At 42.6% G+C, this 248374-nt stretch overlaps 9 protein-coding genes across 20 annotated transcripts; 5 read left to right on the top strand and 4 right to left on the bottom strand.

The window, feature by feature from the left end:
- Window positions 1-4505: 4505 nt before the first annotated feature.
- Window positions 4506-12424, top strand: nfu1 (NFU1 iron-sulfur cluster scaffold homolog (S. cerevisiae)). Its single transcript, XM_029762863.1, has 8 exons — window positions 4506-4612; window positions 5209-5309; window positions 5424-5559; window positions 5701-5767; window positions 5868-5985; window positions 11255-11318; window positions 11442-11616; window positions 11719-12424. The coding sequence occupies exons 1-8, from the start codon at window positions 4554-4556 to the stop codon at window positions 11752-11754; spliced, it is 756 nt and encodes a 251-aa protein (XP_029618723.1). The 5' UTR covers window positions 4506-4553; the 3' UTR covers window positions 11755-12424.
- A 5564-nt stretch (window positions 12425-17988) lies between these two features.
- LOC115200115 (glutamine--fructose-6-phosphate aminotransferase [isomerizing] 1) lies at window positions 17989-39985 on the top strand. Its single transcript, XM_029762861.1, has 19 exons — window positions 17989-18091; window positions 20486-20593; window positions 20919-21026; window positions 21233-21358; window positions 21981-22039; window positions 22163-22297; window positions 22397-22458; window positions 22574-22653; window positions 22746-22860; window positions 23057-23220; window positions 24374-24469; window positions 24600-24697; window positions 24914-25034; window positions 25373-25530; window positions 30492-30606; window positions 35986-36113; window positions 36627-36794; window positions 37268-37429; window positions 37548-39985. The coding sequence occupies exons 1-19, from the start codon at window positions 18085-18087 to the stop codon at window positions 37590-37592; spliced, it is 2055 nt and encodes a 684-aa protein (XP_029618721.1). The 5' UTR covers window positions 17989-18084; the 3' UTR covers window positions 37593-39985.
- Window positions 39986-73964: 33979 nt separating this feature from the next.
- LOC115200114 (anthrax toxin receptor 1) lies at window positions 73965-118007 on the bottom strand. Of its 3 annotated transcripts, none has more exons than XM_029762858.1 (19): window positions 117924-118007; window positions 116721-116900; window positions 105479-105550; window positions 105103-105174; window positions 104060-104141; window positions 103850-103883; window positions 103616-103695; window positions 102740-102808; window positions 102525-102605; window positions 101294-101354; window positions 100553-100651; window positions 92681-92750; window positions 92482-92560; window positions 92166-92261; window positions 90806-90847; window positions 88992-89087; window positions 87799-87966; window positions 86494-86574; window positions 73965-75225 (listed from the first exon to the last, which is right to left on the bottom strand). In XM_029762858.1, the coding sequence occupies exons 1-19, from the start codon at window positions 117983-117985 to the stop codon at window positions 74815-74817; spliced, it is 1935 nt and encodes a 644-aa protein (XP_029618718.1). In that variant the 5' UTR covers window positions 117986-118007; the 3' UTR covers window positions 73965-74814. The 3 variants fall into 3 exon arrangements, with proteins under 3 accessions (XP_029618718.1, XP_029618720.1, XP_029618719.1); XM_029762860.1 differs by lacking the exon at window positions 117924-118007 and adding an exon at window positions 117271-117301; XM_029762859.1 differs by lacking the exon at window positions 117924-118007 and having other exon boundaries at window positions 116721-117235.
- Window positions 118008-125674: 7667 nt separating this feature from the next.
- On the top strand, window positions 125675-142205 carry LOC115200113 (KAT8 regulatory NSL complex subunit 3). 6 transcript variants are annotated; one of them, XM_029762851.1, is made up of 22 exons: window positions 125675-125935; window positions 126466-126738; window positions 126920-127090; window positions 127287-127377; window positions 127489-127674; window positions 129940-130071; window positions 132419-132535; window positions 132623-132721; window positions 133142-133213; window positions 134872-134946; window positions 135091-135248; window positions 135570-135633; window positions 135816-136004; window positions 136118-136274; window positions 136582-136659; window positions 138222-138398; window positions 138635-138722; window positions 138922-139049; window positions 139481-139587; window positions 139699-139897; window positions 141320-141435; window positions 141527-142205. In XM_029762851.1, the coding sequence occupies exons 2-22, from the start codon at window positions 126527-126529 to the stop codon at window positions 141527-141529; spliced, it is 2619 nt and encodes an 872-aa protein (XP_029618711.1). In that variant the 5' UTR covers window positions 125675-125935; window positions 126466-126526; the 3' UTR covers window positions 141530-142205. The 6 variants fall into 6 exon arrangements, with proteins under 6 accessions (XP_029618711.1, XP_029618717.1, XP_029618713.1 ...); XM_029762857.1 differs by lacking the exon at window positions 136582-136659 and having other exon boundaries at window positions 141323-141435; XM_029762853.1 differs by lacking the exon at window positions 125675-125935 and having other exon boundaries at window positions 126527-126738; window positions 141323-141435.
- A 4018-nt stretch (window positions 142206-146223) lies between these two features.
- Window positions 146224-201448, top strand: LOC115200112 (bone morphogenetic protein 1). The gene is made up of 20 exons (XM_029762850.1): window positions 146224-146480; window positions 156634-156747; window positions 157790-157933; window positions 158245-158362; window positions 160045-160223; window positions 160447-160552; window positions 175515-175639; window positions 189757-189872; window positions 191213-191315; window positions 191480-191596; window positions 191973-192118; window positions 193573-193768; window positions 194041-194166; window positions 195072-195232; window positions 195540-195720; window positions 197494-197619; window positions 197876-198003; window positions 198446-198659; window positions 198802-199052; window positions 199910-201448. Exons 1-20 carry the CDS (start codon window positions 146336-146338, stop codon window positions 200042-200044), a joined length of 2931 nt encoding a protein of 976 aa, XP_029618710.1. The 5' UTR covers window positions 146224-146335; the 3' UTR covers window positions 200045-201448.
- A 5110-nt stretch (window positions 201449-206558) lies between these two features.
- On the bottom strand, window positions 206559-220515 carry disp3 (dispatched RND transporter family member 3). The gene is made up of 21 exons (XM_029762849.1): window positions 220246-220515; window positions 215402-216424; window positions 213176-213395; window positions 212812-212948; window positions 212481-212615; window positions 212197-212357; window positions 211906-212045; window positions 211674-211765; window positions 211399-211563; window positions 211035-211196; window positions 210533-210682; window positions 210265-210401; window positions 209979-210148; window positions 209753-209883; window positions 209432-209607; window positions 209208-209334; window positions 208953-209098; window positions 208673-208832; window positions 208408-208521; window positions 207995-208167; window positions 206559-207383 (listed from the first exon to the last, which is right to left on the bottom strand). Exons 2-21 carry the CDS (start codon window positions 216414-216416, stop codon window positions 207024-207026), a joined length of 4071 nt encoding a protein of 1356 aa, XP_029618709.1. The 5' UTR covers window positions 216417-216424; window positions 220246-220515; the 3' UTR covers window positions 206559-207023.
- Window positions 220516-223653: 3138 nt separating this feature from the next.
- Window positions 223654-237807, bottom strand: si:dkey-32e23.4 (dynamin-1-like protein). 3 transcript variants are annotated; one of them, XM_029762843.1, is made up of 18 exons: window positions 237714-237807; window positions 236125-236242; window positions 235785-235926; window positions 235505-235540; window positions 235213-235259; window positions 234963-235034; window positions 234769-234855; window positions 234470-234632; window positions 228716-228836; window positions 227590-227928; window positions 227060-227180; window positions 226768-226923; window positions 226597-226686; window positions 226351-226449; window positions 226027-226140; window positions 225804-225913; window positions 225530-225689; window positions 223654-225422 (listed from the first exon to the last, which is right to left on the bottom strand). In XM_029762843.1, the coding sequence occupies exons 2-18, from the start codon at window positions 236224-236226 to the stop codon at window positions 225366-225368; spliced, it is 2016 nt and encodes a 671-aa protein (XP_029618703.1). In that variant the 5' UTR covers window positions 236227-236242; window positions 237714-237807; the 3' UTR covers window positions 223654-225365. The 3 variants fall into 3 exon arrangements, with proteins under 3 accessions (XP_029618703.1, XP_029618702.1, XP_029618704.1); XM_029762842.1 differs by lacking the exon at window positions 237714-237807 and adding an exon at window positions 236883-237068; XM_029762844.1 differs by lacking the exons at window positions 235505-235540; window positions 237714-237807 and adding an exon at window positions 236883-237067.
- Window positions 237421-240759, top strand: LOC115200108 (ras-related protein Rab-7a). Its single transcript, XM_029762845.1, has 6 exons — window positions 237421-237609; window positions 238372-238429; window positions 238599-238725; window positions 238931-239149; window positions 239415-239543; window positions 239698-240759. Exons 2-6 carry the CDS (start codon window positions 238377-238379, stop codon window positions 239785-239787), a joined length of 618 nt encoding a protein of 205 aa, XP_029618705.1. The 5' UTR covers window positions 237421-237609; window positions 238372-238376; the 3' UTR covers window positions 239788-240759.
- On the bottom strand, window positions 239593-242909 carry ubl4a (ubiquitin like 4A). 3 transcript variants are annotated; one of them, XM_029762848.1, is made up of 5 exons: window positions 242717-242909; window positions 242142-242247; window positions 241749-241942; window positions 241263-241417; window positions 239593-239783 (listed from the first exon to the last, which is right to left on the bottom strand). In XM_029762848.1, exons 1-4 carry the CDS (start codon window positions 242762-242764, stop codon window positions 241310-241312), a joined length of 456 nt encoding a protein of 151 aa, XP_029618708.1. In that variant the 5' UTR covers window positions 242765-242909; the 3' UTR covers window positions 239593-239783; window positions 241263-241309. The 3 variants fall into 3 exon arrangements, with proteins under 3 accessions (XP_029618708.1, XP_029618707.1, XP_029618706.1); XM_029762847.1 differs by having other exon boundaries at window positions 241287-241417; XM_029762846.1 differs by having other exon boundaries at window positions 239593-241417.
- Between the last annotated feature and the right edge of the window lie 5465 nt (window positions 242910-248374).

Here is a 248374-nt window from a genome sequence, read left to right as displayed (position 1 = left end):
CCTCCACATCCGGATTCTACACCTGCAGGATCGTCTCATATTTACATTTAAGTCATTTAGCAGACGCTCTTATCCAGAGCGACTTACAAATTGGTGCATTCACCTTATGATATCCAGTGGAACAACCACTTTACAATAGTGCATCTAAATCTTTTAAGGGGGGGTGGGGGTTAGAAGGATTAGTTTATCCTATCCCAGGTATTCCTTAAAGAGGTGGGGTTTCAGGTGTCTCCGGAAGGTGGTGATTGACTCCGCTGTCCTGGCGTCGTGAGGGAGCTTGTTCCACCATTGGGGTGCCAGAGCAGCGAACAGTTTGGACTGGGCTGAGCGGGAACCGTGCTTCCTCAGAGGTAGGGGGGCCAGCAGGCCAGAGGTGGATGAACGCAGTGCCCTTGTTTGGGTGTAGGGCCTGATCAGAGCCTGAAGGTATGGAGGTGCCGTTACCCTCACAGCTCCGTAGGCAACCACCATGGTCTTGTAGCGGATGCGAGCTTCAACTGGAAGCCAGGTTGCTTCCAGCCAAGCCATCATATCAGCCACCCGGACAGTTTATGAAACTGTGGGTTTGCACAACCGAAGAATTTGTGCTGAAATTGTCTCAGGGAAGCTTGTCATCCTCACCAGGGTCTTGACCTGACTGCAGTTTGGCGTCGTAACCAACTTCAGTGGGAAAATGCTCACCTTCGATGGCCACTGGCAAGCTGGAGAAGTGTGCTCTTCACAGAGGAATCTCAGTTTCAACTGTACCAGGCAAATGGTGTCGCGGCGGCGAGCAGTTTGCTGACATCAACGTTGTGAATAGAGTGCCCCATGGTGGCGGTGGGGTTATGGTATAGGCAGGCATAAACTTCGGACAACGAACACAATTGCATTTTACTGATGGCAGTTTGAATGCACAGATACCGTGACGAGATCCTGAGACCCATTGTCGTGCCATTCATCTGCCATCACCTCATGTTTCAGCATGATAATGCACGGACCCCTGTCTCAAGGAGCTGTACACAATTCCTGGAAGCTGAAAGTGTCACAGTTCTTCCATGGCCTGCATACTCAGAAATGTCACCCATTGAGCATGTTTTGGATACTCTGGATCAACGTGTACGACAGCGTGTTCCAGTTCCCGACAATATCCAGCAACTTCGCACAGCAATTGAAGAGGAGGGGGACAACATTCCACAGGCTACGATGAACAGCCTGATCAACTATGCGAAGGAGATGTTGCGCTGCATGAGGCAAATGGTGGTCACACCAGATACTGACTGGTTTTCTGATCCATGCCCCTAACTTTTTTTTTGAAGGTATCTGTGACCAACAGATGTATGTCTGTATTCTCAGTCATGTGAAATCCATAGATTAAGGCTTAATCTATGGATTTCAAAATCAAATCAAATGTATTTATATAGCCCTTCGTACATCAGCTGATATCTCAAAGTGCTGTACAGAAACCCAGCCTAAAACCCCAAACAGCAAGCAATGCATGTGAAAGAAGCACGGTGGCTAGGAAAAACTCCCTAGAAAGGCCAAAAACCTAGGAAGAAACCTAGAGAGGAACCAGGCTATGACGGGTGGCCAGTCCTCTTCTGGCTGTGACGGGTGGATATTATAACAGAACATGGTCAAGATGTTAAAATGTTCATAAATGACCAGCATGGTCAAATAATAATAATCATAGTAGTTGTCGAGGGTGCAACAAGCACGTCCGCCCACTTTGCCAAAGCATAGCCCCCACACCACTAGAGGGATGTCTCCAACCACCAACTTACCGTCCTAAGACAAGGCCGAGTATAGCCCACAGAGATCTCCGCCACGGCACAACCCAAGGGGGGGGGGGGGGCGCCAACCCAGACAGGAAGACCACATCAGTGACTCAACCCACTCAAGTGACGCACCCCTCCCATGGACGGCATGGAAGAACACCAGTAAGCCAGTGACTCAGCCCCTGTAATATGGTTAGAGGCAGAGAATCCCAGTGGAGAGAGGGGAACCGGCAAGGCAGAGACAGCAAGGGCGGTTCGTTGCTCCAGCCTTTCCGTTCACCTTCACACTCCTGGGCCAGACTATACTTAATCATAGGACCTACTGAAGAGATGAGTCTTCAATAAAGACTTAAAGGTTGAGACCGAGTCTGCGTCTCTCACATGGGTAGGCAGACCATTCCATAAAAATTGAGCTCTATAGGAGAAAGCCCTACCTCCAGCCGTTTGCTTAGAAATTCTAGGGACAATTAGGAGGCCTGCGTCTTGTGACCGTAGCGTACGTGTAGGTATGTACGGCAGGACCAAATCAGAAAGATAGGTAGGAGCAAGCCCATGTAATGCTTTGTAGGTTAGCAGTAAAACCTTGAAATCAGCCCTTGCCTGATTTCCTGTCAGTGCCTCCCTACACTGACAGGAAGCCAGTGTAGGGAGGCTAGCACTGGAGTAATATGATCAAATGTTTTGGTTCTAGTCAGGATTCTAGCAGCCGTATTTAGCACTAACTGAAGTTTGTTTAGTGCTTTATCCGGGTAGCCGGAAAGTAGAGCATTGCAGTAGTCCAGCCTAGAAGTAACAAAAGCATGGATTAATTTTTCTGCATCATTTTTGGACAGAAAGTTTCTGATTTTTGCAATGTTACGTAGATGGAAAAAAGCTGTCCTTGAAACAGTATTGATATGTTCTTCAAAAGAGAGATCAGGGTCCAGAGTAACGCCGAGGTCCTTCACAGTTTTATTTGAGACGACTGTACAACCATCCAGATTAATTGTCAGATTCAACAGAAGATCTCTTTGTTTCTTGGGACCTAGAACAAGCATCTCTGTTTTGTCCGAGTTTAAAAGTAGAAAGTTTGCAGCCATCCACTTCTTTATGTCTGAAACACAGGCTTCTAGCGAGGGGAGTTTTGGGGCTTCACCATGTTTCATTGAAATATACAGCTGTGTGTCGTCGGCATTGCAGTGAAATTTAACATTATGTTTTCGAATGACATCCCCAAGAGGTAAAATATATAGTGAAAACAATAGTGGTCCTAAAACGGAACCTTGAGGAACACCGAAATTTACAATTGATTTGTCAGAGGACAAACCAGTCACAGAGACAAACATATCTTTCCGACAGATAAGATCTAAACCAGGCCAGAACTTGTCCGTGTAGACCAATTTGGGTTTCCAATCTCTCCAAAAGAATGTGGTGGTCAATGGTATCAAAAGCAGCACTAAGATCTAGGAGCACGAGGACAGATGCAGAGCCTCGGTCTGACGTCATTAAAAGGTCATTTACCACCTTCACAAGTGCAGTCTCAGTGCTATGATGGGGTCTAAAACCAGACTGAAGCGTTTCGTATACATTGTTTGTCTTCAGGAAGGCAGTGAGTTGCTGCACAACAGCTTTTTCTAAAATGTTTGAGAGGAATGGAAGATTCGATATAGGCCGATAGTTTTTTATAATTTCTGGGTCAAGATTCGGCTTTTTCAAGAGGCTTTATTACTGCCACTTTTAGTGAGCTTGGTACACATCCGGTGGATTGAGAGCCGTTTATTATGTTCAACATAGGAGGGCCGAGCACAGGAAGCAGCTCTTTCAGTAGTTTAGTTGGAATAGGGTCCAGTATGCAGCTTGAGGGTTTAGAGGCCATGATTATTTTCATCATTGTGTCAAGAGATATAGTACTAAAACACTTTAGTATCTCCCTTGATCCTAGGTCCTGGCAGAGTTGTGCAGACTCAGGACAATGGAGCTTTGGAGGAATACGCAGATTTAAAGAGGAGTCCGTAATTTGCTTTCTAATGATCATGATCTTTTCCTCAAAGAAGTTCATAAATGTATTACTGCTGAAGTGAAAGCCATCCTCCATTTGCGAATGCTGCTTTTTAGTTAGCTTTGCGACAGTATCAAAAATAAATTTCGGATTGTTCTTATTTTCCTCAATTAAGTTGGAAAAATAGGATGATCGAGCAGCAGTGAGGGCTCTTCGATACTGCACGGTACTGTCTTTCCAAGCTAGTCGGAAGACTGCCAGTTTAGTGTGGCGCCATTTCCGTTCCAATTTTCTGGAAGCTTGCTTCAGAGCTCGTGTATTTTCTGTATACCAGGGAGCTAGTTTCTTATGACAGATGTTTTTAGTTTTTAGGGGTGCAACTGCATCTAGGGTATTGCGCAAGGTTAAATTGAGTTCCTCGGTTAGGTGGTTAACTGATTTTTGTCCTCTGACGTCCTTGGGTAGGCAGAGGGAGTCTGGAAGGGCATCAAGGAATCTTTGGGTTGTCTGAGAATTTATAGCACGACTTTTAATGCTCCTTGGTTGGGGTCTGAGCAGATTATTTGTTGCAATTGCAAACGCAATAAAATGGTGGTCCGATAATCCAGGATTATGAGGAAAAACTTTTGACTGATTCCCTTATGAACTATCGTTACAATCTTAGAAATTGTTGCATGTTGCATTTCTATTTTTGTTCAGTGTATACAGGAACCATGTTTTGGTTCCTACACAAAATGTGGTTCCAGGGAAATAATACAAGGACGGTTTCTTCCTTGGAGTTTACGGAAATTGCGTCATTGTTTAGAAGCTTCACAAACATGGCGACTTACAGGCAGGTCGGGAGGTTGTTGGGTATTTCTGCAAGAATTTCAAGTCCGTAAGTTGTGCTCTGTGGTTTGTTGAACACTGACTGAGGATGTCTATCAAGCTGTAGTAATGCATGTTTTTACCTTTTCTCTCACTACGTGTTCGTCAACTAATTAGTTAGCGGCTAACCTTTAGCTAGCTGTGTTTCATAAGATAAGGTCTGACGCAGTTTATTAGTAGTGAGGTAACGTGATTATTGTAGCTCAATCTCCAGTAAAAAGTTGCAATATGATTGAACTGGTTTAATAAAACATTTCATTTGTAGCTAGCAAACTAGCTAGTTGCTCAACTTGCCTCATTGGTGAAAAATACAACCCCACAGAGCTCAGCAAGCACAGTAATATCCCTACTTGCATTATTAGTACGGTTGCGTTTGATCACAGGAATGTTTTCATAATGGATTTAAAAAAATTAATTGCTGCCCAGGTCTCCAACTAATTAAATTGTCAGCATGCTGTGCTCCAATAGTTTTGCATCACGTGACATCAGATTGTCAAATCTAGCGTGCGTGACTGGTAATGTTTTTATTTGGTCTAATTGATCCCGGTGATCAATTTACCCTATTCTTATTCTAAATTGAACTTATTAAAAATGTTTTTTCTTTAGGCTTGCTGTACGTGCATATCAGTTTGCTGGACTGCATTGGACTCCACACAACATTGGTGTTACCAGGAGATGGTCACTGCCACCATTTTCAGTTGTATCTGGTAGGCATGAAAACCATGTACAGTGTATAGAAATGTCTTCAGGAGCTATCTAAAATGTGATTTAGCACCACAATTGCTAAAATTACTTTGACAGTATTGTGCCCCTCTTTCCAGCAAGGACCATGTTTATTCAGACTCAGGACACTCCCAACCCAAACAGCTTGAAATTTCTGCCTGGTCGCATTGTCCTTGAACAAGGAACAATGGATTTTACTGCACCCCGGGAAGCCTATTGCTCCCCCCTCGCAAGGTTAATGACTTAGGCTACTGAAACCATGCCTACCAATGTTGAAAATAACATTTAAACAATTAAAAGATCAAGCAGTCTGAGACATCTTGTTACAGCCCTAACTTATTTTGGGCAACATTGTAATATGTATTATTTCTTCAGGCAGCTATTTAGAATCGATGGTGTCAAGGGTGTCTTTTTGGGTCCTGACTTCATAACCATAACCAAGGTAATATTACCAGTCATCTACATGTATATTTTAAAATATGTAATGTATGAATCATGGGTAGAAATGATAAGAATTGCTCTGTTTCTGGCTTCTTATTCAGACAGATGTAGATCTGGAATGGAAGTTAATCAAACCTGATGTGTTTGCTGCCATTATGGACTTCTTCACATCTGGACTCCCTGTTGTCAATGAGGAGGACACCCCTCGTGCAGATACAGGTATGGAACAGACAAGTAAACAAGCACTTTATAAGGCAGTACAAGAGCGGCACTTTACATAGGATAGGCGATAGACACACACACACACACACACTGTGGGGTCCAAAATTAGACACCCTTGATAAAGATGAGCAAAAATGACTGTACTGTGCTATATTGTATGCAACAAAAAGGGGTGAAATTATACTTTTTTTGTTAAAAAAATGTATTCTTGACAAGTTAGGGGTAAATTATTGACACCTCTGTTTTCAATACCTTGTGTTGTATAGTCTGGAGTCCCGAAGCAGTACTTGCAGCTGAAAAAAAAAATCTGGTTTTATTCCCTTCTGTTTTACAAATCTAAACTTTAGGAGAAGTGGAACAAAAATCAAGAACAGCATTCTTTCTCCCTTGCAGGTCTGCTACTGCCATGCCAAAAACAAGATCCTTAGCCCTCACACAAGTGTGTTGAATCTGCTCATTGAAAGCTCTGGTGGGGGCCTGGGTGCGGCCCAGTTGCAGAGAGTGGCGCTCTCCACTGCTGTGGGGCTGAACTTCGTGACAGCTGTTTCTCCTGCTCTTTGTTGCGGTCGCTCTCCGTGATCCTGAAAATAGTTTCTTCAGAATAGGCACATTCTCGGGCTCACGGGTTAATAACATGACATTTTTCATATAGTTACATAAAACTCTGGCCCGATGAACTTGGCCTTCTCAATATTCATCCATTAGTTTAGTTCATATAAATACAACAATTGACTGGGTTTCTTTAGGAGAGTGTTCGATGACATTCTTATGCTCACTGAGCGTATCATCTCTCCCTCTGAACATCTATTTTACATGTCCCATCTTCCGCATATGACGTGGGATTTTGTCTTTGTGCACAAGTGCAACATCTCCAACCTTGAATGTGACTTCGTTGTGTGCTGTCCTCAACAGCAGTTCTGAAAACGTGTCATTAGATGGCAATATTCATGGGTGTTTTTCCCTGTATGACCACTCTGCTTGTTATAGTCTGCCTCCTACACGCATAAGTCTATCTTCATCTCGGATGTGTTTCAGGTTAAGAATTCTGGATTGTCTGTCCAGTCTTTTTCCAGCTTGTAGCTGTCTCTTTTCTTTAGAGAAACTTATCATTTGTCAGCTGTATCCAGTTTTTCTTTGCTGATTCAATTTTTGCGGTTCTGTGTTTTGTGCGTTATGCTCAACTCTATAATGGTATTACATCGCTCTTCTCATTTTGTTATTTTGTAGCAACTTGATTTTGTAGGACACTGATTTCTTCTTGTTTTTCTGTTCCTCCCCGATCTTGCTGTGGTTCAGTGTGAGTTTTAACCACTGCAGTCTATTCCACCCAGGGAATCGTTGGTCAACTTCTACACACTTGTTCCTCATGTGCCTCTTTCTGCAGGATTGTCTTTCCCACTGCAGTGTCTCCAATTTCCTGGAAGTGTCAGACTTTTGGGATTTCATCCACTCTGTTAGCAATGAATGGTTTCCATTGTTTGACTGTGGTCTTGATCCAATGGAGTGTTATCATTGAGTCTGTCCAGTAGTGAACTTGTACATCACTCATCTTCAAGTTGTTCTTTCGATGGTTTCCTAATCTTGCTCCAATTTGATGGTTTCCTAATCTTGCTCCTATTGCTGCTTCTGGGAGTTCTAGTCTGGATGGAGTTTTCAATGGATAACTATTGTCTTGGCTATGATTAGACCTGTAGTGCATTCTCCTTCTGCATTTGCCGTGTGCATGTACTTAGTGGATAAATCTTGTGGAAGCTCTTCATCCCATGATAGGCCCTGTTTCCACATTTCTTGGAATGGACACTTGATCCTAATGCTGAATGTGGATACAATCTGATTGAATATTCATGCAGCTGATTGAAGTAGTCCTCGTTTTGTGATCTTCTTGTCTTTCAGGAATTCAATCAAATCTGTCCTTTCAAACAGTCATCAGTATCTGATCTCCATGTTAATCCTAGTAAGCTACTTTTTATGTAGTTTGACTTTTCACTTCAACTTGTTCTGTTACTTTCTCTTTTGTCTATTCACTTTGCAGCTCATGTCAATTTGTTTTCCATTTATATAGGTTCATGCTTGCGCTGTCCATGATCTCTTTAGCCTTCGTGGTTAGATCAGAGGGTGTTCCTTTGTCCTCTGTGCCGCAAATAAGGTTGTCAACATACAAGTATTCCCTCAGTGCAGTTACCATGCCTGGATAGACCCCCTCATACTTGTTCAGATGGTGTTTGATTGTGGCTGCTAAAAGGAATGGGCATGCGGATGCTCCAAACGGAACTCTCGTCTTCTCAGTGTACATTATGATTTCTTCATTTGTCATTGGGATGTCACTTTTCCATAAGAACCTCAAAATACTTCTCTGTCCATTTCGTTTAGAGAGATTTGCAGAAATGCTTTCATGATGTCTGCCATTAGCTCTATTCTGTGCTGCCTGAACTTAATCAGAATACTCAACAGGTAATGGTTTAGATTTGGTCCTGTTAGTTTGGTAAATAACTGCTTACTATCTATATATATATATATATATATCTCTCTCTCACAGTATATATCTATATCACGGTATATAAAAAATATATATAAAAATTACTTTTATTTAACTAGGCAAGTCAGTTAAGAACAAATTCTTATTTTCAATGACGGCCTAGGAACAGTGGGTTAACTGCCTTGTTCCGGGGCAGAACGACAGATTTTTACCTTGTCAGCTCGGGGATTCAATCTTGCAACTTTTCGGTTACTAGTCCAACGCTCTAACCACTAGGCTACCTGAGATATATCTCTCATGCGAGGATGCATCAACCACAACTCTGAGCTTGATAGTTGTCCTCTCCTTGATCACTGTGATGTGGTTAGTAGTATACAGGGTTATCTGAATGATCACTAAGCACCTGCTCTACAATACCTTGGCTAAGATGGATACAGTGCCTTCCGAAAATATTCAGTCCCCCCTTGACTTTTGACACATTTTGCTGTGTTGCAGCCTGAATTCAAAATAGATTCAATAAATAAAAAAATCTCACCCATCTACACACAATATCCCATAATGACAGTGAAAACATGTTTATAGAAATGTAATGAAATACAGAAATCTAATTTACATAACTATTCACACACCTGATTCAATACATGTTACAATCACCTTTGGCAGCGATTTACAGCTGTGATTCTTTTGGGGTAAGTTAAGAGCTTTGCACACCTAGATTGTACAATATTTGCACATTCTTCAAGTGCTGTCAGGTTGGTTGTTAGTCATTGATTGCCAGACATTTTTAAGTCTGCCATAGATTTTCAAGCTGATTTTAAGTCAACTGTAATTAGGCCACTCAGGAACATTCGATATCGTCTTGGTAAGCTAACCCCATTTAGTCGATAGGCTGTTGGTCGACAGGTTTATTTAGTCGAGCAGTAGCAAAAACACCCGTCTGATTCGCGCCTGTTTGAGTGGACTAATCCATAGTGGAGGCCGTGGGGATGGCACAGACCATCGCTCTAAGACGTGCTACTGAAATTGTATATGGTTATTACATAAGAACAATGGTGCATGGTGCAACACAAATCAAAATGTTTAACAAATGAGCCTTCTCCTGTGTTGGATAGTGGTCACTGTCCGTGGTTCTGAAACACATCAGTGTGTTGTTGAACTGGCACCTTTTCCTAGACCATGTTGCTATGTGTTAACCAGCATATTGATGTTGAGAAATGCTGTGAGGCAGCAGCGCAGTTAGGAGACAAACAGCCCTTGCTTTAATTGTCTAAGAAAAGGGAGGAGAGAGGATACCCCAACTAAATTAGGTGTATAATCAATAGCCTTACTGTTAAATGTGCCTGGTTTTATAAATGACAGTACCAGTCAAAAAGTAGTGAATACTGCAAAACCCATTGCAGTATTCACTACTTTGTTCAAGCTATCCATGGGAGTTTCATTTTCAGCGTTCCGGTCAATCTCATTCAATGTCTGTTCCTTTGCAATGAATTGTTCCATACATTCCTCCAAGATATTCACATCAGGGTTTTCCTCTCCCAGTACCTGATCAGTTCTGTTTAACAGCCTTGTTGCCGTCCTTGTCGTTCCCCGACTCTGTTTCAGTCATGCAAGTTCCTTCATGGTTTCTCCTGGTTAAATCCACGTTTCCAATATAATCCGCAGTATCACTTTTTCTTGTAATTGTCTTTGAGGAATCCTTCCCTCATGGGTTTTGGCATCAACTTGTGGTGTAGAGTCAGGAGTCCCGAAGTATTACTTGCCGTTTTAAAATAAATCAGGTTTTATTCCCTATTGTTTTTCAAATCTTAACTTTATGAGAAGTGGAAGTGGACCAATAATCAAAATGAAAATGCCATTCTTTTGCCCTTGCAGGTCTGCTCCTGCCAGGCCAAACACAAGTTAGGCATGGCACCTGTAACCCAGCACAAGTGTATTGAAATTGCTCATTAAAAGCTTTGGTGGGGGGCTCGGCGCAGTTCAGAATGGCGCTCTCCACTGCCGTGGTGATGAACTCTGTGGGGTTTCTCCTGCACTTGCTTGCAGTCACACTCCGTGGTCCTGAAAATGTATTATTCGGAATAGGCACCTTCTTTGGCTCGGGGTTAACATGACATTCTTCATATAGTTATAACATACCTCACCAACGAGAATAACCGCACTGAACCTTTTTCCAAGTTGGAGAGCTCATTGGGAGTGATTTTAGACCATTCCTCCATACTGAATCCTTCCAGATTCTTGATATCCTGTGCTTAAGAACTGCCCTCTTCGATGCAAACCACAGGTTTTAAAGTCCAGAGATTGCCATTGCAAAATGTTGATTTTTGGGGCCAATTAACCATTTCTTTGTGGATTTTGATGTTTGCTTGGTCTTACGGTCTTGCTGGAAGATCCAAGTTTCCACTACCTGGAAAAGGTGGCCTCTGGGTAAAGTTCACGATGCCGTTGACCTTAGCAAGGGATCCAGGACCAGTGGACTCAAAATAGCCCCATAACATAAAAGATCCACCACCGTATTTTACAGTAGTTGTGGGGTTATTCTCTGCTCCTGCATTATTATTTTGATGCCTAACCCACCACTGGTGTGCGTGGCCAAAGAGGTCTATTTTCATGTCATCTGACCAAAGCACCGGTTCCAATCCAAGTGCAGTTTAGCGAACTCCAGGCATTTACATTTGTTGGATGAATTTATTATATATATATTATATTAAAGATGGTTGCATTTATTTCCTGTGTTAAATGTTAAGTACTGTAAGCATAATTTTGCATCAACTGTTCCTTTTGTCTTTACAGCACCATCAGATGATGACGATGAGGTGATTGCTATGATCAAAGAGCTTCTGGACACCCGAATCAGGTATCATTACTGTAGTTATACATAGCCTTTAGCTGATATCTCCCTCCCTCTTATCAGAAGTGTCTCTCTGCTCATTGCAGTATCAGTATGAATTAAATTATTAACTCATGTATCTTCCCCCAGGCCCACAGTGCAGGAGGATGGTGGAGATGTCCTGTATTGTGGCTTTGAGGATGGCATTGTAAAGCTGAAGCTACAGGGCTCCTGCACCAGTTGCCCTAGCTCCATGGTCACTCTGAAGAGTGGCATCCAAAATATGTTGCAGTTCTATGTCCCTGAAGTGGAAGGGGTGGAGCAGGTTTGTACCCTGTACAAAGAACGTGCAGAATTTGAGATGGTTGCCTGTTAGGTTCGTCTTGTGAAATCGAGAACTAGACTAACGTGTTGTGTACTTTCCCAGGTGAAGGATGAGCAAGAGGAGGTTGCCCAAGGCTGAGTGCAATGGAAACTACTCAGACCCTATAGACATTCCTCTTACCCAATCCCTTCCTGCAGCCACTGCTGACTATAGTATAGTTGATTAATCCGCATCGTAGAGGCTTGTCTAAAGCACAGCCGTGACGAAGGAAGAACTTCGCTGTTATTTTGAGAGATTTGTCATTGGACTTCATAAGTTCCCAGAGATTGTCAGCTGTCAACCTTTCTGGCTATGGGACTCAGTGTGTAAGAGAGGACCCTGCCTTGTCTTGAGTAGTGTCTTTGTCATGCTGTTTGCTTTGGAAGGATTCCAGGCTGATCGAGTCCACTAACTTTTGTCTGACAATGTATTTATTGCAGTATCTCATATTATCACACCATATAACTCAGTAAGTATTGGTTATTAAAACAAACAACTCCATCTATATACAACACAAATGTGCACACTGTATAATGTAAATAAAATAAAGTACATTGAATTAAGTGTATGAAATTATTTTATAGAATTCCCTGAATATTGCCAACCAAATCCTTTGTCAATCTGACGGGAAAAAGAGCACACGTTGCACGGATAGAGGATACTCCTTTTGCCACTATGGTCTGGAGGAAAGCTTGAGTTTGCATTGCTTTCTAAGTCTGTTACCATTATTGTACATTTTAAATAAGTAATTAAAGACACATAATTTATACATTTTTGTGTGATTTTTAATCGTCCACAAACCCTCGTCTCTGTGCAGTCAACTATCTGTTATGTAACTTTTTGGGCGATCCAACCAAATTCACATAAAAATGTGATTTATAGATCGGTCATTCTCTGAGTATGTTCACATGCACATTAATTTAATATGAAACTGTTTATGGCAGTAGACAGTATAGAAATAGTCATGTAAACACCTTATTCTGCTTATCTTAATCGGCATAAGGTCAGAAACAAAACATACGTCGATTAAAAAACCTGGTTTTCTGAGTACTTGAATGAATTATCAGTGGCGTGTATTCATGGATTGACCAAGAAAAAAACATATTTTGTGTCTTTTGTCTCTGTTATTCATGAATTTCATTCAATTCACAAAAGGCTTACTGTATCTCACCAGAGAAAGCATCCGAGCGAGTGAAACAGCGCCCCCCTTTCTCAGTATGTGTAGCCCATCTGATGCTGTCTGGTCCAAAAAAGAATGACATTGTTGCCGCCGTAGCATTGAATGCAACGGAAGCCAGCGAGCATTTGGCCTCCCTTGATAAAAAAAAATATACAATAATAGCCAATTAGTGTTGAGCTAAACTGAGTGCGCTCCACTGTGAATGGTCCTGTCTCATCAAAAAATGTAAATCTTGAATTGTTGCATCTCGTCATCTTCCTGTGGGTAGCTAGCTAGCTAAAATAGTCCCTTTCATAAATTAGCCATGGATGGAGATAGGGATTTGGACTTTTTACTTAATTCTCGATACTGGCCAATGATTATAACGGCGATTCCGATCCTACTATAAATTCATACAGTGCCTTCGGAAAGTATTCAGACCCCTTGACTTTTTCCACTTTTTGTTACGTTACAGCCTTATTCTAAAAATGATGAAATCGTTTTTTTCCTCATCAATTTACACACGACCCCCATAATGACAAAGCAAAACAGTTTTTATAATATTGTTGCTAATTTATTAAATATAAAAAACTATCACGTTTACATTAAGTATTCAGACCCTTTACTCAGTACTTTGTTGAAGCACCTTTGGCAGCGATTACAGCCTCGAGTCTTCTTGGGTACGATGCTACAAGCTTGGCACACCTGTATTTGGGGAGTTTTGCCCATTCTTCTCTGCAGATCCTCTCAAGCTCTGTCAGGTTGGATGGGGTGCACAGCTATTTTCAGGTCTCTCCAGAGATGTTCGATCGGGTTCAAGACTGGGCTTTAGCTGGGCCACTCAAGGACATTCAGAGATTTGTCCCGAAGCCACTCCTGCATTGACTTGGCTGTGTGCTTAGGGCCGTTGTCCTGTTCGAAGGTGAACCTTCGCCCCAGTCTGAGGTCCTGAGCGCTCTGGAGCAGGTTTTCATCAATGAGCTCTCTGTACTTTCCCTCGATCCTGACTAGTTTCCCAGTCCCTGCCACTGAAAAACATCCCCACAGCATGATGCTGCCACCCGTGCATCACTGTAGGGATGGTGCCAGGTTTCCTCCAGATGTGACGCTTGGCATTCAGGCCAAAGATTTCAACCTTGGTTTCATCAGAACAAAGAATCACAAGTAAGCCCATGCGATTTCTCAAGTAAGCCCATGCCTTCCAAGCTGAGTTCTGGATAAACTCTGTGATCACCAAAGCTAAGATGAGTTTTCATTAGTGTAGTTCGACCACTGGGAATGGCTTTCATCACATAAATAAACTCTCTGAAAGGTATTGGATACTCATTCAATGTTAAAAATTGTTAATATATGACAGAATATTACCCCTGTTGTTGAAAACATCAAGAACAAAGTTAATATTACTCTCATGCCAGCTAGGCTACAACAATTACTTATTCCTTACAGTTATGTCTGAATTATTCCACAAAAGAGCTTCATCTGGGGAAAAGTTATGCAGGAAACATATTTTCCAGGACATTAAAGCTTGTTGGTGAAACCTGGCCAATTTAGCAGGTAATTTTTCAGGAATATAATTACATTCCATAAAAAATTGAAGACCTCCAAACTTATTAAACACATTGTTTGGAATGAAATACCAAATTGATTCTGTATTGACCAAACATATTTTCAACCAATTGATCTTGAAAGTGTTATTTGTCAACAAAATCCAACACTTCCAGACCTTCAGATCTTCTTAATTTTAGGAGATCAATTCCTATGTTGTCTAAGTGTTTTTTTGATAGATGTATTCCTAAATATTTAACAGTCCTTTACAGGAACATTTTATATTTATCAGTCATATAAACATAAGATTTCACACTTCGAAATATTCAGTTTTAATCCAGACGCAACAGTGAATGCAGTGATAGCATTAAGGGCATGCGCGACCTGGTCTTTGTCTTTTAAAAAATAGAGTAGTATCGTGAGCCAGTTGGGATATTTTCATATTTCTGTTAATAAAATGTATAAACCATGCAGATTTGCATTATTCAGAATATCTATAGATAGAAGTTCCATTACCAAAATGAATAAAATGACAAAATTGGGCATCCCTGTCAGACACTTCTGTTGATACTGAATCTTTTGGATGTATTAAGGTTAAGTATCACAGAACTATTTATATCTTTGTTAAACATGCGAACGACTTTGATAAAATGTTCACTAAAACCAAAAAGTTTGAGACCAAAAGAGAAATGAATGTTCAGTTGAGTCGAAGGCTTTACAGAAGTCTAAAAATAACAGCATCTGAGTCAATTGCATCTGAATAATCGAAAAGGTCCAAGGCTAAACGAATGTTGGAACTTATGTAATGGCCCTTCATAAAGCCTGTTTGAGTCTCTTTAATAATGGTATCTATTCTTCTTTAATATTTTGGAATAAACCAGAGCAATCAGTTTGTAATCAGTATTGAAAAAAGTAATTGGTCTCCAACTGTCGATGAGAGAAGGGACTCTATCAGGCTTCGGAATCAGTGAAATAAGGCCCTGTTTCATGGTGGAGACCATTTCACAATTTTCAATGCAATCTTGAAACAAAAAATTGAGTATTCTAGAAACTCCCAAAACTGGGCCAGGTGATTTCCATTTTTTCATTGAATTCAGAGCCTCTCTCATTTCCTTGATTGACACAGGTGATTCACAAACTGATGGGAAATCCTCCCCAATCACAGGGAAATCATTCTGAATGTGGCAAATGTAGCTTTCACAACAATCTTCCTGAAATTGTGAGTTGTAAAGGTTTTCAGAAAAGGAACTGACAAATGTTGATATTGTAATGGGATCTTTGCATAATACATCCTTAAGTTTGAGTGCTGTTATATATTTTCTTTTGTATATTCTCTTTTCAAGCGCAAAGAAATAACTGGTGTTTCTTTTCCACTCTTCAATCAATTTTGCTCTTGATCTGACAAAGGCACCCTTTGCCAGATTTGTGTAAAACTGTTCTAATTCTAGTTGTAAAGATTTAAATACAGACTTTTTGAGATAGATTATCTTTCTTTAGAAAGCTGTCAAGCTTGCTCATCAACAGTTTTTCTCTACGGTACTTCAGGTGCTTCAGCTCTTTGGATGGTTTAATGGCTACAACTCTGACTTGATATTTGAAGAATTCTCATCTACTTCCATGACCTGAGTTTTTTCTTGCAAAACAATATCTTTGGCTAACAATTTGATGTTTCCAATGAAAATAGGATATTTAACAAGTGTGTTGTTTAATTTCCAATATCCTCGAATACCCTTAGATTTTTTTAGCAGCTTGTAAATTCAAAGAAATCAAATGATGATCAGAAAAGGGAGCCAACTGGTGATCTACATCTATAATGACTTGTAACAAAAGAGGGAAATTAGGAATAAATCTAATCTAGATTTTTGTGACATAGTTTTGTTGGTCCAGGTATAGCTCTTTGCATCCGGATTGAAATAACGGCAGGCATCGTCAATAGAGAGTTCCTTGCATTACGACGTTATAATATTTATTTTTTGTGAGCTTTGACTCATTCTAGGAGAAAAACGATCAGCCTCTGAGTATTTGTTGCATAAATCCTGTAATTTTCTGGTAAACTGGGCAAAAATTGTCTTATTTGGAGCATGTGTGTTATGTCCATACACATTATAGATGAAAATAGTGTGATGGAAAATGTTATGCTTGTGCTTTTCTATCCGCAATTTGGGAATACACCCAGAACCTTGTTTTGAGAACAAAAGATATCTCAGTTTCAAGGTCTCTTAGAGAGAAGAAGCCTTGTGAGGTATTGGTCTGTCACATGCATGACCCAGTATAGGTCGTCACATGAATGAAACAAACGTTAATGATGAATTAATTATGAATGATGAATAAGCTAAATTATGCTGTAGAGCTCAGCATTGACATGATTGGTTGACGTAGGTGGGGGCGGGAGGTCCTGTATAAACACAAGCTCACTTCCTTGGCAACTAAATTCACAACAGCTCTGCACTGCTCTGTGAAGCCAAGAAGTATGAATGCCCTGGCTTCTGCAGAGGCCAAATGCAGATGTCCGACTGATCATGCAGCTCCTTTCATTGTTACAAAATTTGGGAGGCGGTAAGGAGCTCGATGTGGCTTCTACATCCTTCCGGAGACTCTGCTTTTGAGTCACACCCTCCATATGGAGCCTTCTATTACATTTTCGGATCAAGCATAAAATCACTTTTATGCCTATATATGGCTTCCCCGGTGATTTTACCCACGCACCACTCTTGCGAAATTGGGAATTGTTAGGACATGTAAACAGTCTAATCGGCGTTCCAGCGGTGGATTTGATCTGCGCATGTGCTAGCACCGGTATTAGAGTAAGAAAAAACATGTATGCATCTTAGAAATAGTCTTCACAAACAAACGGTATATGTCCAAACTCAGAATCAAATAAAAATAACATGGTAATTGTGGTTGAACGTTTATTTTGATTGGCGATGTTCAACATTAACAAAAGTCCCATCAGTAGCCTGATTTCATATTTGTCCATTTAAACTGGATTATTAGAGAAATCGTTATTGCAAAGCATGTAAACGTTTTAAATGAACTATTATATATTCTGATTATCCACAATAATTGTATTATTGTGTGCTGAAAGCATGTCCAAGAAGTGGTAAATCTGTTTTATGTGCACTATTTCTACGCTTCTTACGTTTAGTTTTTTTGCCTATTTAAATAAAGGTTAAATAAAAATATAGTTTTTGCGCCCTATTTTACTTTCGGTTTTGTACAGCAGTTTCAAACAGGGGAAAAAATGGTAATTGAAAAGACAGTTCACGGCGGTTTGATTTTCTACACTATACTTGCTTGTTTTGTCACATAAACTGAAATTAAGCCAACTTTGACAATGTTTGCAACCAGGAAATGGCGGAGCGAGTCCTGTATAATACATCTTTAAAATTTGGCAGATATAAAGTAATAAACGAATATACTGACAAAGACCTACATACATTTCATCATAAACTCTGAATAAATATTGGTTGGTTGACACTTTACAGATTTGCCTTTCCATCCCCTCTAGTGCATACGGATATCTGCATCCTGTTGCCACGTCAGGGCTGTCTGCGTTGGCAGGTAGAAGAAAGAGTGACAGCCGTTGCACCAATAGAAGAAGCGTACTGAGGGGAAACTTAGTTCCCATTCAATAGAATTTTAGGGGGGCGGGACCCTCCATGACTGTCATCGTTAGATGAGGAACTGAGTCACAGTTAGCTGTAGTTGGCAATCGAGGCGCAGACATGTGTGGTGAGTATTTAATGAGAATACATTTAATAATTGTACATTTGCAACAATTTACAAAGATTATGGAAATTGTAAATAGTTGTGAGATTAACACAACTGGTTTTGGAGAAGTATGTGTCAGTATTTGTTGCTAGCTAATGTGGACGCACCAGCTTCCATCTCAGATCAAGAGAAAGCTACTAACGTTATAACCTTAACCACACTGATCACCTTATGGCTAATGGCTAACCTTACATTTTTTACCATATATCCAAATTTGACTTTGGCTGTGTTATCTAGTGGAAACCCTTGCCAGACGAAACAAGTTAACCTATAAAATGATTTATTTAATATATTTTAAATGAGCTTGTAAATTGGCTATCGGATCATAGATAATGTTTTACAGCTAACAATGTTATCAGACAAATTGAGGGCGGCTAAGCGTTTTGATGTTTATTAGCAGTGTGCTACACACCCATATAATCCATTGCTAGCTACTTGATTGACGCTGTGTTATCGCTCCATAATTCCTGTCATTGATGTTACCGTTTGGTATGATTTCGTCACGTTTTAATAGGCTCTATACTCGGATTTATTAGCAACCTTTTCACCAGTTTATAAACTAGCTTGGTTTTGTCTGATGAGACAGAACGCGCGCATTGCGCAAGTCGTACTGTTTCATTCATTCATTCATTCGATTGCTAGAATAAATAGATCAACGCTGAAACTGATGATAGTCTAAATGCCAGTTCCACACTGATGATCCCACATTGATTCGAATGAGTTACGAGGTCATTAGGGTGATACAAAATTATAGGTAGCTAAACTATCTGTCTGAATCACTGTCTGAATGGTGATGGATAAGTTCTCCACTCTTCACCTCTCATCTGCTTACTCTACACCTGGTTCCTGAAGCACACAGTTGTGTTTTGAATAGTCAACCAGTATAAATCATTTGATTCCTTCACTTTTTGGGGTGGGGGGACACTTGGCACTATTAAATTCGTTAGTAAAGAAGGAACACTGTCTTCTGTGTCACTTGTATCTGAGTAAGGACAAAAATGGCCAAAATACATACTCTTCATACTGATCTGCCGCAGACTAATTCCTAAGGAAGGAATAATGATAAGATTGACATGCACTGAGATGTTATGAGGGCTCCTTATTTATCCTACTCTATGCTAGGTAACCCTCGTTCTAAACAAAGCTGAGCCTTGTGTGCTCCCACCTTGCCTTGCCCATTCACCCCCCCTGCTACCTTCCTCTGTCGCCCCGTGCCCAGCTGCTTTCAATGGATGCTCTGTTGCACTGCTTCCATGGCACCTCTCGGTAGATAGTCACTCTTTATTTTATCACAGCCCCTCTATATCCTCATCTTATTGGGAATTTATGTCAGTGTTGTATTAGCCTAAAGAATAGCTACTGTCTCTTTGCTTTCATAATTTAGGCTAGTTTTATTTGACTGGTTTGTTTAAACCCTCTGCCATTGTTCTTGTTGTGAGTTAATGTATGTGGGTTGTTGATGGCAATGGGGCTGGGCAAAGGTAAAGGTGTGTATGTAGGTAAACCTCTCTTCATCCTGTCATTTTTGGAATAAATGTCACTGTTTTCAGTTGGTATCATATTCCTTTCAGATGAGTTCTAAACTTCACAGAAGCATAACGTAGAGCAGCTCCTGTGTAATAGTAGTGTAGAACCCTCCACCTGGTCCTTCTGTCAACATATTGCCCCAACACTAGAACGCCCTGTTCCACTGTCCACTGAGTCTCCCACATCTCAAGGTGACTTCCCATGTAAAACCTTTCTGGTAGCCTAACATCCAGGGCAGGCTGTGCCCTCAGCAACTGGTAGGTGTGTGAACTACAGTGTAGTTCCACACAAAACTGTTTCCAATTAGGCCCAACTACCAGTCCTGAAACAACATCCCAATCCACAAGAGGTTGAACAAGTCTGACTGGTTTCTGTTCTTGTTTGTTGATTTACTGTCAGATTATACATAGTTTCAGGTCACTGATAAACTGCAATTCCTACAAGATGACTGACTCCATAGCTCTTCTTTATTTTTTTTACTTGCGTTAATGTTTGAAAGTTTTCACCTGTGGAAATTCTTGGGGTAGTTGTTGTTTTTAAGGTTGCTGTGAATTTTAATGAGCCAATCATTGAACAGCCTGCATATTCCAATCAGCTAGGCTAGCTAGTCAATGGAACTGTCAGCGTCTCCTACACAGTACTCCTATATGAAAAGAAAGCATGCATATTGTTTTTAGTTTTATTGACCTAATCACAGACCACCAAAAGCAAACCAGTATTAGGCTTTGTTCACTTAATCCCTTAAAACAGTTGTGAAATTCCTTTGCTGTATATTTTGTTTGTATTCCCTAGTTGAAATCTGTTTCTCTGTTCCTTCCTTCCCATCAGGAATTTTTGCCTATCTGAACTACCATGTGCCACGAACTCGCCGGGAGATCCTGGAGATCCTCCTCAAAGGCCTGCTCCGTCTGGAGTACCGTGGCTACGACTCTGCCGGTGAGCTGATAGAGGCGGCTTGTATCAACACACTGGATGCGTCTGTCTCCATGTTTATCTGCTGCCTTTCCCTGTCACTGTAGGCCCGTCGGCAGGCATCAGTTATTCTGCTGCTTATCTACAGGAGTCATGTTTTTGTTCTCTCTCCTAATGTTAAAAACAATGATTGTCTGTTGGCTTCACTGTATGCCCTAGTCGTGAGCAGGACTATCTAATCACAGTTACATTTCTGCTCTGTCTGCTGTCAGACTGTAGCATGTGTAAAATAACACAACAGATGCATATTTGAGTACTCTGTGGAAATACAATTCTCTCTCCTTGCCAGGTGTTGGAATTGATGGAGGGAATGGCAAGGAATGGGAGGCCAATGCCCGGTCTATTCAGCTGATCAAGCAGAGCGGAAAAGTGAAGGCTCTTGACGATGAGATCACCAGTAAGACTACATTTTATGTGTCTTTGACGGCTTATGTCTGTTGTCAGCATTTGTAAGAATGTTTACTGATTAGGTTAGTGGATTTGACTGAAATGAATAGAAGGCATACAGTACAATGAAAATGGCTCAAACCTACTTCATGTAGGGTGCATTTTGAATTGATTTATGAAGCTTGCCTTTCAACAGTGTTTGTGTTGGTCCCACAGAGCAGCAGGACATGGATATGGATGTGGAGTTTGATGTCCACCTTGGCATCGCCCACACTCGCTGGGCTACCCATGGTGCCCCCAGCCCTGTCAACAGCCACCCACAAAGGTCTGACAAGAGCAACGGTCAGTACTACAGACATCCCCCAAACTTGTAGTAAAATGAAGGCCTCTCTTCGGTGTAGGCAACACATTCTGCTAGATATTGACGGACTATATAGAGTAAATAGGGATTTCTTTTTTAGTTATTTTTAAAATTGAATTTTACCCCCTTTTTCTCCCCAATTTCGCTCTTGTCTCATCGCTGCAACTCCCCAATGGGCTCGGGAGGTGAAGGTCGAATCATGCATCCTCCGTAACATGACCCGCCAAACTGCGCTTCTTAACACCCACCCGCTTAACCTGGAAGCCAGCCGCACCAATGTGTCGGAGGAAACACTGCTCAACTAACAACGAGGTCCGCCTGCAGGCGCCCGGCCCGCCATAAGAAGTTGCTAGAGCGCGATGAGCCAAGTAAGGCCTCCCGGCAAAGCCCTCCCCTACCCCTGACGTCGCTGGGCCAATTGTGCACCGCCCTATGGGACTCACAATCACGGCCGGTTGTGATACAGCCTGGGACCGAACCCAGGTCTGTAGTGACTCCTATAGCACTCCGATGCAGTGCCTTAGACCGCTGCGCCACTCAGGAGGCCCAAATAGGGATGTTTTTATTAAAAAAGTGTGTGTGTGTATCGTCTTTTTTCTTTAGAGTTCATTGTCATTCATAATGGAATTATCACAAACTACAAAGACCTGCGGAAATTCCTGGTGAGCAGAGCAACATTTCAACATATTAAATGTTTTGCCTAAAGCAGTCTGTTTCTTTCATTAATCAAGACTACCAGCAAGAGTTAATCAGACTTCCATGACTGACATTCTACCATTCCACAGGAGAGCAAGGGTTATGAGTTTGAGTCCGAGACCGACACAGAGACCATTGCCAAGCTGGTGAAGTACATGTATGACAACCGTGAGAGTGAAGACCTCAGCTTTGCTACTCTGGTGGAGAGAGTGACCCAGCAGCTGGTAAGAGCCTGTTCCTCTACAGAGCTTCTCCTAAAACTGTCCAGAGATCAGATCTCGTGACCAGTCTCGTGATTAACACTGTTCTATCTTATCTCTTAGGAGGGAGCTTTTGTCCTGGTCTTCAAGAGTGTCCATTACCCTGGGGAGGCAGTAGGCACTCGGTACACTGCTACTACACTTCTAGTTACTCCTTGAATTGTAAAGAAAACTATCCAGTCACGATGCATCTTTCATTTTCTGTAATGATTTTAATTGTTTGTGTTTCTATGTAAATAGGAGGGGAGGTCCTCTGCTTATTGGGGTGAAAAGTGACCACAAGCTGTCCACAGATCACATTCCTATCCTGTACCGATCATGTACGTTATTAAAGTAACTGCTCTCAATGTCAGATTGGAAGAGGAGGAGCACCCCTGAGGTGTTGTGTGTCTAACGTATTGTATGTCCCCAGCTGGTAAGGACAAGAAGGGCTGCCCCACCCTGCCCAGGATGGAGCAGGACACCTGCCACACACTCTTCGCTGAGGACAAGAAGTCTGTGGAGTACTACTTTGCCTCTGATGCCAGGTCAGACTCCTCACTCTTTTACTCTATAGTAGTGAGATCCCACTCATACAATGTTAGGTTTATTTTAGAATACCCTCAGAATCAGTCTAGACAATTGTTTAGTGAAGGTCTCCTCCTAGGAAAGTGGGATTTAACAACTTCATCACATTTGCATAACAACTAATTGGTGTTGACTGTTGCTCTGTTGTCATGGCAGTGCGGTGATTGAGCACACCAACCGGGTGATCTTCCTGGAGGATGATGACGTGGCAGCGGTGACAAACGGACGACTCACCATCCACCGCATCAAGCGTACAGCCGGAGACCACCCTGCCCGCGCCATCCAGACCCTACAGATGGAGCTGCAGCAGATCATGAAGGGTGAGGGGAAGGTGGAGCCTAGGGTCACAGCACTGTCATGGGTCACCCTCTGTAAAGACGATGGTGTTACTGGGGAATTGATGAGAGCCCTAGAATGCCTATAATTGATTATTATCATTGTCAATACAGTCACAAATGGTACAGTATACAAGGGTGATATTTACTTTGGCCTCTACTGCACTCTACAGTAATAATGTAGCAACAATGCATGTTATTGCAACACAGCACACACAATTTCCCCTGCCTCGACCAAGTATCTAAGGCCATATGTGTACAGGTATACCACCATATTCTAATGTTTCAGTATCCTGCGCTGTAATTTTAGTCCAGGAGCCAGCAGGTTTCAGATCTGTTGTACTACTGAGGTGGCTCTGAGGCCTACACACACACACACACACACACACACACATCTGGGTGTTTATGGGGCTTCCTGGCTGACTCTGGTCCCCAGGGAAGAGGCCTGCATCAAAGGTAAGGGCTCAGACACCCTGGCTCCATCGCAGAGATCACACCAAGCACTTCCATATTGAGCTCACTGCTTGGAAATATCAGTTTCCTGTGTAGTAGACTGTGACTAAAGCTTTCATGTCAGATCTGAATTCTCAGTGTTCTGCTGTAAAGAGAGGATTTTCCTCCTGAAAATCAGACTTCTCCCACTTCTCCATATCTCCAGCAGGGGATGCTGATACACTACCTGTCCGTTTCAGGAGACATTCCTTTGAGGTCCTGTCATTTAAGCCCCTGCCTCTCTCTCCTAAGCCTCCATTCCAGGAGCTCTGCTGAAATAACCTAATTTGCATGACCTAAATTACGGTCAGCGCAAAAGCAGGCTGCAAAACATTCTCGTATTTCATTGTCACAAAGGGTGGTGCAAGGAAACCGCCATTTCCCTGTTGCCTCTTGTTTATTTTATTTAGTGAAGACATGACTGATGATGGAAGTCTGCATTTAAAGACACAAGATCATTGTCATTTATCTCCTGTGTTGTTTAACTCCCAACAGCTATAAAAGGCTGAATTAGAGCAGCAAAACAACATGCTTTCCAGACTGGCTTACTTTAGTAGTCATTATGTGGCAACAGGAACCTTTACAAAATATTTTTTGTGATGTTGTTGAAGACTCTGAACCAATGTTTTTTTGGAACACTTTTCAGGTAACTACAGCTCCTTTATGCAGAAGGAGATCTTTGAACAGCCAGAGTCTGTGGTCAACACCATGAGAGGAAGGGTCAACTTTGATGACAACACGGGTGAGATGACAGTTCCAGTGTAATACACAATGTCTGTCATTATACCCATCAAGGTTGTATCCTCATGATCAACTTCTATCTGAATACATACCAAGGAAAGGGATATTTGATTGGCTGTTTGTGTCTGTAGTAATCCTGGGTGGACTGAAGGATCACATTAAAGAGATCCAAAGGTGTCGACGGCTCATCCTAATCGCCTGTGGCACCAGTTACCATGCTGGGGTGGCGGTGAGTACCAGATTCCCTCTTATAAGGCAGCAATATTAGGTCACTGGCATAAAATCGCGCCGACTAGAGCCTAAGGCTTCAAGATAGGAAAAACAACTATACAAACAGAGACGTAAAAGTAAGTTATTGCTCTGAGTTGTACATGGAAACCTGTTTTTCAGTGTGGATGTCTTGTGTGATCCAGTGCTGATGAACAGTGCTAATCTTTCCCTCTAGACTCGCCAGGTACTGGAGGAGCTGACTGAGCTGCCTGTTATGGTGGAGCTGGCCAGTGACTTCCTGGATAGAAACACACCAGTGTTCCGTGACGACGTCTGCTTCTTCATCAGCCAATCAGGTGGGAGGATCGGCATAATTTGGAAGTGTCTCTTTCTCCAGGGACCTGAACATTGTCACGGTGTCTGTCTTTGTCTGTTCACAATATGGCTTATCTCATACAAGCGATGTCTCATTCAAGTAAGTGCTCAGCCCTATGCCAATGCACCCAAAGTAATTCCTTCATCTCTTTACTGCTAACTTCATGTGTTGATACTGAACATATCGGCTTGACGATATCCAGTATTCCTGTCTATAGAACCTGATTATTTTAAGCAAGATCTACACATAGTCCAGGTAGTGGTAACCTCTTATAGTATCTATCCTGAGTGCTGATTGCATTGCTACCATTGTGTGCAGGTGAGACAGCAGACAGCCTGATGGCCCTGCACTACTGTAAGGAGAGAGGAGCCCTGACGGTGGGCGTCACCAACACAGTGGGCAGCTCCATCTCCAGAGAGACCGACTGTGGGGTGCACATCAACGCTGGGCCAGAGATAGGAGTGGCCAGCACCAAGGTGAGGGGACAGTCACTGCTGCTCATAGCCTAGCATTTCTCCAGACTGATGACTTTCCCATTGTTCACATACTGTCCTGTAGACACTCTGGCTGTTGAAACAGGAAACCTTCCCTTCACCATCCTCAGCTCTGGTCAAAAAAAATTAACTTCTATGGTGGGGAAAAAACGCAGGCAGGTTTTTATTTTACCTTTATTTAACTCGGCAAGTCAGTTAAAAACAAATTCTTATTTTCAATGACGGCCTAAGAACAGTGGGTTAACTGCCTTGTTCAGGGGCAGAACGACAGATTTTTACCATGTCAGCTCAGGGATTCGATCTTGCAACCTTTCGGTTACTAGTCCAACGCTCTAACCACTAGGCTACCTGCCGCCCCAGGTTGAAGTGTCTGGGGAAACTCTCCATCCAGGGTAGACTGTTAGTATTCTCTCAGGGTGGGGGAAATCCTCCTATCCAGCTCCAGAGTGTTTCAGTTGGTCAGACTGCATTAAGGTTTTTGGAGATGAATAGAACTCACTACCGAGTTCCAAACTGCCTGTGGAAGCACCGTCAGCACAATAACTGTTCGTCGGGAGCTTCATGAAATGGGTTTCCATGGCTGAGCAGCCACACGCAAGCCTAAGATAAGCATGTGCAATGCCAAGCATCAGCTGGAGTAGAGTAAAGCTTGCCGCCATTGGACTCTGGAGCAGTGGAAACGCATTCTCTGGAGTGATGAATTACATTTCACCATATGGCAGTCTGACGGACGAATCAAGTTTGGCGGATGACAGGAGAACGCTACCTGCCCCAATGCATAGTGCAACTGTAAAGTTTGGTTGGGGAGGAATAATGGTCTTGTGCTGTTTTTCATGGTTCGGTCTAGGCCCCTTAGTTCCAGTGAAGGGAAATCTTAACGCTACAGAATACAATGACATTCTAGACGATTCTGTGCTTCTAACTTTGTGGCAACAGTTTGGGGAAGGCCCTTTCCTGTTTCAGCATGACAATGCCCCCATGTATAAAGCGAGCTGCATACAGAAACTATTTGTCGAGGTCAGAGTGGAAGAACCTGACTGGCCTGCACAGAGCCCTGACCTCAACCCCATCGAATACATTTGGAATTAATTGGAACGCCCACTGTGCGCCAGGTCTAATTGCCCAACATCAGTGCCCGACCTCACTAATGCTCTTGTGGCTGAATGGAAGCAAGTCCCCCCAGCAATGTTCCAACATCTAGTGGAAGCCTTCCCAGAAGAGTGGAGGCTGTTATAGCAGCAAAGGAGGGACCAACTACATATTAATGCCCAAGATTTTGGAATGTAATGTTCGACAAGCAGGTGTCCACATACTTTTGGTCATGTAGTGTACTTATTTTTGGAATAACAGGACGTTTATGCCAATATACTTCACTGTTGGTTTTCTGTATAGTTCATTCAAACCCTGACGCACTTGGGGACTAATGTCAATACATAGTGCATGTACAGTTGAAGTCGGAAGTTTACATACACTTAGGTTGGAGTCATTAACTCGTTTTTCAACCACTCCACAAATTTCTTGTTAACAAACTATAGTTTTGGCAAGTGGGTTAGGACAACTACATTGTGCATGACACAAGTAATTTTTCCAACAATTGTTTATAGACAGATTATTTCACTTATAATTCACTGTATCACAATTCCAGTGGGTCAGAAGTTTACATACACTAAGTTGACAGCGCCTTTAAATAGCTTGGAAAATTCCAGAAAATGATGTCATGGCTTTAGAAGCTTCTGATAGGCTAATTGACATAATTTGAGTCAATTGGAGGTGTACCTGTGGATGTATTTCAAGGCCTACCTTCAAACTCAGTGCCTCTTTGCTTGACATCATGAGAAAATCAAAAGAAATCAGCCAAGACTTCAGCAAAAAAATTGTAGACCTCCACAAGTCTGGTTCATCCTTGGGAGCGATTTCCAAACGCCTGAAAGGTACCACGTTCATCTGTACAAACAATAGTACGTAAGTATAAACACCATGGGACCACGCAGCCGTCATACTGCTCAGGAAGGAGACGCGTTCTTTCTCCTAGAGATGAACATACTTTGATGCGAAAGTGCATATCAATGCCAGAACAACAGCAAAGGACCTTGTGAAGATGCTGGCGGAAACAAGTACAAACAGTAAAACGAGTGCTATATCAACATAACCTGAAAGACCGCTCAGCAAGGAAGAAGCCACTGCTCCAAAACCGCCATTAAAAAAGGTAGTCTACGGTTTGGAACTGCACATGGGGACAAAGATTGTACTTTTTGGAGAAATGTCCTCTGGTCTGAGGAAACAAAAATAGAACTGTTTGGCCATAATGACCATCGTTATGTTTGGAGGAAAAGGTCGGAGGTTTGCAAGTCGAAGAACACCATTCCAATCGTGAAGCACAGGGCTGGCAGCATCATGTTGTGGGGGTGCTTTGCTGCAGGAGGGACTGGTGCACTTCACAAATTAGATGGCATTATGAGGAATGAAAATGATGTGAATATATTGAAGCAACATCTCAAGACATCAGTCAGAAAGTTAAAGCTTGGTCGCAAATGGGTCTTCCAAATGGACAATGACCCCAAACATACTTCCAAAGTAGTGGCAAAATGGCTTAAGGACAACAAAGTCAAGGTATTGGAGTGGCCATCACAAAGCCCTGACCTCAATCCTATAGAAAATGTGTGGGCAGAACTGAAAAAGCATGTGCGAGCAAGGAGGCCTCCAAACCTGACTCAGTTACACCAGCTCTGTCAGGAGGAATGGGCCAAAATTCACCCAACTTATTGTGGGAAGCTTGTGGAAGGCTACCTGAAACATTTTACCCAGGTTAAACAATTTGAAGGCAATGCTACCAAACACTCAATTAGTATATGTAAACTTCTGACCCACTGGGAATGTGATGAAAGAAATAAAAGCTGAAATAAATCATTCTCTCTACTATTATTCTGACACTTCATATTCTTAAATAAAGTGGTGATCCTAACTGACCTAAAACAGAATTTTTACTAGGATTAAATGTCAGGAATTGTGAAACTGAGTTTAAATGTATTTGGTTAAGGTGTATGTAAACTACTGACTTCAACTGTAGTTAACCCCTCTTTCTCTTGAAATGAGAACTTCCTCAAGTTTCTGGATCCTTTTGGAAGAGGTTATTTGAAACGGCTATATGCCACTGCCCTACACAGAACACATAGTGCCTGATATTATTATCTTTACACTGTAAAATGTAGGAATCCATGGTTCCCCTCTACTCTGAGCAGTGATCCTACAGTTTGCCGGAGTGGGTTTGTAGATGACTGGAGCGAGTTCCACTCAGCAGTAGAGTCCCAGTCCCAGCTGCAGAGAAAAAAAAGAGGCAGGTCCCTCCCTTCTCAGGCTTGGCTCAGGGACCCTCCAGTAGGTCCAAGTCTCCAGCACAGAGCAGAAAGCCTGCAGAGCACGTCTCAAAGACGCCATCCTTTACTGCTTGGCTGGCCCAGGCCCACACACCCAACCCAGAACAGCACAGCTCATCACGTCAGAGAAACTTAAGTATTTCACCCGCTGCTCAATACACGCTCCCGCTGTCTCCGTTCGTGGTAACTTTTCATAATAATAATATTATTCAGAATAACTTTCTGGGGGACATTCAACTGGATGCCTCTGGTGACGTCTTGTTTTTATGATTCGTCTCAGAATCGAGGCTGTCCTCAGAACTAGGCCTGCTGAACAATGTCAGGGAGAATGAAGGGGGTGGCTTTGCTCAGCTCCACACCTCTTGTATATATTTCACCACTCACTTCACCCTCTTAGCCAAACAATGGGGATTGTGGGAGTGAATGTATGAAAATGAGAGCCTCCTGTGGTCTTTGTCCAAATAGAACATTTGGAGCATGCTTGTACACTTTTAAATATTTGATTTAACTGCTTGTCATGCTGTATTGCCTGACATGAGGAGGAATGCTGCAGCAGATTGAGGCCTCTGGGACATGGTTGTGTCAGTGTGTGACAGGCTAGCATGTGGCGTGAGCTGCTTTTCTCTGTCGACATTCTGGACAGAGTGATGGGTGCTTTAACATGGTAGAGGACCATGGCTCTGGCTTTAATATATGGATTAAATGCACTGCCACAAATCTGAGTGGATGGCGAGGACTGTCAGAGTTGTGAGGCCCTGTGGTTGCAGTGCTGTCAATGAAAATAGCTGTGTGAATGTTTTACAACCATGCCCTTGGGCCTTGGCTTTAGATGCTGGCACTCCTGTGTCCAGGGGTCCCGTCAAATTTCTTGGCTCCTCTTGAAGAACATTGATTTAAATCTCCCAAACGGGCTCAGCGAGCCTTCTAACATCCTCCCTCCAAGAGTGGGAAGGAAGGATGATGACTGCAGGCTTGGGCTGAGACTTGTGAGTGGTAGTGCCATTTTTCAGAAGCATAAACATGAAGCGCATCATGGTTACTCTCTTCAGTTCTAGTTAGGGCCAGCTGTTTCTGTGCTGTTTGTTTTTCTGGTGTCTTATTGTGAGGGGATGTGTTCATCGGTAGCATTGCCAGATTGTGTGCTCATAATGCTAGCTAGCTCTCCACTGTCCTGTCCTGCAGTAAAGCTCCTATCTGTGTAGGCCTATCGGTGTCCAGCCCAGCTCTCCATCCACATTTCATCAGGTCCACATTATTATTGTGGCGCTGGAGACCAGCGCTGGCAACCAGAGCAGGCGGACAAGACGCTACAGCTCCAATAACTGTACTGCAAAGCAAACAACACCCAGGCGTGTTGCTGAGCTCAGGGTTATGTCAACTCTGGCCCAGGATAGAGAGAGAAGACTAAGGATGCCTTTTGTTTAAATCCAGAAGCTCTAGATAGGTGAGAATCACATTTCTGAGAGGGAACGGCAGCTCGGCGACACCTGGGACCTCAAGCTTTTTGTACTGTCTGATTCCTCCCAGAGCATTAAATTAATTATGCCTGTGTGTTCTGTTGTTTTGCAGGCCTACACCAGTCAGTTTGTGGCTCTGATCATGTTTGCGCTGTTGATGTGTGATGACAGGATCTCCATGCAGCCACGGCGACGTGAGATCATCCAGGGCCTGAGGGTTCTGCCAGGTAGGCCAGACCACATGCACATCTACCAAGACATTGCATTGTACTGTTCATGATCATAAACGCTAATGTCGGTGTGATGCTCACAGGGATGTGCAGATTCTTTGACACACTTGTTGTACTGACCTACTGTAATATAGACAGCAGCAGGTAATGGTCTGGTCGGGGTCGGGGGTACAGTGGTTCCTCCTTTTAAAAGTTGTGTCATACTGCAGCACACCTTGCAGGCTGCTGCAGCATTCTATTTAATTGTCAGTCATTTTTACCATTAATGCTAGTTAGAGCTAGTTTGACCACCAGAGGGCATCTTTGAGAAACAGTTGATAGTCTTCAATATTGGCATTACTAGAGAATTTAAAAGCTTTTTTTGTAAGAACATAGTATATGGGATTGATTTTAAGGAATGTTGCTTAATTAATTTGATTAATATTATGGTGTTTCTATTCCAAGAAAAACGAAAACCTTATGGTTTCCGTTAGGATGGAACGGAAAATATGGCGCCGTACAACGTGATGGTCGGGTGTAGGTTTCTAGGATTCTAAATTAATATCTAAGGGGTATAACATTTCCACACCCTAATTGTAGTGTAACCAATACCCAAGCGGAGATTCAGTGCAAATAAGAATCTCATTGATTTATCAAGACCAGTCCCCATGCTTGTCTCAGAGCAGCGAGAAACGATGCTGAAATAGTTATTGTTTCAAATCCTATTGCTTCTAACTTCAATATGATTTTTAAATAAATTAGACCTACACCACTTAACAGCACATTACTCAACGCTAGTGAGACTCATTTCGCCTATTGTAGGCTTACAGTATATCTAAAAACAAAATGTTTCAATGACATGACTCTCTGCCAATAGTTACATTTAGAGGATTGGAGGATTCTAAATTAATATCTAAGGGGCATTTTTCATTAGGATCTGTGAGAAAGGCCATTCTTGAACATGGGGTGAGACATTCTCACTAATTTTGTAAATAAAGCAAGTTTGTTATTTAGAATTATATCTGGAGAAACCAAAAGCCGCCTCATGGGTCTCCCGGTGGCGGCCGGCACGAGTATCGGACCAGCATCTGTAGCAACGCGGTTTGCACTTCGACGCAGTGTCTTAGACTGCTGCGCCACCCGGGAGGCCCCATGCACAAAGTTTTTAATGCTGATCAATTGCCTTGCACAAAGTATCAAAATACAGAGAGGTGTTGGTAAAAGTATATTGATTGTCCTGCTAATAGCTCATAATGGAGTATTATAATACTGTACATGGTGTCCTGGTCAGGATAACCAAAACCATTTCTTTATTAAAGACTATCAGAATGAATGTTGGTACTTATCGATTTTGATCCAAAGCCATGAATGAGTGAGTCACTGAGCTTTATGTAGGTGCCAAGGCTATATGATTGTGCCATCAACTTGATTATGTATAACGATATTTTTTTGATTATTTTGTTTTCAAAAAACGAAAGTGAGCGAAAATAATATTTGTAAAGGCCAACACATTTTCTGTTTTTAGAGGGAGAGAAACCCTGGGACAATTGTGCGCTGCCCTGTGGGACTCCCAATCCCGGTCGGATGTGATACATAATAATACTTTTCCCCTTCCACATGTTAAAGGTTCCAATTGATAAATGTTTTTTTATCAATTAGAATATTTGAGTTTAACCACAATATTTGTTCTGTCTTTTCTGGTGGATTAAACTGAAATTGCAACCAATCACAGCCGGTTGTGATGCAGCCAACCTAACTAAGAAATACATTTGACAATAGAATTCTCCCCCTACCCTCATACTAGGCAAGTCTATTGTCCTGCTAATAGCCAAAATGGTGCTGTACAACATGACCGTGTGTTTGGAAGAGTATTTTCCAGTAAACAACAATTAGTTTACTACCTTCATTAGCCTACTTTGTTCCAATATTTCTGTCATTCAGTGATATTTATTCCCATAGTAACTTGTTATTGATCCGTAAGGAAATAGACATCTGTGTTTTGAAAGAGTATTTTTACCATTTTATTAACGAAAGTATAAAGATTCTGATGAAGAAATGCGGTACTGTACAGTATATGATTTATCTGACATTTTGAAGTTGCATAAGGTCGCCCACACGCACTTTAAACATTTGGATAATAAAACATTTAAATCATTTTGAAGATGGAAGCCATCTGTGTTTTGAAAGAGTATTTTTGCCATTTTATTAACGAAAGTATAAAGATGCTGATGAAGAAATACAGTACTGTACAGTATATGCTTTATCTGACATTTTGAGGTTGCAAAAGGTCGCCCACACGCACTTTAAACATTTAGATAAAACATTTAAATCATTTTGAAGATGGAAGCCATCTGCATTTGTTTATTAGTCTACTGTGCAGTCTGACAAGTAAACATGGGAAAGTGCCTAATTCCTTACATAAGGGAGAGCAGACCATGTCCAGACTTTCTCGGTGACCTCAAGTACTCATTAACTCTGTCTTTAATGCTTTTTCGCATTGCATTAGTCATAGACAGAAACTTCTGAGACACTATTAATGATGAACACCCGGAGATTCACTGGTAAGCCACATTTGCCTCAGGATCCATCCCAGTTGGTATTCTGTGTCCACTTGTGGTATCTCTCTTCGGTTACACATCCTTGGAATAGCAGAACAGTGTAACGGTCCGGACGGCCCTTGCTATGCTCTGATCCATGTGCACCTTCATCAGATGACCAGAATGGTACCGCCCTGAGCCCCCATCGTTAACAGTGGCCTATGATAGAAACGGTAGATCAATTAAGAATTAAATGTGACTCAAAACACACAAATGCTGCATACACATTATAAGAATCTAGCAAAACTAACCGATTTCTTGGCAATCATGCGTTTTTTCGGTGCGGCCTGTTGTCCAGCCCTTTGTCCACTGATCTCCAGGGATGGTTGTCGACATGGTTGTATGCTCTGCAAAAACACATTCACGTTTTTAGTTCACAATTCTTTTTTATTTAACCTTTATCGATTTTTATTACACTTTATATATTAAAAAGAAAATGCACTGAAACCAAAATATCTTCGTTTTGGTGATCTTCTCAACTCTGGCTCATTTTCAAGTCCTCTTGAAAATCCTAACCCTGGAACAGTTGGCACCATAGAAAGAAGCTGGCTTGATGAAAACGATGTCCATTTCGTCTGGGGGATGTTCACACCTACAGTAGCCGGGCTATGAAGAGTCTATTGTCCTGCTGATAGGGCTACACCTACTACAGTACACTTGTGAAAAACAAGCTGTCCTTCACTACTGTAAATGAAAACACAGCATCTTGTTTACATTCTTTATTGTACCCACAATGTCACAAATAATTTGTATCTACCTTTCCAATTACTTTTAGAGTTAGGGTTTAGAAATTATTTTTTTATTAAATCCAGTTCGGATTTAAATAACTTTTGACTGACACCTTTAGTGAGATCTGCCATCCGAATTCACTTCTAAGGGGCATCTTTCGCGGCATTTTTTAGTTTCATTGTTTTAGTTTGAATGTGCAGACCGGCACTAAGAATAGCGGGAACGTTTCCCTCGTCAGCGCTGTTATTAATGCAATGTCCCTGAGTGTTGCTTTGTGCTACCCAGTGGGGCGGGGGTCCACCCCCCCCCCCCCCCTTCCTCCCTTCCTTCACCATGGGCTAGGTCCGTCTTCTGTGCTCTGCTCTGCGGCCCGTGCCTCGTGCCTTGAACCTCGTGCGCCTACCGCTATCTCAGTGGACACAGCTGGAGAACTGCTCGACAATCCCATTGTGCGCCACTCGGGAGCCATGGCCAATATGACCAATATATATTGTCCTGCTAGAAACGTTGTTTGCAGAATTCCCAGCCTGCTACGCTTGTGAAAACAGGGTTAATAATATATGTAAGAATTTCTAAGGGGCTTTTATATCATTCTAAATTCATTAATAATAATAGATTTGTTTTAAAAATAACGATATTTTGGAGATTTCGTTTTCAAACGTAAGGTGAGCGAAGAGAGAGGCCATTCTTGAACATGGTGTGAGACATTGTTTCTAATTTCTAAGTAAAGCCAGTTTGTTATTTAGAATGAATTTCTGTTTTTAGAAGGAGAGAAATCCTACCATCACCTTGTGGGTCTCCGGTCGCAGCTGTAGCAACGCAGTCTGCACTGTACGGTACTATAAGAGCAAAATAATCCTAACATTTCCACACCCTAATTGTAGTCTAAGTTTCTCTTAGAATAAAATCCTTAGTAATACAACAGTTTTAGTAAGTAATACTGATGAGTAATAACCAAAAAAATTGTTTTTCCAGGTGTGCTGCAGGACAGAGGAATAGCAATTCTTACACTATTGTTCTAAATTCGTTCAGCACCTTCATCATTCAGTTCATTGAAATTCAATTTTGAAGTCGTGCACAATTATCAGTTTTCGTGTGGTGTATGTCGCCCGTTCATTGTCAGTTAGAGACACATTAGTGCTTTGGGACCCAAAAGCATAATTGGTGCTCTACTCCCCCTTGAGCTGGTCTGGAGCAATGAAGTAGTGATGCAGGGTACTGTAATAAACCACAAATGACCTCTAAGTCCCGCAGCATAATCGCAAACCTTTTGGTTGAGGACCACTGTAATGGTCGGAGTCAGGCAGCCAGAGAGAAATGGGGAAAGGACATTCATGTTCGTAGGCCTCCTGGGTCTGTCTCAGTTATCTGGCAGCCACGTCGCTCCAACTTTACTGTTTTTGTTTGAGCAATATGCTTTGATATCAGAGAGCTAATGCAAGGGCTGGGCTGTGGAGGCTTCCTCAGGGAGAGGGAGAGTACAGGAGAGAGGGAGGAGGTTTTAGCAGCTGGGTCAGTCCTGGCTGTTTGCCCTGGCACACTCCTCTGGACCCAAAGCCTATGATGGGATCGGGTTTCCCTTATGGTAAGCTAATTTGGTTCGGAATGCCACACTGCTCTTTCCCTCTCCCCTGACCCAAGCCCCCATTGACCCCAGCCTCCAGGACCTGTTAACAGTGGCTTGCTGGACTGTGCCATAGGCTGGGTGTTAGTACTGTAAACTGTCTCATCCAGGGGGTTGGTGTGATAATCTATTTTCTGACGTGTTGTTTGAAGGCATTCAGCAGATCATTACGTTTGTTTCTCCCAGATGTATTGGAATATTATCAGCTAATATGATCTACCTCCTTTTTGTCTGTTTGTACTTGTCTATGTGTATATATGCCTTCTCTTGTCCCCTCTCTCACTATGTGTATATATGCCTTCTCTTGTCCCCTCTCTCACTATGTGTATATATGCCTTCTCTTGTCCCCTCTCTCACTATGTGTATATATGCCTTCTCTTGTCGCCTCTCTCACTATGTGTATATATGCCTTCTCCTGTCCTCTCTCTGTCTCTCTGTGTGTGTCAGACCTGATCAAGGAGGTGCTGAGTCTGGATGATGAGATCCAGAGACTGGCCGCAGAGCTGTACCAGCAGAAGAGTGTTCTCATCATGGGCCGAGGCTACCACTACGCCACCTGCTTGGAGGGAGCACTGGTCAGCACGCCTACCTCCATCTCCCCTTCGTAAAGCTATCATAATGTGTCTTCAGACATGATTTCTACTGGAAACTCCATTCTCAACTTCTAAATGAGATTATCATCACTTTCTAATAGCCCACAATAAGCCTCTGCACAGCTGTGTAGAAAATGTTCTGCCCAAGTGGAGCCTAGCCTGCAGGAATGTCTGCTGAAGTGTTTTGGATCGCAGCAACTAATTAGACTGATCTAGAAACGTCTCTCATGCATAATTGCAACAACACTCCACATTATTTATGGATTCTTAAAGTACTATCCTCCAGTATCTCAAAAAGAGGCACACAAATGTGAAGGGAAATTGTTGGCTCAGTGTGCTGTACTCCTCAGTCTGTCCTAGTGTTCCCAGGCCAGTCTACTGATCCCTTTAGAATTAAAGATAAAATACTTGGGTTGTGTGTCTTTGGTGTTTTATGGGAGTCGCAGTGAGTGGCTTCCTATCTGACTGAGGTGTTTGTGCCTCTCTCCTCTCCAGAAAATCAAGGAGATCACGTACATGCACTCAGAGGGCATCCTGGCTGGGGAGCTGAAGCACGGCCCTCTGGCCCTGGTCGACAAACTCATGCCCGTCATCATGATCATCATGAGAGACCACACCTACACCAAGTGTCAGAACGCACTTCAGCAGGTGGTGGCCCGCGCGGTAAGAACTGCCAACACACACGCAATATCTCGAAACACACGATTTAGCTTTCCACCCCCCAACTGTTTGAAGGTTGGAACCACAGTAAACCATTGCCAATTATGGTTATCTGGTTGTTAAAATGGTAGATTTTACTACCTGTTGTAGTGACCACTTACCTTCCAGTGTAAAATAAATATGACTCAAAGACGACATGGATATTAAGTGCTTTATGCACACATACTTTACACACAGATGTTTTTACAGTAATATCAAAAGGACCTCACAATTCCATTCACCACAAAGTGTGAGGAGTTATTTCACCATGACATCACCACTCTCACTAATCTACCACAGATGTGGACCTGAGCTTTGGGTTTGCGACATGAAGAGAAGGACATAACTATCACGTTCACATTTCCAAACTGAACTCCAGGTAAAAGGAACTGACACGCGGCGTTGTCCTGGAAACATGCCATTTGTTTGGTTTACAGGGCCGACCCATCGTGATCTGTGACAAGGATGACTATGAGACTGCCAAGTGCTCAAGCCGCACCATCAAAGTGCCGCACTGTGTGGACTGTCTGCAGGGCGTTCTGAGTGTCATCCCCCTGCAGCTGCTCTCCTTCCACCTGGCTGTGCTCAGGGGCTTTGATGTGAGTACTGCACGGTCACTGAGTTGGGTTCTTACTGTAGGCCTTCATAACGGGTAGTCTATTTCTTAGGGTTATAACATGGCAAATTTAGAAATGTCTAACTCTTCTCCCAATACAGGTGGATTTCCCAAGGAACCTGGCCAAGTCTGTGACGGTAGAGTGAAACAGGCCATTTGAAGACCCAAAAACCCATTTCACCTCACATACACACATACACACACACACATACATACATACATACATACATACTACGCAGGAACAGCTGTCACATGGATACCAAGAGAAGCAGAGAGAGCACACTTTCCTGTTTTATATGTCTTGTGTTATATTTTTATGCAATTGTTACTCTTGTACTCTAAGCATTCTGTATCACTGTCACTTCTCTCAAAACACATTTGAAGGCATTGTTATGAATTGTATAGTTTTTTTTTTGTCAAGTGTGGTAAGGTAAGGGTTGGCAGTAATGTTGGCATTTAGAAGCTCACATCGGTTACTGGAGTGTATGCAGTTAATGATCCAACTAAAAGAAAGACGGGGGAAGAAATCTATTTTCTAAAGGAAAGACAGCTATTTTGGATGATGCCCAACAGTGCTCATAGCTGAAATGTGCACATCTTTTCAATGTTGAGTACTTGCAGCTGGTTTTTCAGTTAATTCAGCTGTTTGTTGGCTGAAGTTAAGAGTCTATATGAAAATCTTACTGAAGTTACTGGTTCTTTTGGTGTTTCATTGGTGCAATGATTTTTGGTCTATTGAGATCAGTTTTCTTTGGCAGCTAGAACATCTATAACCGTCATTTGAAATGTTTCTGTTACTTTTGTGTATGTTGAGTGAAGTCTTAAATCATTCCGAGTCATATTGTAGTCCTGACTCTAAAGCTGAAGTGCTTCCAGGAAGAAAGTGTCTTAAGTAAGTCATGCTTTAGTCTACTGACCTGTTCCAGAGGCTATTGAGAACTCCCACGTTGTTTTCCTCCGAATGCCATAATGACTAATTATTTTTCATTTGTAACTTGTAAAAGTTTTGAATGTTTTATAGTACAATAAGAAACTTGTAACATACTTCCTTGTGTATACTATTCTGTAACGTTTCTTAGTTTTTAGTCATTGGTTAGGTTACAAAAGCAACTTGCAGTGATGCACTCCTTGTGGTTTAGCAGACCTCCTGTAGGATAGGTAACAAACTCTTGCTAAACCATGTTGAGCATCTGAATGGTTGACTGTCCTGCCATAATAATCATGCTTTTAAAATTCTAACGGCTACTGTGTCTGAGTGACATGATTTGAATCATTTACCCAATAATTTGAAAGATGGCACCGTACAATGTTAGAAATCTACAATGAAGACTAGTGAAATGATCACTTATCTCTAAGCCTATAGGTTACTGTCATTGTGACTTGGTGGAAGTGTAGCAATATTCAAAACTCTTCAATTTCACTGGTCTTGTTGACCTATTTTCTGCCTTGTTGCTGAGGAGGCTCAATTTGGGTCTCTGGTCTACAATAGAACTCTAAATAGAACAAAAATAACCAAGTGAAATGAAGTTGCTGCTCAGAGCACAATTTGCACCAACATTTTGCCTACCCCATGCCCTGCCACCATACTGATTTTAATTGCAATATTGGGACCATTTTTTTTTTCTTACTTTCTATTAATTTGTATGTTTCTCATTTTGTTTACTTGGTAGAAAGCTTTTTTTATATATTATTGAAATTATTATTTGATCTGAATGTGACTGATGTTCGAGATGTCCCCTGTACCCAAAAAAGGTCACTATTTTACAATCAGTTATGCAGTCAGAAACCAAAACACCTTTTCTATGTTCATTTTGCTTTGAGTAACCAAAGGTATGGTTTTAGAGAATGTTCATAGGGGTTTGTGTGTACTGTAAGTGGTCTGTCCAGAAGAGGCCTACAGGGCAGTACAGCAAGCTTGTTAAAATATGTAGCTGCTATTTTAGATGGAACTCAACATGTCAGCTGTGTGCTCTCCCAAATGTCTAATAAATGAGTCTTTATAAACCAAGGTTGAAGCAAAGCAGATACACTGGTTTGTATGTAAAATCACAGAGAAGAAAAAATACTTTCTAAATAATGGGCCATTTAGTTTATTTTTTTGTATTTCACTTTTCACCTTTTCAGTTTAAGATCTTTGTCTTGCTGTTGCAATCAAGCCTTAAAATTTTACTTTTTAGGCAAATCACCTGAAAAGTGGTCTCTATTCAGCCTTTGCATCTGTTTCTTCTTAATTGTATTGTATTGCATTTACTGAGCCAGTGTACTGTATGCGCCCACGTTGACTAAAGACCCTAGCAAAGACCCAGTTTTAAACTGGACATGGTGCTATTAGAAGTGATTTAGTAACCCATGTAAAATTGCAGGTGTTTGACAGGTTTTTAGACTTCAAGTATGGACAAGGGAACCACTTTAGGGTCTTTCTATAAATAACGGGGCCAATGTGTGACATTGGGATCAGACATTTCTAAATGGTTTGAAATAAGGCTTTTCATGCAGTTCCACATGTGTACTTAAAGGAATAAAAGTGAATATATGCAAATTGACTCATAACTCCTATACAACAACATGGGCCTAGGACTATACATCCTTTAAGCAAGGTTCATACAGACATTGGCAAGTTGAATTCAGGTCTTTCAGGGACTTTTTCAAGCACTTATTTGTAGTTTTCAAAGACCTTTATGTTATACAATTGTATAATTTATATAGTGCCTTCAGAAAGTATTCAAACCCCTTGACTTTTTCCACATTTTGTTACAGCCTGAATTCAAAATGGATTAAATAGATGTATTTCTAAGCTTGCCATAACGAAGGGGTTGAGTACTTATTGACTCAAGCATTTCAGCTTTAGAATGTATTTATTTATTTGTAAACATTTCTAAAAACAATTCCACTTTGACATTGTTGTTGTGTGTGTGTGTGTGTGTGTGTGTGTGTGTGTAGGCCAGTAACCAAAAAAAGTAATCTACATTGAATCCATTTTAAAGTTCAGGCTGTAACACAACAAAATGTGGAAAATGTCAAGGGGTGTGAATAATTTCTGAAAGCAATGTAATTGTACATATAGGGCCTAATATAGAACCCCCCCACACACACACACACACACACACACACAAAAAAGCATGCCAAAAAAGTGTGCCAATGCATTGATATTCAAATTATTATTAATACAATTGTAAAATATGTGAGAATAATGAGGACATTGCCTGACTAAATAGACTGGAAGCATGCATTGTGATTTTGATGTAATGTAATAACATGAAAAAATTGGCAGATAATCATCACTGACTTATCAACAGCTGTAACAAGTTGTCCACTGCAGGAAATCCTCAGTGGTACACTACTTCAGAGTTTCCCAAACTCGGTCCTGGGTCCCCCCCCCCCCCCTGGGTACATGTTTTGTTTTTTGCCCTAGCACAATACAGCTGATTCAAATAGTCAAAGCTTGATGAGTTGGTTATTTGAATCCGCTGTGTAGTGCTAGGACAAAAAACTAAAACGTACACCTGGGGGGGCCTCAGGACCTAGTTTTGGAACCCTTCTTTAGTTTATAGAAAGACCCATTAACATTCAGCTCCTGCAACATATGTTGGAAACTATTGTGGGAGTGGGGCACTTTATGATCTGATTTACTAGAACTAATGTAATAAAATAAGTACTTATCTTTCAGTGTCTGTTTTTAGAGTCTTTAATATTGACAGTGGGTTTAAGTACTCCCAGAAGTATGCCCCTGGAGTAACAACTTCAAATCCAATTTATTAAAAAAGCCCTTCTTACATCAGCTGATATCTCAAAGTGCTGTACAGAAACCCAGCCTAAAACCCCAAACAGCCAGCAATGCGGTATAGAAGCACGGTGGCTAGGAAGAACTCCCTAGAATGGCCAGAACCTAGGAAGAAACCTAGAGAGGAACCAGGCTATGAGGGGTGGTCGGTCCTCTTCTGGCTGGGCCGGGTGGAGATTATAACAGAACATGGCCAAGATGTTCATAGATGACCAGCAGGGTCAAATAATAATAATCACAGTGGTTGTCGAGGGGGCAACTGGTCAGCACCTCAGGAGTGAATGTCAGTTGGCTTTTCATAGCCGATCATTCAGAGTATCTCTACCGCTCCTGCTGTCTCTAGAGAGTTGAAAACAGCAGGTCTGGGACAGGTAGCACGTCCGGTGAACAGGTCAGGGTTCCATAGCCGCAGGCAGAACAGTTGAAACTGGAGCAGCAGCACGGCCAGGTGGACTGGGGACAGCAAGGAGTCATCAGGTCAGGTAGTCCTGAGTCATGGTCCTAGGGCTCAGGTCCTCCGAGAGAGCGAGGAAAAAGAAAGAAAGAGAGTATTAGAGAAAGCATACTTAAATTCACACAGGACATCGGATTAGACAGGAGAAATACTCCAGATATAACAGACTGACCCTAGCCCCCCGACACAAACTACTGCAGCATAAATACTGGAGGCTGAGACAGGAGGGGTCGGGAGACACTGTGGCCCCATCTGACGATTCCCCCGGACAGGGCACAAACAGGCAGGATATAACCCCACCCACTTTGCCAAAGCACAGCCCCCACACCACTAGAGGGATAGCTTCAACCACCAACTTACCATCCTGACACAAGGCCGAGTATAGCCCACAACGATCTCCGCCACGGCACAACCCAAAGGGGGGTGCCAACACAGACAGAAAGATCACATCGGTGACTCAACCCACTCAAGTGACGCACCCCTCCTAGGGATGGCATGGAAGAGCACCAGTAAGCCAGTGACTCAGCCCCTGTAATAGGGTTAGAGGCAGAGAATCCCAGTAGAGAGAGGGGAACCGGCTAGGCAGAGACAGCAAGGGCGGTTCGTTGCTCCAGTGCCTTTCCGTTCACCTTCACACTCCTGGGCCAGACTACACTCAATCATAGGACCTACTGAAGAGATGATTCTTCAAGACTTAAAGGTTGAGACCGAGTCTGCGTCTCTCACATGGGTAGGCAGACCATTCCATAAAAATGTAGCTCTATAGGAGAATGCCCTGCCTCCAGCTGTTTGCTTAGAAATTCTAGGGACAATTAGGAGGCCTGCGCCTTGTGACCGTAGCGTACATATAGGTATGTGTAACCGATGTGAAATGGCTAGTAGTTAGCGGTGGTGCGCGCTAATAGCGTTTCAATCGGTGACGTCACTCGCTCTGAGACCTGAAGTAGGGTTTCCCCTTGCGTTGCAAGGGCCGCGGCTTTTGTGGCACGACGGGTAACGATGCTTCGTGGGTGTCAGTTGTTGATGTGTGCAAGGGTCCCTGGTTCGAGCCCAGGTTGGGGCGAAGAGAGGGACGGAACCTACACTGTTACATTGGTGCCGTGACCCGGATCATTGGTTGCTGCGGAAAAGGAGGAGGTCAAAAGGGGGGTGAGTGTAACTGATGTGAAATGGCTAGTTAGTTAGCGGTGGTGCGCGCTAATAGCATTTCAATCGGTGACGTCACTCGCTCTGAGACTTGAAGTAGGGTTTCCCCTTGCGTTGCAAGGGCTGCGGCTTTTGTGGCGCGATGGGTAACGATGCTTCGTGGGTGTCAGTTGTTGATGTGTGCAAGGGTCCCTGGTTCGAGCCCAGGTTGGGGCGAAGAGAGGGAAGGAACCTACACTGTTACATATGTACGGCAGGACCAAATCGGAAAGATAGGTAGGAGCAAGCCCATGTAATGCTTTGTAGGTTAGCAGTAAAACCTTGAAACCAGCCCTTGCCTTAACAGGAAGCCAGTGTAGAGAGGCTAGCACTGGAGTAATATGATCAAATTGTTTGGTTCTAGTCAAGATTCTAGCAGCCGTGTTTAGTACTAACTGAAGTTTATTTAGTGCTTTATCCAGGTAGCCGGAAAGTAGAGCATTGCAGTAGTCTAACCTAGAAGTGACAAAAGTATGGATAAATTTTTCTGCATCATTTTTGGACAAAGTTTCAGATTTTTGCAATGTTACATAGATGGAAAAAAGCTGTCCTTGAAACAGTCTTGATATGTTCGTCAAAAGAGAGATCGGGGTCCAGAGTAACAGCGAGGTCCTTCACAGTTTTATTTGAGACGACTGTACAACCATCAAGATTAATTGTCAGATTCAACAGAAGATCTCTTTGTTTCTTGGGACCTAGAACAAGCATCTCTGTTTTGTCCGAGTTTAAAAGTAGACAATTTACAGCCATCCACTTCCTTATGTCTGAAACACAGGCTTCCAGCGAGGGCACTTTTGGGGCTTCACCATGTTTCATCGAAATGTACAGCTGTGTGTCATCCGCATAGCAGTGAAAGTTAACATTATGTTTCCGAATGACATCACCAAGAGGTAAAATATATAGTGAAAACAATAGTGTCCTAAAACGGAACCTTGAGGAACACCGAAATTTACAGTTGATTTGTCAGAGGACAAACCATCCACAGAGACAAACTGATATCTTTCCGACAGATAAGATCTTAACCAGGCCAGAACTTGTCCGTGTAGACCAATTTGGGTTTCCAATCTCTCCAAAAGAATGTGGTGATCGACGGTATCAAAAGCAGCACTAAGGTCTAGGAGCACGAGGACAGATGCAGAGCCACAGTCTGACACCATTAAAAGGTAATTTACCACCTTCACAAATGCAGTCTCAGTGCTATGATGGGGTCTAAAACCAGACTGAACCGTTTCGTATACATTGTTTGTCTTCAGAAAGGCAGTGAGTTTCCAAGCACAGGAAGCAGCTCTTTCAGTAGTTTAGTTGGAATAGGGTCCAGTATGCAGCTTGAAGGTTTAGAGGCCATGATTATTTTCATCATTGTGTCAAGAGATATAGTACTAAAACACTTGAGTTCTCCCTTGATTCTAGGTCCTGGTAGAGTTGTGCAGACTCAGGACAACTGAGCTTTGGAGGAATACGCAGATTTAAAGAGGAGTCCGTAATTTGCTTTCTAATGATCATGATCTTTTCCTCAAAGAAGTTCATGAATTTATCACTGCTGAAGTGAAAGCCATCCTCTCTTGGGGAATGTTGCTTTTTAGTTAGCTTTGCAACAGTATCAAAAATACATTTTGGATTGTTCTTATTTTCCTCAATTAAGTTGGAAAAATAGGATGATCGAGCAGCAGTGAGGGGTCTTCGATACTGCACGGTACTGTCTTTCCAAGCTAGTCGGAAGACTTCCAGTTTGGTGTGGCGCCATTTTCGTTCCAATTTTCTGGAAGCTTGCTTCAGAGCTCGGGTATTTTCTGTATACCAGGGAGCTAGTTTCTTATGACAAATGTTTTTTTGTTTTTTGGGGTGCGGCTGCATCTAGGGTATTGCGCAAGGTTAAATTGAGTTCCTCAATTAGGTGGTTAACTAATTTTTGTACTCTGACGTCCTTGGGTAGGCGGAGGGAGTCTGGAAGGGCACCTAGAAATCTTTGGGTTATCCGAGAATTTATAGCACAACTTTTGATGATCCTTGGTTGGGTTCTGAGCAGATTACTTGTTGCGATTGCAAACGTAATAAAATGGTGGTCCAATAGTCCAGGATTATGAGGAAAAACATTAAGATCCACAACATTTATTCCATGGGACAAAACTAGGTCCAGAGTATGACCGTGGCAGTGAGTAGGTCGGGAGATATGTTGGACAAAACCCACTGAGTCGATGATGACTACGAAAGCCTTTTTGGAGTGGGTCTGTGGACTTTTCCAAGTGAATATTAAAGTCACCAAAATGTTTTATATTATCTGCCATGACTACAAGGTCCGATAGGAATTCAGGGAACTCAGTGAGGAACGCTGTATATGACCCAGGAGGCCTGTAAACAGTAGATATAAAAAGTGAAAAAAAACCTCTGTCACATCCATAACATGTTTAGCCATTATGATGGCAGATACTGTTTAAAAACAAGCTGGAACTTGCCAAGGTTTCAAATATGCGGTTAGACAATGGTTCAACAATTTTAAGTGTTTTTTAATGAAACAGTCTGGCAATTCAATAAATCCACTGTATGAACTCTTGAAGTGAAGCTATAGTCCTGGGATGCATGGTTCCTTTCAAATAAACTGGAGTAAAAGGTTTAAAAATGTACTAAGAAAAAAAACATGGCTTTAGTTGCTTTAATGGAGGTCAAGTCATATTAAAATAATGTTAATTCCAAGACAAAGGGGCCAAGTTAAGATGCATAGAGCCTCCTCGGACACAGAAACAGGAGTGATTCCTTAGAAGCAACCGCTGAGACGAGCACTTCCTTGAAGCAATGACTCAGGTCTCAAATGATGGCAAGTGCATCTGCACATTATCCAGTGAGAGTCCTGATGGTGAAGATCATTGGTCTCATATACCCCTGTAGAACCAACATGACGGAGAGAGTTGGTGCAATGCATCCTCTGAAAGCCAAGATGGCGGAGCAAACGGACAGGGAGCACTGACCAAGCGCTGAACAAACATGCAATTGATTGTGTTGTCTTAAAGCCTTTCTCAGTTAGGCCAGTTTTACAATATGGAGTCAATATGGAACCAATAGCCTTTGAGGTGTAGCAGCAGTCATTGGTACTTGAACACATGTTCACCGTCCTGGTGGACACTGACAGCTAACAGCATTTTCCTAAAGGCTGTGTTAAACTTCAGTATGGCTGAAATAAAAAGTGCACAACAGTTGGTAAAAACAAGAGTGGCCTCCAGAACTTTTCCGCTGCATTGGCTTAAAGCTGCAATGGCCTCTTGTGCAGGAGTTGTGCAATCATGAACGGCAACCATAGCCTTATACACAGAGCCAAAGTCTCGATCCTCTAAGCACTGAACATTGCTGAAAATATAGATTTTAGTCCTTTGTTAAGAGCTTTCACTGTTGAAAACAAGACAGCAGGCTATGTAAAAGTTATTTTTGTACTGCAGATGAGGGAATCCGTTGTTTGTATGCAACATTTTAGTGGCATTGCATAATATCCCTCAAGCACTCCATTCAGTTCTCTGGATTGATCAATCCTCAGTATGAACTCTTCTTTGTTCAAATCAAATCACATTTATTTATATAGCCCTTCGTACATCAGCTGAAATCTCAAAGTGCTGTACAGAAACCCAGCCTAAAACCCCAAACAGCAAGCAATGCATATGAAAGAAGCACGGTGGCTCGGAAAAACTCCCTAGGAAGAAACCTAGAGAGGAACCAGGCTATGAGGGGTGGCCAGTCCTCTTCTGGCTGTGCCGGGTGGATATTATAACAGAACATGGTCAAGATGTTAAAATGTTCATAAATGACCAGCATGGTCAAATAATAATGATCATAGTAGTTGTCGAGGGTGCAGCAAGCACGTCCGGTGAACAGGTCAGGGTTCCATAGCCGCAGGCAGAACAGTTGAAACTGGAGCAGCAGCATGGCCAGGTGGACTGGGGACAGCAAGGAGTCATCATGCCAGGTAGTCCTGAGGCATGGTCCTAGGGCTCAGGTCCTCCGAGAGAAAGAAAGAAAGAGAGAAAGAGAGAATTAGAGAGAGCATATATAAATTCACACAGGACACCGGATAAGACAAGAGAAATACTCCAGATGTAACAGACTGACCCTAGCCCCCCGACACAAACTACTGCAGCATAAATACTGGAGGCTGAGACAGGAGGGATCAGAAGACACTGTGGCCCCATCCGATGATACCCCCGGACAGGGCCAAACAGGCAGGATATAACCCCACCCACTTTGCCAAAGCACAGCCCCCACACCACTAGAGGGATGTCTCCAACCACCAACTTACCGTCCTAAGACAAGGCCGAATATAGCCCACAAAGATCTCCGCCATGGCACAACCCAAGGGGGGGGCGCCAGACAGGAAGACCACGTCAGTGATCTTTGTTGGGGCTTATTGGCGGTTGGCATCCAACGTTATGCTCCATTACCACCACCTACTGTACTGGAGTGTGGGCCGGAGACAGGGAGAAACTACAGCCTCGTTTCTCTTTAAAAAAGGTTACAATATTTGAGACTGTATCTAATGACATTCTACTCAATATTCTCTTTAAACTAATGATCTGTATCCCCTTCTCCATCATACTATATTTCAGCCTCTCTCTCCCTCTTTCTGCCCACACTATCAATACATGCTCCACTGTCTCTGTTCCCTGCCAATAATCACACTCCCCTGCGGTGTACTGTTATCCACTAGGTAGCTGCCTGAGACTTCCCCACCTTCACCTGGATAGACCTTCCAAACAGGAAATCCTTTATCCAGTTGTATGTTCTTCCTTCTACCCTTTTTCATCTCTGCCATGGTAAATGGTGTATTCAACGCATTATTTACATCCTGCCTCCTGTCCAGCACTCCAGGGTGCTCCTCTCTCGTTCTTTCTCTCCCCCTCCACGACAAATTTTCCGAGCTATGCACTTGGACAAACGCTTTGGCCATCATCATCTCTGCCTTCTCATCTGTTACTGCCATGTCCTCCCCACTCGTCAACACTGGATAATCCCACTCCCTTCTGACCCCACCCATCCTCTTAATCATCCCCTACAGGTGTCGCCCTTCCAATGGTGTCAGAGAACCGAAGCCAACATGACCTTTTTGCCTGATGGAAAGTTCTCCTCACAAGGGCCTGGGCCTGCTTAGACTGAATCAGATGTTGTAAATTATACGTTCTTTTCAGTTCTCTAAATGCCCTGTTACTATTTCTCACCATTGCCCCGCACTCCTCCGTCCACCATGGGACTGCTTTCCTCCTCCTTCTCCCTGAACTCTTAGGTATAGCCTGAGTAGCTGCCCCCACTAACGCTGTTCTCACCCAATTATTCATACTATCCACATCCCCTCTCATATCCACTCAAACCATCACCTGCTCACTCAGCTCCTGAAACTGATCCCACTTTGCCATTCCAAACACCCACCTGCCTACTCCATCCACTGACACCTCCTCCTCCCTCTGGACTACTGTGCATACTATGGGTTAATTAGCACTCTATACTGTTGACTCCTCCCATATCTCCTACTTACAGATTTCTGCCATCGCATTAGATACCAGAGTGAGGTCCAAGGCAGACTCTTTCCCTGTGGCTACATCAATCCTGTCATTCAGACACACCAGATATTTCATTTCTATCAGATTTTCCATCACTTGGCCATTTCCCTCCATTCGTTTCCCACCACAAAGCGTGTTTTTGGCATTAAAATCCCCACACCACATTACCTTACTTCTATCCTGGCCCTCCACCCTCTCCAGCACTTCCAGGTCTAATATCTGACAAGGATTATAGTAGTTCGCAGGTCGCAGTTGTAAATGAGAACTTGTTCTCAACTAGCTGACCTGGTTAAATAAAGGTGAAAAATAAAAAAAAGTTCAGTACCAAGTCGGTTTGAGCCATGTTTCCTGCACACAAATCACATCAGGCTTAGCTGGCATATCCACAATGAACTGCTTGATCTCATGCTCATTAGGAAACAGGCACCGAGCATCCCATTGTAGTATTACCACCATAACTAAGATCCAATAATACATGACTCCCGCCAGGGCTGATTGAGGTAATCTCGAACCTCTTTCCATGTTAACCCTGTCATGCTCAGATGTCTCCCAGACTCTTTCACTATTAGCTGAATCTTCTCTGTTTTACTCTACTTTAGCAGTGCTATTGATAGCTCCTGCTACGAACGTCTCCAGTTTTCTCTGTGTATTCCATATCGCTGCCCTCCTGCCCCGTAATCCCCGGTCTACATGCTCCTACCCATCTCTCCCTTGGACCTGTATCTCCCTGGACCACCCTCACTGCCTCAGCATATGAAACTCTACTCTCCACTCTCACTTGTTGCACCTCCACTGCCTGCTTCATTGCCTCACACCCACCATATACCACACTATTAACATCCCCACAGCTGCAGCATTTTGTTTGTACACCATCCCCACACTTCCCATACTCATGCTCCACTCATCACCTGGCACACCTCTTTTTCTCTTTACAGACTGTTGCCACATGCCCAAACCTCTGGCAGTTATGACATCTTAAAAACATATACGGGATTGGTGTCCCTATACCGGGATGGTTGAGCTAATGTGCGCTAATGTGATTAGCATAACGTTGTAAGTAACAGCAAACTTTCCAGGATATAGACATGTCTTATATGGGCAGAAAGCTTAAATTCTTGTTAATCTAACTGCACTGTCCAATTTACAGTAGCTATTACAGTGAAAAAAGACCATGCAATTGTTTGAGGAGAGTGCACAACAACAAAAAACTTTTATCACAGCAACTGGTTTGATACATTCACCTCTGAAGATAATGTACTTGCATTCAGTAATCTTGTTCTGATTTGTCATCCTGAGTGTCCCAGAGATAGAATTTAACATAGTTTTGTTTGATAAAAAAAAATATATATATTCAAATGTAGGAGCTGGGTTCTACAGTTTGAACCCCTGCTGTCTTTGGCTCCACACTCACCCTGCCCGGCCATCTAGATGTGTAAAAGTTAGCGTATAAGCTTATGATCCATCAAGTATAACATTCCTGGGAGTGTGTAAACTTACAAAAATGATATGGTAATACAAAATGTATGTTCTCTATAGTTATGTACTTGAAAATGTATCAGTTGACCAATTCGGCACATTTGGGCAGACTTAATATAAAAAAATATTGTCCAGTATTGCAATGCTTCACTGGATCAATCTGAAACTTTGCACACACAGTGCTGCCATCTAGTGGCCCAAATCGAAATTGTGCCTAAACTGCAATATTATATTATGGCCTTTCTCTTGCATTTCAAAGATGGGACAAACAAACAAAATAGAAAATGCATGTTTTTTTGTTTGTATTATCTTTTACCAGATCTAAATGTGTTATTCTCCTACATTAATTTCAAATTGTACAAAAATTACAGAAGAAGAAGAAGACGACGACAACTATTGTGTAGTCCATTGACAGTTTTAGTTGTGTGTTGACTGTTGATGCCTGCTCCTATCAGTTTACTTACTAGGTGTGTTCAACCAAGGAGCTTAACAGACCATATGTCTTAGAGCAGTGATCAGTTGGCTTTTATTGCAATTGGAGAATACTTGACTGTTAGCTTCCCAAAAGGAATTACCAGATGTTTTTTTTCTGGATTCACCAGATTCTGGATTATTTTATGAAAGACAGAGAGACAGATGCTACCATATTTTTTCAAAGTGTGTAGGGGGAGCCAAGAATTAAAATAATTTATCAAAAGGTTGAATTGTACAAACATTAAGAATCCCCCCCTCCCCACACGTGTTGCCCACAGAACAGACTCTACAAGGTGTTGAAAGTGTTCCACAGGGATGAACAATTCAAATGCCCCATATAATTGGAAAGAGACAACAAACAGTCTGCGCTACATAACAATATCATAAGCAATTGATATAAGGGGGGGGGGGTAGACAACACTACAAGACTAAGCCCTTGAGGGTGTAGAGTTACAGACTCAGGAGAGACTCGGGAGAGGCGAAGGTCGAGAGCCATGCGTCCTCCAACACAACCCTGCCAAGCCGCACTGCTTGCTTAACCCGAAAGCCAGCCGCACCAATATGTCGGAGGAAACACCATACAACTGGCGACCATGTCAGCGTGCATGTGCCCGGCCTGCCACAAGAGTCACTAGAGTGCGATGGGACAAGGACATCCCGGCCGGCCAAACCCTCCCCTAACCCGAACAACGCTGGGGAAATTGTGCGCCGCCACATGGGTCTCCCGGTCATGGCTGGCTGCGACACAGCCCAGGATCGAACCCGGGTCTGTAGTGATGCCTCAAGCACTGCGATGCAGTGCCTTAGACCGCTGCACCACTCAGGAGGCCTGGTGTAGAATTTTTAAGTAGAAGATCCATCGGGCTTCTCACTAGAGAAGGCGCTCATCCATATTGCGGCATCTGTGGCTTGAGAAAACATTGTCAATGGCACACCGAGAACTTAAGATCAGTCACAGCATGATTAACCTCATGAATGTCTGGCCACTGGTGGTTTTGGGTAATTTCTTCGGATGGCACTGCGATGCTCGTTGATGCGTAACCGTAGTTGGCTGCGTGTAATACCAGTGTATTGCAAGCCGCATGGACAAGACATCAGATACAATACATTGTTAAAACCTCAGGTAATTAATCTATTGATGGTGCATTCTTTATTTGTGACGAATACCTGTACAGGCCACACAATTGCGGCTGGGTAAGAAGCCAGTAGCATCATCCAGATGTTCCTTATTTTGATGTGTCATAAGTGTCTGCACTCACCAGCATGTCCCTTATGCCTCGGTCACACCGACAGCATTATTGAATTTTGGTACACCAGAAGTACATTCCTTTCCAATGGAATGCTGTGTTTGCCTTGCAGCATTGCGTTGCAGAGGCAGTTGCAGTACGTTCTGTGTGGTACATATGTTGGATTTATCGAACGTATGCTTCAAACTGTATGCATAGACGGCTTGACAGAAATGGTAGCAGAAGGTGAATGTTGAACCTTTCTTTCACACATATCCAGATGATCCGTACTATTTTGCGCAACGCAATGCTGCAGGGCAAAGGCAGCATTCCATTGGAAATCAATGTACTTCTGTGTACCAAAATGCAATTATACTGTTGGTGTGATCGAGGCGTTACACCTCAAACACACCGACTGTGGCATTGCGTTTTGGTACACCAGAAGTACATTCATTTCTAATGGAATGCTGTGTTTGCCTTGCAGCATTGCGTTGCAGATGCAGTTGCAGTGCGTTCTGTGAGGTGCATACGCTGGATTTATCGAACCATGCATCAATTTGTATAGATAGACTTGACAGAATGTAGCAAAATGTGAATGTTGAACTTTTGTTGCACACATATCCAGTAAAGAAAACAGTGGGGTTACATAATAAAAAACAATGACTGCAGAATTTATTTCAATATTTTATTAATTTATTTGCCAAGCAGCATACATACAAATGTATTGTGACAGCCTATAATATAATTTCCCTCCAAAATGCATAGTTTTGGAGGGAAATGCAATAATAAATAGTCAAGATAGTACAGAGTAGGCTCTTTCAACAATGAGACCAACGTTGAGCAAGTTGGTCTTGATCGCCGAAAGCGCAGGTCTGTGTGTGTCCAGGAGCCAGGATCGCCTGTATGGATACCAACTACCGGGAGTCCATCAGCCCAGTTGAACGCCTGGCGATTTGTCTCCGGTAAGCTAAATTCAAGTGATTCAGCTTCCGAGTTGGATGGTCCACGGTGGCAGGCATTGTCCCCTCTGTGGCCCAAGCCATTTGGGACTGTCTGGTCAGTGAATACATGCCTGTCCCCAAGGAGGAAGACTGGAGGGCCATCGCTGCTGATTTCCCCTACTGTCTTGGCTCCATTGACGGGAAACATGTAGTAATCCAGGCTCTACCGTGCTTGTGTTCACAATTCTACAACTACAAGGGTACATATAAAGTACTCTTGGCTGTTGTAGATGCCATCTACTGTTTCCGCGTCGTCTATGTTGGCGCTTACGGCAAGAGAAGTGATGGTGGGACCCTCCGGGACTCTGCCTTTGGCCAGGCACTTCAGGGTGGCACCCTGGAGATTCCACCACCTGCATCACTCCCTGGGGCTGAAGACCTGGGGCCCATTCCCCACGTCTTCGTTGGCGACGAGGCCTTCCCTTTGATGCCCAACCTCATGAGGCCCAACGCTGGATGCCAGCTGCCATTGCCAAGGCCTGTAAGGATCTTCAACAAACTGTCCAGGGCAAGGTTAGTTGTTGAATGCACCTTTGGGATTCTGGCAGCCCGGGGAGAATGTATCAGAGAGTGCTTGGTTTCAGCCCCTCAAATGTCGATGCCTGCATGAAGGCCACATGTGTTCTCCACAACCACCTGCGGAGGGCATCCCAGGAGCCGCTCCGGATGGAGACGTTCATGCCAAATGATCACCTACCTGATGTCAGCAGGGCAGGTGCCAACAACGCCCCCAGATAGGCACTCCAGGTGAGGGAGAAGATGACCACCTACTCCTCTTCCCCAGCAGGTGAAGTTCCATGGCAGTATGCCCTGGAGTGAAACAGCTCTTTTAAGAGCCTCCTAACACAAAGGTTATTTTATGAACCATCCACCGTTGTCCATAAAATAGCATTTTTTCCTCCGAATTTTTTATGTCTCATTGTCTCTCTTCATTTGGAAGCTATATTAAGTGAAATTTGGGAGTAAAGACCATACCTTAACCCCTTCCCTCTCCCATTAACATCAGTATTATACACACCTTGCATGGTACCTCAGGTGAGCAGGATCTCTAATTAAGGTTAAACAACATACTGTTAGTATTATAACAATGGGAAAGGGTAACCTAGGGTCCATACAAATAGTACAGTTTTCCACCATCTTCACTGGTCTGACAAAATGCTGGTGGAAAAGAAAAACGAATTAGGAAGAAAATGGGTTTTTACTTTCATCTTGTCTTAGATCTGCAAAGGTGTAGGAAGGAAATAAGGAGATATATATTAGATACTAATAAACAAGTGAAACAACTGACTATGACATTTGTTTTCATTGAATAAGTATTCAAGTACAGGAAAGAACATGACAGATATGTGTGTTATAAAAATGTTACAAAAAATAAAACAAGTATTGAAAGAGGTGTGTGTCTGCATTTATGTGCGTAGCTAAATCACATGTAATCTGTAAGAGTCTTTTTGACACAACTGCAGACAGATACAGGGACTACTCATGCAGCCTAGACATAGTAGGGGACTTCAGACATGGCCATAAAGAGAGAGAGGGCAGGGCACTGGAGATCTGAGGTGCAGAGAGGAGTGGAGGAGGAGTGTGTCTGAAAAAAATACAAGTTCATGTGTAGCCAACATTTAGGTCAACACAAATTTCACCTTTAGTTTCATAAAATAACGACAAGAGTATCTGAATTCTCCAGTGTGTGAGTTTTAATTCAGTCACTTTTCATGCAATCTATGTACAAGTAATAATGAATGCTATCCTACGTATTGAGTAACTATTTACATTATGAATTCCATGAATTTTATACTCAAAAAGCCTACTAACAAGGACATAGGTAAGGTATAAGGTAAGGTAAATTGGAAAATCTCAATTGAGGTCATTTGGAAAATCTCAGTTGCATTTCCTTGATTCCTTGGGTCCTCTCTCCTCACCTCCTGCTCAAAACCAATTGGACGAGGTCAGTGTGAATGAACCTGACATTCCCTCTCTCTAACCTTTTCCCCCAATGGTCTTTGAGAAGGAGGCGAGGAGAGAGAGGACATGAGGAGGACAGTTTGTATTACTCTCTCTCCAAAGGAGAATCTAGACAGTCAACACACCCCATCACCAGTCTGCCTGTCTTCTACCCTCTACCTGCATCTGCTCCGTCCCTATGGTTAGCCACCACCATTCATCTCAACAGCTACCTCAAGGGAGGGGCACTGAAAATGTGAGGTGCCTCAAGGAGAAGAGCAGTGTGCGTGTGTGTCTCTGTCTCTGAAAAAAAGAAAAGAATGTGTAGCCATAACACAGCTAAACAAACAAATGGCCCCTGGACGTCATGGACCAGTCGATGGAATGAATTCTCAGGTGTGTGAGTTTTAATTCAGTCAATTCAGAAATCTATGTAACACTAATAATGAATGCTATCCTAAGAATTGAGTAACAATTTACTTTATGAATTGACTGAATTGAAACGGAATTGACACGTGTGTGAAAGGAAAGGGAGGGTGATCAAAACATAAACCAAACAACTCCTCTTCTCTGCTTGTCCTTCCTGTGAGCTGGTCGGCTAATTTGACTCCATCTCTGGAATGGAAGAGAAAAACAACACATACAAGCATTACATAATATAACACCATACATAGAAGGTGAGATTTATGTTAACTAAATACTGCTTGTATAGTGTAGTTAGTGGCATAAATATTGGAACAGTGTGGTAAAGTTGGGAACTCTTGCTGTTTACTCATGGAATTTGTATTTCAGATTAAAAGATATGATAGGCAAATATTTAGACAGAAAATTGTTGTTTCGGGGTATTTTCTAATCCAGAAACAACAGCTATAAATTTGCCTCATATTATTCCTTTGTACAGTGCATTCAGAAAGTATTCAGACCACTTTCCTTTTTCCACATTTTGTTATGTTACAGCTTTAATCTAAAATGGATAAAAAAAAACATTTTCCTTATCAGTCTACAAACAATATCCCATCATGCCGACGTGAAAACAGGTTTTTTGACATTTTTGCAAATGTATTAAAAATAAAAAGCAGAAATACCTTGTTTATGTAAGTATTCAGACTCGAAATTGAGCTCAGGTGCATCCTGGAAAGGCACACGCGTCATCTATATAAGGTCCCACAGTTGACAGTGCATGTCAGAGCAAAAAAAAGCCATGAGGTTGAAGGAATTGTCCATAGAGTTCTGAGACAGGATTGTTTCCAGGCACAGATCTGGGGAAGGGCACCAAAAGATGTCTGCAGCATTGAAGTTCCCAAAGAATACAGTGGCCTCCATCATTCTTAAATGGAAGAAGTTTAGAACCACCAAGACACTTCCTAGAGCTGGCCGCCCTGCCAAACTGTTCAATCGGGGGAGAAGGTCCTTGATCAGGGAGGTGACCAAGAACCTGATGGTCACTCTGACAGAGCTCCAGAATTCCTCTGTGGAGATGGGAGAACCTTCCAGAAGGACAACCATCTCTGCAACACTCCACCAATCAGGCCTTTATGGCAGAGTGGCCAGACGGATGCCACTCCTCAGTAAAAGGAACATGATGGCCTGCTTGGAGTTTGCCAAAAGGCACCTAAAGGACTCTCAGACTATGAGAAACAAGATTCTCTGGTCTGATGAAACCAAGATTGAACTCTTTGGCCTAAATGCCAAGTGTCACGTCTGGAGGAAACCTGGCCCCATCCCTACGATGAAGCATGGTGGTGGCAGCATCATGAGGTGGAGATGTTTTGTAGTGGCAGGGACTGGGAGACGAGATTTACTTATGTAAATGTAATATTTCAGTATGTCATTTTTTCTAATTGTGCAAAAATGTCTAAAAAACAGTTTTTGTTTTGTCATTATGGGGTGTAGATTGATGGGAGGAAAAAAATGATTTAATCATTTTTAGAATAAGGCTGTAACATAACAAACTGTGGAAAAAGTCAAGAGGTCTGAATACATTCCCAAATGCACTGTATACTTCCAAAATTACCCACTTTACTTAACTGTTGCAATACCAATCACACTACCTGTGTTGTGAAAAAAAGACCATTGAATGACCAGCTGAGGAATTTTTACCTTGACCGCTGCTTTTCTTGCTGAGACAGTTTCTTCAGGGTTGGCACCAGGCTCATGGCAAAAATGGGTCTCTTCATCCTCCTTCCTGTGAGGATCAGATCCAGCTGCATCTCTCTCGACGGCTTGGAGGAGCCTCTGCTGAAATTAGTTGGGTGGATCTTGGGGCTGGTACGTCCGATGACGCCTGGTGGGACGTTGTTCCTCTTAGTTTCTCTCCACGGCCGCATCCTGTTCAACGAGGTCCTCAGTGGTCACTTCCGTGAGGGCCATAATCATCTAACCGGGTCCTAGATCTAGAGGTGCTTCCTCCATTTCAGTGTCTTCCATGGCTGCACCGGTGGTGGTCATAATTGTGGATGATGTAGACTTTGTAGAGGGCCTCACTGCACTGGTGGATACGGTGGTCACACTTGTGGATGACATAGAGGGTCTGGCTGTAAAATTGCCACTCGTTGCTCTAGGCACAATAAATGGATCCAGAAGAGAAAAAATGTGACAGAAGCGCCAAGGCTGCTGGCCTAAAGCTGCTGGCCCAGACATTTTCTTCTTTTTCTCTACCCTTCTCTCGCTCTGGCTGCGGGACCTAGAATGAGTGAACATGGGAAGATCATGAAACACATCAGGCCCGCAGGTTGCAATACATGCCAGTGTTGTCTGATAATGTTTTTAATGTAAGGAGTGTATGAGGTACAGCACACCACAGAAATGTATTACTTTTTTATTTTATTGCATTTGCCTTGTAATGTGTCACGCCGGTCCATAGCCCGGACCTGCTGTGGAGTAACCTCTGTGATGGAAATCCTAGAACTATTTATTTGCTTCCATGATAAAATCCTCATTTCAAGTGCAGATGCGTCTGTGTACGAATTGTCTGTATTGCAAGGCCCTCTTCAAAGAGCCAGGGTGGTAGCTTGATGCATGAAGGAGGCTGTTTTTATCCCTCGGTTGGACATAGAGGGTAGTGTAAAACGAATTGTCAAAAATTGCATGTGTCTAGAAAATGTATCTTGGCAGGGTCCCATTCCAAACTGAAGTTAATAGAATCAAACAAGAAAAGTAGGCCTATCATCCTTGTTCAGCTTTAGTTCAGATAACTGATTGATGAAATCACCTGTGTTTCTTAGGTAGGTAGTAAGGTAGCTTAGTAACAAGATGTCTGATGTGGAAATCAATGAAATTAGACAAAGGTTCGGATAGAAAGTCATTAATTGCCACAATCGGATGTCCAGGGGGAAACTCCTGGTAATCCTTTTGTGCTTTTGGTAAAAACAAATATTAATGGCCGTGGTAGGCTACTTGTTGGTGAGGTAACCCCACTCCTTGTCAGTCAGATAGCCTGCCTCATGAGCTCTGCTGAGAAAATAATAAATGTTGGTTTTATACACACAATTGTCTATGGACAAGCTCACAGAACGGGACCGCCGAGCGCTGAAAATCGTCTGTCCTCGGTTGCAACACTCACTACCGAGTTCCAAACTGCCTCTGGAAGCAACGTCAGCACAAGAACTGTTCGTTGGGAGCTTCATGAAATGGGTTTCCATGGCATTAAGGTCACCATGCGCAATGCCAAGCGTCGGCTGGAGTGGTGTAAAGCTCACCGTCATTGGACTCTGGAGCAGTGGAAACGCATTCTCTGGAGTGATGAATCACGCTTCACCATCTGGCAGTCCAACAGACAAATAAGATTTGGGATCTGACTAGTAGTAGATATTCTTACCTGCCAATACCTAAATCTACCCATTTGGTGGGTGCCAGGTGTTCATTTCATGCCCTGATGCTGGCCCATGTTGACTCCAATGCTTCCCATAGTTCTGCCAAGTCGGCTGGATGTCCTTAGGGTGGTGGACCATTCTTGATATGCATGGGAAACTGTTGAGAGTGAAAAACTCATCAGTGTTGCAGTTCCTGACACAAACCGGTGTGCCTGGCATGATATTCTGTTCAAAGGCACTTAAATCCTTTGTCTTTCCCATTCACCCTCTGAATGGCACACATACACAATCCATGTCTCAATTGTCTCAAGGCTTAAAAATCCTTCTTTAACCTGTCTCCTCCCCTTCATCATCACTGATTGAAGTGGATTTAACAAGTGACATCAATAAGGGATCATAGCTTTTACCTGGATTCACCTAGTCCGTCATAATGTTTTGTACACAGTGTATGTTGTCCATCACTCAATAGTTTTCTCCGTGCTGATATTACTTTTCATGACTTTACAAGATTAGTCGTACTCTTAGCAATAACAAAAAATGACTGCCCCGATTTGATAATGCCCTTACCCATTTTGTGTGTACAGTTGTTTAGCACACATATTTGTTGAGCACTCTCATGGAGTTTTCTACAGAGATAAATGACTTTTGAAAGCTAGTAAACAAGTTGTTCCTTTAGATGTGGTTGTAATATGGCCTGCCTGTGTACTACAATATTTCCAGCTGTTTCAGAGGAGCAGATCTCTGCCATTCCAAACCACAAAGATCCACATTATCCAACTACCCTCTTTTGACGGAAGATAAGATATCCCCTGTCCTTCTAAACTAGTCCATCTTTATAAGCCAAGCAGTTATCTCATTGCTGATGATATCCCTGAGATGTATGCACTCATTATTTGGCATAACTCACTTTTATGCTTGTGGTTAACCAACGTCTATGTGGAAAGATCCTGCTGGATTATTCCTTAGAAATGTGGCAGTAATGGGAGTTTTGAATCGAAAGTATAATTCGCTGTTGATGTGTTGATTATGTCACATTGGCTGGAGCTAAACGCGGGACACGGACTGGTGTATATTGACCTAGCTTTCTCTGGACTCTATGTCCAAGCAATTTCACTCAATTACAGTCTGTCAATCACTACATTAAAGTTTTTGTGATATAGGATGATTCTTTTTTTTACATACATAGGACAGATTATTTCCTAAAATCTGTCTTTTGATGGAGAGCCATAATGTTCTTCAGTTAGGGGCTGGATTCAATCGAAAGTATCGCCGAAGATCTGTGTTAAAGCTTGATTGGAATTTAAAGGAAATGTTACTGCGTTCGCGGAAACTGCATTCACGGTAAACCCTGCAAACAGTGCATTCGGAAAGAATTCATACCCCTTGACTTTTTCCACATTTTGTTGTTACAGCTTTATTTTAAAATTGATTAAAACATTTCTCTCCTCTTCATCAATCTACACACAATACCCTAGAATGACAAAGCAAAAACTGTTTTTCAGAATTTTTTGCCCAAAAAAATAAAAATAAAAAATACAACTGAAATATTTGCATAAGTATTCAGACCCTTTACTCAGTACTTTGTTGAAGCACCTTTGGCAGTGATTACAGCCTTGAGTCTTCTTGGGTATGACTCTACAAGCTTCACACACCTCTATTTGGGGAGTTTCTCCTAATCTTCTCTGCAGATCCTCTCAAGCTCTGTCAGGTTGGATGGGGAGCGTCGCTGCACAGCTATTTTCAGATCACTCCAGAGATGTTCGATCGAGTTCAAGTCCGGGCTCTGGCTGGGCCACCCAGTCTGAGGTCCTGAGTGCTCTGGAGCAGGTTTTCATCAAGGATCTCTCTGTACTTTGCTTCGTTCATCTTTCCCTCGATCCTGACTACCCTCCCAGTCCGTGCCACTGAAAAACATCCCCACAGCATGATGCTGCCACCACCATGCTTCATCGTAGGGATGGTGCCAGGTTTCCTCCAGACGTAACACTTGGCAATCAGGCCAAACAGTTCAATCTTGCTTTCATCAGACCAGAGAATCTTGTTTCTCATGGTCAGAAAGTCCTTTAGGTGCCTTTTGAAAAACTCCAAGTGGGCTGTCATGTGCCTTTTACTGAGGAGTGGCTTCCGTCTGGCCACTCTACCATAAAGGCCTGATTGGTGAAGTACTGCAGAGATGGTTGTCCTTCTGGAAGGTTCTCCCATCTCCACTGAGGAACCTTGGAGCTCTGTCAGAGTGACCATTGGGTTCTTGGTCACCTCCCTGACCAAGGCCCTTCTCCCCTGATTGTTCAGTTTAGCTGGGCGGCCAGCTCTAGGAAGAGTCTTGGGGGTTTCAAACTTCTTCCATTTAAGAATGGTGGAGGCCACTGTATTCTTGGGGAACTGCAATGCTGCAGACATTTTTTGGTATCCTTCCCCAGATCTGTGTCTCAGGGGTCAAAGGATAATTCCTTCAACCTCATGGCTTGGTTTTTGCTCTGACATGCACTGTCAACTGTGGGACCTTATATAGACAGGTGTGTGCCTTTCCAAATCCTATTCAATCAATTGAATTGATCACAGGTGGACTCCAATCAAGTTGTAGAAACATCTCAAGGATGATCAATGGAAACAGGATGCACCTGAGCTCAATTTCGAGTCTCATAGCAAAGGGTCTGAATACTTCAATACATTTTAGAATAAGGCTGTAACTATAACGACACAGGGTGAGACCCAGATGCAGACACAGGACGCAGATGGTTCGAGTCTCTGATATTTATTAAAATACAAGGGTCAGGCAATAGGCAGGTCGAGGACAGGTAGAAGTTCATTAACCAGGTCAGAGTCCGAAAGGTACAGGGGGGCAGGCAGGCTCGAGGTCTGAAGAGACCTCTAAACAATTCAGATCAAGTCTGAGAAATTTAAGTTTGTAATGTCGTCTACCCGGCCAAAAACGGAGTCTGCAAGAGCAGGCCACAGCAAGCCCACGCCCTCTCCTGATTTACCCCCGCCACCGGATGTTGCGGCTAATGTCGGCCCCACGGGAACACTGACTGTGGAGCTGCTACAATCCGTGATGGGCACCCTCTCTACCAATCTCAGGTCAGAGATATCAATGGTCAAAGATGAGCTTAAAAATCTATTGAGAATATACAGAATAAGCTCGACGCACACGGAGCGGCCTTATCGGAGCTGGAGCGCGGTGCTACAGACCACAGCACTCGTATTAGCGAGTTAGAGGCTAACGTTGGCTCATTAACAACTAGGGTCGCATACCTCGACAATAGATGCAAAGATATGGAAAGTAGAATGCGGAGGAACAACATTTGTCTTCTGGGAATACCGGAAGGAGTGGAGGGCCCAAGACCGACAGAGTTCATGACCCAGCTGCTTCAGGAGCTGCTCGGCCTGGAGGAGAAGCCGCTGCCATACCGGGTCCACCGCATCCTGCATAGCTGACCCTTCGATGGAGACCCCCCGTGACCATTTGTCATCAGGGTGCATTTCTTTCATATGCGCATCTCCTCTCCTCTACAAGGGTGAAAGAGTCTCGATATTTGCGGACTACGCCACGGCGATTTCATCAACAAGAACGTGAAAGCGGCTGTTGTACCGCATGGTGTGGAACAAATGGTTGGTTAGCTGGTCTTGTTAGCAGGCTAGTTAGCAGGCTGGCTGGCAGACTGGTTGGCTAGCATAGCCAACTTTGCTGGGTTCATTGACACTTGAATGTCATTATTTTTTTATTTTAATTTCCAACCCATGTTGGTGAGTATACAGTTGACTCCCCACTATAATGTGATACAATGCAGATATGCATATATATATTCTTTATTCCACTCACATTATTGCTTTTTATTTGTATCATTACTATTTTATTTTGATCTAAGCCGCCTCAAATGCCAATATCTGGCTGTTTTCATGGTTCAGTTGCAGTTTCTCCGCTTTTATTGCTCTTAAACCTCTCTTAACCAAGGTTAGTTTTCCTTAGACTCTATGCACGGCTGGTTTACTCTGGTTAAATGGTCACAAATCTCAGGTAGCACAGTGTAAGAGTTATCATCATGCTTTACTCTAAACTTTTTTTGTATTTAGAGTTTTGCTTGCATCTCAGTTGGGGAGATGCTTCGGCAAGGGAGGTTGTGAGGGAAGGGGTTTTTCCCTCTTTATTTGTATATAGTTTTTATATGTTTTTTTGCGCTTTGTTACTTGTCTTTTAAATTTGAGCAATTTGGGTCATCTAAGATCTTTAGTTTACATTGTACCTTGTCCTTTACACGTCCTCTCTCTCTTAAGACATGACTGAGCCTAGTGTAGTCCATCCAGCTGGAGGGAATGGTTTTAATTTTCTTACTTGGAATTGCAGGGGCATCAATAACCCAGTTAAACGTAGTAAGATGCTCCACCACCTTCATCAATTGAAAGCTCATATCATCTTTCTCCAATAAACTCATCTGAAGGTATCACAACACTCAAGTCTTAGGTGCAGATGAATGGGTCAGGTGTTCCATTCCTCATTTCAGAGTAAGGCGAGAGGGGTGGCTATTTTTCTTCACAGATCGGTACCTTTTACATGTTCTAATGTGATCGCAGGTCCCCATGGTAGATACAAAATTGTTAGTGGTAGGCTGCTCAATACGAATGTACTTTTTGTTAACATTTATGCTCCTAATTGGGACAAGGGTGATTTTTTCAAATTGGTTTTCTCTACACTCCCCGATATGTCCTCCCATATCTTGATCTTAGGTGGTCACTTTACCTGTTGGTTAGACCCAGATTTGGATCGATCCTCCACTAAACTTACTACCTTGTCAACCTCAGCTAGAGTTGTCCCTTGGAGAATGTTTAATCCATCTGGAAAATAATTTAAAAAATTCTCATCGGTTCACCACACTTTTACACGCACAGACTACTTCCTTGTAGATGACAGACTTCTCCATTCCATATCTTCATGTTCATATAATCCAATTGTTGTATCTGACCACGCCCCTGTTACTATGGAAGGGGTCTTTCAAACTGTTGACAACCTGAGGCCGCCTATGGCGGCTAAAGACTCAACTGCTCAGTAATGAACACTTTGTCAATTTTGTTTTGGGTCAAATCAACTTTTTCATGAGTACAAATAGAACCCCAAACATCTCTGCGTCTACTCTCTGGGAAACTTTGACAGCTTATATCAGAGGTGAAATTATTTCCTACACAGCACATGAGAACAAACTGAAAAAGTATAGGCTATCTATGTTAACACGCTGTATTGCCCAATTAGATCACATTTATGCCGTTTCACCATCTCCAGATATTTATAAGGAGCGTTTAACTTTGCAAGCAGAATTTGACACATTAACAGACCAGGTTACTGAACTGCTTGTCAAGTCTAGAAGCACTTACTACGAACAAGGAGATAAAGCCAGTAAATTATTAGCTCACAAGTTACATCAACTATCATCATCACACCAGATTCCTAAAATTCGTACATCGTCTGGGATATCATTAGACCCTAGGAGGGATCAGTGATGAGTTCAAGAGATTTTACCAGTCTTTATATACTTCTGAAAGTAAAGCGGATATATTGGAATTCAGCAGAGTTTTATAAAAAGCTTCTCTCCAAAATAGCCCCTATTCTAACTGAAATGTACAATGAAGCATTTGCAAATGGTGCTCTCCCACAGGCCTGTTCCTGCTGCCCTTGCCACTTTCACATTCTTCGGTCACTTATCAGGGTATAAACTGAATCTCAGCAAAAGCGAATTGATGCCGCTTAATGTGGCCGCAAAAAAATGTACTTTACATAACTTGCCATTTAAAATTGCTCACAGTAGTTTTATTTATCTCGGGGTGCACGTCACATTCAGATTTTAAAACCTTTTTCAGGACAATTTTGCTCCTCTTTTAACCCATACTAATGATGATTTGGAACACTGGACTTTGCTACACCTCTCCTTAGTCGCAATAATTAATTACATTAAAATTAATTCTCTCCCTAAATTTTTATATCTCTACCAGTGCCTACCGATTTTTCTTCCCAATTTTTCAAAAAGATTGACGGCCTAATTCGACCTTTCATATGGGACAAAAAGCTGAAAGCAGCATTTGCAGAGGCCCAAACCATATGGAGGTCTAGCGCGACCGGATTTCAGATTCTATTATTGGGCCGCTAACCTTAGGATCATTCAGTACTGGTTGCAGAGCAGAGAGATATTCCCACCCACAATTTGGCTAGAGATGGAGGCCGCCTCATCTATACCAGCATCATTGTCTTCCCTCGCTCACTCCTCCGTTTCAGGCCCTCCTCCTTCACCAAAAATATATGTGTCGAAACAACATTGAAGATCTGGAATAAATTTAGATGCCACTTTGGGTTTCAGACAACCTCTTCTTTCACTCAGGTAGCCTCAAACCCAGCTTTTCCCCGATCTATGGTTGATGGTGCTTTCTCAACATGGTCCAGTCTTGGTATTAAAAGATTTAGAGATCTCTATATTAACAATACATTTAGTACGTTTGAAAAATTATCAGCTAAATTTGGTCTCCCCAGACATAATTTCTTTAGGTTCTTACAAATCCAGAGTTACGTCCGCTGCATAGATCCCAGATTCCCCACCCTTCCTGGTGAAACACAGTTTGACACACTTCTTATCCCACTTCCTACTCTGAAAGGCACCTTGTCAATAATCTATACTAACATTTTCTCACTACAAACCACCTCATTAAACAATATTAAATCCTCATGGGAGGAGGAACTGGGTGAGGAAATATCTCATGAACTATGAGAAGGGGCACTTTAAAGGGTACATACCTCTTCTATTTGCGCTCGGCACGGTCTCATTCAATGCAAACTCATTCATAGGGCTCACTGGACCAAAGCAAGATTATCCAAAATTTACAAGGATGTGAACCCTAATTGTGTACGATGTAACCAGTCTCCTGCTAATCATGTACACATGTTTTGGTGTTGCCCATCTTTTTTTGGTTTCTGGAAAGACATCTTTAACACACTCTCAGAATTAAGCGGCACACAGATCGAACCAGACCCTTTTATTGCATTATTTGGGGTTTCCTTACCCACATTACAACTGACCAAAATGAATAAGGTAATTGCCTTTGTCACTTTGTTAGCGACACGATTAATTTTACTTAGATGAAATCCTCTGCACCCCCTTCTCATGCTCTTTGGATTAAATCCGTTTTGAATTGCATAAAGTTGGAAAAAATTGCATAAAGTTGGAAACACACACTCAATGGGTCTATAGACAAATTCTGTGCAATGTGGGCTCCATTATTTTCTTATGTTAAACGGCTACATTTCCCTGCAGTTCCAGAGTGATGTATATTTATATATCGGTGATGGAAGAGGCCTGGTATGTGTATACACGGCATCTCGGATGTTAAGGATGACTGTATTATCTGTGCTAGTTGACCTGTAACAACTGTATCAAAATATATATTTTTTGTCTTTGTTTCTTTGTTGGTATATTTCTTTGTTATATGTGTTGTTTTATATTACTACCAAATAACTTGTGCAATTATTTTGTAAATGTTGATGTTGAAAATCCAATAAACAATGTTTTTAAAAAAGAAAGAAAAAAAGAATGAATACTATATAGGAATCCATTTTTTTATAGTTATTCAAGTATAAATCATCAAAGTTACAATAGATTGCCATAGATTCTCTGTTAATTACCAATATTACTGAAGATTCCGGTAACTTTGGTAAATTACAGGTAGCTTTGCAACCCTAGTCCCACTACTGTATATGCCCAAAACACAGCACGCTTTTCCCCCAGTCTCTCCATATTCTCTGAGGATGTCTAATATTTTCTGAGATAGCTCACTCCATTTGTACGTGACATAATTCAACAAATGAACATCTGAATGCTGTTAGCCGCAGTACACATTTTATTTGATTTATTCTATGATTGAGGCAGCGAGGTGCAGTCTGTGCACTGCTAGGGACTCAATTACACTCAAGTTCAAAACCTCTAAATGGTGCATTGTTTGTGAACCAAGTCAACCCAATACCAGTCCATTGTCCTGCTGACTCCAACATCCTTAACATTAGTACCATAGGATTTTCAAAAGAAAGGGGATGAAAAACATATTTCTCCAGCTGGTAAATGTAATGTTTCTCTATTGTATTAATTTTTAGTAATGAACATCTTTAAGAGAGGCTTTAAAATAGGTTCACTAATAATGGCATGTGGATGTTTTCCAGAATGAGTTTGAAGCATGCTTGTGATCCAGCTGGGATTTGTGGATAAGGGGGTGGCTTTATAAAATGTGAGGTAAGTCTTTACAAGTCTCTGATGATGTGTTAAAACTGTGGGTCATTGCCAGTTTGCACCTTGTCACTAGGAGCACCATGAAGTAAATCTAAATAGTACATTGCACAAGGATTTAACCAATCTGCTTTAAATCCGTGATTTTCAACCCCAGACAGTGCTCTAAATGTCCCAAACAAGCGTTATACTGTGTTTGCATAACAACAAATCATATAAAAAGACACCATCTGAATACATTTCTTCAAGGTTTCAAGGTGTACTTCATCAATTCTAAATAAAAATTGATTTCACAGCAATGACAGGTGACACAGTCTCCAGGCTACACTTCTGTTTATGTCGTGAAAGCCTAGCAGGTACAAGTAAAGAACTGGAAACAAGTCAATAAGTCTGTAATGAAAAAGTGATTTCATCACAAAGGAACACAGAGAGTGACTACACTTAAAGTTTTCTAAAATACTTCCTTCGCTACACATATTCAGACTGCTAAATATTTGGAAGTGCCTTTAACTATACAAAACCAGACATCTGCACATCAACTTGACTCAGTACAAAGTCAACTTTCCATTATGAGTGCCTCCAATCTTCCTGCTATGGATAGGTAGAAGGCACAGGAGGTTGGTGGCACCTTAATTGGGGAATACGGGCTTGTGGTAATGATTGGAGCGGAATCAGTGGAATGACATCAAATACATGGTTTCCATGTGTTTGATGCCATTCCATTCACTCTGTTCCAGACATTATTATGAGCCATCCTCCCCTCAGCAGCCTCCACTGGTAGAAGGACTATATTACACTTCATCTGGAGGGATAGAGATGACGACTTGATGCTACAGGGAAGGGGATACTTGGTCAGTTGCACAACTGAATGCATTCAACTGAAATGTGTCTTACACATTTTAAACCAACCCCTCTGAATCAGAGGTGCCAGGGGATGCCTTAATCAACGTCATTGGTGCCCAGGGAGCAGTTGTTGTTGTGGGCTAACTGCCTTGCTCAAGGGCAGAACGCCAGATTTTTCCACCTTGCCGGCTCTGGGATTCAAACCAGCAACCATCGCTCCTAACCGCAGGGCTACCTGTCGCCCCGATGATACTGATCCATTGTGTGGACAAGACCACAGTCACTGGACCAAAACCACACGCTAATGCCTACAAATGTGTTTGAGTGTGATAAGACAAAAGTATTCATCCCCCATTGCCGTTTTTCCTATTTAGTTGCATTACAACCTGCAATTCAAATTGATTTTTATTTGGATTTCATGTAATAGACATACACCAAATAGTCCAAATTGGTGAAGTGACATGAAAGAAATGACTTGTTTCAGAAAATTCAAAAAAATTCAAATCGGAAAAGTGGTGCGTGCATATGTATTCACCCCCTTTGCTATGAAGCCCCTAAATATGATCTGGTGAAACCAATTACCTTCAGAAGTCACATCATTAGTTAAATAAAGTCCACCTGTGTGCAATCTAAGTGTCACACGATCTGTCACATGATCTCAGTATATATACACCTGTTCTGAAAGGCCCCAGAGTCTGCAACACCTCTAAGCAAGAGGCACCACCAAGCAAGCGGCACCATGAAGACAAAGTAGTTCTCCAAACAGGTCAGGGACAAAGTTGTGGAGAAGTAAAGATCAGGGTTGGGATATAAAAAATATCCCAAACTTTGAACATCCCATGTAGCACCATTAAATCCATTATTAAAAAATTGAAAGAATATGGCACCACAACAAACCTGCCAAGAGATGGCTGTCCACCAAAACTCACAGACCAGGCAAGGAGGGCATTAATCAGAGAGGCAACAAAGAGACCAAAGATAACCCTGAAGGAGATGCAAAGCGCCACAGCGGAGACTGGAGAATCTGTTCATAGGACCACTTTAAGCTGTACACTCCACAGAGCTTGGCTTTACGGAAGAGTGGCCAGAAAAAAACATTGCTTAAAGAAAAAAAGAAAAAAGAATAATAATAACACATTTGGTGCTCGCTAAAAGGCATGTGGGAGACTGCCCAAACATATGGAAGAAGGTTCTCTGGTCAGATGAGACTAAAATTCAGCTATTTGGCCATCATGGAATATGCTATGTCTGGCGCAAACCCAACACCTCTCATCATCCCGAGAACACCATCCATCGTTTTTAATCGGCAGGGACTCGGAAACTGGTCTGAATTGAAGGAATGATGGATGGCGCTAAATACAGGGAAATTCTTGAGGGAAACCTGCCTCAGTCTTCCAGAGATTTGAGACTGGGACGGAGGTTCTAATTCCAGCAGGACAATGACCCTAAACATACTGCTAAAGCACCACTCGAGTGGTTTAAGGGGAAACATTTAAATGTCTTGGAATGGCCTAGTCAAAGCCCAGACCTCAATCCAATTGAGAATTTGTGGTATGACTTAAAGATTGCTGTACAACAGCAGAACCCATCCAACTCGAAGGAGCTGGAGCAGTTTTGCCTTGAAGAATGGGCAAAAATCCCAGTGGCTAGATGTGCCAAGCTTATAGAGACATACCCCAAGAGACTTGCAGCTGTTTTCAATTTTTTTGTCTTGTTTCTTGTTTGTTTCACAATAAAAACATTTGCATCTTCAAAGTGGTAGGCATGTTGTGTAAATCAAATGATACAACCCCTCAAAAAATTAATTTTAATTCCAGGTTGTAAGGCAACAAAATAGGAAAAATGCCAAGGGGTGAATACTTTTGCAAGCCACTGTAGTTCCATCAAGTGTATTTACGTAAGACTCATTATCTCCTACTGGCAAGAGGAAGCGTTACATAATACAACTGGTGCATTAAATATTTTGGCCCATAGACTGCCTAAGACTTACATGCTGACCACACTGCTCGCGTCGTGTGTGCGAGCATTGCAATATAAATGTACACATACAGGTTATTCAATCATTGCACCCACACTGCTCGCACGCGCCAATGAGTGTGTGCGTAACCAGGAACTTGGTTCTATTTGTGACGCTTGACACGCTGCAAGTCCTGCCTCTCTCATCTCCTCATTGTTTTTTAGGAGCATATACCCACGTGGGTGATTGAAAGATGAACTGGGGTCCACACTCCATTCCAGTTGGTGGTGTTAATGCACCTTAAAGTTGATTGCCAACCGCCATATAAAGTCCAAAGAAGAAAAAGAAGCCTGAAGGAGGAGAGATTATTAGAAACAAACTCGGTTTACCCTTTTATCTGTGGATTAATTGTCAGAGTAGAGGAACTTCAGGTCAAATAACAACCCAATGATTATATCCCGGGACAAATTTTCTAGCAACAGCAAGCTATCTAGTTAAATTGCCATACATTTTGAATGCTTTTTGACCTGTCCCCAAATTAATGTAGTTGGTTCAGAGTTCATTTTGATATTTCAACCTGCGTGTCCTGATCCCATCAGGTGTGGGTGGACAAAATCAACATGCGCACGATGGCGCAAGCGATCTAGTCAGCATGTTAGTATCAATGGGTGAAGTCGTCATAGCCTGGTTTAGAGGCTTACCATCAATACGCTATGGTCTTTTTTGATCAAGGAATTGTGATGAGCAGCAATGACAAAATACCATGTGAACCCTGAAAGGCACAGCTTGACGAATCTACTGTAAGGCCAAGGATATGTATGTCAGGAATTTTATTGATTTAATTTACACTACATTACCAAAAGTATGTGGACACCTGCTCTTCGAACATCTCATTCCAAAATCATGGAGATTAATATGGAGTTGGTCGTCTAGAATGGCATTGTATGCTATAGCATTAAGATTTCCCTTCACTGGAACTAAGAGGCCTAGCCCGAACCATGAAACAGCCCCAGACCATTATTACTCCTTCACCAAACATTACAGTTGACACTATGCATTGGGGCAGGTAGCCTATTTGTCCGTCAGACTGCCAGATGGTTAAGCATGATCCATTACTCCAGAGAATCTAATTTCCACTGCTCCAGAGTCCAATGGCAGCAAGCTTTACACCACTCCAGCCGATGCTTGGCATTGTGATCTTAGCCTTGTGTGCAGCTGCTCAGCCATGGAAACCCATTTAATGAAGCTCCCGATGAACAGTTCTTGTGCTGACGTTTCTTCCAGATGCAGTTTGGAACTCTTTAGTGAGTTTTGCAACTCGGTAGTGGTTGTTGCGTCCAAGAACAGACGATCTTTACATGCTTCAGCACTTGGCAATCCCATTCTGTGAGCTTGTGTGGCTTACCACTTCGTGGCTGAGCTGTTGTTGCTCCTAGACCTTTCCACTTCACAATAAACAGCACAATAAACAGGAGGGGTCTCCTGACCCCTCCTGTCTCAGCCTCCAGTATTTATGCTGCAGTAGTTTATGTGTCGGGGGGCTAGGGTCAGTCTGTCACATCTGGAGTATTTCTCTTGTCTTTTCCGGTGTCCTGTGTGAATTTAAATATGCTCTCTCTAATTCTCTCTTTCTCTTTCTTTCTTTCTCTCGGAGGACCTGAGCCCTAGGACCTTGCCTCAGGACTACCTGGCTTGATGACTCCTTGCTGTCCCCAGTTCACCTGGCCGTGCTGCTGCTCCAGTTCCAACTGTTCTGCCTGCAGCTATGGAACCCTGACCTGTTCACCGGACATGCTACCTGTCCCAGACCTGTTGTCCCAGACCTGCTGGAACCCTGACCTATTCACCGGACGTGCTACCTGTCCCAGACCTGCTGTTTTCAACTCTCTAGAGACAGCAGGAGCGGTAGAGATACTCTCAAAGATCGGCTATGAAAAAGCCAACTGACACTTACTCTTGTGTTACTGACTTGTTGCACCCTCGACAACTACTATGATTATTATTATTTGACAATGCTGGTCATTTATGAACATTTGAACATCTAGGCCATGTGCTGTTATAATCTCCACCCGGCACAGCCAGAAGAGGACTGGCCACCCCTCATAGCCTGGTTCCTCTCTAGGTTTCTTCCTAGGTTTTGGCCTTTCTAGGGAGTTTTTCCTAGCCACCGTGCTTCTACACCTGCATTGCTTGCTGTTTGGGGTTTTAGGCTGGGTTTCTGTACAGCACTTTGTGATATCAGCTGATGTAAGAAGGGCTATATAAATACATTTGATTTGATTTGACTTACAGTTGACCAGGGCAGCTCTAGCGGGGCAGAAATTTGACTAACTGACTTGTTAAGGTGGCATCCTATGACGATGCCACGTAGAAAGTCACTGAGCTCTTCAGTACAGGCAATTCTACTGCCAATGTTTGTCTATCAAGATTGCATGGCTGTGTGCTCGATTTTATACATCTGTCAGCAACGGGTGTGGCTGAAATAGCCAAATCCACTAATTTGAAGGGGTGTCCACATACATTTGTATATATAGCGTATACAAAATGAAACCCAACTATGTCACATTAACCATTGATACTGCTGACTGAGGAATTTCACATAATTGTGAGGACTCGTTTGCACACATTTACTTTCATTTATTTGCAATAATTAATTATTTCACCGTGACAACCATACTCCAATGCTGAGTGAACAATACAAAAGACACTAAAAGACATGTATACACACTGTATAAAAAAATGTTATGAAAGAAACTAACAAACATCCATTCATTAATCAAACACTGTTACATGCATTAACAAATTACTTAAACCACCGGAATGTAATTGCTCTCAGATAACATTGTGTTTTTAATTAAAGCCCCCATGCAGTCTTTTTAATTTTTAAATCATCAATGTATGTCTAATAAATCATTGTGTTTATTGAAAATAACTCCAAATATACAGTACCAGTCAAAAGTTTGGACACGCCTACTCATTCAAGGGTTTCTCTTTATTTTTACTATTTTCTACATTGTAGAATAATAGTGAAGACATCAAAACTATGAAATAACACATATGGAATCATGTAGTAACAAAAAATGTATTAAACAAATAAAAATATATTTGAAATTCTTAAAAGTAGCCAGCCTTTACCTTAATGACAGCTTCCACACTCTTGGAATTCTCTCAACCAGCTTCACATGGAATGCTTTTACAAACCTCTTGAAGGAGTTCCCACATATGATGAGCACTTGTTGGCTGCTTTTCCTTCACTCTGCGGTCCAACTCATCCCAAACCATCACAATTGGGTTGAGGTCAGGTAATTGTGCAGGCCAGGTCATCTGATGCAGCACGCAATCACTCTCCTTGGTCAAATAGCCCTTACACAGCCTGCAGGTGCGTTGGGTCATTGTCCTGTTCAAAAACAAACAATAGTCCCACTAAGTGCAAATCAGATGGGATGGCGTATGGCTGCAGAATGCTGTGGTATCCATGCTGGTTAAGTGTGCCTTGAATTCTAAATAAATCACTGACAATGTCACCAACAAAGCACCCCGAAACGATCTCACCTCTTCCATGCTTCACGGTGGGAATCACACACGCAGAGATCATCCATTCACCTACTCTGCGTCTCATGAAGACACGGAAGTTGGAACCAAAAATCTCGAATTTGGACTCATCAGAACAAAGGACAGATTTCCACCAGTCTAATGTCCATTGCTTGTGTTTCTTGGCCCAAGCAAGTCTCTTCTTCTTATTAGTGTCCTTTAGTAGTGGTTTCTTCGCAGCAATTCGACCATGAAGGCCTTATTCACGCAGTCTCCTCTTAACAGTTGATGTTGAGATCTGTCTGTTACTTGAACTCTGAAGCATTTATTTGGTCTGCAATCTGAGGTGCAGTTAACGCTAATGAACTTACCCTCTGCAGCAGAGGCAACTCTGGGTCTTCCTTTCCTGTGGCGTCCTCATGAGAGCCAGTTTCATCATAACGCTTGATGGTTTTTGCGACTGCACTTGAAGAAACTTTCAAAGTTCTTAATTTTCCGCATTGACTTAAAGTAATGATGGACTGGCGTTTCTCTTTGCTTATTTGAGCTGTTCTTGCTGTAATATGGACTTGTCCTTTTACCAAATAGGGCTATCTTCTGTATGCCACCCTTCCTTGTCACAACACAACTGATTGGCTCAAACACATTAAGGAAAGAAATTCCACAAATTAACAAGGCACATCTGTTAATTGAAATGCATTGCATGTGACTACCTCATGAAGCTGGTTGAGAGAATGCCTTTGACAGCTTTGCACTCTTGGCAAAGGATGTCTACTTTGAAGAATTTCAAATATATTTTGATTTGTTTAACACTTTTTTTGGTTACTACATGATTCCATGTGTTATTTCATAGTTTTGATGTCTTTACTATTTTCTACATTGTAGAATAATAGTGAACAAAGAAAAACCCTGGAATGAATAGGTGTGTCCAAGCTTTTGACTGGTACTGTATGTTTTATCAGTTATTTCCCTGTGCTTCCTTTTGCCATTGAAATGCTCAGACTGATCGTGTGGGTGTGTAGATAAAAAAAAAAAGGTTTAACAGTTCTTACACAAAAAGGACATTATAATCATTTTCAACATTTCAGAGTGTAATTTCGACATTATAGTGTAGAATACTAAAAATACTGCATTGCCCATTTAAAGGCTCAATAAGGCACTAAAACATCTTCTATGCTGACATTATGCAAACTTGCCATTGACTTGACAATAATTGTGCAGTGCAGCAGGGTGATTGGCACTGGGACTTTGTGATTCATTGAGATATTACATTTACTGGATTTAGTTTGGCTAATCTCTAAAGAAACTACCACTGGCAAAATATCTTTCCCCTGCTCATAATAACTTATTTGTCTGTGAGAAACAAATATTAAATGTATAAAATTCAGACTGATACATTATTGGAATGTCATTTGGAGACATCGCTCCATTTTGTTCTGAATATAATACCTCTGCCAACTCTCTAGAGCCTTAATTTTTTGAAAAAGAGGCAACCATCCAACACTTGGCTTTGCTTTGTCACAACGATATCCATCCATTCTTCTGTTGGTTCTAGAATGGAAGAGATGAGCTTAGCCCTCATGACCTTGACAAAGTAACAGACCTGGCCATCTATGGACAACATAGATGTATTTCTATGAGAAAAGCTGTCCATCAGGAGACATCTGTAGGACCTTAAGTACAACTTATCTTTGTACTGTTGACCTAGATGTGTACATGGGCCACTGTAGACAAATAGTTGACAAGTCATCAGCTGGTTGTTTGTGGTGTGAGCCACACAGATATCCTGACTGGCAGTGGAATGAGGGGACAGTCAAAGATTTAGGGGAGACAGGACAAATTCCTGTTGATCTTCCTTGTCCTAGAATGAGGGGACGTGTCCCTCTCTCTTCCAATCACTACTGAGGATCTACAGATGGGCATGGTGGTGGGCGGGTTGGAGGTGGTGGAAGGGAGCCTCGTCCTGGTGGAGGGGGTAGAGTACCGGTTGGGGATGCAGGTGGTGAAGGGGAGGGGGGGCACATAGGAGGAGGGGGTATATACAGAGTGGTTGGAGGAAGGGCTCGAGTTGGAGGAGTGTAAGGTGGAGGTGTAATGGTAAAAAAAGGAGGGGGTGTTGAGGGCAGTGTGGAGGTGGAGGATGGAGAAGGGGATGCTGGGGGGCTGTTGGGGGGAGGGGGGAGCATGCCTTGGGGAGGCGGTGGACTACATCCTCTTGGAGGGGTGTAGATGGGGGCTGAGTGATGGTTGTAGTGGGGGTAGCGAGGAGGAGAATTGAACTTGACCCGGGTGAAGTTCATGCATCGGCCCTGAAACGTAAGACAGAGACAAGGTGAGAAAAACGCAATGTACTACTTCTGAATCCACTGGTCTGTTGTAGAGGTGGTGTGCTTCATAGTAAAAGGCAATAAAAAGGTATGCATTATCCAGTCTCCATACATATATAAAGCCCCGTTTACACCTGCCGCTAACATGCGTCCTTCATCCTGATCTTGCCCATTTATACAAAATCAGTTCCCAATGTGTCTTTTAAATCGACTACACCTGTCTAAAATGGTGGGCACATCAGAATAAGGAAAAGATCAGGGCAAATGACGCATGTTAGAACCAGGTATAAAAGTGGCTTGAGAGACAGAGCTCATGATTAAAATTAGGAAAGTCAGTCACATTGATGTTCCACAGACACCAGTGACAAGACACATCACAGGAGGTTGGTAACACCTTAAATTGGGAAGGACGGGCTCGTGGTAATGGCTGGAGCGGAATCAGTAGAATGGTATCAACTACATCAAGCACGTTTGCCGCATTCCATTCGCGCCGTTCCAGCCATTATTATGAGCCGTCCTCCCCTCAGCAGCCTCCACTGACACACATTTTATTTTATTGCTTTGTCAGGTGAGCTGGTCAGTTGAATTTGCTGTTAAATAAAAAAAATAAAAGCTGGAACATCGCTACACTAGATGTTCCTACATTATGGCAACCAACTTTTTAAGGGCATGTACATTGTCCGTTGTCCACACTTGTTTCATATCGCTGGGTTGGGGAGACAAACACACATTCTCTGATTCATGTCTGCATAGTGTCAGCGCTAAATCCAAAGAAATATCCTTACTGCAAAAAAAATGTACTCAAAAGAAGATATTTGTGATGCTATCCCATGCTAAACAATGTCAAAGTCCTAATCCTTAAAAGGACAAAGAGCAGAGAGTACCTATGATTTAAGATTCATGTATTTATATTCTAAACATGGAACATTAGGAAACACCAACATAAAAAGTGTCTTAATAGGGTGTTGGGTCACCACAAGCCAGAACAGCTTCAATGCACCTTGGCATAGATTCTACACGTTTCTGTAACACTATTGGAATGTCTACTGCTGACTACCAGAATTTTGGTATCTTATAAGGATTTTATGTAATTATCACAAGACATCTAGTGTTTAGTTTATTAATTCAACCATTTTTAAAAAACAAGCAAATACAAAACTTAAAGCTATAAATGCACGAGTAAAATCATTGAGGATAAAGTCGGACTTATTTCCATTGTGGTCTTCTTGAGACAAGATGGCTAGGCAAGATCCAACACGGTTGCACAGAGTATGACAGCAAGATGATAATAAAACAAAAACAAAGCAGAAGAACATATCTCATCATTGCAATTACATCCTATGGTACATTCTAATGGGCACAGAAGGCATCAAACAGTTTTTTACTTTATTTTTGAAACTGCCCACAATGGACAGTTTTTATGGGCAGAGGCAATTCCTCTCCGAGGCTCCAGTAAACAAGAAAATACCTTTCCCAGCATTACTCCTGAACCTGTATAAGCACACATTTGCAACACCTGATCAGGTGCTGTGAGTATGCATCTCTAACATGGGGAAAGTAATCAGTTAGACATCTGGGCGCAGAACCATAAATACTCCTGTAAACCAAAACCAGTCCATGGACTCACTTTCAATACTACCCTGATCAGCTTGTTCTGGGCAATCTGAAGCATCCCCTTCAGAAGCTTAGATAAGCCCCCAAACCAGGAAGTACTAGCGTAGTTAAAAATGGCATTGAACGAGGGCAGCGGCTAACACTCATGGAGTCGTTGACAAACCGCTTGGACTTTTTAGCCAAAAACACAGTCCTGGCATTAACCTTCCCTAGCACTTTAGTGGCCATGCTCACACCTCCCAGTCTTACATCAAGGATGCGTCCCAGGTAGCTAACAGAGATTTTAGTAGTCAGCACTTCACCCCCTAACTCCACTCTGATTTCAGAGGACCGACACAATTTAGGTCTGGACCCAAAAATAACTGCCTCAGTTTTACTTAAGTGCAGCTTATTATCTCTAAGCCATTTGCTAATGTTAGTAAGCTCTGTGCTAAGTATGCTCTCCAACATATTTTTTACTTTTATGAGACAACATAAATGTATAGTCATCCTCAAAGGAAAAGACGGCAAGAACAAGCATTGTTCATATCGTTTATAACAGTAGAGGCCCAAGCACGCTCCCTTGCGGAATGCCACAACTCATTGGTTTTGTCAGAGACAGTGAACCATTAACCTCTTCCACTTGCTCCCTACCTGACATGTAGGACTTTACCCAGCCTAGAGGGATACTGCTTAACCCTAGTGCCTCTAGTTTGGAGATTAGGAGACAGTGGTTAACTGTATCAAAGGCCTTCTGTTGGTCAAGCAGTCCCATTCCACAGAGATTTCCCTCATCAATCTCTTTCCTGATGAAGTCAGTCAAGCAAAGTAGATGTGAAAGTGGAGTATGTTTTTCTAAACCCTGACTGAAAATCATACATTGGACTTTGTTGACATATTCATAAATGTGCTTATGTACAAATCTCTCCAGGATCGTTGATGGTATACTGAGGATAGATACAGGCCTATAATTCCCAGGGTCAGACTTTATCCCCTTATACAGAGGTATAACTTTAGCTTGTTTCGTCCCTGGGAAAGATGCCTTGTTCAACAGAGAGATTAACAATATGGGTAATAATCTCAGCAGAATCTCTAAGAAACCTCGCAGGAATATTATCCAGGCCTGTGGTTTTTGAGCATTTAAGCTTGGCTAGTGTACTGGCTATTTTAGCTGTTGCTACCTTTGCAAAAGAGAAAGTTTGAGAGAAGTCTGCATAGCCTTCCCTGTGGCTCAGTTGGTAGAGCATGGTGTTTGCAACGCCAGCATGGTGTGTGCAACGCCAGGGTTGTGGGTTTGATTCCCACGGGGGGCCAGTACAAAAAAAAGAAAATGTATGAAATGTATGCATTCACTACTGTAAGTTGCTCTGGATAAGAGCATCTGCTAAATGACTAAAATGTAAATGTAAAAATGTACTTATTGACTTGGTTGTTTCCATACAAACCAGAACTGGTGACCAGCTTACTGGCAACAGAAGTTAATAAAAAAAGAGTTAAATTCATTGGCAACTTCTGCTTTTCCATCTCCCCCCTGATGTTCAGTCCAATACCGTTTAGTTTGTTTTTGGTAGTACTACTACAGCATAGTTCCTTAAAATGATTTCCAAAGCTTTTTAGGGTAATTTTTGCTCTAAATGATTTTAAAATCAGCAAAGTAACCCCACTTAGCTTCATCCATCCTTCTCTGTGCTTCATTTCTGTGACGTTTATATAGGAGAAAAATCAGGCTGCTCTTGAGTTCTTAAATGCCTTATTCCTTGCTTTGATAGATTCTAGAATGTCATGATTAAAACAAGGGCCCGCTCTGCTTTACCCTGACCCGTCTTAGGGGAGCCATCACATTCACCACATCAAGGAATCTACATTTTGCTTCCCAGGCACTGTCTACCCCTACACTATCCAGCACAGGTGACCAGTCAAGTTTACCCACTTGCTCCCTAAATATTTCAACACAGTTGTCTAACAGTTTAGTGACACCTAAATATATCTTTAAAAACTCTCCTTGTGCAAAATTTTGTAAAAATATCTATTACTCTGAAAAATGTTGGATTTATCAGACATTAATATTAAGTCAATGGTACTTTGCACTGTTTTATATACCCTGGTGGGATCTTTTATCATTTGGGTCAGAGCAAATTATCTACAGAAGTGCATAAATACATTGTAGGTTGGGCTATCCATTTTGCAGACATCATTATTGAAATCCCCTAACAAAATGATTTCCTTCACCAGGGAATCACTACACAGTTTGACAATTTAGAGACCTTAATAGAATGCATTCTGATTGGCAGCCCGTAACACACCCAACAAAAATCGGCTTGTTATTGGGAAACCAGACATCCAGCAAGACAATGTCCACATCATCGATTAAATCCAAACTGACGTTATAAGCAATATTCGAGCTTACAAAGGCAAATATACCCCCACCGTTCTGATTCCGATCCTTCCTGACAGAGTAATTGCCCATCTCAATTTCTGAGTCACGAACAGATGAATCCCACAGTCTCTGTAAAACATAAGTCACCCACCTCTGATTTGCGAACAAACAGGCATATCTCATCAATCTTCGGTAGTAGGCTTCTGACGTTTAAATGGAAACCTCGCTGAATTCCCGATCCACTTGTAACCGCCTCCCGCTGCACTGCCTCTGCTGCTATGGAGCACCCCTCCCCAGGTGCACGCATTGCCAGCTCACCTACAGCTGCTCTGTTGTCCTCACCACCACGTCCCCCGCCTCTGGTGGCTGTGCGCTGCGGTGGAGCCCCCCTCCATCCTAGGTGAGTCCTCTGGTCCCACTCCACCTTCGATGCTCACACACCCCGCGGTACAGCACACCGACAGCGAAGGTAAGTTTCATTGACCCCATGCCCAAAACTAGGACAGCTGCATTTTAGATGAATCAACTGCACGCATTCCAAACATACCAAAGCTTTGCAGTTAGTCTTAACCCAAAGTTTGCAGGAGGTGCATAGGCCGTCTGATGGTGTTTGTGATAAGCTGAGGTGGAGGGCATTGATGGATATCACTCGATAGGAGAAGGCAGAGTTATTATAAGATCTCCACAATTAATTTGTGATTTCATACTGGCCTCGGATGATCGTTTTGGTTTGTGACAAGGTCTAATGAAAGTTTGGTATATAACATTCCTTCCAAATCCGAAGTGCTGGATGCCATCAAAAGTATTGGCAGGACTGAGAATTTACCATTCTTTCATCTAGATGCAGATGCAATTATTTCCAGTGACGTTTAAAACAAACACAAAGTAAAAGTGCTGCCACCATGTGAAATTTGACGATTGCCATCTTGCACACACTTTGTGGTCCTTGAGTACAGCAGATTATCACAGGTGTCTGTAATTATCTCTGGCCATCTGTGTGGCCTTATCACATGGAAGATTAAATAAGATGATTTTAAAATAATAGGTATGACAAAGATGTAAAACATTATCCTAAATATAAACCAGCAACTTAGTGAATACAATTGGTGATTGATATGAGGGTTTAAGCATGAAATATCCTTAAAGAAAATGCACATGCATCATGTCAATATGCCTCACACTGGTGGCATTTGTGGAAAAAGTCAATAGTTGAAAGAAAATATTGCCATTGATTATTTCATTAATTAGGCAATTTTCTCTTGAACATATGGTCTATCTACTAGAAACTCATGGACAATATGGACACAGATATAAAATGAATACTATATATGGATAAAATGAATACTATATATGGATAATCTTTTTTTAAAGATTGGTAATTAACAAGAAATCAATGGCAAAATTACTGAAGATTCCAGTAAGTTTGATAAATGACCAGTAGCTTTGCAACCCTAATGTCACCACATCAATGTTTTCCTTGTCTCTAATTGAAATCACTACAGCCCCAACACAGGGGCAGCGGAGGAAGCATGGGCTCACATCTTTCCCGACTAGCCCTGTCAGGGCACTGGAACATTGGATAATGGGCATCGGACTGAGTAGGTCATGTCCGATGCCCATTGCTTGTGTCCTGACCAGATTCTGTCCCTCGCAGATGCATTGATTTGAGGGGAACTAAAAACAAATGCCTTGACTTGAGATCTTAATTGCAACCAGAGCACCCTTGTTCACTGAGAGTTAACAAGAAAACTAGAGCTCTCCGCCTAGCTTCCTGTGTACTAATGAACAGCTTTCTGAAGGTTGAACTCCTACTGTTAATTATGAAAGGCTTAGTGGTGATTAAAGCCAGCAGTCATCTATAGTGTGATAGGCAATAGAGTAATTTTTATTTGTTCTGCAAAGTCCATCATTTATGTCCAAATACATCCGTTTTGTTGACCCATCCAGAACACTTTACAATGCCATGTGGCGTGGACGCAAATCCATAGACGAAATATTCAAAGTTCCATTACCATTTGTAGAAACACGTCAAACGATGTTTACAATCAATCCTTTAGGGTATTTTTTAAGGTAAAATTGCGATAATTTTACAACCGGGCAATAGCTATTCATCCCAGAAGAAAAATATAAAAACGATGACGTCATGTGCACGCGCATCATAAGACACCTCTCCTCAGACTGGCCAATGATTGACTGAGCCAAAATGATCTGCCCGGTAACAGCTGACGGTTGAAACCAGTTCCTAAAGATTGTTGACAGCCAATGGAAGAGTTAGGAGGTGTAACGTAAATCCTGTCACTGTAGTTTTTCAAGGGATTCAAAACAAAAACTACATTTCTAATTTCTCCCACTTCCTGATTCAAATTTTCTCAGGTTTTTTGCCTGCCATATGAGTTCTGTTATACTCACAGACACCATTCAAACAGTTTTAGAAACTTAAGAGTGTTTTCTATTCAAATCTACTAATAATATGCATATTCTATTTTCTGAGCCAGAGTAGTAACCTGATTAAATTGGGTACATTTTTTCATCCAGCTGTGAAAATACTGCCCCCTAGCCCCTAGAGGTTAAAGGGAGTGCTCCAATCTCAGTTTGTTACCTGTATAAAAGACACCTGTCTACAGAAGCAATCAATCAGATTCCAAACTCTCCGCCATGGCTAAGACCAAAGAGCTCTCCAAGGATGTCAGGGACAAGATTGTAGACCTACACAAGGCTGGAATGGGCTACAAGACCATCGCCAAGCAGCTTGGTGAGAAGGTGACAACAGTTGGTGCGATTATTCGCAAATGGAAGAAACACAAAAGAACTGTCAATCTCCCTCGGCCTGGGGCTCCATGCAAGATCTCACCTCGTGGAGTTGCAATGATCATGAGAACGGTGAGGAATCAGCCCAGAACTACACGGGAGGATCTTGTCAATGATCTCAAGGCAGCTGGGACCATAGTCACCAAGACAACAATTGGTAACACACTACGCTGTGAAGGACTGAAATCCTGCAGCGCCCGCAAGGTCCCCCTGCTCAAGAAAGCACATATACATGCCAGTCTGAAGTTTGCCAATGAACATCTGAATGATTCAGAGGACAACTGGTGAAAGTGTTGTGGTCAGATGAGACCAAAATGGAGCTCTTTGGCATCAACTCAACTCGCTGTGTTTGGAGGAGGAGGAATGCTGCCTATGACCCCAAGAACACCATGCCCACCGTCAAACATGGAGGTGGAAACATTATGCTTTGGGGGTGTTTTTCTGCTAAGGGGACAAGACAACTTCACCGCATCAAAGGGACGATGGACAGGGCCATGTACTGTCAAATCTTGGGTGAGAACCTCCTTCCCTCAGCCAGGGCATTGAAAATGCATATTCCAGCATGACAATGACCAAAAACACACGGCCAAGGCAACAAAGGATTAGCTCAAGAAGAAGCACATTAAGGTCCTGGAGTGGCCTAGCCAGTCTCCAGACCTTAATCCCATAGAAAATCTGTGGAGGTAGCTGAAGGTTCGAGTTGCCAAATGTCAGCCTCGAAACCTTAATGACTTGGAGAAGATCTGCACAGAGGAGTGGGACAAAATCCCTCCTGAGATGTGTGCAAACCTGGTGGCCAACTACAAGAAATGTCTGACCTCTGTGATTGCCAACAAGGGTTTTGCCACCAAGTACTAAGTCATGTTTTGCAGAGGGGCCAAATACTTATTTCCCTCATTAAAACGCAAATAATTTTATAACATTTTTGACACGCGTATTTCTGGATTTTTTTGTTGTTATTCTGTCTCTCACTGTTCAAATACACCTACCATTACAATTATAGACTGATCATTTCTTTGTCAGTGGGCAAACATACAAAATCAGCAGGGGATCAAATACTTTTCCCCCTCACTGTAGTCACCTGGAATGCATTTCAATTAACAGGTTTGAGCCAGTCAGTTGTGTTGTGAGAAGGCAGAGGTGGAATACAGAAGATAGCCCTATTTGGTAAAAGACCAAGTCCATATTATGGCAAGAACAGCTCAAATAAGCAAAGAGAAACGACAGTCCATCATTACTTTAAGACATGAAGGTCAGTCAATCTGGAACATTCCAAGAACTTTGAAAGTTTCTTCATGTGCAGTTGCAAAAATCATCAAGCGCTATGATGAAACTGGCACTCATGAAGACAGCCACAGGAAAGGAAGACCCAGAGATACCTCTGCCGCAGAGGATAAGTTAGAGCTATCAGCCTCAGAAATTGCAGACCAAATAAATGCTTCACAGAGTTCAAGTAACAGACACATCTCAACATCAACTGTTCAGAGGAGACTGCGTGAATCAGGCCTTCATGGTCAAATTGCTGCAAAGAAATCACTACTAAAAGGACACCAATAATAAAGAAGAGACTTGCTTGGGCCAAGAAACACGAGCAAGTGACAGTAGACCAGTGGAAATCTGTCCTTTGGTCTGATGAGTCCAAATTTGAGATTTTTGGTTCCAACCACTGTGCCTTTGTGAGATGCAGAGTAGGTGAACGGATGATCTCCGAATGTGTGGTTCCCACTGTGAAGCATGAAGGAGGTGGTGTGATGGTGCTTTGCTGGTGACACAGTCAGTGATTTATTTAGAATTCAAGGCACACTTAAGCAGCACGGCTACCAAAGCATTCTGCAGCGATACATCATCCCATCTGGTTTGCGCTTAGTGGGACTATCATTTGTTTTTCAACAGGACAAATGACCCAAAACACCTCCAGGCTGTGTAAGGGCTATTTGACCAAGAAGGAGAGTGATGGTGTACTGCATCAGATGACCTGGCCTACACAATCACCTGACCTCAACCCAATTGAGATGGTTTGGGATGAGTTGGACCGCAGAGTGAAGGAAAAGCAGCCAACAAGTGCTCAGCATATGTGGGAACTCCTTCAAGACTGTTGGAAAAGCCTTCCTCATGAAGCTGGTTGAGAGAATGCCAAGAGTGTGCAAAGCTGTCATCAAGGCAAAGGGTGGCTACTTTGAAGAATCTAAAATATAAAATATACTTTTTTGGTTACTACATGATTCCATATGTGTTATTTTATAGTTTTGATGTCTTCACTATTATTCTACAATATAGAAAATAGTAAAAAATAAAGAAAAACCCTTGAATGAGTAAGTGTCCAAACCTTTGACTGGTACTGTCTATATACAGCTCCGGAATAAATTGAGACCACTGCAAAATTATCAGTTTCTCTGATTTTACTATTTATGGGTATGTGTTCGGGTAAAATTATTTTTTTTATTTCATTCTAGAAACTACTGCCAACATTTCTCCCAAATTCCTAATAAAAATATTGTCATTTAGAGCATTTATTTGCAGAAAATGACAACTGGTCAAAATAAATTAGATGCCGTATTGTCAGACCTCGAATAATGCAAAGAACATTTTTAAACAGCACAATACTAACGTTTTAACTTAGGGAGAGTTCAGAAATCAATATTTGGTGGAATAACCCTGATTTTCAATCACAGCTTTCATGTGTCTTGGCATGCTCTCCACCAGTCTTTCACATCGATGTTGGGTGACTTTATGCTTCTCCTGGCGCAAAAAAGATCAAGCAGCTCGGCTTTGTTTGATGGCTTACGACCATCCATCTTCCTCTTGATCACATTCCAGAGGTTTTCAATGGGGTTCAGGTCTGGAGATTGGGCTGGCCATGACAGGGTCTTGATCTGGTGGTCCTCCATCCACACCTTGATTGACCTGGCTGTGTGGCATGGAGCATTGTCCTGCTGGAAAAACCAATCCTCAGAGTTTGAGAACATTGTCAGAGCAGAAGGAAGCAACTTTTCTTCCAGGACAACATTGCACGTGGCTTGATTCATGCATCCTTCACAAAGACAAATCTGCCCGATTCCAGCCTTGCTGAAGCAACCCCAGATCATCACCGATCCAGCAAATTTCAGTGGGTGTGAGACCTGGAGAGGCTAACAAGCCCGTGTCTCGCACCCACTGTGAAATTTGGTGGAGGATCGGTGATGATCTGGGGGAGTCACCTCTTCACTTCACAATGAGACTTGTGTTTTGCGAGTACTATTTATTGAAGCTGACAGTTAAGGACTCGTGAGGCGTCTGTTTCTCAAACTAGACACTAATGTACTTGTCCTCTTGCTCAGTTGTGCACCGGGGCCTCCCACTTTTTCTATTCTGGTTAGAGCCAGTTTGCACTGTTCTTTGAAGGGAGTAGTACACAGCGTTGTACAAGATCTTCAGTTTCTTGGCAATTTCTCGCATGGAATAGCCTTCATATCTCAGAACAAGAATAGACTGACGAGTTTCAGAAGAAAGGTCTTTGTTTCTGGCCATTTTGAGCCTGTAATCGAACCCACAAATGCTGATGCACCAGATACTCAACTAGTCTAAAGGAGGACAGTTTTAATTCTTCTTTAAATCAGCACAAGTTTTCAGCTGTGCTAACATAATTGCAAAAGGGTTTTCTAATGATCAATTACCCTTTTAAAATGATAAACTTGGATTAGCTAACAACGTGCCATTGGAACACAGGAGTGATGGTTGCTGATAATGGGCCTCTGTACACCTATGTAGATATTCCATAAAAAAAAAAAAGCCGTTTCCAGCTACAATAGTCATTTACAACATTAACAATGTCTACACTGTATTTCTGATCAATTTGATGTTATTTTAATGGACAAAAAAAAAGTTTTTCTTTCAAAAAGAAGGACATTTCTAAGTGACCCCAAACTTTTGAATGGTAGTGTATATAATCATTTTATTTTCATTTAATTTCATTGTCATTTAGCAGACGCTCTTATCCAGAGCGACTTACATTAGTGCATTCATCTGTAGATAGCTAGGTGAGACAACAAAATATCACAATCGTAGCAAGTACCTTTCCCCCAACAAAGTAGTTATCAGCAAAGTTAGTGCTAGTAGGAAAAGACAAGCACTCAATGCACTTGGGGTAAGTAAAACCTTATTGTTAAATAGTTGAACGTCAGAACCTTTCGGTCTGAGAGATTTAAACAGGTCAATAAACATGTGGTGATATAATAGTATAGCTAAAGTACAGTATGTTTTGGAGACTCCTGTACAGAACCATTGTGTTACTGCACATGTCAGTTGGTTCCAGGTTTCTGGATCAGGAAAATTGCAAAGAGAAGTCATTTCCCTGCCATGGAAACCATGACGTGTTTCAGAGAGCACTGGGTTCAATTTGAAGCAGTCAAGAGTTGGCTAGAATAAGTGGGCCTGATTATTGTCCTCACATGAGCCTTGCTCGGTCTACATGTATCCAGCTTGTTGGCTCTTACCTTGTCTCCTGGGTGTGGTCTCAACACAGACACGCGGTCATAGCCTTTCGACAGCAACACCCACAGAGCATCCAATTTGCCCTGCAATCACAGAGCAGTACACAATACCAATAAGACCCTTTAAGATGCTTTTTGTGCATGTTTTTTTTGTGGGTTTGTGTGTATTGTGACTAAGTCGTTATACAACATGTATATTTATACTCCATAGTCATACTTTCGAACTCAAACCACAACTCCACAATTTTGTCATTGAATGCCTATCTGTCACCAATAAGAGGATTCACTTTGTAGATCGTAATCCGATTTAATGATAAAACATCTGACTCAGATTATTTCAATTTTCCTCCTCAAAGCCAGAGCCTGAACAAATGATATTTGATCATTGTGAATTCTGCATAGACCCAGCCACTGCTAAGAGGTTGGAAAATAAACTGTTTTTCTTCACAAAACTGCTAGCTCTGCAGCCCTTGTCTCTTGGAGGTCAGTCAAGTGTGTATCTGGTTTATATTAGCTATCCCCTGCTGACTGTCAGGATGTATAGAACAATGCCTTTAACTAGCTCCTGGACCTGCGTGTAGGGGCACCATGCCAGTGGTCACCTAAGGACTGGGACACCAACACTCAAATATTCCACATGAAATTCCTACATAACTCCAGCTTCAACCCATCCTATCAGTCTATACACAAAATATACAAAACATTAAAGAACACCTTCCTAATATTGAGTTGCCCCCCCCCCCCCCCTCCCTCTCTGAACAGCCTCAATTCGTCGGGGCATGGACTCTACAAGGTGTCGAAAGCATTCCACATGGATGCTGGCCCATGTTGACTCCAATGCTTCCACAGTTGTGTCAAGTTGGCTGGATGTTCTTTGGGTGGTGGACCATTCTTGATACACACGGGAAACTGTTGAGCGTGAAAAACTCAGCACCGTTGCTGTTCTTGACACAAACCTGTGTGCCTGGCACATACTACCATACCCCGTTCAAAGGCACTTAAATATTTTGTCTTGCCCATTCACCCTCTGAATGGCACACATACACAATCCATGTCTCAATTGTCTCAAGGCTTAAGAATCCTTCTTTAACCCGTCTCCTCCCCTTCAATAAACTGATTGAAGTGGATTTAACAAGTGACAACAATAAGGGATCATAGCTTTCACCTGGAATCACCTGGTCAGCCTGTGTCAAGTTCATAATGTTTTGTACACTCAGTGTATATAATATAGGAAGCCATGTTGAGTATGTGATTGAACTTTACAGCTTTGTGTGCAATGCGTGTCTTTTATATTGGCCATGTCAATACCTTGATTGGTGAGTACCACTTGTGAGGGCCTGGAGGCTTGCGCATGCCATTGTTGAGAATGCGGGTGGGGGACTGTATGAACTCCTGCTCAGGCATTTTCACCCTGGCATTCTTTGCCTTCTCCAGTTTGGCTCCCTCTTCAGTAGAGCCTTTCTCACCCCAACGCACCTGACAAATAATAACAAGCAGAGATTTTTAAACATGTCTAGCTTCATTTCAACCTGGCACATTTCATTTGTCAGGCATAACAGTGAGATGCTTACCTAAGGGCCCTTCCCAACAACGCAGAGAGAAGAATTGAGGAATAATAACACAAGGAACAAATACACAATGAGTAACGATAACTTGGCTATATACAGGGAGTACCAGTACCGAGTCGAGGTGCAGGGGTACGAGGTCATTGAGGTAAATATTTATAGATAATAAACAGTAGCAGCAGCGAATATGAGGAGTCGAAAAAGTGAGTGCAAAAAGGGTCAATGCAGATAGTCTGACTTGCTCTTTGGTTAACTATTTAGCAGTCTTATGGCTTGGGGGTAGAAAGTGTTCAGGGTTTGTTGGTTCCAGACTTGGTGCATTGGTACTGCTTGCCGTGCGGTAGCAGAGAGAACAGTCTATGACTTGGGTGGCTGGAGTCTGACAATATTTAGGGCCTTCCTCTGACAGCGCCTGGTACAGAGGTCCTGGATGGCAGTGAGCTCGGCCCCAGTGGTGTAATGGGCTGTACGCACCACCCTCTGTAGCAGATCAGGTCAGATGCGGAGCAGTTGCTATACCAGGCGGTGATCCAGCCAGTCAAGACGCTCTCTATGGTGCAGCTGTAGAACTTTATGAGGCTCTAAGGGCCCATGCCAAATCTTTTCAGCCTCCTGAGGGAGAAGAGGCATTATCGTGCCCTCTTCACAACTGTGTTGGTGTGTTTGGACCATGATAAGTCCTTGGTGATGTGGACACCATGGAACATTAAGCTTCAACCCGCACCACTACAGCCCCGTTGATGTGAATGGGGGCGTGCTCGGCCAACCACTAAGTGTGTGCTTGGTTGTTTGCCATTGCTGATCTGTCAAACAGATTTCCTAGATCAAATAGCATGGAGAGAACAGCTGTAGATTGACAGGTGAGTGAGGGCAGGTACAGTATAATGAAATCAGCTTGTTGGAGCTTAAATACAGCAGGGTTCCAGCGAAGCTCACCTCCATCCTTTTGATTCCACCCACACCTCTGCCCCCATAGTAGGAGGCATCGACCGTGGGCCACTTCTTCTTAGGCATCCCATCTTCTTCCTCATCCTGTGGGGGAGGGGAAGAGATAGTGTAAAGATCCCACTCTTTGCACAATGTCCCAGACAGGGTTAATACAAATTCAGGGTGTGAGATGATTAATAATTTCATACACACTGGCACTGTTGGTTCTGAGGTACAGCCTATACACCAAGCACTCTGCCTCTCCATCTCTCATATACCCTACTCACAATCTAATATTTCAGGGCCTGGGTATGATTTCCTTTTCTTGTCTAAATTAGTCTCCTTCTCCTCTCTCTCCCCCTCGCCTTCTCCCGTCCCGTCCATGGCATGCGTCAGATCAGAGGAAATGACTGAGCCCACAGCCCCCCCTCATGTTTCAGCTCTTTAATAGACCCCGATTCAGACTAATCGAATCCATCAGGCCTATGATCAGGGCCTGCCAGAGAGGAGGCGGAAATAACAGCAGGCTGACGCCATCGCCCTCACAGATCGTCACAGAGACACAGACAATGGGCAAAAAGCTTCACAAAAAACTGGAGGAGATACCTCCTGTATGATTTAATTGAATTAGAGGAGTGGGGGAGATGATTACTTCACACTTTTTCTGTATATTCCATATGCTGGTTAATGAGGGGATTTTATGACAATATCTTACAAAAACAACATCTAAAAAGACTAGTAAATCTTCTGATATACAAGTTGAGAAAAAAAAGTAAGTTGGACTGTCACTATGCACCTTTTTGGCTGCTTCTCTATTCTTTCCTGACTTTACAACCAAAGTTGCATCCAAAAATGGAACAAAGGATTTATACTAAAAGGAAAATCATTTCAACATTATTAAATGAGTATGGGCTGTAAAAATGCTCAGTGTCATTAAAATGAGTCACATATGACCTGGATAGAAATCTGTTGCTAGTTGAGAATGTTTTCTAACTAGAGTCATTTGCGATGCTGTATTATTGTGAAGAAAATATTATTGAAGAATTATTTGATTAATCAGATTAGTCAGAATTCCAAGTGGGATCTCAAGAAAGGGACTCCAAAACAGATGGCTCTTAAATAAGGCCTTAATGGAAATCTAAAACTAAAAAAGGAATCCCATATAGTGATCTAAACAGACAATTATTCTCAGCTTTATTTTTACCATACAGGGGAGGTATAGAAATGGATTATCAGTTTGTACAGTGACCAGAGAAGGGTTTGTTCAAAGAAGCTCTCATGCCTTTTTATCAGAATGTATTTGCTGAGAGTTAGGGTTGGTTTAGGACAAGATGAGCTGAGGGGAAAGACAGGGCTTCATAGTGGGAGGGTGTTGTCCTCATGACATGGGAGGAAGAAACATCTTGGTCATATGTCAGTCTATAAAATCAAGGGGAATATTAAAGGTCGGTGAGTTGAGGTTATTGAAGAAAATGGACCATAAGCAATGGGTTCCTAAACCTATTAACACTCCAAATGGATGTGCTACATGTCAGCCAGTCCACTATCCTTGTAGCCTAGTTTTTTTCTCTCGTGGATAGGGAATATACATCAAGGATAACTGTTGTTCAGTAAAAATCTCAAAAAAATAATGTGAATACTTTAACTATAAAACAAATGGCTGCAAGTGTATTTATGTTCTGCTTAATGGCCATTACATAATTTAACAGCCATATCATTGTGTAACAGTGAGTGAATGGAAACATTTCTTCTGGAGACCAATAGCAGATATAAAATATATTAGCCCACACCCCAAAAGTAATCAACATCAAGGGTTTACCTACCGAACTGTCTTCCACTACTGCTGGTGGGGGCTCATGGATAATCTATGGTGAGAGGGGGGGGGGTTATACTCGTGACAAGCATGTAAAAAAAACAAATGTACTTCAAAAACACATTAAAATATATGTCACAGTAATGTGTGCCAAAAACAGGGTTGCATGAAAACACATGGCTCAGGAATTGTTTTTCTCCCTCCTTTTTCCTACTATTTACAAGGGGGGTGGGGGAATAGTAAAAGGCATGCGAGTCTATGCTCCACGCTCACTTGTTTTTCTGTTTTTAGCTATGAGGAAATTCAAGAAACCCTATGTAAAATGTGTTCCAGAAAAAAGGACATCTTCACAGACATGTAGGCTTTTAACTACCAGCTCCTCCTGTTGGATTTTGGCAGAGCCCTGTGATGATGTAGAAGAATATTAAAATCATTGAGATGTTTAGTAAATATTGATCATCTGTATTTTCCTCATTAACTTTGCTCAATCTATATGAAAATACATGCTTGGGGTCTGTCCATGGCTAACAAAACGTTGAGCAACTATAACTATAATACATTGCCTTAGAAATGAACCCGGCCAAGACAATGAATATTCATTACTTGAAATTAGACTTATTTTCCCCTGTCCTTCTCAATCCCAAAGGCTGGGATGCTATCTGATTTCCCATGGTAACATAGCATTACTCTCCTAAACAGTGCTGGGCAAGGGTTTCCACTGAAAATAACTGACAAGAACTAAAAAGAGAGAAAGATAGGAGACCAAAGCGGTTAAATTGTGATCCATTTTGTCAGGCCTGGCTGGGAGGGTTTGTGTCTAAATACTAGAACAGCATAAAGAAGCTATATCGTCCTCGACCTTGGAGCTGAGAACCACTGTCCTGTGACCTCCAGTGGAACAAATTACTTCAACAGAGGGACTAAGTACTTCAGCACACCTTTACCACTGCACACCTTTACCACTGCACACCTTTACCACTGCACACCTTTACCACTGCACACCTTTACCACTGACCTCTGGTGGCCTCTGGGCATAATGGACTAACAAAATCAATTGGAGGCCAAAAAGGCCAAGGAGTCTCATCCTTCACTGACTCATATAACCCCTCTCAGCATGGAAATACTGTTTAGATTAGCAAGATGACTTGAGTGTGATTTATTCAGATAAAATACATCCGTGATCATCTGTGAGCATTATGCCAGTGTATAAAGTACATAGAGTTCTCTCAGAAAATACTTACTGGGAATGCTTCAAGCTACACATAGGTCTACCATATAGGGCAATTCGTATTTAATAAAATAAAAGTTTAAAAAGGTTCACACTTGTAAGACACTGTCCATGAGTGTGACATATAGTTTATGCGACTCACCACATTGCAGCAAAGAGGCCAGAACCACCAGAGAATCATGAGGATTAAAAGCAACATGAGGATGAGCAGGGCGATGGCCAGGATGGTTCCATCAGACTGGGACAAAGAGAGAGAGAGAGAGGGACACAGGTCAAACTCAGTCTCCACTCACCTGCATGTTCCACCACAGTGCAAAGGCTGAGACCCATCAGAAAGTTAAAGTGCCTGTAATCATGTAACTACAGGGGACTAACTGTCATAGTTTGGGACAGTTATTGGTTCATGTGAGTCTTTGATGGGGGTACTGCAACAACATGCACCACCCCACTGTACTTACACAGCCCACTGTTGTAATGGTGACTGAACTGGAGATAAAACTGAGACCTTCATTCATGCTGACATAGAGTTTGGCTGCCCTGGAACACAACAGGGGTGTAAAGAGATAGCGTGTGGTTAGGATGGGTGACAGAAACATCAGCAGATAAACAGCAGATAAAGAGAACAACTGATATTCTTTCAGTGATTATAGTACTTACATTCCCTCTTCCTGGAGAATGGGTGCAGGACAGAGGAGATACGTATCTTCCACTATTAATGGCTTCACACCTAGGAGTACAGGAGAACAAAGGGTCACAACATTGACTCATACACAAACATATTGGTTATGCTCTAATCAAAGTGTAACTCAGACTGCACGGAACAGAACCCATTGACAACTGCATACCTACCGTACCAGTCAAAAGTTTGGACACACCTGCCCATTCAAGGGTTTTTCTTTATTTTTACTATTTTCTACATTGTAGAATAATAGTGAAGACATCAAAACTATGAAATAACACATAAGGAATCGTGTAGTAACCAAAATATTTTATATTTGACATTCTTCAAAATAGCTACCCTTTGCCTTGATGATAACTTTGCACAATATTGGCATTCTCTCAACCAGTTTCATGAGGGAGCCACCTGGAATGCATTTCAATTAACAGTTGTGCCTTGTAAAAGTTGAGGAAGTTCTTTCCTTCTTAATGTGTTAGAGCCAATCAGCTGTGTTGTGACACGGTAGAGGTGGCATACAGCAGATAGCCCTACTTGGTAAAAGACCAAGTCCATATTATAGCAAGAACAGCTCAAATAATCAAAGAGAAACGACTGTCCATCATTACTGTAAGACATGAAGGTTAGTCAATGTGGAAAATGTCAAGAACTTTGAAAGTTTCCTCAAGTGCAGTCACAAAAACCATCAAGCGTTATTATGAAACTGGCTCTCATGAGGACGCCACAGGAAAAGAAGACCCAGAGTTACCTCTGCTGCAGAGGATAAGTTCATTAATGTTAACTGCACCTCAGATTGCAGACCAAATAAATGCTTCACAGAGTTCAAGTAAGACACATCTCAACTGTTCAGAGGAGACTGTGTGAATCAGGCCTTCATGGTTGAATTGCTGCAAAGAAACCACTACTAAAGGACACCAATAAGAAGAAGAGACTTGCTTGGGCCAAGAAACACAAGCAAGGGACATTCGACCGGTGGAAATCTGTCCTTTGGTCTGATGAGTCCAAATATTAGATTTTTGGTGTCAACCGCTGTGTCTGTGAGACGCAGAGTAGATGAACGGATGATCTCCACATGTGTGGTTGTTACGTTCCCCAGTTTCTGTGTTGTGGTTTGTGTATTATCATGTATGTATTTCAGGAAATGGATTCCTGAAATTCTCTACAAGCAGCTGATTGGTCAATCAACATTGACCAATTGGAGACGCAGCTGTCTCCAATTACTAACTTCTTCTGAAGCTATATAAGCCCCAGTTCTGTTGCTCAGAATGGAGACCCAGAGATAATGGCTGAGAGTTATAGCATGTTGGTTGTTGCTAAGACATTTGGTATGTACTGTGTAGTTGTTGCTGTGAGAGCTTCTTTAATGTCCTGAGTTAGTTGTTTTTCTCAGTTTGTTGTGAAGTCATTTGGAATATTCTGTTTCATTTGTTCCCAGGGGGGGAAGGGACCTAGGGAGTGCTTAGGCAAGAGGCCCGCGGGCATACATTACCCGTAGTAGTTTGTCTATGCACACTAGGAAAGACCTGGGCGGACCATCCCCTGTATTTTGGTTAGTGCACCAGGTGGTGCTAGTTAGTTAAGTAGTGGGTAGGCAGGTAGGCAGGTAAGGTAGGAGAGGGGGCTTTGATATTTAGTTTCTTTGCTTTGGTTCCGCCCAGCCACTTTTCCCCAAACTTACCGTGTGAAGGAATAAATTCCCTGTAAACGGTATTCTCTGCCTTTTTTTTCATCCTTACTCACACCTACAGTCCATACATCTTTCACACTACGGAGAGTTAAGTTGTAGCAGGGTGTTGCGTTCCCTCTTTCTAGAGGCGTGTGTAACAGTGGTTCCCACAGTGAAGCATAGAAGAGGTGGTGTGATGGTGCTTTTCTTGTGACACTGTCAGTGATTTAACAAGCACGGCTACCAAAGCATTCTACAGCGATATGCCATCCCATCTGTTTTGTGCTTAGCGGGACTATCATTTGTTTTTCAACAGGACAATGACCTAACACACCTCCAGGCTGTGTAATGGCTATTTGACCAAGGAGAGTGATGAGTGCTGCATCAGATGACCTGGCCTACACAATCACCCAACGTCAACCCAATTTTTTATTTATTTCACCTTTATTTAACCAGGTAGGCAAGTTGAGAACAAGTTCTCATTTACAACTGCGACCTGGCCAAGATAAAGCAAAGCAGTTCGACAACATACAAAAACACAGAGTTACACATGGAGTAAAACAACATACAGTAGAAAAAATAAGACTATATACAATGTGAGCAAATGATGTGAGATAAGGGAGGTAAAGGCAAAAAAGGCCATGGTGGCGAAGTAAATACAATATAGCAAGTAAAACACTGGGATGGTAGATTTGTCATTTGAAGAAAGTTAAAATATAAATAATATGGTGCAAAGGAGCAAAATAAATACAGTAGGGAAGAGGTAGTAGTATGGGCTAAATTACTGATATGTATAGGTGCAGTGATCTGTGAGCTGCTCTGACAGCTGGTGCTTAAAGCTAGTAAGGGAGATAAGTGTTTCCAGTTTCAGAGTTTTTTGTAGTTCGTTCCAGTCATTGGCAGCAGAGAACTGGAAGGAGAGACGACCAAAGGAGGAGTTGGCTTTAGGGGTGACCAGAGAGATATACCTGCTGGAGCGCGTGCTACAGGAGGGTGCTGATATGGTGACCAGTGAGCGGAGATAAGGGGGGACTTTACCTAGCATGGTCTTGTAGATGACCTTGTGCCAATGTGTTTGGCGACAATTATGAAGCGAAGGCCAGCCAACGAGAGGCCGTACAGGTCGCAGTGGTGGGTAGTATATGGGGCTTTGGTGACAAAACGGATGGCACTGTGATAGACTGCATCCAGCTTGTTGAGTAGGGTATTGGAGGCTATTTTGTAAATGACATCGCCGAAGTCGAGGATTGGTAGGATGGTCAGTTTTACGAGGGTGTTTGGCAGCATGAGTGAAGGATGCTTTGTTGCGAAATAGGAAGCCAATTCTAGATTTAACTTTGGATTGGAGATGTTTGATGTGAGTCTGGAAGGAGAGTTTACAGTCTAACCAGACACCTAGGTATTTGTAGTTGTCCACAAATTCTAAGACAGAACCGTCCAGAGAAGTGATGCTGGACAGGCGGGCAGGTGCAGGCAGCGATCGGTTGAAGAGCATGCATTTAGTTTTTACTTGTATTTAGGAGCAGTTGGAGACCACGGAAGGAGAGTTGAGATGGTTTGGGATGAGTTGGACCGCAGAGTGAAATAAAAGCAGCCAACAAGTGCTCAGCATATGCAGGAACTCCTTCAAGACTGTTGGAAAAGCATTCCTCATGAAGCTGGTTGAGAGAATGCCAAGATTGTGCAAAGCTGTCATCAAGGCGGCTACTTTGAAGAATCTCAAATACAAAAATATATTTTGATTTGTTTAACACTTTTTGGTTACTATTCCATGTGTTATTTCATAGTTTATGTCCTTACTATTATTCTACAATGTAGAAAATGGTACAAATAAATAAAAACCCTTGAATGAGTAGGTGTGTCTAAACTTTTGACTGGTACTGTATATCATGTCCCAAATCTTTCTTCAACTGATGTCTGGAGTTCATTGACTAATGATCATGAAATGTCATCATCTAAATTGGATTATTGGTATTGGACTGTGACAGGACAATTTGAATAATGATAACAGAACGGATGTCATACAGTATCTGATGGTAACTCAAGACCAACCTAACATAATACAGAGATGCTTGAGAACTGATTTCAATACCTCTAGTTTAGACATGTACACCCATTTGACCAGTGGTGGAAAAAGTACACAATTGTTATACTTGAGTAAAAGTATAGATACCTTAATAGAAGAAAGTTACTCAAGTAAAAGTGAAAGTCACCCAGTAAAATACTACTTGAATAAAAGTCTAAAAGTATTTGGTTCTAAATATAATTAAGTATCAAAAGTAAATGTAATTGCTCAAATATACTTAACTATCATTTCAAATTCCTAATAATAAAGTAAACCAGACACCACCTTTTTCTTGTTTTTAAAATGTACAGATAGCCAGGGGTACACACTAACACATAATTTACAAACTATGCATGTGTGTTTAGTGAGTCTGCCAGATGACCATGTGTTATCTTGATAACTGCGTGAATTTGACCATTTTCCTGTCCTGCTAAGCACTCAACATGTAATGAGTACTTTTGGGTGTCAGGGAAAATGTATGGAGTAAAAAGTACATTCTTTTTTTAGGAATGTAGTGAAGTAAAAGTTGTCAAACTATAAATAAAGTAAAGTACAGATGCATCAAAAAACTACTTAAGTAGTACTTTAAAGTATTTTTACACCACTGCATTTGACAGAGCAAAGAAAAAAGACTAAAAGCATAATCTTTGTTTTTAAAGAGAACCTTGATTCTTCCTGTGTCCAACTTATGAAACTTTTGAAAACAGATCCAGTGAGCATCGTCGTTGCCCAAGCTGCCTGTTTATCCTGGCTCAGGTTGAACATACCCCGGCACTGAGGAAATCAACATGAGCACTCCACAGCAAATGGATGACAGCTCCTCTCCTCTCCAGTAACACCCCGCAGGATGGAGGGGAGGAGTGGGGAGCAGGAGATCAATACTGCTGCCTGCCAAGCTAAGCTCAGAGCCAACACAAACTCAGACAGATATCCCACTCAGAGTTCAACTGAGCAGTCACCCACCTTACACTCTGCATGGACTTAAACTATCAAATGGGACTGAGAGAGTTGAGAGCCTTTTTTAAGGCAGATTGACTGATTGACTGGCTGGTTGGCTGATTGGCTAGCTGACTGACTGACTACAAAGGACTCTCTGGTCATTCTCTCAGGTGAAGGGTTATCGGGGCCCAAATCTCTGCAGTGGTCATGTTTCTACCATGCACTCTTAGAAAATATCTAGAACCTAAAAGGGTTCTTCGGCTGTTCCCATATCAGAACCCTTTGAAAAATGCTTTTTGATTCCAGATAGAACCCTAGGCATTCAGGCCAAAGAGTTCAATCTTGGTTTCATCTGACCAGAGAGTCTTGTTTCTCATTGTCTGAGAGTCCTTTAGGTGCCTTTTGGCAAACTTCAAGTGAACTGTCATGTGCCTTTTATTGAGGAGTGGCTTCCGTCTGGCCACCCTACCATAAAGGCCTGATTGCAGCACTCCACCAGAGAGGGTTGTCCTGCTGGAAGGTTCTCCCATCTCCACAGAGGAGCTATGGAGCTCTGTCAGAGTGACCATCGGGATCTTGGTCACCTCCCTGACCAAGGCCCTTCTCCCCCGATTGCACAGTTTGGCCGGGCGGCCAGCTCTAGGAAGTGTCTTGATGGTTCCAAACTTATTTCGTTAAAGAATGATTGAGGCCACTGTGTTCTTAGGGACTTTCAATGCTGCAGAAATGTTTTGGTACCCTTCCCCAGATCTGTGCCTCGACATAATCCTGTCTCGGAGCTCTACGGACAATTCCTTCGACCTCATGGCTTGGTTTTTGCTCTGACATGCATTGTCAACTGTGGGAACTTATATAGACAGGTGTGTGCCTTTCCAAATCATGTCCAATCAATTGAATTTACCACAGGTGGACTCTAATCAAGTTGTAGAAACATCAAGGATGATCAATGGAAACAGGATGCACCTGAGCTCAATTTCAAGTACTTATGTAAATAAGGTATTTCTGTTTTTTTATTTGTGCTAAATAAAATACAAATTAACAAATGTTTTCACTGTCATTATGGGGTATTGTGTGTCGGTTGATGAGAAAAATAAATAATTTAATCAATTTTAGAATGAAGCTGTAACGTAACAAAATGTGGAAAAAGTCAAGGTGTCAATACTTTCTGAATGCACTGTAGAACCCTTTCCACAGAGGGTTCTATATGGAACCCAAAAGGGTTCTACCTGGATCCAAAAAGGGTTCTCCAATGGGGACAGCTGAAGAATGTTTTTGGAACTCTATTTTTCTAAGAGTGTAGGGATCTAGATGCTGGCCAACAGCTTTGCTTCATCTCACACTTTATTACACTGTTTACTCTGTGCACATGAGAAAAGGTCATGCTTTACTGCTGAGTGTAGACATGCTCACAGTTTAATCTTACTCAATACATTTCAGTCTGTGCTGATCAGTAACAGTGAGATGACTAAGTGTTCGGTAGGATCCCTCCGATCAGGCACATGAGGTCAAGTCCATTTTACTTGCAGTAATCTATTTTTATCATCTGAATTAATTGCACTAGTTCATACCATCTCAAAATGTTTTTCAACTAATACTGGGACAATACAACAGCTGGACATAGCTACTGACAATACCATCATGTGGCTGTGAAATAAATCTTGCTGTCAGTCAACACAGATTTCTGGAGGACTATGCAATCTCAATAAAATGACTATTTTTCCTAATCCACCTGTTTTTATCACGTCACTAGGTGTGGATTCTCATTCTTCACATATCTCAATGCTGCTGCTCACTAGCCATCAAGGCAACATCTGTCACAGAGAGGAAAGAATACCCACGACGTGTCTTCACTGCCAAAGCTCAGAGGGCTTTGCTCCTGCTGGTTTTCCTGGAGACATCCATTCAGCTGCTGAACACATGTAGCTACACATTGCTCTTTCCTACGAGGTCCCCAAACTTTTGTAGGTTATGGAGAGGCTATAGAGGGGAGATGGTGTTTGTGGTGGTTAGGGGTTCTGCAGATTACAGGAGAGCCCACCATGGGACAAGGTGAATCAGCCATATGAGACCAATGACACTCAACCACAGGAAACAATAATCCAATAGCGATTTCTAGGTGGCCCCTGTTGTGTCTGAAATGACTAAACGGTTTAGGGCTAAACATGCTCTACTGGACAGTTGGTAAACAGCTGTCTATCCTTTTTTCCTAAATTGTTTCCATGTCTTCTGCTTGTCTGTAGGGAGTTGTATGTTTATTACATACAAACAATTAACATTCTGGGTCACCGTAAACCACTCTCTTCATCACTCTACTTCAGAGTAGGAGAAATGTGTTAGCAGTCCCTAGGTCATTCAGGCTAAGCAGCACCATACTGTAAACGTTATTCAACCGTAATATCGAACGGCGCTGAAGACTGATCGGCTATCAAATTCCATAGATGAAATCCTTCATTGCAATTCAGACCTTCTGAATGAAGGCCAATAACTTGCTTTAGATCGGACATCAACTTGGTGCCTGTGTCTTTTCTCCAGACCCTGTTCTGACATCGAGGGTAAAACCTCTTCCAGCCTAAGCATCCTATTCTTCTCTTCCCTTCAGGCCCAGACTCCAGACTTGCTTATGCATCAGCGCTGGCTATTTTCTATTAGAGCATGGCCTCCCACAGCTACATGTTGGTATGCATCAGAGGGGGCTGGTCTCACACATCCATTAGGCCACTTCTAAAGATCACAGGGGAACTTGGATGTGCCTCTAGGACTTTCCCCCTCACTAACTTCTGTGTGGCACTGTTTTCCCTTGATCTTCTGGCTCTGGCACAGTCCCAGACCGTTAAAGCACAATGTACCCTTCAAAAGACACAAACCAGTAATACCAGGAACAAATGGCATGAGCACTTGTTTGGGCATAGAGGACCTCTGCTGACTCTGCACTCTTGAAGAGCACTTTTGGGAAGCATTGTGAGACATCAATTGGTGAACATTGACTTTTTCCGTGTCCAACTCATACAGTAACTCACCACGTTGGTCACACATTTCCTGAGAAATTTTACTCTTGCAGCTGCAGGAATGGCGTCTTTGTGTTTGTTATTACATGATTAGCAAATGACGTACACATTATGAACAAGCCATTGAAACAGAAAAGACCACCCTTGTCTATTTACTTTCAATTCATACTCCACTTACTCTTGGTGAGTGTGTCGTTGATTCGGAAACTGCACAGGACCTTATGGACATTCCGAGCATGGAGGAAGCCGTTTCCTCTCACCACCACCTGGAAGGTTTCTGGAGGGAGAAGAGAGGAGCACAGTGACTGAATTTGTCCCACCACATGTAATACTATAGCTGTTCAGGCTAACATCTGAGTCTATCATCTCAGCATCTCACACTCTGGTTACATTCTGCCAACAAACTGCCCTGACCATAGTAGTTGTTGAAGATAAATGATTTCTCTGGATGCCTGGATAATTGAGATCTTGCAGTCAATGAGACTTCAACTGCAGTTGTTCAGACATGTGGATATATAGTGGCTCTCTGGAGCCAATACCACAGAGCCCAGAAAACACGAAGCGTAAATACTTATTTTTACAGTGGGGAAAGTGGTGGGTTGTAAGACTGTAGAATGGACAATGACTAAGCAGCATTACACAGCGGAAAAAGACAACTATGATTTGTGTCCTTAGTACAGTAGTTAAATGGAGTTGAGACCAGGTCTGGGTTGAATCGTTCATGACAAATGAAGTTGCTGCTACTGTGTGTAGGAGATACTGGATGTACTGCACACCAGGCTCCTGGCCCTGCCAAGGTAGATTTTTCTTCTCTTCCTGTTGTGAGCTCCAATGTGGGGGGCCTTTAAATGTATGATTTAGTGAAGACCTGACAGACCAGAGAGGAAAAATGGGTTGGGCCAGAGGTCTATAAACTTACCTCCTGCACAGATACTGGAGGGCTCAGCCGCCAGGATCTCAATACAGGACTTCTTTAATATCTGGGGGAGGGAGGTGAGAGGTGAGAAGGAGGGAGACAAGGGGGGGGGTATGGGGCCAAGGTCTGGACATTCTCACAGCATCTCACACTTGTAACAGAAGGTTGTGTGTTTATTTGTTGAGAGTATTGGTTTACAATATAATCCCTATACTCCTTTTCCTGTCAATTACAGTAACAGTGTGTACCAGTGCACCTCGATACTATGATCTGCTTGATGTCTCCTGTTCTCATCTCTGTGCTCCTCGCTGTCCTTGTGCTCTGGGTGTATATCTCTCTCTATACCCCCACTGTCCAGGCAAAGTATGTCTTGTATTCCAGAAGATCAGACTGACTTACAACATGCTGCCCTTCTTCCTCGACTCTGAGCCATGAGCTTTCAGCATGCTGTTAAAGGGATCCAGATGACAGTCAACTGGTCTGACCCCCATCTCTGCTAGAGAAACTCAGAAGCTCTCCTTTTCTTTCATCCGTTCTCTTTTTCAATCGGCATAGCGGATACAACAATATACGTACATTCCTTTGAGGTGGAAGCTAGAAGATATAATGAATTCATTCACTGATCCTGTTTGGTAAGACTCTAGTAGCTTGGATCAAAAGCTGGGAAGTCACAGCATGTTTTCCTGGAATGTTATTCCTGGTGAGTTTTGATGGCCAGAATATTTGTTTGTTTTCATTTGTCCTATTTTCCCTCGTTTCCTATTTGAGTAATGTGTTCATGGATTGAGAGAGATGTACTGCAGTGAGGATATGAGTTCCATGTGGAACCATTTCCTCTGACCTCCTAGAACAGGTATAATTATCAAACACCATCTCTGAATAGATGGCGCAGTGTGCATATTAAAAATGCTGTTTTAAACTGGGTGGTTCGAGCCCTGAATGCTGATTGGCTGAAAGCTGTGGTATATCAGACCGTATACCATGGGTATGACAAAACATTTATTTTTACTGCTCCAATTACGTTGGTAGCCAGGTCATAATAGCAATAAAGCCCTTCAGGGGTTTGTGATATATGGGAAATATACCACGGCTAAGGGCTGTGTACTAGCACTCCGCATTGCATCGTGCGTAAGCACAGCCATTAGCCGTGGTATTTTGGCCATATACCACACCCCCTCGGGCCTTATTGCTTAATTATTCTAGCTTTCCTTGTGTTAGTAGTCAGGTCTCTTACCGAATCAATGACCCCCTGCAGTGCTTCAAAGCCATCGTTCACTGGGAATACATGGTCCTTGCTATCAGCAATCTTTGCCAGCTGAGGAAGAAACAACGTTTCATTCAGTTCATGCTGAACTTTCACAAACCCACCAACCTCTTTTCCATCTTATGTTTGGGACACAGTGTGAGATGTCAAATCAGAGCACACGGAAGCAGGACGTGTCAACACACCTGTGTCTCATTGAAGTCCTTCACCCCCACACAGTATACGGAGGCACCCAGACTCCGCGAGCGGTTGGCCTGTCAGGTATTCAGAGGAGAGCAAAAACAAGAAAAACTGTCAAGACCTGGAATCTATTAAAGCACTACATTGCACAACATCAACCAACACACAACCACAGAAAACCCTCCAGATCGCTCCTCTGGACCTGTGGTGACTGAGCCATAGATTTGAGTAATAGTTAAGAGATAACGCAGCACTGAGTTATTGTTGACTGACATTCAATATTGTTTCTAAAAATAATTAAACGCTGATGGAAACACTTGAGTGGCTAGAGCCAACAGAGCTCATGAGTCAAATGTTACATTTCATGAGCATCTGAAAGAAGGCCCTTCAGAGCTGAGCTGACAACTTTATTCAATATGAGTGACAGCATAAAGCTTCAAGCTATTGCTCCAAGGCGCCCTATTCAGGGTAAGTGGCATTTCCCCCACAACATTTTGAAAGCTACTGAGAAAGATACAGTATCTGCATCACTTCCTCAAGTGTGTCCAAGGGTGCTCAGAACTGATTAAACAGCCCTAGCTTTGCACGCCTGCTGCACCTGCACTCCCAACTAAATCATTGATTCCTTGTGCAGATGTGTGGCGAATGACTCTGCCTTCTTTATTCATGGGCAGATGGGAGACATAAATCTGACAGAAATGTTGACCCCCCTTTTCCTTCTCTGAAAATAATGGATCAAAGTGCTACTGAGGTGATGTATATGGTGCTGCTGTTTGATCTGTGCCAACAGGAGTGCCACTTCTGTTTACAATTTGTGGGCTCGTCTTTCTCCCTCTGTCTATATTTACTGTTAACCTCGCTCTGTCTCAGGCTGTGCTTACCTCTCTCTCAGCATAGTAGAAGAGGTCCTCATGCAACTCTCCATCTGTGAGAGCTATGATGACACTGGCAGTACGGTATCCTATCAACAGACAGAAAACCTCTGATTAGGATCTAATTGCTGCCACAGCGCTATCCATATAATAATGTAATACTAACAGATAGACAGGAGAAATTAATATATCATGCAAAACTTCCAGCAGGAAACGATTGAAAAATAAATTTTAACTACACACCTTCTGAGTTTCCATAATATATTTGCTCACTGGCCTGTAAAAAAAGATGAATTGGATTGAAACAGTACAATGGCTAAAGTGGTCCTGTGAATACAGTAACTCTTCCATACTGATACAGGTGCCATTTTGGCTTCAAACCATGTTCTTTGTTCTTAAGCCAGAATGGAGATAGATTCCAGCTCAGAGCTCAGCTAAAAGCAGACAGCTCACCCTCTGGATGCCCTCGTGCATAAAGGTGTCTCCACCTGGAAGTACCGTCTGGAGCTCCTCCAGACCTTTGCGAATCTGCTCCCTGAGCAAGCAAACAGATGAAAGGGCAGTTCATATCCATCATGTCTCACCCATCACCCTGCAAAAGTCCTCCACTGGGCACAGATGTCAATTCAACATCTATTCCAAGTTGGTTCAACGTAATTTCATTGAAATGTGGAAACAACGTTGATTCAACCAGTGTGCCCAGTGGGTCTTATAGATCTAACTGCAGCTAAAAAGCTATTACAACTAAATGACCTAGATCTTTAAATGAGAAGTAGCTTTAGGTTTTGATATTAGAAGAGTCATAATAGTGATAAAATGATAAATGTGTGACGTCCTACTACCAAATCATAATGTCAAACTCACACCCATAATCATGAACAAGTGAGTTGTTTTGAGCCCTCAAATCTAACAGATTTTCCTTTTGACTGATTTCTTGTACAATGCATCGTCTTCTCCCTAAACTAAAAGCTGACAGACAGATATGATGTGACAAAGACAATAGGCACAGAAACAAAGACCTATCATGATCTCTCTATTGAAGTGGTATTCCATTTCAGAGAGTAGTGATGGACTTTATGTGTGCTTCAGGTTTTAAGAGTGTCCTATTGGCACAGGACATTGTCTAGCAGATGGTGGGGGAAATGAGTCCTGTGTGAAATGACACAGCAGGAAGACCATAAACATTGAAAATGTTTCAGTGCCTGCGTGGACAATGCGCCTAAGGAAAGATTAGACACATATGCGACACGTAATATATTGTGAGCCATATGCTGAAGCTTACAGTTTGCCAAAGGATTGACAGCATTGTCAGTCAAGCTCAATGTGAGGGTATTGTTCTCTGTGATTCTTATGTCTCTAATTCAATGAACCTTAAACAAATCCTGCATGTTTCTCTGGATTCTTGATAATCAACTCAGTTCAGAATCAGCAAATACCTGACATCTTGCGGAGAGGTAATACCCCAAATCCTAAGAAAGAAAAGATTGTTCCCTCACCTGTCCTCTGTGAGCCGCATCAAAATCCTTCCCTCAGTGGAGAACACAATGAAGGACATGCGCAGCTGTGGACTGGAGAGAAATTGACAACATTTATACAGTATATTAACTTTCTTTACATTTTTTATATTTTAGTCATATTGCAGACACTCTTATCCAGAGCGACTACAGTTAGTGCATTCATCTTAAGATAGCTAGGTGGGACAACCACATATCACAGGCATAGAAAGTACATTTTTAGTATAGTCAGAGATAGAAGGGGGGGTTAATCTAGTATCTTTATCGGGTAGACATTCATACCCACACACACGGTTAACAGTTAAGTTTTTTTTTTATATTGACTTTATATCACAGGGTCTTTGTAAACTATTCTCACCTTATGAACTTATGAGCCAGATGTTCCACAAAGTGATAGATTTCAATCCAGTGGTGCTGCACACTCCCAGATCTGTAAAGAGAGATAACATATTGATGAGTGTTTTGTATAACAGTCTGGAGGAAGTGGAGAGGTTAAGGACTATCTGACAGATGGGGGACGAGAGTCAGGGGAATCAGTGTGTACTGTATCTATCTGTATTGTAGAAAGGCAGCATCTGCTTTAAACATTTTCACTATTATGTGAATCCTATTGCAAAGTAAAAGACTGTTTGACACAAAGGGGAAAGGGGATACCTAGTAAGTTGCACAACTGAATGCATTAAACTGAAAGGTGTCTGCCTTAAATTGATGTCTGCATCGTCGGCGCCCAGGGAGCAGTTGTTGTTGGGGGTTAACTGCCATTCTCAAGGGCAGAACGACAGATTTTTCCACCTTGCCGGCTCTGGGATTCAAACCAGCGACCTTTTGGTTACAGGCCCAACGGTATTAACTGCTAGGCTAAATGCCGCCAGGTAATACATGTACACCTTTCTACAATCTTTTTTTACTCGACTTTGTGCTACTTATTCTGCACATCCCGCTGTATCCTATGCTTAACACCCCGGCCGTCCTACAATCTAAGATAGATGCCCTCAATCTCACACAAATGATCAATGAACCTACCAGGTACAACCCCAAATCTGTAAACACGAGCACCCACATAGATATCATCCTGACCAACCTGCCCTCTAAATACACCTCTGCTGTCTTCAACCAGGATCACAGCAATCACTGCCTCAATGCCTGTGTCCGTAATAGGTCTGCGGTCAAACGACCACCCCTCATCACTGTCAAACGCTCCCTAAATACACTTCTTTCTAATCGACCTGGCCCGGGTATCCTGGAAGGATATTGACCTCATTCCGTCAGTAGAGGATGCCTGGTTATTCTTTAAAAAGTGCTTTCCTCACCATCTTAAATAAGCATGCCCCATTCAAAAAAATTAGAACTAGGAATAGATATAGCCCTTGGTTCACTCCAGACCTGACTGCCCTTGACCAGCACAAAAACATCCTGCGGTGTACTGCATTAGCATCGAATAGCCCCCGCGATATGCAACTTTTCAGGGAAGTTAGGAACCAATATACACAAGCAGTTTGAAAAAGCTATCCTTTGCTTTCCTAACAGAAATTTGTATCCTGTAGCACAAACTCCTAAAAGTTCTGGGACACTGTAAAGTCCATGGAGAATAACAACACCTCCTCCCAGCTGCCCACTGCACTGAGGCTAGGAAACACTGTCACCACCGATGAATCCACGATAATTGAGAATTTCAATAAGCATTTTTCTACGGCTGGCCATGCTTTCCACCTGGCTACCCCCACCCCGGTCAACAGCCCTGTACCCCCCACAGCAACTTGCCCAAACCTCCCCCATTTCTCCTTCACCCAAATCCAGAGAGCAGATGTTCTGAAAGAGTTGCAAAATCTGGACCCCTACAAATCAGCTGGGATAGACAATCTGGACCCTCTCTTTCTAAAATTATCCGCCGCAATTGTTGCAACCCCTATTACTAGCCTGTTCAACCTCTTTCGTATTGTCTGAGATCCCCAAAGATTGGAAAGCTGCCGCGGTCATCCCCCTCTTCAAAGGGGGAGACACTCTAGACCCAAACTGTTATAGACCTATATCTATCCTACCCTGCCTTTCTAAAGTCTTCGAAAGCCAAGTTAACAAACAGATCACAGAATCCCACAGTACCTTCTCCGCTATGCAATCTGGTTTCTGAGCTGGTCATGGGTGCACCTCAGCCACGCTCAAGGTCCTAAACGATATCATAACCGCCATCGTTAAAAGACAATACTGTGCAGCCGTATTCATCGACCTGGCCAAGGCTTTCGACTCTGTCAATCACCACATTCTTATCGGCAGACTCAACAGCCTTGGTTTCTCAAATGACTGCCTCGCCTGGTTTACCAACTACTTCTCAGACAGAGTTCAGTGTGTCAAATCGGAGGGCCTGTTGAACGGATCTCTGGCAGTCTCTATGGGGGTGCCACAGGGTTCAATTCTCGGGCCGACTCTCTTCTCTGTATACAGTACATCAATGATGTCACTCTTGCTGCTGGTGATTCTCTGATCCACCTATACGCAGACGACACCATTCTGTATACTTCTGGCCCTTCTTTGGACACTTAACTAACCTCCAGACGAGCTTCAATGCCATACAACTCTCCTTCCGTGGCCTCCAACTGCTCTTAAATGCAAATAAAACTAAATGCATGCTCTTCAACCAATTGCTGCCCGCACCTGCCTGCCCGTCCAGCATCACATATGTGGACAATTACAAATACCTACGTGTCTGGTTAGACTGTAAACTCTCCTTCCAGACTCACATTAAGCATCTCCAATCCAAAATGAAATCTAGAATCGACTTCCTATTTCGCAACAAAGCATCCTTCACTCATGCTGCCAAACATACCCTCGTAAAACTGACTATCCTTCCGATCCTTGACTTTGGCGATGTCATTTACAAAATAGCCTCCAACACTCTACTCAGCAAATTGGATGCAGTCTATCACAGTGCCATCCGTTTTGTCACCAAAGCCCCATATACTACCCACCACTGCGACCTGTATGCTCTCGTTGGCTGGCCCTCGCTTCATTTTCGTCGCCAAACCCACTGGCTCCACCTCATCTATAAGTCGTTGCTAGGTAAAGCCCTGACTTATCTCAGCTCACTGGTCACCATAGCAGCACACACCCGTAGCACGCGCTCCAGCAGGTATATTTCACTGGTCACCCCCAAAGCTTATTCCTCCTTTGGCCACCTTTCCTTCCAGTTCTCTGCTGCCAATGACTGAAACGAATGTAAAAAAAAACACACACATTTTAAATCACTGAAGCTGGAGACTCCCTCACTAACTTTAAGCATCAGCTGTCAGAGCAGCTCACACATCAATGCACCTGTACATAGCCCATCTGTAAATAGCCCATCCAACTACCTTATCCCCATATTGTTATTTATTTTTGCTCCTTTGCACCCCAGTATCTCTACTTGCACATTCATCTTCTGCACATTTATCACTCCAGTATTTAATTGCTAAATTGTAATTACTTTGCCTTATCCAGAGCGACTTACAGTAGTGAATGCATACATTTCAAACATTTCATACATTTTTTTTTTCTCCGTACTAGCCCCCCAGTGTTAGAGTCAGGTAAATGATCAGCCATTATGTGTTACTAGAGTCAGGTAAATGAGCAGCCATTATGTGTTACTAGAGTCAGGTAAATGAGCAGCCATTATGTGTTACTAGAGTCAGGTAAATGAGCAGCCATTATGTGTTACTAGAGTCAGGTAAATGAGCAGCCATTATGTGTTACTAGAGTCAGGTAAATGAGCAGCCATTATGTGTTACTAGAGTCAGGTAAATGAGCAGCCATTATGTGTTACTAGAGTCAGGTAAATGAGCAGCCATTATGTGTTACTAGAGTCAGGTAAATGAGCAGCCATTATGTGTTACTAGAGTCAGGTAAATGATCAGCCATTATGCCTACATGCCTGAGTTATGTATTTTAATTAGGCCAGTCTAACGGGGCTGTAGTACCGTACTCAACATCACTACGTGTGCATAGCTGACCGATTCATTACAGAATTTTATGGTTTAAATCTCCTTGTCCTTATTTGATGATTATGTTTTGTTAAAGTGGCACTCCAGTCTCCTTCTCACCTCATTTAACACCTGATTTAGTTAACAAAAGGCACATCTCAATAGGTGGTCCAGGTAAGTCATGACAGCACAAGTAGGAGGGTGGGCCTTTCCTCTTTTGTTCTCTATTGCTCCTCAATGGAGGGGGAGACCGATGACATCACAACTTCCCATCAGACCAACTCATTGAATGCCGTACTCCTTGATGTTTTCAGTTGTGTCTAAAAATATACTTTTTGAAAACACTATTTTGCTCCAAAAAAAGATTTGTCCATAAGTGTGTACTTTACGGTCTTTATACTTGGGCTGTCACTTTTCAACAGTTCAAAAATCACTGAACTCTAACCTTGATAATTGTTTCTTACAATTAAATTTTGTTGACAGTAGGTTGACCGGCCGGCCATATGACTTCGTCTTTCTTTCTGTGTGTCATTCTTTTAATTCCTGCCTTTACTCCTATCCTCTTATTTCACTGCCCTCTTCTTTCTCCCTCTCAGAGCATTTCTCAAAACACCTCTTTATCCATTGTTACCAGGATACGAGTCCCAGCACAGACGGCGCAGCCAAAAGGCTGAAACATTGGAACATCTGGACCTAATGGAGAAAGGGTTCTGCAGACACACAGAGGAGTTAATACAGAGAGGAGTGATGATCAGACAGACAATACAGAAAGACAGTTATGGTAAAAAGGGATATCAGTTCAAACAAAGAGAGGTAGAGGAAAGCAGAAGGAGAATGACTACATAGACCCATGAATGACCACATGGGACTCTTCCACATCAGCTAATGGAGATCCTAATAAAAAAGAAAATACTACATATAATACAGAATCAGAGGAGACAGTTCAAAATAATGGCTGGAATGGAGCAAATGGAATGTGTTTGATGTATTTGATAGCATTCCACCTATTCCGCTCCAGCCATTACCACGAGCCCGGTCTCCCCAATTAAGGGGCCACCAACCTCCTGGTGTCTAACATTCTCCTTTTTTATGCATTTTCTGTTAGCAAAACATTGTGCACACACACAGCAGTATGTTCATCATACTCCCTACATCAGTCTTGAATCTTACAATTTGAGATGTCTGCCTGAATTTCCACTTAGCTAAAATGTTATGCCACCACAGAAATGTCTGCCTAGAGTTGGCGTTCTGATGTAGGGCAAAAGGAAAAACAATCTTCATCCACGAGTAAGAGATTAAACAATGGAGGAGAGGAAAAGGCAGACCCAAATGAAAGAGGACTAAGCTGAAGCCTGCTCACCCACATTAGACAAATAATCATGCAGGCAATAAGGCAATGAGTTGTGTCATTTGAAAGTATTGGAGTTGAGGGTAGCAATATCTATTAAAACCAGAAGAGGCTCTATTTTACCCTATCATTAGGTATGCCCGAAAGATCCACTGCCCTCACCCACCTGGAAAAAGGGAATGCACAAGTGAAGATGCTGTAAATCGACTACAGCTTGGTCTTCAATACCATAGTGCTCTCTAAGCTCACCACAAAGCTCTCGGCCCTGGGACTTAACTCCTCCATATAGAACTGGGTCCTAAACTTCCTGACAGCCATCCCCAGGTGGTGAAGGTAGGTAATATCACCTCCTCCACACTGACCCTCAACACGGGGGAATAGTTCCAACTCCATCAAAATCGCTGATGACACGACAGTAGTAGGCATGATTAGCAACAACGACGAGACGGCCTACAGAGATGAGGTAGGCACTCTGATGGCGTGGTGCAAGGTAAACAACTCCATCAAAGTCAGCAAAACAAAGGAGCCGATTGTGGACTTCAGGGGGAACCAGGCTAGGCACGCCCCCATCCACGGGGCTGCCGTGGAGACGGTCAAAAACGTTTACAGTTTCTCTGTGTACACATCTCAGAGGAGCTGAAATGGTCAAACCACAAAGACGCCGAGGTGAAGAAAGCAGGATGTTTACGAAATTCGGCCTGTTCTCGAGGGCCCTCACAGTGTTGGACAGGTGCACCATCGAGAGCACACTGTTGGGCTGCATCAGCCTGGTACGGCAACTCCTGACCACAAGGTTCTACAGATGACGCACACCGTCTGCCCTCGTGGACACCTACAACACCAGGTGTGACAGGAAGACCAAGAAAATCATCAGGGACCTCAGCCACCCGAGCCACAGCCTGTTCTCACCGCTTTCATCACTCAGACGCAGGCAATATAGGAGCATCATGGCAAAAATAAACTGCCCAATAGCTTCTACCCCCTGCCCCCCCCATGGACATTTATCCTTGTAACCTCATACTATGGACAAATATCCTTATTTACACACGTTGCCGCTTAACTGCAACAACTGTATAGAATTTAAAACTAGTTGTAAATAAATACACACACACAAAAATATAAAATGCAACAATTTCAAGATTTGACTGCGTTACAGTTCTTATAAGTAAATCAGTCAATTTAAATGAATTTATTAGGCCCTAACCTACGGATTTCACATGACTGGCAGGAGCGCAGCCATGGGTAGGCCTGGGAGAGCATAGGCCCACCCACTGGGGTTTCATCAGCTGTCCAGGTGGCTGGTGAAGGAGCCAGATGTGGAGGTCCTGGGCTGGCGTGGTTACACGTGGTCTGCTGTTGTGAGGCCGGTTGGACGCACTGCCAAATTCTCTAAAATGTCGTTGAGGCGGCTTATGGTAGAGAAAGGAACATTCAATTGTCTGGCAACAGCTCTGGTGGACATTCCTGCAGTCAGCATGCCAATTGCACGCTCCCTCAAAACTGTGGCATTGTGCTGTGTGACAAAACTGCACATTTGAGTGGCCTTTTATTGTCCCCAGCACAAGCTGCACCTGTGTAATGATCATGCTGTTTAATCAGCCCTTGATATGCCACACCAGTCAGGTGGATGGATTATCTTGGCAAAGGACAAATGCTCCCTAACAGGCATGCAAACAAATTTTTGCACAACATTTGAGAGAAATAAGCTTTGTGCGTCTGGAAAATATCTGGAATCTTATTTCAGCTCATGAAACATGGCACCAACACTTTACGTGTTGCGTTTATATTTTTGTTCAGTATATATATATATATATATATATATATATATATATTTTATTTTTTATTTATTTAACTAGGCAAGTCAGTTAAGAACAAATTCTTATTTACGACGACTGCCTATCCCGACCAAACCCAGACAACGCTGGGCCAATTGTGCGCCGCCCTATGGGACTCCCAATCATGACCGGATGTGATACAGCCTGGATAGAGATACATACACACAGCCCCACCCTTTTCTATTATTTTACTTAGTATTATTATTTGTATTATTGTTTCACTCACTTCTCTGACCTGCATTGTTGGAGCATAAGTATTTCGCTGTACCCTGCAATTACATCTGCGACCCTGTGCATGTGACTCAAACTCTGATTTGATTTGCTCACAATAATTAGTCCCTTTTGATGGAGGGTAAGGAAGCCAATATATAGTTTGATCATTTGGGTGAACTAACACTAAGGAGAACTAGTGCAGAAGTGACAGGGAAAGTCTACCTACAGTAGAAATACATCTGAGAATATGATAAGTTGGCATAAATGAGATATTATTGGTTGTGGTTGAAATGCTAAAAACTGGGGCAGCGCCATGAAACAGACAGTACCACTCAATCAGTCCAAAGCCAACAACACGGCTGAGTGAAAATGAAAACATGCATGAATCAGCAAGCTAGTTAGTTGCACGCAGGATTGATTTGTCCACATGTTAGTCACACAGAGATAAACACGGTTCTTGGAAATCTATAGTTCATTTGTAAAGTATTCAGACCCCTTGACTTTTTCCACATTTTGTTCCAGCCTAATTCTGAAATGGATTCAATTGTTTTTCCCCCTCATCAATCTACACACAATACCCCATAATGACAAAGCAAAAACAGTTTACAATTTTTGACTAATTTATTAAAAAAAAATGAAATATCACATTTCCGTAAGTATTCAGACCCTTTACTCAGTACTTTGTTGAAGCACCGTTGGCAGTGATTACAGCCTACAAGCTTGACACACCTGCTTTTGGGGAGTTTCTCCCATTCTTCTTGCAGATCCTCTCAAGCTCTGTCAGGTTGGACGGGGAGCATCGCTGCACAGCTATTTCCAGGTCTCTCCAGAGATGTTCGATCTGGTTCAAGTCCGGGCTCTGGCTGGGCCACTCAAGGACATTCAGTGATTTATCCTGAAGCCACTCCTGCGTTGTCTTGGCTGTGTGCTTAGGGTTGTTGTCCAGTTGGAAGGTGAACCTTCAACCCAGTCTGAAGTCCTGAGCGCTCTGGAGCAGGTTTTCATCAAGGATCTCTCTGTACTTTGCTCCGTTCATCTTTCCCGACTAGTCTCCGAGTCCCTGCCGCTGAAAAACATCCCCACAGCATGATGCTGCCACCACCATCTCTCACCATAGGGATGGTGCCAGGTTTCCACCAGACGTGACGCTTGGCATTCAGGCCAAAGAGTTCAATCTTGGTTTAATCAGAACAGAGAATCTTGTTTCTCATGGTCTGAGTCCTTTAGGTGCCTTTTGGCAAACTCAAAGCAGGCTGTCATGCGCCTTTTACTGAGGAGTGGCTTCCATCTGGCCACTCTACCATAAACACCTGATTGGTGGAGTGCTGCAGAGATGGTTGTCCTTCTGGAAGGTACTCCCATCTCCACAGAGGAACTGTGGCGCTCTGTCAGAGTTGGTCACCACCCGAACCAAGGCCATTCTGCCCCAATTGCTTAGTTTGGCTAGGCGGCCAGCTCTAGCAAGAGTCTTGGTGGTTCTACACTACTTCCATTTAACAATGATGGAGGCCACTGTATTCTTGTGGAGCTGCAATGCTGCAGACATTTTTTGATACCCTTCCCCAGATCTGTGCATCGACACAATCCTGTCTTGGAGCTCTACTGACAATTCCTTCAACCTCATGGCTTGGTTTTTGCTCTGATATGCATTGTCAACTGTGGGACCTTATATAAACAGGTGTGTGTGTGTGTGTGTGTCTTTCTAAATCATGTCCAATTAATTGACTTTACCACAGGTGGACTCCAATCAAGTTGTAGAAACATCTCAAGGATGATCAATGGAAACAGGATGCACCTGAGCTCAATTTCGAGTTCCATAGCAAAGGGTCTGAATACTTACGGAAATAAGGTATTTCTGTTTTTTCACTTCGTCGTTATGGGGTATTGTGTGTAGATGGATTAAATAAAATATTTCCTCATCAATTTTAGAATAAGGCTGTAACGTAACAAAATGTGGTCTGAGTACTTTTAGAATTCACTGTATGTAACTCAAGAAAACAGCGGACAGGTAAACACTGCTTTTGTGAAGAGTTTTAAAGAGGCTCATGTGACTGCCTTCTAAAGTGTGTTGCATTATGGGGATAACATTTTCAGAATTGTCCCAATGCTTGATCAATGCCCCTCAGGGGAAGTAAATACCAGATATGTTTTGTAAGATGCAGGTTTTCAAAGATGCTGGAAATTAAAATATATATTTTCCACATTAGGTTATATTGTTTTGCATTCAGAATGCCTTCAACATTGTATAAAGTACACATAAATATAGCAATGAGGTTATATCAGATTATTACACCTATCAAATAAACAGACACTGAGAAAACACTTCACGTTTTTTTGACCAGCATATGGCAAAATAAAATAGAAATGGTTTCACCAGGGGTCTTGATAATAACATGTATAACTATCAAGGCCTGATTACCAAACGGGCATGCAGGGCACATGCCCTGGGATCCCAAACCCCCACACAATATGTTGGGGGAGCCCCCATGAAACAAAATGTGTAGAATTTGAGAAAATGTTCTTTAACTGCAACATTCTCTCTCAGCCTCATGGCAAAATGTAAACAAAAGCATGAGATGAGCTATAAAACAGCAACAACAAAAACTCTGCCGCATGACAAAAAGTGTAGAATTGCAGCAAGTTAGCTTAAAACTACAACATTTTATCTTAGCCTCATGACAAAATGTGTTGAAATGCTGTAAGTTAGCTGCCCCCCCTCGGTGTCCCTGGGCCCCAATGCAGTAGTCCGGCCCTGCCAAGTATGACAACATTTGAAAACGCTAGACGCTTTCAAGTGGATCACTTCTGTCAAGTCTTCCAAAGTGTGCTACATTATGGGGATAAAATTGTCCCGTTTTGCACCTACATGACTACTGCATGAACTTTACAAAAACCATGTGATCAAAGGTAATTTTGACTGCAAGTTTCTGCAGTTGCTCTTTACCAACTTCATCCTGGCGCCATAGATTGCATTGTGGGAGGCTCTATTGTCAACCAATAATTAGGGTATTTTTATTTGACACACAGAAACGTGACCAAACAGGAACAAACTTTGCCAAGATTCATGTACACCAGTGGTCACCAACCTTTGAGTCAAGATCACTTTCTCAGTCAAAATGCAAGTCAAGATGTACCACTCAGATTATGATTATTTTTTTTTTTAAAACATGACTTACAGTAACATTAACCTAATAAAAACAGTTCTATAAAGAATTTGATTTGTGCAGTAGGCCTAATACATTATCACAGCATATTGGCTATATGCCTGGCCTGCCAATATTGTTCTTCTCAGACAATATTATATTTCAAAACTCAAGCTTTGATAAATTAGATCAGTTGTAGCACTTGCAAGGCACAGCTGAGCATAAATTTAAATAATTTGCTGTTTTATTTTACTGGATTAATGGTACCTGCATCTGTCATGGTGCTTTCAAGGTAACTGGGAACAAGGACAAATCATGACGTCACTGATCTTTAGCTCGTGAAGTCGGAGTTCTAGAAAGATGCCCGAGTTTCCGACTTGGAATTCCGAGTTGGATGACCGTTCAAAATGATTTTTCCCAGTCAGATGTCGGAAGTATGAGGTTTTCAGTTGAACACAGCATTAGTCTCAGCCTCTCACGGTCACATTGTTCTAAAGAGACTTACATGGTTATCAAAACGTCACGCCAGGGTAAGCCTACATGAAACACAGGCCTTATTTTAAGTGTTCCTAAAATCCCCAATGGGAAAAATGATTGGAACCATTTCCCTGTTTGACCACTAGGTTTTATGGGTATTATGACTCATACTGTGGTACTCTACGCCTACCTGGTGTGCAGGGTTTCTGAATCAAGTACACCTTCCACCAACAGCGCAACACGAAAAAAAAAGAGCAAGCCTGTATCGTTGGCTTTTCCACAAAAATGTTTGGTGGTCAACTAGGAACGTTTTTATTTATTTTTATTTCACCTTTATTTAACCAGGTAGGCCAGTTGAACAAGTTCTCATTGACAACGGCGACCTGGCCAAGATAAAGCAAAGCAGTACGACAAAAACAACACAGAGTTGCACATGGGTGTATTGTCTTGAAGATCGACCGGTTGGTGACCACTGATGTTATACAGTGGATATGTACAAATGAATGTGATATTTGAGTCTCTCTCTCGCCAACTGATAGTACATTGTACATACAGTTATGAACTCTGCCCCCAATAGTGTATGACAAGCAGTGGAGAGATAAGGTGTAAAGAGAATGATGAATGACAAACTCACTTGTCCAGAACAAAGTAGAGGTCAAAGCTCCCGAAGCAGGCTGGTCCAGTCTCCCCCCTGTCCTGGTTGTGCCCGGCGTTACCAGCTGTCAGCACCAGCAGCACACTCACAACACCAAGCAGTACTGGTAACCAGGTGCCTCTGCACCCATATAAAGACATTTTTCCAGTTTGGAGGAGCCTATTTCACATAAGAGGAACAATAAAACCACTTTGGAAAACAGGTGGAGAAAAACCTTTCCTTTGTACAAAAAAAATATTCCTTATTTCTGTATATTCATCCAGTATTCTTCAGCATTGAAAATAAGTTATCTGAAAGGGTGCAGTGGAGGCAGAGAATGCACTGATGCTATGAATCTAGTCCGTCTCAACGGAGTCAGGAAGTTCTAATAACTGGGTAAGAGACAAGCAAGCACAGGCTACATGCACTGAGCCACACAGCAGCAAACTCCTGGTCTTCCTTTGTCCTACTTCCCAACAGTAAGAAAATAGCTACAAAATAAGTGCATTCCAGGCAGCTCCACAGAAAACGATGTAATTGTGTAACTTACAGTCAGTCCCTTTCCAAAACTCTGACTTTCTTTTTCTTTTTTTTCACGTGGTTGAAGAGGGAATTAAAACAAGTGAGAAAGACAAACTCCACTTCTACTGCCATCTACTGGTTACAATCGGTGGTGACAATGGTCTAAATCAGGAGCGTATCTGGGGCCTCATTTATCAACCATGCCAACTGATAGTACGTATGAATTCTGGCATATGTGGAGATTCTAAGATTTGCGTGCGCAACAAATTATTGGGATTTATTAAATTGTCGCAACATATACGCATATTTTCACTAATAAATCAGAGCCATACTATATTTGTGCGTTACAATTACAACCCCACCTGTAAAACGCCCTCCATTATTCCTTTATGGTAAAAAAAAAGAAAAGAAAAACGTAATTTGCTGTATGATTTGGAGATGTTGGATCTGGACCATGACAGTTTCTAAAGCCAGTGGCAAATGTGATCACATGTATCTAAACCTAATTTTAATATTTTGAAGTAACTTTTTCAAAATAAAATGCATGCTAAATGGCCTCGCATTCTGCTAGTTTGATTGCCTATTCGAACAATTTAAACGGAAACGCTACAGCACATTTCTATGGAAAATACAAATTCAATATATTGTTTGTCAATAGATGATTGTGTTTCTATATCTTACCTTGTTATAGGCTCTGAATTTAAATAGGCTACTATCGCAGAGCAATACTGTAGCCTACCCATACTTTCAAATATTTTAAATAGGCTACCGGATCTCTACTTTTGAGCAGGTGGTTAGGCTATTAAATGAGCGATGGATAAATGGTAGCCTAATAGCTTTTGTCTAACGGGGATAAACCAGTTTTGTCCGAAAAGGAGCGACATGTCTGAAAAGACTGCGCTCCTACAAAAAATATTGAGATATGTGTGTGTGTATATATACACTGCTCAAAAAAATAAAGGTAACACTTAAACAACACAATGTAACTCCAAGTCAATCACACTTCTGTGAAATCAAACTGTCCACTTAGGAAGCAACACTGATTGACAATAAATTTCACATGCTGTTGTGCAAATGGCATAGACAACAGGTGGAAATGATAGGCAATTAGCAAGACACCCCCAATAAAGGAGTGGTTCTGCAGGTGGTGACCACAGACCACTTCTCAGTTCCTATGCTTCCTGGCTGATGTTTTGGTCACTTTTGAATGCTGCCGGTGCTTTCACTCTAGTGGTAGCATGAGACGGAGTCTACAACCCACACAAGTGGCTCAGGTAGTGCAGCTCATCCAGGATGGCACATCAATGCGAGCTGTGGCAAGAAGGTTTGCTGTGTCTGTCAGCGTACTGTCCAGAGCATGGAGGCGCTACCAGGAGACAGGCCAGTACATCAGGAGACGTGGAGGAGGCCGTAGGAGGGCAACAACCCAGCAGCAGGACCGCTACCTCCGCCTTTGTGCAAGGAGGAGCAGGAGAAGCACTGCCAGAGCCCGTCAAAATGACCTCCAGCAAGCCACAAATGTGCATGTGTCTGCTCAAACGGTCAGAAACAGACTCCATGAGGGTGGTATGAGGGCCCGACGTCCACAGGTGGAGGTTGTGCTTACAGCCCAACACCGTGCAGGACGTTTGGCGTTTGCCAGAGAACACCAAGATTGGCAAATTCGCCACTGGCGCCCTGTGCTCTTCACAGATGAAAGCAGGTTCACACTGAGCACGTGACAGACGTGACAGAGTCTGGAGACGCCGTGGAGAACGTTCTGCTGCCTGCAACATCCTCCAGCATGACCGGTTTGGCGGTGGGTCAGTCATGGTGTGGGGTGGCATTTCTTTGGGGGGCCGCACAGCCCTCCATGTGCTCGCTAGAAGTAGTCTGACTGCCATTAGGTACCGAGATGAGATCCTCAGAACCCTTGTGAGACCATATGCTGGTGCGGTTGGCCCTGGGTTCCTCCTAATGCAAGACAATGCTAGACCTCATGTGGCTGGAGTGTGTCAGCAGTTCCTGCAAGAGGAAGGCATTGATGCTATGGACTGTCTCGCCCGTTCCGCAGACCTAAATCCAATTGAGCACATCTGGGACATCATGTCTCGCTCCATCCACCAACGCCACATTGCACCACAGACTGTCCAGGAGTTGGCGGATGCTTTAGTCCAGGTCTGGGAGGAGATCCCTCAGGAGACCATCCGCCACCTCATCAGGAGCATGCCCAGGCGTTGTAGGGAGGTCATACAGGCACGTGGAGGCCACACACACTACTGAGCCTCATTTTGACTTGTTTTAAGGACATTACATCAAAGTTGGATCAGCCTGTGTTGTGGTTTTCCACTTTAATTTTGAGTGTGACTCCAAATCCAGACCTCCATGGGTTGATAAATTGGATTTCCATTGATTATTTTTGTGTGATTTTGTTGTCAGCACATTCTACTACATAAAGAAAAAAGTATTTAATAAGATTATTTATTTTATTCAGATCTAGGATGTGTTGTTTAAGTGTTCCCTTATATATATATATATATATAAAAACAAATCACGACAGCTGTGATGGAAACAGGAAGTTTCAGTACCATTTTATAAACTCAGACATCATTTGTTCATTGGACATGTGGGATATTTTTCTGTGGTAAAATGTATTATGCGAGAAATGGCGGTGGAAACAACTTTATGTGGAAATATTGATATAATAACCATCATATGGAAGTAAACTTGGAGTCCGCATCCCACTACAACTCGGGAAACCATGCAGTTTATGAGGCTACAGATTAAATAAATAATGATGAACTTCACATAGTGGTGAAAGTGCAAGGTGATGAGCTTGATGCTTCTTTCCAATAAATGTCTAGGGTCTCATTCTGGTGACATGATGATCGATGTTTGACTGTCAGTTGACAAATATTATTGTAGACAAGCCTACCCCCACAATATCATGTAGACTAGCCTACCCCTACAGCCTACTGTATCTGCAAGCTGTTGGAGTGCCCATGCCTATACCAGAGAGGCACGTTTTCTATTTAATGCAACAGTTATTGTGACAAAACTACACTATATATACAAAAGTATGTTGACACCCCTTCAAGTGAGTGGATTCGCCTATTTCAGCCACACCCGTTGCTGACAGGTGTATAAAATCGAGCACAGCCATGCAATCGCCATAGACAAACATTGGCAGTAGAAAATACCATGCTATTTGAAGAGGGTGCTCAACAACAAACCCCTGCTGTCTCAGGGGTTCAAAGATCAGCATCCCTGAGTCACCTCTTCACTGTTGATGTTGAGACTGGTGTTTTGCAGGTACTATTTAATGAAGCTGCCAGTTGACGACTTGTGAGGTGTCTGTTTCTCAAACTAGAAACTGTAATGTACTTGTCCTCTTGCTCAGTTGTGCACCAGGGCCTCCCACTCATCTTTCTATTCTGGTTAGAGCCAATTTGCGCTGTTCTGTGAAGGGAGTAGTACACAGCATTGTACGAGATCTTCAGTTTCTTGCCAATTTCTCGCATGGAATAGCCTTCATTTCTCAGAACAAGAATAGACTGGCGAGTTTCAGAATAAAGTTCTTTGTTTCTGGCCATTTTGAGCCTGTAATCAAACCCACAAATGCTGATGTTCCAGATATTCAACTAGTCTAAAGAAGGCCAGTTTTATTGCTTCTTTAATCAGAACAACAGTTTTCAGCTGTGCTAACAAAATTGCAAAAGGGTTTCTAATGATCAATTAGCCTTTTAAAATGATAAACTTGGATTAGCTAACACAACGTGCCACACAGGAGTGATGGTTGCTGATAATGGTCCTCTGTACGCCTATGTAGAAATTTAATTAAAGAATCAGCTGTTTTCAGCTACAATAGTCATTTACAACATTAACAATGTCTACACTGTATTTCTGATCAATTTGATGTTATTTTAATGGACAAAAATGTGCTTTTCTTTCAAAAACAAAGAAATGTCTAAGTGACCCCAACTTTTGAACGATAGTGTATATGTTTCCAATGTATTTTCTCTATCATGTAGTTTAAATCCACCATAAATTCTAACTCAAAACAAATGTGGTAAGTTAAAAATATTCATTTTGTAGTATTTATAATATCCACATTATGACAACAAAATTAAACCCAAATAGGATACCTATGTGCCATGAAGAGCTACAGTAAATTACAGTAAATTAGCAACAACACAGCTTTTGGTATTGGAAAATCAACCAAATTAATGGACTGTTCTATCACCTCCAAAATCCTGAAAACATAGCATGCAAAATGACTTGATTCACATGAATGTAGACTGGATTCTGATGTAATGCTACTAGCTAGGGGTCTTGTAGGGAAGTAGAGAACTTCACATGCTTTTAAGTAGTGGGTCTTTTGGAAGTAGCCTACCCTCTCCTCCTCCCCACCCGTAAACAAAAGTGAGAAAAGTGCTTACCATACTGCTTACATAAGAGCCACTGCTTTTCAGGATTCAGGGCAGGCACCGGCCAGGGCCTCAATTATCAATGGTGCGTGCGCACAAAAAAAGACAACGCTGTACATACCAGTTTTACCGCAAAGGTTGGTATTTAGCCATTTTGAACTTGAGGGAAAAATGTATGTATCTCCACGTAAATCTCAGATCATATGTACACACAAGATCTAGTGGATGATCAACTGTATTGCAAGCAAATATTGTTATTTGGGGGGAAATGGAGGTGTTTGATGCACAGCAATTATAATGGTAGTAAAATAAAAACATTAAAACGTAAGTCTAATGCTCAAACGTATGCATTTGTCATTGGTGGGAGATCGCAGCATGTGGTTAATATATTTATTTTACTTTTATTATATAGGCCTAAATCTTGATTATATTGCAGGGCATGTCTCTCCTTTTCTGATATGACTGGTTTATTCCTGCTAAACAACAAATATTGGGCTACCATTTATCCATTGCTCATTCAATAGACAACCATGCTCGAAAGTAAATAGACCGGTAGCCTATTTAAAATATTTGACAGTATGGGTAGGCTAAAGTATTGCTGTGCAACATGTGCGTGACATTTTAGCCCCACAACCGCAGGGCTCTCCAGAGGGTGGTGCGGTCTGCACAAGGCATCACCGGGAAGCTTCTATCTCAAGGCCATCAGACTGTTAAATAGCCATTACTAGCACAGAGAGGCTGCTCCCTACATACACAAACTTCAAATCATTGGCCACTTTAATAAATGTAACATTAGTCACTTTAGTAATGTTTACATATCTTGCATTACTCATCTCATATGTATATACTGTATTCTATACTATCTACTGTATCTTAGTCTATGCCACTCTGACATTGCTCGTCCATAAATGTATGCATTCTTAATTCCATTCCTTTACTTAGATTTGTGTGTATTAGGTATTTGTTGTGAAATTGTTAGATATTACTTGTTAGATTTTACTGCACTGTTGGCGCTAGAAGCACAAGCATCTCGCTACACCCGCAATTACATCTGCTAAACACGTGTATGTGACAAATAAAATTTTATTTGATTTATTTAATCTCAGAGCCTATACCAAGGCAGGAGATAGAAACACAACCATGTATTGATGAACAAAATATTGAACATCAATTCCTCTTTTGCATAGAAGTGTAGGCTCTAGGCAGCACTTTTAAATTGTTTGAAAAGACAATCAATCTTGCAGAATGTGTGGCCAGTGTTTGGCACTCGCTATAGAGCCCCACAGTGGAGGTGTCATAATACGCATAAAACCTAGCGGTCAAACAGGGAAATGGTTCCAATCGTTTTACACCATTCATTTTTACCATAGGGAATTATAGAAACACTTAAAATGGTGTTTCGTGTAAGCTTACCCTGGCGTGACGTTTTGATAACCATGTAAATCTTTCGGACAAAGTGACTTTTATCCATATATTTGGCTCTATTTACTCTCAGATTAGAAAATGCTAATTAGCATCAAAGTAGACAGTGGTAATTAGCATCAAAGTAGACATCATGCAAGACTGCAAATCCCTGCAAGTTAATCCTCGATTTGTCAGTCTTGTCCAGATCATCATGGCATTTGTAGTTATTATAAGGCAATTTATATGCTTAAAGGTAATGATTAAAGAATTCCACCCTGAAACGTAACTATTAGGGATCATTAGTTTATGTAGCATGTATAATGAATAATTAAAGTACTAAATGTAAGTCCAATAAGGTTCGGTAGAGACATGTGAGGGAGAGAAATGTGTGTGTGTGACTAAGAAGATACCGAGAACAATTAAACTGTGTATGACTTGACCTGGCTAGAACTCTGAGAAACTTACGATAGGACAGGGAGTCCTTTCAAGGTTCCTCTAATCTCGGGGGGATGGAACTGCCAGTTTGGTAATGATGAACAGTGGTGACAACCATGGGGAAGGATACATTCTACCTACTGTTCGTGTGTGTGTATGTGTGTAGGCTATCTACTGTTTGTGTGGAGGTATGTGCGTAAGTAGGGAGTGAGTTATAAAATAGCATGTCTTTGTATTGTGGATTTTTGAACGTTCTCTGAATAAACTGTACGGACCTTTTGCATAAGCTGAGTCTTTGCCTAATTATTATTAAACCCAGGATCTTACAAACCTTGGGGATTGGTCAAAGCTTAAAATAATTGTTAGTTATCATCATTGGGATTGAAAATTCTCGAGACATTTTGACAGCCACATTAGTAGCTAATTAGCATTTCATTTTTGGGGGGCAAATACAGGCGAATATATTGATAAGTCACTTTGTCCTAGAGAGATTTACACGGTTATCAAAACGTAACGCCAGGGTAAGCCTACACGGAACACAGCCCTTATTTTAAGTGTTTCTAAAATTCCTTATGGGAACAATGAATGGTGGAAAAACGATTGGAACCATTTCCTTGTTTGACCGCTAGGTTTTATGGGTATTATGACTCATACTGTGGTACTATTTAGGCGGCATGCATTTTCAGTTTGAAAAATAGTATTTTTAAGACTTGACTTCTCAGTAACTGGGAAACATTGTAACAGTCCTGAACTACTTTGTTGTTATTTATCTCCTGCAGGCCTTGCTGCTGCTGGCGAGGGCACACTCCTCAACCACCTTTAGTCTCTCTGTCGTTCTTCCTCAGCCCTGTTTTGTTGGGTATTAACCCAAAGAATGAGTGCGTGACAAGCTGGTTTGCATGCCTGGAAGTCCATGTGTTTCCCTCTGACTGGACTTGTGTTGGGTCTGGATCTAATGTTTTCCCCCATGCCAGCTGCTCGTTCTCTGGTTTGTGGGGTGTCCATTTGGCCCACTGCTGCAGTTTGAGTGGCTCATAAGGCGTGTCCAGGCACACAGGAGGTTCGGTGAGGGCACACTGCTTCTTCTCTTCACCCTTGTCTGGCTGAAGCACAGGTCTGGTGGTGCCTGTGTCAAGGCCCTTGATACCAGCAGAGGAGTGGTGGTTCTGCCCGGTGTCAAGGGTGAGGCCCCTGGTGCTGGCAGCAGGGTAGTGGTTTTGCCCAGTGTTGAGGGTGAGGCCCTTGGCGTTGGCAGCAGGGTGGTTGTTCTGCCCAGTTTCGAGGACGGAGAACTCTGAGCAGGCAGCAGGGTGGTGGCCCTGCCCAGTGTCAGGGACCATGGTGCCAGCAGAGGTGTGGTGGCTCTGCCTGGTGTTGAGGGCTGAGACCTTGGAGCTGGCAGCAGGGTGATGGCCCTTCAGGTGACTGTTAGCTAGCTAACTGAACTAAGTTACTGTACTTCAACATTAGCTGGCTATAAACTGTACTGTTGTAGCTCCATAGACCTTCTAATATGTGGATGGCGTGGGAAGAAGCTCCAAAAATCACCTTCTCTCTTCAGGATGTTTATTGTAGATAAACAGTAACTAAAGTGTTATAACTTAACTCCAGTTCAGATCACACATAGGTGTACATATCAGGGACATACAACATAATTGAGGAACCAACAGAATAACACTTAACCTAATTTACAATATCATGACAATTGGAACATACAGCTGTCAATCATGTAGGAATCAAAGTAGGCGGGACATACTGCTTCTGTGGCACAACAATATTTTCCATAACCAAAAAGATTGTGTTTTCAGCTGTTTCAAGCTGGTGTACAAAACCTAAAGTAAAAGACGCAAAAACGAAACGTAAGAACGGAAACAGAAATAGCGCACATAGAACACATCTACAGCTTCTTAGACTAGCTGTCAACGAGAATGACAGATCTATAACTCACATTTCTATGTGCATTTAGTGTGGTTGTCCAAAAAGTTACATATTGCAGCTTTGAAACAGCAACATTTTCTCTCAGCCTCATTACAATATGTATAGAATAGCATGAGCTTGGCTATAAAACTGCACATGACAAAATGTATAGAATTGTAGGAAATTAGCTGTTTCCCCCTCAGAAAGACCTTGCGAAGGACAGGCGAAACTGCGGTACGAAACTACACTGAGCACCATGAAATGCACCGTCCTTAAGAAATAGGATCCAGTCCGTGTTTTGTATATGTGTGCAGAAGTGACTGTGGCGGTGGCTCGCGCCCACGCAAAACAAAAGGAATTCTGCCGTAATACATCAACGAGGCGTAGCTAGTAGCTAACGTCAGTCCTTCTCAAATTTGTGACAAAATCTAGACGTAATTTCTTTGTTGACATTTATATATGACTTAATTTGGTGTAAATTATTGTTCGATTGCAAATACGTAATGCTATCAATGGCAGTAGCATGAAACGGTGAGTAGCCGATGCTACTAGCGCGTGCTAGGTTTAATGCTACGTTACCATGTTGGCTAGCTAACGTAATGTTCGCCTTGTTAATATTTGCTACATTAATACACGTTTTAATGCCCTGTATAGTTATCAGTTGTTAGTTACCCCTTCTGTTAGCCATGCTCTAACGTTAGTTTAATGAATATATCGTGTTGTTGCTAACTAGCGTTAGCCGTCTAGCTAAGACATGTAGTTAGCCAACTTGTAACGTCATGTCAACAACGCAGAGCTTGCGTACCGCGGTGTATTTTACTATCAACATTAGGGGAACGTCTCTGAAGAAGCAATGTACTGTAGCTCGCTAAAAGAATGACGTTACGTGTAACTAGTTAGCGAACGTCACTTGACTAAGCTGACGTTACAAAATGGATAAGAATGGTGCTTGTACTAACCAGCTGTGGGCTAAAGAGGAGGGGTACAAATTACATGTGATGTCACATGATGACGTTTGATGAATATGATAGTGGTATTGATCACAGTTCCTCCTTGTTCAGGCTTGGATTGAAAGCAGAACTCTGTCTCAGAACTGTAGGGCCCTTGGGGCCCCAGTAGAGGATGCACCGTGGTGTGGACAGGGACTTCCAGACTTCAGCGCGGAGGATGGGTACATCCTTGCTGTTCCAGTTGTCTGTCCATGAGCGTGAACTGGACTTGGTGTTCCTGGACCACAGCTATGCTAAGCCATGGAATGCCCACCCGGACGCCAGCAGTGCCCGGCCCACGCGCATGCTGTTCGTCACACCCCGTCGCCAACCTGATGCCGTTCCGTGAGTTTCAACCCTCATTATCCTCACCGATGACTCATTGCCCAAACAATTTTAACATTGAAAACCTGTCTGTCTCAGAACAAATTTCATTTTGTAGCAGTAGCTTTATCACGACAATAATAAAGTTACAGCTAAAACTGGATGACAGCATTTACTGAAGTATGTTTGTGTTCTTTTGCAGGGAATCAGACCTGTCAATAGATGTGGAATCTGTCACGCCTACACCTATTCCACTCTATGACAATCAGAAAGCACGCAGTGTTATGAAGGAGTGTGAGCGACATGTTTTATTTGCTCGCACAGTTGCCGAGGGTCCCCCACCCCCTGACGACTGGGAGGAACACATCAACAAGTGAGTGGCCTCCACCCAACCTCCCTTTGAATAACCCTATTGAGGTTTAAAAAATATATCTATGTTCCGTAAGGACTTATGTGTTGCAGATACCTTGTTTGCTCAGCTCTTGTATACACCGTCTTTGTCGCAATCTCCATTTCAAATGGTGATAATCATCAGACTTCATTACTGATATACACTGCTTGTATTACAGGGCTGGATGGTCGGTCATTCAAAACAAGTTGTTTAATAAGGTGCTGAAGGCTCTGCAAGCTGAAAGACTGGCCCGGCTGGCCAATGAAAACGTGAGTTTATATGCACCAACTAAATGCTTTTGTATGTGGTGCTGATTCAGTTTCAATGACTATCAAAGTTCCTGTCCCTCGTGTCTTACCATCCCTTCCTCTGATTCATAGGCCTCCAATGAGCCAGTATTGCGCAGGATTGCCGTGGACAAGTGTGCCCGAAAGGTGCGCCATGCACTGGCCAGTGTCAACTGGGACACCAAATTGACCCAGTGGCTACACAGCACCCTGATAGAATCCCTCAGTCTGGCCATGCTGGCCGCTTACCTAGATGTACTGCAGACACTCAAGAGCAAGGTACTCCTTTCTGTCTGTCTCTTTCTCTCTCAAAATGTGTTTACACATTATTTGATGTTGTGACATGCGTTCTTATATAGAGGGATACATTCTATCACTGTGACAATCATCAAATAAAGCTTTTTTTATACCGCACATTTCAGACATGGAATTCAACACAATGTGCTTAACAGGAATAAACAATGAAAATGAATACTGAAGTATTTACTACACAACAGATATAAGAGGATTAAAAACTAAAGAATAACAATCAAAACTGAACGACTTTAAGATCTCTTAAAAATGTCCACAGTTTTGGCCCCCCTCAGGTTCTCTGGCAGGCTATTTCAGAGGCTGGGGTCATAATAATTAAAGGCTGCCTCTCCATGCCTGTTGGTCCTAGGCTTTGGGATAGTTAAAAGGCCTGCGCTAGAGGACCTGAGAGACCTACTGGCTAAATGACTTAAAAGCCTGTCTGACATGTATTGGAGTGCACAATTGTGGCTTGATTTTAAAAACTAATAGAAGAATCTTAAAATTAATTCTGAAACTCAAAGGCAGCCGGTGCAGAGACCTAAAAACCGGTGTAATGTGTGCTCTCCATCTGGTCTTGGTCATTACCCGTGCTGCAGCATTCTGCATGTTTTGCAGTTGACCAATGGCTTTCTTGGGTAGACCAGAAAGGAGATCAGTACACTAGTCAAGCCTGCTTGTAATGAAAGCATGGATGTGTCTCAGTATCAGCCTGAGAGAGAAATGTTCCTCAGTTGGTAAAAAGCTATTTGGTCACATTCCTGTGTGTTTTGAAATTGAATTCAGTATCTAAAATAACACCTACGTTTTTTACCTGGTGTTTTATCTTTATTGCTTGTGAATTAAAATGTGCGGCCATATTCTCTGTGCTTTGGCGCCAACAATAAGTACCTCAGTCTTGTCTTGATTTAACTGGAGGAAGTTGTTAGCCATCCAAGTATTTAAATCATTAATACAGTGTAATTTATCCGTGGAGCTAAAATCCTGTGGTGACACAGATGTAAAGTTGCGTATCGTCTGTGTAGCAGTGAAAATCAATGCTGTGCTTTCTGATAACGCTGCCAACGGGTAACATGTATAAACTGAACAGTACCGAACCTTGTGGAACACCACATGTGATATGTATTTTCTCTTAAATCCAAGAATACAAGGACAGAGAGCTGTTGAGCATCTGCGTTGGGTCATTTACCACTTTAACTAAGGCTGTCTCTATGATGTGGTAGGCCCCAAAACCAGATTGGAATTTAGCAAAAATACAGTTTGCACTTGAAAAACAAATTTAGCTGTTTTGTAATCCAATTTCTCCAGAATTTTGCTTAAGAATGGAAGGTTGGAGATTGGCTGACAATTGCTAAGCGCTGAAGAATCTAGATTACTTTTCTTCAGAAGGGGTTTCACCATAGCAGTTTTTACTGCAGTGCGGAAAGTGCCTGTGAACAGGGAGTGATTTGCAATAGCTTACACGTCTTCAGATATGCAATTAAAATCTGTTTTGAAGGTGGTGGGGATAGGATCGAGATGGCTGTGTCAACCAGGGAAAATAAATCCATAGTGCCTTTGTGGTAGGCTAGGACACATCATCAAAACTCTCATCAGGTCTTGCTTGACTGATACCCAGCCTAACGTTTATCTTATCTCTGAAATATGCCACAAACTCATCACAGTTAGATGTGGAGGGAAGTTCATATAGGTTTGCGGGGGTAGGATTTATCAGGCTATTAATGGTCAAGAAGAGCACTCACAAATTATTCTGATTATTAGTGATCAGGTTAGAAAAATTAGCCCGTCTGGCAAGTTGCTTTCTCAGAATGTCATAATGGACCTGCAACTTTGACTTCATCTACTTCCGTTTTGCCTTTCTGTAATTTCTTAAATGTATTCGTTTCCTCACTCATCCAAGGGGTTCTCCATTAGGATGTTGGCTTTTTCAACTTTACTGGAGCTATGGCATCAATGGTTGCCCTTTTATTTGCTATTAAAGTTATCAACTAACTCATTACGAGGAAGGCAGAATCGGTGATGGAGTATTGTTCACACTCAGTTAAAATCTGTAGCAACTTCAGAGGTAAGATGGTGTTTCTTAATAATGCGTTCAGTATTACTCTGTGCTATGGGCAAAAAGGTAGTAGAAAAATACATAGTGGTGATCAGATAAAGCAGCAACAACAATAGTGGATATGTCAATAGAAAGCCCGTTGGTAATAATCAGGTTCAGAGTATGGCCAGGATGACTCAACATCTCTGTCTGTGCAGTTGCCCTCGCTGATTGACAGGATGCTGCTGACTTCATCAGTGAAGACTGGAGCGGCCGGTGCAGAGGCCCTGTCTCTGCTACTGAAGAGGCCCTGGGATCCAGCCGTGGGCGTTCTGTCTCACAACAAACCGGTAGGTCTCTAATGCTAATCCCTATCTGTGGTTCTGGGAGCAATCTGAATTCACTGCAGTCAGAATGGAAAAAGACAATGGAAACAAGCTCACATTCCGAATGGTAGTAGGGATGAAATTGATAGTTGTGGCAGGAAGCGCTTAGTAGTTTCATCTTTATACTGTTTTACAGTGCATTGCAAACGTATTCATTCCCCTTGGCATTTTTCATATTTTGTTGCATTACAACCTCTAATTTAAATGGATTTTTATTTGGATTTCATGTAATGGACATACACAAAATAGTCAAAATTGGTGAAGTGAAATGAACAAAAATGTAAAAAAATACCCAGAAAAGTGGTGGGTGCATATGTATTCACCCCCTTTAAATAAGATCTGGTGCAACCAATTACCTTCAGAAGTCACATCATTAGTTAAATAAAGTCCACCTGTGTGCAATCTAAGTGTTACATGATCTCAGTGTACCTGTTCTGAAACACCACTAAGCAAGGGGCGGCACCGTGAAGACCAAGGAGCTCGCCAAACAGGTCAGGGACAAAGTTGTGGAGAAGCACAGATCAGGGTTGGTTTATAAAAAAATATCCAAAACTTTGAACATCCCACGGAGCACCATTAAATCCATTATTAAAAAACGGAAATAATATGGCACCACAACAAACCTGCCAAGAGAGGGCAGCCCACCAAAACTCACGCACCAGGCAAGGAGGGCATTAATCAGAGAGGCAACAAAGAGACCAAAGATAACCTTGAAGGACTGCAAAGCTCCACAGTGGAGATTGGAGTATCTGTCCATAGAACCACTTTAAGCCATACACTCCACAGAGCTGGCCTTTATGGAAGATTGGCCAGACAAAAACATTGCTTAAAGAAAAAAAACAAGCAAACACGTTTGGTGTTCGCCAAAAGGTATGTGGGAGACTCCCCAAACATATGGAAGAAGGTACTCTGGTTAGATGAGACTAACATTTAGCTTTTTGGCCATCAAGGAAAATGCTATGTCTGGCACAAACCCAACACCTCTTATCTCCCCGAGAATACCATCCCCACAGTGAAGCATGGTGGTGGCAGCATCATTCTGTGGGGATGTTTTTCATCGGCAGGGTCTGGGGAACTGGTCAGAATTGAAGCTATGATGGATGGTGCTAAATACAGGGAAATTCTTGAGGGAAACCTGTCTGTCTTCCAGAGATTTGAGACTGGGACGGCAGTTCACCTTCCAGCAGGACAATGACCATAAACATTTAAATGTCTTTGAATGGCCTAGTCAAAGCCCAGACCTCAATCCATTTGAGAATCTGTGGTATGACTTAAAGATTGCTGTACAACAGAGGAACCCATCCAACTCGAAGGAGCTGGAGCAGTTTTGCCTTGAAGAATGGGCTGAAATCCCAGTGGCTAGATGTGCCAAGCTTATAGAGACATACCCCAAGAGACTTGCAGCTGTAATTGCTGCAAAGGGTGGTTCTACAAAGTATTAACTTTGGGCAGTTGAGTAGTTATGCACACTCAAGTTCAGTTTTTTTGTGTTATTTCATGTTTCACAATAAAAAATATTTAGCGTCTTCAAAGTGGTAGGCATGTTGTGTAAATCAAATGATACGAACCTCCAAAAAAATCTATTTTAATTCCAGGTTGTAAGTCAACAAAATTGGAAAAATGCCAAGGGGGTGAATACTTTCGCAATCCACTGTATATGCCTAACTTTGACCATTTAAAAAAATGAATGGTCCAGACATTGTTGTGTGATTTCATTGTTTTTCAGAAACTTACTTCAAACATCAAGCCACTCCCTCATCCTTGTTGTGCAGTATGGGGCACCTGGGGAAAAAAATAAAATAAACATGAAAAAAGGCACACACAAAAATACATCCTTTCAGAAACAGAAAATATATCAGTATAGTGATGCAGGTCTTTGTCATTCAGAACCTTATCCGCAACTTTATATTCCATTTTGTGCGACTCAGGCTGTTTCCCCAATGCTGCCGTGCAGGCCGGGTGTGTCCGTATAGTATACGGTACATCTAAAGACCTGCATCACTATAGTGAGAGCGTTTCTAAGATGCGTATTTGGGTGTTTTTGGAGCGTTTGTTCATGGGTTTTTTTAGGGCCCACATGCTACACAACAAGGATAAGGAACTGATTTGCTATTTAGGGTATGTTTCTCAATAAGTGAAATCACAAAGGTGTCTATGACCCTTCTATAACATTCCATTTACATAAAAGAAAAGAGATTTGGTCGTTAAAATAAATTATACTTTAATGTTTCTGGGTTGACTTGGGATCCTTTGATTGCATTTCCTATTGATGTGATAATGACTGGATACCTATTTCTATTTTGTATTGCAGAGCAAGCTTCCTGGCTCCCCACTCATCTTAATTGCACCATCAGGGCCCACCAATCCTGCTCTTTCTACCTCGCGCCGAATGAGATTTTGGCAGTCACAGCTCTCCTGCTTGGGAAAGGTTTGTATCTATTCATTCTCAAGTGTGATTGTGCATCACTGCGTTTTATACACACCCAATAGGTATAAACCAACATGTTTGTCTCAGGTTATCCCGGTAAATACCCACGTAAACAGTGGAGCCAATGTGGGCATCACTCAGTGTCTGGAGCACATGTTGGGCACCGTCAGGGCCAAAGTCATGGAGGTAAGGCTGCTATATGAACCTGAGGTTGTGTAGCCAAATATCTGTTCCTAATTGCCTAGGTCAGTGGTATTCACATTTTTTCAGCAGGAACTCCAACTGTACAATTGGGACATTTCAACAAATGCACTTACATTCATTGTACTTTCATCTCTTATGAAAATGAAAAGAAACCAATAAATATATTTACTCAATACAATTATTTCTCAAATCATCTTTCTGGAAATCATTTCTATATTGTCCCATACAATAATCTGCATTCTTATTTATTTTATTTTATTTTTGGCAACCCCAGTGCAGTACCCCTGTCTTTGAATACCACTGAACTAGATTGTTGCTGCAATTTCAGATGGTTCTTTGAAAGTTATGTGCTAGACTGTCTCTTTGTCTTTTTATTTGCCCTTCAATGTATTTATGAACCAGGTCCACAGTCACTTCCCTCACAAACCCATTATCCTGGTTGGCTGGAATGTGGGAGCGCTCATCGCCTGTCATGTAAGACTGCTGTCTCTTTCTACTACATGGCATCAACATTTTCTGAGAGCGTTCTCTGTGATGCTCAGAAAGTTATACAGTGCCTTCAGAAACTATTCACACCTTGACGTTTTTCATATTTTTAAGAGTGATTTAATTGTCATTTTTTTTGTAAACATTTTTTTTTTTGAAAAATTAAACATTTATATATGAATATTTATCAAATCAAGATAATATATATATATAACCCCCTGAGTCAATACATGTTAGAATCACCTTTGGCAGGGATTACAGCTGTGAGTCTTTCTGGGTAAATCTCTAAGAGCTTTCCACACCTGGATTATGCAACATTTACCTATGTATTATTTTCTAAATTCTTCAGTCTCTGTCAAATTGGTTGTTGATCATTGCTAGACAACCATTTCCAGGTCTTCCCATAGATATTCAAGCCTTTTAAGAATATTCACCGTCTTCCTGGTAAGAAACCCCAGTATAGATTTGGCCTTGTGTTTTAGGTTATTTTCCTGCTGAAAGAAATTCATCTCCCAATGTCTGGTGGAAAGCTGACTGAACCAGGTTTTCCTCTAGGATTTGGCCTCTGCTTAGCTCCATTCTGTTTCTTTTTTTTATGATTACAAGCATACCCATGATGCAGCCACCACTGTGCTTTAAAATTTGGACAGTAGTACTCAGTAGTGTGTTCTATTGGATTTACCCCAAACATAACACTTTGTATTCAGGACAAAAAGTGAATGAATTGCTTTGCCACATTTTTTGCAGCATTACTTTAGTGTGTTGTTGCTAACAGGGTGCATGTTTTGAAATATTTGTTCTGTACAGGCTTCCTTTTGACTCTTGTCAGTTAGGTTAATATTGTGGAGTAACTACAATGTTGTTGATCCATCCTAAGTTTTCTCCTTTCACAGCCATTAAACTCTAACTGTTTTTAAGTCACCAATGGCCTCATGGTGAAATCCCTGAGGGGTTTCCTTCCTCTCCGGCAACTGAGTTAGGAAGGATGCCTGTATCTTTGTAGTGACTTGGTGTATTGATTCACCATCCACAGTGTCATTAATAACTTCACCATGCTCAAAGGGATATTCAGTCTGCTTTAAAAAAATATATATTTTTACCTATCTACCAGTAGGTGCCCTTCTTTGCAAGTTATTGGAAAAACTCCCTGGTCTTTGTAGTTGAATCCGTGTTTGAAATTCACTGCTCGACAGAGGGACCTTACAGATAATTGTATGAGTGGGATACAGAGATGAGGTAGTCATTAAAAAAACATGTTAAACACTATTATTGCACACAGAATGAGTCCATTCATCTTGTGACTTAAGCAAATGTTTACCCCTGAAATTATTTAGGCTTACCTTAACAGCGGGGTTGAATACTTATTGACTCAAGAAATTCCAGCTTAAATTTTTTAAATTAATTTATAAAATAATTTAAGAAACATAATTCCACTTTGACATTTATTGGTTATTTATTGTGTGTTGGCCAGTGACAAAAATCGGGCTGTAACACCATCAAATTTGGAAAGTCAAGGTGTGAATACTTTCTGAACATCTGGTGGTTATTGAAAACAATCCTTGTGGAATCTGAGCTCTGATCTGTGTTGTGATTGGTGGATGTGACGTTGGTGCACTGCACATATTGACGTGGTTGTCCTCTCCCAGGTCTCTCTCATGGAATACCTGACTGCTGTGGTGTGTCTTGGCTTTCCACTGCTAACCATCAATGGACCAAGAGGGGTAAGGAAATGTGCTCAAATGTTTCTTGCATTGTGGAGACATTTAGATATGATGCTTCAACTTGTCTTACACAGATCAACAATTTTGCCACATGTCTCTGGATCTTAGATGTGTATTGACTGTTTTTGTATTGTTGACTGGCAGGATGTGGACGACCCCTTACTGGACATGAAGACACCAGTGCTGTTTGTGGTTGGTCAGAATGCTCTGCAGTGTGGCACAGAGGCCATGGAGGAGTTCCGAGAGAAACTCAGAGCCGACAACAGCATGGTGGTGGTGGGGGGAGCCGACGACAACCTCAGGTGGGTTTACTCTAGGACTGGGAATTGCCATACCATATTATCACAATACTTAGGTACCCATACGATATGTAATTCAATTGTGTATGAATCACGATTCTTTGTTTTGCAATTCCATGTTCCAAACATTTTGCTCACTATGTATTTTTAAGACGGAAAGGTAGCAGCAGTTGAAAGCATTCAGTCACTGAATGTTTTCTTGTGAAGACAAAAGGCCTGAAGGTTTCACTGCTCCAATTTTTTTTCTGCAGGGCTATTAAATTGAAGAATTTGAGTGCATCAGAGTTTGTTTGTCATTCCTAATGAAATGGTTTTCTTCCTCAGAATCAACTCCACAAAGATGAAATCAGAGGGACTGACACAGACCATGGTGGATCGCTGCATTCAGGTTGGTCCATGTCGCTCTTGTGCTGTAAAGAAGCCATAGTGTTTTTATTCAAACAAATTTAGGTGAAGATTCTATAACAACGTCAAAGGATTTTAAGAATTTAACCCTAGCCATCAAACTCATCACATGGAGTGTCATTGAAATGCTTTTCATGTAGATATACGTCTGTCTCTCCTGTGTAGGATGAGATAGCAGACTTCCTGTCGGGGGTGCTGACGCGGGCGGAGAGCCACGGCCACGGCTCAGGAGAGCTGAGGGACCTTGACACGGAGAAGAAGAAGAAGCCTAGACGGGAGCTGCCCTTTGATCTGGAAAGGGGCCGCCCCTCCTCCCCTGCCCTCAGAGTACCCATATCCCCCTCCGGCTCTGAGGTATGTCCTGCATCAGCTCAGGCACGCTCCGAAAGACTTGCAAGGAAATGGTAGGAATAATATATACATTGCTGATCATTTGATTGGCTATGTTTTTATGGTTGTGTCCTCAGGACCTGTCCAGTGTGTGCAGTAGTCCCACCTCCAGCCCCAAGCCAAAGACGTCGGGACTGTCCCCAGCACAGAAGTCCAGTCTGATCACTGCCACACAACTCCTCAAGACCCATATGCAGCGGTCTGGGACTGTGCTCACACACAAGCAGGCACAAGGTTTGTGTGCCAACTAGCATGTATGAAAACAGACGCAGACACACACCACAGCTCTCACATTTGACACATTTGTTTGTGAGAACTTGTTTTAATGAGTCATTTAACTCTCTTGCCAATGGGTTTTTCAATAGCTCTGTGGGCTTGAGAAGATGTGAATGCGATATTGAATGGTGAAAATGGTTTACTTGGACACATCTTGTTAGGGCAGTCACAACATCAGAAGGGCACAATGGAACGTGACTATCTTTTCATCCCTTCTCTACTCTCTTTCGACTATCCTTCCACCTTTCTTTTCAATTAATTTCAGCCCAGTTTGCTGCTTTTATGAAACAAAACATGCTTGTGAGGAAAAATCTTCCTCCTGGCACTCCCTCCTGTGTCTTTGGTAAGTATGTCTTTCTCCTTTCTTTTCTCTTCCTTTCTGTCTGCCATCTCCCTCTTACTGCCAGATCATTGATGTACATTGTTAACAGGGTCATATAACAATTTTAAGTGAACAGTGTACATACACTGAACAAAATATAAACACAACAATTTCAAAGATTTTACTGAGTTAGTCCATATAAGGAAATCGGTCAATTTAAGTAAATTTATTAGGTCCTAATCTATGGATTTCACATGACTGGGAATACAGATATGCAACTGTTGGTCACAGATACCTTAAATAAAAAAGGTTAGGGGCGTAGATCAGAAAACCAGTCAGTATCTGGTGTGACCATTTGCCTAATGCAGCGTGACACATCTCTTTCGCATGGCTGTGCGAAGTTGCTGGATATTGGCGGGAACTGGAACACGCTGTCATACACGTCGATCCAGAGCATCCCAAACATGCTCAATGGGTGACATGTCTGGTGAGTATGCAGGCCATGGAAGAACTTCAACATTATCAGCTTCCAGGAATTGTGTACAGGTCTTTGTGACATGGGGCAGTGCATTATGCTGAAACATGATGTGATGGCGGTGGGTGAATGGCACGACAATGGACCTCAGGATCTCATCACGGTATCTCTGTGCATTCAAATTGCCATCGATAAAATGCAATTGTGTTTATCTGTAGCTTATGCTTGCCCATACATCACCCCACCACCACCATGGGGCACTCTGTTCACAAGTTTGATATCAGCAAACTGTTCGCCCACTGCCTGGTACAGTTAACCAGGATTCATCTATGAAGAGAGCGCTTTTCCAGCGTGCCAGTGGCCATCAAGGGTGAGCGTTTGCCCACTGTCGGTTACGACGCCAAACTGCAGTCAGGTCGAGACTGGTGAGGATGACGAGCACACAGATTAATTTCCCTGAGACGGTTTCTGACAGTTTGTGCAGAAATTATTTTGTTGTGCAAACCCAGTTTCATCAGCTGTCTGGGTGGCTGGTCTCAGACAAACCCGCAGGTGAAGAAGCCGCATGTGGAGGTCCTGGGCTGACGTGGTTACACATGGTCTGTGGTTGTGAGGCCAATTGGACATACTACCAAATTATCTAAAATGATGGAGGTGGCTTATTACATTCTCTGGCAGCAGTTCTGGTGGACATTCCTGCAGTCAGCATTCCAATCGTGCACACACTCAAAACATCTGTGGCATTGTGTTGTGTGACAACTGCACATTTTAGAGTGGCCTTTTACTGTCTCCAGCACAAAGTGCCTCTGTGTAATGGTCATGCTGTTTAATCAGCTTCTTGATAACCCATCCACCTGACAGATGTGGCATATCTCAGCAAAGGACAAATGCTAACCGGGATGTAAATTTGTCACATTTCAGATACATTTTTTTGTGCGTCTGGAACATTTCTGGGATATTTTATTTCTGCTCATGAAACACTTTACATGTTGTGTTTATATTTTTGTTCAGTATATTCCATTATACTTTGACAAGTGAGTTTGTGATCAGGGTTGGAATGGTCTGGTCTGTTTATCCCAGTCAGTGATATTCTGTGTCTGTGTTTCAGTTCCTGTATCCAGTGAGCAGACTGAGGGCCTGGAGAGAGACGAGCTACGGGCCCATCTGAAGAGGAGGCAGACTCCCAGCCCCACTCCCACCAAAGCCTCCAAGAGAGCCAAGATTAAGGTGACCATTCTGCATGGAGAGACAGCAGGGGGCGCTGTCAGCGCTACAGCACAGGAAGGTAACTGGCTCAGATTTAACTATGAGCAGTTTTCTGAACCTCTAAATGAATGATCCAGTAAAGAGAAATTGGAAGTTGTTGCCAAATGAATTGAAATATGTGTGGGGCTTATCTGAATTTGTATCATATATTTTCTTCCACCATTTCAAAAGTCATTAGAAACCATTTTCAATGTTATAGTGTGATGTTGTCTGATCAGATTTGGCTGATTTTCTTAATTGTCTGTTCTAATGCAGGGGGTCCTCCTGGGAAGCCCCTGGCTGTGACTGTGGGACAGACTGTGTCTGGAGCCAAAGAACTCTCTGGACTCCTCACATCCCAGCGGTAGGCCTGACACACACACGCACGTGCGCACACAATGATCTCCAACTCCCCAGACAATCTCCTGTTGGGCAGTGCTGTGTGCAGCAAACGGATTGAGTTTTGGAAGTTGTTGAATAGGAAGTTGGTTGGAAGTTGTTGAATAGAAAAAATCCTATGGGGTGGGTAGCTACCACAGCTCTGGTTATGTGTGTTACTGCAGGTCTGGTAGTCTGACAGAGGTGTCTAGTGCCCTGAGCTCGGGGTCCAGCTCTTTCCACAACCTGCAGAGTTGCATGGTGTCAGGGTCCTCCTCACCAGTCCAGGCGCAAGCTCCTGCTACTGCCCAAGGTATCTCCTACCTGCCTGCACGACTGTCCTAACTCGGCACAGCAGCGGATCTCAAAGATGACAGTCTAGACACTGAACTACAACCAAAAATGTTGTACAGTATATTTTCACTGATTTGTTAGTTGTAATGCAGAGGAACAGCAAATCCATCACACATTTAAAAAGGGGAGAGTTTTGTTTTATGTCCTGATTTTGAGCACTTCATGAGAACAACCGATCTGAGCAAACAATGATATTGATTACTTGTAGCCTTACTTCTGCATTATCTATGGAAGCTTAACCGTTGGACTTTTCTACCAGAGGTTGTTTTGTCGATTGGACGAATAGGGGTGGATCTCAACTGTCGTCAGTAGTTGTGTTGTTGAGCCTTCGGTATTGACTGTGCGTAAATGTGAGCAGTGCTGATTCATTCTCGCTGTGTTTGTGTGCAGCACCTTCCGCCAGCAGCCTCCTCCAAGGCCTAAGTTTCAGTCTTCAGGAGATCGTGACCAAATCCCCTAGTCTGCCCACCACCACAGCTAGTATGGGCAGCATTCAGGTACACCCTGGACTTTTCTCATGAACCTGCAAAAGGTCTACTCAGTAATGTGAGTTTGTGTCTGTGTGCTGACTCATTGTCTGACTGACTCCACCTCTCCTCTCCCCCCAGGCCTCTGGTGGGAAGCCCCAGGGTCAGGTCCTTAGCTCCATAGGTACTGGCAGCAGCACTCTGCTCCGGGCAGTGCCTGTGGTCTCCACTGGAGGGCTGTCCAAGACCACTGCCATCCACCAGCTACTCACCAATGGCGGGCTGGCCAAGCTGGCGAGCAGCCTCCCCAGCCTGGCACACATCTCCACCCAGAGTGCCGGTACGTCCCGAACTGCCAAACCACGGCGGCCACGCTGAATGCCCAGGGTTCTCCTTAACCCCTTGATTTTCGGATAAGCTAGAATAGCAGGACGGGCCCTATCGCCAGGTCACCTTGGCCACACTACAGATAGCTGACTGAGATAGTGGACAGCATGATCAATAATGTGTATGCAGATAGTCATCCATGAGGATCCTAGGTGTGGTCAGTATCAGGAAAGCCAGACCTGTAGCCATGTAAAATCAAAGTCTACAGATTTGTATCGTAAGGGATGATGTGTTTTTGTACTCATGTTCATGTTTGGAAGAGCCATAAGGAAAACATCAATGAATACATGATCCAGGTGGATGTGACATTGGAATTAGCAGTTTGATGAAGTCATGTTTAATACATATTGTTTATGTATTAGTCTACACATGTCAAATGTAAATGTTCAAAATGCTTACATGAGAATCTTTGAATATGTTCATGTTTGCCCGTAGTTTCCTTGATACATGGAACTCATTGATACAAAATTGTTGCCATGATAATTGTGAATCAAGAGGGACAAAAACAAATGGACATTCTTGCATTTTGGCGTTTTGAATATCGCCTAAATGTCACATGACAACTGACGATGTCAATGGCCCTGTTCAGACTGCATTTGTTCACCAGATCTGTCCACTCGGTAGATGCCTTTTTATGTTTGTTTCATTTTGATTGCTTGGTCTTCATGTTACATTTTGTAAATCCATTAATTAAATCACCTGCAACAAGCAAGCAGCAGCCATGATTCCAGATGCACGCAAGGACCCACGGACTCCCTGGACTTGGTAGAGAGGAAAGACTGAGGAGAAGTAGCAATAATATTCACATCCGGCATACCACCTGTTTCTATCATTGCAATAAAGACTGGAAAATAACCCATGTTTTCATTCCTCTTTTTTTGATCGAGAAATGGCTGTTGCTGTTGCGATATCCAAGTTGTCCACTCCTTTCCCAGGATTGCTGTTGTCTTTGATAGCTTCTTTTTTTGTAATTCTGTACAAACCTGGAAAGGAGTGGACAACTTTCAAACCTGGATTAATAATAATTTACGCTAAGAGTAAAACGGCACTCCTCTCTCTCTAGTCTACATCTCTTGACATGGACTATTCTTACCATTGAGAAAAGCAAGCCAGACATGACAATACAGGCAAAATGCAAAAGAAGCCCTTGGGCACTGAGTTGTATTTTAAGAACTATTTGATTTAGAGATGTAAAAAAAAAAAATCTCATTGGATTAGCACACACTGCTGGACACCGCTATTCAGGAATTTCAGTTGGAATGTTGTCTGCTTTGCTGTGTCTGAGGGGAAAATGCTGTCTGAACTAGGCTTGACACCCAGTTCTAGTATACATAACTGAGTAGATGTGTAACCCATACCATCACTTTGTTGGCAGCAGGGCTCAGAGCCCCCACCATTATAACTGTGATGCTGCGAGGACAGCCCAGCAGAATGACTGCGCTGGGCCAGGCTGAGAGGCCACTGATGCTGTCCAAACCACCTGATATGAAGGTGGGTCTCCTCACAAGCAGCAATATGTTAACTTCTCCATCACGTTTTCTAAAATGAAGATTTGTTTTCAAATCAAAATACTCTATTGCAGTGATGAACCCAAAGACCGCACGCATCATGCCAGATGTGATACTGTCATCCTGGAGGAGTGACTGGACGGGCTATGATCTGACTCCATAGAAAAGGAGTGTAGCCATGTACCCCCTGCCCTTATGTCTATTCTCTCCCCAATGCAACAGATGAACACTTGGCGAAGGGTTCCTTCCCCATGGTGTGAGCTGACTTGTGTAGTGGACCAGTCTCCATGCTGCAGGAAACTTCATTAGCCCAACAGCCATATGTATGGTCACACTCATTTCAGTTAAGAGTTGAAGATGGTATAAAATATTGAAGGTATTTTATTTTTGTCACATAAGGTCTCAGTTGACACTTTTTTGTAACCCTCAGCATCATTGAATAGAATGTCACTGACTTACAGGCAATGGATAATGTAACAGCCATATGATAGTTGTATATGTGTAGAGGGGAAAGTATTGTAATTGTTGTTACCTGTTATTTTCTTGACCATTTGATCTTTAAATTAAGCCTGTCTTTTGAGAGCATTACATTTTTTTCTATATGCTTTGTTCTGTAACTTTGTTTGGCTCCAGTTAGGTCAAGGGATTTCTAATTTGACCATCATGGGAGGAATTATGCTAGGTGGAATTTTACAGCTAATATTGTTTCATGTTTAATTAAAGCCTTTTGGCCTGGATGTTTCAAAAGCCGAACCATGGAATTGATTTCTCAATTAATGTTCAGAAAAAAGATTTTCTGCGTAGCGTGACAATGATCATGTTTATAAGTAGGTGGACTACTCCTGTGTTGAAAATGTGAATTTACAGATCTACATTTATAAACATTTTACTTTTAAATGGAACAAAAGTGCAGTTCTCTCTGGGAGTCCTTACCTTTCAGTAATGTAATCAAGAGAAAGAATTCCAATTTGTCTTCACTGAACTTTAATTTTCAAAAGGTGTTGGTCTAAATTATATTTATAATGTTATATCCAAAGTTCTGCGGCTGGCGGATTGTAATAATGCTTGGCACCATAGTTTGGGGATTTTCATGTAAGTTTGAATAGCTCAATTGGATATTAGGGAAGAATTGAACAAGCATATCATCTCCAAACCTTATTCCAATTCAGAATACAATGATTGAACTGTCTCCTGCGCACTGAATGAATTTAATTTGCATTAAATGATGTGAGTGCATAATCATTCTCACAGGCAGCTGCATTAATATAGACCTACTCATTTAGCAGACATCCTCTGCACTGTGTCTACGTTACACACATGGGTAACAGTCCGACAAGATAGAGGATGGTGTGTTTTAGGTTTTAGCTCTTATATAAGCCAGGCTTTGTCTATTATAAGCAGACGATACATATGCCCGTCAGGAAGATAGCGAGAGACCTCGGTCAACTAACTTCCCCAAAGTTCATGTCCATTCCTTCAGCGACCCATGATGAGAAATATCATATTCACACTCCAGTATGGGACTTCTACTGTAACACTACATGAGTGATCTACACAGCATTCGGAAAGTATTCAGACCCCTTGACTTTTTCCACATTTTGTTACATTACAGCCTTGTTCTAAAATGGATTCCGTAGTTTTTTTCCCCCTCATCAATCTACACACAATACCCCATAATGATGCAGCAGAAACAGGTTTTAAGAAATTTCTGCAAATGTATAAATTAAAAAACAAAAAACAAACATATCACATTTACTTAAGTATTCAGACCCTTTACTCAGTACTTTTTTGAAGCACCTTTGGCAGCAATTACAGCCTCAAATCGTCTTGGGTATGACACTACAAGCTTGGCACACGTGCATTTGGGGAGTTCCACCCATTCTTCTCTGCAGATCCTCTCAAGATCTGTCAGGTTGGATGGGGAGCGTTGCTGCACAGCTATTTTCAGGTCTCTCCAGAGCTGTTCGATCGGGTTCAAGTCCGGACTCTGAAAAGGCCACTCAACGACATTGAGACTTGTTCCGAAGCCACTCCTGTGTTGTCTTGGCTGTTTGCTTAGGGTCGTTGTCCTGTTGGAAGGTGAACTTTCATCCCAATCTGAAGTCCTGAGCGTTCTGGAGCAGGTTTTCATCAAGGATCTTTCCCTCGATCCTGACTAGTCTCCCAGTCCCTGCCGCTGAAAAACATCCCCACAGCATGATGCTGCCACCACCATGCTTCACCGTAAGGATGGTGCCAGGTTTCCTCCAGACGTAACGCTTGGCATTCAGGCCAAAGACTTCAATCTTAGTTTTTATCAGACCACAGAATCTTGTTTCTCATGGTCTGAGTCCTTTAGGTGCCTTTTGACAAACTCCAAGTGGGCTGTCATGTGCCTTTTACTGAGGAGTGGCTTCCGTCTGGCCACTCTACCATAAAGGCCTGATTGGTCGAGTGCTGCAGAGATAGTTGTCCTTCTGGAAGGTGCTTCCATCTCCACAGAGGAACTCTGGAGCTCTGTCAGAGTGACCATCGGATTCTTGGTCACCTCCCTGACCAAGGCCCTTCTCACCCGATTGCTCAGTTTGGCTGGGCGGCCAGCTCTAGGAAGAGTGTTGGTGGTTCCAAACTTCTTCCATTTAAGAATGATGGAGGCCAGTGTGTTCTTGGGGACCTTCAATGCTGCAGACATTTTTTGGTGCCCTTCCCCAGATCTGTGCCTTGACACAATCCTGTCTTGGATCTCCACAGACAATTGCTTTGACCTCATGGCTTGGTTTTTGCTCTGACATGCACTGTAAACTGTGGGAACTTATATAGGCAGGTGTGTGCCTTTCCATATCATGTTCAATCAATTGAATTTACCACGGGTGGACTCCAATCAAGTTGTTGAAACATCTCAAGAATGATCAATGGAAACAGGATGAACCTGATCTCAATTTGGAGTCTCATAGCAAAGTGTCTGAATACTTACATAAATATGGTATTTCTGTTTTTTTTTTTATACATTTGCAAAACATTCTGAAAACCTGTTTTTGTTTGTCATTATGTGGTATTGTGTGTAGATTGATGTAGATTAATCAATTTTAGAATAAGGCTGTAATGTAACAAAATGTGGAAAAGGTCAAGGGGTCTGAATACTTTCTGAATGCACTGTATATTGCCTCAAACACTGAAATGACTCAGAAGTCACCTTTCAGTGTAAATGAAAGCTTTTCCTGTCTGTTCTAAACTATTTGAAATGTCAAAAACGGCCAAATTTGCTCTCCTTGGTTGCTTTGCAGTTTAAAAAAATAAATAAAATCAGACTGCAATTTCATCATGATCTTTGTGTCAAAAGGACACTTTTATTTAGTCAACACAGCTCCATCCTGTTCACTCCCCAAGCAATGGGCTGAGACGCATGGCAAATCACGTGCTTACTCAGCTAATCTCAACTCATCTCTAGTTTCAGTGGAAAAAGGAGTACACTAAAAGCTACCTAATCTTTGTGTTTTTGCAAACTTTGAGTAATGTAGTAGGCCTATGATTACACAAAGAATGAGGGTTGAGAAAGCTTTCCCTGGAACTTGACATTGAAGCTGACCTTTTAGCAGTGATGCCACTTCATCAACAAGATACAGTGGGCAGCTGAGCCAGCATTGGCCCAAGCATGCTAGGGAGTTGGGTGGGCAGTCAGTTAGGAAATGATCAGTCTGCAGCATTGTGTTTCATTATTCCTCGATTTAATATTTGGTGCAAGTTTTTTATAATATATGTGATAGAAATGAAAATAATCTAATAATGAGATGAAGTTACTAATTTTGAGTAATCCATTGCTGTACCTTATTTGTCATGCCCTCCTTTTGGGTTTCTTCACAATCACATACACCTTAAAATAGTTTCAACATTCTTCATGCTTATTTTTAGATAACAAATCAATGAGTGATCAGGTTTTTCTCTGCAGGTAAAATATTTCCATAACTGTAGTGTAAAATATGATCATTCTATGTGTTTGCAACAGGTGGCGCTTAACTCAATTAAAACCATTGCCTATATTTGAAATGATACACAGTACGAATTATAACTCCCTTTTTATTTAACATTGTATTTATTTTTCTGTAATTGTAGTTGGATATCTAATGAAGTGATGATAATGTTCAATAGGCTGTGATAATGGTCATTGTCGCATACAGAAGATTTCTACCTTGTGTCTGTTGTATGGGAACCCTGTTTGACAATGTCACCCAGGAATAAAAGTGTAGGTGTGTGTGCGTGCACGCACATGTGTGTTGACTATAAGAGCAGAGGGAGGGGCATGATGATACACAAAATGTCACTTTGATTGATGATTTGTAACTTTGGAATGATGATAGATTTGAGATTTTACTGACTCTCAAATCACATAAAAAAAAAAAAACATTGACCAGGAGGTATCATAAGAATGATGCTCTTAATTTTCCAGGATATTGTCCATGCACGCACATTTCGAGATCTTGTGCTGTGTTGAAATTAAATGTTTTGGTAAAATGTTATATATTTTTTCAAACATTGTAACAATTGAAAGGCTTTCAAGCTGTAAAAAAAATACATTCACTTTAAGGGTTATCATTTTATATAGGCTAATATAAAGTCTTTTCGCATAGCCGTGGCCCCTCTCCAAACATACCAACGTGATGATGTGCCACGATCACCGAAGTTTGCTGGCAAATGCACTAGCCCGGAGCACGGCTAGGGGAGCGAATCACTGCCCCAGAATGAAGACATTGTGGAGAGGCTGAGCTCTGATTTTAAACCCGCCCTCCGGAGAGATCTCATTTCCCCCAAAACCTCCCATTTTCTCTCTCTCTCTTTCTGTCCCTCTCGTTCCTCTTGTTCTTTACCTCTTATTTCTCGTCTTTTGCTGTACCCCTCACTCACGAATCATGGATCTCACAACGAGATGTTTGTTTCTTCTATCCTGCCTTTGCATGATATCGGCGATTGATTTAGAAGCAATAGAAACAAGCTACTATGTGGAGCCCACTGCCACCTCAGATGTGATCGACTATAAGGATCCCTGTAAAGCTGGTAAGCTTTTGGAATGCTATTTATATAATATTTATGTGGACGTAAAACATGCCACGAAATGCTTTTATGTGTTTGGAAGTGAGGGAAATGCATTTGGAGATGACAGCGGTGAATCGAGTTTTAAAATGGATTTTTTATGATTCTTTATTTTTTACCTATTGTCATAGTTTTTCTGATTTACACATGATTGAGCATAGTAACATACTGTTGGCATAACTCATGGTGGAAAGACGGCACTCGTGGATATAAACCGAGGACATCAATGTAATTTCTCAGGGTACATTTTTCAAAGCATGGAAAAAAAAGTTTGGAATTTTTACTGGAAGAACATAATGGAAAATGCTATTTGTTTTAAAGTTTCGCCATATCTTTATCTATAGTTAAGAGTATATTTCATGTATGATCTGTCTGTGTAGTTGTCAAAAATATGGCATTTTTAGAATAGCCTATTTAATGAAATGTATAGCCTAACTTGGAAGATTTATTTGGATAGCACCAAATCATCACCCATTGAACTGTCGGTTGAAATTATTCAAATCCTTGCCGATGTTACATTTACTTAGGCTATGTAGGCCTTGGTCGTGAAGAAAAACACTGCATTCTACTATGTTATTATGAGGCTCTTGTGTTCCCCACCTGGTTTTGTCATTGCGCAAAATGACGTGCATTTACTTCACCGGCTGTTCACGCGACCACTGAAAACAAGCGGCTGGAGATTGGGGTGTTGTATGCTACATATGGGGTGTATTCATTACGCCATTTCTGTTGGAAAACATTTCACCGTTTACTCCAAACGAGAAACGTTTTGCAACGAATCCGAGAATTTCTATTGGACAAATTCAGGTAGGTCCCTCCCATTTTCGTTCCGTTTGGTTCCGTTTGGTTCTGTTTGGCTCATAGTGAATACACCCCTGATCTATTCCATCCTCATGTATGAATGATCTCCACTTCTGACCCCTCGTAAAACCCATTAGACCCATATTGTATGTGTTCTTCTAATTATATGTTGGCTGTTATCTGCAAGTTTCTTTTGACATTGCGCTCATCATCATGGGTCTTCTTCTCCCATAGCCAAGGTTGAAGGGGTCTTTATTCATAATCCAGACAATAAGTGTAGCCTAATTAAACTCAATTAATACATTTGGATTAGCTACATCCAGTTCTGTTGAAGTATCGGATTGCACCATCCCCTGTCTAGCTGATGTCTCCAAATATAAAGTCAACATTCATAACAGAATAGGCCTATATTTTGTATAGAAGAGGATATCTCAGTTGTCATCGTAATAAACACTGTGCTGTGAATTCACTGTATCTTCTAGTGTCTTTGGGGAATTCTGAGAGATTTTTTCCTCATCTGGTGAATACATTTATGTTACAGATATGGCTCCTCTTAGAAATTACCCATCTGGAAGTTCTCCCTGGTACTTAAATGCTTTGGTGCTTGTATATGTCTCATTCTCGCTTGTCAGCATCACGCAGGGGACGGGGATGTGGGCAATTCCATGGTAAACAGAGTGATGGCACAAACAGCACAAACCGTCATTCTTTTACCAAACTTTGCATCTGCCCTGTTCTTCAGGTAAATGTGCTTTTGTAAAATGTTCAGCGGAAATTGTTAAAAGTAGTCCTCTTGCATAGAGTTGTATGGTTTGTTTAACTTTTCAATCAGTGGTTTTTGTTTAACATCATTCTGTTACAGTGGAATTGACCATGTGTAAATTCTTACTCTTATTCAGGTGCTTGTCAATTCAGTCCTCCGTCACCTCCTCTTCCTCTCTCCTCAGTCCAGTGGCCTGGATTATTTGTCCTATTTTTGTAATGAGAAGAAGCTGGGTTGAGCATGCCATAGAAGACCATATACCAGCCACTCTAAATTGCTGCAGAGGCAGATTATAATTCAAGTGGCAGACTATAATTCAAGTGGCGTGTTGCAGTACAGAATGCATCACACACACACTGCTCATATTTCATGTAGCTTGTTTATACTCCTCTTGTACATAGTAAGGAGTGATGTGTTTTTTGGGGGGGGTTCAAGAGGTTGCTTCCTCTCCTCTACTCTCAACTCTCTACATAGATCTGTTTAGAGGAGCAACCCTTATGTAAATCATCAGTATCCGTCATCTCAGTGGTCAGGACAAATTGTTATATTTCACTTGTAAATAGTAGGATAACTGACACATGACTAGGGTTGCAAAATTCAGGCAACTTTCAATAAATTCCCTGGTTTTCCCCAAATCCCGGTTGGAGGTAACCCGGAATCAGAAGGGAATAAGCAGGAAATCCAGAATCTTCCAACCAGGATTTCTAAAAAGCCAGGGAATTTATTGAAAGCCCTATACATGACTCCAGGTAAGGAACCCCCCAGAAGCAGGGTCAATCGATCAGTACAAGTGCTCCAAAGTCGTATTCCTAAATGTAAAAAATGATGTCTTCAAATATGGATTATATGTATAGGCTGGAATTGAGGATGCAACATGAACAAAGATGTAATTTGCAGTGTTTGCTATGGATCAAGGTCCATGGTGTCCATTTGTAGCTTGCCGCTTATCCCGTTGACCTAACATGATGTCTTTCATTTGTCTAGAGAGAGCAAATTACCAAAACAAGCAAGCTCTGTAGTATATTTAGGCAGGGACTCTAAATCACGAGCTGTAGCAATCAAATGTCAAGAAATAATGACTTATTTTAGTAATGATGATATACCATTCCCATCATCATTATGAACAGAGTGTTATTATGTTCAATGTTACCCCTGGGCATTGTTTAGGACAGGTGGTGGTGAGACCGTTGCAAGAATAACTCCCACCCACGTCCAGCCTCTCAGAGCCCCCTCTCCCCTCCTCAATCCCAGCTCTCCCAGCTCCTTCAGCATGCTCTACATTTGTTAAATAATCCAAGGGATGGCTGATGTTGACCCGGATCCAACTTTTGTACTCTTTTTCCCAAAGATATGCTGCACGTGTGATTCAGCCCTATTTCATCTCACTCAAACGTCTTCACTCAATGACTCGCTCTCTGACTCACTCTCTCACTCACTAGTTTACTTGTTCACAATGCTAGAGCGCAAAAGGTGACAACCACTGTCAGCAATCAAAACTGCTGTTGTGTTCCTTCACTCACTTGGCCTCGTGCCTGTATAGATATCTACTCTTATTTCCCCTTAAGGACACCGTTGCATTGAATCAATTTGATGGCTGTCTGCTGCTCAAGGTTAGCTTTAGATCAATACAATGGACAGTGTGCTTTCCAGCTGACAAGATTAAAAGATAAATTAAACAAATCATTTAACTTTAGGTTCACTTGAGCAAAATATAATTGCTAACATTCATATAAAATGTGTATGGGGAAAAGCCATTTAAAGCTGATAGTTAAATGATGGAAAACCTCCAACCTTGGTAGCATCCCAGAAACTCATTTAAGACTGTAAGAACCCATTGAGATTAGATCCACTCACTTTCAATATAAAACATGGATGAGAGCAAGTCACGCTCAATGTCTTCTCTATTTAAATAATGATAGATCTTCAACAGAGCAGAAACTGAGTTGACATTTGATTATGGATTATAATGGGGTAGATGACTTAATCTACCAAGGAGCGTCTTGCAAGGGTTGTCTCCTGAATTTTAAATCGTATCCTAATTTGTATTCTGACATCAGTCTGCGGGCTTGCCCTGTGTTTGAGCTCCTCTACTCTAAGCATTACCAAGAGACATCTGCTGTGTAGCCTATAGGGAGGGAGAGGAGGAGACCAGCCTCAAGCAACCCCCTGCCCTCGCTTATGCAAGTGGTTTTCCGTCTCCCCCAGCCCCTCTCCTCTCCCCTCTGACTGGCTCTGGCAGTTCCCACAGACTGTAGGTCATTCACACCATGCCAAGGCAGAGCTGCTGGAAGGTGGAGGGCAGGCTGGGCAGACTGGCCACACCAGCGTAAGGTGAGTGCAGCCCATTCACAGGGTCTTGGCAGCTTATACCAGGGCTGTTTACTGGCCCTGAGAATTGCATGTGTGCATATAACCCAAGCCTTTAATCATTCCCGCCTTTACTTGTGCATTTGGCTATGAGCTAGTCTCTGACTTGATAATAAACACAGGATTATGGGGTGATGAGGGATGGTTCGAAGGCAGGCAGCCGTCTGATGCCTTTTATCATCTGACAAGTTTAGTTCGATAATTCCCTGATTTATTTCAGGTGTCCTCAGTGTTGTTGAGAGTATGACCCAGAGGGAGCTTGCAGCTTGAGGCCCTGTTCTCTTGCCAGACATGGAGAGCTCACATGTCTGGGTTCAAATTCTGGATCTTTATGTAACTCACAATGCAAAATGTGATCCTAGCGTGTATAGTAATTCTCAAACAGATAGTGAAGTGTGAATGGTTATTCTCAAACAGATGTAGTTACTAGTGCGATTGACAGTAAGAACCAGATGTTTGTCATTGGGGGCGCATCTTTGAGGGGTGATTCTATTAGTCAGCAAAAAAGCAGTAGGAATGTCAGTATTGTAGAAATGTTTTACTCATAGTATGGCTTGATAATGGCTGTTATATGGTTTGGTGATTTACTTCTAAACTTTACATCTCTATTTCATTATTTAGTTCATATTGGGACCTGCCCCTAGAAAGCTCTGAACCATTATCATTACAAGGCAAATAGTTATCTAAAGGGTAAGCAGCCATGTATGGAAGATGAAATGTATACAAGCCAGCCCACACACAATGTAGTTTACATCAACAGGTTTGCTCCTGTAGTTTTCAGGTGATTAGGGTGCCATAATGTGAGTGCATTTGTGGGGAGTGGGACAATTTGTCAGCGCTAAGAAATAACAAATGCCGTGGGAGTGCTCATTTAAATGACTCAAAGCACGGCCAATTAAGCAACAATAATGAGATGCTAAACAAGCAAAAGGGGGACTTCTTTACAATTCAGTCCCATTTGTCATTCAGTTTGACTATTCATTTGAGCTTCATTACTGTTCATCTGGATATAGTATTGTTTCCCCAACCTGTAGTTTCTTAGAAGTCTCTCATTTGATTTTGAACATAATTTTTTATTCATGGGATATTTTAAGAGGGTTTGAAGTCTATTTGTGAATCAATGCATCTTTAAGCATATCTCAGCTTGACTAATGCATTCAAGTCATATCTTAAGCAACTCTTCTCTAATCTCAGATCTGTACTTTATGTAGCTAGCGCTCTTGACTAGCAATGCATTGCCAAGATGTGGCAGATTAGTGATAACAGATGTAAGGTGTTGCAATAGTTACATGATCATGGAACTCTATAATGATTATTTGAAAATGCTATGGATATACAGTTTGGAAGTTATTGGAGAACACTGTCAGTCAACATTAAGCTTACATTTTAGACATGGATAAATATGGGAAATTAGATCTAGCTAATGGGCCTGATGGAGTGTGAAATGCATAAATTGAGACAGGCTCTGGACGTGTGGCTCTCCAGCTGAAGCTGTCTTCATGGTGTCAGTAATAGGACTCAGTGGGGTGGCAGTAACTCTGGCCTGATCTCTGCAGTGGTGCCTGATGAGACTTCTAGGCTTTTATTGGACTATTATCCCCCTTGAATCTGGGGCTTTAGCTTGAGGCTTCTCCGGAACTTCTCTCCTAATTACACCTTAGTTATCTTTGAAATGAGTATACAAGTTGAGTTTGTTCTCCTGCCTTGGGCTGAAATTGCAGTGTGAGGAAATGTCAAGATAAGCATTTGTTTAAGATTAACAGCTGGAGTTGTTTTTACAGGAAAGGGGCATAATATTTACAATACTCCCACCCATAATTCCACCAACCAGCTCTTACTGGAGTTATAAGCTTTTCATAGATCGTAAGATGCTGTTGCCTCACTATTCATGATGCTTGGATGCTTTCTTCGTTTTTTTCTCTCAGGCATTTTAAAGATACCATATACTCGTTGTACCTCCTGTTGCTGTATCTCCCTGTTGTCTCACTTTAGCCAGTATGTGTGGAGTCAGATGGGGTTTGCAGGCACATAATGAAACCTGAAAAGTGATACTTGTACTGACATCAGATGGTAATCATCTTAACTCAATACAGTATTGGCTTCCATTGGAATTCAAATGCAAAGTTTTTTAAAGAACACATTCACTGTGAAAGGCGTCGCCATGTCATTGTAATGCATTTCAAGCGCACGTCAGCAGTTTTTTTTTCTTCCACCCCTCATCTCAGGGTCTTCGATGGGAAAATAAATGTTTTCTTCAGGGAAACTGGGTCCTACAGATGTCTTTAGGTCTTAGCCTCATGTTGCCTGCACTGTGGTCCTGCTGATCAAACTTTCCTTTGTGTGACAGTGGTGTTAATTTTTAGATGATGTGGTGCCCTGGCAGTCACACAGGGACAATTGCCTGTAAAGAGTGTCAGTCAGTCATGGTGTGTGTCTGCCACTAAGGAGGCCATGTCCTGGGAATTCCCTGAATCAAGTGGTGTTTAATTTAATAGAGATCTTCTGCGTAATCTTACAGGACACAGATTGATGGGGGTGGTCTGAGATTAAAGGGATTATGATGGTTAAGATTATCTAAAGAGACATTCCTTCCAGCTATGGGGGAGGGGGCAGCCTGGTTACATTGACTAGACATAACATAGTCAACTTAAATCCGAGACACTGAAATTAGTGTGACATGTTAAATTTAGTATGGTTACATAAGACAGAAGGTTACTTAATGGTGCACTATGCAGAAATCGCTCTGCCATTTCCTGTTTGCTAAGATTCTAATACTTTGCCTAATTTCAGTTTGTGACAAAACAGAGAATCATTGTACGATCTAAACCACTGTGAAATATATTTTCAATTACAAAAAATATTGTATTTTCAGCTTTTTAATGCTGTTGTTAAATCGAAAGTAAAAGAAGCTAAAATGAAACTTAAGAACGGGAAGCATAGAATTGGCACACAGAACAGATTTACTGCTTCTTAGACTTGCTTTCAATGAGAATCTACATTTACATTTTAGTCATTTAGCAGACGCTCTTATCCAGAGCGGCTTACAGTAGTGAATGCATACATTTCAATTCATTTCATACATAATTTTTTTTTTACATACACTTTACATACACTTAACAAAAATTTTTTTTTTACATACACGTTACAAAGTGTAACACACAAAGTGCAATCAATCAAATGTTTCATCAAAGGCCGTTTTTATCTTCACAGTATGTCCACATGAAAACCATCTTTGTCCCAGCCACCGAGCGTGTCGCGCTGATGAAAATGCCTGTTGTGTGTTTTCCTATCATAGATGTTTATGTTAGGACACTGAAAACCATATCATCTAACAACTGGAATGAAACTATCTATCAGAGCGGAAATTATCTAATTGTTCATCTTTTAAATTCCTGTTGATATTAATACCATGCCTGCAGCTGTTGTCATTTAGTTAATGAATGTTGCTGGAAAGAGAGAGTGGCAGCAGTGCTATGCTCAATAATGATCTGCTCCCATCTGCCACTCTCTCTCGCACTCTCTCTCTGGGTTTGAATCTACACTACTAGTCTTTCTCTGCTTAGTCTGTTTTGACAGGGGTGCACATACAGTGGGGTTTCTCAGTTTAAAAAACAACTGGCCAGTGCAATGGCTGCCATCCTGTCCTCTGCCCGGTGCCCCATATTGAAGATTCCAGAGATTCAGTCTGTGTCCGTGGATAATTCAAGCCAGGAGACAATGGGATTAATTTTCAATCCCTGCGAGACTTTCCTTAAACCTGCAGCTTCTCCAGGACGACTGGGAAGCCTGGGGAAATGAGACCTAATGCCGCAGGGGCTGTGCATTTGCTCATTTCAATCTTCACTGTTGTCAGGGAACAATTATAGGCTGGATTAAGAGCTTGTCCCCAGAATGTTTTGTGGATGAGTGGGTGTCCGCCATGGACGAAGAATACATTAGCCCTCTGTGTAGGGCAGTGGGGTGGGGGTAGGGGTAGGGGTACAATCCTGCACCTTGTTGTGTGGTTAGTTCTAGCATTAGGCCAGTAAATCACTGCTAATAACTGAGTGCAGTATTACTATAGCATTAAGAATTAGGTAAAGCAGGGTAACTTCAAATTGCAGCTGCATTTTCATCTTCCACTGTGTTATAGGGAAGAGTACTTTGCAAATTATTTTGGACATACCTCTCTTAGTGCTCACTGTCCTCTCTGTGACATCAGCCCCAAATTTATGTTGGTTTTGTCCAAGTGCTTGTCTGTTCTCTCATCCTTTAATGCTGTCAGTCAGTTCTAGGAATCAAAAGTAAGAAGTAAGACAGTTTGTATCCATTGCATACTGTATGGACAGCTGGTAGCTAGCGATGATCAGATATACTCTTGGCACAGAGTTTCTGTTTTAGTGCTGATTAGGAATAGTCTGTTTAGTGTTTCGGGGATTTGGTCACACACAGCAGTTTTAGTGTTTTTCTGAGTGCAAATTTGAGGATCCCTTTGACTTCTGGTATTTCAAACCTGCCCGCAGAGCTCTGAGCGTGCCCTATCTTGCAGGCAGAGATCTACATATTTTCTTATTGCTGTCATTAGCCTGTAATCCTGCCTAGCCCCACCGCTCTACAACATGCCCTCTCTGACCCTCTCTGTTGCTTGTGGGAGACTGGCTGCATCTCAGCCAGCTACATACTGTTTCAATAATTCTCCTCTGGTGGATAAGGGACACAAGCCAAAACATTTTTCCTCTATTGTTTTCTTTGTCTTCCTTTCTCTTTGAGATAATCACACACCACTATCTGACTGTTATCAAGGGCCGGGTCAATGATAGCTCAGTTATAAAAGAGCTTTGTCTTAGATGCTTTTGTAGTGTTCTAAAAACAACTATACACGCTGAACATATGCTTTTACTTTGATTCCTAGACCACAGTTTGTCAGGTCCTAGTTGTCCATCTTTCACTATTGCACTTGATTTTCAACAACTCTGGGTAATTCTTGGGGTAACCTACTTTCACGCTCAAATTGTGAACACACAGTAGTCAGTACCATATTCACTCCAGCCACAGCAGAGAACTCCATTAGGTCTGACTTGATCTATCTCTTGCTACTCTGCCTCCTATCCCCAAGGAGTAGAACCCTCACACACAGTGAAAACATGTTTGCAAAGGATAATCTTTATCCCTCCTCCTCACATTCTCTTCCCCACAGGGTTATGAGGTGGGCAGTGAGGCTTTATGCCCTCCTCACATTCTCTTCCCCACAGGGTTATGAGGTGGGCAGTGAGGCTTTATGCCCACCTCCACCCCTTCCTCCCCTCTTCCTCCTGCTCTCATCTTCCTGTTCAGACATGGATTACCCTGCCACCCCTTTTCTCTTCCGCCTTCCTTCCCTCCCTTCCTCCACCCCTTCACTCCACTCCTTCACAAAGAACAGGCTGTAAATCCAGCAAACGTGCTGGTGTTGAAAGCTTGTAAAACAGAGCGGCGTGTCTCTGTGGAGAGGACTCCTACCCTAACTGCTACAGAAATAGGGCATTTTAGAAAGGAATCCCATAAAGCATATTCCTCATAAAGGGTGACTTTTTGGTTATTTTTCCTTCTCCTTGGCCTCATTTAAAAACCTATTACTTGTTCAAGGTGCCCCATATACAGTATCGAGGCAGCAACTCGCAGTATTAGGTCTGCTTGAGGACTAATTAACAGTAGAAGAATATCAGGACATGACATTTTCCCTCAGTTCTCTTAGCGGCAACTGGATTGACCCAGCACATCTGGGGTATGCTGCTCTAAAAGCTTTTGAATGTCGCTCTTATTAATTGATTTCATATGTCCTCCATTGAATGTCATACAGATATGTTCCATCCCATGATAATATGATTTATTTAGCTTGGAGCTTATAGAGCTCTGAGATTCAGACCGCACTCCTCTCCTGTTATTCAAACATTCACATAACTGCTGTTTCACAACTCTGTGTGTCTGTTTGAGAGCGAGGGAGAGAGGGATAAAGAGAGGGGCGGGATTGTGTTTGGTTGTGTGCGTGTGTATCAATGTCTAGCTTTTTCACCCTTGGTTTGAATGGCTGTCTATGTGATCCACGTGGTTTGTCTGACTGCAGAGCAGGAAACCCTTGAGGCTAATGGACGGTGTTAAACGATGTCCAATATTGTGGAAACACTTTAAATATGTCTGATATGCTTTCTCTCTCGGTGTCTGTTTCAGCTGCCTTTTGGGGAGACATTGCTCTGGATGAGGAGGACATGCGCATGTTTAAGGTGGACCGGGTTATAAACATGGTCCAGCGGACCGTCCAGACCTTCAATCAGACAACCACAGGTGAGCAAGAGCTGTGAGGCTGACCCAGTCATGGCCATTGAGACTATAAGCCTATGGCACTAGGCCTAAGTCTAAAGCTTGCATTTTCTTATAAATGTGCCTGTCACCAGTTCTAAAAGTCTGACTCCATTTATTATGCATGTGCTATTATATAGTGCTGACTAAAATGTCTCCTTAAAGGAAAACTCCACCTAAAAACATTTAGTATTTGTTTCATTAGTCCATGTTGATATAGTCTCAAAAGATTTTGCTTGTCAGCAATCAAGTTGTCAAGATATGTACCAAAACCTTCAAAATTCGGCCCGTATGATGCATTTTGTATCATATGATGCTGCGTTTTGCATTATTCTGTATTTTGAAAGTTACATATCTTGACAACTTGATTGCTAACATGAAAAACATTTTGGTACTAAATCAACAATGGACTAATGAAACAAATACCAAATGATAGTTTTGGGGTGGAATTTTCATTTAATGACACAATACTAACAATTCCAAGAAAAAAGCTTTAATACAGTTAAATAGTTCCCACGTTTTCCCACCTCAAGGCCAATTATAAAAGGAGGCTTTGCAACTCTGTGCATCAGTGCATCTGCCAGGAAGATGTGCACTATGCATGAACCACTCAGCACCACGTGATGGCTCGGCTCCAACACTTGGTTGGCCATGACACCTGTTATAAACTAACAGCATGTTTATCACCAGCACTCTCAAAGTGTTTATGAAGGCCCTATAGAAAATGCTCAACAGGAGTTATAGAGCACGCTTCATTGTCGTTATTATCTCTTTACCATTTAGGAACAGCTGAAAAGTGGTAGTCTCAAATGTTTAAGTTTCTCATGGTCTGTATTTTATGGTCTGTGTGAACTGAACTGTCAATTCACATAACAGGTCACTTTCTGACTCAATAATATCTGTTACGGCCCATTCTAGATTCCACAAAAAGGTGGTTGGTTTTTACCATGTTCTCACCGTAGTTTAACTTTTTGATTATGATTATATTGTACAAACTTCATCTTTGGCTGGGTTTTGTGAATGACAGGGTCTTCTGCCAATGAGACCAGTCGAAACATAGCGGTGCCAAACCGGCAAGGATCACACCGCAGGAAAAGGGCAGCAACCTCCAGGCCTGAGAGGGTGTGGCCAGAAGGTGTCATTCCCTATGTCATCAGTGGGAACTTCAGTGGTAAGTCCCACATCATCACTGATGTTTACTTTTCCTATGGTTCTCATATGAGCCCTATAATATAGTTCCCTACTAAAAGGTGGCAGCTGGTGTCTGATCAGCATACTTGCATTCACAGTACCTACATTAAAATGAATGTCTTTGCAGCTATTGTACATAAAACATTTTATTAACTTTACTTGGGATCAATTTGGCAGTGGATCTAGAACTACGAGCAAGCTGTCAGCATTGGTACAGTATTTTATCCTCCTTTTTACGTGTGTCTTATGTTCGTCAGCCTCACTGATCTCCCTTCTTCCCGTCACATTCAGGCAGCCAGCGGGCGATATTCCGCCAGGCCATGCGTCACTGGGAGAAGCACACCTGTGTGACCTTTATGGAGAGGACAACAGAGGAGAGCTACATTGTGTTCACCTACCGGCCATGTGGGTGAGTCCATGGAGGTCTAGGCTCGCATCCCTCAGGAAGGAAGTCTAACTGGTCAGCCTGCTCACACGTGACACTCCTTTATCCACACAGCCATAATGATTTATCGCTTAAGTACTTTTCCTTACCTCTCCTCCATCGGCCTTTAGTGCTTGCTCATCCCCTCTGTCTGCATGAATTGTGGTAATTGCAGCCCCCTGCAAGTCCTGGGAAAGACGGCCATTCAGGCCCGAGGAATGCTTGCTGTGCCTCATAGTCCTGATTCATCTTTCACTGAGCACATGTGTTTTTTTTGAATGGCATCCAAGGGAGACCTCCTCAGCTTTATCATAAGCTTTATCATAACCTGCCAGCTTTTATTCCGCGTGATATAGTTGGTCCTTTTCCCAGCTATGCATGTTTTTAAGTTCAAATGAGTTTACACAAAAACTGTAGCAGTGTTGATGGTGTTACATTCTGACTCTGTGCACACACAGTACATCAGTTACCAAGAAGAGCATATTAAAGTGCGGATATGGAACATAAACTGCCCTTTTTCCACCCAGCTGTTGATAGCCATTTTTTCCCTGGTAACTGGCCTCCAGAGTAACAGGGATGACATTATCCACGCAGGCGGCTGCGGTTAGCAGTGGGAATGCCTGAGCTCTGGGCTGGCCTGCTGCATATTCAGCAGGCCCCATCTGTCCTGTGCAAAGTTCAAGACCCATCTCAGGAGAGCCTGGCTGGGTTCATAGTAATTAGAGAGAGGCTGGTTGGCCCACAGGGGCGCGGTGTGTGCCCATGGACCGGGCTCCCACACTGAGCCTTTCATGTCAGGGAGGGAGAGAAAGAGCCCTGCAGTCTGCAGCCAGCCTCTACGGTCACACACTGTAACCCTCCATCTACAGTGAAGCACGCATCAATGAATATCACCACTGTATTCGATCCCGGGCTGTGTCACAGCCGGCTGCGACCGGGAGACCCATGAGGCGGCACACAATTGGCCCAGCGTCGTCCGGCTAGAGGAGGGTTTGGCCGGCTGGGATGTCCTTGTCCCATCGCGCTCTAGCGACTCCTTGTGGAAGGCCGGGCGCATGCACGCTGACTTCGGTTGCCAGCTGTACGGTGTTTCCTCCGACATGTTGGTGTGGCTGGCTTCCGTGTTAAGCGAGCAGTGTGTCAAGAAGCAGTGCGGCTTGGCGGGGTCGTGTTTCGGAGAATGCGCGGCTCTCAACCTTCGACTCTCCAGAGTCCACACGGGAGTTGCATCGATGAGACAAGACTGTAACAACCAATTCAATATCACGAAATTGGGAGAAAAAGTGGTAAAAAGTACAAAAAATAAGAGATGCCAGTTGAACCACAAACTGTTGCAGTCAGACCCTGCGTCTCTCTCCGAACAGGGATTCCTTCCCTTGGCTTATTCGTTATTTGTTCACTGCCTCTGGTTTACACTTGCATGTTTGTGGAAGTAAAGCTCTATATATCCGGTGTAACTCGAAGTTCACAAAGTTCTTGTTACATGATTGATCTGTAGACATAAATGTAGCACTTAGATAGTACCATGGTAAGCAAGATGGCCCCTCATGCGCTAACACTGTCATCTTTGTCTTCTATGTAGCCAGTTACCACAGTCTTGGGCACTAGCTTGTTACCTTGCCTGTTGACCTGTCCCTGATCTGTGTTCTGTGTGTTGGAACCTGCAGGTGCTGTTCCTATGTGGGCCGCAGGGGTGGCGGTCCACAGGCCATCTCCATTGGAAAGAACTGTGACAAGTTTGGAATAGTGGTTCATGAGCTTGGCCATGTGATTGGTTTCTGGCACGAGCACACCCGGCCCGACAGAGACGAACATGTCAGCATCATCAGGGACAACATCCAGCCAGGTAAGACAACTGTGGATGGAACAGCCCACTCATCTAACATGGAGAGATGTCATATGAGATCAGCTTATTTTATGACTCGATGATGAGACCATCACATGATTCTGTGATGAACATAGCTTTCCCTTTCTAGGTGATAGCCACACACTTTTGCCATTCAGTTTGCTGGTACAGTATTTGAGGTAGGGGTAGGTTTCAGCTTCTGTTTTCTTGCTTCTATTCACAGGACAGGAGTATAACTTCTTGAAGATGGAGCCAGGGGAGGTGGACTCTATGGGAGAAGTGTATGACTTTGACAGCATCATGCACTATGCCAGGAATACATTCTCAAGGTAGGAACTCGGCTAAGTTCCACTTCATACACAGCAGAACAGACATCATAGAAACCAGTTGCAATCTAGGTCAGAGAGCAGATTCCCAGACTATGTAACTTTTGCTTTCTTAATGTTTCTCTCCATATCTGTTCTATGTTACTGCTGAAGTTTGATCTCTTCATAGTTGGGGCTGTGGCGGTCAGGACATTTTGTAAGCCGGTTATTGTCATCCTATTTTTTTTTTAAGTCTAATAAATCCATTTATTATACACCATCATTATTTATTTTAAGCAGGTCTAAAGAAACTGTATTTCAGAAGAAACGAATATTAGTCTGTTATCTGGCTATGCTCCATGACAGGCTGTAGGCTTGTTCATTTAGCAGACAAGATATGCTTATATGTCCAGTGCCATTATTTAATTTTATATTCTACAATTTTAGAAAGGATATTTCTACCATTCTGGAGCGTGTGTGTATATGAAGTGGCTATGTTGAGCTTAAAAGTTAGAACTCTAAATCTATACGCTAGATTTAGAGTTACACTAAAAGTATGTGGACACCCCTTCAAATGAATGGATTTGGCTATTACATCCATTGCTGACAAGTGTATAAAATCGAGCACACAGCCAAGCAATCTTGGTAAACAAACATTGGCAGTAGAATGGCCTGTACTGAAGAGCTCAGTGACTTTCAACGTGGCACCGTCATAGGATGCCACCTTTCCAACAAGTTCGTCAAATATCTGCCTTGCTAGAGCTGCCCCGGTCAACCGTAAGTGCTGTTATTGTGAAGTGGAAATGTCTAGGAGCAACAATGGCTCAGCCGCGAAGTGGTAGGCCACACAAGATCACAGAACGGGACTGCCGAGTGCTGAAGCGCGTAGCTGTCCTCGGTTTGAACACACGCGCGAGTTCCAATCTGCCTCTGGAAGCAACGACATCACAAGAACTGTCCGTTTCCATGGACGAGCAGCCGCACTTTAACCTAAGTTCACCATGCACAATGCCAAGCAGTCCAACGGACGAATCTGGGTTTGGCGAGTGCCAGTAGAACACTACCTGTCCGAATGCATAGTGCCAAGAGTAAAGTTTGGTGGAGGAGGAATAATGGTCTGGGGCTGTTTTTCATGGTTCGGGCTAGGCCCCTTAGTTCCAGTGAAGGGAAATCTTAATGCTACAGCATACAATGACATTCTAGATGATTCTGTGCTTCCAACTTTGTGGCAACTGTTTGGGGAAGGCCCTTTCAGCATGACAATGCCCCCGTGCACAAAGCGAGGTCCATACAGAATGTCACGGATCCCTCCGTAACTGTCATTAAGCACACCTGGTCCCCGTTCCCATTGATTAGTAATTGTATAAGTGTGCCCTTTGTTCACCATTATCCTGTCGATTATTGTTACAATGTCCGTAGGTCGTGTGAGTACCTGTGTTGTTTTGGCTTTCGTGCCACTTGTATTGCGCAGATGATTACGGGTCTCGTCCCGTGTGGCATCATTGTGTGAGTGTATGTTACGGGTCTCACCCCGGTGTATTTATTCGAGGTACTCCTCGCTCTTTTGTTTGGGTTTCAACCCTGTGTTTTGTATATGTGTTTGTGTGGTCTTCGTCTCCTTGCCTTTACAAGGCACGCTGTAATTTGGGCCAATAAAAACCTCTATTACACATTCCTGCGCCTGTCTCCCGATCCCTTTATGCCAACACAGAAATGGTTTGTCGAGATAAGTATGGAAGATCTTCACTGGCCTGTAGAGTAGAGGTCGACCGATTATGATTTTTCAACGCCGATACCGATTATTGAATGACCAAAAAAAGCCGATACCGATTCATTGGCCGAAATTTTTATTTATTTTTTTAAACATTTTTAACAAAAAATTATTTTGTAAAATGTATTTGTAATAATGACAATTACAACAATACTGAATGAACACTTATTTTAACTTAATATAATACATCAATAAAATCTATTTAGCCTCAAATAAATAATGAAACATCTTCAATTTGGTTTAAATAATGCAAAAACAAAGTGTTGGAGAAGAAAGTAAAAGTGCAATATGTGCCATGTAAGAAAGCTAACGTTTAAGTGCCTTGCGTAGAACATGGGAACATATGAAAGCTGGTGGTTCCTTTTAACATGAGTCTTCAATATTCCCAGGTAAGAAGTTTTAGGTTATAGGAATTATAGGACTATTTCTCTCTATACGATTTGTATTTCATATACCTTTGACTATTGGATGTTCTTATAGGCACTTTAGTATTGCCAGTGTAACAGTATAGCTTCCGTCCCTCTCCTACCTGGGCTCGAACCAGGAACACATCGACAACAGCCACCCTCGAAGCAGCGTTACCCATGTAGAGCAAGGGGAACAACTACTCCAAGTCTCAGAGCGAGTGACGTTTGAAACGCTATTAGCGCGCACCCGCTAACTAGCTAGCCATTTCACATCGGTTACACCAGCCTAATCTTGGGAGTTGACAGGCTTGAAGTCATAAACAGCGCAATGCATTGCGAAGAGCTGCTGGCAAAACGCACAAAAGTGCTGTTTGAATGAATGCTTACGAGCCTGCTGGTGCCTACCACCGCTCAGTCAGACTGCTCTATCAAATCATCGACTTAATTATAATATAATAAACACACAGAAATACGAGCCTTAGGACATTAATATGGTCGAATCCGGAAACTATCATCTCGAAAACAAAAAAATAATTCTACGGAACCGGTCCATATTTAATCTGGCATCCCTAAGTCTAAATATTCCTGTTACATTGCACAACCTTCAATGGTATGTCATAATTACATAAAATTCTGGCAAATTAGTTCGCAACAAGCCAGGCAATGAACGCAAGAGCAGTGACACAATTTCATGTTAGCAGGCAATATTAACTAAATATGCAGGTTTAAAAATATATACTTGTGTATTGATTTTAAAGAAAGGCATTGATGTTTATGGTTAGGTACATTGGTGCAACGACAGTGCTTTTTTCGCAAATGCGCTTGTTAAATCATCACCCGTTTGTCGAAGTAGGCTGTGATTCGATGAGAAATTAACAGGCACCGCATCGATTATATGCAATGCAGGACACGTTAGATAAACTAGTAATATCATCAACCATGTGTAGTTAACTAATGATTATGTTAAGATTGATAGTTATTTATATGATAAGTTTAATGCTAGCTAGCAACTTACCTTGGCTTCTTGCTGCCCTCGCGTAACAGGTAGTCAGCCTGCCATGCAGGCTCCTCGTGGAGTACAATGTAAGGCAGGTGGTTAGAGCGTTGGACTAGTAACCAGAAGGTGGCAAAAAACGAATCCCTGAATCCCCGCTGAACAAGGCACTTAACCCCCGTTCCTAGGCCGTCATTGAAAATAAGAATGTGTTCTTAATCTGACTTGCCTAGCTAAATAAAGGTTTTTAAAAAAAAAAAAAAATCTGCAAATTGGTGGCCAAAAATACCGATTACCGATTGTTATGAAAACGTGAAATCGGCCCTAATTAATCGGCCATTCCGATTAATCGGTCGACCTCTACTGTAGAGCCCTGACCTCAACCCCATCGAACCCCTTTGGGATGAATTGGAACGCCGACTGTGAGCCAAGCCTTATCGCCCAACTTAAGTGCCCGACCTCACCGATGCTCTTGTGGCTGAATGGAAGCTAGTCCCTGCAGCAATGTTCCAACATCTTCTGGAAAGCCTTCCCAGAAGAATGGAGGCTGTTATAGCAGCAAAGGGGGGACCAACTCCATATTAATGCCCATGATTTTGGAATGAGATATTCGACGAGCAGGTGTCCACATACTTTTGTACATGTAGTGTGTTTGGCAAATTTAGTTGTGAATGATACAAACCTTAAAATGTCTTAGAACGTATATGGGCTGCATGATGCGTCTAATAGGCTTATTGACTATTTGAAAAAGTTGCAAAAAAAGCTTGAGCTCTGTTCCTTGCATCAGGCTGCGCACCCTATTCTCTCATCAAGTGATTATATTTTTACTCATCAGACTATTCTCAATGTAATCTTGTCTTTATTAATATGTTAAAAAAATCATATTTAGAATGGAAGGGGAAAAAATACATGTCATCCGTATGCACTGGAATAGCGAATGGAGGCCGCTTTCCCACAGTTTAAATCATGCCAGGTAGGCTACTCTGGTTTTATAAAAACAGCTGGGGTCCTCGTCTTTTTAGTGGCAACCAACAAAACTCAGATTTCACAACAGATTGAATATAGAAATGTCTGGGCTTATAAGAACACTTATTTCACTTCCCGAATCAACCAGTGTTTGAGGAGCATGCAGCCTCTCGCTGTGCGACGGGTGATATTCCGACCAAACTCTTTATGCAATGGCCTCTCCAACCATGTTCCTGCAGCTAACCAGTGCTTCATTTGGGAAAGCAAGTGAAATCTGTTCGGGGAATATTGATAGTAACATGTTTTCACCACTAAACATATTTAATTAAACTGCTGACAACCCGTATCTCTTGGCGCTGGAGAAAGGAATGAAGGAGAGGAGATGAAAACGTACAGTGGTAAGAGTCTATAGCTGAAGGTCATGTGTCAGCCTATTAATTATGAAAATCTAAAACATGCTCTATTACTAGGCTATTCAAAATCCAATACAAATGTTTGCAGCGTAGCAGAAGGTAACCAGTCCATCCAGTATGCATAATAATACAGTCTACACTCAAAGGCCATTACTAGAATTTGTTTAATTTTGCAGTATAAGCCAGACCAATTATGTTTTTTGCCGTGCCTAATATGCGGTAGGCTATGTATTTTAAAAACGCACAATCATTATTTTAATTCAGGTTTATTTTTTTTGTGCTTGGGGTCTACGTATGGGTGTTCTACCTGCAACATCTTAAATGCTTTGTATTAATCAGCACCTTAGAAAGCGCTGTCCATTTCGTTATGTTTGTCTTTGAAATAACATCCACGATGACCATGTTTAACACTCAGTTTCAACCTGTTGAACTTCTTTCTTCAAATTGATCAGCACAGTGAGGTCAAACAAATGTAGCCTAAAGGTGAGTTTTAAAAGCATGATACTGTTTTGATGATGTGTTTGATGTGAATTTGATCGCATTTGCATTGGTGTCAGAGTGGTTAGAGGGGCAATAGAGCATTGAGTACCAGGCCATTCGTGACCTGATGATGGTTCGCGTGTTGGGTACTACCAATGCGTGTCCAGAGTGCATGAGAGGAGATTACCGTGACTCAACGGTCACATGGAATTTGACTGCGGTCATAACTATTAGTGTGGTGGTAATACCGTTACCGCAACAGCCCTATTCATAGATTTACTAATGTGTCAAAGTCTCTTTAATTTCATTACTTTGTTTCATTTCAGTGCCAGGGGCTGACTTCAATGCTTATGAAAGGTTGCACAAGTTGAAGTTTAGAGTCCTTTAACACACTCTCAGAAAAAAAGGTACAGAATTGTACTTAGATGGGTATAAACTCTTGTCACTGTAGTTGGTACCCTGTAAGGTACATCCGTTGTACCATTAGGTGTATATAGTTTTACACTTGTAGTTCATACCTTAAAAGGAAAATGTATATATTTGCCTTTGTAGGGTACCACCAGTAACAAAATAGTTTATTTTAAGTGGCAAAAACAATATAAAGTCCCTCGTGTACATGCCTCTCCGCTATCTAGTGCTGAGTGATTAGTGCTGTTTGAGATGGGTTTGGTTTCGGTTTCATTTTGTTTAAACATTAAATGCACCATGCATTATGTGGGTTGAATGCTGTAACAACAGAGAATAAAACAATTCATAAACGTCCCATGATGGTAGTGACTGCCCATTACTGCCTATCATTTACTAATCATCATTTATTCACATTACTTCAATAAAATATTTGTTATCTTTGATTCATTTCTTATTTCATTCCAAGTCATCATTGTATATCTATAGAGCTGCTGCCTATGCTGTCTGACAAATCACTTTAAAAAAATTATTTTAGTAGTTCTTCAAAGTAGTAAATAAGGTATTCTTTTATGACTTCTGAATACCAACTATCAAACACTTAAATCATGTATTTTCAGGTAGAGATACCTCGCAAAGCAACTGCTTTCTATCCCTCATGCGCATTCTCTCTTATCGTCATCAACGAGGCCTCTCTGTCTGCTCCACACAGACCAGACAAGCAAGCAGGCGCAAAATGTATTATGGTCATTGTAGTTAATTACCACGTTTTCTGCGCTAAACTATGTAGAATTTTGGCCTGTTTGAAACTACAACTCCCTACTACATCGCACAGTTCAGGCTTGATCTGATTTATCTCTACAGAAACTGAGCATCAAGCTCACAGGAAAAAAACTAACGAAATGGAATTCAAATAATGTAACCGATGTTGATCAATTAGTTATTTAAAAAATGAAAAATGGCCAAATAAAATGTTGGTTAATCGCTCACACTACCACTATCCCACTTCTGACACCAATGGAGTGAATTCGGTGGGTAGCCCCGACCACGACTTTAATCTGGGTCCAACGACCAACACCTTAACAGTTACGCCAAGAAGTCTCTACCTCTTCGAAAAGGTCTCTCAGTGTTGGGTTAAGGTTGGTACAATATTAATTACAGCTTACCCTGTATTTGTCACATGCATTTATGTAAGCCTTTATAGACTTCAGAACTGTCAACGGACATGCACAAACTTTAATTAACATAACCATAGACCACCTAAACTGGTACAACACTTTCACTCACGGGTGGCCAAAAATAAATAACTAATCCACGCCTCCATCCTGGGTAACAAAAATTTACCTTCACAGTACCCCATTTTTAAGAGTGCGTGATGATTGTACCTTTTTATATTCAAAGTATTGGTTACAAAAATGTGCCATTATACTAGATTATCTGCACATGTACCCTAATAGGTATTGAACAGTACCATGTGAGATCATATGTGTACCTCTGAAGGTACAGGTAACTGCCACAATAAAGGAAACACCAACATAACGTGTCTTAATAGGACGTTGGGCCACCACAAGCCAGAACAGCTTCAATGCACCTTGTCATAGATTCTACAAGTGTCTGGAACTCTATTGGAGGGATGTGACAGCATTCGTCCATGAGAAATTCCATAATTTGGTGTTTTGTTTATGGTGGTGGAAAACGCAGTCTCAGGTGCCGCTCCAGAGTCTCCCGTAAGTGTTCTATTGGGTTGAGACCTGGTGACTGAGACGGCCATGGCATATGGTTTACTTTGTTTTCATACTCATCAAACCGTTCAGTGACCACTCCTGCCCTTTGGATGGGGGTATTGTCATCCTTTGGGGGCATAGCCATGGTAGACAAAATATTTGGCCAAAATAATGGCCTGCCCAGCGTTTTTATACATGACCCTAAGCATGATGTGATGTTATTTGCTTAATTAACTCAGGAAGCACACTTGTGTGGAATCACTTGCTTTCAATATACTTTGTAGCCCTCATTTACTGAAGTGTTTCCATTATTTTGGCAGTTACCTGTACCCCAGGAAAGAATACTGTACCCTAACCATACCCTTTATTTTGAAAGTGTACTATTAAATTATTGACCTGCTGACATTCTTAGCTTGGGAGACAGAATCTGAAGAGTTTTAAGTACAGGGAAGCAGGACAAATTTCAATAAACAACACTTGGACTTCATGAATGTGTCATTGCCTTGGCTTTAAGGAAGAACAGCTGCAGAATATATGACTTTTTCTCTCTTTCTTCCACAAGTTTATTTTGCCTTGGATCTTTTAACTCTCTCATCGGTCACCGCTTACATTTTAGCATGCAGTGAGATTCAGATAGGATTTTATTGCTCGTCCTTGTAATGGGATTTCAGAGGATAAAATAGTGTAATCTGGAGTAACATGTCAATAGAGTTGAAAGGGCGGAGTTATAGAGCTTTCCATTTCAATCATGGTACTGTTTCTGATTTACAAAGTTTTCTTAGACCGCGCCAACTTTTTGATATTGTATAGCCTCATGTCCACCTTACCCAGTCCCTCTGTACTCTGAGTAGAGCCTGCCTACCAACCCCCATGTAATACAATGCTTATCTGTTCTTCATAATGGGGTTGAGCATATATCATATTCATTTCTTCCAGGTAGCCTTTCAGATAGCTAAGTTTCTCAGTGAGGATGCTGTCCAGTGGCAGCTATGTAGTAAGGGGGGTTGGGCATTTATGGATAAGGTTTGATTATGTCTTACTTTTGATGAGCTAGCTTTTACCCACAGCCACAGGTTGTTCCAATTATCCCTCCCTGGTTGGCTCCTGCTGCTGGAGTGTAGCAGCAGCCCAGTAAACCTTCACATCCATCCTCAGTTTCAGGTTTAGGTAGAGCAGCTAGCACCAGTGGCCCTGCTGCATCAGGCTGCGTGTCACTTTCATACATCCTGTGAAGTTCCTTGTAAAAGCTCTCCTCTCATAGCGTGAACTGCCTCATTATGCCACATATGGCCTCTTTTGAAGAGGCTTTGATCGTCGTTAGCAACATGATCCCACATACCTGGCAGTTATAGGGTTTTATTCCTGAGGTGTCTGCTGGCTAGCTTCATGGCTCCCAGGTGTTAGCGGGATTTAGGCCAAACACTAATGATCAGATGAACATGTTTAGGTATGGGGGAATGGAGACATATGTACTGTTATTTCCCCGACATTGACTTGACAAGCCAAATCTCAGAGTACAGAATCAAACTGATCCTGTTTCCAGGTGCGTTCTGACTGCAGGCTATAGATTTTGCAATAAAATAGTTTATTTAATTGATCTATTGTTGCATTTGTGATCAAGGCGTCAAAGGCGGTTTGTGCAGTGTTTAATAGAAGAGTAAGGACGTAAGGAGTGTAATAAATCACATCAGATATATGCATTATTTCCCAGATTTCTTTCATGGCCACATAGATGGGATATGTTAAGAAAGCTTTTGTCTCATATTATCTTACTTTTTCCTCTTAAGATTTTTCTCTGTAGAATGTATGTAAGGATTAAGAAAAAAATACAGCAGGTAAACTGCTGTCCACTCCATCCAAACTCTCCTAGTGCTGTTGTAGTACATGCTGCTGCTATTTGACAAAAAAAAAGTATTCTTGGCCTTGAAGTAGGCTTGAAAAGGAGAGCAGTGAATGTGTCATAATCTTAATGATACTCCACCGTGCCAGTTGGTCCGTGGGTGCTAGCTGACCTCTTTCTTCCAGATTCCCTGTCTGATGTATCTGTCCCAGACCGAGACAGTGGTGTTATAGTGGCTGTTTGAGGTTTGGACCAGCCCACCCTCTGACTACTGCATGCTAATTTGGGTTGTGTCCATCCATTCTCTTTTTTTGGGCTGCAGTTCAGCACTGTTTCTGTTGGATCAAAGCATGGCCAAACAAGTCCACTTGGGACTGAGGTGTCATTGTAATGATATACTGAACAAAAAATATAAACGCAACATGTAAAGTGTTGGTCCCATGTTTTCATGAGCTGAAATAAAAGATCCCAGAAATGTTCCATACGCACAAAAAGATAAATGATCTCAAAGTCTGTGTACATATTTGTACATCCCTGTTAGTGAGCATTTCTCCTTTGCCAAGATAATTCCTCCACCTGACAGGTGTGGCATATCACGAAGATGTTTAAACAGCATAATCACTACACAGGTGCACCATGTGCTGGGGACATTAAAGGTCCACTCTAAAATGTGCAGTTTTGTCACACAACACAATGCCACAGATGTCTCAAGTTTTGAGGGAGTGTGCAAATGGCATGTTGACTGCAGGAATGTCCACCAGAGCTGTTTCCAAATAATTTAATGTTTATTTCTCTACCATAAGGCGCATCCATCATTGTTTTAGAGAATATGGAAGTACGTCCAACCGGCCTCACAACTGCAGACCACATGTAACCACGCCAGCCCAGGACCTCCACATCCGGCTTCTTCACCTGCAGGATTGTCTAAGAGCAGCCACCCAGACAGCTGATGAAACCGAAGACTTTCTGCACACACTGTCAGAAATCATCTCAGGGAAGCTCATCTGTGTGCTCGCTGTCCTCACCAGGGACTTAACATGACTGCAGTTTGGCGTCGTAACCGACTTCAGTGAGCAAATGCTCACATTCGATGGCCACTGGCACGATGGAGAAGTGTGCTCTTCACAGATGAATCCCGGTTTCAACTGTACCAGGCAGATGACGGCATCGCGTGGGCGAGCGGTTTGCTGACGCCAATGTTGTGAACAGAGTGCCCCGAGGTGGTGGGGTTATGGTATGAGCAGGCATAAGCTATGGACAACGAACACAATTGCATTTGCTCATGTTTCAGCATGATAATGCACAGCCCCATGTTGCAAGGATCTGTACACAATTCCTAGAAGCTGAAAATGTCCCAGTTCTTCCATGGCCTGCATACTCACCAGACATGTCACCCATTTGAGCATGTTTGGGATGCTGTGGATCGACGTGTACGACAGCGTGTTCCAGTTCCCGTCAATATCCAGCAACTTCGCACAGCCATTGAAGAGGAGTGGAACAACATTCCAAACAGCCTGATCAACTCTATGCGAAGGAGATGTGTCACGCTGCATGAGGCAAATGGTGGTCACACCATACACTGACTGGTTTTCTGATCCACGTCCTTACCTGTTTTTTAAGGTATCTGTGACCAACAGATGAATATCTTTTATTCCCAGTCATGTGAAATCCATAGATTAGGGCCTAATGCATTTATTTCAATTGACTGATTTTCTTATCTGAACTGTAATTCAGTAAAATCTTCGAAATTGTTGCATGTTGCGTTTATATTTTTGTTCAGTGTAGTTTTTATAGTTTGAGATGGATGAAGAAGTGATTGCTAGAAAGGATATGGGAGTGTATGTTGTTAAACGTTTGGGGTCACTTAGAAATGTCCTTGTTTTAGAATGAAAAGCTTTTTTTTTGTCAATTTTAAAATGACATCAAATTGATCAGAAATACAGTGTAGACATTGTTAATGTTGTAAATGACTATTGTAGCTGGAAACGGCAGATGTTTTATGGAATATCTACATAGTTGTACAGAGGCCCATTATCAGCAACCATCACTCCTGTGTTCCAAGGTATCTGTGACCAACAGATGCATATCTGTATTCCCAGTCATGTGAAATCCATAGATTAGGGCCTGATGAATTTCAATTGACTGATTTTCTTATATGAACTGTAACTCAGTAAAATCTTTGAATTTGTTGCATTTTCTATTTTTGTTCAGTGTATAATACATACAAACCCAGCATAAAGGTTTCATATAATCTTTGTCAGGCAGTGGGTCTATAGGGGATTGCGTGACAATGGGGGAGTATCCTGGCACTGAGTTTAACATACCAGTAACATGAGGTTCCCTCCCACAGCCGTGTGTGTGTGTGTGTGTGTGTGTGTGTGTGTGTGTGTGTGTGTGTGTGTGTGTGTGTGTGTGTGTGTGTGTGTGTGTGTGTGTGTGTGTGTGTGTGTGTGATTGAATTTTGGTACCGTCTGTGCAATTCGACCCAAATTTTCTCAAACAAAATGTGAAACTGTTTAGCAGCACAGACAGCGGTACCAGTGATTGTTGTTCCAATTTAATGCCCCTTTCCCAATTGCAGGAAGAGATTTGATAGGCCCCAGCTCCCCAATGTGACTGTAACGTGAGTCTGGGCACACGCGAAGCGAGTGAAAGCTGGAGGAGAGGGAGGCCAGGCCAGACCAGACCGTAATCATTACTACACAGCTCTCTGATATGAGAACCAGCTGTTAGCTCTCCTTTTGTTCTTATTTTTCTGCCCTCTTTTTCACTGAGCCTGGACCTATCCTCCATGCCTCCTATTGCAGCCTCGCTGTCTGGACCTCGTCCCAAATAAACTGCCATGCGCTTGTGGCAACTGGATTTTGAGAAGCCGGGAGGCTGAGATTGGATACAAACTGCCAGGCCACTGCACAGAATGGGCTGTCTGGCCCTTTATTTTCTAACTGTATAGACAGAATGAAGTAGGTTTACGATTGTTGATGCTCCCTGCTTTGTTGTCATTTCACCACTCTGAGCATTCCTATTTTCCCTGAATATAGCCTTATACCATTATTTTACTGTTTAGAGATACATTTTTTCATTGTGGATTGTATCTAGACTGTGGTCAGTGTGTTTTCAGAGATCCTTATTAGGAGACAAGGTGCTCCTGTTAGCTTTTCTCAAGTCACTGAGGTTTGTGATCCGGTTTACATTTCCCCTGCATTCTGATTGGCTGATGTACCTGTCCCAATGTCTCCCTTTGTTTCCCCATTATTAGCCTGTGTGTTTGCACAGCGTTTTTACTGTAAATCACCGTGGGAAGCCAGGGCCTTTGCTGAGATTGTTGTTGGAAAGATTTCATGGGCAGCCCTCATGTTTTGAAGTGTCTCCTGGGGACAAGTAAGGCAGCTCCTCATGCTTTTTGTCTGGGGCATGTTACCCGACCCTGGGCTTTATCCGCCCCCCTACGCTGGGGACATTTTTAAGGCCTGGTGCATGGAGCAGAGCCAACTCAAATAAAGACCTTCCAGTGTGCCCTTTGTCTACTCTGACACCGGCTGCAGTGGCGTTGTTCACCGGCAGCCAGCGTACGGCAGGCAGACAGGCAGGCAGACAGACAGGCAGGCAGTGCTTCAACTGTTAGCTCAGGCTGTTCTGTTTGCACATGCCTGGCATTGATGGGCACGTCACCATGGGAACGGCCAGGGATAGGGCCTTTGCTCGCCATTGCAGAGAGAGAAAAGGAGATGATAAACTAGCAAAGTGTCAAGTGAGAAAGTGGTGTGAAAACGTCTGTTTTTTCGGCATCAACGGTTCCTTTTCAAGCCAAACGCCAGCCACCATGGTGTGAGTTTTGTACTTCTTTGTAATCGTTCTTGTTCCTTTTGACTTTTAATCCTTATGCTAAATGTTGTTGTCCATACAACAAATCAATCCATTTTGAGATTTTCCCATAGAGTTGTCAGAGGGCTTTTGTTTGCAGTGTTGGACTTTTTGTTCTGTGCAGCCTGTACAGATGGAAGTAGTACAGCACACATGAGGTCAGTGTGAGTTCAGTTCTGACACTCAGACCTGTCTGAACTACCTACGTCCTCTGAGGAGGACATTCCTACAGCCTTAGAGGGACCACTGACCAGGAACAGTCCATTGGTTAGTTATTCTATAATAATATGAGATGTTAGGCACTTAGTTATTTTGAATTTTTTTGTATTATAGATTTCTTTGTATTTTTCCGCCTTTTTTCTCCCAATTTCAATTAGGATTTTTGTCTCATCTCTGCAACTCCCCAATGGGCTCGGGAGAGGCAAAGGTCGAGTTGTGCACCCTCTGAAACATGACCCGCCAAACCACGCTCATTAACACCCACCCGCTTAACCCAGAAGCCAGCTGCACTAATGTGTCGGAGGAAACAATGTTCAACTGAAGTCAGCCTGCAGCTGCCCGGCCCGCCACAAGGAGTCGCTAGAGTGCGATGAACCAAGAACCCCCCCGCCTCTCGGCCAAACCATAGTGAGGTCACTGATGAGAACCAGTCAGTGGGCAGCATGACTTGGCATCACACACTGTCCACTGTCTTAACTGGCAGAATGTTCCAGTGCGTATTTGGTGGTGTCTCTGCACCAAATTCCAAAAACAATAACAGTGTTTCAGATGGGGGGGAACATTTTGTGCATATTTTCTCATGTGTTCGTTCGTACACGTATGAATTCAAAGGCTTATACATATCTTTATTATTATTTGAGTTATTTCCACATCTTCACCTTTTTAAATGCATCCCTTTCTGATCCAGAGAGAGTGAAACAGGGATTATATGGCCTCCAAGCCCCTTGTCTGCCCCCATACAGTAGATCTCACTCCTTGGCTCAGGCCCTACTGGCAGGCCGCCAGACTCACACAGGCAAAGCTGTGGCCTGATGCTTCCATAAGTTTCAGCGTCCTCAGTAGATCCCTGAATAATGCCTACTGTCAGTGTTACTGGCAGCAGTTTAGCTGCTGGCTGATGGATCTTTAGGCTTCACCAGAGTCCTCTGAGTGAACATGTATTTTCTGAGTGTGTGTGCAGTGGTGGAAAAAGTACCCAATTGTCATTCTTGACTAAAAGTAAAGATACCTTTTAATAGAAAATGACCCAAGTGAAAGTCACCCAGTAAAATGCTACTTGAGTAAAAGTCTAAAAGTAGGGCCTCTCGAGTGGCGCAGTGGTCTAAGGCACTGCATCACAGTTGCTAGCTGTGCCACTAGAGATTCTGGGTTCGAGTCCAGGCTCTCCCGAGACCGGGAGACCCATGGGGCGGCGCACATTTGGCCCAGTGTCGTCCGGGTTGGGGGAGGGTTTAGCCGACAGGGATATCCTTGTCCCATCGCGCACTAGCGACTCCTGTGGTGGGCCGGGCGCAGTGCACGCTGACAGTCACCAGGTGTTTCCTCTGACACATTGGTGTGGCTGGCTTCCGGGTTAAATGGGCATTGTGTCAAGAAGCAGCGTGGCTTGGTTGGGTTGTGTTTCTGAGAACGCATGGCTCTCGACCTTCCCCTCTCCCGAGTCCGTATGGTAGTTGCAGCAATGAGACAAGACTGTAACTACCAATTTGGATATCACGAAATTGGGGAGAAAAAGGGGTGAAAATACCAAAAAATACTATTAAAAAAGCTCAAGTAAAGTAAAAGTATAATTCATTTCACATTCCTTATATTAAGCAAACCAGAAATCACCATTTTCTTGTTTTTTCATTTAAGGATAGCGAGTACTTTTGGGTGTCAGGGAAAATGTATGTAGTAAAAAGTACATTATTTTTTATTTAGGAATGTAGGAATATAGTAAGTAAAAGTTGTCAAAAAGTAAAGTAAATTATAGATACCCCAAAAAACTGCTTAAGTAGTACTTCAAAGTATTTTTACTTAAGTACTTTAAACCAATGTGTGTGTGCGCCAGTGTGAATGTGTGAGTGCCTTCTTGGTTTTGTTGTGTTTTGATCTAACCTCAGTCTCTTCTCCTGAAATGCAGAGGAATCTTCTTGGACACAATCCTGCCACGCTATGATGTCAATGGAGTGAGACCGCCGATTGGCCAGAGGACAAGGCTAAGCAAAGGGGATATCACACAGGCACGCAAACTCTACAAGTGTTCCAGTAAGAACAGCACAATATTTGTAAACAATATTTTGAATGGGTTCAACATACATGTTGGTGTAGAGTTGATACATACCATATGGTAGACATTAAACAATAGGCCTATGAAGTTGAGATAATATTGCATAATGGACATAATATAGTGCTTGCTGTTGCTTTAGCTTACTGCTGAGAGTGAGATTGTATTCTCCTTTTCGTGTCTCATTATCACTGAGAGTGAATACTCAAAACACTGTTTTCTGATGTCGTTTACTGTACATTGGATGGAAAAAGTTGAGCATTTACCATTAATGTGGCGTGGTTCCCTGGCAGTGGAGGCTGCTGAGAGGAGGACAGCTCATAATAATGGCTGGAATGGAGTTAATGGAATGGCATGAAAACAACATGGTTTTCATGGGTTTGATACCATTCCATTTTACTCCATTCCAGTCATTATTATGAGCCGTTCTTCCCTCAGCAGCCTCCACTGTTCCCTGGCTATGGTTGCTGTGACTCCCCCGGCCAGGAGAAGGAGTGTAAACAGTGCCCTAGGACAGGAAGTTTGTCATCACTCTTTCCCAGATAGATCCAAAAGAACAGCTGTTCTCAAGAGGACAATGACTAGAATGATGGCTGGGAATCAACACTCTGTTCTTAGGGTCCAGAGATCACGACATTTACAATGTAAACTGAATACATACAGTTGAAGTCGGAAGTTTACATACACCTTAGCCAAATACATTTAAACTCCGTTTTTCACAATTCCTGACATTTAATCCTAGTAAAAATGTCCTTTCTTAGGTCGGTTATGATCGCCGCTTTATTTTAAGAATGTGAAATGTCAGAATAATAGTAGAGAGAATGATTTATTTCAGCTTTTATTTATTTCTTTCATCACATTCCCAGTGGGTCAGAAGTTTACATACACTCAGTTAGTATTTGGTAGCATTGCCTTTAAATTGTTAAACTTGGGTCAAACGTTTTGGGTAGCCTTCCACAAGCTTCCCACAATAAGTTGGGTGAATTTCGGCCCATTCCTCCTGACAGAGCTGGTATAACTGAGTCAGGTTTGAAGGCCTCCTTGCTCGCACATGCTTTTTCAGTTCTGCCCACAAATGTTCTATAGGATTGTGGTCAGGGCTTTGTGATGGCCACTCCAATACCTTGACTTTGTTGTCCTTAAGCCATTTTGCCACAACTTTGGAAGTATGCTTGAGGTCATTATCTATTTGGAAGACCCATTTACGACCAAGCTTTAACTTCCTGACTGATGTCTTGAGATGTTGCTTCAATATATCCATATAATTTTCCTCCTCATGATGCCATCTATTTTGTGAAGTGCACCAGTCCCTCCTGCAGCAAAGCACCCCCACAACATGATGCTGCCACCCCGTGCTTCACGGTTGGGATGGTATTCTTCGGCTTGCAAGCATCCCCCTTTTTCCTCCAAACATAACGATAGTCATTATGGCCAAACAGTTCTATTTTTGTTTCATCAGACCAGAGGACATTTCTCCAAAAAGTACAATCTTTGTCCCCATGTGCAGTTGCAAACCGGAGTCTGGCTTTTTTATGGTGGTTTTGGAGCAGTGGCTTCTTCCTTGCTGAGCGGCCTTTCAGGTTATGTCGATATAGGACTCGTTTTACTGTGGATATAGATACTTTTGCACCTGTTTCCTCTAACATCTTCACAAGGTCCTTTGCTGTTGTTCTGGGATTGATTTGCACTTTTCGCACCAAAGTACATTCAACTCTAGGAGACAGAACACGTCTCCTTCCTGAGCGGTATGACGGCTGCGTGGTCCCATGGTGTTTATACTTGCGTACTATTGTTTGTACAGATGAACGTGGTACCTTCAGGCATTTGGAAATTGCTCCCAGGGCTGAACCAGACTTGTGGAGGTCTACAATTTTTGGCTGATTTCTTTTGATTTTCCCATGATGTCAAGCATAGAGGCACTGAGTTTGAAAGTAGGCCTTGAATACATCCACAGGTACACCTCCAATTGACTCAAATTATGTCAATTAGCCTATCAGAAGCTTCTAAAGCCATGACATAATTTTTTGGAATTTTCCAAGCTGTTTAAAGACACAGTCAACTTAGTGTATGTAAACTTCTGACCCACTGGAATTATAAGTGAAATAATCTGTCTGTAAACAATTGTTGGAAAAATGACTTTCATGCACAAAGTAGATGTCTTAACCGACTTGCCAAAACTATAGTTTGTTAACAAGAAATTTGTGGAGTGGTTGAAAAACAAGTGTTAATGACTCCAGCCTAAGTGCATGTAAAATTCCGACTTCAACTGTACATGTAGGTGTTGGAAACGAAAACAAAACCCTCCTGGCGCTTTACTAGTAGTTCCGTTGGTCTTGAGAAATCCTTTTTTGAAGGCTGAAGGGACAACTTTTACAAGTTTGAAATAGTAATTCAAAAAATAAAAGTGATGTCAGTGTGTTAATTGTGGCTTAGACAGGGGAAACGGGGTTTGTCAGAACCACATTAAAGCTCAGTGAATAAACGGCATACTGCTGACCAGAACTGGACCGCTGAATGTGGTTTTATTTTGGGCAATCATCCGTCTTGACCATAGATGGTTCAGAGGGGTGGGGCTGGTTGAATGGGCGTGTTATGTGCCTTTCCCAGTGATTAACTCCGTCTCAGTGAAACGGGAGAGAGTAGATGATGTGGCGCACAGCGCAGCACAGCACATGCAGCTAGGAGGGAGTCTCTGTCTGTTTTCCTTGAAAACAGATCCAGCGAGCATAGTGAGGTGGATCCTCATTCATACAGCATTCCTGGGAGTATTTGTCATACCCCAGTGTGCTTGTTAATGGTTTAGTATCAGCAAACCTCTGCCAAGAGTTATTAGGCAAAGCTCTCGCCTCCTCTTTATATGCTCACACAGGTTTGGAGGGAGTCAATGAACGGTAACTGTTGGGGGAGATATTTTTCTTTCTCCCACTGAAGCAGAGGAAGGTGAAGTGAGCAGGGAAGTAATATCTGAGGCTTGTGTCCTAGAGAGACAATAATTATATGCTTTCATGCTTTTTCCTCTCCTCTGTTGATCAGAGTAGAAAGCTCCCAAGGTCTATTCAGTTCCCTTAGAGCCAGTTTTTCCCAAACTTTTTATAGTCCCGTACCCCTTCAAACATTCAACCTCCAGCCGCGTACCCCCTCTCGCACCACGTTCAGCGCACTCTCAAATGTTGTTTTTTGCCATCATTGTAAGCCTTCCACACACACATTATACGATACACTCATACTTATGTTTAACAAATGTGAGTTTTTGTCACAACCTGGCTTGTGGGAAGTGACAAAGAGCTCTTATAGGACCAGGGCACAAATAATAATATAATAATAATCAATCATTTTGCTCTTTATTTAACCATCTTACATATAAAACCTTATTTGTTCATCGACAATTGTGAATGAGAAGGGTATGCTTGAAAGGATGCTCATAACTCTGCAATGTTGGGTTGTATTGGAGAGAGTCTCAGTCTTAAATCATTTCCCACACACAGTCTGTGCCTGTATTTAGTTTTCATGCTAGTGAGGGCCGAGAATCCATTCTCACATAGACACGTAGTTTCAAAGGGCATCAGTGTCTTAACAGCGCGATTTGCCAAGGCAGGATACTCTGAGCGCAGCCCAATCCAGAAATCTGACAGTGGCTTCTGAATAAATTACATTTTCACAGAACCGCTGTTGAAATTCCGATGAAGCTCTCTTGTTCAGATATCAGTAAGTGGACTGGAGGCAGGGCATGAAAGAGATAACAAATCCAGTTGTTTGTGTCGTCCGTTTCGGGAAAGTACATGCGTAATTGCGCACCCAACTCACTCAGGTGCTTCGCTACAGTTGAAGTCGGAAGTTTACATACACTTAGGTTGGAGTAATTAAAACTCGTTTTTCAACCACTCCACAAATTTTTTGTTAACAAACTATAGTTTTGGCAGGTCGGTTAGGACATCTACTTTGTGCATGACACAAGTCATTTTTCCAACAATTGTTTTCAGACAGATTATTTAACTTATAATTCACTGTATCACAATCCCAGTGGGTCAGAAGTTTACATTCACTAAGTTGACTGTGCCTATTAAACAGCTTGGAAAATTCCAGAAAATTATGTAATGGCTTTAGAAGCTTCTGATAGGCTAATTGACATAATTTGAGTCAATTGGAGGTGTACCTGTGGATGTATCTCAAGGCCTACCTTCAAACTCAGTGCCTCTTTGCTTGACATCATGGGAAAATCAAAAGAAATCAGCCAAGACCTCAGAAAAGAAATTGTAGACCTCCACAAGTCTGGTTCATCCTTGGGAGCGATTTCCAAACGCTTGAAGGTACCACGTTCATCTGTACCAACAATAGTACGCAAGTATAAACACCATGGGACCCTGCAGCCGTCATAACGCTCTGGAAGGTGACACGTTCTGTCTCCTAGAGTTGAACGTACTTTGGTGCGAAAAGTGCAAATCAATCCCAGAACAGCAGCAAAGGACCTTGTGAAGATGCTAGAGGAAGCGGGTATAAAAGTATCTATATCCACAGTAAAATGAGTCCTATATCGACATAACCTGAAAGGCCGCTCAGCAAGGAAGAAGCCACTGCTCCAAAACTGCCATAAGAAAGCCAGACTCCGGTTTGCAACTGCACATGCGGACAAAGATCGTACTTTTTGGAGAAATGTCCTCTGGTCTGATGAAACAAAAATAGAACTGTTTGGCCATAATGACCATCGTTATGTTTGGATGAAAAAGGGGGAAGCTTGCAAGCCGAAGAACACCATCCCAACCGTGAAGCACAAGGGTGGCAGCATCATGTTGTGGGGGTGCTTTGCTGCAGGAGGGACTTGTGCACTTCACAAAATAGATGGCATCATGAGGAGGAAAATTATGTGGATATATTGAAGCAACATCTCAAGACATCAGTCAGGAAGTTAAAGCTTGGTCGTAAATGGGTCTTCCAAATAGATAATGACCCCAAGCATACTTCCAAAGCTGTGGCAAAATGGCTTAAGGACAATAAAGTCATGGTATTGGAGTGGCCATCACAAAGCCCCGCACCCCACCATACCCCTGTCTGTACATTATGCCCTGAGTCTATTCTACCACACCCAGAAATCTGCTCCTTTTAATCTCTGTCCCAAACGCACTAGATGACCAGTTTTGATAGCCTTTAGCTGTACCATCATCCTACTCCTCCTCTGTTCCTCGGGTGATGTGGAGGTTAACCCAGGCTCTGCGTGTCCCCAGACACTCTCATTTGTTGATTTCTGTAACCGAAAAGCCTTGGTTTCATGCATGTTAACATCAGAAGCCGCCTCCCTAAGTTTGTTTTACTCACTGCTTTAGCACACTCCGCCAACCCTGATGTCCTTGCCGTGTCTGAATCCTGGCTTAGGAAGGCCACCAAAAATGTGGAGATTTCCATACCAAACTACAACATTTTCCATCAAGATAGAACTGCCAAAGGGGGAGGAGTTAGCCTGCAAAGTTCTGTCATACTTTCCAGGTCTATGCCCAAACAGTTTGAGCTTCTAATTTGAAAAATTAATCTCTCCAGAAATAAGTCCCTCACTGTTGCCGCCTGTTATAGACCCACCTCAGCTCCCAGCTGTGCCCTGGACACCATATGTGAATTGATTGTCCCCCCATCTATCTTCAGAGTTTGTTCTGTTAGGTGACCTAAACTGGAATATCCTTAACACCCCGGCAGTCCTACGATCTAAGCTAGATGCCCTCAATCTTAGACATATTATCAAGGAACCCACCAGGTACCACCCTTAATCCTTAAACATGGGCACCCTCATAGATATTATCCTGACCAACTTGCTCTCCAAATACACCTCTGCTGTTTTAATCAGGATCTCAGCGATCATTGCCTGCATCCGCTATGGGTCCGCGGTCAAACGACTACCCGTCATCACTGTCAAACGCTCCTTAAAACACCTCTGCGAGCAGGCCTTTCTAATCGACCTGGCCCGGGTATCCTGGAAGGATATTGACCTCATCCCGTCAGTCTAGGATGCCTGGTCGTTCTTTTAAAGTAATTTCCTCACAATCTTAAATAAGCATGCCCCTTTCAAAAAAATGTAGACCTAAGAACAGATATAGTCCTTGGTTCACTCCAGACCTGACTGCCCTTGACTAGCACAAAAATATCCTGTGGTGGACTGCACTAGCATCGAATAGTCCCCGCGATATGCAACTTTTCAGGGAAGTCAGGAACCAATACACGCAGTCAGTCAGGAAAGCAAAGGCAAGCTTTTTCAAACAGAAATTTGTATCCTGTAGCTCTAACTCCAAAAAGTTTTGGGACACTGTAAAGTCCATGGAGAAAAAGAGCACCTCCTCCCAGCTGCCCACTGCACTGCACTGAGGCTAGGTAACACTGTCACCACCGATAAATCTACGATAATCGCAAATTTCAATAAGCATTTCTCTATGGCTGGCCATGCTTTCCTCCTGGCTACCCCAACCCCGGCCAACAGCTCCGCACCCCCCACAGCTACTTGCCCAAGTCTCCCCAGCTTCTCCTTTACCCAAATCTAGATAGCAGATGTTCTGAAAGATCTGTAAAACCTGGACCCGTACAAATCAGCTGGGCTAGACAATATGGACCCTCTCTTTCTAAAATTATCCGCCGCCATTGTTGCAACCCCTATTACCAGTCTGTTCAACCTCTCTTTTGTGTCGTCCGAGATCCCTAAAGATTGGAAAGCTGTCGCGGTCATCCCCCTCTTCAAAGGGGGTGACACTCTAGACCCAAACTGTTATAGACCTATATCCATCCTGCCCTGCCTTTCTAAAGTCTTCGAAAGCCAAGTTAATAAACAGATCACTGACCATTCTAAATCCCACCGTTCCTTCTCCGCTGTGCAATCCGGTTTTCAAGCCGGTCATGGGTGCACCTCAGCCACGCTCAAGGTACTTAACAATATCATAACCGCCATCGATAAAAGATAGTACTGTGCAGCCGTTTTCATCGACCTGGCCAAGGCTTTCGACTCTGTCAATCACCGTATTCTTATCGGCAGACTCAACAGCCTTGGCTTCTCAAATGACTGCCTCGCCTGGTTCACCAACTACTTCTCAGACAGAGTTCAGTGTGTTAAATCGGAGGGCCTGTTGTCCGGACCTTTGGCAGTCTCTGTGGGGGTACCACAGGGTTCAATTCTCAGGCCGACTCTTTTCTCTGTATATATCAACGATGTCGCTCTTGCTGCGGGTGATTCTCTGATCCACCTCTACTCAGACGACACCATTCTGTATACATCTGGCCCATTCTTTGGACACTGTGTTAGTTAACCTCCAAATGAGCTTCAATGCCATACAACACTCCTTTCGTGGCGTCCAACTGCTCTTAAATGCTAGTAAAACTAAATGCATGCTTTTCAACCGTTCGCTGCCCGCACCGCCCGCCCGACTAGCATCACTACCTGGACGGTTCTGACTTTGAATATGTGGACAACTACAAATACCTAGGTGTCTGGCTAGACTGTAAACTCTCCTTCCAGACTCATATTAAACATCTCCAATCCAAAATAAAATCTAGAATCGGCTTCCTATTTCACAAGAAAGCCTCCTTCACTCACGCCGCCAAACATACCCTCGTAAAACTGACTATCCTACCGATCCTCGACTTCGACGATGTCATTTACAAAATAGCTTCCAATACTCTACTCATTAAACTGGATGCAGTCTATCACAGTGCCATCCATTTAGTCTCCAAAGCTCCTTATACCACCCACAACTGCGACCTGTATGCTCTAGTCGGCTGGCCCTCACTACATATTCGTCGCCAGACCCACTGGCTCCAGGTCATCTATAAGTCTATGCTAGGTAAAGCTCCGCCTCATCTCAGCTCACTGGTCACGATGACAAAACCCACCCGTAGCACGCGCTCCAGCAGGTATATCTCACTGATCATCTCCAAAGTCAACACCTCGTTTGGCCGCCGTTCCTTCCAGTTCTCTGCTGCCAATGCCTGGAACGAATTACAAAAATCGCTGAAGCTGGAGACTTATATTCCCCTCACTAACTTTAAACATCAGCTATCTGAGCAGCTAACCGATGATCGCTGCAGCTGTACATAGCCCATCTGTAAATTGCCCACCCAATCTACCTACCTCATCCCCATATTGTTTTTATTTACTTTTCTGCTCTTTTGCACACCAGTATTTCTACTTGCACATCATCATCTGCTCATCTATGACTCCAGTGTTAATCTGCTAAATTGTAATTACTTCGCTACTATGGTCTATTTATTCTCTTTCCTCCTCACGCCATTTGCACACACTGTATATAGACTTTTGTATTATTGATTGTACACTTGTTTATTCCATGTGTAACTCTGTTGTTTGTGTTGCACTGCTTTGCTTTATCTTGGCCAGGTCGCAGTTGTAAATGAGAACTTGTTCTTAACTAGCTTACCTGGTTAAATAAAGGTGAAAAAATAAATAAATAAAAAGTCAATCCTATCAAAGATTTGTGGGCAGAACTGAAAAAGCATGTGCGAGCAAGGAGGCCTTCAAAGCTGACTCAGTTACACCAGCTCTGTCAGGAGGAATGGGCCAAAATTCACCCAACTTATTGTGGGAAGCTTGTGGAAGGCTACCCAAAACGTTTGACCCAAGTTTTAAACAATTTAAAGGCAATGCTACCAAATACTAATTGAGTGTATGTAAACTTCTGACCCACTGGGAATGTGATGGAAATAAATAAAAGCTGAAATAAATCATTCTCTCTGCTATTATTCTGACCTTTCACATTCTCAAAATAAAGTGGTGTTCCTAACTGACCTAAGAAAGAGAATTTTTACTAAGATTAAATGTCAGAGATTGTGAAAAACTGAGGTTAAATGTATTTGGCTAAGGTGTATGTAAACTTCCGACTTCAACTGTATATCACATTTGACATTGTCCGTAAGCTTGAGTTCATTTGCACACAAAAAAATCATACAATTATGGCAAGACCTGTGTGTTGTCCTTGTTAATGCAGATAGAGAAGAGCTCCAACTTCTTAATCATAGCATAAATTTTGTCCCGCACATTGAATATAGTTGTGGAGAGTCCCTGTAATCCTAGATTCAGACAATTCAGGCGAGGAAAAAACATCACCCAGATAGGCCAGTTGTGTGAGAATCTCGTCATCGTGCAAGCGGTCAAACAACTGAAACTTATGGTCAGTAAAGAAAACTTTAAACTCGTCTCACAATTCATAAAAACGTGTTGATACTTTGCCCCTTGATAACCAGCGCACTTCTGTATTTTGTAAGAGCATTACATGGTCGCTGCCCATATCATTGCATGGTGTAGAAAATATATGAGAGTTCAGGGGCCTTGCTTTAACAACGTTAACCATTTTCACTGTAGTGTCCAAAACGTATTTCAAGCTGTCAGGCATTCCCTTGGCATCGAGCCTCTCGGTGGATGCTGCAGTGTACCCAAGTGGTGTCGGGAGCAACTGCTTGCATGCGCGTTACCACTCCACTGTGTCTCCCTGTCATGGCTTTTGCGCCATCAGTACAGATACCAACATATCTTGACCACCATAGTCCATTTGATGTCACAAATCTGTCCAGTACTTAAAAAATATCCTCTCCTGTTGTCCTGGTTTCCAGTGGTTTGCAGAACAGGATGTCTTCCTTAATTGACCCCCCCATAAACGTAATGGACATATACCAGGAGCTGTGCCAGGCCCGCCACGTCTGTTGACCCATCCAGCTGTAAGGCATATAATTCACTGGCTTGTATGCGAAGCAGTAATTGTTTCAAAACATCTCCTGCCATGTCACTGATGTGTCATGAAACAGTGTTGTTTGATGAAGGCATTGTCTGTATAGTTTTTTTGGGGCCTTTTCACCCAGCATTGTCCCAGTCATATCTGCAGCAGCAGGAAGAATCAAGTCGTCCACAATAGTATGGGGCTCGCCTGTCCTAGCTACTCGGTAGCCGACCATATAAGACACTTCTAGCCCCTTTTGTCAGGCGCGTTGTAAAGGACAGACCAAGGCGCAGCTGGTAAAGTGCTCATACTTAATTTATTTGATGAAAACACTTAAACAAAAATAACAAATCCGACAACTGACAGTTCCGTTAGGTACTTACACAAAACGGAAAACAACCACCCACAAAACCCAAAGGAAAACAGGCTGCCTAAGTATGGCTTCCAATCAGAGACAACGAAAGACACCTGCCTCTGATTGGAAACCACACTCGGCCAAACGTGGAAAACGAAACATAGAAAATGAAAACTAGAACCAAAATCCCCTAGAACAAAAAACCCCAAAACACACAAAACAAACACCCCCTGCCACGCCCTGACCATACTACAATGACAAAAGGCCCCTTACTGGTCAGGACGTGACACCCTTCTTATTATTGTTATCTGTTGCTTTTATACATGTCTTACTACTCAAAAGTCATCTTATTTTTCAAATTGGCATGTTTGGTTTCTAAATGTATGCACAAGAGTGAAGGTTTCATCAAGTTGTGAGAGAGTACTTTTGCACATATAACACATTGTGGCTGAGGAAAGGCACTACTCCCAATATAAGTGAACCCCAAATCAATGTAGTTCTCATCATATTTGCACCTCTTCGATGGTCCAACGTCCCTGTCTGTTGTTCGGTGCTTTCCCGGGTAAAGGGGCAGTAGCTCTTCGGATGCATCAGATCCACAACTGTCAGTGTCCATGCTAGCTGGGCTAACAACAAATGTAGAATTTCTGATGCTAGCATTGGATGTGCTCGTGGAAGCAGAACAACTTGTGTCGTTGACAGCTGCAGGTGTAGTATGTGCCTCTATGGACACGGGCCTTACTAAATGGACTGTTTGAAAATGTGAAGAAATTAAATTTTAAATATTTTATTTATTTGTATTTTTAAATGTGAATCACATTTTTATTTGGCATGACATCAACGGCATTGCGCGTACCCCAGTTTGGGAATACTTACCCTAGAGTACTGTCCCCCTAAGCCATGCATGCTGGTTGGAATGAACCGCTGTAGCACAGTTGGTTTAGCAGGTTGGCCATGGGGAGGCTTGACTACCAGAATGTACATTATGTATTACGTCTCCCAGAGGGTTGGGTTATTTATAGTAAGCCAGGTTTATTTTGAGACGATGTACAGAGAATGTGTCTCATACTGTTTTCTGCTATCGCTTCTCATCATCTGGAAGAGGTTGAATATCATCACGATCAGCAGATGTGCCTCTGAACATGAAAGAGTTGCCCTCCTCTTAAGATTCAGGATTATACAGTGCCTAAACAAAGTATTCATACCCCTTGACTTATTCCACATTTTGTTTTGTTACAGCCTGAATTCAAAATGGAGTAAAAATAATAATAATTCTCACCCTTCTACACACATTACCCCATAATGACAAAGTTAAAACACGTTTTTAGGAAGTTTAGCAAATGTATTGAAAATGAAATACAGAAATATATAATTTATATAAGTATTCACACAAAGGTGAATTTGCCTCCCAGTGTCTGTTGGAAAGCAGACTGAACCAGGTTTTCGTCTAGGATTTTGCCTGTGCTTGAAGCTGTATTCCATTTCCTTTTATTAATATGTCATTTAGGTTAATATTATGGTAGCTACAATGTTGATCCATCCTCACTTTCCTCCTTTCACAGCGATTAAACTCTGTAACTGTTTTAAAGTCACCAAACAGGAAACCACTCACCCAGAGGCGGCTCTCCTAGTGGCCGGAGACTTCAATGCAGGGAAACTTAAATCAGTTCTACCAAATTTCCATCAACGTGTGAAATGTGCAACCAGAGGGATATAAATTCTAGATCACCTGTACTCCACACACAGAGACGCATACAAAGCTCTCCCTCGCCCTCCATTTGGTAAATCCGACCACAACTCTATCCTTCTGATTCCTGCTTACAAGCAAAAATTAAAGCAGGAAGCACCAGTGACTCGGTCTATAAAAAAGTGGTCATATGAAGCAGATGCTAAACTACAGGACTGTTTTGCTATCACAGACTGGAACATGTTCCGGGATTCTTCCGATGGCATTGAGGAGTACACCACATCAGTTACTGGCTTTATCAATAAGTGCATTGAGGATGTCGTCCCCACAGTGACTGTACGTACATACCCCAACCAGAAGCCATGGATTACAGGCAACATTCGCACTGAGCTAAAGGGTAGAGCTGCCGCTTTCAAGGTGCGGGACTCTAACCCGGAAGCTTACAAGAAATCCTGCTATGCCCTGCGACGAACCATCAAACAGGCAAAGCGTCAATACAGGACTAAGACTGAATCCCACTACACCGGCTCCGACGCTCGTCTTATGTGGCAGGGCTTGCAAACTATTACAGACTACAAAGGGAAGCACAGCCGCGAGCTGCCCAGTGACATGAGCCTACCAGACGAACTAAATCACTTCTATGCTCGCTTCGAGGCAAGCAACACTGAGGCTTGCATGAGAGCATCAGCTGTTCCGGACGACTGTGTGATCTCGCTCTCCATAGCCGACGTGAGTAACACCTTTAAACAGGTCAACATACACAAGGCTGCGGGGCCAGACGGATTACAAGGATGTGTGCTCAGGGCATAATGCTGACCAACTGGCAGGTGTCTTCACTGACATTTTCAACAGGTCCCTGATTGAGTCTGTAATACCAACATGTTTCAAGCAGACCACCATAGTCCCTGTGCCCAAGAACACAAAGGCAACCTGCCTAAATTACTACAGACCCGTAGCACTCACGTCCGTAGCCATGAAGTGCTTTGAATGGTTGGCAATGGCTCACATCAACACCATTATCCCAGAAACCCTAGACCCACTCCAATTTGCCCACTCCAAACACCCCAGCCATCCCAGTCATAGACTGTTCTCTCTACTACCGCATGGCAAGCAATACCGGAGTGCCAAGTCTAGGCCAAAAAGGCTTCTCAACAGTTTTTACCCCCTGGTGAAATCCCTGAGCGGTTTCCTTACTCTCTGGCAATTGAGTTTGGAAGGACGGCTGTATCTTTGTAGTGACTGGTGTGCATTGATACACCATCCACAGTGTAGTTAAAAACTTCACCTTGCTCAAAAGGATATTCAATATTTACCCATCTACACCATAAGTGTTCTTCTTTGCGAGGCATTGGAAAACCTCCCTGGTGTTTGTGTTTTAAATTCACTGCTCGACTGAGGGACCTTACAATTATCTGTATATCTGGGGTACAGAGATGAGGTAGTCATTAAAAAAGCATGTTAAACACTATAATTGCACACAGGGTGAGTTCATGCAAGTTATTATGTGACTTGTTATGCACATTTTTACCTCTGAACTTATTTAAGCTTGCCATTACAGCAGGGTGGAATACTTATTGAGTCAAGACATTTCAGCTTTTCATTTTTTATTAATTTGTAAACATTTCTAAGAACATAATTCCACTTTGACATTATGTGGTATTGTGTGTATGCCAGTGACACAACATCTCAATTTAATACATTTAAAATTCAGGCTGTAACACAATAAAATGTGGAAAAAGTCCAGGGTTGTGAATACTTTCGGAAGGCACTTTAATTGTTGCATCAAGCTGCTGTCTTCTGGAGAATCCCTTTAGTGGGACTTGGCTACTTCATTGCTGTTTCTCTATGCTACTGCTGGAGTCCATATGTCTTAGCCCATATTAGTACAGAAACTAATTGCTATGTCCTCCACTGGTTGACGTGGTCCTCATGTTAATGTCTGTCTCTCTCTCTCTCTCTCTCTCTCTCTCTCTCTCGCACACTCTTTCTCTCTCTCTTGCGCACTCTCTCTTTCTCTCTCTCTGTCTGTCTGTTTCTGTCTGTCCGTCTGTCTCTCTCTGTCCGTCTGTCTCTCTCTGTCCGTCTGCCTGTCTGCCTGTCCGTCTGCCTGTCTGCCTGTCTGCCTGTCCGTCCGCCTGTCCGCCTGTCCGTCTGTCTGTCTGTCTCGTCTGTCTGTCTCTGTCTGTCTGTCTCTGTCTGTCTCTGTCTGTCTCTGTCTGTCTCTGTCTGTCTCTGTCTGTCTCTGTCTGTCTCTGTCTGTCTCTGTCTGTCTCTGTCTGTCTCTCTCTGTCTCTCTCTGTGTCTGTCTGTCTCTCTCTGACTCTGTCTCTGTGTCTGTCTGTCTCTGTCTGTCTGTGTGGATAGGATGTGGAGACAGTCTGCAGGAAAGCAGTGGGAACTTCTCTTCTCCTGGCTTCCCCAACGGATACTCAGCCTACATGCACTGCATCTGGAGAATATCGGTCACGCCAGGGGAAAAGGTGGGAGGCATGATGAGGCCTTGGAAAACTGACTGACATAGAAACTTGGATCAGTCTTAGGAGAAGTGCTTTGTTTATCATGGCTTAGTAGTGATACCTCTGTTTTCCTTAGGATAATGTAATCTTAGATGATGATCTATATGATCCCTTTGAGTCAGCACTGGCTTTTTGTTCTTCTCATGTTGAAACTGTTTGGACTGTAAAAAAAAAATATATATATATATATATATAAATAAAAAATAAAAAAAATAAATAAATAAATATATATATATATATATAAATGATGATGCTCCAGATACTCAACTAGTCTAAAGGCCAGTTTTATTGCTTCTTTAATCAGAACAACAGTTTTCAGCTGTGCTAACATAATTGCAAAAGGGTTTTCTAATGATCAATTAGCCTTTTAAAATGATAACCTTGGATTAGCTAACACAACTTGCCATTTGAACACAGGAGTGATGGTTGCTGATAATGGGCCTCTGTACGCCTATGTAGACGTTCAATTAAAAATCAGCCGTATCCAGCTACAATAGTCATTTTCAACATTAACAATGTCTAGACTGTGTTTCTGATCAATTTTATGTTATTTTAATGGACAAAAAAAGTTGCTTTTCTTTCAAAAACAAGGACATAAGTGACCCCAAACTTTTGAACGGTAGTGTGTGTGTGTGTGTGTGTGTGTGTGTGTGTGTGTGTGTATATATATCTCCACAATCACCCGACCTCAACCCAATTGAGATGCTTTGGGATGAGTTGGACCGCAGAGTGAAGGAAAAGCAGCCAACAAGTGCTCAGCATATGTGGGAACTCCTTCAAGACTGTTAGAAAAGCATCCAGGTGATGCTGGTTGAGAGAATACCAAGAGTGTTCAAAGCTGTCTTCAAGGCAAAGGGTGGCTGCTTTGAAGAATCTAAAATCAAAAATACATTTTGATTTGTTTAACACTTTTTTTTGGTTACTACATTATTCCATATGTGTTATTTCATAGTTTTGATGTCTTCACTATTATTCTACAATGTAGAAAATAGTAAAAATAAAGACAAACCCTTGAATGAGTAGGTGTGTCCAAACTTTTGAATGGTACTGTATATATGTTTTATTGTCACATACGCTGGATAGATGCAGGAAAATGTGTTGTTTTACAGGTTCAGCCATAGTAGTACCACGCCCCTGGAGCAAATTAGGGTTAAGTGTCTTGCTCAAGGGCACGTAGGAAGATTATTTTCACCTTGTCGGCTCAGGTATTCGAACCAGCAACCTTTCGGTTACTGGCCTAACACTAACTGCTAGGCTACCTGCCGCCCTGTACCAGGTCTGTAACCGTGCTCTCTTGGTTTAAGATCATTCTGAACTTCACCTCCATGGATCTGTACAGGAGTCACCTGTGCTGGTACGACCATGTCGAGATCAGAGATGGATACTCCAGGAAAGCCCCTCTGAAAGGTCAGGATTTATTGGAAGAAAGATATAGTTCCATACATGCACTACACTACGGTACAGTGATGCTGAAAATAAACTTAATATAATAAGTTTGTCTGGACAAAAAAGTAGTTCTGGAGTCTGATAAGGTGGTCTGGTGTGTGTGTGTGTGTGTGTGTGTGTTCCAGGTCGTTTCTGTGGGGATAAGCTGCCTGAACCAATCATCTCCACTGACAGCCGGTTGTGGATCGAGTTCCGCAGCAGCAGTAACTGGGTGGGGAAGGGCTTCTCCGCTGTGTATGAAGGTAAGGCCAGAGCCGGAGCCCAATCCCCAGCAGCCCCATAACAACACAGCTCAGCTGACTGACTGGGCACCTGGGTCACAGACTGAACAACGTGCCTGAAAACAGCTCAGTGATTCTGTCAAATCCCCACATCTGGCTGCCTCCATGCCAATGGGTACAGCACGTTATTCTGCATTAATCAGATTTTGGTCCGAGGTGATATTCAGCTCAACATTATATCCAGACTGTAGAGCATGATGTATTTAATATAGGAATCATTTTTAATAATCAACATTATGAAATACATGAAACAAAACACAATACCCCATGAGAGAAATGTGGTAATGATGATGATGATAGATAACGATGACATCACTGCATGTTCTCTGACATTCAGCCATCTGTGGAGGAGAGGTGAAGAAGGATAATGGACAGATCCAGTCTCCTAACTACCCAGACGACTATCGGCCCAACAAGGTGTGCATATGGAAGATCAGTGTGTCGCAAGGCTTCCATGTCGGCCTGACCTTCCAGTCCTTTGAGGTAAGAGATACGAGACTCTTTGTTATTTTCATACCCTCCACGTCCAGTAGCACATTTTTACACAGTGCTACACAGACTGCGAATCATATCATGACATTGGGGGTCTCCATTTTTTTTCATGGGACTGATTGTTTACATTTATTTATGTGGCATGATGTTGTTTTCATCTGATTGTCAAATAAATCACTTCAGAAAGTAGGCCACCTGCACACTTTCATCCACTGCAAAATAATTACAGCACTTTTCACCTGCAATTGATGAAGGGAAAGAGATCTGTTGCAAAATAGCCCAATTGACATTAGGCCCACTCTTGTAGCCTGAATGAATTGATGCGTCTTGCTGACAAATTGACATTTTTTGTAAAAAGAAAAGTCGAGGCACCTGAAAAGGGGCTGAACTACGGCTGTGTCTGTCCCAAACTCATCGGCAAGGTGTCTGTCCCAAACTGTGGTGTCTGTCCCAAACTGTCCCAAACAACGCTGTGTCTGTCCCAAACTCATCGGCAAGGTGTCTGTCCCAAACTGTCCCAAACAACGCTGTGTCTGTCCCAAACTCATCGGCAAGGTGTCTGTCCCAAACTCATCGGCAAGGTGTCTGTCCCAAACTGTGGTGTCTGTCCCAAACTCATCGGCAAGGTGTCTGTCCCAAACTCATCGGCAAGGTGTCTGTCCCAAACTGTGGTGTCTGTCCCAAACTCATCGGCAAGGTGTCTGTCCTAAACTGTCCCAAACAACGCTGTGTCTGTCCCAAACTCATCGGCAAGGTGTCTGTCCCAAACTCATCGGCAAGGTGTCTGTCCCAAACTGTGGTGTCTGTCCCAAACTCATCGGCAAGGTGTCTGTCCCAAACTCATCGGCAAGGTGTCTGTCCCAAACTGTGGTGTCTGTCCCAAACTCATCGGCAAGGTGTCTGTCCCAAACTGTGGTGTCTGTCCCAAACTGTCCCAAACAACGCTGTGTCTGTCCCAAACTCATCGGCAAGGTGTCTGTCCCAAACTGTCCCAAACAACGCTGTGTCTGTCCCAAACTCATCGGCAAGGTAAACTTTTGAGGGCCCAGTTAAAAGAATGTTGCAAGTTTGCTAGCGATAGCTCAAGACAGAGGCAGAGTGAAGAGATGAATGTGATTAACTTGAACCAACTGTAACCAGTTTAAACCATGACAGAGAGATGGGGGTGTTCGTTTAATTTGGAATAAGCTTTTATTTTTACATTTACCACTGTAGCAGTACACAATTGCGTTGTAAACAAATAGGAGATTGGTTAAATTAGACCCCCCAAAGTTAGACTTTTGTTAAATTTAGCGGCACTCATGTCTCATTCGGGGGCCCCCTAACTCCCCCACCCCGCTTTCTAATTTGCATGCTGCCACTACATCCATATCCTCTGCAACCTTTGATTATGAAATGATTTGAAGTTCTACTAATCCTGTCCCTTTGTCTCCTCTTTTCCTTAGATTGAGAGGCATGACAGCTGTGCCTATGACTACCTGGAGGTGAGGGATGGGAACTCAGACAACAGCCCACTGCTGGGACGCTTCTGTGGCTACGACAAGCCAGATGACATCAAGACCAGTTCCAACCAGCTGTGGATGAAGTTTGTGTCTGATGGCTCTGTCAACAAGGCTGGTTTCGCAGCCAACTTTTTCAAAGGTCAGATCTCAAGGGTTTGGACTATAGAAAAGAACACCTAAAAAGTCATTGCTGATGGCCTATACCCTCGTTGTAGAAATTACCAGCGTGATTTCCGTAGTAACAAATCTCTCAGCAGCATGTCAAATTGAGTCATTTGAGAGTAATTCCGTCATGATTGATTTAGTTAAATTATGTTTATTTCAGGATAGTTAAATTGCAGCATTCATCATTTGTGACTTGTAGGCTGTTGAGTTGCGAGGCCGTGTAAAGGTAACATGTTGTGGTTGTAGAGATGGACGAGTGCTCCAAGCCCGACAATGGTCGCTGTGAGCAACGCTGTGTCAACACACTGGGCAGCTACAAGTGTGCCTGTGACCCGGGCTACGAGCTGGCTGCCGACAAGCGCAGCTGTGAGGGTGAGTACAGCAGAATGCTGCCCAGAGCCTGCTCAATAATGTCTCCTCTACCGCAGGTCACATAGTAATGCAGTTCACTGCTGTTATTTAATCACTACCACCCAAATGCACCAAGTCCAGTTGCCCCACATACAGTAGCTAGAAAAAATACCTCCAGAGATTTGTCATTGGCTTGTCATTTGGATTTCTGCCACCAAATGGGGTTGTAATTTGATGCACTCACCCAACCAAAATTCAACCCAACATCACAGGTAATCAGAGCCGAAAGCATGTGTTTAAAACATCCTAATTTAGATGATCACCTGTAAATTAGAACCAGACAGAAGTGCTGATGCAGTGGTTTATAGCTTCACCTTTTCGTTGCTCTTTTGTTTTTACCAAACCTGACCACTGTCTGCCTCTAGAGGAGGAGGCCTGCTATTACATGTTCCTCAAACATTGAATATTTATCGAGCTTAACCCTTATGGATTACATACATTTCTGCATGTTTAAGTTTTTGGTGAAAATAAAGCATTATTCTGTTATAACATTATCTTCAAGAATTTATTAATACCCAGCTTAACCTTTTTGGATGCTATGCTTTGTGTTTTTAAGCTTTTTGGGGATAAAACCCTATCACACTTTGCATTAATACAGCAGAACATGATATTGCGTAACTGTCAAGCCTGTCTGAGACCATCAGCAGTAGGTTGCTGTGAAAACAGCAGGTCAGCCAATTGTGTTGACCTTTATTGACCGATATGGGTAATGAAAATTATTCTGCTACTACAGATAGATGTTTTGCACAAATTGTCAGTGATACACATTTTTATGTACACCATTTTATCGTTATAACCATATGAAGTTTAAGCACATCTTAACCGTTGTCCTGGTCTTCTCTCCTCTCCTCTGTCTGTCTGTGTAGCTGCCTGTGGAGGTTTCATCACCAAGCTGAACGGCTCCATCACCAGTCCAGGCTGGCCCAGAGAGTACCCCCCCAATAAGAACTGTATCTGGCAGCTGGTGGCACCCACACAGTACCGAATCACCCTGCTTTTTGACGTCTTTGAGACTGAGGGCAATGACGTGAGCACGGGTTGTTATGACTGAGCACGGGTTGTTATGACTGAGCACCGGGGTTGTTATGACTGAGCACCGGGGTTGTTATGACTGAGCACGGGTTGTTATGACTGAGCACGGGTTGTTATGACTGAGCACGGGTTGTGTTTGTTCTATCCCCATGGGCCTTAGTGGTGTCATCATGAAGCTGTCCTCCTGTCTGTCATAGAGTACAGACTGTTTCTAATACATTCCTGTGCATCGTATTTGTACAAGTTGTAATTACATTCCCTTAATGTTTCATGTTGTAATGACCTGATGCTTCTCTGTCCAGGTGTGTAAATATGACTATGTGGAGGTGCGCAGTGGGCTCTCAGCAGACTCAAGGCTACATGGGAAGTTCTGTGGAGCAGAGAAACCCGAGACCATCACCTCTCAGTACAACAACATGCGCATTGAATTTAAGTCAGACAACACAGTCTCCAAGAAGGGATTCAAAGCTCAGTTCTTCTCAGGTGAGCCTTTGACCCTGTGTGTGTGTCTTTCCCTCCAAGAGTCTGTATCTGTGTGTACAGTGGCTTGCGAAAGTATTCATCCCCCTTGGCATTTTTCCTATTTTGTTGCCTTACAACCTGGAATTAAAATGTATTTTTTGGGGGTTTGTATCATTTGATTTACACAATATGCTTACCACTTTGAAGATGCAAAATATTTTTTATTGTGAAACAAACAAGAAATAACACAATAAAACAGAACTTGAGCATGCATAACTATTCACCCCCACCAAAGTCAATACTTTGTAGAGCCACCTTTTGCAGCAATTACAGCTGCAAGTCTCTTGGGGTATGTCTCTATAAGCTTGGCACATCTAGCCACTGGGATTTTTGCCCATTCTTCAAGGCAAAACTGCTCCAGCTCCTTCAAGTTGGATGGGTTCCGCTGGTGTACAGCAATCTTTAAGTCATACCACAGATTCTCAATTGAATTGAGGTCTGGGCTTTGACTAGGCCATTCCAAGACATTTAAATGTTTCCCCTTAAAGCACTCAAGTGTTGCTTTAGCAGTATGCTTAGGGTCATTGTCCTGTTGGAAGGTGAACCTCCATCCCAGTCTCAAATCTCTGGAAGACGGAAACAGGTTTCCCTCAAGAATTTCCCTGTATTTAGCGCCATCCATCATTCCTTCAATTCTAACCAGTTTCCCAGTCCCTGCTGATGAAAAACATCCCCACAGCATGATGCTGCCACCACCATGCTTCACTGTGGGGATGATGTTCTCGGGGTGATGAGAGATGTTGGGTTTGCACCATACGTAGCATTTTCCTTGATGGCCAAAACGTTCAATTTTAGTCTAACCTGACCAGAGTAACTTCTTCCACGTGTTTTTCTTATTTCTTTCTTTAAGCAATGGCTTTTTTTGGGCCACTCCTCCGTAAAGCCCAGCTCTGTGGTGTGTACGGCTTAAAGTGGTCCTATGGACAGACACTCCAATCTCCGCTGTGGCGCTTTGCAGCTCCTTCAGGGTTATCTTTGGTCTCTTTGTTGCCTCTCTGATTAATGCCCTCCTTGCCTGGTCTGTGAGTTTTGGTGGGCGGCCCTATCTTGGCAGGTTTGTTGTGGTGCCATATTCTTTCCATTTTTTAATAATGGATTTAATGGTGCTCTGTGGGATGTTCAAAGTTTCTGATATTTTTTATAAACCAACCCTGATCTGTACTTCTCCACAACTTTGTCCCTGACCTGTTTGGAGAGCTTCTTGGTCTTCATGGTGCTGCTTGCTTGGTGGTGCCCCTTGCTTTGTGGTGTTGCAGACTCTGGGGCCTTTCAGAACAGTTGTGTGTGTATATATACTGAGATTATGTGACACTTAGATTGCACACAGGTGGACTTTATTTAACTAATGTGACTATGTGACTTCTGAAGGTAATTGGTTGCACCAGATCTTATTTAGGGGCTTCATAGCAAAAGGGGGTGAATACATATGCACCTACCCTTTTTCTGTATTTTTTTTTTTTTGAATTTTTTGAAACAAGTAATTTTTTTCATTTCACTTCACCAATTTGGACTATTTTGTGTATGTCCATTACATGAAATCCAAATAAAAATCAGTTTAAATTACAAGTTGTAATGCAACAAATAGGAAAAACGCCAAGAAGGATGAATACTTTTGCAAGGCACTGTATGAGTGAAGGTTCATCAATTTGACACCACAAGTGTGCTTGAGTGCTGATGGCAGTGTGGTAGTGTGGGAGGAACGTTCATCAAGGTAGTGTCCCGTTATGTCTCCAGACAAAGACGAGTGCTCGAAGGAGAATGGAGGCTGCCAGCATGAGTGTGTCAACACCTTCGGGAGCTACAGCTGTCAGTGCCGCAGTGGCTTTGTGCTGCACGAGAACAAACACGACTGCAAAGAAGGTACCAATTGGCCACCTGCGCACTGAAACTGAGACCCACTGGCACATTGATTCTGGGTTTATTTATTTTATGCGGGTTGGAGCTCTGGATGTTATTTTTAGGGGGATGACTTCCTATTGCAATGAGTGGGGGTGAGCGAGGAAACACTACCCATGTGCCAAGAACAACAGCCCTTGAGTGGGGTTTGGACATTATCTTGTGTGGAGCAGTGATGATACAGGAGAGGGATGCTAACTTTGTGGATGTGTTTTTGCAGCCGGCTGTGATCACGTTGTGAACAGTGTGACTGGCACCATCACAAGCCCCAATTGGCCAGATAAATACCCAAGCAAGAAGGCATGCACTTGGGCGCTCTCCACCACTGCAGGCCATCGCATCAAAATCGTATGTGTCCCCCTCCAACTCTCTAACATACAGATTGCATGTGTGTGGTTCTTGGTATGCTTGTGTTTGCGGGAAGGGGGGTTTGAATGAACTGTGGAAATCATTGAGGACTTTACACTGTACTGTACTGAGCACCACAGCCTCTGTTGACAGTGTGATTGAAACAATCCCCTAAGCATGAATGACTCCCCCTTCTGTCACATTCATACCATTTGTATTCATCCATGGCATGCTGTACATATCTCAGCTTTTTGAATATAGTTAACTGGGCTTAGCCAATGAAAAATGATTGCATGTGTCTTCGTTCCAATGGGTTTCTAAAGGTTATTCCGCTAATAGGGAACCATTGTATTTCATACTCTAGCTCTTGTAAAACAGGCTGTATACCTGCAATCCTCTTTCCCTATTTGATCTCATTCTCTCCCCTCATGCTTTGTCTCAGGCCTTCAATGAGATCGACATGGAGGCCCATCTGGAGTGCGCCTACGACCACATTGAGATCTACGACGGGCGCGACGGCAAAGCCCCCAGTCTGGGTCGCTTCTGTGGCACTAAGAAGCCTCCTCCCATCATGTCCAGCGCCAACAAGATGTTCATCCGCTTCTTCTCTGATAACTCTGTCCAGAAGAAGGGCTTCGAGGCCTCCCACACAGCAGGTATATTACCGCCAACACAACTTAGACTCACAACTTAGAGCCCACTGTATGGCTAGATGTATTGTACTGGCTTCTCCTCAAAGGTTATTGGTTAGTTCCTTCTGAGTGATATCTATGGATGTTTTTTTGTTATTATCTCCAGAGTGTGGAGGTCGTCTGAAGGCTGAGGTCAAGACCAAAGACCTGTACTCCCATGCTCAGTTTGGGGACAATAACTACCCCGGTGCATCTGACTGCCAGTGGGTGATCGCTGCTGAGAAAGGCTATGGGGTGGAGCTCATCTTCCAGACCTTTGAGATTGAGGAGGAGGCTGACTGTGGCTACGACTACATGGAGCTCTTTGATGGTGTCGATACCAAGTCCCCAAGGCTGGGACGCTACTGTGGCTCTGGGGTAAACTCACTGATAATCTCATCTGTTGAAGGACTTTTCTGCCCAACAGTATTTGTAGCACCAGCGATGTACTGTCATAATATCGTTATTCTCTCTTTCAGGTCTAGCTTTGTTGAACCAGCTGTGTTAAAACAACACTTTCAGAGATTGTGTAAAATTAGCTCTGCAGTTGAATAATAACCTTTCACACTGTTTGAGTGTTAAAGTTTTGAAGATTTCTACTCCGCTCTCCGGCTTTAATCACTTTGTTAAAGTTGATGTGTTCCACCGGGTTGGAGTATATTGCTTCAGTAGCAGCTGAGCTCAATAAGAGCGGACCCTGGCTGGCTTGTGAAAGGCTATCATGGTCTCCAGCATTGAGCTGTAACTGAGAACTAATCAGCTGACGCTGAGGCTGAGGCTACAGTAGGTGGGGGGGAGCTGAAACAATGAGGCCACTGGGGAGTTGACGCGTTAAATCCCTAGGTCAAGGAACAGCTTGATTTAATTTAACGCACATCAGTAATAAGCCTGTGTCTCTACTCTACTGATGCCTGGTCCTGTAAATCAGTGCTAGCAGGAGCTGGAGGACACATAATGCTCACAGTACCAAATGGGCCACTTCCTCCATCAAGCCCTTTTTAGACATATTGGACTAAACTGGAAACAGATTGTAAAGTAAGGTGGAAAGCTCATTATATGATTTTTATTGGAGAATAAGTGGCAGTTGTTCACTCCAACAGCCCTCCCCTCCCTTACCCTACAGCCCCCTCAGTCTGGATCTATGAGATATCATTTGGTTTTAATTGAAGTGCAGTCAGAGTGCCAGAAGGCGACAGCTGTTAACTCCATCTGTGTTTTCTCCTCTGTTCCCCCAGCCTCCTGAGGAGATCTACTCTGCCGGCGACTCCATTGTAATCAAGTTCCGCTCTGATGACACCATCAACAAGAAGGGCTTCCACGTGCGCTACACCAGCACCAAGTTTCAGGACACACTGCACTCGCGCAAGTGACCAGCGGGGGCCGGAAAGGGCCGGGTTGGGCAGAGGGGCAAGTGGAGGGGCCCCCAGGGGAGACGACAGCCTGACACTCGGAAACCTTCGGCCACCAAGATCATTCAGAAACGACAGAACAGCCGCAAGACCACCAACCGCACCTCAGCTCCAAGGGGCTCCAGCTCCCTACAGACTGTGAGGAGTAAAGCCATTCTACAGTAGACCTTGTTTTTACCTTTTTTTATGGTTATGATTGGGGCGGGTGGGTGGATATCCGGTTAGGTGGATTCAGGGGGAGAATTTTCTACCCCCAGGTTTTTTTTTTGTTCTTTTTTTATTTTATTTTCTATGCCTCCTAATGAGAGCGAAATGAACAACAGTGGATTCTCAGGACCTGTAGGAAGGCAGGCATCAGCCAGACAGATCCCTGCTTTTGTCAGGCCAGCCCCCCCCACGCCAGGGGGGAAGGGGGCGAGGAGAGAAAAGGAGGGGGAGGAGACCGGAGGAAGTTCCAGCGGGATTCACCAACCTCAACCTTCCAGCCAAACTCCTCCAGAATACTAGAGCTCCTCTCCTCCTCACATTCCCACCCATATTGTTCAAGGATTCCAGTCAATAAGAGGATTAGAGGGATGCCCTTGACTTGAGGTTTTGATACTGTATGTCTGAGAATTGCATGTAATTACAAGAAGAGAGAAGGAAACTGTACAGTGACAACACCAGCATTTGTAATTGGCATTGTCCTGGCAACCAGTGCACGATTCTCGCTATTACCATTAACAAGGAAATTAAGGAAGCAGTTATCTTATTAAAGGACTAATAAATGAAATGTGGCCTATGTCTTCTGGTTGGTAATTGCTTGCCCATTGAGGGGCTATTGCTGTATCTCTCTGTGTAATTGTAATGTGTATGATTATTCAAAGGGACATGACATGCTTCCTCAACTCAAACCATCAGTAAGCACTTTACAGTGAATTGTTCAAAAATCATGAACTAACGATTTTTTTGTAAAATGCAATGCAAGTTCACTTATTTTTTATGCATTTTATCACTTTTATTCCCTGATTTTTATTTTCATTGCACCATTTGGTTTCTCAGGCGTGCTTGAGAGCTGTTTGTACCCTGTAACATGGGGTAATAAAGATATGGGTTCTGTTTCAGTGTTCATGGACAGTTTTAATGTGCAGCATTTTCTCTCCCTAGACTTAAACTCTCCATAAATAGTGCAATCTCCAGGGGCAGGCCAGAGCCCTTTATTGTGACAGAAGGCTCTGGTGCAGGCGAGTCTGACTAGTCATTGTCATAGCAACACCTTCACAATATATTCATCTGTTTATGGTGGGGCTCTGCTGAATTCCATGTATTATGATGTGTTGGTATTGTGCAGCGAGAATGATGTTGAATACATGTCAATTACTGTTATCCCACTCTCTTTTCGGGTTCTTTTTCATTTGACTGAAAATACCAGCTGTCACTTAATGTCTTTGCCTCTATAACCAATCAATGCAGATGTTCAGCATGGTTGGTTTTGTAAGAACCAATGGATGTGCTTGTGCTAACAAAGTAAGAGGTGTGTGCGCGCGTGCGTGCGTGCGCTCCTGTGTCGTTTCAGCTGTGTTTTTACCCTATGCTGTTTAGGTGAGAGCCCTGGGCACTGTAGAGGCAGAGAATGCTTCCACAGGACTGATTCTTTTCTAATAGCCTGAAACACATAGGTCTGAGACTGCCAAGCTCCACAATCCGATGAAGGCCAAGAATGTTCAGGTATTCAATCACACAACACCAGCCCCACACAAAAAAAGCAAAAACATTGAATCTTTCTAAATGATTTCCTATGTTTAGTTTGAGTTTGACTAATGTTGACCAGTGAACATATCCACTAACCTCTGACAATGGTTCAGCCACCGTTTTGCTCTGTACAATACTGCCTTATTATTCATGTCGCATGAGTGAAGATGGTATCAAGCAATCATCCTCGGGGTGGCACCAAACAGTGAATTCACACTAGCTGTGCTCACTGGAAACCAAATCTGTACATCTAAGAGTAAAAAATAGCATAGCTTGTCTTTGTACATTTTAAAATGTAATAATTTGAATAGTATTTATTTATTCATTTTTTTCTTGCTTGGCAGGAAGGACATGGTTTTGTGCAGTATAATTAAAAAATGAAATATTCTGTAGCTAAACTGCAAATTGATTTGGAATAATTTATTTAACTAGATATTATATGCTCTGCCATGGTTGATGCGCAGTAATTGCAAATGATGAAATCCCAATAGTGTTGTCTTTGTATACAGTGTTGGCAGAATCTCCAAGCACAGACATCCAATATATACTAATTCCATATTTGAACATAAGCTGGCAGACTGCTGCTGTGTGATTTAGTCATCAGACAATGAGGCTTGTGGATATCTGTCAATAACAGTTCTGTGTTCACCTAATGGCTGACATGAAACATTCATTACACTCATTGCAATTCATTATTAATCCTGAGATATTTGTCATGAATTATTAACTGTCACTAGAGGAGACATGTCAAGCTGTCCTCCTAGCTCTCACATTGGCTGAGTGTCACACTAAGCTGATTATGACATCTCTCTTAGTATCCTCTCCTGAAACGTTGTGTTACCAAGCAAAATCAGAGGCGGGGGGGGACCAAGGACAAGGACACACGCCACTAAACCCACTCGATTGTTCCGCTGTAGAGAGAAGTACTTGCAATCAAAGACTACCAAAATAACATCTCTGTTGGATGTTTGCCCTTCAAGAACATCTATAAATTCTTAGAGTTAGTGGGTGGTGCTGTTGAAATGTGTGCTTTAAGACAGATGGCTCATACAAAGGTTATATGCAAACATTAGCCTATATAATTTCAATTATCAGTCTTTTAAAATCAACTTTGAAATGCAGTGAAAGAAAATAACCACTTTCAAGAACATTCTTCTAAAGATATCTGCTTTATTTAATATTAACAGCAATACACACATATAACAAGACTAATTACAGTTACATCAAGTAACTCCCTTTAAAACCATTATTGTGTCACATAAATTAACCAATGTGTTTGACCTTGTCGGCAGGGCAGGAGAGAGCCTTTGCGTTGGTGTATGAAACGGTGCTCTCTACTAGCCTGAAAGCAGTGGAGGGAGCCGAGTGAGTTATAGTAAGTATCATCAAGTGCTTTGCAAAGAGCATTGAGTGCCTTCACCTGAGAGGCTCACAAGTGATCATATTATTATTATTATCTCAGGGTTGGGTCATGGTTGAGTCATTCAAACAGCCGATGTGTGAGCAGCTGGTAGAGGTTTGTGTATTGTAGGTAGGCGGACAAGAAAAGGGTAAAGGGAAGCATACAAGCCTACTATTGATATAAAAAAACATGGAAAAATACATTTTTTACACCCATCAGGGAAAGAACATGTTTTAAGATGTACTGTGCCATAGAAGAACCTTCACCACAGAACATAACTCACATTTTTCTATGTTTACAATTTTCCCATTTCCAATCCGTAGTGCAGGAAGATAGGGTGCCACATACCTCAGAGAGAAATGTACAGTACATTTGAACCATCATGACAGGTTAGCATTTCTTGTTGTTGCATTTTGTTCAGGTAGGTGTGGCTTCTCCTTAATGTCATTGTCTGCTGTTGAAGTTGAATTACTCCTGGCTGTGACACAGTGGCAGTTCTAGACCATTTCAACTGGGGGGGCCAAGCTGGGGCCAGTTGTACTGTTAGAGGGGCCAGTTACATTAGACATTATTGTTGTCATATCGTTTTCTTCACTGTATTAGCAGGCAAAATACCATGTTCATAATCATTAGTGTTCCGCGTTGCCACTGTCTAATAACGGATGTAAAAAAAGAACGCTAGCAAAAATTTGTTATGTAAAAATTATTTCATACTCCACATTTAGGGGGGCCACAAGGGGGTCCAAAATTGTTGTCACAGGGGCACTGCCCCCCCCCCCCAGAACCACCCCTGCTGTGGCATTGTTCATGGAATTGCAATTTCCTGCTCCTCAAATCACTGTTCTATTTGCACAGTATGTTGCAACACTTAAAGAGTGTGTTAGTAGTTTCAAGATACAAGGAATCACTTTCCAAATGTGTGTTAGCAGCATAGATACTTACACATTAAGCTACATCTCACACTACATCTAAGATGCACATATATAAAACGGACAAGAGTCAGAGCACAGTAGGGATTCATATTTTCCCGAAAATCTACCAAGTTTAAATACCGGGAATAATTCATATTTATCCTGATAGTCCCGGGAAATACAGCAAAAATCGGAAGTGCATTTAAAGCGTTTAGAACCAAAATATGGTCACTATTCCAGGGTTCTCCCCAAATAAGAAGGTCGCTGTGCCACCTCATCACTTGGCTGCATGCGCCAATATGTACAGATTTCAGAGAAAATGAAACATATATTCAGTAATGATATGATCTTTGATCGCCAGCGCATTTCAGCAGTAGGATATCTCGACACAGAGCGCACTCCGAGTACAGCGTTGTCGATTCATTCTAACTTTGTAATGGCAGTCAAAAGCCAAAATTGCTAAAATGCTAGATAACCTCCAACGAATTACAGATCAACTAGATTTTTCCAAATATAGATGATTATGGGATACAGATAGCAGATCGGCTCATAAATAATGGGGAGATGAAGAGTGGAAATAGTTTAAATATCAAGGTAGGGGTTAACGGGGACCAACTCTTTAAAAAACATATCTACTCGCATACCGTTTGTTAATCACACAATCTCTACCAAAGCTCTCATTATGGGCAAGTACCAGATTGTGCAGAGAAGCTGGGGAAATGTTCTAGCGGTATTTTACCATGTATTGGTGAGACATGCCTTGATTATTATTTTATTTTTTATTTAACATTTATTTAACTGGGCAAGTCAGTTAAGAACAAATTCTTATTTACAATGACGGCCAAACCCAGACGACGCGGGGCCAATTGTACGCCGCCCTATGGGACTACCAATCATGGCTGGTTGTGATACAGCCTGGATTCGAATCAGGGACTGTAGTGATATATCTGGCACTGAGATGCAGTGCCTTAGACAGCTGCGCCATTCAGGAGCCCAAATAATGCAACCTATGGGTTACAGAATAAAGTTAGGAATTTCCATGCGATACAGGAGTCAGGATTTGACGTTTCAGTGGTATTGGGACTGGATAGGAAAATAGCCAAGGCTCTAGAATAGCCTCTGAATTGTGTCTGTGAGATGCCTAGTGAGTTGTGCATAGGCCTATCAAATGTGTGACTGTCTGAAGAGTCACAATGACAGGTCAAAGTGCGGCCCAGCGAGGCACATGTTCATTTCTAGGCTATAGCCTACTGTAAAGGTTTCCTGTTGGGTTTATTAACTGCATTCGGCTCACTTGTGCAGTCCGGCAGTGTTAATTATGCGTTCGCTTTGCATTTATGGCGACTTTGTTTGAAGTAAATATGCTAGGGTAAAAGGCTTCCATGCGACAACCTGTTTGTATTTTGTGGAAATGCATATTGTGCCAACTTTGGGGGAATTTTTTTAATAATTTCCCCATTACCCATGGGGTTAATTCCTAGAGTAGGCCTACAGCTGCAGTACCTTTCATCCATGTTTTTACATCCTTCTAAATTTACACTTATCTGCCTTGTGGTGAATAACCTAATGACTCCTAACATTCTCTTCTGAACAATCATACAATTTCTCTTCACTTATATGTAATTTCAACCAAAAAGTCTGTGTTGACATTGAATCAATGTGGATAACTCATCGGATTTGCAAAAAGTCATCAATGTCAGGGAATTTTGTCATTTTTTTACCCAACATTTAACCTAAACCCAATGACAAAGTGACATTTTTTGTTGATTTCACATTGAATTCCAGCCTGGTCTGATAGAATAGACATAACATAGTAAACTCAAATTAGTATGAAACAGTAGTTATTTTTGGCATGGGTTCGTATGGTTGCGAATGTCCAGCAACCCAAAGCTTGTGTGTTCGAATTTCATAAAGAACAACTTTAGCATTTTAGCTAATTAGCAACTTTGCAACTACTTAGCATGTTACCTAACCCTAACCTTAACCCTTTAACCTAACTCTTAACCCTAACCTTAACCCCTAGCCAGCCTAACTAATGTTAGCCACCTAGCTAACGCTAGCCACAACAAAATTCATACATACCATACATTGAATTTTTTTTAACATATTGTACGAATCGTAATTTGTAACATATTGTACGAATTGCAATTCATAATATATAATATTAATTATAATTTGTAACATATACAAAATGGATGATGGAGATCCACAAATTAGTACATACCATACAAAACGTAACATATCATACTAATTGCAGTGTCCTGGATTTACGTGTACTTTGTGACATCTACCCCTACGTCCAGGTTGTGAATTCATGTTAGTTGACAATTCAACCAAATGTAAATCAAAACTAGACATTGAACTGAGGTATGTGCCCAGTGGGATGTGATATGAGGGATATCACTGGAATAAGGGAGTGCATGACACATTCTGGCTTGCATTTTTTTATGGTACAATACCTGTCTTTTTGGACCTCAAAGTGTGGTTTCAAACTGCCAGAGATGAGGTCAGTGCTAACAACAGCAGGTCAGAGAACAGTCAGTGTTTTTACTGTCAGGAACAGAATAACGTGGACAATAGAACAATGTGGACTCAACCAGTATTTCATTTCCATTGTGTCATCTCCTGTCAGCAGAAGGCTGCATCCACAGAAACCAAAGCATGTCCTGCAGACTACCTATTCTCAACAGACTATGTTCTGTTCTTTTGGGAAAAAATTATTAAACTTTAAATCATCCACACAAAGAAATATCTACTTCCACAAGATGCTTTTACTTACATCTGAAACCTTCCACCTGCATTTATAGAACAATACTACACTGATGTTTAGACCGAGCCTTTTGGTTCTGCTTACAGAGGTAACAGTGACAGTAGTGATTGAGTTGTGTTTGTGGGGTCACATGGTGACTGCTGTGTGCCAGGTGACTGGTCCTAGTTGCCCTCCTGCCCAGCACAGGGCAGCGCCAAAGGCTGTGGTGCCCAGTACTGCCAGGCTGGCCTTCAGCACGGCACCAGGAGGCCTGTGGAAGTTGGCAGGGCCCATGGTGGCCAACATGGCTGCGGTCACAGTCAGGGTAAACAAGATGGACACTGCTGTGTTAATGGCCACAATCTGGCCAAATTTAGCAAAAGGCACGATGACACAGAAAAAGAGAGGGACTGTGGAGATCACGGTGGTGACAGCACTGGACACAATGGCAACTCCCACGTGGTTTACTGCATCTAGGGACCTTCTCTGCCTTTTAGCTGACAGGCTCTGAGAATGAAAAACAGATTGATATAATGAGTCTTTTCTCTTTATGCATTATTTCCCTCAGGCTTATTTCATTAAATATGATGACTTTTAAAAGGCCCTGTAGAGTCAAAAATGTGAATTTTCTGTGTTATATAATTCCAAAATATGAGGTTGGAATAATAGTGTGAAAATTATGATAATGCCCCTTTAGTGTAAGAGCAGTTTGAAAAGACGTCCTGAAATTTCAGCCTGTTTTGGAGGGATGGAGATTTTTGTCCTGCCTGGTGACATCACCAGGCAGTAAATGAGTTAATAGACCAATAAGAAACACTTCCAAACCTCTGACAATAACAGCACATGTTCAGTTTTCCCCTCCCTACTCAGACCACTCCCAGATAGTCCTAGCAATAATATATACACATGTAATCACAGTGAGGTACTAAATTGTTATCCAGAAATTATTTGATATTGAGATAAAAACGGCTGCATTGGACCTTTAAGTAAACAGAATATTGTGGAGGCAAATCCTTCATTTACATAGTTTTACTCTCTTACAGTAGAATATATAAAGGAGTGAATTCAATACCTCTATGCCAGTTATAGATGATTATCAGATTATGTGTTGTACGTACCATAGTGTGTCCTGGTGTGGCTGGTATGGTCTCCCCAGCTAGCAGGTAGCCCTCCACCAGGTGCAGACAGTAGTCCACTGAGGAGCCCACAAGGATGGACAGAGAGATGGCCTCCACGGCCCCCAACTCCCAGCCCAGCCAGTACATGATGGCCACCACCAGACAGATGACCCCTGTATTTGGTCAGGAGATCAATGTTGCACACTGACAGACAGATGACCCCTAACCCTCCCAAGGCTAAAACCACAGAAAATACAGTATGTACAGTACAACAGTTAATGACTTCCTCTTACATTATTCCCAATAACACTTCATATCAATACTGCATCATATCTTATTCTTGGAGACTTTTCTCTGCAGTCTATGCATAATGGGCCTATCTGATGACAAAGGTTTGATCAGCAGTGTCTTACCCAGGATGGTGAGCAGTATTGGCAGCAGCAGAAGTGGATGGGCAGTGAAAACAGACACAGCTGCCACACAGATGGCCAGGGACAGGAGCAGACTGCAGAGGGCGCTCTCGACACCTACAGAAAACCCACAGAGGAGGGAGTCAATCAGCACAGGAAGGTTACATTCCCAGAAGGACTGAATAATCTTTTAGATACATAAAAATGAAACATTTATTGATTGTGCCTTAGGTATGGAACAACTGTGTCCTCCGGCCTCTCTACTTGCCTATGATTTCCATAAAGATCTGCTTCCAGTGCTCACAGGTCTGGAAACCTCTCCGTAGAGCAGAGGACTCTGGGAGAGTCGAGAGCTGCTCTTGTAGGAAGGTCTCCCATTGGAGGAAGTCTGAGTGTGTCTGGAAAGAGGATTTCCCCTTGTAGGTGGTCTTGGGAACAAACAGATAAAAAGACATGGGCTCAGTTTCTGGCACAGATCTGGACTGGGCTACAACATTAACATTACATTAGAGGTGGTAGTATACACCACGGACAACCGTTGTACTCACAGACTCAAAGGCCATGGAGAGCCAGCTTACTCTGCCACCGTGCGTCCCCACGACCCCATGGGACAGCTGGCCTGGCAGCAGGTTGGGCTCAGGGAGGGAGTGGCAGTCTGGGTGGAGTAAGGGCAGGATAGAAGAAAGCTTGTTGCCTAAGGGGGAGAGAGCGAGGGAATACAAGAGAGAGAATACATGTAACTCATATCAAACATGGCTATGTGTGCTGTTATATTTGTTAGACTGTGTCTGTGCAGTTGGTACCTGACGGTAGACACTGGGCTCCTCCCGGCTTCACAAGCTGTTTATTAGCACTGATAGCTTTACAGATTTGGCAGAGGTGTCCAATCTCTTGGAAGATATCAAAGTTTGGATCCAATATCACACTGCCCTTTGGAGATAATTTTAGAACAAATCAATACCACTAAAACAGTATTGATTATTGAATTACACCTTATATCGTTATTGTCATGCAATTGGCCTCTCACCATGTCTCCAATGACGTGGTTGTCTGTGCGTTGGGTGCGGTTGACTCCAAGTATTCCGAAAACCACGAACACCATCGCACCAGTGTCAACCAGAGGACGGACTGCTGGCTGGCCACAGCCAACTCCACTACAGGGGTTAAAACCAGAGGTCTTGGACCTTTTGGTTGAGGTGGAATCTTTGAAATAAGGTACAAATTAGGAAAGAATTAACTCCCTCACATTCATAGGCAAACATTCATAGTACATGCTTTAATTTAAACCAATGCAGAGTATTTATGCAGTTCCCTGATGTCTTCTGACTCCAGATGTTCTCCATCTTACCTGTGGGGAGTGGAGTGTAGAAAGAGCCCTGTGTGGGTCCGTCAGGCCCGGAGCTGATCACACAGCCAGGTGGTTCTGCACACACTCGGCTGGGATGAGGACTCAGCTTGTGCTGGGCAAAGTACAACCTCCTGGGAGGCACAAGGAGCTCTGTCAACAACTTGCCCACAAAAAGCTTGACTAATTCACTATTCAGCCATCATCTGTCCCTCATCATTCCTCTTACCTGCTGTGCTGCTGCTCAGCCGATGCCACATAGAAGCTGAACTCTGACCTCCAGCCGTGGCGTGGATCACATGACTGGGAAGTGATCATCCAGCGAGGGTGGGGGTGGTACACACGGGACACACACACAGTCATGTGGGTGCTGAAGTTGCTGTGAGGTCCACTGTATGCCTGTTTAGAGACACCAGAAGTTATACTAAGTATATGATGGAGTTGGTATATGATCAGAGGTGAGATATTAAATCATAACCCAGAAATAGTGTGTTTATATTTGTGGGTCTCCTAACCTGAAAGGATGGAACTTCTCCATGCCCGGCACTGAGGCTTTTCCAGGGCGATGGCACGCTGGTATTCAGAGAGAAGCGGTACAGAGTGATAGAAGCACCCACATCCAGCTTAGAGACATACACTGTCAGCAGAGGCCCTGCCATGAAAGGATACAGTGAGTGGCAGCAGTAGAGAAATAGAGGCACACATTAAAACATTGCCAGAACATTTCCACGGATATATTCATGTGGATCCTCTTTGGATATATAATACCATTTTAACCAGTACCTGTTGTGATGGAGGATATGCTTGGTGTGATTGGGCTCTGTAGAGTTGAGTTTGAAGGGCTCTGTGTATGTTGCTGAGGGTGAAACCCAGGCATGGAGGGGGTAGTATGGGTAGGGCTGTGCAGAAGATGAGGTTTCTCCATGAACAGACCTGCAGGAAATAGGACACTTCGATTCAACACTTCAAATCAAAGCCAAATGCTTGGCTGACCTTAATATCCTGATACATGCAATGGCCTGGGAGTGTTGTGAATGTGGGCACTGAACTGGAGCATGCAAATATCCATAGGAAGAAAAAGAATGTCATTGAGTCAGCTCTTATCAGGAGTCGACTGTAAATGAATATCCCAGTTTAAAATGAATTGTACCATGTCATATAAAGACATTTACAGCCAGACAGTTGCAGGACTTGGGTTTAAAGTTAATTTGGGTTTAAAGTAGTGGAATCGGTTTACTTTACACCCATCTGGGTTCCATCACACAGATTGATGGCGACGTCTCACCAGAGCACATGTGGCAAGAGATGCCCTGGGCACTGAGATTGTTCCTCAGTCCCAGTAGAGTCTGGAGGTTGGTGTCTGGGCGAAATAGTAATGGGGCATGAGTAGCCGGCCGCAGGAGGCAGCAGCACCCAGCAGACAGCAGCAGGACCAGGATGTAGATGCCTATGGGCAGCAAGACAAAGACTGGCCTGTGAGAGAGGCAAGTCAGATGGGGTAGATCACTGAGGGGAGAGGCATTAGATTAAATAGCTTTTCTGTGAGGAAGAGCAAGGGATAGGCAATACAAAACGCTGAAATTGAAAAAGGCATATTGGCATCATTAGATGTGATTCTCCCAACCCCTGCAGACAGACAGAGCCCTTACCTAGAATGACTTTGCGTTTCTCCACAGCTGGCTCTGCCACCCAGTGCCTCAGAGCCCACTGAAGGTTAGCGCTGACCACGCCTGCAGTCCCCCGCCCTGGGGGTGAGAGCGAGGTCTCCACTGACAGGGACAAAATGGCTGCATCTACATCAGTGTCACAGGAGCCTAGATGAGACAGGATGAGACAGAGCGGGGGGGTGAATAGTGTCAGGACTCTATTACCTTTCATTCTCCTGCCATTCATTTATGCAACTCTGTCCAGATCAGTATCTCACCTGGCTCCATCTCCACCGACAGGAGGGCCACATCTTCATCCTCATCTGACAAAGGACTGTGACTCACTGACAGTCCTGTAAGTGCTTTCCACCTTTAAGATAAAGTGCATCAGAGAGATGCAGCTTTAGAACCTCACTTTGTTCATAATAGGAAAACAGAATGAAAAGGCAAGCAGCACAACAGTAGGAGCTCTGTTCTCTAGCAAAAAAAGGAGGAAAGATGGAATCCCACCATTTGAGACAGGTGTTCTCCTGGGGGTCAACACACTGGGTCCAGATACACAGGGCAGCAGGCATGAGGATGGACACCCAGAGCCAGCAGCAGCTGACGATGAGGGCCATGAACAGGCCAAAGTCATGCACTGCCGGAATCTGTTTGTAAGGGTAAAAGACCTCAATATCGCAATACATTTACATTGTACTTTTCATATTGATACATACTGTATACAGATAGTTCTACCTCACAGCTATTCATTCCCTTTGGAAGGATTATGCGATATGGACTGACAATATTTCTGAGTACCTGTGAGAAGGTGTTAGCAGCGTAGGCAGCTGCGGTGGTGAAGGAGGTGAGAAAGGTGGCTCGGCCAGCAGTTTTCACCGTGTACATCATCCTCTGCACCGGGTGGACCAAGTGGGAAGCCTGTCTGAAGGTACTGATGAACACAAACACATCATCCACACCTGGAGAACAGTAAGAGGGGAAACAGAATAAAAAGTGGCATGTTACCTGTAACAAAGATGTTGTTTCTCAACCAGTTTGACCATGAGACAAATTCTAGAGTATATTTTAATATTGTCACTAACCAATGCCAATGATCACAAAGGCTGCAACTCCATTGAGGATGCCAAGGTATCTCACCCCAAAGACCACATGGTAGAGGAAGAGAGCCACCTGGCAGCTCAGACCAATGCTAGTGAGCCCAAAGAATGTCAGGAACACTGTAGAGACACACCAAATAGACTGGGTGGGAGACCTCGTGCTGCAAGTCTTGTATGTGGTATCAAAATTCTAAGAATAAGATACTTATGCTGGCTTTTATCAGATGCTATGTATGACAGCAAATTCAGTTTATGAAATGTTAGAATGACATGCATGTAATATCCAATGCAGGTGAGAGAGTGCATGGGAAATTACCTGAGAAGGAGGTTAGGACATAGACCAGTAGAGTGATGCAGCCCCCACTGATCAGCGCCAGCAACATGTCTCTGTGGAAGGTCTGTCTCACCTCGTTATCAAACAGCTCTGTGCCCCCATACAACACTTTCACCTGGCTGGCATCACACAAACCCAGAGACGTTCGTAGTCAGAAAGAGGGAACGGAAGAATACTGTGTGGGTGTCATGAAAGGAGGAACTCTTTTGATTTGCTTAATTACAATTGGTCTGGAAAGCGGAGACAATATTTACAAAGTCAAGTCTTGGGGGAAATGAAAAACAATCAGTTAATCTCAATATCGATGGCTCTTTTGTTTTTTTAGAGTTTATAAGCCATAGCCCACCTGGTGGACTGCTGAGCCAGGATGTCAGCGTACTGAACTACAAAGTTCCTGAAGCGCTGCCTCTGCTCCTCAGGCCGGTCTTGGAGGGAGTAGTATGAGGGCAGCGGGGCGCCGAATTGGATCTCACTGCGCAGGAGAGAGGAGGAGAGCCGGTCAGGGGCCAGACTCTCATCCACATACCAGTAGAACTGTGGGTGGGTAATCGCTAGACTCAGAGCACCTGGGACCAGAAACAAGTGAAGATCAAAGTGGTAGTCACTGCCAGCTCCCTTTGATGTTTCAATTGACCTCCCATAATAAAATGAAGGACAAGCTCCCTACTTAATCATGCAGAGCAGTGACTGTACCAGTGGAGGCTCCTCAGAGGAGGAAGGGGAGGACCATCCTCTGTGATAATAAAAATCGTAAAACATAAAAAAAAGTTATCGTTTTTAGATAAAACTATACTAAATATAATCACGTCACCAAGTAATGTATTAAAACACACTATTTTGCAATGAAGGTCTACAGTAGCCTCAACAGCACTCTCTGGGGTAGCACCATGTTGTAGCTGGAGGACAGCTCGATTCCGTCATCCTCTGGGTACATTGACTTCAATACAAAACCTAGGAGGCTCATGGTTCTCACCCCCTTCAATAAACTTACACAATAATTATGAAAACTTCGAGAGGACGCCCTCCAACCTATCAGAGCTTTTGCAGCATGAACTGACATGTTGTCCACCCAATCAAAGGATCAGAGAATGAATCTAGTGCTGAAAGCATAAGGTACAGCTAGCTAGCACTGCAGTGGATAAAATCGAATAAAATGTTATTTGTCACATGCACCAAATACAACCTTACCGTGAAATGCTTGCATACAAGCCCTTAACCAACAATGCAGTTCAATAGCTGAAGTAAAAAATAAAATAACAATAACGAGGCTATATAAAGGGGATACCGGTACCGAGTTAATGTGCGTGTAGGTAGAGGTAAAGTGACTATGCAGTGAGTAGCAACGGCATAAAAAAAAGAGTGGGGGGTCAATGTAAATAGTCTGGGTAGCCATTTGATTAATTGTTCAGCAGTCTAATGGCTTGGGGGTAGAAGCTGTTAAGGAGCCTTTTGGACCTAGACTTGGAGCTTTGGTAGCGCTTGCCGTGCAGTAGCAGAGAGAACAGTCTATGACTCGGGTGACTGAAGACTGAATTTTTGTGGTTAGTAGTTGACTCAAAGAGAGAGAAAGACAATAGTTGAACAGTTTTGAAAATACATTTCTTCCCAAAATGGAGAAGCAAGAGAGAGAGAGAAAGTGCCATTTTTCAATTTCAATTTCAGTTTCACTTACTTAGCTAGGTAATGCAGCTAACGTTAGTTAGTTTTGCCTACTCGAACACCCTGCTCAGACAGAGGGATGCTATGTTAGCTAGCTGGCTATGACTATCCCAACACAGCACTGGAACTCTTCCAAGTCAAGGGAAGCTTTTGGTTTTAGTAATTTATTGCCATCGGGGCCTGCCGGTGTAACTGCTTACTGACTGTACACTAACGTTACTGCATGATTGTAGCGGGTTTACTAACATGTTAGTTCTATTAGCTATGCTGACTATGATGTTACTTTATCTAATATGGTGACAACGATGTAGGCTGTGTGTAGCGGTTATGATATGGTTTTGCTTGGAAAGGTGTTTTTGCCTGGTCACATACAGCTTATGTGTTGTGCATTGAAGTCCACAAGCAAAGGGACAAGGTGAGAGGAGGAGAGTGCATAGAAGGAATACAACGTGGCTGCTATGAAAGTGAACTATGTTTACACATGATCAGGGGTGTATTTATTCTGCCGAAAAACGTTTCTTAAATGGAAGCAAACAGAACAAAACGGGGATAAACAGACCTGAATTTGTCCAATAGAAACTCTTGTTTGCAACTGTTGGACTAATGATTACACCCTACTGTATATCAGCTCGACCTGTGTGCATCTACGTTGTAAACTTTCATTCATAGGCTAGGTTGTAGCAACCTCATGATGGATATAGAGAAAAGTAGAGTATCATGTAGTAGATTACACCTATCACAGTTACATTGAACTGGGTGAATGGAATATGAATGACAGTCATCCAATATGCTGTAATAGAAATAAGGCCATACTCATGAAGAAAAGAAAAATGTCTTTGCTGATCTTAAACGGCACTGATCGCCACTGGACTGTTCCTACAGTAATGCCAAGTTTTATGAACCTCAGACTCACCATGGATGTCAGCCAGGTCAGGTCCCATGCCATCATAGTAGATCCTGCCACCCCGTTCACTAGGGAAGAGGTAGGAGAGGAGGGAGCTTGGAGGGGAGCAGTAGGAGGGGCCCAGGGGCAGGTCTCTCAGGACCTCCAGAGGCTTCCAACAGAACTGCTGGAACTGGGGGTGCTGCATGAGCAGGTGCTCTATGTGGTGGATGGTGCGGAGACGCTCTGGGGTGAAGATGTTGTTGTCCCCCCCACCCTGAGCTACAAACACCAGCTCCATCCTCCACAGGGCTTGGCTCTGCAGGTATGAGTAGTTGGGAGCAAACCTGCGCATCCTAGTGCGAGATCTCTCACTGTCTCTGTCGCCCTCTTCCCCTTTGGACTCACGACTCTCAGGTTTTCCTAAGTTAGTTGTATTTTTATCCTCCTCTCTTATCTTTGCTTTACCAGCCCTTGCCTCTCTATGCCTCTCAGTCTCTTGCTGACTCAGGGCAACTCCTCTCTGTTGCATAACTACTCTTTTGAACGTGTGGTTTTTCAGAGATTTCGAATTCAGCCCTCCATGTGATGTCCAGTTGGATGCTTCATCTCCCTGCCTACCCAGTCTGTCCAACAGCAGCTCCTGTAGAGCAGTGAAGTCATAGTGGTCCACGTCACGCCTGCGTCTGTCCCAGGACCCCAACTGAGTCTTTATGGCAATGGTGAGTGCATCAAACCGCTCAGCGGAGAAGTGGCTGTGAACCTCAAAGGCACTGTAGGAAAGGTCTATGTCCAATGGGGGGCAGTATAGGAACATGTAGGCAGAGAGGGCACAGGGAAGAAAGACTCCAACTCCCAGGACCACCCCACTCACCCAGGGCTGTGTGTAGACCCAGCCCACCGCCCCCCACACTATGCTGCCTCCAGTGGTGCTGCTCCCCCCATTAATCTGTGTATCTGACTCCCCATCGTCCTCATCCTGCTCCTCTTCCTCCTCAGCATCCCAGCTGCTCTGGAATAACAGCGGCTCGTCTTCTAAGTCCATGGCAGCACCTGTCAAACACAAACAGTACTTCATCATCACTCACTCTCCGAATGTAAATCCTCTTCTGTCCTTGGGACATGAAAACATAGACCTAATCTATAGGTGATTTACAGAGCAAACATAATAGGGGTTTCAGGATATTCTGCAGTATACAGCCAGCAAGGGCACAACAATTAAATGTCCCTCAACAGCCAAGACACACAGGGTTCCTATTCAGCTCACAGAAAAGTAAAGGGGAGAATTTAGGAAGAAGATGGACCTTGTCTCAAGGGCCCAAAGCAGTGTATGGTCTGCTAAGCCCCCAGTTTAAGATGCTGAATTGTGGCTGGGGGCTTAGAGAGAGTACTGGCTGCAATTGGATTCCTCTCACTCCTTCCTTCAGTGTGTGCAAAAACCATCTCCCCTTGAGTGCTCGGCGGTGTCCTTGTCCATATCAGCAGTCGACTTGGGTTCGGCTGATCTGCAGCAAATTAAATCATCTCACTTGTCTAATTACTGACAGGGGAGAGAGGTGTGGAATGTACGAGAGAGGTGTGGAATATGATAGGTGTTTTATGCCTGGTGATAGACAGCTTCTGCCTGATCGTGTCAAAATATTGTTCCTTCCTCTTCTCACTCCGCTGCAAACACAAGATAATGCAGTGACTTGGTATTCAAGTGGCACTAGTCGTGTTAAAGGAAAATTGGCAAGTCATCTACTATCTTTAGAATAGACCTCAAGGGTCATCTAGGTGGGGCAAGGGAGGCCAAAAGAGCGGGAGCATAATCTCCATATCTGTCTTCAGCCTGGGTCTTGAATATTTACATTTCCGATAAGGTAAGTGTGTTTGGATCGACTGCTCATTGGGTTGTTAAGTAAACCTATGGCCATTGATCAAGAACCAAGATAGGCATTATGATAATTTGTGTAATTAGCTGTTATCAGCCGTAGTAGGCTATCTATTCAGATTTGCAGCTGCAATTGCACATAGCCACAAATACATTATATTCAATGAGATCACCATGACAATGGGCTCCTGAGTGGTGCAGTGGCCTAAGGCGTCACTACAGTCCCTGGTTCGAATCCAGGCTATATCACATCCGGCCGTGATTGGGAGTCCCAAAGGGCGGCGCACAATTGGCCCAGCATTGTCCGGGTTTGGCTGGGGTTGGCCGTCATTGTACATAAGAATTTGTTCTTAACTGACTTGCCTAGTTAAATAAAGGTAAAAAATATTAATAATTAAAGAAAAATACGAAATAAAACATTAAAATAATAAATAGAGCCCTGACATTGTTCAAGACTGAGTTGGACACCAATGATCGTGTTCACTGAGAGAACAGAGCAGTTCAACATCTGTCTGCACTGGGAAAACATCTGGGTCTGCAACCCCTTCAGAGGACAAATTTATTAGACACAAGATCGGTCCTTTGGGAGGGGAGAAGAAGAGGGTAAAGGAGAGAGAGGAAGGGCGAGAGAGAGGGAGGGAGAGAAAGAGGGGGAAGGGAGGGGAATGGAGGACCTTAGGCTGCAACAGTCACCCATCAACAAATGATGATCTCCTGTGTGATAAAAGGCAGCTTTGTGCTGTTTGATATTCAAGGCAGTCTAAATCCGCTTGCTCTGTACATTTCCATAACTGCCATGTTTGTTTCCACATCCCTGGAATTGCTGATCAGTTGTTGTGAGACACCATGCTGGCCCCTCATACTTATACCACTCATCAAAGACTGTTATGCTATTAAAGCAACGTTGTGCATTTCATGTTAATGGTCGTTTGCTGGTTGAGTGCACCGTTACACAGACATAGTGTAAAGTAGACCCTCCCTGGCTCCCTCCACCAACAGGCAGATTACTGCCATGCCTCCTACAGTAATCTGTCTCTGACAGGCTCCTGGGACACATCATTTTCCCCTGTTAATGAATTCAGCTGCGCCGCTTTGCCAACCATACGATATCTAATGTACATTAATTATGAGAGAAGCCTCAACTGCAGGGTAACGCTCCCAGTGCTGAACCGAGAATGAGGAATGTGTTGACAAGCTGAGAGAATCGTTCAACTTTTCTATTTATTCTCAGTGCTTGAGAGCGGAGGGAGTCAATTTAGACTGTGCAGGTGGGGAATAAAAATAGAAGGGAACTTGGTGAAGACTGGCTTTATGGACAACAAAAGCATTCTCCCATCTGTTTCAATCAGCATGATTCTGGAACTCTTTATCCTTCTAGTCTTACTCACTCCTTGGTCTGACATTTAGTTTCAGCCCCATATTGTAGAGCTGCTGTCCAGCAGAATTTATAGGTTATTTTCAACTACAGATTTTCCACAGCAAAAATAAATGAATTTGATGAGGTTGAGAATTTTTTACATTATTGACAATTGCCCTGATACAACTAATCAAAAAGAAATGTGTTCTGTTCTTGTCTATTAATGTGATGTATTATGTCATGTTTTATGTTTGTGTGGACCCCAGGAAGAGTAGCTGCTGCTTTAGCAACAGCTAATGGGAATCCTAATAAAATACTAAAATACAAAGTCATATTCTTATGTGAATAAACTTTCTAAAAACTCAAGATTTAACTGTTCCACAGACCGAATGCTAGCTTTTTGGGTTGACTTGGAGTGTGAAGCACCAAAGACCAGGGTTGGATGCCAGTTGGTGACTATTGCAGTTGTGTGGTATTGTGCTGTTTTCTTGGTACTGTGCAAACTGTGTTAGTCTCATGTGGGCCTGATGTGATACTATAAACACTCCCAGCATGCCATCCAACTAACTAACAGGCGTATAAAGCTTTTCTTTCTTACTTTCTGGGTATGTGCTGATACGTGTGTGTGTGTGTGTGTGTGTGTGTGTGTGTGTGTGTGTGTGTGTGTGTGTGTGTGTGTGTGTGTGTGTGTGTGTGTGTGTGTGTGTGTGTGTGTGTGTGTGTGTGTGTGTGTGTGTGTGTGTGTGTACAAGCATATCAAAAGGTGGGGGTAAAGGGGGGTACATAACCTTCCTTACTGACAACAGCTAAAAATAGTACACTCCCCTCTGCTTTCCTTCATCCCCTCCCTCCCTCTTGTTTCATCCTCCCTCCATCTCATCCAATATGGATTTCACACCGTTTCTCCTGCCCCACAGATTCAGCAAGGTGTAATTTCACAGAGCATGCAACACCATTTAATACAGGGACATTCATCTCAGCCCAGCACTCCAGAAAACAGACATTGCTTATGTATGAGCACTGAGTATCACTACAGAAGAATCACTAAGGGTGATGCCTCTATTCTTCACATATCCCCAGGATATGAAGGTTCAGCACGGTGCAAGTGTTAAGACCTCACGCTCTCACGCTCCTTTTGCTCCTAATGATAGTAATTTGTTTGATATTTGCATACATGGATGACCCTCTCAACAAATACAAGTACTGTAAACCTGAAGTTGAAAGCTCACTATTGCTGCTACACTTGCGTGAGAGATGGTGGATGATTGCAAAAGACAGAATGATTGCCTGGAGATCTACAGGGCAATTTCCTTCAATCTAAGAATTCAAATGCAATACCATGTGAAGTTTGACAACAGACCCAATCAATGCAGTCTTTGCCTGGTCCTGGGTTTCTTCAGAGGTCTTTGAAACTTCTCTATCCACCTGAGAGCTCAATTTACTGCAGCTGTGCTCCTCAGAAGCTGCAGGCAGAGTTGACCTTTTGCTGCCACCTATTGACTGTGTTATTTGGCTTAGTAAATGAGAGAATGACAGGATAATGCCATGCTCAGCTGTTGTTGTAGTGTGTAGTTAATTATTGAAGCATATGTAATATCTAAACAAAATATACATTTAGTGTATGGCAGAGCTGGGGAACCTTACCTGAGCTTGATGAGTAGAGGTATGAACTGATGGGATGTGCAGCCCTATGTGGTCCTCTTCTGAGGATGCAAACCTATGCTGAACAATTTCATTTCAAACTTGTTCTCCAGATGCTCTCTTAATTTTCTCTGTTGATCCGTTTTATATTCATAGTACTCTAGCTGCACGAGGGAGAGCGACTGCACCTCAGCACAGCCTCTCCTACACAAGATTTATGAGATCTTTAATTTGCTTAATAAGTCTTGTCTATCATCATTTTTTGTTTTTGTTTTCTCCCTTTCTCTTTCTCTCTTCCCTCCCTCCTCTGTGCCTGGTTGTCCAGGCGACGGAGTCAGTGAGAGTATCAGTTCTTTCACTCTCCCAGCAGCTCCTCTCTCTCAATGCTTTGTTCAGGCTCCTCTCTTGACTGACTCACCAAGGGGAGAGGAGGGGAGGAGAGCACAGCCCTGAGCATCAAGGAGACTATGTGTGACAGGGATAAATCTCATCACAGCCTAACAGGTAAAGCAGAAAAAGGACTGACTCTGATTCAAGCTCTATTTGTCCGGAAACACGTGCCTAAAATGAAGGTTTTGCCAGGAGACTGGAGCAAAGTCCCCCTCTAGTTTGAAGAGGATTTTGTTGGTATAGTCTGGCCGAGGCTCTGTGAGGAGGAAAGGGGTAGGAGGGGGGTAGTAGAGGAGATAGACCAGAGTAACTGGATACAGTGGAAGACGAGGTGTAGGCCATATAATTTCCACTCCAGGAATCTGAGCCCTTTAAACATCTCTTATTGTTTTGCTCCCCAATTCCCTGCTGCATTCACATCTAATGAATTTTGTTAAATGCAACGCTCTCAGAGCTATCCTAATTTTTTTATATTTTTTTATTTAACCTTTATTTAACTAGGCAAGTCAGTTAAGTACAAATTCTTATTTACAATGACGGCCTACCCCGGCCAAACTCTCCCCTAACCCGGACGATGCTGGCCAATTGTGCGCCGCCCTATGGGACTCCTGGTTGTGATACAGCCGGAGATTAAACCAGGGTCTGTAGTGACGCCTCTAGCAGTGCCTTAGACCGCTGCACCACTCAGAGCTTATTCAACATGAAATTACATTTGTGATTGGGGTTATTTGAGTAGGCTGCTATGATTGAATAATATGGTCAGATAGGGCCGCTTGCTGTCACATCACTTTTCTTTATTACAATGCAGTGATGGTTTTACATCTCTCCACTGTTTACTCAACTGATTGTGCCCATTTGTCCATGTACCGATACACAGAGGCCCATTATCAGCAACCATCGCTCCTGTGTTCCAATGGCACGTTGTGTTAGCTAATCCAAGTTTATCATTTTAAAAGGTTAATTGATCATTAGAAAACCCTTTTACAATTATGTTAGCACAGCTGAAAACAGTTCTGCTGATTAAAGAAGCAGCAAAACTGTCCTTCTTTAAACTAGTTGAGTATCTGGGGCATCAGCATTTGTGGGTTCGATTACAGGCTCAAAATGGCCAGAAACAAAGAACTTTCTTCTGAAACTCGTCAGTCAATTCTTGTTCTGAGCAATGAAGGCTATTCCATACAAGAAATTGCCAAGAATCTGAAGATCTCGTACAATGCTGTGTACTGCTCCCTTCACAGAGCATTGCAAATTGGCTCTAACCAGAATAGAAAGAGTAGGAGGCCCCGGTGCACAACTGAGCAAGAGGACAAGTACATTAGAGTAGATAGTAAATAGAGTAGAGTAAATAGTACTCGTAAAGCACCAGTCTCAACGTCAACAGTGAAGAGGCGACTCCAGGATGCTGGCCTTCTAGGCAGAGTTGCAAAGAAAAGCCATATCTCAGACTGGCCAATAAAAAGAAAAGATTAAGATGGGCAAAATAACACAGACACTGGACAGAGGAACTCTGCCTAGAAGGCCAGCATCCTGGAGGCGCCTCTTCACTGTTGACGTTGAGCCTGGTGTTTTGCGGGTACTATTTAATGAAGCTGCCGGTATTCCCATATTCTTTTTATCAATCACTTCTTCATCCATCTCAAACTTTAAAAACTACACTGAATAAAAAGATATACATGCAACAATTTCAAAGATTTTACTGAATTACAGTTCATATAAGGAAATAGGTCAATTGAAATATATTCATTAGTCCCTAATCTATGAATTTCACATGACTGGGAATACAGATATGCATCTATTGGTCACAGATACCATAAGTAGGGGCGTGGATCAGAAAAGCAGTCAGTATCTGGTGTGACCACCACCAGTGGCCATCGAAGGTGATCATTTGCCAGCTGAAGCCGGTTACGACGCCAAACTGGTCAGGTCAAGACCCTGGTGTGGACAACGAGCACGTAGATGAGTTACCCGGTGACTGTTTCTGACAGTTTGTGCAGAAATTCTTTGGTTGTACAAGCACTCAGTTTCATACCCCCAGTATCATTAGCTGTCTGGGTGGCTGGTCTCAGACAATCCCGCACGTGAAGAAGCCGGATGTGGCGGTCCTGTGCTGGTGTGGGTACACATGGTCTGCAGTTGTGAGGCTGGTTGGACATACTGCAAAAATTCTCTAAAATGACATTGGAGGCAGCTTATGGTAGAGAAATATACATTCAATTCCCTGGCAACAGCACTGGTGGATGTTCCTGCAAACTTGAGACATCAGTGGCATTGTGTTGTTTGACAAAACTGCACATTTTAGAGTGGCCTTTTATTGCCCCCAGCAGAAGGTGGAACTGTAATGATCATCCAGGTTTAATCATCTTCTTAATATGCCACACCTGTCAGGTAGATGGACTATCTTGGCAAAGGAGAAATACTAACAGGGACGTAAAACACATTTGTGCACAGCATTTCAGAGAAAAGCTTTTTGTGTGTATGGAACATTTCTGGGATCTTATATTTCAGCTCATAAAACATGGGACCAACACTTTACATGTTGCATTTATATTTTTGTTCAGCGTGATATCCAAGCCTCGCCTGTGTTTACACACACACATGCACCAGAAGACAGCCAATCCATCATTGCTAAACTGCAGTATTTTAGATAATGCTGACATTTAGAGTCCTGCTGGTTTTCTCAATCACAACGGATGTTGTTGCACGTGATAGGCAGGGAAAATGAGGTTGCAGATAGGGCCAGGCATGTAAGTGCAAGTCAATCGGTCTCTGCAACAAGCAGGCCACTTTGTCATTGTCTTTTTCAAGAAGGATCCAATCTTACCTCAGAATAATCCTACATATCTAGTGATTTCAGCTCACCTGCTTAGTATGAATAGAGGACAATGGCGATAGATACCAGACTGCTGTGAGTCATAGCCATCTGCAGGACTGAATGGGACATTTCTGCAGATCTTATCATGACTTTACAGATCATATCAATTATAAAGGACATCCTGCAAAGCAATCTCACAGAGACCAGACTGTTGTTGTTAAGAGTTTAATGAGTCCCTCCCATCTGAACAGATATTATTCTATCAACTTACATGTATCACAAATATTGGCAGTCAAGCACTTCCAGGCAGTTTGTAAAGATGTAAGATATACATTTAAATAATAGAAAACACAGTCTCATTCAGATAGAAAAACTTAGACATTCACACATACGTACACACACACACTGTCCTTTCAGAAAGACAGACTAGACACCGTGCTCTCCTTGTTCACATAGAAGTCAGTGTTTCTGCTAGATGGTGCTTGGTACCTGTTCCTTTAAGGCTAGTCTTTCTGAATAATGATCATCATCATCCTTTGGGAACATTTCCATGACATACAAAAACCGATGCACACTTACGCTATAAATTATTTGAGACACTTTAGAATCTAATTCTAAAATGGAAGATACACTAATGTCACGCAATTGGTACTGAATCACAAATAAAAGGCTGCAAGGCATACTTCCCTTGGGGATCTACATCAACAAAATGAGAATATAATTACAGCTGCATGCACAAGTTCAAATCAGAAACAATGTTGTTCTCTTGCACCGCCAACATCCCTGTCATCTGAGTAGAAGCAGGCCTAGGGATAGTCTTCAGAAGAGGTGGCACCCCAGCAACAGCCCCCTCTCTCTGAGGCACACTGCATACATTGGTTTATTTAAAGGGGGGGTACAATATTTCAATGCATTATTTTAACTTTCCTTTGGCTAAGTAGATTTCTACAATGAATCGCTATACCCTTGGCCCTCAAATCATTGCTGGACTCAACCAACTATTCTGCATCTCCTGACAAGCTAGCTATACAATATCTATACACACACACACACACACACACACCTATTCAACTCTTTGTGGGTGCTATTCATAAATGTGGTTTCAGTTATCCAACAACATGCGAAATAAGAGTCTGACTAGAAACTTCATATGGAGAAAAGGAACACTGTTGTGAACGTACAACTTTGTTATAGGACTAAATATGCACAAACAGTGCAACCGTACACCTGGAAGGATACATAAATGCGACACACGTAAAGAACATACGTCTGCTCTAGGGTACAACTACTGTACCCAGCCGCACTGTAGACCAGGTCAAACCAAACCTCTGCAGCGTCCCTGAAGACCAGGATCATATTTCAACATTACATTGCAGACAATGCCCACTGTTCAACCTCGGGTTGGGCTGTCACCCTCTGTTCAACTTTACAGAACGTTGCTTAAAACAAGGGGAAACCTGATACTGACTGATTACACTTACTCTACATGCGTTCAGAAACTGCTACATGCGTATCAAGCAGTCATGGTTTGAGATCACCCTTTCACAAATAGATACCTAATCAATGGAAACAAATGCAGCAGCACAACCTGTCGTGATCAGATGCAAGACTCAGGAAAACAACGTAATACTCCACATGATAAACAACAGTGACAACCAAAAGACCAGACAGACATTTAGACAAACGATTGTTGCAACAAAAACAAAATTGTTTTTGATCATGGTTCTCTTTCACATTAAAGACATCTCAACACAACGGACCAGCTCTGCCTGAGTGTGTTGGTCTCAAGTCACTATATTCACAGTGAGACACAGTAGTCCAAATCTTGGACAGACAAAAAGGACGGCTGGATGTTTAATGGACAGTGTAAGCTCAGTGGTATTGCCATACATCACACACACACACGGTCAGTTGCATTGGGCTACCACAGGTGTGTCTCCCGGATCTCTGAGATGATGTTGCTGGCTTTTTGGAGAGCCTGAAGTGAAGAGAGAGAAGGATACTGGTGTTAAAAAGGGAGAAACAGAAAGTACAACACAATGTGCATGAGAGTAATTAGGGGTACTAGTAGCACTTGTACAGTACCTCCAGCATCTGGGCCACCTCTGTCCTCTGTTGTGCTGTGTCTTGGGACTCGATGAGCAGTCCCTGCAGCAGGTTCTGTTTGTACAGCTGGCCCACCAGCTCACTCTGCAGACGCTCCTTCACAAAGTTCACCAGGAAGTGCATCACCGTCTTGGGCACACTGCAGACATGTCACAAGACACACAGTTAGCTAGGCCAGAGAAGGCTCAATTCACCACTAACTGGATACCCAAATAATAACACCCCTAGATGCCCTGGAGCGCCGGTCTCTGACCTGTCCTGAATGCTCTTGCGGACGATGAGGAAGTAGCATTTGATGAGGCGTTGAATGACCTCACAGTCTCTTTGCTCCCGGGCACTCAGCTTTCGGGACACCGGCACCGCCTGGCAAACAGAGCAGGGGTCAGATGTTACAATATGTCACAGATCGAATCAGATGCAGTGCTGCTCTACAGGGTAGCGCTGGGTCAGTTCTGACTGTTGATTCCACTACTCACTGTGTCCAGGAGGTTGATGGCCTGGCCCTTAACAGGGCTGCTGAAACCTGCCACTGGTGCCTTCTCCTCAGCCACCTTCTCATTCATCCAGCATTTATCTCCATCCTGCAGGCCCTAAAAGAGGTGAAATGGGGAGGGTCAATTCAATTTAGTTGTTCTGGTATCGGTGTTAAAGTCACAACTGGCTTATTGGAATTCCTCAAAAGGTGTGAGGTCCATACTGGTATGAGAAGACAACATCAGACTCTAGAACCCTTTGGTCAACATTAGGCTCATCTATATGCATGAAAGCAGAGCATGTGCTTTGAGTTGAGGCAGAATTACCTGTTGACTGTTGACAGATGCTGAGACCTGAGCAGCATCGGTAAAGTCTGGGTGCTTTGTGTTGATGTAAGCAAGCTCAATTTGAACCAAGTTGTGGACCTGAAACAGTTTGGTGCTCAGAATCATCCACGAACATAGACAGACCGCCAGTAAGCAATAGCACTAAATTGTAGAATAATTACACAGGATTTTTGTACAAAAAAAATGAACTGAAAATGTCAAATCACAAAATCAAATTTGTCTTACCATGTCATTAGTAATGGGCAAGCGCTTCCTGAGTAAACTAGTCACCACCTCCACAATGGAGTCGTGCAGCTTGGGAAACCGAAGGAGCTCCTGACAAACACACAGCATGTCAGGACACATACAGAGACACTTCTATTACAATTTGGTTCAGGCTTGCTTTGTCTAGCGTACCTGCGTGCTGTAGGAGGAGCAATGCTGGATGATCCTCTGCAGCTCCTCGTGGACCAGCTCCACACAGCGCAGACTGGGCTCCTCCAGACGCTTGATTTGCCTCTTCACCAGCAGCTCAAAGGAGATCTCAGGTACAAAGAGGGCCGGCCGCGGACCCTGCAGCACAGCACAACACACACCTCTTAACATAACTCATGTGATTCTCTACAGCCATTAGCTTCAATGGAAAACTAGTCAAAGACGTCTGTTTAACCTACACACAGACAATGGGATTGGAGCTGATGGTTATTACCGTAGCATTGCGGATTGCAGTGAGGATGTCGAGCTCCGTCAAGCCCCCCAGGGGGTCAATAGACTGAAGAGTGCGGCCAAAGGTCTCATGGAATATGTAACAGATCCGAGCCCCCCCGCAGCTTACCGGAGAGGAGGACAGAGGAAGCAGTATCAGTGGCTGCGTCCGAGGGATGTCAACATCAGATGCAGTCAGCCAGAATGAGTCAATACTTGCTTCACATGCTTGAGGAAATCAATAAATCAGTGAGCGGTACAAGAGCTATTGAAATGAACCCACAAAATATGAAATGCCAATACACAAACACCTACAAAATTACAAGGAGGCCAAGAAATACAATAAACACCTGCCTAAGTGAAATGCATTCAGCAGAACAATAACCAAGTTTTCCGTCACAGAATGTCCGCTGTGCACCTCTAGGTGGTTGCTAAATATTTGGTGGTCAATGAGGAGTTGCTCCAATACAATATAAAATACTGAAAGATGATTGGTGCCTGGATAAAGGAGCCTAAAGCAGTTGAACTACTCACAGCTCAGATGTCTGGATGTGCGTGGCGGTGCCCTCGATGGTGTTGCAGTAGTCGCTGGCGAACTTGGTGACGATCTGTAGCAGGGTGGCGCTGTGGTCCTCTACAGGCTGGCCGTAGCTGCTGAGCCGGGCCTGGTACTGGGCACTCAACACCGTCACACGCCTCTTCAGCTCCGGCAAGCAGTCCCTGATGTGGTGCATGAGCAGGCGGCTCAGGGTGCGAGCCAGGTAGCGGGAGCCGCAGCGGGAGGCCAGAGACGGGTAGTGGCGCTGGAGGAAGGCCTGCTCATCCCGTGCAGTGTCCTCTATGCTCTTCTGGGTGTTGATGTCATGCTGGCTCCTAGCAGGGAGAGACATGGAGGATGACAGCTGGAGTTACAGAATACTCCACAGTGGTTCAGCATGATCAGATGGTCACCAGCTCCAGCATAACAGGAAATTATACACCCAAATAGGATGCAGTACTTTTGAAATGGACGTTACTGTAGCCGTACAGATTCCTTAAAACTAATCTTTAGCACTCTGGAGGAATGTGCTAAGCTGAGGTCCCTACTGACTTCAGACAGCCTTCCCTGGCGGTTGCTATGATTGCTAGTGTGAGCTGTCGGTTGAACTAGATTGTCTCTGCTCAGTGAAATTACTTCAGAAAATGACTTACCATTTCAGCCTCTGAGGGGCAGATATGTTTTTTTTTTTTTTTTTGCAATTCTGTACCCTTGGCGAAAAATCCCTCACATAACTCATATATCAGCCCTGTGCTGGAGCCCCATGAGTAAGACATGGCACACATTATCTTAGCAGGATGTGTGAGAACGATCTCAAAGTAGGTAGAGACAATCATTCAGAAATTAGAGCTTTGTTTGGCAAATGCAAACAAATTGATCTGGTGAATAGCAGGGCCATTGGAACATTCATTGTTTATAGCACCAAGGCCTCTGAGGGTACTTGAGTTAATTTAACGACCATAATGATTCAGATCCTTTATACTCAATCAGATGTGATACATTGGCCTAATATTTGTATAGCATCTTTCACTGCTATGGGACTTCATCTTTAAGCACCGAGGTGACATCACCCAGTAAGAATGAGGTAAATCTGTTAGATAAGTTGTAGGCATATGGACAAACCTGTTGACCACTCCCACAATTCCGAGCCGCACTGGAATGACCCGACCCAGCAAGACCTCCAGAGCATCTGTCCCTGCGTCCATCAGGTCCAGCTTACTGACCACCAGCAGTGTTCTGCGGCCTGCAAGACACACATGGACACAGCTGGGTAAAGACACACCCCTTTCGTCCATTTCTATATACACACACACACACACACACACACACACACACACACACACACACAATAACAGCACTTGAATGGCACAGTTCATTATGTAATCTAAAATGTTTTGTGTATATAGCAATCATTGATGTTAAAAAGTTGAGGTCAAACCTAAAAAGTAACATTGACCATGTTTACTGACATTTAACACATCTGTATCAATGAACAAACAGGGTACCTGCAAGTTCCATGAAGTTGAATTTAAGACTTAAGACCTTAATGCCACTTGGAATACATATTAATACAAATTTGAAATCTGCTTGTGCCACACAGCTGCTAATATTAGGGCTAGCTCTTTCACCAAAGGCTATATCCTACATGGCTCATTATCAAGCAGGTGTGCTATTCTAGCAATGAGCATTCTCCTGTAGTCTAACAGATGTAGTAGCATAGTGGCTAGGCTATAGATGGCTGAAGTATGGGGTTTCCCATCTGCATTTGTTTAGGCTACCCCAACGACCAAATCATCAGCTAGATCACAACTAAGTGTTTAGAATTGTGGCTTCAATACCACTACCAGCTTAGTGTAATGATACTCAACACCATAATGATACCACTGTGAAAAAATGCCTTAAATGTAAATATACTGAGCCGTTACTGTATAAAACTCGTGGTCCACTCTCCATCTGGAGAGCTAGGGCAATGGGTGAGCAGGCTTTTGATCCAGCACTGCTCAAAACACACCTGAGTCAGCTTAACAAGGTCCTATTGAGCTGTTGATTGATCAAATCTGGTGTGTTAGAGTGGGGTTGGAACAAGTCTTCACGCCCAGCTCTCCTGGAGGTGTTACGCTAGAAAGACTACAACCCAAAAACTTTTTTTTTTTAATCCCTCTTTCAGTGAATCGGGTATCACATGGCTATACTTAAGAGCAAGGTAGCTTAGCAAGAGAGCTCTAGAACTGACAGTGCCAAGTAAGACGTGAAAGAAGTTCGCTATTTCATCTAACATGTTCAGGGAATGCATAATGAATATATTGATGTGCAACATGACAAAATAATCAGACATCTTTTTGGATCTCTCGAAATTAATTTGCCTGCATGTTTTTTGTGCATATTGCCCTAGGCTATGCTACATTTTGTACCACCGGAGGAAGTAGGAACTCAAACATTAGCTAGATTGCTAACTCTAAATATATTGTTGCTAGATATATCCATTCAATGGATCTAACTGTACATTTTATGTCCTACAAAAACATGACATTGTGTGCCTATAGGCTACTTAGAGTACTAACCGCAAATGGCGCTCTCCACTCCGTATCATCTCAATTACACAGCCTACTCAGTTTGTAAAGTGGTGTTATTTCCTCTATAGTGACAGTTGAGAAATAATTGTTCTACTCACATAAAGCTGCGACTCTGCTCTTGTTCAGTACCAGTTGTTTTAAAAACTGTCTTTCCCACAGTTACATTTAGAAATGTTTCTCAACTGTCAGTATGCTTGCACTTCTCAGAATGCATCTCTCCCTTCACTCTGTGCGCAAAAGGTGGGAGAGGGAGTGAGAACAAGCAGCGAAACAGGGACAGGCCAGATACTTTCATAGCAGGACGCAGGTTAATGCACATTACCGTTGAATAATGGTTTTAGAACCAAAACATCTGCAGGAACGTTGTGCAGCCCAATCACTGACATTACAGACGTAAGCCAAATTGGATCGGTAAGAGGAGGGCAATGTCGGTGTCTGTAATTTTTGGTTTATTGTCCCAGCTCTAGTTAGTGTTGTCTATCAAATTGTATAGGCTACCATGCGCTTTCCTCTCCCGCTCTCCTCTGGCAATGGCCCGACTCGCATTGGCACATGATGTTCACACAAGGAGAAGAACATGTGGTTGGAAAGCTCTGGAAAGTGCGCCTTGACTATTATTTGATGTTCTATTTTTGTCTTTCTTGCCACGTTGGCAACAATTAAGCAGAGAGACAATATTATAGACACACTGTAGTCCACCTTTAAGACATTTGAAAACTAAACTAAGGCATTTAAATCAGATCAAATTAATTTAAGACTTAAGGACCCGCGGACACCCTGAAAAATATATACAGTGCACTCGGGAGGTATTCAGACCCCTTGACTTTTCCCACATTTTGTTACATTACAGCCTTACTCTAAAATTGATTAAATTGTTTTCCCCCCTCTTAATCTACACACAATATCCCATAATCACAAAGCAAAAACAGGGTTTAGAAATCTTTGCAAATGTATTACAAATAAAAAAAACTGATCACATTTACATAAGTATTCAGACCCTTTACTCAGTACTTTGTTGAAGCACCTTTGGCAGTGATTACAGCCTTGAGTATTCTTGGGTATGACGCTACAAGCTTGGCACACCTGTATTTGGGGAGTGTCTCCCATTCTCCGCAGATCCTTTCAGGCGCGGTCAAATTGAATGGGGAGCATCGCTGCACAGCTATTTTCAGGTCTCCAGAGATTTTCGATGAGGTTCAAGTCCGGGCTTTGAATGGGCCACTAAAGGACATTCAGAGACTTGTCCCGAAGCCACTGCACAGAACAAATATAGCCCTTGGTTCACTTCAGACCTGACTGCCCTTGACCAGCACAAAAACATCCTGTGGAGGACTACACTAGCATCGAATAGTCCCCCGCGAAATGCAACTTTTCAGGGAAGTCAGGAACCAATACATGCAGTCAGTCAGGAAAGCGAAGGCTAGCTTTTTCAAACAGAACTCTGCATCCTGTAGCTCTAACTCCAAAAAGATTTGGGACACTAAAGACCATGGAGAATAAGAACACCTCCTCCCAGCTGCCCACTGCACTGAGGCTAGGTAACACTGTCACCACCGATAAATCCACGATAATCGCAATTTCAATAAGCATTTCTCTACAGCTGGCCATGCTTTCCTCCTGGCTACCCCAACCCCGGCCAACAGCTCTGCACCCCCTGCAGCTACTTGCCCAATCCTCCCCGGCTTCTCCTTCACTCGAATCCAGATAGCAGATGTTCTGAAAAAGCTGCAAAACCTGGACACGTACAGATCAGCTGGGCTAGACAACCTGGACCCTCTCTTTCTAAAATTATCCGCTGCAATTGTTGCAACCCCTATTACCAGTCTGTTCAACCTCTCTTTCGTATTGTCCGAGATCCCTAAAGATTGGAAAGCTGCCGCGGTCATTCCCCTCTTCAAAAGGGGGTGACACTCTAGACCCAAACTGTTATAGACCTATATCCATCCTGGCCTGCCTTTCTAAAGTCTTCGAAAGCCAAGTTAATAAACAGATCATTGACCATTTCGACTCTGTCAATCACCATATGCTTATCGGCAAACTCAACAGCCTTGGTTTCTCAAATGACTGCCTCACCTGATTCACCAACTACTTCTCTGAGAGTTCAGTGTGTCAAATCGGAGGGCCTGTTGTCCGGAACCTCTGGCAGTCTCTATGGGGGTACCACAAGGTTCAATTCTCGGGTCGACTCTTTTCTCTGTATATATCAACGATGTCGTTTTTGCTGCGGGTGATTCCCTGATCCACCTCTACGCAGACAACACCATTCTGTATACATCTGGCCCATTCTTTGGACACTTAACAAACCTCCAAACGAGCTTCAATGCCATACAATACTCCTTCCGTGGCCTCCAACTGCTCTTAAATGCTAGTAAAACCAAATGCATGCTTTTCAACCGTTCGCTGCCCGCACCCGCCCGCCTAGCATCACTACTCTGGACGGTTCTGACTTTGAATATGCGGACAACTATAAATACCTAGGTGTCTGGCTAGACTGTAAACTTTCCTTCCAGACTCATATTAAACATCTCCAATCCAAAATAAAATCTAGAATCGGCTTCCTATTTCGCAACAAATCCTCCTTTACTCACACCCTCGTAAAACTGACTATCCAACCGATCCTCGACGATGTCATTTACAGAATAGTCTCCAACACTCTACTCAGCAAACGGGATGCAGTCTATCACAGTGCCATCCGTTTTGTCACTAAAGCCCCTTATACTACCCACCACTGCAACCTGTATGCTCTAGTCGGCTGGCCCTCGCTACCTATTCGTCGCCAGACCCACTTGCTCCAGGTCATCTATAAGTCTATGCTAGTTAGAGCTCCGCCTTATCTCAGTTCACGATAACACCTACCCATAGCACGCGCTCCAGCAGGTATACCTCACTGGTCATCCCCAAAGCCAACACCTACTTTGGCCGCCTTTCCTTCCAGTTCTCTGCTGCCAATGCCTGGAACGAATTGCAAAAATCACTGAAGCTGGAGACTTATATTCCCCTCACTAACTTAAAACATCAGCTATCTGAGCAGCTAACCAATCGCTGCAGCTGTACATAGCCCATCTGTAAATAGCCCATCCAATCTACCTACCTCATCCCCATATTGTTTTTATTTACTTTTCTGCTCTTTTGCACACCAGTATTTCTACTTGCACATCATCATCTGCACATCTATCACTCCAGTGTTCATTTGCTAAATTGTAATTACTTCGCTACTATGGCCTATTTATTGCCATACCTCCTCATGCCATTTGCACACACTGTATATAGACCTTTTTTTCTATTGTGTTGACTGTACGCTTGTTTATTCCATGTAACTCTGTGTTGTTGTTTCTGTTGCACTGCTTTGCTTTATCTTGGCCAGGTCGCAGTTGTAAATGAGAACTTGTTCAACTAGCCTACCTGGTTAAATAAAGGTGAAATAAAAATGTTTAAAAAATAGTCTTGGCTGTGTGCTTGGGGTCGTTATCCTGTTGGAAGGTGAACCGTCGCCCAGTCTGAGGTCCTGAGCGCTCTGACGCAGGTTTCCATCAAGGATCTCTTTGTATTTTGCTCCATTCATCTTTCCGACGATTCTGACTAGTCTCCCAGTCCCTGCCGCTGAAAAACATCCCCACAGCATGATACCGCCACCCCTCCTCACCAAGGCCCTTCGCCCCCGATTGATCTGTTTGGCCAAGCAGCCAGCTCTAGGAAGAGTCTTGGTGGTTCCAAACTTCTTCCATTTAAGAATGATGTAGGCCACTGTGTTCTTGGGGACCTTCAATGCTGCAAAAATGTGTTGGTACCCATCCCCAGATCTGTGCCTGGACACAATCCTGTCTCGGTGCGCTATGGACAAGTCCTTCTACCTCATGGCTTGGTTTTTGCTCTGACCTGCACTGTCAACTGTGGGAACTTATATAGACAGGTGTGTGCCTTTCCAAATCATGTCCAATCAAATGAATTTACCACAGGTGAACTCCAATCAAGTTGTAGAAACATCAAGGATGGTCAATGGAAACAGGATTCACCTGAGCTCAATTGAGGTTCATAGCAAAAGCTCTGAATACTTATGTAAATAAGGTGTCTTTTTATTTTTAATACATTTGCTAAAATTTCTAAAAACCTGTTTTTGCTTCGTCATTATGGGGTATTGTTTGTAGATTGAGGTATTATTTTTTTGAATCCATTTTATAATAAAGCTGGAACATAACAAAATGCGGAAAAAGTCAAGATGTCTGAATACTTTCCGAATTCACTGTATACACTGAAAAGACATGCAGTGAAAAATGAAGGAGCACAAGTGTACACTATGCCTCACCATCCGGGTCAACCTCACGGGCCAGTTTGAGGGCATCAGAGGTGGCCAAGTCAGAGTTGGCAGGAGACACTGAGAGGATAAGGGAGTTGGGGTTGGAGATGAAGGATAGGATCATCTCTTGGACTTGAGCTTCTATGTCCTCTGGCTGATCTCCAACCGGAACCTAGTACAACAAGAAATAACTACATTACTGTAATTAATCATTTGTTTTCAATGAGTAATGGCATTCATTTTACCATAAGGAACACCATAGTTGTGCATTTTCAAGTTAGTGGGATTAACACACTGGTTGGGCTTACCTTGGTTATTCCTGGCAAATCAACCAGTGTGAGATTGAGGACATGAGGAGAGAAAATCTTCAAATAGATGGGCTCAGGGCTGATTCCCTAAAGGCCACAAGAGAGGAAACAGGGATGGAGCGAGAAACAGATAAAAGCAAATCAATAATGCATAAACTGGAGATAAGACAAATTTATCTACAATGTATACAAACCTTGTTGCCTCCTGAGCTACGCTCAGTCTCTTCTTCAATCTCCTTGCGAATCTCCAAGAAATCTGTGAAAATCTATAATGCAAACAGAGATGGGATACTGAAATATCGACTTCACCAACACCCCTGGCAGCATGACGTTAGGAGATACAGTACCAAGTCTCTCGGACAATGTAATGCCCTACTGCAAATATGAAACACTCAATGTGCAGTGCAAAACAGATTTGTGCAAATCGAAGATAGTGCCACATACCTGGTTCTTGCTATGAAGGAACGTGCCCCATTCATCAGCCTTGATCCCTTGACAAAATAGAAAAAGATTGAGTGTAAAATAATATGCAAATGGTAATGAAATAGTTGTATCACATAAAAACAGACTTTGATGGGGTTTATAAATATTTGGAAACAAAATATGACAGAGACAGAGTTTGTATGTTGATGTGATGATTAGACAGAGGAAATGAAAGACGATAAGGATGACAAGATGATATTAAGATGAATGACAACGCAACAGGTCCATGCAGATAAACTATGAAAGTAAAGACCTGGGTAGCTGTTTGCATTTTGTTTTACCCCATTTCCTGAGAAAGGTGAAGAAGGGATGGTAAATATGTTAGAAAAGAGCGAACATCCCAAAGACCACTTAGGCTTTAGCCAATGAGTGAAATTACATGAATGCGAGATATTGAAATTCATTGAGTAAATGTCAACTGCACTGGCATTGACTTGTTTCAGTGTGTCCAGTGTACTGTTAATCTGTGAGAGGCAACATGAGACAGCTTTTAAAGTGACAATCACATCTTTGTTTCTGTGTCAAGTGCATACCATTTTCTTGCAGTCTCCTCTCTGCCAATGGGGGCACATTCACCAGCTGCAACACTAGGGGTCGCCGTGTGACTATGCCTGATCCCCGAGGCAGAAAATCCCTTCCAACCAGGCTCTCCAACACAGAACTCTTGCCGCTGCTCTGTCATGGGAAGAGAGGAGATCAATTTTAGAAAGACTTTGACACTTAGCTACATGAATGATTCATTGCTATTATCTATACTTCCTCCATCTCCCTGGAAAGACTGCTGGACATTGATATGTTCATTTCAACAATGACACAATTCCCCAATGTAACAGGTAACAACCATTGATTCTTGCATTTTGATTCTGTACTGACCTGCGAGCCAACCACCACTATCTGAGGCAGCTGGATGATCTCTGCCCCCACTGTCAGGAAGACTTCCTGGAGCCGGTTGATGATGGGAATTAGAGTCTCCATTTCTTAGGACTGGACACTACAGTTGGCAAAAGAAAGTGAAAGAAGCAATGATGAGATTATAAACATATAGTACACAGGAGTCTCCTTAATCCCCTACAAAAGGCAAAAACAAGAGACCTCTTGCAGATGGATAAGAATGTGTAACGTTAGAAAGCAATAAACAAACTACACAATAGCTTAACAGTAGTATTTGTTGTTGTGATTCATTAGCTCTCGTGATGATAACCAACATTACATAAGAAAGGCCCGCGGGTGGTCATGTGAAAGGGAATGGAGTCAGGCCCTACTGAGAGACAAAACTGGAATCGTTCGATTTGGGGTTGTTCGCTGATTAGTGGCCAAAGGCCAAGATATGCTATATTCAACGCTACCCAGACCTATCTAGCTAGCCAGCTAACGTCAGTTAACCTAGCTTGCTTATGACCCCTATCTTGCAATAAATGTAGGACTAATTTCGCAAACAACCAGACATTTAGCATTGTCAAGTCTTTCGGTATACAACGTTTTGGCTATTTTTTTTTTTACATTTTACATTGTTATGAAGGGGAACAAACGGAGATGCTGCTGGACTTCCTAGTTTAGACGATTCAGGCCAAGGTGCTCTGATGAGGAAGCAGGGAAAGGGTAAGTGGCTAACGCTTTAGTCGTTTCCTTACCGGAGAACACGGTGAAGATGTTCCTCTTAATCCAACAAGACCGTGCTCACTTCATACTGCAATGACAGCTAGCTACAGTAACTGAAGTTCTGTACTATCCACAATTTAGCGTTATCTGTATTTTTAGCGACTACAACCCGGGTTGTATTCAAGGCTGTCATAGATTTTTTTGATTTAAAAAAAAGAAAGAGGTGATTGGTCATTCAACGTTTTTCCGTATATTATATGGTTAGCTGATTGGTTTAAATACAGTCTGTCATAATTTTGACAACACCCTCTACACGCAACTCCCGCCTCTTTTTCCAAGTGACATCACACATTTTTCTTTATGCTCTTACATTTAAAAGCACCATATTCAATGAGTGTGGGCCACTCTGCCCCAAGGTAACCAATGGAATAATATATATATATATATATATATATATATGTACACTTAACGTCAGCCCCTTGTGACTGGAACCCAAATGCGTGTTCACGAGAGTCAGCAGGGCAAAACACTTGCGCAAATTTGCTTCGTGGAAAGTCCAATCCAGGTCTGTTACAGATCAGATAATCACAGCACCCTGCCCCGACCGACTCGTGAACAAGCTGCATACCTTCTGATAAAAAACAGCAGAGGGTTGTATGTCTAGACATTACCAGTTTTAATCAAAGTAGTTAGTTGATGAGAATTATTCAAGACAACAACAGTTTTCTCTCTGCATCTGTCTGACGCCCAGAGTAAAAGGTAAACGATTTGATTTTCCCTAAAAGCTAGCCAACTAGCCAACGTTAGCTAACTAATATGTCAGGTCATGTGGAAATTGAATTGTTTGCAAACATCTGGGTTACCACGATTAGTCTCTTCTGTAAATCACGATTCATGGTCAAAGCCCGTCACACATCGGATCCCAAGCATCCTGCATTGACTTCTTGATGCCGCTCTGATAACTGATAACAGCAAAGATATTTCTAACTAACCCAAGATGGTCCACAGCCTGTCATTTCTAATGGAAGCAAATGCATCATAGTGGGTGGACTAGCAAGGCAGCAGCGCTAAGCACGAGCTAGCGAGATCCTATTGGCGGTTTCTAACATATATTTCAGTTAGGGAACGCCTACTTTACGAATTGCGGGTGTGCAATAACTAAATTCGCCCTTGCACTCCTAAAGAAAGCAATTTTTTGAAACTTTGGTAAAGTCTACAAAACGTAGTCTGCTATGTTAATAACAGATTCTAGTTTTGGGAACAGAAAACTCTATTGAGATAAAATGTTTCATCAATGAGAAAATTAGCAGTTTGTCTGACAAAATGCATCTCCCTCCATCTTCTGCCACTGCTGGCCACTGGACTTCCCCTCATCACCATATTTGGTAGTGAGTGGAAACGCCAACCAGATACTTCAGATGTATACATCTGGTGAAACGTCTGCCACATTGTTCATCTGTGGTAACAGTGTCCTAGTCCTAACTGATGCACACTGAAATCGCTTACCTATTCCCTCATCAGCAAATATGGCTTCTCGGAAGAAGATTCTACTCAAGGTGATAATTCTTGGAGACTCAGGGTGAGTAGAATACTTGCAGTGTGAAACCTGTTCATTCCAAATTGTCTTTCCCATAGATCACATTCTTCATGTACATTGGGTTCCACAAATTTTTGGGTAAAGGTGCCTAAAGATTATTTTATCCCTGCCTATGTTTGTTCATCACTCTCCTCTATCTCCACACTGACAGAGTTGGGAAGACCTCTCTCATGAACCAATATGTGAATAAGAAGTTCAGCAATCAGTATAAGGCCACAATCGGTGCTGACTTTCTTACCAAAGAGGTGATGGTGGATGACAGGCTTGTGACAATGCAGGTAATAGACTTCTCTATCCTTGACCATGCACATCTTCCATAACCTCTCCCCAGTATTGTGTCCCAATACCATGTCTAAACCTGATAGAAATGTATACAACTAAACATTTTAGTCAAGCCTTTCTCTACGTAACATGGTCCCTTTGGATATGTATTGAAGTGCATGTAGTGGTGAATTCAGTTATGAATGTCATCCATTCTACTAGATCTGGGACACTGCAGGGCAGGAGAGATTCCAGTCATTGGGCGTTGCTTTCTATCGAGGTGCAGACTGTTGTGTCCTTGTGTACGATGTTACTGCTCCAAACACCTTCAAGACTCTTGACAGCTGGCGAGACGAGTTCCTGATTCAAGCCAGCCCCCGTGACCCAGAGAACTTCCCATTTGTTGTGCTCGGCAACAAGATTGACTTGGAGAACAGGCAGGTCTGTACATATGCCCAAATATGTGAAGTTGTGCCATCAAATCAAATGTTATTTGTCACATGTGCCAAATACAACCAGTGTAGATTTTGCCATGAAATGCTTACTTAAGAGCCCTTTACCCAAAATGTAGAGTTAAAAAGTAAGAAAAATGTGCAAAAAAGAAATATTAACAATAAAATATGAATAACCAGACTATATACATGTGTAGCCCCAATGTTTGTTTGTGTGAAATGTAATTTGTTTATATGAATATATTACTGAACAGGTGACGACCAAGAGAGCCCAGGCGTGGTGTACGAGTAAGGGCAGTATCCCATATTTCGAGACAAGTGCGAAGGAGGCCATCAATGTTGATCAAGCCTTTCAAACTATTTGCCGAAATGCTCTCAAACAGGTAGGCCTATGCTGATTGAATTTGGATAATGTTAAACTCATGACGTAGCTTTCACACTTTAAGAACAATTTATTGATGCAGATACAAGCATGTATTCACTTTGGAACTTTTTTGAAGGCATTAACCTGCCATGTTTTCCTGTCCTCATTGTTAGGAGTCAGAAGTGGAGACTTATGACTTCCCAGATCAGATCAAACTGAGGGATGACAGACCAGCTTCCTCCAGTGATGGCTGCAGCTGCTGAGGAAGGGAGGAAACATGACAGATATACACATTGATGTTTGATTGAAGGGGGGATTACAAGAATGTACATTCCTACCATTTTATGTCTTCACATATGCAAGATCTGAGACGAAAAATGCTAAATCCCCCCCTCCCCCGTTTTTCTCTTTGAAGTTAATGTGGCAGGAACTGAAACATCAGTTACATCAATATCGGTATTTTCACCAAGACAACTGGCTTTGTATTTGTCAAACATTTTGTTTTTGATACTCATCAGTCCTGCAATAATGTATGTTATGTCAGGGAGACATCCGATGCATTCTCCCTTATCAACGTGCCTTCCATTTCCTTGTGGTCTCTGTGCTAGCTCACTGTGTTTGTCATAGCAGTCACAACTATAATGGTTCCTCTTTAAAGAACTTGGTGTCACATTTATCTGCACTACTATTGCATTTCCTCTTCAAGGTGAAGACCTAAGTACAGCATATTTGCATGAACAATGACGAAATGGTAGACAGTTTTAAGCTGCTGATCTGAAATGTAAATTGTACAAATGGGACTGAAGTTTGACTGTGTGTGTTTGTGGGGAGAGAGGAAACAAAGCTATCACTAGAAAATCCAATGTGAGCAGCAGTGTGCTTTCTAATATGGATAATGTAGTCAGGCAAATTCCTGTTATCAAGTCTTGTTCCAAACTGGGCATCTTGTTAGATGGGAGTTGAAATAGCTTTTCCCAGTTTAAGGTGTTACATTTGCAGGCCAAAGCACATCCTGCTATCATAGATAAGGCAGCATCGCTCTCACATACACACACAATCTGACCTCTTATTTTTACCTATGTATAATATAAACACAACTATATGAACATCCTCATCAATTGTATATAAATTGTTAAGGTTGTTGTAAGTAGAAGTTAAACAGAGTCCCTATATCTTAATATAAATTGTTAAATATAATTTCCTGAGTTGAATAAAAAGGTACAATTATGACTAAATGCTATTTGAGGTAGATTGTGCTTTATTCAGTTAAAAAAAATTATGCTAGGCCTAGACCAAGTGAGTACTTGAAATTTATGCTTGTATAAAAAATATATACAAATCATACAATGTCTGCACTGATCAACATTAACTAGAACTAACCTTCTTACAGAGTGTGTTGTCTGTAAACTATCATTCATTTACAACACATTGCTTATAAATAAGAACTTCCATAATTACTCAGTGATAATTTTAGACCAACAGTCAAAAGGTATTGGCTCTCGTTTCAGTCTGATTTGATCAAGTGAAAATATCCAATTAATTGTACAGGAATGCATGGAGAAAACAAAGAAAAGTATCATTAAGACAGGCTGTGATCTGAAAGCTTTGCAGCTACACTATAGTCAACCTTTCATGTTATCCCTGTACAATTAAACCTTTATCAGGCTGACAAAGGATTCTTAGCATGAAAGTCAATTAACACCATCTCCCCTGCCATGCTCTTTTAAAATTGACCCACTGCTCCTCTGAATCGCCAGAATACCGTCAAGTCAGACATGCAGGTTTTCAATCCATGTACGATGTGTCCATGCCCTCACTGTCTGGGTGAAGCAGTCGCCCGGCCAGGCGCTCAATGTCATCCAGACTGAGTTGCCGAAGTGAACGTTCATAATCCTTTTAGAAGAGAACGCAGTGTTAATCACTAGCCTGAGATTGATAAAATCATTCATACAGTACAAAAGTAGTACCTGCAGTCTAAAGGTGAGAACATTCAGTGAATTCTGTACTTCAGCAAAAGTATGTGGAGGGATATTCTTAAACACTTACTTGGTAATTATTGATTTAGTGTAGAAACTGAAGGCATTCAATGGATGTGCATGCAAAGCAGCTTATACTCCAAAATCAGAATAATGTGCATGACCTGAATGTGTTCTGTTGGCGAGTATGATCAGATCTATGGATATGTACCAACAGCTGCCTACTCTTGTTAGTGGAAATAATGTACCTTGACTAACTGTTCTTGGACTTTAGCTGCATCTGCAGGGCTGAAGTGTTTTGCCAGCACAGTGGACAGAGTCTGCCACACCCCGCTGACCGCACTGCTACTGCTAGCCATCCCACTCCTCTCCCCTGCTGGACGAACCACCAAGTTTAACTTGGCCTCTGGCCCAATGGAATAATCACTCAATCTGTGTTCATCTGTAACGAAAATGGACAAAGATGTGTATGGCTTTGTGATAGATGTACAGGTATGAATGTTATAAAGAATATTCAAGAATGTAGCAGTGCAATGTGTAACTTGGTAGATTCAGTGATGTGACATCATACACTGATGGGGTACTTCGACAATGCCAGGCTGTGTATGATTAGCTACAGTAGTTGGCCTCAGTGTAGGTACCTGCAAGGGCTTTCCCCTTGTAAAGCAATCGCTGCTGATTTGCAGGTATGTTCAGACGTTCAGACACCAGTTCTTTCACCATGGAGACTTTTTCATCTTCTGTGACCTGAAATTGTAACAGATTAAACAACAGACATTTAATATTCTTGACAGTAATGATGTAATAGCGACAGCACAATCACATTGATATTGCTGAACTATTCCACTTGACAAGGTGACCATATCTACAGCAGGTACATTATCTTCCCTGGCCTAGGTCTGGTCTACTGAGAGGACTAACGCCCTGAATCGCAGAGCTTTATCTTCAAGCTACGAACATGAACGCTAGCTAGCTAGCTAGCAAGCCAACTCTGCTTTTGTTGCCAGCTTCATTTCCTGTAGCTAAATCATGAAGTTACAGACCTGCTGTGAACATCTTCTGCATCAAGATACTCAATAGCTAGCTACAACAAATATACATTTCCTTTAAAATGCTCGCCCGTGATGCTGGAAAACAGCAGTAGCAGCTAGCTGACATAGCTAACTAGGTTAGCTAGCCACCGGCTCCAGTCTGCCTTTTGCTCATAAATGCTTACCTGTACATTGCACTCCTTTCCTTGAAGTGGTTTTATAGTTAAAATCATTGTATTGACTGTGTAATTGAAAACAATTCAACGTTATGATAACAGGTTTGTTGTTTCTCCAAACAGCCCAAACCTTATCAGCAATCATGTTCTAGTTACTTCCCCACTGCTTTTTAATACTCAATATGCGCGTGCTGCCCCCTGCTGTGTGGAATATGGATTGACCAGTCAGGTCAGTCGCTGCGGTAGTCTGCATCCCCGCTATTTATGGCTTGGATAAACGTAGTAAAACGATCTAAAATTCGTGGATACAGTTATAGTTGCAAGAATTGTGCATGATGATATTACAATTGTTTTAAACGTTTTTATCATGCTGTTTTGATATGGAGAGCATATTACACAAATTAACATATTATTTGTTTATAACATTAGGTAACTTGCTCATCAAATTCTTAAGAAAAATTCCTTAGAGAGGAAGTCCCACAATAGCTTATTGTAATATGATGACATGACATCCACGATTTTACCTACAAGTGCTAATTTCTGTGGTCACCTGTCTGTTTTAGAAACTTTTGGAGAACAACCCTTAATATTAAGATGTCATGATAGAGTATACCTAATTACACTGGCTGTTTTAGAGTAGTTTAACCACGGGCACATAGTAATCCGCCCAAACAAGTCAATGGGGAAAGATCTCTAATGACAGAGTTCTGCTACTTTAAGAGAATCATAGATACTCCCAGATTGTACTTGTTTATTTTTGGGGGGCGTTTACATGCGTTTCGGGGAGAAGGGCCGACGCCCAGAGAGGGGGACAGACCCACGGCCGGGGACACCAGGGGATGCCACTACATCCAGCCAGTTGGAGGTGGGAGAGCACCGAAAGGGCATCGCCGCAGGAAGTAGAGGTGCTGAGGGTGCTGCAGAAACCCCCCTGAAAATGTATTTTTTTTTAAATGTAAAAGAAGCCCCCCGTTGAAGACAATAATCGCAGTACCCTCACCCCCAAACTACTTCCTGCGGCTATGCGTAAGGGGCTGGTGCCGACCCAGAGAGGAGGTCCAACCCTCGCCCGCGGCCTAAGGGGGCGCAAATACATCCAGCCAGCTCCCTGCCCCAGGGAGATGGTGGGAGAGGGCTGGAACGACCCAGTGAGGGGGGGCCTATGCCGCTCATCTATATATTTATATGTACATATTCTTATTCCATCCCTTTAGATTTGTGTGTATTAGGTAGTTGTTGTGGAATTGTTAGATTACTTGTTAGATATTACTGCACTGTCGGAACTAGAAGCACAAGCATTTCGCTACACTCGCAATAACATCTGCTAACCATGTGTATATGACCAATAAAATTGTATTTGATTTATCACGGCCGGTTGTGATACAGCCTGGATTAGATATTAGATAAAGGGAACCAGAGTGAACAAATAAAACAAAAATGTGATACCTATTTAATTTACTTAATAAATAAAGTTATGCAACATCCAATGTCCCTGTGTTGAAAAGTAATTGCCCCCTAACACTTGACAACTGGTTGTGCCACCTTTAGCTGCAATGACTGCAACCAAATGCTTTCTGTAGTTGTTGATCAGTCTCTCACATCGCTGTGGAGGAATTTTGTCCTACTCTTCCATGCAGAACAGCTTTAACTCAGCAACATTTGTGGGTTTTAGAGCATAAACTGGCCATTCTGAGGTAGACTAGCTTGTGTGTTCTGGATCATGGTCTTGCTGCATGACCCAACTGTGCTTCAGCTTAAGCTAATGGATGGATGGCCTGACATTCTCCTTTAGAATTCTCTGATACAGAGCAGAATTCATGGTTCCTTTGATGATGGAAAGTCGTCTAGGTCCTGAGGCAGCAATGCATCCATAAACCATGACACTACCACCACCATGCTTGACCCTTGGTATGAGGTTCCTACTGTGGAATGCAGTGTTTTGTTTTTGCAGACATTACGGGACCCATGTGTTTTTGGGAACACGCTCACATTCATTTATAACACTTCTTTAACACAGTGTATTACAGCTGGTGGCACATGGGCACAACGACCAGGAGATGGCACCATGTGAGGAGTTGGTTCCCACCCCTCCCCCCGAAAAGTAAATTTGTCGAAAGGGGCAAGCTTGCTCTGCTTGGCCGTAAGATTGTCAACTGGGCTTCCCCCAAGCGGTGAGGGTAGGCAACAACATTTGAACACGGAGGCCCCCCAGGGCTGTGTGCTTAGTCCCCTCATGTACTTCCTGTTCACTCACGACTGTGTAGCCGCACACGACTCCAACACCATTATCAAGTTTGCTGATGACATGACAGTGGTAGGACTGATCACCGACGACAATGAGGCAGTCTATAGGGAGGAGGTTAGAGACCTGGCAGTGTGGTGCCAGAACAACAACCTCTCCTTCAACGTCAGCAAGACATAGGAGCTGATCGTGAACTACAGGAAATGGAGGTTGCGAGCATGCTCCCATCCACATCGATGGGGCTGTAGAGCGGGTCGAGTCCTTCAAGTTCCTCGGTGTCGACATCACAAAGGAATTACATGGTCCACACACCCACACAGTTGTAAAGAGGACACAACAGCGCCTCTACCCCCTCAGGAGACTGGGCCCTCAGAGCCTCAAAAGGTTCTACAGCTGCACCGTTGAGAGCCTCTTGATTGACTGCATCACCGCTTGGTACGGCAACTGCAAGGCACCTGACCGGAAGGTGCTACACAACGCAGAGGGTGGTGAGTATGGCCCAGTACATCACTGGGGCCGAGCACCCTGCCATCCAGGACCTCTATATCAGGCAGTGTCAGAGGAAGTCCCCCAAAATTGTCAAAGACTCCAGCCACCCAAGCCATAGACTATTCTCTCTGCTACCACACGGCAAACGGTACCAGTGCACCAAGTCTGGAACCAACAGGATCCTGAACAGCTTCTACTCCCAAGCCATAAGACTGCTAAATAAGACTGTTAAATAGCTAATCAAATGGCTACCCAGACTACCTGCATTGACACTTTTTTGCACTAACTCTATGCACACACACTGGACTCTACTCACACAATCACACATACTTACACTGACACACCAAAACAAAGCCTAACATAAGGACAACTCAGAGAATGGTATTATTTTCTTCTGAAATGTTATTCATATCATGTTTCTTTAGACCTGTCGAAAATAAATAATGGATTTATTGTGAAGGTGTAGGCTACATTACATGGATTTATTAGACTTTTTAAAATGGCTCGTAGGCTATGTGTGGAGCCAGGAGATGCTAAATGTGTTTATGTTAATTAACAGTGAATTACCATGAGACCGACAGTTATTTGCTTGACAATCACCGGCTGATGAAATTTCGTGACCGCCACAGACCTAGGTACTGTGTATATATATATATATATTCAATCAGTGACGTCACTCGCTCTGAGACTTGAAGTAGGGTTTCCCCTTGTGTTGCAAGGGCCGTGGCTCTTGTGGCGAGATGGGTAACGATGCTTCGGTGGGTGTCAGTTGTTGATGTATGCAAGGGTCCCTGGTTTGAGCCCGGGTTGGGGTGAAGAGAGGGACGGAACCTACACTGTTACATTGATGCTGTTGACCCGGATCATTGGTTGCTGCGGAAAAAGGACGATGTCAAAGGGGGGGTGAGTGTAACTGATGTGAAATGGCTAGTTAGTTAGCGGTGGTGCGCGCTAATAGCATTTCAATCAGTGACATCACTTGCTCTGAGACTTGAAGTAGGGTTTCCCCTTGCGTTGCAAGGGCCACGGCTTTTGTGGCGCGATGGGTAACGATGCTTCGTGGGGTGTCAGTTGTTGATGTGTGCAAGGGTCCCTGGTTCGAGCGAAGAGAGGGACGGAACTTACACTGTTACACATACATACACTATATATATATATATATATATATATATATATATATATATATATATATATATATATCTTTAACACTGCATTGTTGGAAAAGTAAGTAAGCATTTCACTGTTACTCTATACCTGTTGTTTACAAAGCACCCAACAAATAAATAGTATTTTATTTGTAAAATGCACTCTATAGGTCGTTAAACATCACAATAAGGAGCAGAGCATTCGATTTGCTTTCTGGTGGGCAAGGAGACCCCCAGCTCTGTTAAAACCATTGACAACTGCTTGGCGTTTTCAAGGGACTGTTAAATACGTTTGAACTATCTGGTTGTGATATACTGTAGTCCACCTCTTGAAGAGCATAGTCAGAAATGAACATTTCCAATTATTCTATGTGAAACAATTGCGTATATTTAGCTCTATCATCAGAGTTATACCGCAAGTAATTAACTGCATGCTAATGATTAGAAAACATAATTGAATCATATAATTTCAGATACGTGAGGGTAGCTTCATGATATCTCTCAATATTGGCCACCATTAATTGGATATTTTAGAGATATAATATAAAAGTGAACTATAACTGACAAGAATGAGTGGTTTAGGTTAATTTCCCATCCTTTGTGGGCTCTACCTGTCCAGCCTGGCCTGATAGACTAGACGTAACATAGTAAAAGTAAATCCGGGATCCCCAAATTAGTATATGTTACGATTGGTATGGTTACATAAGACAGATGGTTACTTAGGCAAAAATGAGAGTAGGGTGTTTGGTCGGGTGGGCGAGTAACGTGAATGTCTAGGAATGTCTTGCGAGTCCAAATCTCATCACGGACAACTTTAGTATTTTAGCCAATTAGCAACTTTTCAACTACTTACTACTTTTTAGCTACTTTGCAACTATTTAGCATGTTAGCTTCCCCTTCCCCTTCCCCTAACCCTAACCCTAACCCTTTTAGCTAACCCGTCCTCTAACCCTAACCTTAACCCTTTAACCTAACTCCTAAACTTAACCCTAACCCCTAACCCCTAGCCTAGCAAGAATTCATAACATATCATATGTTTTGCAAATTCGTAATATATAGTCTGTTTAGCAAATTCGTAACATATAGTACATTTTGCAAATTCGTAACATATTATAAGAAATGGGTGATGGACATCCACAAATGAATATATACCATACAAAACATTACATGTCATACTAAATGGAGTGTCTCAGATTTATCTACAGAATAATACAAAATGTTCTCAGACCAGGCAGCAGCGTCAAGCAGCAGAACCATGCATTTGCTGATGTAGGCTACAGTTAGCTAATGTTTACTTTGCAAGCTCCCAGTAGAAATGTTGTACAGTTGGCTAAACATAGTGGTAAGTAAACGTAGTGTATATTTTCTCCAATGTAGGCCTACCTAGTGAAGTTAGCGAACATTATCCCCTTTTCAACATTTTCAACAGTGTTTCGTCACGATTGCTTTGTGATTTATAATTTTGTGCATTGTGCAATTAAAGTTGCATAGCTGAATGCATGCATAATCTATCAATTTTACATATTTTGTTGCATGCTATGCTAATTATTTAATCAGCTGCATCCTCAGTGGGAATGGAGTTTCTGAGCTGTCTTTTCAATCAAAGATAATTTCATTAGAATGTTCTAAGACGTTTTCAACGCGTGTATAGTGAGATATCAGGCGACCACACCGTTTGTACACCAATACACTTGCTTAGGACGGCATTATAATAAAATGAGTCATCAGGGTGAGACAATTTGAACCTTTTGGCTTTCCATAAATCTGAGAGCAAAGTTTATTGGTGAGAGG

This window comes from Salmo trutta, chromosome 9 (genome assembly GCF_901001165.1).
Source record: "Salmo trutta chromosome 9, fSalTru1.1, whole genome shotgun sequence".
Taxonomy (NCBI): Eukaryota; Metazoa; Chordata; class Actinopteri; order Salmoniformes; family Salmonidae; genus Salmo; species Salmo trutta.
The sequence above is the reverse complement of the archived record's forward strand: the minus strand, read 5'-3'. Positions and strand labels throughout refer to the sequence as shown.

What these genes read in the sequence shown, in the direction of transcription:
- nfu1 (XM_029762863.1), top strand. Translation starts at nt 4,554, where the DNA reads ATGGCGACTTACAGGCAGGTCGGGAGGTTGTTGGGTATTTCTGCAAGA. An exon ending in TCTGCAAGAATTTCAAGTCC is followed by an intron (nt 4,613 to 5,208) that starts GTAAGTTGTGCT and finishes TTTTTTCTTTAG; the next exon opens with GCTTGCTGTACGTGCATATC. An exon ending in CTTCTGGACACCCGAATCAG is followed by an intron (nt 11,319 to 11,441) that starts GTATCATTACTG and finishes ATCTTCCCCCAG; the next exon opens with GCCCACAGTGCAGGAGGATG.
- LOC115200115 (XM_029762861.1), top strand. An exon ending in AAGGTCTGACAAGAGCAACG is followed by an intron (nt 21,359 to 21,980) that starts GTCAGTACTACA and finishes TTTTTTCTTTAG; the next exon opens with AGTTCATTGTCATTCATAAT. An exon ending in AAGACCTGCGGAAATTCCTG is followed by an intron (nt 22,040 to 22,162) that starts GTGAGCAGAGCA and finishes ACCATTCCACAG; the next exon opens with GAGAGCAAGGGTTATGAGTT.
- LOC115200114 (XM_029762858.1), bottom strand. Translation starts at nt 117,985, where the DNA reads ATGGGTAGGCTACAGTATTGCTCTGCGATAGTAGCCTATTTAAATTCA. An exon ending in TGCACGAGGGCATCCAGAGG is followed by an intron (nt 103,884 to 104,059) that starts GTGAGCTGTCTG and finishes CTTTTTTTACAG; the next exon opens with GCCAGTGAGCAAATATATTA. An exon ending in CTCCAGTATCTGTGCAGGAG is followed by an intron (nt 100,652 to 101,293) that starts GTAAGTTTATAG and finishes TTCTCCCTCCAG; the next exon opens with AAACCTTCCAGGTGGTGGTG.
- LOC115200113 (XM_029762851.1), top strand. Translation starts at nt 126,527, where the DNA reads ATGCACCGTGGTGTGGACAGGGACTTCCAGACTTCAGCGCGGAGGATG. An exon ending in TGCAGACACTCAAGAGCAAG is followed by an intron (nt 127,675 to 129,939) that starts GTACTCCTTTCT and finishes CTGTCTGTGCAG; the next exon opens with TTGCCCTCGCTGATTGACAG. An exon ending in TCAGGGCCAAAGTCATGGAG is followed by an intron (nt 132,722 to 133,141) that starts GTAAGGCTGCTA and finishes TTTATGAACCAG; the next exon opens with GTCCACAGTCACTTCCCTCA.
- LOC115200112 (XM_029762850.1), top strand. Translation starts at nt 146,336, where the DNA reads ATGGATCTCACAACGAGATGTTTGTTTCTTCTATCCTGCCTTTGCATG. An exon ending in CAAAGCTCAGTTCTTCTCAG is followed by an intron (nt 195,721 to 197,493) that starts GTGAGCCTTTGA and finishes TTATGTCTCCAG; the next exon opens with ACAAAGACGAGTGCTCGAAG. An exon ending in CAAACACGACTGCAAAGAAG is followed by an intron (nt 197,620 to 197,875) that starts GTACCAATTGGC and finishes GTGTTTTTGCAG; the next exon opens with CCGGCTGTGATCACGTTGTG.
- disp3 (XM_029762849.1), bottom strand. Translation starts at nt 216,416, where the DNA reads ATGGACTTAGAAGACGAGCCGCTGTTATTCCAGAGCAGCTGGGATGCT. An exon ending in CTGGCTCAGCAGTCCACCAG is followed by an intron (nt 212,949 to 213,175) that starts GTGGGCTATGGC and finishes GTGTGATGCCAG; the next exon opens with CCAGGTGAAAGTGTTGTATG. An exon ending in AATACTGCTCACCATCCTGG is followed by an intron (nt 208,168 to 208,407) that starts GTAAGACACTGC and finishes GACCAAATACAG; the next exon opens with GGGTCATCTGTCTGGTGGTG.
- si:dkey-32e23.4 (XM_029762843.1), bottom strand. Translation starts at nt 236,226, where the DNA reads ATGGAGACTCTAATTCCCATCATCAACCGGCTCCAGGAAGTCTTCCTG. An exon ending in CACATCCAGACATCTGAGCT is followed by an intron (nt 227,181 to 227,589) that starts GTGAGTAGTTCA and finishes CTCTCCGGTAAG; the next exon opens with CTGCGGGGGGGCTCGGATCT. An exon ending in CGCAAGAGCATTCAGGACAG is followed by an intron (nt 225,690 to 225,803) that starts GTCAGAGACCGG and finishes ACATGTCTGCAG; the next exon opens with TGTGCCCAAGACGGTGATGC.
- LOC115200108 (XM_029762845.1), top strand. Translation starts at nt 238,377, where the DNA reads ATGGCTTCTCGGAAGAAGATTCTACTCAAGGTGATAATTCTTGGAGAC. An exon ending in TTGACTTGGAGAACAGGCAG is followed by an intron (nt 239,150 to 239,414) that starts GTCTGTACATAT and finishes ATTACTGAACAG; the next exon opens with GTGACGACCAAGAGAGCCCA. An exon ending in GCCGAAATGCTCTCAAACAG is followed by an intron (nt 239,544 to 239,697) that starts GTAGGCCTATGC and finishes CCTCATTGTTAG; the next exon opens with GAGTCAGAAGTGGAGACTTA.
- ubl4a (XM_029762846.1), bottom strand. Translation starts at nt 242,764, where the DNA reads ATGATTTTAACTATAAAACCACTTCAAGGAAAGGAGTGCAATGTACAG. An exon ending in GAAAGGAGTGCAATGTACAG is followed by an intron (nt 242,248 to 242,716) that starts GTAAGCATTTAT and finishes TTACAATTTCAG; the next exon opens with GTCACAGAAGATGAAAAAGT. An exon ending in CAAGGGGAAAGCCCTTGCAG is followed by an intron (nt 241,943 to 242,141) that starts GTACCTACACTG and finishes TTTTCGTTACAG; the next exon opens with ATGAACACAGATTGAGTGAT.